Source organism: Neopsephotus bourkii, unplaced genomic scaffold (genome assembly GCF_033783945.1).
Source record: "Neopsephotus bourkii isolate Nb327-2 ecotype Australia unplaced genomic scaffold, CSIRO-AGI_Nbou_v1 NB_1036, whole genome shotgun sequence".
NCBI classification, from domain to species: domain Eukaryota; kingdom Metazoa; phylum Chordata; class Aves; order Psittaciformes; family Psittacidae; genus Neopsephotus; species Neopsephotus bourkii.
In genome coordinates, this window is record NW_026901525.1 from 506,881 (window position 1) to 786,964 (window position 280,084).

Genomic DNA, 280,084 nt, shown 5'->3' on the forward strand with positions numbered 1-280,084 from the left:
GAGGTCACGGAGCTGGTGCAAAGGCTGGAGCAGCTCAGCTCTGCAGCCAGGCTGAGAGAGCTGGGCTGGGGCAGTCTGGAGAAGGCTCCTGAAGGGGAGACCTGAGAGCAGCTCCAGTGCCTGAAGGGGCTGCAGGAAACCTGGAGAGGGGCTTGGGACAGGTGGTGCAGGATGCAGGACACAGCGTGTTGGGTGCAAGTTGAATGATGCAGAGCACAGGGTGCAGGGTGTCAGACTCAGGTTGCACTACACAGGGAGCAGGATGCAGGGTGCAGAATACCGCTTAGAGATGCAATATGCATGGTCCAGGGTGCAGTGTGCAGAATGCATGGTGCAGTGTGCAGAATGCATGGTGCACTATGCAGGGTGCATTGTGTAGGATGCATGGTACATGATGCAGGGTGGAGGGTGCATGATGCAGGGTGCAGAATGCAGGACACAGGGTGCATGATACTGGGTGCAGAATGCAGGGTTCTGGGAGCAGGGTGCATGATGCAGAGTGCACAGTACAGCTTAGAGATACAATATGCATGGTCCAGGGAGCAGGGTGCATGATGCAAAGTGCAAAGTTCAGCTTAGAGATACGATATGCACGGTCCAGGGTGCAGGGTGCATGGTGCAGGGTGCATGATGCAGGGTGCAGGGTCCATGATGCAGGGTGCATGATGCAGAGTGCAGAGTACAGCTTAGAAATACAATATGCATAGCTCAGGGTCCATGATGCAGGGTCCATGGAAGAGGGTGCATGATGCAGGGAGCAGGGTGCATGATGCAGGGTGCAGAGTACAGCTTAGAGATACAATATGCATGGTGCAGAATGCAGGGTGCATGGAGCAGGGTGCATGATGCAGGTGCAGGGCCCATGATGCAGGGTGCAGAGTACAGCTTAGATACGATATGCATGGTCCAGGGTGCAGGGTGCATGATGCAGGGTGCATGGAGCAGGGTCCATAATGCGGGACGCAGAGTACGGCTTAAGAGATGCAATATGCATGGTCCAGGGTGCAGGGTGCAGGATGCATGGAGCAGGGTCCATGATGCAGGATGCAGAGTACAGCTTAAGAGATGCAATATGCATGGTCCAGGGTGCAGGGTGCAGGGTGCTGGGTGCACCGCAGCGTGTGCCGCCAGCGCCCCCTCGTGGCTCAGTGCTGTCCTTGTCTGCCCCCGCCTGCTCCTGGGGTGCGCAATGAACCCCTTCCACCCCACGGCTGCTGCAGGCACAGGGTGCACCCACCCAGGGACCCCCCGGCACAGGGTGCACCCTGCATGGGACACAGCCCAGCATGGGAGATGCGCACCCCAGCACAGCGTGTGCCCACCGCGGTGCTATCCGCAGCCCCATGCACCCAGTGTGCAACCACTCTACTGTGCGCACCCCTATCTGTGTGCAGCCCCTCCATGGTGTGCACCCCATGCTGCGCTCTCCAGCATCACCACCACCACCCGCCCTTCAGTGCTTGGGGTGCCCCAGGCTGGCAGCAGGGTCCAGGGCTCCAGGCTGCTGTGACACAGTGATGCCCCCTCCCCAGCCTGCACCCCCAGGGCAGCAGTGGTGCCCTCACCCCAGTGTCAGGGCTGTTTAATCCATCCCCTTTCTTCCACCTCCCAGCACCCATCAGGAAAGACCCCACAAGGCCCCATCTGATGGGTTTGTTCCAAACAAGACTTTATTACTATGGTAACCCAACCTGTGCTCCAGTGAGGAGCAGGGATGGTCCTCCCATGGGACGGGTGGGCAGGAGAGCCCTGGAGGAGCTGGGGCCATCACCGTGGCTGTTGGGGCCACAAACCCCTGAGGCTCTCTGGGGAGGGAACACCAGGTCCTGGAGCCTGGCACATGGCAGCTCCCCAGACCCCCTCCAAAAGGCACCATGGTCCTGAAGCTCCAAGTGAGCTGGTGACACCAAACCCTCCCAAGGCAAGGCAGGGTGTCCGCTAGAAGAGGAGGGGATGGAGCACCCCTAAAGGCACTAAACAAGCATGGAAAGAGATGAGAAGAGCTTCAAAACCATCCTCAAGTCTTCCTCAGCCCTTGCTGATTTTCAGTGCTTGGCACCTCATCCCTTTCCAATGAAACCAAAAGACCTCCAAGAAGGCACAACCCAGCATGGCTGGGGCTGTCCCCAGCCTCGAGGGACAAGGACACGATGGCTCCAACCCAGCAGCAGGATGCCCTCAGCTGAAGTCCCGGTCCGGCAGTACCAGCGGAGCCACCAAGGTCCAGAGGTAGAGCAGGAGCCCGGCCCAGCTGGAGCTGATCTTCACCCACACGGCGGTCCAGGGGCTCGACAGCACCCGCAAGCTCTCATCCGGCCTGAAAGCCCAAAGAGCAGCAGCCCCCATCACCATGCTGCAGCGGGCGGCATCTCCCTGCGCATCCCGAGCACAGCGGAGGGAAGGATGCTGCGAGCACCAAGCCATGGGTGCAGCACAAAGAACACAGAGGGGGGAGCGGAGAAGCCGCATCTTGATGCTCCCCACAGCCTGTCCAAGGGATGTGACCCCACCAGTGCAGCCACAGCACCCCCAGGGCTGGGTCCTGGCTCCCCCCCCATCATCCCAAGGGATCCCAGGCTGCAGCTGGGAGCCGGTGAGCACAGGCACAACCTGCCATAGGCAGCACTAAGCGTAAGCACTGATAACAGTGCACACAAAGGGGGTTCTCACGCAGATGGACCTCAACAACCAGCTCTGCCCAGTGCAGGAGCAGGGAGGACACTGAGAGAAGAGGTTGCTCTGCCCACCTGTACCAGTTGGTGAGGGTCATCATGATGTAGAGGGCAGCGAGGACGAGGCAGAGGTGGAAGAAGGTGTAGTTGTAGGACACCCCATCCTGCTCATTGTCATAGGCACGATGCTCCCCATGCTCCGCAGCCTCACCGCCCGTCCCGGCCGTGCTCTCCTCTGTCAGCATCAGCTTGTTCACCTCGGGGTGGTCAGAGGAGCGGATGCTGCAGGGACAGGAGGTTCATGGATGCTGAGCTGTGACCCCTGCTCCAGCATCACCTATTGCCTAAGAGCCTCCCTGTGTCCCCCTGTTCCGGGCAGGCAGAGGGGCGATGCAGTCCTCAGGGCCACGCAGCCAAGTCCTCACCTGATGAAGAGGGTGCAGAGGATGAAGATTATGAGCCCCACGATGCTCGGGGCATCCCACCAGGTTGTCAGTGGCTGGGTGGCTGTCGCTGAGCTGGTGCTGTTCCTTACCAGCAGTGTGGGGTTACAGGCCTGGCCTAGGGGAGGACATACAGGGGGTTCAGCACCTTTCCCCAGCATACAGAGACCCAGGAGGGCAAAGCAGCCACCACAGTGGGTGCCCCATGTATCCCCCTCCCAAACCATCCTGCTTACTTGGTACATTGGCCAAGGCAGCCCAGGTGATGTACATGGTGTAAAGGGTGATGAGGGATGCCTGGAGCAGCCCCGAGTGCGGCTGAGCCTCCTGCAAACACAACCATGGATGCTCAGAGCTGGTCCTGTACCCCACAGTGACATGGCCACCAGCCTCCAAGGTGCCCTCCCCATCAGCTAACCTGGATCTTGGGCAGTATGGACACAGCAGAGACGATGAGGCAGAGGATGAGGTTGATGCTGATGAGGACCTTGCCCTCCGTGCAGCCCTCGGGCTTGGTGTAGTAGATGTAGAGCAGCACTACGGCTGCGATGGAGGCGGCGTAGAAGATGCAAGTGACGGTGCAGAGGGCTGGGGGAGGAACCAGACAGGAAAGGGGCTGGAGCAGAGCCCCCCATCCCCACCAGCTCCAGGAGGAGCTTCCCCATCCCTAAGCCCTGCATGGTGCCCCCCATACCGACCTGCATACCAGCCCTTGGCGTTGCTCTCGCCTGCATTGCGCAGCCACAGCTGGCTCCAGGAGTGGGCGAAGTCGATGAGGAGGAGGAGCTGGATGAGGATGAAGAGGAAGGAGCCGACCACACCGAAGTAAAACCACACTTGAGAGAGGAGAAACCCCAGTTAAGAGCAGGGAAAGGGGGCACACAGCAGTGGGGATGCTGAGCCCAGCGATGCCGGGAGAGCAGGGGCAGCTCCTCACCCGAGGTGAAGGCACCATCAGGGATGTAGAAGGCCCCCACTGTGATCCCCACCAGCAGCAGGAACTTGAAGAACCAGAAGCTGTGGAAGGAGAGAGGAGGCACAATGTGGAGCTGGAACCCAGCTCCCAGGGAAGGGGGGGTCTGATCTATTCCCCCCCCTAGGGACAAGGGCTCACCCGTTCTGCACAGCGGCCCGCGGGTCCTTGCTGCTGCGCACACACACCATGAGGATGGCAAAGAGGAAGAAGAAGGCGGCCATGGCGAAGCCCATGCGGTACACAGCCTTGAGGCCCAGGAAGCTGCTGCAGTCAACGTGGGTCTGGACCCCCAGCACTGACCCACTGCCTTCACAGAAGCCGGGGAGCTGCAATGGTAACGGGAGGGTGAGCATCACCCCAGCATCCTGCACCCACCACGATCCCCGGTGCCATCAGTGATGCCCATGACTGCTCCGATGCCACTCATAAAGCATGCAGTTGGCCTGCTTGGGGACAGCAGTGGAGTGACACAGCTAAAGCCATCAGTCATCCCAGGAAAGCTGGGATGAAACCAGCATTTCCCATAACCATTCCATGATTCTATGCCTTGCAAGTCACTTGGCCAGTTGAACCCCAAAAATGGGAGGTAGGAAACTTGCATGGGAAAACGTGGAAATGCATGAAATTATCCCACTGCATCTTCCCCTGCGTGGAAAATCAGGGCCAGTAACACCTCTCCCAGGGAGATGCTCATAAAAAAGGGAACAGAAGCAACATCACGCCCCAAAACTTCACTTTCTGATTCAGCCTCATGTACCCACCACGAGCTCGGCTTCTTCCCCATGGTGGCCAAGCCCAGCAGCATCCAGGGGTTATTCACCTTGTGCAGCTCCTTCTCCACACCAGGGATTATCATAATGATGGATACGAGGGTGCCGAGGAAGAGGAAGAAGGTGAAGATGAGGCGGGAGATGGTGGAGTTCTTGGCCGAGGGGCAGCAGCCGCAGAGCAGACATGGTGCAGAGCCACAGAGACAGGACACCTGCAACAAGAGCATCCTGCGTCAGAAGGGTTGAGACCACCCCCAAAGCATGTGCCCAGGTTGGACCATATGGAGATCTGCCCAGGGATCCACACCATTGCTTAGAGCTCCTCACCAGCACTGCAGCCTGCAGGGCCCCATGGAAACGGTCCCAAATCCCACCAAAAGGTTGCTGACAAGCAGCAATGCTGCAGGAACAGGTTCACTCCAATGCCCACCCAGCTTGGGAAATGACACCAGGAGTCCTGGAGACATCTTTGGTCTTCTTTTCTGCTCCCCAGCTTGGATATTCACCCACCTATTTCATAGAGTCATAGAACCATGGGATGGTTTGGGTTGAAGGGACCTTAAAGCTCCTCCAGCTCCAACCCCTGCCACGGGCAGGGACCCCTTCCACTGGAGCAGCTTGCTCCAAGCCCCTGTGTCCAACCTGGCCTTGAGCACTGCCAGGGATGGGGCAGCCACAGCTTCTCTGGGCACCCTGTGCCAGCGCCTCAGCACCCTCACAGGGAAGAGCTTCTGCCTAAGAGCTCAGCTCAGTCTCCCCTCGGGCAGGTTCAAGCCATTCCCCTTGGCCTGTCCCTACAGGCCCTTGTCCCAAGCCCCTCTCCAGGTTTCCTGCAGCCCCTTTAGGCACTGGAGCTGCTCCAAGGTCCCACCTCCGAGCCTGATGCAGGTCCCTCTGGTCACTGAGCCACCACGCTGTGTGGTCAAGCTTTTTCCTAGCTCCTGGTTACATCCTTGGATATCCATCCCTGCTCTCAGCTGCTCTGCAAAGGAAGCCTTTGCCACACGCTGCCTGGGCACATCTTGATTTCAGCTTTTCTCTTTCAAAAGCAATGGGTTAAGAGCAAGGGAAATCCTGCCCTGTTAAGGCAGCACTGGCCATGCTTTCATCCACCTCCTTTGAAGACTTCCAAAGGCATCCTAGCACCAAAAGTGGTAATGAGGAACCTTCAGGTTCCAGGCACTGCAGACGAAAGGCTGATCACTCCAGTTCCACCATCAGCTTCCTCATGGAAACCAGCTCACCTTCAGCACAACTCGCACCTAAGAGCTGCTGTGCTCCCTCCTCTGCCTGCAGGCTGGGGGAGCATGGATGGAGATGGACAAGCACTGTCCACCCAGCCAGGGAAACACAACAGCATGAACCCAACACCAACACCCCAACACCAACACCCCAACACCACCTCTCCTGCAAGCTGCCTTCACCCTGGCAAACCCAGGGCTGCAGAGCCTGAATCAAGCCAAAGCAATGCAGAGTAACCAGTTCTTATCTCCAGTTCAATTAATGACCAGCAGGTTAATCAGTGCTGAGCCCACGGGGTCAGGCACAGGCTGGTGGCTTTGTGCTGGTACAATGAGGCTGATGGTCCCCATGAGGTGCCCAAACCATGCTGGAGGGCTGCATGAGCCCCCAGGACTGCCGTTGCCATGGGCAGCCTTCTACTGGCATCACCAACCTCATCCCATAAGGAGGTGTTATGGGACCAACACCGTAACACCCATCCCATCCCATAAGGAAGGCACCTAAGGCGACTATTCCACTCATGGAAGTGGTGGGCAGGGTCTGGCAAATCATTGGAGGCAGAGAAAGGGAAATAGTTGGTGTTTGCTGCCAAGTTTCACTGAGGAAGAGCTTGTAGGGAAAGGTCTGAAGAGGTGGCTGAGCAATCCCATGCTGTTTAACCCAAATGATGCAGGCTCGACCAGGACTTAGCTCAGATTCTCTCTGTTAAAAACCACACAGATTTGGGGGGGTTTGGTTTTGGTTTGGTTACTTTGGTTATTTGTGGTTTTTCAGTTCAGAATTGAGCTGAAGCATCCCATGAATGAACCAGCTCCCCTTGAAGGAACAGGAGAATTAAACCTACATAGCAAGGCCCTGCCCTACATAGCAAGCCCTGCCCTATATTGCAAGGCCCTGCCCTATATTGCAAGGCCCTGCCCATGGCAGAGGGTTGGAACTGGATGAGCTCTAAGGTCCCCTCCATCCCAAACCACTCCGTGATGCTATGGCCTGAACCAGAATAGCTTTTTTGGGGGACAAATGTCCAGAATTAGGCCAGAAACCTCCCCAGTCCTGCTCCAGAGAAACTCCCAGCTTTTCCAGTACCTTCCCATAAGGAAAACTATCGGTCATGTGTCACAGACAGGTCCTGCAGAGCATCCCCCCCCGTGTCCCATCGGGTGTTTCAAAGGCCCCTGTTGGTGAAACGTCCGCAGCTTTGAGGTCAAGTTTCACAACCGGCCCCGTTCCCAGGTTTCCAGGCTCCGGGGTTGGTTCCGCAGCCCTGGCCCTGTGCCCGCAGGTGAGGCAACAACAGGAAAGGCAACACCGGCCACGGAGCTGCCTGCGTCACTGGGCGCAGCACCCTGAGACGTGCACCCTGCCCTGGGCCATGGCACCCACGCAGAGCCCCCCATCTCCGAGCTCCTGCTCTTACTGCATCCCCCGGCAGGACCCAGCCCCTCAGCATCGCATGGGTGCAGCCTCCTCAGTGTATTAGGGAAGGGGGGCCAGGACCCCCTGAGTGCCCCCAGTGCAGCAGGGCATCACTCCTCAAGCTCCCCATACCCCCAAGTGCACCGGGTTCCACCACTCCAGGCACTTTCAGACTCCACACTCCCCTCAACCACGACACTCAGGAGCCCCAGAGTTATCTGGGGGGAACCCTCTGGGTCTCCCTTGGGCTCTCCTGGGTGCAGCAGGATGCCTTCTCCGGGGCTCATTTGTATACTCCCCTGTACACAGGTGTCCCTGCATGCCCCGTGTTCACAGGGCTCCATCCCTCCCGGGGATGTACAGGGGGTGCATCTCCCCGCATGTCCCCTGTATCCTCCGTGTCCACAGATCTGCATCCCTTGGGTGTTCCCGTGTTCACAGGGCTGCAACCCGTCACGGCTCCCCTGTATCCCCCGTATACACAGGGGCGCATCCCCATAGGGGTCCCTGCATCCCCGGGTACCCCCTGCATCCCGCAGCTGCAGCGGGGGCATCATCCGGGCTCCCCTTGTCATCCCTTGCGTCTCCTCCATCCCTTTGGCTGTACCGGGGCCCATCCCCGGGGGCACCCCCAGACCCGGGCCTCCCCCTCAACCCGCAGCCACAGCCATTACCCAGCCCGGGGCCGCCCCCGCCGCTGCGGCGCTCGGAGCCGGCGCAGCCCCGCTCCCTCTGCGCCTCCTCCCGGTTCCCTCCCGGTCCCCCCCCGGTTCCCTCTCGGTCCCGCGGCACTCACGCAGCTGAGCAGGGAGCAGACCCCCAGGCAGGCCCCCATGGTGCGGCCCCGGACCCCGCTCCGGTCCCTCGCTCCGCCGCTGGCTCCGCCCGGGGCCCGTCGCTCCCGCTGCGCCTCCCCCGGGGCGGGTCCTGGCACCCATGGACACCCCCCCCCACACTCAACAAGCGGCAGCCCCGGAGCCTCCTTCCCCGTGCACTGCCGAGGGGAGCGTGAGTGCGGGTCGGGGATGGGGGGGTCAAAGAATCCTGCAATGGTTTGGGTTGAAGGGACCTTAAAGCTCCTCCAGCTCCAACCCCTGCCATGGCAGGGACCCCTTCCACTGGAGCAGCTTGCTCCAAGCCCCTGTGTCCAACCTGGCCTTGAGCACTGCCAGGGATGGGGCAGCCACAGCTTCTCTGGGCACCCTGTGCCAGCGCCTCAGCACCCTCACAGGGAAGAGCTCCTGCCTTAGACCCAACACAGCGCAGCAGAGGGGCAGGATCCCCTCCCTGAGCTGCTGCTCACGCTCTGGGTACAGCCCAGCTCACAGGGGGGTTCTGGGCTCAAGCACACATTGCCCGCTCATGTCCAATCTTCCATCCACCACGAGCCCCCAGGTCCTTTTCTGCAGAGCTGCTTTCCATGTGCTGGTGCTGGGATTGCTCTTCCAGGGGCCGGACTTTGCCTTTCTCCTTGTTGAACCTTGTGATCCTGCTATCCCATTCCTCCAGCCTGACCATCCAGGTCCCTCTGGATGGCAGCACAAGCCTCTGCTCCACCAGCCACCCTTCCCAGTTCAGTCTCATTGCGGAGCTGATGCTGCCCCATCATCCAGATCATTAATGAAGGGGTTAAACAGGACCAGACCCAGTACAGACCCCTGAGGTACCAGCCTCCACCTAGACTTGGTGCCTCTGCTCACCCACCACCCATGCCTGGCCATGCAGTGTTCAACCCACCTCACCTTGATCCATCTGCATCAACACCTTTGTGAGGATCCTAGGGCAGTCGGTGCCAAAGGCCTTCCTGAAGACCAGGCAGGCAATACCCCCTGTTCTGCAGCCCTTTCATTGCACAAGTCTATCCAGTGTGGCCCCCATGCTGACTTCTCATCCTTAATGGTTTCCAGGATCAGCTGCTCCGCCACCTTCCCAGGGTCAGGGTGAAAGTCCTTCCCAAAAGGGAAAAAGGTTCCCAAAGTCCTGCCTTGCTCTTCTTGAAGATGAAAGTGATGTTTGCTTTCCTCCAGCCTTGGGGCTCTTCTCCCAGTCCCCATGATGATCCCCTGTGATGATCATTCAGAGGCTGGCCTCACAGCAGCATGTGCCACCTCCCTCAGCACTCATGGGTGCATCCCCTGTATTTTCCCTCTCCTTCCTGTCATCACCTATAGCAGCCCTTCTTGCTGGCTCTGGCAACACCCCCTCCATCTCCAGCAGACCCACAACTCCCTCTGTGGGGACAGAACCCAAGCGAGGGGGTCCAAGGGGCATCCTTCCACGCACGGCCAAGGGTGGGAGCTGGGGCTGGGCCAGCAGTGTGTTTCCCAGCTCTTTCTGGCACATCCATGTGGAGCGGTGAGAGCTGGCATGCATCATGCAGGGCTGGGATGGGATGTGCTAGCCTGCTTCCAGACCCTACATTTAGACAGCAGGGAGAGGACATGAGTGCACAGCAGGACTGGGGGGTATGGGCATGGGGGAAGCCAACCTGCCCCCTGTGTCCTTGAGGAAGAGCAGGGTGCCACACTGCTCACTGCAGCACTGAAGCCCCGTGGCTTGGCCCCTCATCAGCTGGCACGCATTGAGCTCCCAGTAGAGGAGAGGTCAGAGCCTGGCGCTGCTCTGTGATCCCAGCCCAGCTCCGGTTGCTGCTCCCAGCAGGGGTGTGCGCTGGGGACCTGCCCGGACTGGCTGCGTGCGGGCACGGGTCTGGCAGCGCCCATGGGGACACGATGGGGCACGGGATCTGGCAGCTCCTGCCCCTTCCCGGCTGGATATGGGAGCCCTGGGACACCCGCGGCAGGAGGGTCCCTAAGCCCCTGTCCTCACTGGAAGGCAGAGTGGCCACAAGGGTGTTTGTCCCTTCGGTCCTGCTGTGCTTGTGGGGACGTGAAGAGATGGCTCCAGGGAGCTTAGAGCAGCTCCAGTGCCTAAAGGGGCTGCAGGAAACCTGGAGAGGGGCTTGGGACAAGGGATGTAGGGATGGAACAAGAGGGAATGGCTTGAACCTGCCCGAGGGGAGACTGAGCTGAGCTCTTAGGCAGAAGCTCTTCCCTGTGAGGGTGCTGAGGCGCTGGCACAGGGTGCCCAGAGAAGCTGTGGCTGCCCCATCCCTGGCAGTGCTCAAGGCCAGGTTGGACACAGGGGCTTGGAGCAAGCTGCTCCAGTGGAAGGGGTCCCTGCCATGGCAGGGGTTGGAGCTGGAGGAGCTTTGAGGTCCCTTCCACCCAACCCAGGCTGGGGTTCTGTGGTTCCAGGAGCCCCCTGTCATGCCAGGAGCAGACACCCACAGTCCCTGGAGGGATCGATCTTCCCCCCAGTGTCCCCTTTGCTGATGTCGCCAGATGGCAGTGCTGGAATGAGACTGGGGATGGTGCCTGGGCTCCATCCCTGCTGCAGGAGGGAAAGGCCTCCATCACCCTCAGCATCAGCCCCTCGCTATCCCCTTCTCAGCAGGGGGCTTGTGGGCAGCCCAGGACCCCCAGTGCAAGCACCAGGTTCACAGTGACAGAGCTGTGACAGTCCCGCAGGACACTGGTTTTACATCACCCTGCACGATGAGGTATGGGAGATGGGGGATGATGCCAGAGCCCAGGGGCACATGCCTGTCTCCAGCTCTTCCTTGCAACAGAAGCCCCCAACCCGTGTCCCATTGCTCAGCAGGGCTGGGAGCATCCTTGCCCACGTACCCCTAAAAAAATCACCTTTTTTCTGCTCTGCATCCCCCTCCGCTCCTTCTTCGCATCACTCAGCACCCTCTAGGCACAAAGGGTCATCTTCTCCCCCCCTGCACCCAGTGCCTGGTACATTAGAGGTGAGGGTACCATTGTCTGCCTGCTGGCAGGTGATATGAGGGCTGGGGGTGGCACCAGACTGTGGTGACAGGGCCCAGCACAGCTTGCCAGGGCTGTCCTCCCACCCAGGGCCTTGGGGGGGACAACAAATGGTCTCGTGACTGTATCTGGGACAACAGCAGCTTAGCCGTGGGTGCAGGCAGAAGGGTTCCTGCTGAGCCCCAGCGATGCTGCTCATGGCTAAACCCACATTACAGTAATTAATAACAATAATCGAGCCTGTGTTTGGAAAAGCAGCTAAACCCACCAAGCATCCTCCGGAGCATCACCTAGCGCAAACACAGGTATGGTGTAAGGTGCCTTTGTGGGGCTGGGCAAACCCCTGGTCCATGGGCTTGTCCTATCTCCAGTGCCCTGGGGGCTGGACCCTGCTCCTGGGTACCCAAACCCCTTCCCTTGGTCACCAGCTGCCATCAAGCACATCCCAGTGCTGTGCTATGGGCGCTTTGGGGAGCTGCTCCGAGATGTCAGGGTGCTGCTCATCATGGGAGGTGTGAGGAGGCCGGGAATGAAGGCTCCCCCTGTTTACAGCCAGCAGTGCTTGTTCTCACTGTGCTGCCTCTCTTGGGGTTTCCAGCCCACAGATGAGAAGGGGAATGGGGACAAAGCCAACTGGGACAGGAAGGACAAATGCAGAAAGTCCTGAGATCGAAGCATCTGCCTCCCCCCTTGTCCAAGGATGCCTCTGAGTGAGGGAATTAGTTTTCCAGTAAGCTCTTCTGTAATGAACACACACAGAGCACCGGCAGTGGGGGATTGCTTGGCCTTTGATTACAGGCAGAGGGGATGTTAAAGGTCAGGATTCAAATCCAATGGAAATGAAGGAGAAGTCTTCAAGGCCAGGTTGGACACAGGGGCTTGGAGCAAGCTGCTGCAGTGGAAGGGGTCCCTGCTCATGCAGGGGTTGGAGCTGGAGGAGCTTTAAGGTCCCTCCCAACCCAAACCATTCTGTGATCCTGATTTCCAGGAGGAGCATTCAGGCACCTGCAGGGCCTTCTGTGCTTGAGCACTTGGGATCCTCTTCAAGGACCTTTTGCCAGATTGAGATATCTTAAAGGCCAGTGGGGTGATGTGGAGCTGACGCAGTGGTGGGGTTTGTAGTGAGCCATCACCAGAATCATCACTTGTCATCCGGCAGGTTGGGGTCTTCTCCCAGCCAGAAGAGTGAAGGGCTGAGAGGCCAGCCTCCTCCTCTATCCTTGAAGCTGGATTTACCTTGGGCTGGAAAACCTTCAGCATCTCCCTGCTGAGCTTGGGCAGATGCTGTTTGTCTATCTCACGGCAGTGGCCAGATGCCTGGCTGGTGATGGATGGCTGTGTCCTGCTGAGCTTTCTGCACTGTCACAACCACTGCGTCCCTCATGGGCTGGAAAACATCAGGGGTTGACTCCACTGTGAGCTGAATTCCTTCCCAAAGTACCAGGATCCAAGTGAAGGGAGGCTGGAGGAGGCAGCCGCAGGGTGAGACCTTGCTCTGAAGGTGCCCTTGGTCCATGGCGCAGGAGGACATGGTCCTTCCACTCCCAGCCTGCATCCCCACACTGCTGGGTGCTTCTGCCTCCATCCTCATCCCAGCTCTGGATTTGAGCCCCTCGATTTGCCCTCTGAAAGGCTCCATCCTTCCTCCAAACTCCAGCACGAGCCTCTCTGAACCCACCCCATGCATCTCCCATGTCCTCTGGTTGACAGGGCACTCCTAGTGCCACGGCCTGGCTGGGGGATTGTACATTAGGGATGCCCATGGAAAGCTGGGTGTAGCACAGGCGGTTTTCCAGCCTTCCTTCAGCCTTAACAATCCTTCCTCCCAGAGAAATGGCTAATGAGCCATAGGGATCCAATTAGATCCCTCCAGGATTCGTTGCTCTTGAAACCCAAAGGAAAAAACCCACAAGCGCAGTGTGCAGACAATTAAATCAGTGTCTCCCTAATGAGTTCATGGCTCCGGAGGAAATGTCTGCCTTTGACAGGCGAGGCAGAGACCAAGCTGCACCCATGGGAGCCGTGTCCCCCCCTTGCCAGACCCTATTGGGGTGTGGGTGACCCCACACGCTGCCTCATCTGGTTTGGGGTTTGCTCCCTGCGCTGAGTGCTTCACACAACACCCATGGGGACGCCCGGAGCCAAGCGGCTGTTCTTTGTTAAGCACAGCAGCACCCTGGGGCTTTACATGGTGGTTCTATAGGATCAGGGATGCTGATGAACTCCAGATGTTCCCCCAGCATTAAATACCCAAGCTCGGGTGGAAGAACCACAGGAAACCCCAGGCTGAGAGGCGGAGGGAAGCGCTGGGATGCCTTGGCAGCATCCAAGCAGCGGTGATGCTCACCTGGATGCAGATGAGACACTGCAGGGGGAGAAGATGCAACCAGCAAGGACCTTATTGTCCATCCCCACCCTGATGCTGGCAGACCCCCCAGCCTGGCCATACTGCAGCAGTGCTGCCGAGCCCCACGTGGCCCTGCCGAGCAGCAGATTTTGCTTAGCTGCCTGGGCTATATTTAGCTGCCTGTAAAAGGGGTTAGCGAGCAGCGCCGGAGCCAGTGGCACAGCGAAGAATGTCAGCCTAAGAGCAGCCAGGGATAAAAAAAGCCCATTCCAGGCGCCGGGAGCTTTGTACAAATCCCTACTGGAGCTGGAGCTGGAGGCAGGGCTGCATCCGCCCCCTGCAAGGGGGCACTGGGGGATGGCTACTCCATAGCCACCCCATTGATGCTCTGCCCGCAGTGATTTGGGGCTGGTTTGGCTGCTTCGCAGCAGCCTGGTGTTGAGCTGCACAGGGAGGGTCTGCGGAGGGAGGATGGGGCCTGCAATCTGGAGGGGTTGGTTAAATCATAGGGCTTTTGGGGCAGGCATCCCCCTTCATGGGCAGGGAGCTATGGCAGGGTGGAGGAGGTGTTTGTGAGGCTCCCTGTATCCCTATCCAGGCATCTGGGAGTTACTGGAGCATGAACAATAGATTTGAGCTGCTTTTCTCCCCCCTATGAAGACATCTTTTAGGGGATGCTTTCTTTATGCTCAGTTACTCCCAAGACACCTTTCTTCCAAAGCTCACCTCACCATCCCGACCAGGCCTCCTACAGCAAACCCTGGGCAAATCCCACCACATCTCAGCTCTTTCCAAACCCTTCTGGTTTACTCTGAGCTCTTCTGCACATCCCTGACCTTGCCTGGGCTCCCCTCCTGTCTATGTAAAGCAAGCTGCTTCCCACAAACATCAGATTGAAGCCAGTATAGGAGTCAGTACAGAGTAAAGTGGCTTCTAAAACTGTGGCTATTTTGTCCCAGAAACAATTTGCTTGTCCACTGGGGCAGGTGATGTGAATCGTTCCATGTCTGGGCCCCAGGAGAGGCACATTGGATGGGGATGCTGTTGGTGGAACCGCAGCTCCGGTGATGAACTGGATGAGGCCAGACTGTGACTATGAGACCCATCATGGTCTGGGTCAGAAAAGAGCTTCTGCTGCAATGAAATAATGGGAAGATGTTGTTATTTTGGGTGGATTTTCCCATTCTGCTGGGAATGGCCAAGTTGGAGACGAGTTGCAAAGACCTGTGCAACTCTTTGCATGTATTCAAGCTGCTTTGACCTACAGGAATAGGAGAAGCAGCTCGTGTGCTGTGCCCTGTCATGGAAAGGATGCATGGGCACAGCGTGGGGAAGGTCTCCACCACCTCCATCATGTCATGCCCACGGGGGAGATGGTGCTGCATAATCCATGTCCCTGTGAAGGACGGTGCAGCCAGCTCACATCCAGATGGCTGAGTACCGGGATACATGAGGATGCTCGGGAAGGGCACTGCTATGTGCTGTAACCTTACATCTCCTGCCGAGGCAGCATAGTGATGGCCAGACTTCCATCTCCACCCTGCCTGTGACAAATGGCATCCCTGGGAGGTGTTTGCTGGCATATTCCTTCTAGTTTAAAATCCTCCAGATGCTCTCCCTGCCTTTGGCCTCCAGGATCTCACAGGGAGGATGGTTATTCTCAGGAGCTGAGCATCTTTTCTGCGGCATCCTATAGGAGCCACCTGCATCACTATGGGGCTGGTTCACAGCCCCAGAGCCTGTGTCCTGCCCATCCTCATGGAAAGTTCCTGTCCCAAGCCAGCAAACAACCTGCAGGTCCCCAAACCCTGTGACCCATGTCCCGAAATAGCACCTTAATGGAGGGACTGACACAGCCCAGGGCCAAGCTCAGCTCAGGAATAGCCTTTCCTCCACGTCACCTCCGTACCCAGCCAGAAACCAGGGTCTTAAAGGGGCTGGGAATTAGGAAGATACATCTAAAAGAGGAACAGCAAAGCGCTGCTCTCCTCAGAGGTGACTTTGAGCTGAGATCAGAGCCCACAGCAGTGAGCAGGAGAGCTTGATCCTCCCCTGCTGCAGCCTGGGGCAGGGGGATGCTGCATCCATCCCCATCAGCAGCTTGAGGGTCAGTGGGGTTTGATGACCAGTGGGATAACGCAGCAGTGGGAGCAGAACAGGCTCTCCCAGCCCATTTCCTCCCTGCTCTGGACCGCTTTATAGGACAAAATAGGATTTAAAGCAGATGGAGGGCAGAGAGTGGTCTGAGCCCATCCTCACTGACTTCACCTCCATGATGGACAAAGCAGGGGCTCTCCTGATGCTGGGGACAGGGGTATTTGAGGTCCCTGCCAGGAGCATTCTGGCAAGAGGCTCCCAACATCTGCAAAGCCTGAGGGAGCAGAGGAGCAGATGGAATAATCCTTCCCTTCCCACTTCTTTTGCATTGCTGGGGCTTGTAGCCAAGCTGGAGTTTGGGCCCCGATGCTCCCCATGTCCTGGGTGCAGGCAGGTTTGGGGAGGTTATTGAGTACCAGGGATGCACATGGAGATGCACGCACCTCTTGTGTGCTTTGGTTTATCCAGCCCCTCTAGCCCAGCCGTTCCCAGAGGGAAGCATTCCAAGGTGGATGCAGGGGCTGCACCAGAGATGTCCCAGGGCAGAGCATCCCTTGGCTCATCCGGAGGGTGGAGAAAGGGGGACCCAGTGCAGGCTGCTCCATCATGACCATCCCTCCCCAACCACCCTGTGCTTCCCTCCTCTCCCTCCAACATCCCCCTCCTTGCTCCCACACACACGTCCCGGATCAGAGGGCTGCAGCCCCCCCGCCATGACCGGCACTGTCTACATCCCATCGGGTACCAGGCAGGACAAACATCCCTGATGCTCGGCCCGAGACTGCTCCGGAGAGGGGAGACAGTCAAGGAGAAAACGGAGCGTGAGGAGCTAAAAATAGCATCTGGTGAAGGCTTGGTCCCTGCGGGAGCTGCCAGCGCCCGTCACCAGCAGCAGGATGAATGCGTTCCCCCCCCCCCCCACTGGCTGCTGGCTCCAGCCCCACCGAGCTCTTGGGGTACAGGGGGGACCCGATCCTGGCTGGTGCCGTGAGCCTCATCCCTCCACAGGGATGGAGGTCAGGAGAGCGTTGCCCTTCATGGGTCATCAAGCACTGCCCCTCCCCAGGGACCAGGAGTGGTGCTGAGCCCCCCAGGGAAGGGACAGGATGGGCACCTTGCTGTGAGTGCTCAGCATCCCCCCTGGCCATCGGCAGGGAGAGGAGGTTGACCGCAGATCATGGAATCACGGAGTGGGTTGGGTTGGAAGGGACCTTAAAGCTCATCCAGTCCCAACCCCAGCCACGGGCAGGGACCCCTTCCACTGGAGCACCTTGCTCCAAGCCCCTGTGTCCAACCTGGCCCTGCACATCCACCCTGAGAGCCAAGAGGGGACGTTTGAAGGCTCTCCCCAGCCCCAGTTCCACACACAGGCAATGGCAGGCGAGGGGATGGGTGCACATTTGGGCTCATCTCAGTTCATGCTCAGGCTGCTCTCCCTTCCTCATTGCTCCCATCCAGCTCAGGGGTGCAGGGCGGGGGGGGCACCCCTCATTACACACACTGGGTGCTGCCCATATCCTTGTGTTGGGCAAAACATGGGCTGGGGCACACTCAGGTGGATTTTCCAGAGGGATCCAGGCTTTCCTAGGCTTTCTCAGCATCACCCCCCCCACACACACCCCTCCGGGCTCCATCTCCTTATTATCTTTAATTATTATTCCTAAAATTCCCACCCTGGGTCTGGAATAAATGCACCGGGGGGGGGGAGGGGGTTGTGGACCAAGCTGCCCCAAGTAGAACCCCCATCACCCCCCCCATGGGGCTCCATCAGGAGCAGGGGGTTCAGCGCTTCACCCCCCAGCGGAGCTGCTGCCATCGCCGCGCTCCCAGCCCCCAGCCCGGGATGGATGCTCTTGGGGGGGGGGGGTGATGGCACCGTGATGGGGGGGGGCACAGCGCGGGAGGGACACGGGAGGACACGGCGGGGCGGCACCGGCGGGCGGGGCACGGCGGCGGCGGCGGCTGTGGGGGGGGGCGGCGGGTGGGTCCCCCCCGCACTGAGCGTGGGCCGGGAGCGGCGGCGGCGGCGGCGGCTCGGCCCCGGTGCCCCCAGCGCCGCCTGCGAGCCGGAGCGCAGAGCATCCCTCCTGCGGTCACCGAGCGGCACCGGCAGCGGCAGCGGCACCGGCGGCGGCATCGGCGTCAACATCAGCATCATCGGGAGCAGCAGCAGCACCGCCAGCAGCACCGGTACTGGCGACGTAGGCACCGGCTCCAGCAGAGCCCAGGTGAGCTCTGATGGGTGGGGGGTGCTGGTGATGTGGTTACACCAAGGACCTGGGCCACGGTGGTGGATGCCCTGTGATGACGGGTGCTGAGGATCGGGTGCTCACCATGGGGACTGGGTGCCCACCCTGGGCACCTCCATGGCAGCACATCAAGAGCAAAGGCAGGAGGAGGCTCAGGAGGTGGTGGTGGCTTTAGGGCACAGATGGGGCTTAGAGGAAGGAAACTTTACATCAGGCTTGGTGCTGAGGGGGTACTCAAGGGCTTGGGGGGGTCTGTGACCATCCCACTGGGGGTAGGTGGCTCTGGGGAGGACCAGGGTGAGCAGCGATGGGGCACTGAGCAAGGCTCATCCATCTGCGCTGGGTATTTCAGATCAGCCCCCATGGTGGCATCTCTGTCCCATCCTGGGCCCTCAGCCCCTTCTCCCTCCTCCCTGGCAGGTCCTAGGGTCACCATTGCCCCCACCACCTTCCAGCCTGTCCCATCCTCATCTCCATCACCCTGAACCCCCAGCTCCTTCTCAGATTTGAGCTTCCCAGCTCATTTCAGGCCTGGGGCGCTGGGGGGGTCCCAGCAGTGAGACCCAGCACGGGCTGAGCTCTGCTCTGTGCAGGGGACAGGCTCCTCCCGCAGCATCCTCTCGGGATGAAAGGGCTTCCCCAGGGACACCCCCTCCCCGCTGCCTTCAGGGCATCCTTTTGGCAGGTTGCCCCTGCAGATGCTTGGATCGGGTCCCTCTGGTCCCCGGCGCTGGCTCCTGTCCCCTGGCTGGGTGGCAGGGACACCAAGGAGGTGGCAGAGGCAGGATGCCCTGTGCTCACCTCGAGCACCCACAGCCTGTGACCTTGGGGCTGTCCACCAAGGGACACCAGAGCTCCTGGGTCCTCCCAGCTTATCCCCACTCATCATGGCCAGGCAGAAGAGGCTGGAGGTGCAATGGGGGTGAGAGCCTGACCACCACCTCCACCCTTTATGGTCTCAGCAGCATCTACCCCCCTGAAGCAGGAGGTTTGGAAGGGGAAGGTGGTGGCAGAATCCAGGATCTCCTCACTCCTTTAAGCTGGGGGACTCCCAGTGCTGGTTCCAGGACTGGGATGCTCGGAGGAGGTGGAGAAGGTGGCCGGGAGCAGGGGGATGCTCGGTGGGAGGCTCTGGTTGCTGCCTTGGGGTTCAGCTGCTGTTCCAGCCAGTGGAGCTTGGGTACCAGATCCCGACCTGGCCCTGTGCTCCCTCAGGGTGCTCCAGATCCTTATGGGTACATGGCACCATGAAGGATGGGGAGGGTGCCCACAGCCCTGCTCTGATCTTGGCTCCTTGGGCAGGAGGTTCTAGTGCCTGGCTCAGCCAAGGGGTGATGGATCCAGCTCTGCTCCATCCAGGCTGGGGATTCCAACCCCTGCCTCTGATCCCAGGATGCCTGCATGGATTTGCTCCCTCCTTGGCTTTCAGTCCCTTCCCCAGCAGCTCCCCAGAGGCCAGGTGGGTGTCACTGGGTGATGAGGTGACAGCCACCTCATCAGGGAATCCCAGTGATGCTCCTGGCATCCATGCAGGGATGGGGGGAAGCATCTGGATCACCTCCATGTGATGCCTCACCACGAGGGAGACCCATCCTCAGGAGAGGATGCTGCTTGGGGAGCAGGACACTGGGGAGGTTTCCACATCCCTGCTTGGATGAGCTGCAGTGGGAAGGAGAGAGGCCCTGGGGGGGAGCACAAGCTGCACCGTGGCCTGGGAAGCCTCAGATGGCTTTGCCCCCAAAATTCAGGATCTGGGGGAGCATGCATGTGGGAGCATCCTCTGCATTCCATGCTGCTTCCTTAGGGAAGCTGCCTTCCCCACCATACCAGTGGGACCATGCAGCTCTCCTGGTGCTGACCAGGAGTAAAGTGATGGAGTAAAGGAGTAAAGTGATGGAGTAGAGGGACCTTGTGATGGGACAAGAGGCTCCTGCAATGCATGGTGAGCCTGGGGCCATCCAACTGCACATCAGAGATGTCTGGTGGCTTGTGTCACCTAGCACAACTCAGAATGAACACATTGGTACCCATCAGGCCCCCAATGTCCCAGCCCCTGCATCCCGGAGCCTGTGTCACCGCATCCTCACATCTCCTTGGGTTTCCCCTGGCACAAATCCCGCTGCCACCCACATGCTCCACACCCAGGAGCATCCGGGCTGTCCCCGTCCCCAGTGCCTCGGATCGGGTCCATTGGCTCCCAAGCAGGATGCTGAGGCTGGAGCAGCTGATGAAAAGCCATGTGGGGAGGAGGGAGAATGGATGTGATGGAGAATGGAAGCGGCTGAGATGGGGGTGCCACGTTCATTGTGCCAAACCACAGTTTGTGCTGCTGGGGGGCAGCTAACTCAGGGTTATGGTGTTAGGGTTAGGGTTTAGTGGGTTAGGGTTAGGGTTTAGTTTAGTGATTGAGCCAGGGCTCAATCACTGCAATCACCTCCCATTAGATCACCTGCTCTGCAATGGAGCTGTGTGGCAGGGGAAGCTCCTGCTTATCTCCCTTGGTTATGAGAGCCAGCACTGCTTTACCTGTGGTGCCAGGTCCTCTCCATTGGGCTGCACGTGGATTTCCATCACCGTCCTGTGAATGGGGCTGTTCCATCTTCCCCTTGGACTCCATAAGGACCCAAAAGCAAAGGATGGGCCTGAGAGCATGAGGAAGATGGAGGAGATGGGCTCAGGCCTCACACCCAGCACCCTTGTGTGGTCCCCAATGGGCACCTGAACCTCCCCCCCACCAGGGGAGACTCTTGTCCCACCACACCAATTGAAGGTGATGAACAGCGATGGGCAGGAGCACAGGCTGGCCTGGGAATGGCTGGAGCAGCCTCCATCACTTCCTGGGATGTGGCGCAATCCCTTTCTCCATCCTTCCCTGGGACTTGCTGGGATCACTCCCTGCATCCCTCCCTGGGATGTCTCCATCCCTCCCTGGGATGCGGTGGGTTCCTTCCCTGGGATCAGGTAGGATCTCTCCTTCCATCCCTCCACTGGATGTGATGGGATCCCTTCCTTCATCTCCACCCACACCTCTGCACAGGGATCTTGCAGCTCCCATCTTTAGGTCGGTAAAAGCCAGAGGTGCTTCTTGTTAGCACAAAGAGAAGGAACATTTTCCTCTCCCAGTTTCCCAGAGGAGAATTGGGATCTGAGGGTAGATGGGGCAGGATGGGAAGCAGGGATGTGCACTGGGCTGAGAGCTCCAGGTTCCAGAGGGATGGAGATGAGGAGCCTTTGGGTGCAGGATAAATGCCCAGCAAGGCCCAGCAGTGATGCTGCACTACCAGCTCTGCTGAGCTTTTACTGCTTTCCTCTTTAATGAGAGCAACTCAGGCTTGTCCAAGGATGAAGCCAGGGTGGTCCAGAGGGCACCACACATTCAGGTTTCCCCAGTGCTTTCGGCATGTTCCCAGGATGCTGCTCCCACAGGAAAAGATGCCTCTATCTTATCCATGCAGGGACTTGCAGGAGATGCTGTGCTCAGCAGGGCTGAGTTGGGATTAAACTGCTGAGTCCTATGGAGCGCTGTTTCCTGGCCCAATCCAAGTCTGCAGGATCAAAAAGGGCTCTTCCCTGTGGTCACTGCCCTTTGGGGGAGCCAAGCCATGATATGGGACATGGTGGTGAGCATCACATTCGTGTTGGCAGAGCTGGGTTTGACTGCAGATGCTGGGGGAAGCTTTGGGTTGGGATGGCAGCGAGCGCCTGAGCTGCTTTCACTCTTAGCCTCGAGCAGGCCTTGCTCTGATTTGTGTTTGCAGTGTTATAAAGCAGAGTGACAGCTCCTGCAAGCAGCCTGGAATCCTGTCTGGAGAGGCTCAGGTTGGATTTTATTTGCTTTGGGGAGGGTATTAAGCAGAGCTGAACTCTGCCGTCATCCCTGTGCACGACGAGACAGGGATTGATGGAGCAAGAACCATCCTCCCAGCGACTCCATCCTATGGATGTCAGCAGCAAAAGCCACCTCTGGGGCTCATCTCCCTGTTGGCATCCAGGGATTATGGGGAATGAAGGCTATCAGCATTGCGTTTTGGACTCCTTCATTCTCACTCTTTGCCTCGATTGGGAATTTAGGTACCAATACCCAAGAGGTGTGGATGAGCCCCACTGCAGAGACAGGGAAGTGTTTCTGCTTGGTCCAAAATCATGGAATGCTTTGGGTTGGAAGGGAACTGAAAGCTCATCCAGGTCCAACCCCTGCCATGGGCAGGGACACCTTCCACTAGAGCAGCTTGCTCCAAGCTCCATCCAACCAGCCCCATCTAGGCTGGCTTTAGCTCGGACACACCCCAGGTTTTAGGGTGAAAAAGAGACTTTAAGTCCTACAGCTGGAGAAAAGATCCTTACAAAACCAGTCATTTCTAAGGCATCCAAAAGGAAATGGAGGACCCAAGGGAAAGAAGATCTTTAAAAGCATCCTTGTAACACCAGGAGAGGTTTGGCTGGAATAATTCAGGATTGGGGTATGAGCAGGAATGGGACAGCTTAGACCTGGTCATTGAGCTTAGACCTGGTCATTGAGCTTAGACCTGGTCTCGCCCACTTGCAAAGCAGTGATGGGGACCAGGAATGGAGCAGGGGAAGGGGTGAAGAGGGATGTGAGGATGATGAGGGGGATGTCGGGATGATGGAGGGCAGGAAGAGACCCTTCAGTGCACCCCAGGATGGATGAGGCAACCCAAGTATCAGCAGGAGCTGCGGAGGGGAAGCAGGTGAGGCTGGTGGGGGACCTCAATGATGCTCCGAGCACTCAGGCACAGGTTTGCTCCACACTGTGCCACCATCCCTGGAAAGGGATCAGGCAGGATCCGAGCTCTTCCCCTTGGAAAGCTGGAGGTTTAGGGACAAAAGTGCAGTCCGTGGTGAGAGAGGTTTTGCTGCCAAGGGCAGGCAATGGGGTGTGAGCATCCTCCATGGGCTGCATCCATCGACAGCAGGGATCATCTCCAGGCACTTGGATTGAGACCACCTCACTGGTGGGCTTGAAGCAAAACCTGGCCTCTGTGTCCTTCTGCATCAATATTCCAGCACCAGCCAACATTCCCGAGGCCTTTTCCATCCATGCCCTGGAGACGATGAGTTTGGGACAATATTTATTCCCATCCTTCCCTCTCACCTAGATCCTGGGTGCTGTTTATGGGCTGCTGACAGCTGACAAAGCCCATTGCCACATGGCAGTGAATGCTGCTCAGCATCTCCTATGCCTGCAGCCACATCCCTGGGGATGAACCCACCAGGTCCCAACCTGCTCCCTCCATGGGGGATCCCTCAGCTCTCCAGACTTTATCCTGTGTTTAATCATTGCCATCTGCTCTTCCCAGCCCCAGGGGCTGTTTGCTCTGCCTGGTGCCTGTCGCTCTCTGCTTAAATCAGCCCCGTTGGATTTGCCTCCCATGTGGACTCATCACTGGATGATGCTCTCATCCCCTTCTGATCCAGGGCAGCTCTTTCCTTCCCGGCTTGCAGCCTCATTTAATTCAGCTACGCCTCGGTAAATCCTTCCCATGTTTCATCCCGTTCATCATCCCTTAATAACACGGATGTCTCGGGCTGGGCTGCAGCATTTCCCAGCCTGGGGCTGGAGAGGCTCAGCACAGACCCCATGGAACCACATTGAACTAAAGGAGCGTGAAGAACCCTCCCTTATAAGCAAGCTGAGGACATGAAACGGCCCAAACCCACGCTTCAGATGAGCCAAGGACACATCAACCACTTAGAAGCTGAAGGAGCAAATCCTATGGGGAAATGAATCCTTAGGAAAACCTCCTGGCCATTGCTGTCCCATCTCCCTGGCCCTAAACACCCCGGAGCAGGCCTGGTTCATGTGCCTGGTGTCCATCACCTTCCCCTCTTGTGCTTGATCATTGCTGGAGCCAAACGGTGCTGCTGAGCAGCCCCAGCCCAAGCCAAGCTGCTGAGAGCTTGTCCATGGCTCTCACCTCTGCGGCACGAGAGCATCAGGGCTCAGCAGCACCTGATGGATGCTCTGGTGCTGGGAGGATGTTGTGGTGCTCAAAGATGCCCAAGGTTTGGGGCAGTGGGGCTGGCTCAGTTCCCAAGGGAATTGACCGAAGGGGTACGATGCATCCCTGTGCCATGTCCCCCCTCCACCTCTTCCCAAGATCTTCCACCACAGCCCATCTCCAGGAAGGATTAAGGTTTATTTCTGCCCCAACCTCCTATATCCCATTAGGGGCATTAAAGCAGGAGCCAGTGGCCCCGAGGACCTTCCATGTGACTCCAGGGGCTATTTTAAGATGAGACCATATTAAACCCCACAGAAACAGTCCCTGCTTAGAGGGGAAATCCCTGCCCAGGCTGGGCTGGGTTTGGGACCACTTGGCACAGGACAGGCTCCCATGGGAACACAGGGATGGGGACAGCGCGATGGGCTCCTTGTGACAGTGATGCTGCACCCAGCAGTGCTCACCATCCCCACCCATGACAACCACTGCAGGGTCCCAGCACCTTTCCTGATCTCTCTGCATGGCGGTTTGGGGAATGGACAGGATGGAACCCCCGACCCCGTGTCCCTGGAGCTGCAGGATGGACACAGCCTGGCCTGGAAGACTCCTTATTGCTGGTTCTGCAGCTCCTGAGCCGGAGGGAGCTGTTGGGAAGCGGCTTTGATCCGGCTCCTGCCCTGCTGGATGTGTGTGTGCATGCAAACATCCATGTGTGTATACATGCATGGGTGTGCATAGGTGTAGTTGAATGTGTGCATACATGACTATAGAATCATAGAATAGTTCAGGTTGGAAAGGACCTTAATATCATCCAGTTCCAACCCCCTGCCATGGGCAGGGACACCTCGCTCTAAACCATCTCACCCAAGGCCTCGTCCAACCTGGCCTTGAACACTGCCAGGGATGGAGCATTCACAACCTCCCTGGGCAACCCATTCCAGTGCCTCACCACCCTAACAGGAAAGAATTTCCTCCTTAGATCCAATCTAAACTTCCCCTGTTTCAGTTTTAACCCATCACCCCTTGTCCTATCACTACAGTCCCTAATGAAGAGTCCATCCCCAGCATCCCTATAGGCCCCCTTCAGATACTGGAAGCTGCTATGAGGTTTCCACACAGCTTCTCTTCTCCAGGCTGAACAGCCCCAACTTTCTCAGCCTCTCTAAATACAGGAGCTGCTCCAGCCCCTGAGCATCCTCGTGGCCTCCTCTGGACTTGTTCCAACAGATCCGTGTCCTTTTTATGTTGAGGTCATGTTGAGTGTACACATATGTGTGTGTGTGTGTGTGTGTGTGTGTGTGTGTGTGTGTGCACCGTCACACACACTGGATGTCAGCCCAGCCCCTGTTCCCAATGGATGACAGTGGGACTCAGCGGCTGCTCCAGCACCCACATGGGTGCTACGTGTGTCCCGCCCGTGTCCTGGTGCCCAGGGCCAGGGCGGCCACAACTGGTGCCACATGGAGGACATGAACCTGGATGTGTGATGGGAACCTCTGTGACCAGGGGCTGACACAGCCCTGGCACTGAATGGGAGCCCTGGCACTGACACGGGGTGCACACACATGCACATGTGTGCCAGGGGATGCCATGCATGCAGAAGCACACGCTACAGTGCCCTCTCAGCCTGCCTTGCTGCCATAGAATCATGGAATCCCAGCCTGGTTTGGGTTGAAGGGACCTTAAAGCTCCCCCAGCTCCAACCCCTGCCACGGGCAGGGACCCTTTCCACTGGAGCAGCTTGCTCCAAGCCCCTGTGTCCAACCTGGCCTTGAGCACTGCCAGGGATGGGGCAGCCACAGCTTCTCTGGGCACCCTGTGCCACCCTCACATCCCACCTCCCTGTGCCCATCCCTGTTCTCCATCCATCTCTCCAACAAGGGGTCCCTGCCCATCACAGCCCGGTTTGCTGCAGCCCTGCAGGGAGGAGGGTGCTGGGAGCTCTGGGTACCACTCACAGGGATGCGGCTCCCTCCTGCACTGCCCCATCACCAACCCCTCCTCTCTCTCCCCCCAGGTTGGAGCCTGAAGGACCCAGCCGGGTGGTCCCCATCTACTGGGGGTCCCCTCACTGCCTGTGAGACCCTGGGAGGAGGAAGCATCAAGCCAGGGAGCAGAGCAGGACCCTGGGCACGGGGGAGGCACAGCACCAGGCCAGGCTGGAGGGTGCCCGGTAAGGATGCTGGGGATGGGGATGGGGATGGGGGGGGTAGGACCCTGTTTCTCCATGATCATGGAATGGTTTGGGTTGGGAGGGACCTTAAAGCTCATCCTCGGTGCTCCCAGGGGCTGATGGGCAGGGACGTGTCTCCACAGGGTTAACATGACCGAGGTGGAACCCGTGCTGGACTTCGCATCCTCCGGGAGGACGGGCAGGCGCAATGCCCTACCCGACATCCTGGGCTCTCCGGCCGGTGTCAGCCCCGCTGACCTGCCCCTCAAGCTGGCAGAGATGTCCCTGAGTGCAGGTGGGTGATGGGGACCATGGAGGATGGTGCGGGGAGGGCAGGAACTGGGGCTGATCATCACAGAACCCCAGCCTGGGTTGGGTGGAAGGGACCTTAAAGCTCCTCCAGCTCCAACCCCTGCCATGGGCAAGGACCCCTTCCACTGGAGCAGCTTGCTCCAAGCCCCTTTGTCCAACCTGGCCTTGAGCACTGCCAGGGATGGGGCAGCCACAGCTTCTCTGGGCACCCTGTGCCAGCGCCTCAGCACCCTCACAGGGAAGAGCTTCTGCCTAAGAGCTCAGCTCAGTCTCCCCTGTTTCAGTCTGAACCCATCACCCCTTGTCCCTAATGAAGAGCCCCTCCCCAGCATCCCTATAGGCCCCCTTCAGCACTGGAAGCTGCTCTGAGCTCTCCACGCAGCTTCTCTTCTCCAGGCTGAACAGCCCCAGTGTTCTCAGCCTGGCTCCATACGGGATCATCCTCGTGGCCTCCCCTGACCTTGCTCCATCAGCTCCATGTCCTCCTTATGCTGGAGACCCCAGAACTGGATGCAGGACTCAGGTGGGGTCTCCCCAGAGCGCAGCAGAGGGGCAGGATCCCCTCCCTGTGCTGCTGCTCACGCTCTGGGGTGCCCCCAGCACACACCCACACACACACACACTGCATGGGCCATGCTCCGCTCTCATCCCTGCTCTCTCCCGCAGGCAGCGCTCAGGAGATGCAGTCACCCTCGGCGGAGGTGCCCCCTCCGCAGCCCCCCAGCCCCGAGCTGAAGGACACGTCCTAACCCCGCTCCAGGGGGGGCATTGCTGACCAGCGGAGGAGGGAGGAGGCTGTGGAGCATCAGCCCGGCTTCCCTGGCACGGCCGGAGTCCGCTGGGTTCTCCTCGGTGCTGCCATCGGGCATCATCCCCCCGCCATGGGGCGAGCATCGCACGGGGACCTGCCGGGATGATTCCCACCCGGGGCGAGGACTCGAGGGAGGAATGTGTTTGTCCTGGGATGCTGGGCAGAGCCGAGCACAGGGGGGCTCTCCGGGGGGGCTCCTGCTGGCCGCAGGAGCAGCCTGTGGTGTTCCTAGCTGAGTGTGGTGTTCACTGTGATGTTTTGGGTACCACCTCCGTCTCCTCGCCTTTCTTCCTGCGTGATGGGGGGGCTTTGCCAAGGGGGGGGGGGGCATAACCTCAACATCCCCCTCCCTTCCCCAGCCCTTAAGCAAAGGCAGCCAGCACCTTGCTGAGGGTTCCCACCAAGGAGCAGAGCATCCCTGCCCTATGCATGGGGGTCTCAGCCCCATGGACAAGAGGATGCTGGTGATTTTGGGAGTGCCGGTGATCAGGGTGATGCAGTTTTGAGCATCCCCCCCTGTGCCATGGCCACCCATGAGCCGTGGGATCCCCTCGTATTCCTTGGGGAAAACCCAGCAGGGGGAATAGCAGCAAACGGGTCCTGCGGTGCTTTGGAATGGGGTGGGGGGGTGAGATGGAGCCGGCCTTTCCCAAGTGCTGCTCCCCAAAAGCTGCTGGCCGGTGGGATGGGGACCCCCCTGCCCGGGCACCGAGTGGATGGGAAGGACTTGGGAGGCTGGATCCTGCCCGGGCTGGGGTCTCCTGGTGGGATGCTGGAGCCAAGCAGAGCTTGCACGTTGGGCTGGACCCATCTCCATCACCACGGTCACCTATAGCTGTCGCTGTGGGACCAGCAAAGGAAGCCCAAAGCCCAGATCCACTCCGGCCACCACCCTGGGGGTGACCGGGTCAGGGACACTGGTGTGGGGTCACCGTGTCCAGCCAACGTGGACATAGCAACATGTGTGTGGATGCATGTATGTGTGCATGGGGACCCTTGTTCATGGGTACCTGCATGCATGGGCGCTGCTGTGCATGGAGCACCCACGTGTGAGCACCTTTGTGCATCCATGTGCATGGGTGTTGTGCAGTGTGCATGTGTGTGCATGGGTGGCCATGTGTAGGGGTGCTCCCGTGGGTAGGTGTTCATGTGTGAGGCCAGCAATGTGCATGTATGTTCATGTTCATGAATGCCCATGTGCATGCATGTTCATGTGCATGTATGTTCATGTGCATGGATGCCCATGTGCATGGATGCCCATGTGCATGCATGTTATGGATGCCCATGTGCACGGATGCCCATGTGCATGCATGTTCATGTGCATGGATGCCCATGTGCATGTATGTTCATGTGCATGGATGCCCATGTGCATGCATGTTCATGTGCATGGATGTCCATATTCATGTACATTCATGTGAATGGATGTCCATGTGCATGGATATCCACGTACATGTGTGCTGCCATGGGTGGGTGTCCATGTGCATGGGCATGCGTGTTAATGCACATGGGTGCTCATGTATGTGGTGGGTCTCTGTGAGTATGGGTGCCCATGTGCACGGGTGCTCCTGTGGGTGAGTGTCCATGTGCATGGGTGCTCCTATGGGTAGGTATCCATGTGCATGGGCAGTTGTGCACACACATGTATCATGTGCAGGGGTACTCACGTGTATTGGTACCCACATACGTGGTGTCCCTGTCATGCGTGTCCCTTTGGATGGGTGTTCTGTGCCCTACACGTGGCTCATCCACATCCCATGGTCCCACTGCTGCGGGGGGCGGCTGGGGGCTGTGTGTGGGCACACATTGGACACCCCATGTCACCCACCCCATGGGGTCTGTCCCCATCTCCCCACCGCGATGGGTCCCATCCCAGGCAGCGCAGTGGGAGGAGGCTGAACACGAGCTCCGGCTATTTTTGGGTGCCTGCAATGACACCTTGGGGCCAGAGAGAGGGAGGAGGTGCCCCTGGGTCCCTCCATCACCTCCTTCTGACCCCTCTGTCCCTAAGACCCCATGGGGAACACAATGCAGCCATGGGGGTGAGGCCACCCCACCCCAAAAGCTGGACCCCCCCCCAAAACTGGGGATAGCATCCTGATGGATGGACCCCACTGCCAGCAGAGCCCGAAGCAAAAGGGGACACGTGTGTGGGTCCCATGGCCGCCCTTGTCCCCAGTGTCCCCTGCACACACAGAGCATCACTGGGGTCACACACGCCCCACACACACACACACACACACGGAGCAGGGGTCCCCATAGCGCTCACCTCAGCACACACACCCCCCCCCGGAGGACCCCACTGCTGTCCCCACATCCCCACCCCTCTTTCCCCATCGCCCTTTGGGGGGGGGGAGCCGGGAGCGGACCCAGCTCAGGGCCCCAGGGCTGCTCCCCGGTGTCGGGGCTCGGGGTGGGCGCTGGCAGCGCTGCCGAGGAGGAGCGTTCCTGGAGCGGGTCTGCTCTTTCCAATCATGTGATGGGGACGTTATTTAAGGCGGCGGCGGCGGGGCCGGACGGGAGCTGCGGGTTGGGCGCTGCCGAAAGCCGCTGCCTGGCTCCCTCCCCGGCACCCGCACCCGCACCCGCACCCGCACCATGGTGGATGCGTTCGTGGGCACCTGGAAGCTGGTGGAAACGACCAATTTCGATGAGTACATGAAGGCATTGGGTGAGCACCGCAGGGGGGGGGGCTGGAGCCGGGCATCGCCCCTCTGCGTGGTTTATATCCCCCCCGTTGTGGTTGGGGGGGCGCTGCTATAGGGGGTGGGTTCATCATTCTCTGCCCTTGGTGGTGGGGGGGGGGGTGCTGGGAGATGCTCAGGACCCCCCCAACTTTCCCCCCCCCAAACCTGCATCACCTCGGTGCATCCCACACCAGAGTGGTCCATAAGGGGGTGACACTGGTGAGCACCCCCCCCACCACCACCACCACACCCAAGCGCAACGCTGGAGCTGGGTGCTGCAATGGCAGCATTCCCAAGCCCCTTTTCCCATTGTTCCTATCCCAGAGCGCTCCCCAAGCACAGCAGGAAAACACTGGGGTGGGGGGGGGGGTCGGCAGGAGCACGGGTGGGGGGTTTTGGGGTTCACCCCCATAACCATGAGGTGATGCTGGAGGGTGATGCTGCATCCTCAGCCTATCCCTGCACCCTCAGGCGTGGGCTTTGCCACGCGGCAGGTGGCCGGGTTCACCAAGCCCACCACCATCATCGAGCTGGATGGGGACAAGGTGACGGTGAAGACCCAGAGCACCTTCAAGAACACGGAGATCAGCTTCAAGCTGGGCGAGGAGTTCGATGAGACCACGGCGGACGACAGGCACGTCAAGGTGAGCTCCAGCCCCAAGGGGGGTCAGTGGGACCCCCCGGGGGCTCCAGCCTTGTTGCCAATGGAAGGATGAAGCCTCTTTGCTCCAGGGTTGGGCTTCAAACCCGGTCTCATTCACCCCGTTTTCAGCTGGGGTGTCCCAGAGGGCAGGGAGGTTGTGCAAGGGCTGGGCTTGCTCAAGAGCAGGCAAAGGGGATGTGTGGGGTGGCAGCGAGTGGTGTCCCTGCTCCAGGGCACAGAGCTCGGTGTTGGGCTGCAGCAGGGATGGAGCAGTTGGAGGATGCTGAACCCAATGGGGCCGTTTGTCCCCATAAGAGCAAGGAAAAACCACCTCAAGAAGGGTCCGAGCTCCTTCCCTGGCCTCTCCCCCTTGCACGCTGCCCCTGCTGTCTCCTAGCTCCAGCAGCTGATCCATGCATCATCACATACAGTGTGCATGGGGCAGCACTGTGCCCCCCCAGCCCAGGAGGCATCTTGAGGGGGGGGGATTGAGGCTCATTGGGCACAAATCCCCTTCCCCAGCCCCAAAGCAGCAAGTGCAAGAGCTGGGCACGGAGTGAGGATGGGATGAAACGGGATGGGTGCCAGGGGGATACAGGGCAGCAGGTCCCTGTCTAGAGCAGGTCCATGAGCACAGCAGGTCCATGTCCACAGCAGATCCATGCCCAAAGCAGGTCCATGTCCACAGCAGATCCATGCCTAAAGCAGGTCCATGTCCACAGCAGGTCCATGTCCACAGCAGATCCATGCCTGAAGCAGGTCCATGTCCACAGCAGATCCATGCCTAAAGCAGGTCCATGTCCACAGCAGGTCCATGTCCACAGCAGATCCATGCCCGAAGCAGGTCCATGCCCACAGCAGATCCATGCCCAGAGCAGGTCCATGCCCAAAGCAGGTCCAGGTCTACAGCAGATCCATGCCCAAAGCAGGTCCATGCCCAAAGCAGGTCCATGCCCACAGCAGATCCATGCCCAGAGCAGGTCCATGCCCAAAGCAGGTCCATGCCCAGAGCAGGTCCATGCCCAAAGCAGGTCCATGTCCACAGCAGATCCATGCCCAAAGCAGGTCCATGTCCACAGCAGATCCCTGCTCACACTGGCTGGAGCTGATGGAAACTATGCTTAGAGCAGCAGAGCATGTGACAGGCACCAGACCCTTGCTATGACCCAGGACGTGCCCTTCGGGTGCTCCTCGGCTGGTGGCCAAAGGGCACAGGAGGCTGCCTGAGCCATGGGGCTGCATTGATGGGGCCGTGGGGCTGCCACACTATGGGGCTGTGGGGCTCTGTGTAAGAAGATGAGTTGTGGGGATCCCGAGGTGCACAGAGAGCCTGGGTGGGGACAACCCCATTGGGAGACCTGAGCCCTGGGGAGGAGGAACCAGAGCCATGGGGGGACTGGGTGTGGATGTGGCCCTGGCACAGCCCCAGGCTCACAGTAACCTTGGCACTGGCAGGGTTTGGGTGCTGAGTCAGCAGCTGTGCAAACAGCAGCCCCGGAGCGCAGGCGTTTGCTGGGTCAGCCCCTCCAAAACCCTTCCCAGGCCCTTTTGGTTCGGATCAGAGCCCTGGTACCATCCCTGGTACCTGCCCTGGTACATCCCTTAGTACCTTCCCTGGTACCTGCCCTTGGTAATGGTGGCTCTTGTCCTCTCCCCCCAGTCTGTGGTCACGCTGGATGGAGGCAAAATGGTCCACGTGCAGAAGTGGGATGGGAAGGAGACATCGCTGGTGCGGGAGCTGAAGGATGGGAAGTTAATCCTGGTAAGGAAATAGAAATGGTTTGAAAGGAGAACAAGTGGTAAGAGTGTTGAGAACGGGTGGACTAGTGGGAAAACCAGGGAGAAAAAATGCTTTGGGGATACAGGGAGTAAAATCAATGATATATAATCTATTTAATAGCCATTATGGGAATGGTGTGAGTTAAGGGGTGCAGTCATGCTTTAGAAAAGGAGGGGGGGGCTTCAAGAAACCTGGAGAGGAGCTTGGGACAAGGGCCTGTAGGGACAGGCCAAGGGGAATGGCTTGAACCTGCCCGAGGGGAGACTGAGCTGAGCTCTTAGGCAGAAGCTCTTCCCTGTGAGGGTGCTGAGGCGCTGGCACAGGGTGCCCAGAGAAGCTGTGGCTGCCCCATCCCTGGCAGTGCTCAAGGCCAGGTTGGACACAGGGGCTTGGAGCAAGCTGCTCCAGTGGAAGGGGTCCCTGCCCGTGGCAGGGGTTGGGGCTGGAGGAGCTTTAAGGTCCCTTCAACCCAACCCAGGCTGGGGTTCTATGCAGAAGGGTTCAGTGCGGGCCAGGGCAGGCAGGAGCTGCCCCAGCATCACAACTAACACCCCCATTTCTACCACCAGACTCTCACCATGGGCAACGTCGTGTCCACCCGCACCTACGAGAAGGCCACATAGATGCCATCCCCAGCTCCCTGCCTGTCACCTGGTGCCAACATTCGCCCCCCACACACACCCCTCAGCCCTCGCCCCACATCGGGGTCCTGGAGCCCGTCACGCCATGGGGCCACCCGCTGCCCCTGTCCCCATCGCTCGGGGGCTGCTGGGGCTGGTCTTGTGGGTCAGGGCTCTTGTTTTTTATTGATAATGGGAAAAAGCCACGTGAAGGATGAATAAAGGTCTCGTTGTTACAGCTCCGGGAGCAGCGCCTTGGGAATAGGGGGGTGGCTCGGGCTCACCTGCAGGCTCCAGCCGTGGGGAATGGGGGGGTTAAACCAACCCCAGCACTGATGGGGTTAAGGAGGCTCAATCCTGGTAGTGGCCTCAGCCTGTTCTCTTGAGCAGTGGGAAGCAGAGGTGGTCACGGGTAGAAACGTGCTTCTCCAGGGGGAATACTGGGTTTATTCCCACTGCAGCTCCGGCATCGCTCCTCCGGGCTCCTGGTGTGATCCATGCCAGTGACAGCCATCATTCCACAACCCAAAGCTGCACCGAGGCAGGGACTGAGGCCACCAGCACCTCCGGTGTGGGTTTGGGAAGGACCCAGCCCCAAAGGGGGCTTGGATGTGGGGAAGTGGGGGGAGAAGCAACAGGAGAAGGAGCAGCTGCCCTGTGTCCTGCCATGCCAATGGCTGAGCTCCATCCAGCCCCATTCCCACCTCCATGGCAGCGATGCTCCCATGTGGCACATCTGCCTGGCTGGGACACACAGAGGACCTACTGTGGTCACCGGTACAGGAGAGCCCAGCTCTGCCACCCCTTCCCCTGGCCTTCAGCCCCAGTTACAAGGCTCATCCTCTCCACCAAAAGGGTTCTCGCCTCATTACACCCTCCCTTCCCACTGCAGGGAGCCTCACAAAGCAGCCAGGACTCCAAACAACCCCTTTAATACAGGCCTCACCGCCTCCCACACCCTTACCCCGACTCTTTCACTGCCCAAGACCAAGAGCAGAACACACGAAGGACGAGAGCAGGTACAAAGTGCAGCTGGAGGTTGGAGAGGTTTATTTTCCATCCCTTAGCATGGTGCCAACACACCACAGTTAATGTTTACTTAAAATACCTCCATTCACCTCTTTGCTCCTTACTTTTCCACTCCCAATGTTCACAGCCAACATGAGTGAGGCCAGGGGAGGGTTTAAGCCTAAAGCCAAGAGGCACTGCACTGGGAGGACACAGGACATACACTGAACTGCTCCACCTTTCACAACGAACGGGCAGCACCAGAGGGACACGAGGCTGCAGCCAGGCCTGGTGCTGAGGAAGGGGTGTATGGAGATTACTCCAAGGTGAGCACTGTGGTACACAACTCCCATTGGAAAGGCATGGGGCAGAGCATCCCAAAGCAGATGGAGGCTATTTAATGGTGGCTGTGCTGTTCAGTTCTGCTCACGCCTCGTGGTGCACATCAGGGGCTCACACCGCTGGTACCCCACCAGCCTGCTCAGACTCAGGCCTTCTTCTTATGCTTCTTCTGCTTCTTCTTCTTCTTCTGGGCCTTGCTGCCCTTTCTCGAGTGCTTTCTCCTCTTGCTGGCTGGCTGAGCCCCATCACTGTCTGAGTCTGAGCTGTCTGAGGCCGAGGAGGAGGAGGATGATGATGATGAGGAGGAGGAGGGCTGATGCTTGCGCTTCTTTCTCTTCTTCTCCTAGAAAACAAAGGAGAACAAGTTAAGGTGGGAAACCTGTCACCTCTGCTCAGCAGGGCAGTGAGACACACTGCAATGAGCCCTGTGACAAGCTGTGACAGGGTCAAGCCCATTCCTACCTGGGATGTGCTCTCAGCTCTGACCCATGAGGCTGCATTCAGCTACTGTTCTGCCCAAGCTGCAGTGAGCAGAGGGTGTCAGGGTGTAAATCCCAGCCTGAAAACTGCCAGTTAGGTCACAAGAACAGAGCCCCTGCTCCATAGGCAGTGCCTACCCTGTTATTTGAGGCTGTTACTAACAGACGTTGGCAGGATGCAGCCTTCTGGCCAACCAAACGGGTCTGTACAGCAGCCACATGGGCGTGAGCACCATCCCCACATCCCCACATCCCCAGACCAGGCAGTGCAATGTGCAGACGTGCTGGAGCACTCCCAACACACCCTTCCCCTTTCGGGAAAGCCCAAGCCCAAGCAGTGCCAGTCAGAGGCTCCCTGGGGTGAGGGTTTGGTGCAAGCCCTTGCACAACCTCCAGGCAGATTGCACAGCCTCTCCCTTCCCCAGCACAGCAGCACTCACTCAGCCTCTGGGCCATGCTTCTGCAAAGCCCTGAAGCAGATCAGCAGAGCTCAGGAGATGAGGTTTAGATGCAGGATGAGAATGGCTGGTGCTGGAATAGAGCTCCTGAAGAAGCTGGAAATGGATCTAAACCCTCCATGTGGAGGCACCTGACTCCCAAGTGGAGATTAGTCCAAGACGAGCACCATGGTACACACCTCCCACTGGAACGGCATCAGGCAGAGCATCCCAAAGCAGATGAAGGCTATTTAATGGTGCAGCACTACAAGTTGTGGGTATTTGATTAGCAAACAGGACTGGGGAGAGGATCTGATCCCCTGGATCAGATGCCAGTGATACACAAAGCACTGTGAGCTGCTCTAGATGCAACTTTAGCCCAGTCACAGCAAAGCTCCTTTCCCCCTACATGTCCTTTTTCCTTCCTGGACACATCTCCTCTAGCCTGGTGTCATCCTGGGGTTGCAAGAACACAGCCTGCAGTCGAGATGGCACAGCAGCACAAGGTCAAAGCAGAGCATGAGCAAGGAGCTATGGCAATGCCCTCCACACTGGCCACCACCTCTGGAGGGCTGAGCTCCGTTACAGCAGTCATGAGTTGGCTGAGCCTGTGCCAAGAGGTGGGGGAAGTGCAGGATATTCACTTCAATGCATCTATTAATAAGGCATCGCTACAGGTTGGGCAGAGACTGGATGGGGCAGCCTGAGGAGGACTTGGGGTGTTGGTCAATGGGAAGCTCCCCATGACCCAGCTTCAGTGAGCGCTTGAGCCCAGACCCCCCCTCCCCCTGTGCTGGGTGCACCCCCATAGCGTGAGCAGCAGCTCAGGGAGGGGATCCTGCCCCTCTGCTGTGCTCTGGGGAGACCCCCCCTGCAGCCCTGATCCAGCTCTGGGGCAGCAGCACAAGAAGGACCTGGAGCTGCTGGAGCAAGGCCAGAGGAGGCCATGGAGATGCTGCGAGGGCTGGAGCAGCTCTGCTCTGGAGCCAGGCTGAGAGAGCTGGGCTGGGGCAGCCTGGAGAAGAGAAGGCTCCTGAAGGGGAGACCTTAGAGCAGCTCCAGTAAACCTGGAGAGGGGCTTGGGACAAGGGCCTGTAGGGACAGGCCAAGGGGAATGGCTTGAACCTGCCCGAGGGGAGACTGAGCTGAGCTCTCAGGCAGAAGCTCTTCCCTGTGAGGGTGCTGAGGCGCTGGCACAGGGTGCCCAGAGAAGCTGTGGCTGCCCCATCCCTGGCAGTGCTCAAGGCCAGGTTGGACACAGGGGCTTGGAGCAAGCTGCTCCAGTGGAAGGGGTCCCTGTCTGTGGCAGGGGTTGGAGCTGGATGAGCTTTAAAGTCCCTTCCAACACAAACCATTTTATGATTCAGTGTAAACTGATGTCAGACCTTTACCCCCCATGGCCAGCCCTGTGTTTATCTGGTGGTGCTGGAGCAGGTGGAAATAGTTGCCCACCCCAATCATTCTGGGCTGCTCAGGTCTCCCGTGTATCTGGCTCTTTGCCACTGTTCCCTCAATGTAATCACGGGTTCATTTGCTCTCCCTTGGCTTAGCTCCTTGGGGCTCTGGTGTCCTCAGCCAAGGAGGTGGCCTCCCTGAGGACTCCTTGTTCTGTGACTGGCATAACTGTGCCCTTGGACTTGCTTCTTTCTGCTTCCTTGTGAAACAAGGGCAGGGCCCCAGCATCCCTGCCAAGGCAGGGGTGACACAGCAAACCTCTCCCAGTAACACACTGCAAGCCCAAGGGTACCCTTGAGGTTGTTGGGGACACTCCTGGCAAGGAAAGGAAGGAGAGTGCTTGGCTTGGGGCTCCAGGCTTCTCCCATTACACTCTGCTCTGCAGGGGAATGTAGAACATGGCTGTGTTTTATGTTTGGGACTGGCAGGTGACTTGGGTCTGTCTCCCATTGGGCTGCTCCCCAAAACCTGTGCAGGGCCCTGCTCTGAACACCCCATCATTCACCCTCTTGCACTTAGAGGTGGTGGGAAGCTTGGCTTTCATCTGCCTTACCAAGGCTTTTCCTGGTGCAGAGATCATAGGATCACAGTGGTTACCAGTGAGGGACCACAGAAAGGAACGGAGGGAGGTAGCTTATTTAACATGAAACAGCACAACTCTTTTAGGGAGGTGGAAGAGCAGAGACACACAGACAGAGCTGCACATGGAATAAAGAGGCCTCTGGGACTGCAGGGGGGAGAGCAGAGGTGAGTTCACACCTAACAAACCCCTGGCAGGGAACAGGTTTGGGCAGTTCCACAACAGCACCATGGTCATGGATGTCACCAAAACTGGAGTGTCTGCATTTTAGCATGGGACAAGACCACATTACAACATCCCCCACCCCAGCTGAAGGAAGCTGTAACAGTCTTTAGAAGAAGAGGCTGGTAAAGAGTTAAATCTCCAGAGAAAGGGATGCAGCAAGGAGAATTTTCTCAAGCTTTTCCAGGCTGTGCACATGGTGAGAAAGTTTGACAAGACCTTAGCAAGTGAGAGAGTTCCATTCCAGAGCTTGGGAAACTTCCTCACCACGGGAAGGCTGAAGACAGGACAGGATGTCACGTGTGCTCCTTCAGGACTGCAGGGGGAACGGAAGGACACACGTGGACATTGTGCTGGCTGTAAAAAACAACCCATTCCTTGTCCCTTTCTGGGGACTTCTTACAGCCAAAGTGCTCACAGCAGCACAGGGAGAGCCTTTTTTAGTGTAGCAATGGAAGGAGCACAGGACATGAGTGTGTGCTGAGCTATGGATACTGCAGGGAGCAAACCAGCAGGCTAGAGGGTAACAGGGTCCCCTACAAGAAAGCTGGAGAGTGGCTTTGGATAACTATTCCATGGACACCAGCAGGGTCAGGATCCAGCCCCGCTGGACAAGGACTGCAGGGCCCTTTGCAAGGCAAGGTGCCCCAAGCTGTGCTTAGAGAACAGTTCCAACAGTTCATTCCTTGTAAAGGTATTTGAGATAAGACAGGAGTGTCCAGAGCTCTCCAAAGCACTTACACATTCTTGTCAGACCCTTTCACAGAGCTATGGCCTCATTCAGAGACTTCATGGCTATGTCCTAGTGAAAAACTGGAATGGATTTGCAGGTATCTCTCTCTGTGCATCTCCAGAGGTGCCAGTGATCCTTCTGGGAGGGTTTATACTTAAAGAGAGCAAGCAAAAAGGCACAATTCCATCCCCCACCATTTAATTCCAAGCAAGCATCTGAAGGTGTTAGTGCGCCCTGTGCTGAAGGTCCAGCCAGAATTAATCTGATGAACAGAACCCACTCTATGGCACTGATAAATGCAGAGTTCAGGGAAGCACAGAGGACAGTAAGAAAACAGCACAGCGTGTGAAGAGTTGGGCCCTAGGCTAATGCCATGTAAGAACTGGTAAAACAAGCACCAGCTACAAGGGAGAATGGGCTGAGGTTTGATGAATCACAGGTCACTGAGCACACAACAAAGCGAGGTGTGGTTTTGACATGAAGAGACAACATCTGCAAGGAGAATACGTGGAAGCCTTTTCCAGGGGGGAGGAGGAGTAGCAAGCCTGCCCAGAAGGCACCACAGGTCCCATTCACTACACAGTTCCAACAACCATCTCCAAACTACCCCAGGGATGAGTCAATCAATGTATGTGAGCAGAAGATGGGAGGCTTTGTAGAAGTTAAACTAAAGGGGTTACTCCTATGGTTGACACTGCAGATCTGCTCTTGAAAGACAAGAGAAGGAAGAGGAATGGGCAGGGTTCATGTCTCTCAGCACCCCTGCCTCCCATGTGAGGCCAGCACAGGCATGCTGCTGGTTCCCATGGGAGCTCCTTTACCCTGGGACCCAAGGAGTAAAGTGAAAGAACAGAGCCACGTGCTGCTGGAGCCAGGCTGAGAGAGCTGGGCTGGGGCAGCCTGGAGAAGGCTCCTGAAGGGGAGACCTTAGAGCAGCTCCAGTGCCTGAAGGGGCTGCAGGAAACCTGGAGAGGGGCTTGGGACAAGGGCCTGTAGGGACAGGCCAAGGGGAATGGCTTGAACCTGCCCAAGGGGAGACTGAGCTGAGCTCTTAGGCAGAAGCTCTTAGTTCCACAAACAAGTGGAAGGTGTCCCTGTCTGTGGCAGGGGATTGGAACTGGATGAGCTTTAAGGTCCCTTCCAACACAAACCATTCCATGATTCTATGAGGCCAGAGTATCTTCGGGGAGGAGAAAGAGCATCCAGAAACTGCAAAGAAAGATCAGATCAAGGAAGGTGAAAGTGTTGATTGTGAGCAGCCAGAAGTGTTCATGCATTTGCCATGACATTGAAGGGATATTGGTAAAGAGCAGTTCCCTGTCTACTCATTTGAAAATAAAGCTCTACATTCATGTTACAGCACCGGATAGGATGAGGCAATTTGCACTAGGTAGAATGAGCTATTTCTACTGTGTGTAACTCCCCCGGGGCTCCAGGCAAACAGGGAAGCACATGGAGGCTCCCAGACAAGCTCACAGCAGGCACTCAAGACAACAAGGGAGCTATTCACACCGAGGATCCCACATCCTGCCTCTAGAAAGCTCAAAGCAGCACTGGAAAACATCAGAAAACTTTTGATCTCCTCCTTGAGAAGGGAAGAGGATCAAAGGAAGCAGCAGGATTGAAAGGAAAGCTGTTAATCCAAAAACACCCCCCAAAAACTAGTAACAAATTCAGGATAGTGACCCAGATCTCTTGTAGTCTCAGCAGGGAGAGACTCCACCAGGAAACCCCACCCCAGTGGGCAGGCACTGGTACAACAAGGAGCTGTTTGCACACCTCAGTGTCACTTCTCCCCCCATAGCATTTAAGTGAGTTACACAAGCAGTGTTCAAAGCCAAGTTGGACACTGGGGCTTGGAGCAAGCTGCTCTAGCGGAAGGTGTCCCTGCACATGGCAAGGGTTAGAGCTGGATGAGCTTTAAGGTCCCAGATGGAACAGCCTGGGATGGAACCAGGCAACAGGATCTACAATCAAGGGTGATCCTGTTGCTGCCACTGGATCCAGAGCAGTACTGGGCAAACAAGTGCAAAACAGGCATCAAATGAACACAAGCTTCATTTTGTACCCACTGTAGAGCAGGAACAGGATTGGCACAGGGCTGGGGCTACACAAGGGAAGTCAACACCCACGTGGCTCTTCCCCAGCACAGCCACCATCTACAGCCCCAGACAGCCCCAGCTACCCTTCCTCTCTCCAGTAAAGAGTGTGCCAAAGTGCCAGAAACCACATTACCAGTGAATAACATCACTGCATGTGACTTCAGCCACCAGTGTCAGTCACTCTGAACTGGTCTGAGTCCTGCCATCAAAACAGACTCTTTTATTCCCCCATCTGCAGTCTCTCCTGCTGGGACCAGTACTGGTTTAACTCCACAGTGAGCCTGGGAGAACTAAGCCCTCAGAAGTTAGTCCTTACTATGCAATTGCTAACACTGTCCTTGTCCCTCTCCTGTAAAACCCAAATCCACCACCTCTTCTGCCTGTTGCCTCTCTCCAGGGATACAGACAGGTCACAGAGCTGGAAAAAAAGAGAGGAAAGAGGGCGGGTTTTGGAAGTGTAATTGCAAGTTGGACTCCAGCTGTGAAGGGGCTGATGAAACTGTTTGTTTACTGAAGTCTAAAGTTAGAATACTCGATGCTATACAAACACACTGACCAGCTCCTGGTTTGGATTCAGGTTTCCCCTATGCTTTACACCAGCTCTGAAGGCAGAGCTCAAACACTGGATGTAAATGGTCTCTTATCTCTTGACATTTTCCCATGGACAAGAATTGCTGCAGAGCCTGGAAGTGGAGCGTGCTACCTGTGCAAACACAACTGGTGCTTTTCCCCCACCGTGGGGGCAGATAAACCCAGAGCACATAGCGCAGTCTGGGTCAGGCCACCCGCTGCAGGGGACAGGCAGTGCAGGTTAAAGACAGGGCAGGGCAAGAGGGGAGAGCAGAGAGGATAAACTGGGAAATAGGTTCAGGGAACTGGAGCAATTTCTATAGAGCTTCTAAAAGCAGGGTAAAAATAACCCTTTTCTCACTAAAATACCTTTTGAGGACTGCGTGTTACAGAACAAAAGCACCTTAAACATGGTTTAACAACAATAAAGGGAGAAAGTATGAGAATTACCCAAAGGAGTGCAGAGTTTGCTGCTTTGCTCCAAAGCTGAGCCAATTCCTCAGCCCAGAACTGGCTGCTCACAGCCCGGTGCTGTAGCGACTCAGCTGTAGTCACACAGGACAAATATGGCTCGTTTTTCCAGGCCAGCAGTAGGGCACCTCGTACCTTTTTCCTTTTCTTTGAAGGCTCATCAGCTAGGCTGGTCTTTTTCTGTCTTTCATGTCCTGCTGCTGCCACCTCCTCTTCCTCCTCTTCTGGAATGAGGCTGTATTTGGTACCTCCAGGCTGCACATAGCACTCCCTGGCAAAATGACCTGGAAAAGAGTATTTGAAGGAGAAAGCCACCTCTTTTTTACTATTATTCTTTTGTTAAAATTCTATTTTAGACACCTGAAGTGCTGTCAATGATCACCTTGTTAAATCACAATCAGAGAACCCATGTTTTGACTCAGCCTCAGCTAGTTTAACATGCCCTGATTAAACAAGCCAGGAGCAAACACAACCCAGGTCATTCTGGAAAGATTAGTCAGGCAAAACACTAAGATGCTCTTGTCTGAACAGGGCAACTGGTAGAAACGTGCCTGTGCAAGGGCTTAAACAGGAAAGGTGGATGGGAAAGAGTAAATTGGTGTGACAGGCACCTGGTAATAAGACCGAAGCCACAGGCAATGAGGAGAGCAGCTCATTCTGCTTCAAGCCTTTCTACTCTGGAGACAAAGTTGCCCTACACACAGTTGTAATGGAAGCTGCATCTGCTCACCCCTTAGAGAGACATCACCATTAAAAACCAGACTGAAAACACACAGGATCCAGTTTAAAGTACAGGGGATTCTTTAAAATGGTATTTTAGATAGTTACCCACCACTGCAGAGAACCAGGCTGCTACTAACCTTCTCCAGAACAGCATTAACTGGTTACCCTGTGGCTCTGTGGTGAAGGCACGTGTATTTCTTCAAAGACCAAACTAGTACAAGGCCTCATTAACAAGAGGCATTAACAGAAATCTTGTGAGAAGGAACCCTGTATGGACCTGCACACAGCAGGAAGTTCCCTATAAAAAGCTCAAATGTGACTTCTACAGAATTTCAGCCAAGTTTCCTAAGAGACAGAAAACAGAGCTCTCTAAGGCCCATGGAAGCAGAACTCAGCCCTTACACACACCATGAGTGGGATGTGGATACAATCCAGCCTACAGGTTGCTACCTGGCTGGAACAAGGCAGCCCATAAACATACCTTTGCAGCCACACTTCTTGCACACGGTGTTCAGGACAGCTTCCAGTGTGATCTTCTGACTCGTGTAGTCCCTGAACATGCGTCTTCTCCTCTCATCCTGACTGTAAAGGGAAGAACAGCTCCGTTTTCCATCCACTCTCATCTCTAAACAGAGTTACATGGATCCAACCTAAACGCAGTTGTTTTCAAATGTTGCTCTAGAAGTCCCACTTGTTAAATCAAAGAATGGAGCAGAGCAACTGCTCATGACAACACAGCACGTTCTTAACCGTGTACTGCCCATCATCATCTGCTTCTGAGGCAAACTGAGTGCTCTCTGCACAGAGCAGACAAGCACAGGGAGCTGCAGATATGTCCTTTATGCTAACATCTTATTTGGTATGGGAACACACATCTGTAAATTGCCCAGTGTGAAAATAAAGTGATTTTGTTTTTTACAAGGGGCTTTGGACAAAGGCCTGTCCAAGGGACAAGGGGAATGGCTTGAACCTGCCAGAGGGGAGACTGAGCTGAGCTCTTAGGCAGAAGCTCTTCCCTGTGAGGGTGCTGAGGCGCTGGCACAGGGTGCCCAGAGAAGCTGTGGCTGCCCCATCCCTGGCAGTGCTCAAGGCCAGGTCGGACACAGGGGCTTGGAGCAAGCTGCTCCAGTGGAAGGGGTCCCTGCCCATGGCAGGCGGTGGAACTTGAAGAGCTTTAAGGTCCCTTCCAACCCAAACCAGGTTGGGATTCTGATCTGCAAGAGATGTCATCAAAAGACAAGCAAATAGCAATAAGTAGATAAAGAAGCTGTAAAACACTCAGTTACAATTTGGTTTCTCAGTATGTGAAGCGAGACAAATGCCCAGCTGGAGCAACAGTCCTTCCTGCACAAGTTAATGCCCATCGTGACACAGGAATGAAAATCCTGCTGCAGTGTGAAGGGCTGGAACTTGCTGCAGTCTTTTCCAGCTCCTGCCTCTAGGCAGTGTAACCGAGGGATTGCCTTCAGCCAACCCTCCAGCCACACATCACCAGGCTGAGGTAGAGCCTCCCACCCTCCACAGGAGGGGAACTCTAGAAGGGGTATGGCAGGAGAGGCAGGAGAACAAGGCAGAAGCAACCTGGCTGGTCTGTCAGATCCTGCTCAATAGATTTACCTACTCAAGGGAAACATTGTTTGGATCGAGGTCTTTTCCTGTGCCTTGGTTAACAACCTTCATGGAGAGGGAAAGCTTCAGCTTGTCATCCTTCATCTGAAAGAGAAGATTCACGACAACGTTGTTAATGAATGCCCTGTGTCTGGAGGCCTGTTGAGAAGCCTGGTTAGCAAAGAGCAGCACCACAAAGGATACTACACCAAAGTGCCTTAGATCTGTTAGTCTGTAGCTGCATTTAGTATTGTAGCCAATAAACCTGCTTCTGCTCTGCAGGTACTTTAGTCACGAGACAAACTCAAATATAGAATTATAGAATCACAGAATCAACTGGGTTGGAAAATACCTTCAAGATCACCAAGTCCAACCATTCCCCAGCACTGCCAAGGCCATCACTAACCCATGGCACTGAGTGCCTCAGCTACACAGTGTGTGAACACCCAGGGAATTTTAAGCCAAAAGCTTTGATGAAGTCCCTGTTCTGCTAAAATTCACCAAAGCCTTGTGCCCAAAGTCATGTCTGGAGGTCAAGAGAATCCATCTGTGTGCAAAACAGAGGCCCTTGAATGCCAACACAGCACCAGAAACACAGCCCCTCAGTACAGCTCAGTGGGTTTGCAGGCTACTGTATCTACAGAGCACTGAGGAAACAAGAATGAACATTACCTCCTTCCCAATCAGCTTCACCCATACTTTGTCTCCAACATCTACTATCTCCGATGGCTTATCCACACGGCAGGAGGACATGTGGGTCCTGTGGACAAGGCCTGGGCATGGGTTTGGAAGAGAAGAAGGGGAAAAAATCAAGCCAAGTCTCCACTGAAGCTCAGTTTTGCCCTCTAGACCTGCAGTCTGCCAAGTGGGCTGGATGCTCATTTCATCTTCAGCTCACCCTCTATTTCCGAGTGTGTTTTATAACGTTCATGACATTAGTACAGCAGAACAGGTATAGAATTTACCAACAGACAAACATCGAGGGGGTGCTCAATAACTCTTTGATTAACTGATTTCAACTGACCATGCCCCAGGGGTGCACAACCAAACCCCTTTGGAGACCACAGAGAAGCTGCTCAGTGGTTCCCCTAAGCAAAATGAACCATTTCCTTCCCCCAGTACATTAAGCAGGTGAGAAGCAAATACTTGCAGCAATGAGACATAGCACAGCTCATCAGGATCTGCTCCAAATAACTCAGAGAAGCAGATCCTCCAAAGCAATGCCTTTGTACTCAAAACACCAGATGCCCATAAGGAACAGCACAGCAGGCAGTCACCGCTCTCCCTTCCTGCCTGTCTCCACCCTGGGCACTGGGGCATAAAGAACCTATTTCACAGAATCAGACTGCTTTGGGTTGGAAAGGACCTTAAGATCATCCAGTTCCAACCCCCTGCCATGGGCAGAGAGGGGCTGTGTGTGCCAGCACCTGACACAACATCCACCAGGCACTGTTTCTTCTGTAAAAGGAGTTTGTTTCCTATGCAGGTTTCTCCACACACACTGAAGGAGCTGGAAATCAGCTTTTCCTGTTGAGTTTTATATTTGAGCTTCACTTCAGTTACTTTTGATTAACTCAGGTACACTGGACATCGAATAACTCAGTTGGGCAAAGCAGCAAACTGCAAGAAATTACTATAGTTTGCCCAAGTCCTTCAAATGATTCTCTAAAACATCCTGAAGTTACCAAAAAGCCTTCTGAGTCACCAGATTATTCACACAAACTCACCATCAGATTGCAAATACCTTCTGAGATGCCAATTTTTTCCTAATTCAGGAAAAATACCTTTTTTCCTGAGCTTTGGCTAAAACCCAGTGAGTCTTTCATGTCACAGACAACAGCTACACACCCCAATGGGAAACTACAGCTGAACAAAAGCACAGCAACAAACCTTGCTTCCTGCAGCCTGGGATTTTGATGAAGGCCCCATATTCTGTCACTGCAGCAACCTGGGGAGAAAAGTAACACAAAGCCCTTGACAAAACACCCACTCTCCAACCACAGCTTAGAGCAGGCAGTAAGAAGCCCACATGGTTCTCCTGCTTTTCACATTTAGCTATCAGAGCAGGTTAGACAGAGCAGTGCTGGTTAACTTGGGAGTGGGTACAGTCAGCCAAGCACTCCATGTAATGATTAGCATCTTGTACATATATATACATACATATATATCACAGAATCAGCCTGGTTTGGTAGAATGGACCTTATAACTCATTCAGTTCCAACCCCCTGTCACGGGCAAGGACACCTTGCACTAGACCAAGCAGTGAAGAACCCACAGCCTCCCCCTCCCTGGGTCCTGACCACAAGCAATGCCCTCAGTACCTCTCCCTGGAAGATGGAGTAGAGCTCAGGCAGCACCTCCATGGCTGCAGCCTTGTACTGTCCAGGTGAGAGTCACTCCAGCTGCCCCACAACAACTGAATTCACTCAGGGCATTGCACATCCATCACCTGGGTGCAGGGAGATAGCCTGGGAAGAAACAGTTGATTAACACATGGAAGCACCTGCACACAGGCTCATTCACAAGCAACAGGGCTTGTTTCATTGACTAGCTTGGGCTGGGAAGGACTTTCAGTTCCATTCAGTAGGCAGGGACCCCTTCCACTGGAGCAGCTTGCTCCAAGCCCCTGTGTCCAACCTGGCCTTGAGCACTGCCAGGGATGGGGCAGCCACAGCTTCTCTGGGCACCCTGTGCCAGCGCCTCAGCACCCTCACAGGGAAGAGCTTCTTCTTTATCTCCAACCTGAACCTCCCCTGTTTCAGTTTGAACCCATCACCCCCTGTCCTATCGCTACGTTTCGCCTTGACTTCAGCTACATCCAGCACCAACCCCCGAGCGCCCCGCGGTGCCTGTCTCAGCGCTCCGGCCGCCCCTGCCCTGCTGCCGGGTGTGCCCAGCGGCTCTCACCGGCGCGGGCAGCCGAAGCCGTAAGCGGGACCCTGGTCTGAGCCCCAAGCCGCGGTGCTACGGGGCCGAGCCGTGCTGAGTTGCCCGGAGACCGCAGTGAGAGCGGATCCCATCAGCGTCCACCGTGGCGCCTCCCGGCCGCCGCCATTTTACTCCTCCACACACACCCCCTTCACTTTGAAACACCTCCCATTCTTCCAATCACCAGGCTCAATGCTGCCGGGTGTCAGCTTTTATCCACTCAGCGTTACCCGTGTTAGGCGGTGCCATCCCCATCAGCCAGTCCGTGCGTGGAACACCTCCCGGCCCTCCGCGCCTCTCTGACGTCACCTGCGCGCCGGATGCAAGCCTGAGGTTGGGGCGGGACATCCTGCCGCTTTCCACCAATCAGCGCGGCAGGACGCGGCGCGGCTGACCAATAGCGGGGCGGGCGGGCGCGCACCGGACGGCAATGATCGAGCAGCAGAAGCGGAAGGTCCCGGCCGGCGGCCCCGGGCCCGGCCCCGCTCCGGGCCCCATCGCGCCCCCCGGCACCGCCCCCGGGGCCTCCCCCCCGCCCGGTGCCGACCTCCCGATCGTGCCCGTGCCGGCCAAGAGGCCCCGCCATGAGCTGCCGGGGCCGCCGGGCGCGGGGGGCGGCGGCGGACAGCCCCCGCCCGGGGCCCTGCTGCAGGCGGTACGGCGTGAGGGGGTGCGGGGGCCGTGAGGGGGTAACGGAGGGGAAAGGCCCCTGAGGGAGGGGAGGTGCGCGTGGGGCGATATTGGGGTTGGGTGCGAGGTGTGGGCCCGGCCGTGCCCCGGGGATGGTGCAGAGCTGCAGGGCTGGGAAGAGCGGCTGCAAACTGCGCATGGGGAAGGGGCTGGAGCTGTGGGGCTGGGCATGAGCAGCTTGTGCCCAGGAAGCCCCCAGCATCCTGGCCTGGATCAGCAGCAGTGCAGCAGCAGGGCCAGGGCAGGGACTGTGCTCCTGCACTGGGCAGTGGTGAGGCCACACCTCGGATCCTGTGTTCAGTTCTGGGCCCCTCACTGCAAGAGAGACACTGAGGGGCTGGAGCGGGGCTGGAGAAGGGCAACAGAGCTGGTGCAGGGTTTGGAGCACAAGTGTGATGGGGAAGGGCTGAGGGACCTGGGGGATTCAGTCTGGAGAAGAGAAGGCTCAGGGGGGACCTGATGGCTGCCTACAACTGCCTGACAGGAGGATGGAGCCAGGAGGGGCTGGGCTCTGCTCCCAAGGAACAAGGGATGGGACCAGAGGAACCGGCCTCAAGCTGCACCAGGGCAGGTTTAGATGGAGCTGAGGAACAATTCCTGCCCCAGAGGGTGCTCAGGCATTGGAACAGGCTGCCCAGGGCAGGGCTGCAGGCACCGGCCCTGCAAGTGTTCACGCAGCGTGGAGACGAGGCCTCAGTGCCATGGGTTAGGGGTGGCCTTGGCAGTGCTGGGGAATGGTTGGACTGGATGAGCTTAAAGGGCTTTTCCAGTGCAGTTGACTCGGTGGTTTCATGATTCTTACTCTTTTCACCCTTTCCCCATTGCCTCCACAGGGTCCCCCGCGCTGCTCCTCGCTGCAGGCACCCATCATGCTGCTCTCAGGGCACGAGGGGGAGGTTTACTGCTGCAAGTTCCACCCCAATGGCAACACACTCGCCTCTGCTGGCTTCGACAGGCTCATCTGTGAGTACCAGGCACCGGGGTCCCAGCCAGCGCTGGTTCTGTGGGATTGGGGCTTGTACATCAGGCTGCTGGAGTGGAGCCCTCGTCTTACTGGGTCCTGAGCTTCACCTTAGGGGTGTGAGAAAGGAACCATGCAGCAGCTCAGGGAGGGGATCCTGCCCCTCTGCTGTGCTCTGGGGAGACCCCCCTGCAGCCCTGATCCAGCTCTGGGGCAGCAGCACAAGAGGGACGTGGAGCTGCTGGAGCGAGGCCAGAGGAGGCCATGGAGATGCTGCGAGGGCTGGAGCAGCTCTGCTCTGGAGCCAGGCTGAGAGAGCTGGGCTGGGGCAGCCTGGAGAAGGCTCCAGGAAGGCCTTATTGTGGCCTTCTGGTTGTTAAAAGGCCTATAAGAAAGATGGGGAGAGACTTCTTAGCAGGGCCTGTTGTGATAGGATGAGGGATGATGGGTTTAAACTAACAGAGGGGGGATTCAGGCTGGATGCAAAGAAAGCTTTACAATGAGGGTGGTAAAACACTGGCACAAGTTGGAGCCTTTCAGGGCCAGGCTGGATGTGGTTCTGGGTAACCTGATCTCATTGAAGATGTTCCTTGCCATGGCAGTCAGTTGGAACTGGATGAGCTTCGAAATCCCCTTCCAACCCAAGCTATTCTAGGATCCTCTATCCCAGGACACTCAGATGGGGCTCATAGCCTGGTGTGCCCCAGTCTGTGCCTGCAGCACCCTGCAGAAACACAGCCTTTAATGCTGTGGGTTGCTGAGATGAAGATGATTTTCTTCATAAATTCAGCTTGATCTAAACCCCTGAATCAGCTCAAGCCAGTTCTGTCCTCCTGGGACTCACACAATGCCTCTTTGTTGCTGTTCATCCCTGGTGGTGCTGATTGTGGTGCTGATACAGAGCTCCTTTTGCTGAATTCCTGGAAACCAGCCCTTTGCAGCAGGAGGTGTTTCCATGTTCCCTGTTCTTCCCATTTCCCTCCCTTTCCCCCAGTGCTGTGGAATGTCTATGGAGACTGTGATAACTACGCCACCCTGAAGGGACACAGCGGGGCGGTCATGGAGCTGCACTACAACACTGATGGCAGGTAAGCTGGTGCTGGTGGCACTTGGCCTCAGTCACAGCCCTTTCTAAAGGTGCTTTCTGCTGGCTGGAGTCCCACCACCATCCCCTGCTTGTTCCTCATACGGCCAATGCTTGTGGTGTGGCTTTCCCAGAGAAAGAATGGTGCTGGCTTGGGCTTGAGCAAAGTCATCACTAGTACCCTTGATTTTGGTCTGGAGGAGCAAAGGAAAGTTAATGTTGGTCATTTGGGAGGCACTGGGGAGGGAAAGAACATGAGTGAGTTATTTGTGTGAGCCTGAAAATCCAGTCTTGGTATTCAGAGGATATTTGTTAGCTTAAAAGACCATTCTACTGTTGCATCTGAGCCATTACCACTCAGTTTTCCTTCCAGGTAGTGTTAGAGAAAGCAGAAAACCAATGTATGTATCTAGAAATGGGGGTGCCTTCAGTGTAGCTGCCCCACCACCAGTCAACCTCTTCTGAAACACCACCTTTGTCTTGGTGTATGGAGGAGATGCTTCTCCATGGCCTATTCCCACCTTTGATCGCACAACTTGAGAGTTAAAAAGGTGGGAGGGGAGAAGTGTTCCTGAAATTGGGATCCTCACCGTGACTCTCCTTTGCAGCATGCTCTTCTCAGCGTCCACAGACAAAACAGTGGCTGTGTGGGACAGTGAGACTGGAGAGAGGGTGAAGAGGCTGAAGGGCCACACATCCTTTGTGAACTCCTGCTACCCAGCGAGGCGAGGGCCCCAGCTCGTCTGCACAGGCAGTGATGATGGCACAGTGAAGGTCAGTGTGTGGTGGCAGCAGATAGTCTGGGCTGAAAGATGGCATCTCTGAAAGAATTTGGGGGGTTTTCCTATTTAAGTAGGTTAAATCGAGACTTTCATCACTGTTCTCATTCCATTAGGTAATAATTTAGTCTTGGGAAATTAAGACATTGAAATCAAGTTTGATTGCTCCTTTATTACTGTCATTCTCAGGGGGTTATAGAGACCTACTGAGACCTAAAGAGGGAATTTCAGGAGAGCACTCTGAGCCTCTGCCAGGTGTGGCAGGGGCTAGGAACTGGGTGATCTTAAGTTCCTTTCCAACCCAAACCATTCTGTGGTTCTCTGCATCCATGCAACTGCATGTTATTTTGTCATTAAATACCTCTGTGCACCTCCTATTACAAGTGCTGTGTCTTTTCAGCTGTGGGATATCAGGAAAAAAGCTGCTGTCCAGACATTCCAGAACACGTACCAGGTCCTGGCTGTGACGTTCAATGACACCAGTGATCAGATCATATCCGGAGGCATCGACAACGACATTAAGGTAGAACACCCTTATCCTTGCGTGCTTTTCCAGCCACGCACACCTTTTCCATCCCATCCCATCTTCCACTCCTCAAGGTCAAATGTGGAAGCCTGTTGGTTAATTTTACAGTCACAAGAGCCACGTGGACCTCCTGTGTCTGACCTCGCTGTTGTTTTAGGGCCAATAAGCTCTGAGGGAGTTGCTCCAGGGCTCTTTGCCATGTGACAGCCTGGGCAGCCCTGGCATTCCTGGCCAGGCGTCCCAGTGCTGCTGTCACCCGCTGGAGCAGACATGGAATGCTGCTCCTCTGGCAGCCTGTGCCTGTCCCAGAGCCTCTAGAGCCATATATGAGGTAAACTAAAGGAAATGTGGTGACGCATCCACACTCTATGACCTCTGCTCTAGTTTGCAGCTCGCTTTGTCACCTGCTAGTGTGGAAAGTTCTTATTTAAGAGCCAGGTCAGGGTTTCATTCAGCTGGTGACTGAGATTCTTCTGATACTGCATCATTTAATCCATCTTCCTGGCCCTTTATCCTCGGGCTCCAATCTCACCTAGGTGGGGAGAGCATGTGCTTGTTACAGAGCCATCACTGTGGCATCAGCAGGAGAACTGTTCCCACTGCTCTGCTTTGGGAGAGAACAGTGGAATTTGGGGGATTAAACAACTGCTTTGTGCCTTCAGTCAGTGGAATCTGGGAGATGGGGGAGCTCTAGCCAGATGGAGAGGGGTTCCTGCATGTGTGGGGCTGTTGACATTAAACTCCTTGGTGACTGAACATGTTCTAAGGGGCAAATTCCACTTTTCCTAATACACACATAAATTCTAGTCTCTTATTTTAGCCATTCAGACCTCCCCAACTGGAATCAAAAGCTGATGCTTGCTGTGATCAGTACCTGCGTGAAACACTTTGGAACCATCAGTTCCAACAGTCCTGGCTTGTCTTGTTGCTAAACTCTGGTTCTGTTGTGTGTGCAGGTGTGGGACCTGCGCCAGAACAAGCTCACTTACACGATGAGAGGACATGCAGACTCAGTGACAGGCCTCAGCCTGAGCTCCGAAGGCTCCTACCTGCTCTCCAACGCCATGGACAACACAGGTGCATCCTACCTGCTCTGAGGGCACAGCAGCCAAGGGCTGCTCTCTTGCACCACGTTTAGGAACAGCTCAACTTGTGTGATGCAGAAGCACAAGATCCAGCTGTGGGGATAAGCTGAAGGGAGTCTGGCTCCAGAGATAAAGCTGGATTTCTTGTTACAGCAGTGACAGTCGTGTCCTTTGCAGGGAGGGAGCAGCTGCGGTGTAGGGTTTGTCATGGCTCCAGAGGGCAGGGAGGACACACTGTGGCACACGTTGTTTGCACAGACAGTTGAACACAGCCTCAGCCTGGCTCTTGTCAGGGAGGTTTGGCTCTTTCCCTGCAGTGGGAATGACAGCAGATTCCAAACTTGTCTCCTGGGGGGTGTTCAGTGAAGCTGCTCAGCACTGTGGTCATGGAGTGTTAGAACAAAGAGAAGGTTCATGTAGAGATGGTGCCTCATTTATGTAAGGCCTGGCTTGGATTTTTCTCCTCCTTTTGGTGGGGTCTTGGTGTGATTGTAAATGTCTGTGTTTTACCTTTCACACCAGCGCTTTCTGCAGGGGGAAACCTGCTTTCCCTTTGCTTCTGGGGAGATACTTGTTAAAACTTCCCTGTGAGGGTGCTGAGGCGCTGGCACAGGGTGCCCAGAGAAGCTGTGGCTGCCCCATCCCTGGCAGTGCTCAAGGCCAGGTTGGACACAGGGGCTTGGAGCAAGCTGCTCCAGTGGAAGGGGTCCCTGCCCGTGGCAGGGGTTGGAGCTGGATGAGCTTTAAGCTCCTTTCCAACCCAAACTAGGCTGGGATTTTATGGAGAGACCAAGGAGCTTTGCTCATGAGCAGCATGTCTTAGGGAAAGAAGCATTCCTGAAGCTGCCCTCTGCCACCTGACTGTGAGCTCTGTGTTGCAGTTCGCATCTGGGACGTGCGGCCCTTCGCCCCTAAGGAGAGATGTGTGAAGATCTTCCAGGGCAACGTGCACAACTTTGAGAAGGTGAGTGTCCTGCAGAGCAGATCGGGGTGTTTGTGAAGTGCTGCTGCTGTTAACTGCTCTCCAAATTGTTTCTACAGTTCAAGTTTCAAACGGAAAGGCTTTAATAAGAACTCAAAGAAAGATGAATGCACAAAGTGGGATTCCAATTAAAGCTGCAGTTTCCAGATTTCTTTGCTCACTTCACTGTAATTAGCTGTAAATTAAGTATTTTCTACATTTACTACCTACTTGGTGTGAAATAACAAGGCTCTGGATGGTGCCAGCCATAAACCAAAATCTGTAATTACCATCTCCTCGGGATCATTAAAGTGGTGCTCGTGATGTTGAAAGTCTCGTGGTGATCTTAACTCGAGTAGAAGGGGAAGACTAAATCTGCCTTTGCCAACAGATCTGTGCTTGTTCTTTCATTTTAGAACCTTCTGAGGTGCTCTTGGTCCCCGGATGGGAGTAAAATCGCGGGGGGCTCAGCTGACAGGTGAGTTGCTGCTGCCTTCCCTGTTATTAACCATGAATCCACGCACTCCTGGAACGAGTTGGATCACGTTGGCTGCCCTGGTTACTACAGTGATGTGTTTCTGTTGCCTTTGTGGCAGTGGAGGAGCACCATATAGTTGTAAAAGCTTATTGTCAAAAGCTGACAAGAGATCTGCATTACTGCTTGTGTTCAACCACGGGATCCCACCTCAGGACCAGCAGATGACAGGAGCATGGTTGATGTTGGACTAGGACCCATGTGGTTGTCCTAGCAGGTGCTTGTGAGACTCTTCAGGACGCAGGGAGTCTGGGAAGTGTGTGTAGTGTGGGGGTTATACTGCTGAGGACCACATTAAGTGGGTAAGTTGCTGTGTGGCAGCTTGCAGGAGGCACCAGTGGTGTTCCAAGGATCACTCTTGATCCTTTAATTCATGAATAACAAGAACTAAAGACCTGTGTAAATTAGGACATAGTGGGCTTTACAATGAGAGATTCTGTAAACTGAAGCAGCTGAGGAGTGGAAGGGGCAGAGGGAGGAAGCCAGCAGAGGGTCCATGCCAGACACTGAAGGTCACTGTGAAGGATACCAACTGCCACTGGAGCAAATCCAGACGCACCCTCAGTGCCACGGAGACAGGAATTCCTGCAGGCTGGAGGCCAGGACTTGGAGCAGTAATCGCCAGATTAATGAGTTTCTGATAGAGGAGAGGGAGAACTTTAGCTCTCACTGGCCAGATATAGTGGGGCAGCTGTCACAGCAAGTGGCTGAGCTGTGACTCCTTTGCAGCACATGGTGGAGGGACGCCTGTGTCCCTCCGATCACTAGGCCATTGGGTTAGTCCTGCAGATGCTGGTGTAGCTCTGAGGTCTGACAGCAGCTCTGTGGTGCTGTTCCATGGGCAAGAGCAGGCAGCCAGGTCCCAGGCAGCTTAGACAAGCCTGTGCAAATCCTGCCATCTCTGAGCTTTTCAGTTTGGTTTTGAGGAGTTTCTGCTGGGAAAGCAAAGCAAGGTTAAATGAATGGGTCATTTGTCCATGTACAGAATAACTTCTCAGTGGTTAGAACCACAGAACCAACTGCGTTGGGAAAGCCCTTTAAGCTCATCCAGTCCAACCGTTCCCAGCACTGCCAAGGCCACCCCTAACCCATGGCACTGAGGCCTCGTCTCCACGCTGTGTGAACACTTGCAGGGACGGTGCCTGCAGCCCTGCCCTGGGCAGCCTGTTCCAATGCCTGAGCACCCTCTGGGGCAGGAATTGTTCCTCGGCTCCATCTAAACCTGCCCTGGAGGTTTCCACACCAGGAGCTGGATCTGTGTCAGGCTGGGTGCTGAGCCAGTGCAGGGGTGAGCCATTGGAGGGGGGCAGTTGCTTTCCCTCCTCAATGCACTCAATGCCTCTCTTGTAGGTTTGTGTACGTGTGGGACACCACATCCAGGAGGATTCTGTACAAGCTGCCAGGCCACGCTGGCTCAGTGAACGAGCTGGCCTTCCATCCAGAGGAACCCATCAGTAAGTGCTCTCCACCTGAAGTCAGAAGGGCCAATAGTTTGAGGGCTGCTTGAACTGCTTATCCTCTGGGAAGTGACCCCACAATTGCTTCTGGCCCAGAGCCCTGAGTATCCCACAGATTTCATGGAATCCCAGACTGGTTTGTGTTGGGAGGGACCTTAAAACTCATCCATTTCCAACCCCCTGCACGGGCAGGGACACCTTCCACTAGAGCACCTTGCTTTAAGCTCCCTTCCAACCCAACCCAGTCTGTGATTCTGTGCTCAGCGACACACAGCAGTGTTGTGAGTTCACATAGACACAACCAAACCTCTCCTGGGCTCACATGAAGCCGTTGTCAGTGTCAAGAGTGATGCTTCTGGCTTATTCTTGTGTATTGAATCCCCTAAAGAGCCTTTTCGAGGTGGAGGTGGTGCGTTGGAGCTGGGCTCCAGCTGCCTTCTTCACCCTGCTCTGGATCACTACCACCGCCATCGAGGCTTCCCTGGGCAGCCTGTGCCCTCTAGCGGCCTGCAGGGCCCCAGCAGCATCCAGGCTGTGAACACAACCCCTTGGGATGCTCCAGAGCACTGCCAGCGTATTCATACACCTCTCTCTACTGCTTTCCTGCTCAGACCTTGCAGGCAGTGTGTGGTTATGCCTGTCTGGGGCTAGGCGAATGGCCACCATGGTGTGCAGTGGTCAGGGGAGCAATTCCACAGGGTGGTTTTGGGGAGCAAATGCAATTTGGCTTTATAGCTCACAAGCAGCAAGTGAAATAAGGTCAATTCCAACTCTGTGTTTTGTGGAGATCCCAAACTGTTGTTTAACATCCCCCTTTTCTCATCTCTCTTTCAGTTCTCTCAGCATCCAGTGACAAAAGGCTGTACATGGGGGAGATCCAGTGAAGCCAACAAGGAGATGGGATCCATGATCCTTGGTTTACAGAGGTGGGATTGACTTTGCCTCTTGCTGATGCCAGACCCCCTCACACTGATGGCACTGGGAAAACGTTGAAGCAGCTCAATGTGACAAACTGCCCTCCTCAGGCTGTAATGTCACTGTACAGCTTCCTTCCAACCTCCCTCCTGTGGGGAGGAAGGAAAAGTAAGGATTGAAAGGAATTTGGTTTTGGCTGTACCACAGATGATAAAACCCTTCCCCAGATCACTTGAAATTGGTAAAAGTTGTTCAAGGTCCACATGTGGTTTGTATATTCCTTGTGCATTTCTCTTGGGTTTTTTATACAGTGAAAACTGAAATAGATGGCTTTTTACAAGAACTCTGTGTGTGGGACTTGTTCTGGTTTACTCTTCAATGTCCAACACTAAATCAAGCAGGGAAACCACGGATGTTAACTCCATAGAAGCACAGCGTGATTCGGATTGGAAGGGACCCTCACAGGGAAGAGCTTCTGCCTAAGAGCTCAGCTCAGTCTCCCCTCGGGCAGGTTCAAGCCATTCCCCTTGGCCTGTCCCTACAGGCCCTTGTCCCAAGCCCCTCTCCAGGTTTCCTGCAGCCCCTTTAGGCACTGGAGCTGCTCTAAGGTCTCCCCTTCAGGAGCCTTCTCTTCTCCAGGCTGCCCCAGCCCAGCTCTCTCAGCCTGGCTCCAGAGCAGAGCTGTTCCAGCCCTGCAGCATCTCCATGGCCTCCTCTGGCCTCACTCCAACAGCTCCAGGTCCCTCTTGTGCTGCTGCCCCAGAGCTGGATCAGGGCTGCAGGGGGGGTCTCCCCAGAGCACAGCAGAGGGGCAGGATCCCCTCCCTCACGCTCTGGGGGTGCAGCCCAGCACAAATACATGCATACACAAGCACACACATACATGCATGTATCCATGCACACTCCCGTGCATGTGCCCATGCATACATGTACCCATGTGTACCCCCATGTACTCACAGCCCCCCAGACTGTCAGGGCCAGCACCAGGCCTTGGGGTCAGGGTGATGCTCTGTACCAGGTAGCACAGCTCTGGGGGATTTGGGGCTGCTTTTCCCACCAGTTCCCAGTCCCAAGGTTCCCAGTCCCTGCCTTGGGCCCCTCTTGGCTCCCATCCCACACCGGAGCCATGCCAGCTCCAGGACATCACAGCAGCAAAGTATTCAAGGCATAATCCAAGCACAGAGCCAGTTGTTTTCTTAAACAGGTTCATTCCTCCAAGGGAGGTCTTTGCTTGAGAGATTTCCACTGTAAATTGAATCCTTCCTGGGATCCAGAGAAACGGCCTCAGTGCGATAGAGCTGCTCTGAGCTTTCCTGCCTGCTGCTTCCCATGGGGAATGGAGAGCTGGCAGGGACCCGCTGCATCCCCATCCCCATCCTTGACCCTTCAGCATCATGAGGAGACAGGGCTGGATGGGGATGTTGTACCCAGAGTGGGCTGATCCTGTGCTGGGTGTTGGGCACAACAGGGACATCACTGGGAGGTCCTGGCTCAGCCAAGGGCACCCCTGGCCCTGCCACCCCCTTTCATTACCTCCCTGTCCTTCCTCCAGTCCTTGCCCCCCCGCTGCTCAGAGACTCCTAATGAATTATGATACAATAAGCAAGCGATAACTTCTAAGAGGATAGAAAACAATTATTTGCTCTGCTGGGAAATAGAGGATACTTTAGTGTCTATTTAATAGGAAACTAATTAAATTACATGAACAAGTGAATAGAAGTTTTTGGTTAATTATGAATTTTGTGAGCTACAAAGGCTCAGTGCTGATGGGCTCTGCAATGTGCCAGGCTGCTCGCGAGACACCCAGATAAGACGACAACGGAGGGAGAATGGTGTGAATGCATTTTAATTTCTCCATCAATTCAACATGGGCCAGAGGAACAGGGATTCATTAACAGCAATCCAAGGAATTTGCAGCCTGGGGGCTCATGAGGTTAAAATCGGGGAGGAATCGGTTAAATAGAGGGGTCTTTGCTGCTTTGCTCCATTGTGATCCTTCTCCTGGGGCTGGGAGCTGGAGGATGCCCCCCATGGGGTGACACGAGGGGTCCCATGGGCTCGGTGTTGCTGTGTGTTGGGGCTGGTCCAGGTGAGGTGAGGAGGAGGAGGATGGAGTCAGGGTGAAGGCCAGCAGCAGAGGTGATGGGTGAGGGCAGATGATGGCTGCGCTGGCAGGAGCCTGATGCCCAGGTTTGGGGTCCCCATCACTAATCTCCATCTAAACCTGCCCTGGTGCAGCTTGAGGCCGTTTCCTCTTGTCCCATCCCTTGTCCCTTGGGAGCAGAGCCCAGCCCCTCTGGCTCCATCCTCCTGTCAGGCAGTTGTAGGGAGCAGTAAGGGTCATTGAGGTGCTTTCTTGCAATAGAAAAAGGAACAAAAGCCAAAGGTGGGTGCATTTCCCACCCACAACATAGATGAAGTCCTCTCCTCGCCTTCTAGGGAAGCACTTGACACGTTCTATTGACCTTTTCTCATCTCCAATTGATTCCTCAGGAAGCTCCACCTGCTCGGGAGCCATTGGATTGGGTTTTGTGGGTTTACATCAGGGCTTTTTGCCTTTTCCTGGCATTTTTAGGAGCCAGCCATGCAAGCTGAGCTGAGCAGATTTGGCCGTTGCCAAGGAGATGCTGTGGGGTGCTTGGGCCTTGTTTTGACCCATGGGGTGAAACCAGGCCCTTTGCTTTGGGTTTCTGCTGTGCTTAAATCCCAGAGGAACCCACAAGCTCAATGCTGGGCCCTTATGCATCCAGATAACCTGCAGGAGCACAGGACACCTCATGGGGTGAGGATGATGGGATCTCACTCAGGCTCTCGGTGAGGGTCTGGGGATAGGGTAGAAGGCCCCTGTGTGTCAAACAGTGATGGTTCAGCCTGGGTGCAACCACCTCTGCAGGCCCCTTGCTTCAGAGCATCACTTGGTGACCCCCCTGCATGTTTCTTGCATACATGGAGGCCACATACAGGGAGGGAGGGAAATTCCTACTATGGAGGATGAAGGAAAAGCTCCCAGTCCCAGCAGCCCATGGGGATGGGATGGGCCCTTGGAAGTTTAGATTGGATATAAGGAGGAAATTCTTTCCTGCGAGGGTGCTGAGGCACTGGAATGGGTTGCCCAGGGAGGTTGTGAATGCTCCATCCCTGGCAGTGTTCAAGGCCAGGTTGGACGAGGCCTTGGGTGACCTGGTTTAGTGTGAGGTGTCCCTGCCCATGGCAGGGGGTTGGAACTGGGTGATCTTAAGGTCCTTTCCAACCCAAACTATTCTATGATTCTGATGTACCTGTAAGGTTTGCAGCCCCTCGGATCCAGTGCAGAGCAGCTCTGACACCTAGCAGCGCATGGGGCTGGTTTAGGAGATGCTTCCTTATACAAACCAGAGCTGAGGATTAAGAAATCATGGAAGGGAAAAGCAGCAAAGTGTTCCGGAGTCCTTGTGCCGGTGGCATTTCAGCAGGAGGTTCCTAAAGCAGCATCCCAGCTGTTCCTTGGAGGATGTGCGCTCTCCCATCCCCTTGAAGCTGCGCTGTGAAAGCAGAACAAAGGCGAGCAGGGTGGGTGGTGTTTTGGGGCCGGACCCTGTCAGCTCTGCTGGGTTTAAGCCCTTCACGACCACAGCCCAGGGGGATGATGCCCCTTGGATGCTCCCAGCCCTGGAGCCGCGGGTGCCGGTGCTCTGCAGGGGGAAGATGCTCGGGGGCTTCCCCTCCCTTCGAGCCCCGCTGCTGCCCCGGCACCACCACCTTAAAGGAGGCGGCTGCGGGGTCCCCGTGCTGCGGGTCCAGGCACCGCCCAAGGGCCGCAGGGCCGAGGGAAAGGGGAGGGCAGCAGCTCAGCATCGCCTGGGTTTAACCCATCCCCACCTGGGAAGTAAGAGAATAGAAATCTGCCGTTAAAAAGGCCAGCAGCCCCTTTGCATTCGCATCGCCGGGGTTTAACCCATCCCCACCTGGGACATAATAGCATAGAAATCTGCCGTTAAAAAGGCCAATATCGGGCTAAGGGGAGGCGAGCGCTACCGCGAGCGAACGCTCCGCGCCTCCCGGCGCCCCCGGAAGCCGCTAAGGGCTCGTCGCGGACGCAGCGTGCCCGGCCTGGCCTCCGCCCCTCCCGGCCGCTCCTCCCGCCGGGCCCCGCTGGGGAGCGCGTCTGGCGTTGTTCCGGCGGCCGCGTCCCGCCCTGCCCGGCGCGCCCCCGACCCCACCCCGCCGCCACCTCCTCCCCGCCCGCCCCCGGGGCTGTGCGGGAGAGACAATAGAGCTGCGGGCTGCGGGGATGGGCGGCGAGGGCTGCGCGGCCCCGGGGGCTCTGCGCTAAGGGATGGGGCTGTAACGGGCTCCGGGGCGGGGGGGGGGGGGAAGGCGGAGAATGGGGGGCGATGCCCCTTTCTGAGCCCATCCCGGCTCCGCGCTGCCCTGGCAGGGTGCGGGAGATGGCGGGGCTGCTGTGAAGGAAGTGTCGGGGCTGGCCGGGGGCTGCGGAGCGGGACATGGTGCTGGTGCCCCGCTGATGCTCTGCCGGTGAGGAGCCGGAGGACGGCGACGCGAGGCCACGGTGGGGGAAAATCCGCGGCTCCGGCTGGGAAACCATGGGGAGATGCAATGGGAGATGCACGCTGGTCGGATTCTGCTGCCTGCAGCTGGTAAGGCGAGGGGCCGCCCGCGCTCATCAGCATGCCGGGTCGTGCTTTGTGCGAACGCTGCTGTCACCGCTACCCGCGCCGTGTCGGCGGTGACCTTGCTATGGGACCGGCTTGGGGATGCTTCACTGACACCCAAACCCCCCCCTATACCCCAAGGAGATTTACTCCTCAATGAGGAATGAGATGCCCCCCCCATCCCCTGCCTCAATCCAGCGCTGGCTCGGGAGATGGATGGGAGCCGGGTCCCTGCGCTGTCAGCGCCTGGGGGATGCGTCTCCATCAGGTGTGAGCTTTGTTTCCACCTGCATCCTCTTCCCTCCCGGTTCGCTCCCGCCGGCGCTTTCCCATCCTGGTCACTCCAAGGATGTTCCTTGGGGTGCTGCTCCCCCGAGCTGGGGCAAGAGGGAAACTTGGAGCCACTGCCAGCACTTTGGAAACTCTCCTGCTTCCAAGTGGGACCCGTCTGCCCATAGCAGGGGGGATGCTGGGATGGTGGGAGCAGAGGGAAAGGAAGGGTTTAATGGGATTGTTTCCCTTCAGAAGGATTGGGTGCTGCCTGGGGGTCAGTCCTCATCAGGCAATGGGAGCGCATGAGGTGTTTGGGGGGGTTTTCCACCAAACCCAGGTTGTGATGGATTATCCCAACTGGGTGGATCAGTAACAGAGCATCAGCTCCCTACAACTTGCCCCATGGCCATGCTGGGGCTCATTGTGGTGAGGAAGGGGACTGTGGAAACGCGTGGTGGTCAGCCCTGCTGTCGCCAGGGATCGGGGGTGACGGGGTGGATGGAGGCGGTGATGGAAAGCCTCCGGATGCGCTCCAGGGATGACGGTGTTATCCTGCTGACCCACGCTTTCTTCCCGGCATTGCTCTCCTTCATCCTCCATTCTTTGGAAGGCAGCGAGCGGGAGGGTCCCCACTGTTGGATGGGGGGCACTGGGCTTTCCTGGCGGGATGCAGGAATGCTCCAAGCCAGCCCTGAACCGCAGGCTGAAGTCCTGCCATTCCCAGTGGGAACGGCCTCTTGTGTCCCCAGTCCTCCCCTTGGTTCAATCTGTAAACCCTTTGCGCTTTGCTCGCCTTCCCCCTTAGGATAAACCTGATGCTGTTTTCCAGGCGTGCAGGAGTTTTCTGGCTCTCGATCACTTGTTGGTGTTTATTCCCTGACATAACCCAGATCCAGCGGATTTTAACCTATTTATTGTAGGGGAAGAACGGAACCAAGTTGGGAGAGCAGCTCCTGCTTGCACCCACAGGAACTTGGTGCTGCAGATGGCGGTCAGGCTTTGCTCTCCACCTCTTGCCCCATGTGTCCTGGTGCCGCCAGCATTCCCAAAGCTTGGCTCCATAAATGCCCCTCACCAGTGGCTCTTCCACCTCAGGCTCACCCCATCCTACAGCTCATCCCCTCTCAGCCTGTGGGATGCTCTCCCAGCTCTGGAGGCAGCAGCTTGCATCCCGCTGGCCATGGGGAGATGCTCTCTGCCCTCAGCACCCCATTCCATGGTGGTCCATGAGGAAAAGGTACCACTGGGTGCCCTGCCCGGGATGGGGGGGTCAGCCCTGGGCTGAGGCATCAGGGTCCCCTTGGGTACCAAGGCCAATATTCATCCCCGAGGTGGCATGGTCGGGGTGTGCAGCCCAGGCTGTGCTGAGGGCTGGGAGGGGATGATGGGGAGCAGGGATGATGCCTGACCCCAGCTCTCTGTGCTGTAGGGGGGATGGCTGCCATGCTCCCAGTGCTCCCAGTGCCTGGGGTTGGACTGGTGTGTGCTGGGGGTGCCCCATTGCTGCAGGGTCACCTTGTGCCAACAAGCCAGCATGCTGGTTGCCAGACCTCCTCAGCCTCAGCTTCCCTTAAGCAAAGCAGTGTGGGTGAGGAGCGGGCTGCCCTGGGTGACACCATCACCTCTGGCTGGTCCTCACTGCTGGGCCCCCTTCCTGCAGGCACCTTCCCACTGCTCCCCATGTGCCACCATGGAACCATTGGTTTCCCCAGTGTTTGCAACCTGGGGATGCGCCCCTGGTCCCTTGTGTCCCCATGAGGGATGCTCATGGTGACAGAGGATGCTGCTGGTACCCACTCCCAGCAGTGGGAGAAGGCAGGTCTGGAGGGGCAGGACACTGCAGGCAGAGCCCAGCACAGCCCCTGGGGCAGTGATTGTGCCTGAACCAGGTTTGGGAAACCGGTGTTTGGGCCATGGCAGCTCTGGAGCATCCAAATATCCCATGTGCTCCTTGAGCACTCAGTGAGGCGATGCTGCACGCCGGGATCACCATTCCCAAGGGACTGGATTTTGCCTCTGGTTTTCCTTTGGGAAACACCCAGGGATGCACTTGCCAGATGCCTCCGGCCCTGCCCCACATCAGGAGGAGCTGCTGGGAAGTATTTGTGCAGATGAGGTGGGATGAAATAAAAACTCTCAGGTTTCTGCTGGTCCTTCCCATCATTTGGGAAAGCCTGGGGGGTTCCGGGGGCTTTGGGATCCTTTCTCTGGGATGGATGCTGTTGGGAGGATTTATCTTTACATGAAGAGCTGCTGAGGTGGTTGTATGGGAAATGGACCTGGTGGTGATAGCACCCCACTACTGCAAGCATGGACATGGAGCCACAAGCCATGACTTGTTAACGCTGAAGCCTAATGGTGTTGGCTGCAGATCAGGACAGTTGTGCTGCTGCAGAGGGTTGTACCCAACCTTGTGGGCAGTGATACGGGATTCCAGGATGTGGGATGCTGGACACTGAGGTCTGGCTGGATCCAGACATCCCGCTCTGTACCCTGGGGCCATGCTCAGGAGCTGGTTCTTGCTCAAGTGGGCTCCTCCATCCCACGGTGGTGACCCCATCACAGCACAGGGCTCACTGCGGGGGGGATGCAGCTCAGCTTTGCTCCGAACCAGGGCTCCTTTTCCTTCTTTGTTTCTCTCCTTCTCCTTTAATTGGCTGGAAAAGCAAAGCTCCATTGGCACCTCCTGCCTGGCTGAGCCTGCCGGGGTGGCAGCGTGCGGTGCTGTGCCGTGCCATGCTGTAACACACTGGCACTGGCATCCTTCCCCCCACAGCCTCCCAGGGTTGAGGTGCAGGGTGAGGAGCCATCCCTCCTTGATCCATGGGCTTCACACAGGGCACTGAGAGCCTTTGGGATGTGAATTCCCCCCCATCACCAAGCCTGGAGAAGGAGCTAACAGGGTCGGCCTAAGGAAGGATGTGCAAAGTCCATCCCTGTATCCCCGAAGCACCCATCAGCCCAGTGTGACATCCCCATCCCCAGCAGGACCCCACTGCACTGCTTCCTGACCCTGCTGTCCCCATCACCCTGCTTTTGGCCATCAGCACTCCAGCTCTGGCACCTCCAGCATCCACCAGCATCCTTTGTCCTTGCGCGGTTCCCATCGTGCCCCATTCCCGGCACAGGGATGACCTGAGGATAGCGGGGCTGGAGCTGCCCCTGACCCCATTCCCACTGCCGGGAAAGGGGAACAGAGCCCGGGATGAACTGTGCATGGGGGTTTTCAATTACACAATTAAATGCACAATTAGGTGTAATTACCAGCACTCAGAAGGTGCGACTGTTCATAATAGGCATGTAATCTGCTGCAGTCACTGTTTATACTGCTCTGCTCCCTAATGATTATGGAAAGCTTTCACATTTGCATGGTTGCCATGGCAATGGGGGGCTGGCAGTGGCATAGGGATGGTGAGACCCTCGTATCCCTGCACCCCATCCCATGGGATGGGACACAATGAGTGTGGTGATGCCTCCGTGCCCAGAGATGCTGCGGGGTGGTGGGTGCTGGTGGAGGGATAGGGATGCGCCAGGGATGGGCAGTGCTGAGGACCTGGAGATGGCTCCAAGGTGGGAACTGTGTGCATTGGAGGCATGAAAACCCCCACCCCACCTCAGCCCCAGTGTGGGTGAACAACCCAAGAAGGGACCATGGGTTCGGGTGGCTGTGGAGCAGCACCAGTGCCTAAAGGGGCTGCAGGAAACCTGGAGAGGGGCTTGGGACAAGGGCCTGTAGGGACAGGCCAAGGGGAATGGCTTGAACCTGCCCGAGGGGAGACTGAGCTGAGCTCTTAGGCAGAAGCTCTTCCCTGTGAGGGTGCTGAGGCGCTGGCACAGGGTGCCCAGAGAAGCTGTGGCTGCCCCATCCCTGGCAGTGCTCAAGGCCAGGTTGGACACAGGGGCTTGGAGCAAGCTGCTCCAGTGGAAGGGGTCCCTGCCATGGCAGGGGTTGGGACTGGATGAGCTTTAAGGTCCCTTCCAACTCAACCCAGTCTGGGATCCTTTTATTCCATCCCAGTGGACGCGCATCCTCGTTGCAGCCGCATTATCCCCAGGCAGAGCTATAAAGGTTTATGGGCACGTTTGGGAAGCGGGAACGTTCCCGCTCGCAATTAAAACCGCGATTAAAGCGCAGTGTGTCTACATTTACAAGACCAGCAAACGTGCACCCGAGAGCATTAACACGAGTGGCTGAAGGACTCCTTAAATCATTCCTGATGGAGCTGGGAGCAATGGGCACTGCAAAATGAATGTCTCGGTGATGAGCATGGCCTGACGGTGAAGCCATGAGAGCACGGCAAGGGATGGGTGGTGCATGATGTGATCAGCAAAGCCTAAAAGTAGGTGGCCCTAATTGATGGCTGGGAAAAAGAGCCTCATCCAGCCAAACTTGATGCTGTTTCTTATTGAGCTTACTCGTTTGGCTGCTGAAAGGGCCTGAGCTGCCATAATAGTGTTTGGATGCTGGTAAGCAATTTGATGTGATCCCAGGTGGCTTTCTGTTAGGAGAAGAATTAGCACTATAAAAAATCAATGATGCTCGTTTCGGTAATGGGAAGAAAGAAGAGGAGGAATAAAACCAGCACTGGAGGAAACGTGTGGATTGAAGGGGGTGCAGTGAGCATCACTCCTGGGACCACATCCCTGCCAGCTGGGTGTCCCACCCCAAAACACATCCACAGGACATCAGGAGGGGATTGGGAAAGGAGAGCTGAGGTTGGAGGATGTGGCAAAGCAGCGTCTTGAGGAGCTTGGTCACTGCTGGTCCAAGGGATGACAGGGAGGGGGCTTGGGGATATCCTTATAGAGAGGGAAGGAAATGGCCCCAAGACCCTGATGTTGCCATCAGCACCAGCCATGTGTCCTCACAGCTCCTCAGCACCATGCAGGTTATTGGCTATTGATCGCTGCAGCACCCGGCCAAGCCGATCAGCAGATGGGCAGGCACCTTCAGACCCTCTCATCTCAGCATTTCAGGCTGTATCCCCATCCCTCATCCTCCCGGGGTGCCCTGGGATGTCCTTATCCCTATCACAGCATGGAGCTGGGGGCAGTATCTTGGCTGGAAGTGATGGAGCATGGGGGGTTGAGTGAGGAGAAGGTGTTCTTCCTGAATCCCAAGGGATGCTCGGAGGGGCTCAGGATGGGCCCCTGGGCATGGGGCTTTTTTCCTTCCCCCCATTTGAAAGCTGTTGTTTATTCCAATTGTCCAACTCTGGACATCACAGCAGGGAGAAATGGGAAGGCAAAGCCAGCAGGGAGCAGCCCTGGTCATGTTTAAATAGCAGAGGAGAATCCCCTCTACTCTGCTGTCACTGGAGTGGTGCATCTCTGCCCGGCACCTTGCCCCATCCCATAAAGACACCCAGGTACAAGCCCCAAGTGGGAAATGTCCCTGGTGGAAGCAGAGGCTGCTCCGGTTGGAGTGGAGGATGCTTGGCATCATCACAGAGGATGCTCAGGTGGGAGTCGAGGGTGCTCAGGGTGCTCACGCTCAGGGAGTGGATGGTGCTTGAAGTGAGCATGGAGGGTACTTGAGATGAGAGCGGAGGATGCTCCGGGTGAGCATGAAGGATGCTCCGAGCGGGATGGAGGATGCTGGCGCAGCACAGGGCGGGATGCTGACGCTAATGGGAGCCCCTGGGAAGCCCTGTCTGCTCCTGCTCCTGTGCAGTAATGGCTCAGATTGATGGTGGGGCCTTGGCTCCTGCCAGGAAATGTCACGCTCGGAGTCCTTGTCCCGTCCCCCTTGGGGCTCTCTCCCTGTGCTCTCAATCCCTTTCTTTTCCCCCCTCTTTTGGCTCAGGAACCAGCCCTGTCCCCCTTACCCAGGGGCACAGCATCCCCATCTGCACCTCCAGGACCCCCCCCTGCTCCTGGCCCCTGCTGTCCCCTCCCTTGCTGCCACTTCCAGCCCATCACCACCCGGTTGCCAATTCCCTTTGGCAGCTGCCAGGGCTCTCGGGTGAATCCATCCTCTCCTGGCCCCTTTCTGTGGCATCTGGCACTGCTTCCCCTTGGCTCAGGGAGGAGGGGACACAGGCACCGGGGGGGCTCAGGGCTGGGATCCAGTCCCTGTGTATGGGGTGGCTGATGGGGTGCTCGGAGTGCAGCGAGGTTTGGGGAGCATGGGGGTGCCTCTTTGCTCGCCAGGGCTGGAGATGGCTCTTGATGGGGCTTGTGGCAGGGTGGCACCGTGTATCGGTGATGGCATCCCCCTGGCATGGCAGTGGGGCCACTGGGATCTCTGTGGTGCTGGAGCCAGGCTTTGGTGGTGATGCTACTGTGGGGCTGGCCCCCAAGGGCCAGGGGTCCTCATGCCCAGCCTGGCAGTGGTCACGTTCCCATCACTGGGGTACACCCAGGGTATCCCCCCCACTTCCCCTTGGGAGGGACACGGAGCAGAGCCGGGAGGGATGGGGAAGCAGGATCAGTGCCAAGGTGAGTGTCCCCCACCCAGCAGAGATGGGGATGGAGCAAGGGGACATAGGGAGAGCCCCATTGCCCATGGAGAGACCCACAGGAGAACTCCAGGAGGTGGTGGGAGCATCAGTCCTGTAGGGGTGTCCCACATGGGGACCCCAGGAGTCCCCCCAGCTCCTGTGTCCAGGCCATGGGAGCTGCTGGGGTGGGTTTTCCCTAGAGATTTTGGGATGGAAATCCTCATCCCTGTGTGGGTGCACCCAAAAGGGGGGTGACTCGGAGCAGCACCCATCACCCAGCTGGCAAAGCCATCCCATGGGGCTATAAGGGGAGAAAAACCAAGGTTTTTGGGAAAATCCTGTTTTCCCTGATGTAGGCCTGGCCATGATGCCAGGGGGATGGGCTCACATCCCTGTTGGATGTAGGGTTTGGGATGCTTGTGGTGGCATCATCCCAGCTGTGGCGTTGTCACCCCAGTGTCATTGAAGGATGTGGCTGAGTAGAGCGGGAAGGCCCCAGTGTGGGCACTGGGATGGATCCAATGCTCTCCATCCACCACCAAGCAACAAAAGGGGTGGTAAAATCAACCCCAAACCTCCCCTCCTGGACGTGGTGGGGATGAAAAGAGGACAGAGCCATTAATACAAGTGGCTTTTATGGCTGTTGGAGGTGTCTCTGATGAACTCCCAGCCACGCTGCTGCTGATGGATGTGTTAACAACGCGCCCATGGCCACAGCACACAGTGAGAGGAGCCTGAGTGAATGCTCCTTAGGATGAATGAGAGGGTTTAACAGCTCCTTGGAATGGTTCAAAATATCCAGGTGTCTGGTTTTAGTGGGATGTCACATCCCTTTGGATGCTCCGGTTTGTGATGGTCCTGGGGTGTGGGTGGATGGGGTGATGCAGCGTCCGGATGCTCTGGTCCCCAGGCTGGACCATGATCCCGTTGCTGAAGCACAGGGACTCCACTCACATCCCTGTCATGGTGACAGTGGTGGTAATGGAAGGAATTTGAGGAAAATGTGGGATGGGATTGTTAAATCCCTCAATAGACACGGAGCAGCAGTAAGGATGCCCTGTGCAGGCCTTCGCTCCTTAAAGCACCCCAAAAAGCATCACAAGTGCATGGGGAAACGGCCAAGTCCCTTCTGTGCTGCTCACTGCCAGCCCCAGCTGCTTCCCATCACCCAAGGGGGGGTTATATTCATCCCATGGGAATATTTACCCTTGCCTCAGCAGCACCCATGGGTACCTCAAGCATCTTCTCGTTGTAGGGTGCTGAGGTGAGGGATGCGTCCAAGCAGGAGGAGACCCCCCCTCCACGAGGGCCATTATCCGATGGAGAGATAATAATAAATCCCCAATTCCCGAAGGAACTCTGGCCCATGGGGGCAGATGAGCCCAGACAGCAGGAAGTGATGCCCATGGGCTGGGGAATCACCCTGCGGAGAGGAAATCCCTTTGGGTTTAACATAGAAACCCCTTTTGTGCTGGCAGCTCCCTCCTGAATGTGTCAAACCTTCGCGTCAGGGTGGGTTCATCCTCTCTTTGAAGGCTAAATAATCGGATAAGAGACACCCGCATGCACAGGGCTCGCTGGGTGCACTCTTGGGTACCAAACGCGGATGCAGGAGCATCCCTTCCTCCTCCTCCAATCTGAATCAATATTTGGGGAGCGCCGCTCGGTTTCGCCTCCCCACCGGCTGCTCCCGGCTGCTCCTTTGGCGGCAGAGGCGCTTCCAGGGATTCTTTGGGCTCCCTGGCTCATTAACGGGGTTGTTACCAGGCAGATTTCCTCACCCTTCCCAGCCGGCGGGTCGTGGGAGGAGGGAACGCCGGTTTCCATAGCGATGCGCTTGGCTTTAATCAGCCTTTCTTTGCTGCGAGAATTGATTACACAAAGTGTCACTAAATAAGTCGGTAAATTGGATTTTTATATCTATCTATCTATATATGTATGTATTTCCCCCTCCTTTCCACCCCCATGGGATTATATTAACGCTGTCTTTGAGGCATCATTTGAGATGGGGAGGAAAACACCTCTTGCTCCTCGCAGATGGCAGCTAAAGAACTCAGCGGGGAGAATTAGCATCGAAATTGCCTGAGGCTTAAGCCTCGGTCAAACAGCTCGGCCAGCGCGGGTGGACGGGGATGTCTCGGTCGGGATCCATCCCCTCCCACCCTGCTTTTCCTGGAGCATCCGGCTCCTGCTCGGTGCTCACTCCCATCCCTTGTCCAGCCCCTGGGTCTCACCTCCATCACTTGTTATTTATGTGTCAGGCTCCCTGTATCTCTCCCGGTTCCCCATTTCATTTGTCATATCTGTGCACCCCCCAAATTTAAGCCAAAGATCCTCCACATTTAAGCACCAAATCCCCCAAATTTAAGCCCCAAACTCCCCAGATTTAAGCCCAAGGTCTCCTAAAATGAAGCCCAAGATCTCCCATTGTTAAGCCTCAATCCTTCAAATGTAAACACAAGATCTCTCCAATTTAAGGTCAAGATCCCCCAGATTTAATCCCCACAACCTGCAGACTTAAGCCCAAGATCCTCCATACTCATGTTCCAAACTCCTCAAATCTCACATGAAAAACCCTTAAATTTAAGCCCAAGATCCTCAGACTTTAGCCAAAAATCCCACAGATTTAAACCCAAGATCTCCAGATCTAAGCCCAAATTCTCACAGGTTTCAGCCCAGGATTCCCAGCTCCAAGCCCCTTTCCCCACACATAACAGGGCAGGATCCCATGGGTGTCCTGCTGGAGAGCTGGCTCCTTCAAGGCTCCTTCTCCCCCCTCAGCCCCAGGACAAGGCATTGGGTGAGTGCTGGGGTCTCCATGGGCAGTGGGGGATATCCCCTCCCTCACTGCATCCTGTGGGAAAACCGGCACCAGAGAGATGCGACCAGTCCGGGTACCAGAGATGCTGTGCCGGGGTCAAGGATGCGGCTCCATTTGGCATCTCCAGTGAGAACTGGGAGCTTCCTGTGGCCTAATTTAGCCTGATGGCTGTAACTCAGCCCGTATCCCATCTCTCTGAGCCAGCCCAGCAGTCCCAGCCCTGCTCCAGTGGCTTTGGAGCAGCTCCCAACCCATTGTCCTCAAGGCAGAGCTGTTCTCCAAGGCTCTGGTTTCCTCCATCATCCCTCTGTGCCTCAGTTTCCCCATTAGACCTACACTGATGGAGCTGACCAAGAGAGCAAATGCTCCCAGTGTGGTGCTGAGCGAGGCCAATGGGACTTGAGCCCAATTCCCAGGTAAACTGAGGCAAGGCACAGCACCCGGGCAGTGCAGGATCAGCCCTTCCCAGCCAGCACCAGAGACCTTGGGGCTTCAGCCTCTGACAGGCAATAGGGGAATTGAGCTGCTTGGCTTTCCCTGGCATGGAAAAGTGACTCCCTTGCTGGGAGATGAGGGAAAGCAGAAAGTCTCGTCTCAGCACTTATAGGACAGTGGAAATAAGAGATGGAATCCTGGATGGAAGTTAAACGGATGTGACATTGCATTAGAGCTGAAGCATCCTCCTCACGGGGTATGCTGTGATGTTTGCTGGGAAAGATAACCCCTGTTGACATTCCTCCAGGGATAACAACCCCCTGCGGTCCTTGCTGGGGAGATCGGAGCCAGACAGATCCAAATCCACCCAAACCTCCCAGCTTTGGGAGCAGTGGGCCCAGCTCTAGTCGAAAGTGTTGGGGTTGGAACTGGGTGAGCTTTCAGGTCTCTCCCAACCCAAACCAGCCTGGGATTCAATGATTCCATGATGATGATGGTTACTGCTATCCCTATTATCCACCCCCAAGCTGCATTTCCCAGCCCTCCTTGTAGGGAACCCCCAGGGATGGATGGAGCCAGGAGCTTGGAGGGGATGCAGCCATAGGGATGCAGGGGGTGACCTTGCACCCAGCCCATGGTGCGGGATGCCGGCGGCAGGCTCCTGGGGCGCAGCGTCTAGACAAGCGCATCCAGCCGCCACGTTCCCATGGCAACGCTGCCGGATGCAGGGAAATGAAATAAATAATGGGGAATGGGGGTGGGAAAACACAGGCGAGGGGAAGGAAAGCCCAATGGGATGGGTGCTGGGTGCTGGGTGGGTGATGGGGAGCTGTGGCAAGGAATCGCACCCCCTACTACATCTCTGCCTGTGCCCCCAGCACTTGCAGCTGCTTCCTGGAGCTCCTAAATCCACGATGCCAGCATTGGGAGTGGGGAAAAAGGGGCATTGCAAAGGCCAGAACTCCCCCAAAACCCATTAAGGTTGCAACAGCTGAGGAAGGTCCCAATTTGTGGCTCTTTCACCCTGCTTTTTTTGCTTGTATTGCTCCATCTCAGAGCATCTTCTAGGCCAGGGGCCGCATCCTGCTCATCTCCACCCCATAGCACAGAGCAATCAAGGCTCTGGCCCCTTTAATTTCTTTCTCTCTGTGATTTCACGAAGGCTTTTGCAAGTTGGAAGTAGGTCAAGAACTTCTTTCCAAGTCATTAACTGAAGTCCCCGGGTTCACAGCGGTGTTTGCACCTCCTTAATAGTCAATTCGCTCATTCCAGTCGAAGCCATTCCCCAGAGTGGAGCCGGGCGGAGCTGGGAATGGAACCACATGATGGAAACACCTCCGATGGCAAAGGGAAAATGAGCAAAATGCCGTAAACTGCCTCAAAATGAACGGTGGCAGAGCCTGCAATAGGGTGCTGAGGGTGGTGGGGTGCCTGTAGCAGGATGGGAGCTGGACTTGGCTGTTCCTCCTGGGGATGGGGGCAGGATCTGGGAGCCCCACGAGCTTGGTTTGCCCAAGGATGCTCATAAAGTCCCTTCAACCCTACCCAGGCTGTGATGATTCTCTGGTTCTATGACCTGCTGCAAGGACATCCAGGCCTGGGCTGTAGGAAACATCCCTCATGAGGACCAACAGCATCTGGCATCCCCTTAGGGCCAGATCCTGCTTTCCAGCTCTGCTGGGGGGTGTTTTCTCCCTGAACCCCGGTACTTTTTTTGCCCCAAACTCCTAGAATGGGGCATTTCTGCCCCAGTCCCCCAGGCCAGGCTCAGCAGCAGGGGCAGTGATGCTCCCACAGCGTCTTCAGGCTGGATTCAAGGCAGAATAACCCCCAAATCTCTTCAAAACGCAGCGAAATGAAAGGTTAAATCCCCGGCGAGGCTCGGGCATATGGTGTTCGGGAGGGAATCATCCAGGGAAGGATAATATCCCATCGGGGGGCACCGCTCCGCTCCTGCCAGGGGAGGGCAGAGGCTTTAGTTCAGCTCGATGCACAGATGCTGCAGGCAGGGGCAGCCGGGAGCATCCTGCCTGCGCCGGCCCCGCTGACAGCGGGCAGAACTGCAGCCGCATGCTCAGGGCTCTTCAGGCTTTAGGGACAGCGTTTTCAGATGGAAACATCCCCTTTCTGTGGGGGAATGAAGCCTCTTCCTGTCTGTTTTTGACTCTTTCTAGGAGAAATGATGGGGGAACATCCCCTGCCCCTGCCCGGGTGGTTTGGTGAAGACATTCAGAAGGGCAAAGGCAGGTTTGCTCCTGCCACATCCTAGGGTACCAGGAGTTTCCATGCCCCCCCAAAGGGATGTTTTGCCCACATAGTAAAACTGTGCAAACCCCTAATTCTGCCCCCAAATGTCCCAACTGAAGCCTGAGATGAGCCCTTGCTCATCATCATGGTGTTTGCTCCTCATTTTGCCTCTCCTTGGGATGAAGGATGTGGTTTGACCAAGCTCTTCCCAGCTTGTCCTGGCTCAGTGGGCTGGAATTAAGGAGCCATCCAGGTGCCATCCATCACTCCAGCTCCATGGGATGCTCTCAGAGTCCCTTCCCTCGCTTCGGAGACTCACCGGTACCCAAAACCCATCCGTCGCATCCAGCTCCTGCTGAGCAGCTCTGTCAACAGCCACCAGCTCGATGGATGGCTCTAACCCCCCCGGGCACCACGCTCCCTGTTATCATCTATTATTTACATCCCTCAATTTAAAGGATTTACAGCCCCCTTGTTATTTCCAGAGGCTGTTTCCTCAGAGAGTTTAAATAGTGTGGAAGTGAATTAAGCTCAATGCAAACAGCCTCAGACAGGGCACCACGGACCCGGCGGCTGCTCTGTGGCTTTGCATCGCCTTCAATTGAAACTGGGGTCCTGCCAGCATGGATCCCAGTGGTGGAGTAGGGAATGGGATCCAGCACTCCTTGCCTTTGCTGTGAAGGCTCCTTAAGGGGAGACCTTAGAGCAGCTCCAGTGCCTAAAGGGGCTGCAGGAAACCTGGAGAGGGGCTTGGGACAAGGGCCTGTAGGGACAGGCCAAGGGGAATGGCTTGAACCTGCCAGAGGGGAGACTGAGATGGGCTCTTAGGCAGAAGCTCTTCCCTGTGAGGGTGCTGAGGCGCTGGCACAGGGTGCCCAGAGAAGCTGTGGCTGGGCAGGGATGCTGTAGGGCCCCCATTTTCCTATGGGAGCTTCAGGAAGGGCCAGGATGGAGCTCCCCTAAGCCCAGCTCGCTGTGTGCTGGTGAGTGCAGCAGGGGATGTGAAGCCCATTTTCTCTTGTGATTTTCAGGATAAGCTCCCACTTCCCTGCCAGGATGAAGGGCCTTGTCCTGGGAGGGGAAACTGAGGCACGGTGCTGCAGGGAGGGGGCCTTGGAGGGTTTATTGGGTGAATCTGGGGCATCTCAAAGAGCGATGCGATGGGGCCGGGCTGCCACAAAGGTAAATGTAAGAGGGGGCTTGGTTTGCAAAGCTGCTGGAGGCACGGATGCTGCAGCTCAGCCCTCAGGAGCCCTAAAAGCTCCCTAAAACCCCCATGGCCTCATCCAATGTCCATTTTTTACCTTAAAACCATTCACAAATGCCCCAGTGCTCCCACATCACCTTTGCTACCACATCGCTTTGAGCTAATCCTGTAAGTAAGAGTAATAGACCCTGAGCTGGTATAAATAGAGCCGTAAATAAGTGCTGAGGTAAAGGCAGTTCCATTCGAAGCCACCGGCCCTGATTTTGTGTGTTGTGTGATTTATTAAGCTGCATCAAGTCCTTATTTATGGATTACCAATGACAGCAATCAAACCCCAGTGGTGTTAAATGGGAGGGTTGGTACCCAGGGCATTGTGAATGAGCCAAGCAGGTTCCCCCCTGGACAGACTGATCCCAGGGATAAACCCACCCCAAAGGGTGATCAAAGCAGTGCCCAAGACCTGAGCAATGGGGACACTGAGGCATGGAGGGTGCTGGTGGGTACAAGCTGGCATCTCCTGCTTTCCCCTTCTAGCTCCAGGTATTCCAAGTAACCCCTCACTCCCCACCATGCTTTCACCCCCCACCAGCCAAGGCATCACACATGTTTCAGCCCATTGCAACCAATTATCCATAGGAATTCCCATTCATTACCAGCTGCTCTTTGCCTCCAGCATCCCAGGATGATGTGGTGACCGATGCTTTCATACCTGCCCCTTCCCATGCTCTCTTGCAGGTGGCAGCGCTGGAGAGGCAGATCTTTGATTTCCTGGGCTACCAATGGGCCCCCATCCTGGCTAATTTCCTACACATCATGGCCGTCATCCTGGGCATTTTTGGGACCATCCAGTACAGATCCAAATACCTCATGGTGGTAGGTACCACCGCGGATGCTGCTCCTGTGTACAGCATCATCTCCCCTGGGGATGGCTCAGCCTCAGGTCCTGCCCTGTACCCAAAGCTGTGGATCCGGTGGGATCCATTGAGCAGGTTGGAGGTGGGATGGAGCAGGGGGTGTCCATTGGGCATTCCCTGAGCAGCTCTCTTCCTGGCAGTACGCGGTGTGGCTGGTGCTGTGGGTCGGCTGGAACGCCTTCATCATCTGCTTCTACCTGGAGGTCGGACGCCTGTCGCAGGTAAGGCTCCTCCTCTTCATCCCCTTCTTTTCCTTATCTCTCCTTCCCTCCCATGGCTATTAAATTAGAGCTCGTGCATGGAAAAGAGCAAAACATGTAGTGATAACTCCATGTAATGATGTATCATTAGGTGATTTGAGCGTCCCCAGCCCGCAGTTGGGGTACCCATGCTGAGGATGCACCCTGCTCTGAGGATGCCATCCCAGAGGGCTCAGGACATAGGTCCCAGCTCACTCTGTGGGGTTCTGGGGGGACTTGATGGATGAAACCATCTTCCCATGTGGCTCCAGGACACTTGAGGCTGTTTTAGCAAGCAGAAACATGGGATCCCTGCACCGTGCTGGTGGGGTGGTCCCATGGCTCTGCCTCTCAAGCAGCAGGTCGAGGAGGGGGATTCTTCCCCTCTAATGTATGGACACCAGCATAGGAGGAAGCCACAAACCCTGGGTGCTGACTGCAGGTTAGGGAGATGCCCTGCCCTGTGTTAGTGCGCTCTGGGTCTCACGGAGCATCCTTGGCTTGGAAAACCCCATTTTCTGTCCAACCCCTCTGCAAAGACCCCGAGCTCCACTCTCTGTGCCTCCTCCCACAGGACCGAGACTTCATCATGACCTTCAATACCTCACTGCACCGCTCGTGGTGGATGGAGAACGGGCCGGGCTGCCTGGTGACGCCGGTGCTCAACTCCAACCTGGCACCCGAGGACCATCACGTCATCACGGTCAGCGGCTGCCTACTCGACTACCAGTACATCGAGGTGGTGAGCAGCGCCACGCAGATCTTCCTGGCGGTGAGCACTGCTCCTTTCCTCCTCATCCTCAACCCCAAACCAGGGAGTGGGAGAAGGGGGTGATGGCAGGGATCGGGGTGGGCAGAGCTGGAGATGTCCCACTGTGCCATCGCGCATCGGTGCATGTTTATAGCATCAAGGGCAATGAGCCCATGACAGCACCCTGGGGTGCTGCTCACCCTAAAGCCTGTCAGGCTGTGGGCCGGGTGCTGCAGGGATTGGGGAGCTCTCAGTGTCATCCACACAGAGGTGTTGCTGGAGGATGAGCCGCTGGGATGCGCGGCTTGGCACAAGGGATGGTCCCCGCATCTCAGGGGCTGCCTCATCCCATGGGGAGGTGGGAAGGGGACATACTTGGATCCAAAACTCCTCTGGAGCCTTGGGGGCTGCAGGGAAATAAAGCTTGAAAGGGAATTGGCATCCAGAGCAGCTGCCTTGCACCCACTAAGTGCTACGTGGGGCTCAGCACCCATCCTGGGCCATCACCCTTGTCCCCATAGCGCAGCTGAACCCATCCAGCCTTATTGCTTCCCAAACCAGCACCCACTGGAGATGGGCTCCAGCATCACCAACCCAGGGAAGGCACTGATCCTGCCCAGGATGCTCCCAGTGCCCTTGGGATGCTCCAGGCATCCCCTTGCAGCACCCAGCTCCATGCTGGTCCATTGCCCATCACCCCAATGACCGACTGCTTCTGTTTTGCAGCTCTTTGGCTTCGTCTATGCCTGCTACGTCAGCAAAGTGTTCCTGGAGGAAGAAGACAGCTGTGAGTGCTCCTGATGCCTGTCATGGGGTGGGAGAGCTGCAAAACAGCCTCTGCTGACACCAACCAGTGTCTTGCTGGATGGGGCCAGGGACGGGGAATGATGCCTGGGTCACAGGTGAAGGAATACCTTTAGTTGGGGTTTTTGCCCCATTTTCCCATCCCCATTGAGGCAGATGGGCTGGGGTGTGATGTGCCACCCTGTGCCACCAGTGCAGTCCCCCTCCTCAGCCGTGGGGAGGGTGCTGCACCATGGCCAGGGCTGGCAGAGGACAGGGATGGGGATGCTGAGCCCTGAGCTGCTCCATCTCCCATGGGACTGTAGCACTCACAGTCTTTGGGTGCAGGAGTGAGACCAGTTTCATCCAATGAATGGGGCTGGGTTTTGGCCCCATAGCCGCCCATGAAGAGGCTGAGATGGTGCCCAGTCTCCTGGGTCCAGGTCCCATTGAAGCCAGGAAGCTCACCCCTATGTGTGGCCGGGTTTGGGTTCAGCATCCCTCTCGTTGCTCCCCACTCACCCAGATTCAGAGCATCTCCTCCAGCTCCCTGCTCCAGCATGGCAGTGGCAGGGAATTGCCCTCACTGCAAAGATCCACCTCAATGCTCTGATATATTCATGGTGGATGCTCCTCCTGGTGTGGATCCGGCGCCAGGGCGCTGTGGGAGAGTCCTGCTCCCATCTCCATCCCTTGCCTGCCAACCCCTTTGACAGCCACCTGGGGCTCAGTGACAAGGGAATGGGAAATACTGGGTGTCCCCAGCCAGCATCCCCATGGACAGCATCACCCAAACAGGTTTCACCCAAAACAGGGGGGGGGAATCAGCAATTTATGATAGTTACAGGCTGATTTTCATAGGAATTACATTGTGCTTTCCAATCTGATCCCAGCAAACCCCCCTCCGGAAGCACTGAGCACCCCAATTAACCAGGCTGTGAAGGCTGGAGCCATCCAACCACATTAAATGCTCATCTGCTGTTAATGAATTCCTGCCAGCTGGCAGCTCCCAGCAGCCACCACAGGCAGAGATGCTCTGCAATGGCCCCTATGGCAAAAGCTACCCCAGCATCCGGCTCCTTCCTTAGAATCAGGATGGCACCACGGAGCCAGGGATGCTCCCAGCGCATCCCAGGTGATGCTGGGGTGCAGCATCCCCATGTTTTCCGCCTGCTGGGAACCAGTGTAGTGGAAAAGGAACATCTCCATGTGGAAGTGGCCACTGCCAGCGGGAATAACTTGTTTCTGTGTCCAAGAAGCTGGCAAAAAGGTTTATCCAGCACCGCTGGCTTTGGAATGTGTTTGCATTCAAACAACTCCTGCGTTCGATACACTTTTAATATTAATGCTGCTGGAGCCCAGGATTCAAATGCACATTTTCAATGGAATATCACATTAGGTTTGGAAATGGATGGATGGATGGATGGATGGAAGGATGGATGGATGGATGGAAGGATGGATGGATGGATGGATGGATGGATGGATGGATGGATGGATGGAAGGATGGATGGATGGATGGATGGATGGATGGAAGGATGGATGGATGGATGGATGGATGGATGGATGGATGGATGGATGGATGGATGGATGGATGGATGGAAGGATGGATGGATGGATGGATGGATGGATGGAAGGATGGATGGATGGATGGATGGATGGATGGAAGGATGGATGGATGGATGGATGGAAGGATGGATGGATGGATGGATGGATGGATGGAAGGATGGATGGATGGATGGATGGATGGAAGGATGGATGGATGGATGGATGGATGGATGGATGGATGGATGGATGGATGGATGGATGGATGGATGGATGGATGGAAGGATGGATGGATGGATGGATGGATGGATGGATGGATGGATGGATGGATGGATGGATGGATGGAAGGATGGATGGATGGATGGATGGATGGATGGATGGATGGATGGATGGATGGAAGGATGGATGGATGGATGGATGGATGGATGGATGGATGGATGGAAGGATGGATGGATGGATGGATGGATGGATGGATGGATGGATGGAAGGAAGGAAGGATGGATGGATGGATGGATGGATGGATGGATGGATGGATGGAAGGATGGATGGATGGATGGATGGATGGATGGATGGATGGAAGGATGGATGGATGGATGGATGGATGGCGTCGAAACTGAGAGCAGGCTGAATACTAAGTCAGGAAGATAAATTTGCTTCCCCTTTTGAGCATGCTGCTGCTTAATGGACACCCCTCTGCAAACCCATCCAGCTCATTGCTCCATGGGGATGAATGGGTTGGGTTTGGAGAGATGGGTCGTGCTGTGGCTCCTGCAGCAGCTCGGACACCACAGCCTGGTGGAGGGTTCAGGTCTGGGGCCACATGGGGTGATTGGGGGAGATCTTGAGGTCCCCCCATAGTTCCCACTGCATCCAGCTATGGTGAAGGGATGGGATTTGCCATCAAGACTCCTCCAGTGAGCATCCAAGGGCTCGATAGGTGGTTGATGCAGGGTGAGGAGCCACCAGGCTGGAAATCGCCCCAGTGATCACTGATCCATGGGTGTCTGCAATTCCCTAAATTACAGGCCTTAAAGGAGAGGTAATTCCCCCATAATTCTCCTTAAATGCCCACTCTGGAGGCAATGACAGGGTAATTTTACCCACTTTGTCCAGCCTGCAATGCAAGAGCTGTTGTGATGAGAAAAGCCACAGGGATCTCTGCGTGTCAGTCCAGCTCCTTTCCGCTGTCTCTCAATGGCACTTCCCTGGGATGCTGCTGAGACCTGGGATACTGCGTGTCCCTGTGATGCTGCTCAGAGCACAGCTGCTGCCAAGACCTGGGATGCAGCACTTCCCCAGGATGCTGTGGTGACCTGGGATGGTGCCATGAGCTTGGATGGAAAAGAGAAGATCCAGGGAGACCTTAGAGCAGCTCCAGTGCCTAAAGGGGCTGCAGGAAACCTGGAGAGGGGCTTGGGACAAGGGCCTGTAGGGACAGGCCAAGGGGAATGGCTTGAACCTGCCCAAGGGGAGACTGAGCTGAGCTCTTAGGCAGAAGCTCTTCCCTGTGAGGGTGCTGAGGCGCTGGCACAGGGTGCCCAGAGAAGCTGTGGCTGCCCCATCCCTGGCAGTGTTCAAGGCCAGGTTGGACACAGGGGCTTGGAGCAAGCTGCTCCAGTGGAAGGGGTCCCTGCCCGTGGCAGGGGTTGGAGCTGGATGAGCTTTAAAGTCCCTTCCAACCCAAATCAAGCTGGGATTCAGTGACCCTGGGGTGCTGCAGGGACCCAGGACACCACTGCAGTCTGAGATGTAGCATTCCCTGCGCTGCTGCATCTCCCCAGGGTGCTGCTGCAAGCCAGGATGCTGCATTACCCATGGGTGCTGTCAGTAGAGGGGGGAGGCAGGGAAGTGTCCCCACCACCCTCCCCAGCTCACTTGGCTCCTCTGCCCCTCTCTCCAGTTGACTTCATTGGCGGGTTCGACTCCTATGGCTACCAGGCACCACAGAAGACATCACACCTACAGCTACAGCCACTCTACACGTGAGTCTGGGCCAGGCTGGGAAGCCTTGGGGATGCTCAGGGATGCTCTGGGATGCTCTGGGATGCAGGAGCGCCTCCAAGGTCCCTCATTGCACTATCATAACCCAAAAGATGTGATCTGCATCCTCCTGGCCTCACCATAAAGACCAGGGTCTCCATCAGGGCTGGGGTTGGGCAGTTTTAGGGGAGTTCATGCCCTTGTTTGCTGCTTTGTGTTTGCTGAGCCCCACAGGCAGCCCTGCAGGTAAGTGAGCTCCCTGTTCTCTGCTCCCTTCCCCATTAAGCTTAACCAGATAAAGGCTGAAACGAGATAAGGCTGCGAAATCCAAAGGGATTCACCTCCTGTTGGGTGCCAGGAATTAATTATATCCAAAGCCTTCTATCCAAACTCAAGGGCAGGACCTGCAATGAGAGAGCTGTGGTGGAGCAAATGCAGCTGTGATGCTGTTCAGGCCTCCCCATGCCTTTGGGTATGCACAGGCTCTCGCGTGCCCACCCCAGTGCATGGGTGAGCACCCATGGGTGCTGCACCCCACCGCATGGAGCTGGACGGCCCTGCAGTGTGAGCAGGGCACGGTGGGTGGGAGCTTCCTGGGATGGGGACATGGATGGTGTCACCCCGAGGGTGGCAGCACACACATGATGGGGATGGATGTGGGTGTCCTGCCCTCCCCGAGCCAGGTGCCCCAGTGATGCTCTTTATTGGATGGGCTTTAAGGGCCCTTCCAACCCACCCCAGGTTGGGACTGTGATTCAATGCCTTGGGTCTCACCCCTAACACTCTTTCCCCCCCAGGTCCGGGTAACCTGCCCTGGATCCAGCCCCAGCCCAGCGTGGGAGCCAGAGGCCACAGGACCCCCTGAGAGTGAACTGCCCCACACCCAACGACACAACCCCTGGCAATGGGGGGGGAACACGATGCCAAGACATCCATCCCCTCCCTGCACCTTGCAAGACCCCGAAGGATGGAGCCGGGAGCTGCACATCCATCAGCCAGGAAGCCTCTGAGCCCAAACCACGCACCCACAGCAGGATGGGGATGGGGGGGGCTGGATACAGGTGGACCCCCCTGCACTGTGTCCTCCCCCTCTTTGCCAGGATGGGACATGGGGACACGCAGGGATGTGGCATCACTCACTGGACACCGTTGTCTTCCTGGTGTTTCGGGCAGGAGGCAGCTGGAATGGGATTGAGGCAAAACCCAGCTGGTTTGGAGCAAACTGGGACCAGGGGTGAGGATGAACAGTGCTTTGGGGACAGGGACCAGCTTCATTCCCCAGGGCTGGGACACTTGCCCAAAATTCCAGGTCTGGGAGTCGGGCTGGCCCCAAAAACGGGGGTTTTGCTCCCAGAAGGAATTTCCCAGCCCCCTGACTGGATGGAACAGTGTCAGGGGGGTTCGTCTGGGATGATCCCCTTCACCATCGGGAGCTGGATCCGGCTGTCAGCATCTTGCCTCAATTCCCCCCCTCCCTGGGGACACCCCAAACCTCCCTGCGAGACCCCCCCATCCCTCCCACCTTTTTGGGGGGGGTCTTGCTCAAAGTTGGCAATACTGACGCTGCTTTGACACAGCCCCTTTCCGGCTGTTTTAACGCATCTCATGAATGTTTTGGGTTCGTTTTCTCCTTTTTAATTACTGGGTTTGGTTAATTTGTATTAATTTGAAGTGCCTGAGCAGTGGCTGAACACGACCCCCCCCCGGCCGACACCGTGCCTTCAGCAGCGCTCTGCCCACCCCAGGGCACCCTGGGGCCTTGCAACCCCTCCCTGGTCCCTCCATCCCTGTGGGATCTTGGGGGCTAATCCACCCCATCAGGTCTGGCAGCAGAAGGAGGGCGACATCGGGATGTGGGGAATGGTGATTTGGGAGGGGGGAATGGTCGAGATCCATTGGGAAGCGATTGCTCTGTGAATGGAGATGAGCTGGGAAGGCTCAGAGGAAACTGGGAGGAAAACGAAGTTCCATGAAGCATCCCAGCTCCTCCCAACCTCCTTGTGCTCCTTTGCTTCCCAGAGGTGGGATGTGGTGTCTCCTGGCTCTGGCCCCAAGCCCCCCATTGGCATTTGTAAGCAGTGTGTGTGGGGGGGGGGGTGAATTCTGCCTCCCAGGGGTTTGTCCTCCCATCCAGGGGGTTATTTGGGGATATTTTTTCTTTCCCAACAAGCAGCTGGGAAGCACCAACAGCTGATGCTGCCCAGGCCCAAATCCCCCTGGATTTGGCTGCACCCCCCCATCAGCCCTTCCATCGCCTCCAGCCAAGCTGCGAACTCTACAGGCAATAATTTTTCCACCCTTTCCCTTATTTTTTTCCAAGGAAAACAATGTTTTTCAGGCAACAGATTCCCCCCTATCCCTAAAACACATTCCCAGCCCCAAGCGCTGCCCAGCCCCACTGACACCACCATCTCCAGGGTTGATTTTCCTCTCCAGGACCAAGGATGCTCTCGCTGACCTGCCGCGGGGTGGGATGCGGGATGCGATGGGGTGGGATGGGAGCAGTCACCCTCCTGCTCAAAACCCTTCTCCAAACCAGCAGGAAGCAGAAGGAAAAGCCTGGAATCATCCTAACTCATTCAGAGGAGCTGCCCTCCCTCCTGAGCTCGGTGGGAGCCAGGCACTGGTGCCGTGACCTTTTGGGTTTCCTTATTCCCCCTTTTCCGTTGGCTTGTTTTTATACAGGACTGTATTTGTAACGTGAACGAGGATTTCTTTTCTATTCTGTAACTGTAAAAGGTGAAGGAAGGTTTCAGCTGATGCTGTCCTGCTCTGGGGCATTTCCCTTCCTGCTGCACTTGAAGCGATTAAAATCTGGTGGGTTTTTTACTTTCGCCCCCTTTTTTTCCCCTCCCTCTTAATGCTCCCACTCGCTCCTCTGGGATCTGCAGCACCCAGCTTGTACTGGTAACCATGAGCTTCCTTTTCTGGTGTCCCAGTGAGATTCCACCTTCTCCCTCGCTGCCCTCTTAGGGGATTTCCTCCCTGGTAGATAAATAACAGAAAAAAAGCTGGAATTTGGAACAGCAGAAAAGCAGAAAACACACACGGGAGGGAAGGGGTGGATCCAGAGGGACCTGGACAGGCTGGAGAGGGGGGACAACGGGAACATCATGGAGTTAAACCAGGCCAAATGCAAGGTCCTTTCCCTGGGTCAGGGCAATCCTCAGTACAACCACAGGCTGGGGAATGGATGGGGCAGCCTGAGGAGGAGGACTTGGGGTGTTGGTGAATGGGAAGCTCTCCATGACCCAGCTTCAGTGAGCGCTTGAGCCCAGAACCCCCCCCGTGTGCTGGGTGCACCCCCAGAGCATGAGCAGCAGCTCAGGGAGGGGATCCTGCCCCTCTGCTGTGCTCTGGGGAGACCCCCCCTGCAGCCCTGATCCAGCTCTGGGGCAGCAGCACAAGAGGGACGTGGAGCTGTTGGAGCGAGGCCAGAGGAGGCCATGGAGATGCTGTGAGGGCTGGAGCAGCTCTGCTCTGGAGCCAGGCTGAGAGAGCTGGGCTGGGGCAGCCTGGAGAAGAGAAGGCTCCTGAAGGGGAGACCTTAGAGCAGCTCCAGTGCCTAAAGGGGCTGCAGGAAACCTGGAGAGGGGCTTGGGACAAGGGCCTGTAGGGACAGGCCAAGGGGAATGGCTTGAACCTGCCCGAGGGGAGACTGAGCTGAGCTCTTAGGCAGAAGCTCTTCCCTGTGAGGGTGCTGAGGCGCTGGCACAGGGTGCCCAGAGAAGCTGTGGCTGCCCCATCCCTGGCAGTGCTCAAGGCCAGGTTGGACACAGGGGCTTGGAGCAAGCTGCTCCAGTGGAAGGGGTCCCTGCCCATGGGAGGGGTTGGAACTGGATGAGCTTTAAAGTCCCTTCCAACACAAACCATTCTGTGGTTCTATAATGATCCTCCACACCACATCTCATCCCAACTTCTAATCATTAGAGCTCTGAAGCAAGAGGCAGATTAAGCTTTCCAGCTTGTTTGTTATCACTAAGTATATCAACTCTCAACAGGCAATTACATGAGTAAGCCCTTTGGAAGCTTGCTACCTTCTCAGTCCACATGACATCTTCTTGCAGTCCTCTAGCCTGACTGCATTTTGTGAGGAGCTACCTCTTTCCACCAGCTCTGTGTACCTCATTTGCACTGCACCAACAGCCCTGTGAGATTGACAGGAAGGAAGATCCGAGTTTCTCTTTACATCTCCAGAGCAAACAGGGCTGGATAACATTGAGATCATCAGATCCTTTCCCTGCAGACAGAGCTATTCATTGGAATATGTATATGTAATGGAAAATGCATATTGTTACTGGGAACATACAGACTGCAGAGTCACAGGGCTGCAATGCTCATCAGGGGACGAGCAGTGGATTTGGAAGGGGTCAGTTATCCAGAAGGTCTTCCTAGTCCCCAACCCCACTCCTTTGCTTCCAGCTTCTCCAGATCTGATCTCTCAGCTTTGAGCTGCCCACTTTGTTCTTGTCATTGGTGACAATGTGTTGCTGTTGCTGGGCTGTCGCAGTGGCCTCCTGGGGCCCTCCCCAGGGCACAGCTATCTGCACGCTGCACCTTCAAGATGTGCTTCCTGTTTTGCTCCCAGTTAACTAAAAACAACACCCCAACACGTTATCACGTAGAGATGAGCATCGTCCCCACTGCACACTCCTAGGCCTACATTTAGGGTACACTAGTGCTATATCTGCCTGTGCAACCTCAGTTCAGCCCCCTGAGGCACACACATTGGGATCCAGCCTTTAATTACTGCTTTGTAGATGAGGTTCTTCCCATGGTACCCATGGCCCAGTTAGGGCTGGATCTGCCCTGGGGCAGAGGGATGAGGGAGCTGTGGATATGAGACCCCCATGTCCCCTCATGCACAAGCTGGAAGGAGCCCACAGCAGATCTGGTGCTTGAAATGCTTTTACCTTTCTTCTCTCTCATATCTTGAATGATTTTGCTTGAATCCAGAGCACTAAAGGAGGGTTTGCTGAGTAAGAGAGGGCAAAGGGTGAGAGTGGAGCCTCTCTGCTCCCAGCTCGCCCCGGCAATACAACCAAACCACCCAGAGCAAGAGGCACCAGTGCCAGGAACAACACAGGAGTCTCACGGCAACAGGGCAGGGACAGGAGCTCAGGAATGGTGTAACACATCTGGCACATGTCCCACTTACAGGAACAAAATGGAGCTTCTCCTGCCCGGGCAGCTGCCAGCAGTGGCTCCATCCCGTCCTCGAGCCCTTTCTGAGGCTCTGGAGCTAAAAGGCTCCAATGAGAGCAGCATGATGCTGCTTTGCTCCAGCAAAGGCATTTCAGGGTTCCTCCAGCCATGCCATCAGTCTGCTGCTGGGCAATGCAATTTCAGGACAGCATCCTTTGGGGTTGCCACCACATATCCTGCCTGGCAGGGCCACTGGAGAACCATCCATCCTTGCTAAGGAAATACAACAGGGGATGGAAAGAAGGCCTGGGATGTGTTCTTTAATCAATTTATAACCAAAGGCTTCCTTCCAAGCACGAAAACAGCATTGTCCCCATTCACCCACCGCATCCTACCGGCCTTGCTCCCATTCCTGCTCCCATTCCCTTGGAACCAGCCGTATTTATGTCAGCACACCTAGGACCAGGCAGCCGGATCTATGGATCAACTCGAGTCCCTGAAAAGCGTCTCTATGCCTTTGTCTGAGGTTGTGAAAGCGGCTTTTTTACTCCTTAACATCTGTGACTCGCCAGGGTCCCTCGGCTGCGGGAGGGAGCCGGCGCTTCTGCACAGGGTAAATTAATCCTTTGTTGCTCCTCAGCCATTTCTTCGCTCGGGTTGGGATGGAAGAAAATCAACTCGTTTTTCTTCCTGCCCTTCCTGTTTACAGTGACACAGGGATTCTTCACAGGATAGCAGGGAGAGGTGCTCGGACTCTATAATGACATCGCAGCCTTGGCCAGGCAGCGGACAGTGGCTGTAAGGAGGGATCGGATAAGGGGTTCAAAGTGAAGCCCCCAGACCTCACCATGGCTGTGGGTTGGGGTGCAATGCCCACATTCACCATGGCTGGGGCTGTTTTGGGTGACTGTTCATGCCATTCTTGTTTTGAAGCATTTCCCCTGCTGCTCTGAAAAGAAGATGATGGGTGCAAAACCAAAGTGATGGGAGTGATGCACCCTCCATTTGCTGGGACCTGGGGAAAAGGCATGGGCTTATGTGCCCAGCATCCTCCCCAAAGGATGCACCAGCTGCAAACCAAGAGGAGAAAAGAATCAGGCTTATCCTGAGGTGAGACCCAAACTCCAGCTACAGGGCTGCAGGTCCCCATGTGCCATTGCCCTGCTTCTTTCTTCCTAACCCGAGTAAACTGACTGGCATCCATGGGTTTTAACTACTCATACTTCAACCACAGGATGACTCCTTCCCTCCCCCTCTCATTATACCAGTATAAATGTAATTATCCCTGGTGTAATTAACAGGAACCCTGTTTCTGGTGTCAGCAGCAGCCTGGGTCCGTGCTGCAACCCGCTGTGGTGTAGCTGTTATCTCTGGCTCACAGCGGAGGGTCAGCACTGGCTGGGGACTCCTGTGCTACCACCAGCATGATAGCTGGGCACCAGGAAGCCCCACCAGCAAGGTGGGGTGCTGAGGTTGCCAGTTTGCAAGCACAGCACTCTAAAACATGGCCAGGAGAGGCAAGCAGGGACCTGCCCATCTTCCCCTGGGCTCCACAAGTGAAGACACAGCGTGAGAAACAGCTCCCGAGACCTCTCATGCTTCACAGCTGGAATGTTTGTCACCTGGGAGTCCACACTGGTGCCTTGTGGAGCCTGGGATGTTCAGGGAGGAGGAGGGTGTGGGACAGATTTATCTGCTCCAGTGCCAGGGTGACACAGTTCCACTATTCACATCTCTGCTATGCCAAGAGGTTGGCTTTGCTCACCACCGGTGGTGATTTGGGGTTGCTGCATGGTCCACAATGGCACGGCAGAGCCAGGTTTAGGTCTCTACCAGCTGGAAGGTGGAGAACTGCTCCGGCCTCACATGGCTGATGGGCTGACTGCATCCCTGAGGCTATTTGCTCTGAGCAGGGCAGTGCAGCTCAGCAGAATAAGCTTTGCCTTCTTTAGGGATGCTCACTAGGAGAACCTGCTGACGTTCCTATCCTGGTGAAGAGCCTGGAGGCAGCTAACAGGAGCTACTTGTTGCACAGGATCCACGCTGCAGCCATTGTGGGGTGCTCAGGGCATGGGGGGGCCGTGCCAAGGGCCACACACCCATTTGGACAACATGGTCCCAGCAGAGCAGTTTATCACAGGGAAGTTCTGCCAGGTCAAACAAGCCACGCCAGCACTGGCTGAAGCAAGCTTTGGGTGCTGTACAAGCTATAAGCTAACTCCTTATCCTTAAGGACCCCATCACACCTGGCCTGGGGTGCTCAGCATCCCATGAGCTGTGTGTCCTTAGGGGTTCAGAGTCGGCTGCTTCCACACAGCTCCGGTGCTGTGGGTGCCTGGAAGAGACACAGAAACACCCACCACCCTTTGGGGAGAAGATGGATGCATGCCATAGAGCCAGCTCTCAGCTGGATCCGGCCCTGCTTGTGCTTAACGACTGTGATAAACCGAGGTAACTTCTTGCACCTGAAACCACAACCTGATTGCGTTGCCCGCAACAGCTCAGGATAAAGGGAAACCTCTCGCCGTGTCCTGTGTGGTTTGTGGGACCCTGTTGGCAGCTGAAGCCCTTTGAAACGCTGCAGCCGCCGCGCTGGGGTTGTTTTCTCTGTGTGCATGCAAGGGCATGTCCCGAGCGCTTCCCTGCACCAGCACCTTCCTCCTGTTTCCATGTATGGGTCACTCGCCTGGCCAAGAGGGAGAGGAAGCATCGCATGCGAGCATCGAGCGCACATGTTAAATGTCCCGTTCCCCCCCAAAACACGGGAGCCCAGCACCTCCATGGAGGAGGCTGCACAAAACCGAGCGCGGCCGCTCCCGACCGAGCTGCCCCTTTAACATGGAGGTGTTACGGCAGAAACTACCGCTCCCAGGGTGCAGCGCTGTGTTTTAGTGCCCAGGCTGGACCCGGAGCAGCGCACGCTGGGGTCTGTAGTTTCCTTACAGCCCTGGCTTTGTGGGGAAAGGGGAGTGGAAGGGTTTTGGGGGGGGGAAACACCCCAAAATCGTGCTTGGTTGCTGGTGCTGGGCTGGGAAAGGCGTGGGGAGAGCGCGACCTGCGCTTTGCGCCTCTGTGGCGGCTCTGTATGGGGGGCACCCGGGTGGGTGCTGCTGTGCGGGGCAGGGCGCTGGACGCTGCCTGACCTCCAACCAGCACCGGCCTAGGAGTGCGGGGTGCCCGGGATAGGGGCAGGGGCTCCACGACAGCCCCGTGGGCCCAGCAGCGCGGAACTAGGGGCGGCCTGAGCCCTACGACCACACCGGGGCCACGGTGGGAGCCGGGGCGGCTGAGCCGCGGCCTGGTCCCAACCCGCGCGGGTGAAGGGCCGCGGAGGACGGCGCCTGTCCCAGCGCTGCGGACCCAGGCCGGGCGCCTGTGAAGGGGCCGGGGCCGGCGGGCAGGGCCGGGCCGGCATCGCTTGGAGCGGCCTCGCCTTCCCGGCGTGCAGCGCGGCGCCCGTCCCCGCCGGGCCGCCATGTTGTCGGAGTGAAAGGCAGGGGGAGAGGCAGGCGGCGAGCGGCCTGGGGGGGGCCGAGATCCGTCTTCATCCTACCGCTCCGCCCGTGAGTATCGGCACCGGACCGGGCCCCCGCCGCGCCGCGCACCCCAACGGAGCCGCCGATGGGGCCATATTGGTGTGGGGGGGAGGCGGAGCGGCGCTAGGCCGCCCCGAAGGCGAGCGGCGGCGGGGCGCTGTGTCTGGCGCTCCCGCCCGGCTCCTTGTCGGCGCTCGGGGGCCGGGGCCTGGCCCCTATTGTTACCGGGAAAGGGGGGCGCGGCGGGCCCCTGCCTCCCGAGCGCTTCTCCCGGCCGCTCTCCGCCGCTCCCCGCTAGGCAGGGACCGGGGTGTTGTTGTGGGGGGGAGCTACGGGCCCATCCCGGAGCCCCCCGCCTCTGTCGTTCCCCCCCCGGGCCCGGCCCTCCGCTTGTCTCCGGTGGGGCTCCCCCTTCTCCTGGGGGGGGGGCCGGGCCCGGCTCTCCGGGAAAGGCCGGGGCTTTGTTACCCGGAGGCCCGGCCCGCTGGGGTGGGGGGGTGCGGTGGGTTCTCCCCTCCCCGGCCTTAATGGGGGGGGTCTCCGGGGGTCGGTGTTCCCAGGGCGGGGGGGCGAAGGACGGTGCCTCGGGAAGAGGGGGAGAGGAAGATGCAGACAATACTTCGGGTGTGCTGGTGACCGGGGGGTGGGGGTTGTGTTTGTGTGGGGTTTTTTTATCCCTTCCCCTTGTTTTTATCTCGTTTTCACGTAATAACAGCGTTTGGCTCTTTTTAATTGCAGGCTTGTAATTTTAAGAGTCTGTCTCTTGCCCCAGCCTGAGAAACAATCTGGGCTTTATATACATATCTATATATATTTGTAGTCAGTGTTTAATAACTTTGTTCTCAGCGGAGATTTTATTAGGCAGATCATGAGTAAGGAATTTCCTTTATTAAGACTGAGGGAGGTGGGGTACGGGGGAGGGGGGGGAGCATTTATCACCCAAGGGTTTCATGGTGCTTTCAAGCACCTCCGTCCGTGACTGTGATCAGTGTCCAGCAGCGTGTCCCCAGGCTGGGAAGGAAAACACAAGGTTTAACGCTCAAAGTTCTCTCCTAGGCCCACACAGCGCTGGAACAATGGCTCTGCTTTCCCATTCAGCCCAACTTTCCCAAGTAACCCACCCAGCCCCAGCTCCCTTCTCGGTCGTGATTGAACTTTTGGAAACACGCCTCTTGTGCTGGCTTGATTTGGGGATATTGCCTTATTTTTAGAGAGCTATTGAACAGGAGCAGGGAAGAGTCGAGTGTGGAGCTGTGCTCTGTGTGGATTAAATCTGCTTTAGTCAAGGCCATGCTTCAGACTTGCTTGGAGATGGCTCCGGAGTTTTTGTTGCTTGTGGAACGTCCCATAAGCTAAAGTATTTTGCCTGTAATGATAACACAGAGCGCTTTATTTACATGCTGTGTTTTTTATCGAGGGAAAAGGAAAATCGCAGGCTTGGACACTTGGTAGAGGGGTGGAAAGCTTTGTTTGGAAATACAAAACCTCCCAGCAGCTGGTTTAGGTTGGAAAAGTTTATTCCGTGTTTTGAGGAAGAGTTTGGGCCTGGAAAGGCTCCTCGGAGCCATTAGGAGCTGCGGGTTAGCGAATGACTGCGCGTTGTGTAGGTGACTGTACATGCTTGTGATGCTCTGTGTGCTTTGAATGACAGGATTCAGCTGTCCGCTGCATTTACCACGGCATTTCTATAAAAACCCGGCTTGGAACCAAACTTGAACTGCCCCCAGAGCTCCTTTCCCCTTCGCTCCCTTTCAAAATGTCGCCTGTGCCAAGTTTTCCTCTCGCCTTTGGAGCTGCCTTGTCTGGATCAGACGAAAGAGGAAGTGTCTGGGAGCAGGAGGCACTGGTGCGGAGCTGCACGGTGCCTCCACTGAGCCATTCGACGGTCTCACCCCCCCCACACCCCCCAAGTCTTTATAGCAACGCAGTTATTACTGATCTGCCTGTAAATGAAAGCAGAAACCACTCTGTGTTGGTGAGCAGGAGGTTCTTTGGGAGGCAAACAAGGTTGTGGTTGTGCTGCCTCCCTCTTGCAACTTTGTTTGCTGTGGTATTCCCCGTGGAAAACGGGCCTTGGTACAGTGTGCAGATATGTGAAACTCCTTACAGATTTGTAGTATCTTCTTATGGTTTTTAAGGCTGCCCAGAGAGAGCTTGCAACCTCTTTACACAGAGGCTGCTCAGGTTTCATTGTCAGCAGTTCATACACGCCCCAGCTGGGTGATACGTGAATTTCTTCCCACTAATTACTTACTTGGAGTTTTTCTTATGACATGACGGTGCTTTATTCCTTCATTTCGTGGTTCCAAAGGGTTTTGATAATGATTATTAAAGGGAAACTAAGGGAAAAACGCCATTAAATTTGAGTATTGTGTTCTTAAAAACAGGGTTTAGTAATATCAGGTGTTGTCACAGTGGTTTATGAAGTGGTTGGGAAAGACAGGAGGAGTTAGTTCTGTTGAATGCTGCTGGTATTTAAGTTGTGAAGGTCTTTGTATAAGAAACCTCCTGGAGTTGTGTGTGTGGCCGTGGAAGCTGTGTGTAGGGGCAGTTAAATCTCGTCTCTGCAGTTCTTCGAGTTGTTTTCTTGTGACAACACCCTTCTCAATGTGTGGGACAAACCTGACAAAGTTTGAGTCAAGATAGGACTTGGATTGTTGTTTCTTTTTGGTATCGACTTTCTTTCTCCACTGTTAGAAGATTGTTCTTGGAAGTTGCCTGTAGTAGCTGAGTGTTGTTCAAAATGACTCCGATGAGCAGAGAGCAAACAGAGGCTCCTTTCAGGCCATCAGGATCAGGGCCAGGGTTTGCAGCCACCAAGGTACAACGGTAATGTGTTGGGTTGTACGGAACACCCCCTACCCCCTGCCCCAGTGTCATCCTTATAACTCCTGTGTGGGATCTTTGGGGTTGTCTTTTGGTAACTGAAGCCGTAAACTAGTGATGATCTTAAACCAGTTCTGACTACAGCACAGCTTTAGACCCAGGTTTGGTTTGTGTGTGTGCTCTGCACTGGCTGAGTGTTGCATAACAGATGAAAACACTTCTCTGTTCACACGTGCAATGTCTTCGCTGCTCTCAGGATCAGCTGATAACATCTTCAATAACAAAATTCCACAGTTTTGTGCTGCTGGGATGTCATCAGAATACTGGGGGGGATAGTGAATTAGGGAGGTGCTGGGAGCCCACCTATCTTCTTGCACACAGATGATGTGGGCTGTATGCAAGGCGTTTGGGGTGGTTTCAGTGTTGGAGGGTTTTTGTGTCTTGTCCAGCTTTCCCCTGGTGCCAGTGGGACTGGCGCTGCTGGCTGCTCTGGAAGGTTCTGCGGGATCCTGGGCACTGGGAGATTACCTACTCTGTCTCCAGGGAATCTTGTACCAAGCAGGCCGGTGTGTTTTACTGTCTCATGACCCGAGCCAGCGGCTGAGTGCACAGGAAGGGTGCGTGTTGTGCTTGGGGCTAACTGTAGAAGTAGAAATCCAGGGGTTTAAGCTTGCATTTAAAAGGCATGCCTTGATATTTTGCATGACTGAGCAAGCACATGGTGATATTGGGGCTCGTGTATTGACTGAGGATCTGGCCTGTAAGGTGTCACATGAAAACAAGCACAGCAGGCTCTGAGGGTGGGATTCGTGTTCCACCAGGGAGCCATGGCACTCCAGTGGGTGTTGTGTCCATAGCACACACTGACATTCTGATTTCAGTGTAATGGGCCCCTTACACAAACCTTATGTGTGCTGATAAAGCTTTGGAGCACAAAATGTGGTGGTTTCTTTTTGACTGGCTTGCATTGTTAGGTGATATTTTAGTTGCTAGGTTAATGGAGCAAAGAATATGTTACAAGGAGTCGGGTTTGGCGTCGTGATGTTTCCCTGCCAGTCACGAGCTGGGTGTGTGATTGAAGCTGTAAAGCTGAAGCTGTAAGGATTTCATGTTATCTTTTCCTTCCCTCTTTCCCTCCATCTCCCCCCATCCATCCCCTTCCATAGGTGCTGGTGGAATGAGCGTTGCGTGTGTTTTGAAGAGAAAAGCAGTACTGTGGCAGGACTCATTCAGCCCCCACCTGAAGCAGCACACTCAAGATACAGCTAATCCCAACATGCCTGTTGTACTGACATCTGGAACAGGGTCCCAGGCTCAGCCACAGCCAGCTGCAAATCAGGCCCTTGCAGCAGGGACACACTCCAGTCCTGTTCCTGGATCAATTGGAGTTGCTGGTCGCTCCCAGGACGACGCCATGGTGGATTACTTCTTCCAGAGGCAGCATGGTGAGCAGCTTGGGGGAGGAGGAAGTGGTGGAGGCGGCTATAATAACAGCAAACATCGCTGGCCTACTGGGGATAACATTCATGCAGAACATCAGGTAAAAACCAAGTTCCCTGTTTCCGAATTCAACCTGTGAATGCATCGGGCTTGTGATAGATGCTTTTAATGATGCTTAAGCTGGTTGTTGGGTGGTTGAAATGGGCAACAGTTGTGCTTTTTTGTTTTCTCTTTCCAGGATTGTGGTGCCTCGGTTAGCTATAAGCTGAAACATTTTGGCTTTGGAGGGTGTTGAAAGCCCAGACCGCTCTGTAACAGTCAAATGCATGTTTGAAAAGTTTCTCATTCCCTTTATTGATTTGATTTTGTTTTCCAATGTGTGAACCAGTGTAGCAGTGCTGCTGCTGCTGTTCAAATCTGTTGCTGTAGTTAAATAATTCTTATGTAATGGCATTACAAAACTGCCAATGCATGGAGGTTGGGCTTTTACCATTCCCAATATTGAAAAACACCGCTCTGGAAGTCACTGGTAATGTGTTTTCCTGGGTTTCTTTGCTTGTTTGTTTTGGGTTTGGGTTTTTCTTATTATAATTGAAAGGGGAAGGTGCTATTCATGTGCTTAGCTGAACTGAGAACTGCCTTAGGTGTGTCAGGAAACATCTTTTAGGCACACAGCTACCTTCTTACAGCAACTTAATGTTTTTAAAGGGGTAGTGGGCTGGCCTGGGCCTCTGTAGTAGTGTTTACTAGAAGTCTGCTTAGTAGTTGCATTGTCAGATGTGCAGTGAGTTAAATGAGTGCATGACTCACTCTGGCTTTCTGTCTGTGACCTGTGAGTAACTCCTCAAAGGAGATGTGCTCCCTCTTCTAAGGGAGCACAAACTTAAGTGGAAGCACATTTTCACACGGAATCATTCCCACAGGCAGGAGAGCAGCAGACACAAAGCTTCTGCAACCTGCACATGAGTATCTCCTGCCTCTTGTATTTCAAGTAGAAGGGAACAAGGCTCTCACTCCTGTTGCACTGCCCAGGGGGAAGTGTGGCCATCCAGACCTTTGAAAAGCAAACGTTGCAGTGAGTTTTGCAACCTTGCGAGTGTTGGTGTGTGCATCAACAAAGAAGGAAATCCAGGTTCATTTTTGTCTGGAAGAAAAAGCATATGAAATCCTGCAATATGAACTAAGCAGCCAGAAGAATATTGTTCTTATTCCCTCATGTGGAAACAAAGGATTTAATGAAGTTATTTCAATGCAGTTATTTCCTTTAGAGTGAGGAGGTGTGATTTTCCTGTTAACTGGCCAAGTTTTCAGTCACTAAATGTAAAAGTTATTGCAAGAGAGAATGATGGAGATCTAAATGTGATACTTTCTGGTTTTCCCCCATGTGTTTTGTGATCTGAAGCTCAAAATAAATACAGTTAACAGTAGGACCTTGTTTGTTTTGCTTCCTGGTGGTTTGCACGTTGGCTGTAATGTCTTTGTCGCTCAGTCCTGGTGTTTAGTTTAAAGCCAAGAGGTGGGAAATCATTATGGATATCTGTTTGGTCTTGATTTCTGATTGATACACTTCCATTGCTGTACTCTTGGTTTTAGACTTGCAAAGATAATGCAGTGAGGGCCCTTGTTGCCTTGAAGACTGGTTCAGAAACTCAGGAGCTAAAAGCTAATGGGAAGTCAGAAAAAACTAATTATAGAGTAATACAGGTTAATGTCTGCCTGGAGCTTGGGAGTTGTAATTAAAGATAGAGGGATGCTTTAGTTGTTGAATCCCAGTTTCTTCTTCGTTATAGATGTAGACAGGCACCTCTCTCTATGTTGGTGATAATGCTCCAGTGAGTTTAACCAAATGATAGTATTTCATCATGTGTTACTATATAGCTACAAGTGCTGTGAGTCAGAACTTATTTACTGTGTCCTTGATTTCATTTCTCATTGTGCTGGCCTCATTCGTTGGTACTTGGAGGATGGAGTTATGCATGGCTGTAATAGGGATGACTTAAACTGAAGCTTCTCTGCTCCCAAGGAAGTAGATTGTATCCTCTTGTTATGAACAGCAGAAAAATGCTCATTCTTTTTGTATTTTCCCTTTACCAGAAGGTGAGGGGAGGCAAATTTCAATATAAAACTCAGCAATTAAAGATGCTGCTGTCACGTTGCATCTTTAGGTATCAAGGTTAGCCCATCCACACAAATAGCATACATTACAAATTCCTCTTTGTTCTTGCAGGCACTGAAGTAATGGTGGAATCAGAGGGTTTTTTTTTCCCCAACTGAAATCACTGAGCTCCTAAACAAAATTCCTATAGACAGGCTTGAGAGATCTGGGCTGGTTCAGCCTGGAGGAGAGAAGGCTCCTTAAGGGGAGACCTTAGAGCAGCTCCAGTGCCTAAAGGGGTTGCAGGAAACCTGGAGAGGGGCTTTGGACGAGGGCCTGTAGGGACAGGCCAAGGGGAATGGCTTGAACCTGCCCGAGGGGAGACTGAGCTGAGCTCTTAGGCAGAAGCTCTTCCCTGTGAGGGTGCTGAGGCGCTGGCACAGGGTGCCCAGAGAAGCTGTGGCTGCCCCATCCCTGGCAGTGCTCAAGGCCAGGTTGGACACAGGGGCTTGGAGCAAGCTGCTCCCGTGGAAGGGGTCCCTGCCCGTGGCAGGGGTTGGAACCGGATGAGCTTTAAGGTCCCTTCGAGTACAAACCATTCCATGGTTCCATGATTCCATGAAAGCTTGCATTTCTCTTTCCAAATCCAAACAGCCATCTACAGCTCCTGAGGGGAAGAAAAAACTGGTCAAGATGTTGAGCTGGCAGAAGTTACCAACACTGAGCAGGGGTTTAGGGAAGTTGGCTGGGATTTCTGGGATAGGGCTGGTGGAGGCATGTGTGTGCTTGAATTGGAGCAAAGGGAACGTCCTGTGGTGTGGTCCCTTCTGAATTGCAGCAAGTGGCTGTGCTCAGACTGTCTGGATTGCACTGAGGGTAGTATGGGAGCTGTTTAGTAGAAGCAAATGATTTTAGGCATTTGCTTGCTCTGAGAACATGTTTAGTAATTGGAGACAATAGAACTCCACAGGGATCATCTTGTTGAATGTGGGGAATTTTTCACATGTAGTTGGTGAAGAATAGTGGGAGCAGCAGGGCTGGGACTGGGGTTTATGCTCAGTTTTGCCTTACGGCAGTGTGACCATGGAACTTCTTAACTGGGAACTTGAATTCAAGTGGAGACAGGAGGTAAATCTCCTGGCCTGTCTAGAGCACAGCTACCCAAACAATGCTGCTGTGGAAGCTTCTGGATTTGATGTTTGACTGTGTTAGTGCCTGTTGGCAGGCACTGTGCCTTAAAGTCATGGCAAGGGCCTCTAAAAAGAGCCTGGAGGCTAAGAGAGGAGGAGCCCTGGTGTTTGTGCTTGAAAGTGAAACACAGAATCATAGAATAGAGTTGGAAAGCACCTTAAGATTATCCAGTTCCAACCCCCTGCCATGGGCAGGGATACTTTATCCTAGACCATGTGTAATGAATGGGAACCTAGGTGAGAGTTGATTCCCTCTCATGGCTGAAAGGCAGAACAAAGGATGTTATTTGCCACAGTGTAGGCAGAGTATATATGTTTGTGTTCATAGTGAGTGTCGGAAAGAGGCAGGAAAACATAGGTGTGCAGCTGTTCTATGACCTTTATACTTGGCTGCATTGGAGTGCCTGGCCAGTGCTCTCAGAAGTGGACAACAGTGAGATGATGAGAAACTGCACGGGCCCATGAGCAAATGGAGATCTGGCACAAAGCCAGTTGTTTTGATAAGGGTATAAAAGCAGAACCCTCTTGTGGCCATGACAGAAGCCTCACCTATGGGTGGAGGCAGCGCATAGGAGCTTTCCCAGCTACCTGGGACTCCTGGTTTTGGCTGCAGTGGGGCTTCCCAGCTGGAAGTGTGGACCTGGAGGATGACTCAGTGGTAGCTGGTGATGTATTTCTTCTTAAACTCTGTTCTCTCTATACAGTAATGATTTAATGCATTGCTAACTTTCTTCGGTACTTTGCTTATATACCTGTATCTCTGATTTGCTTCATTATACTTATTCACTGTAAGAGAAATGTTTACCTAATTCACGTTAGTGTGATTGCTTTAGTGTGCTTACTGGCTTTAGTGTGCTTGTTTGATAAACTCTGCATATCTTACAGCTAGTGTGTGGTGACTTTGTGGTGCAGTGTCTGTCAGCAGAACACCATGTCACCAAGGATCTGTCCAGCCTGGCCTTGAACACTGCCAGGGGTAGGGCAGCCACAGCTTCTCTGGGGCACCCTGTCCCAGTGCCTCAGCATCCCCACAGGGAAGAACTTCCTGGGATCTAACCTGAACTTCCCTTGTTTAAGTTTAAACCCATCACCTGTTGTCCTGTCCTGTTTGAGTGACAGTTGACTCTTCAGGACAGAGATTTCCTGATCTGCCCCTGGAAAGCATTTGGTGTGTGAGGGCTGCTGGGGTCCAAATAACCTGGCTTGGTGTCTCCTGGAGTTGAAGGCAGAGTCCTTCATGTACACTGTGTGTTAGCACATGGGGCTCTGGAAGGCAGCTTTCTGAGGTGTGTTTCATTAAAAGTCTTCAGTTCTCATGCATACTTCCTCCTCTCACGGTGTTAGGGCTTTTCTTAATGCTGACAGTGAAAAGGCTGTGCTATTCAATACACAAATGATTTACAACTTAACTCTCCTGAATGAAATGTCTCATTTGGCTGATCTGTTTCACAGATTTCCCCATACTAAAGGGTGGTTTTGGTGAAGGGGAATTGGAATATTTCATTTGGTCTTTTGCTTTATATTGCCCTTTGAAAATCCTTCCTGAGCTAGAAGGAGCATGAGTGAAGTTGGATATTTAAGGTTGGGTGTTGGAAAATCCTAATAGTACATACAGGGAAGAAAAAACAATCTGAAATCTTCAGAAGGGTAGTGCAAGAACTTGCTTCCTCAGAATCCATGGGTTTCCCTGTCCCTGATAGGCAGTGGGAAGTTACCTGGCTCTAGTTGGGATTGCACAAGTGCCCTGGTGTGCTGGGTCTGGGATGTGTCTGTGGTGTGTCATAGGATGAGAATCGTGGAATCACAGCATAGTTTGGGTTGGAAGGAGCCTTAAAGCTCATCCAGTTCCAACCCCCTTCCACGGACAGGGACACCTCCCACTAGAGCACCTTGCTCCAAGCCCCATCCAACCTGGCTTTGAGCTCTGGCTCCCCTTTGGGTGCTTGCTCAGGAAGAGCAAAGCTATTTCCACACTATTGAATTTACAGATTTCAGTGCTTCAGGATTTCAAGTGTTTCAGTTTATACCTTGTGCCCAAGTGTGTTTTGAATAGAGTTTCATTAGAACACACCTCCTGCCCATTATCTTCCTCTCCTCTCTCCAACTTTGCTTTTCCCTTTTCAGCTCTTCCATGTTTTGCTGCATTGGTGTTGACCTCTCTGTGCTTCGGCAGCACAGGTTGTGATAAAAGGAGTGTCTTTGTAAATAGGTGAAGGCACGCTCCATCCAGGGTAACCTTGTCCTCAAATCTGGCCCAGTTGATCTCAGCTGCTGATGGAAATCTCCTTAAGGAGCTGTTCCAGAGCACTGAATGTGGTAGTGCCTGTATCTGAGAACTTGCTTTGATGTGTTTGCTGAGACACTTTTGAATTGTCTTCTCTGACTGATGATCTCTGCTCTGTGATGAACTGCTTTTGTGTGCCAATGTCATGAGATGCTGCTCTCCCTCTGCCAAGTGATCTCCTCTCAGCTATCACATTTCTCCTCTTCCTTTAAGGATAACTTCTGTTCTAGGGCAGTTGATTCTCTTGGGAGCATCTGCCCATGTTACTTGCCCTGTCCAGAAGTTGGGCTTCAGACCTTGATTCTGCCCTGGGTGAGGCTTGACTATTATCAAACCCTCAAATGAGCCTTTTTCACCATTGCCAGCATGGGCTGGGGCCACTTCCATTCTCCTGTGACAGAGGTAGGGAATGAGATGTAGCCTTTCCCTTCCTTACACCTTTGTCCCTCTGAATTTAAACCTTGGTAGATCAGAATAGGGGTGGGAGTGAAAGGAAAAGCCTTCCCAGTGGTCAGATGAGTCAGATCTTAGTGTAGCCCAGAGTGCTTGCACAAAAACTTGACCCAGACATGTACCTGGGAAGCAGAAAGTGGCTTTCCCAAGGTATTACCAGCTCCAGCAGGACAAAACTAAGGTTGCTGCTTCGATAATGATATTCTGGAATTTTGCACCCCAGTATGTGCCTGAGACATCTCTGGGTACCTAAATTCCACATTCATGTATCATAGATACACCAAGTGGTTTGGGTTGGATGGGACCTTAAAGCTCATCCAGTTCAAACCCCTGCCACGGACAGGGACACCTTCCACTAGAGCAGCTTGTTCAAGCCCCTGTGTCCAACCTGGACTTGAACACTACCAGGGATGGGGCAGCCGCAGCTTCTCTGAAGCCCTTCCCTCTGTGAATAGAACCTGAAGAAACCCATAATCAATGTGAGAGGCTTCCTTGGGTTGATTCCTATATCCTGCATCACTCATCACCTTGGCCAAATGCCACAGCCCTCATGAGCCACGGGTAAGTTCAATAGCTTTTTGCTTCCAATGCTAATGGGAGTAGCAATTCTAATGGTGAATCTTCTACTACAAAAATAGTAGTTAAACCACCTCATCCCATCTACTACTTGTGCTTTCACATTCTTTTTATCCACAATTGTTATGGGAGAAGACTAGAAATAGTGCTGTAATCAGTCAGTGGAACAAAGGATCTGAACCCTGGTCTAGTTGTTGGTGGTGAGCCTGTTATGTGTAGTGCTTGTTTTCACTCGGTAAATACTATTTTTCTCTCCTAGATACTATATCTGTGTGTGTGTATGTGTTCTCAGATGTCTTTTAACCAAGGAGCTGTGAGCCCTTCAGAGCAGACAGGCGCCGGCAGCTCTCGCAGCTGAGTAGGAGGCATTTGTTTCCTTCTGCAGTTTGGAAACCTTTAGTTAATTGAGAAAGCTTCAAACTTGGGAGTACATTAGTCACGTGCCACTAAATATTTAAGGTGTTCAACCAATTTTATATATATATATGTCTATATAATGTATATAATTTTTTTCTAGCCTCCGTTCTAAGGAGCCTCAGCAGCCTGAATGTTCTTGATGTTTCTTGTTCTTCCTGGATCAGTACATGACTACACCTGGATTCCTGGTGCAGTAATGGTGACTTCTGTTGAGGAATGTTTTACTCATTCAGTCTGGAGAAGAGAAGGCTCCTGAAGGAGAGACCTTAGAGCAGCTCCAGTGCCTAAAACCGCAACAGGAAAGCTGGAGAGTGGCTTTGGACAAGGGCCTGCAGGGACAGGACAAAGGGAATGGCTTGAACCTGCCCGAGGGGAGACTGAGCTGAGCTCTTAGGCAGAAGCTCTTCCCTGTGAGGGTGCTGAGGCGCTGGCACAGGGTGCCCAGAGAAGCTGTGGCTGCCCCATCCCTGGCAGTGTTCAAGGCCAGGTTGGACACAGGGGCTTGGAGCAGGCTGCTCCAGTGGAAGGGGTCCCTGCCCGTGGCAGGGGGATGGAATTTCTTATCTGTTGTCTTCTCACGGAAATAAGCAAATGCTATTCTGAGATATTGCAACATTTTGATCTGTCCCAGCAAGTGTCACAGTAACAGCATTTCCCTCATTACTCTGTAGGAGTAGGACAATGAGGTGGTCCCATCGCTCTTGTGCCGAGCTCAGATAGTGGGGGGGCTCCAGGAGCATATCCAGCTCCAGTGAAGCCCAAGAAAGGGGCCTTTCCATGGATTTGTGCTCCCAGCACCTGACCATTTTGTTTGCTGGGATGACAGATAAGTTCAGGGTGCTCAGAATTCCTTCTGGTAGGATCTGTGGGATACCTGGAGTTGGTTTGCTTGGCTGGCAGGGTGGCAGCCTGCAGTCTGCCCTGTAATCCACTGTAGATCAAAGAAGCCTTGAAAGCAGCCATCTACATGTTCCAACTTCCCCAAATCCTGTCTTTGCAGTGCCTGGCCCACCTTGGGTTTAGCAGATGCTGTCCTGGAGGTTTTGCCTCCTGGTCAGAAGTGGAATTGGGAGAGAGGGAGGGTTAAGCGCTCCAATGGAAGGGAGAGTGGGGCTGGATAGATCCTGGCATAAGGAAGTGCTGGGGGAGGAAAGGGTTAGCCTTTGTGAAGCAGCAGGGAGAGGGGAAGCAGGGACACTGGACAGCCAGGGCTTCCAGAAGCATCCTCTGGTTTGCTTTGCTTGCCCTCTTTAATGTAATAGACTTCATAGCAATAGGTTAAACCCTCTTAGTCACTGTTACCACTAATACATGCAGATGTTGGATCTGTTTAATGTTGTTCAACATCAAGAAAATAGAAATCAGAAAGCCTCAGGCTTCCTGCTGCACTTGTCGAGACATTCCCTTCCCATCATCAGCTGGAGGATTTCTCAGCTGGTTCTTCCTCAGCTGCTTGTGCTCCAGAGCACTTTCTGGTCTGTCTGTTTGGGTTTATTCCTGTGTATTTGGCTGGGGTTTTGCTCTGTTTGCTTCCACCTGTCCTTTCTCTTACTGGGAAACATCACTTGGCATAAAGAGGAGGAGAAGATCCCTTGTGATGAAGAGTGAAGGCTGCTCTGTGATAGCTGTGCTGTGTGTCGATGTAGGTTTATATCAATCCTACATCAGGGAGGAGTCCTCAGTGTACAAGGCTGGTGTGTGATCCCCAAAAGACCTCAAAATGTGCTATGGTATTGCACTGTGAAGTTACAGATAAAGGTCATATTAGCAACCATATTTGCTTAATATAAGGTGCAGTATTAACCTGATTGTTGACATTAATATTTACTTAAAATTACAATTCAGCTCCATTGCTGGGAGCTCCCAAGTGGGAAGTGCCCCTTGGATTATTACAGAAGAAAGGTAAATGTACTGTTGCTCTCATGTTAGGTCCTTCACATCCCTGTTTAGTAATTGTAAGGACAGTTTGGGGTCCCTGCTGCTGTTAATGTACCTGACTACAGGATTCCTTTTGACAAGTGCCATTCACCCCCGTGGGCCCTGTTGGTGCCTGGGTTAAGATGAACGGGGCTTTGCAGTGCCACGTGTCCCATTGGGTGCTCAGATTTGTTGCTGCTTCCTAGGGGCACATGGGGGCTGTCACAGGCTTCCCTGCTCCTCCTTTGCTCTGTCACAGCTTTTGGGCACTGGGGACATCAGCCCCCAAAGGGTGGTTTGTTAAAGGGGTGTAATTGGTGTGTGTGAGTTGTTGCCTCAACTCTCACCATCTCTCATGGGTAATTCAGATCTCAGGCAGAAGCTCTTCCCTGTGAGGGTGCTGAGGCGCTGGCACAGGGTGCCCAGAGAAGCTGTGGCTGCCCCATCCCTGGCAGTGCTCAAGGCCAGGTTGGACACAGGGGCTTGGAGCAAGCTGCTCCAGTGGAAGGGGTCCCTGCCCATGGCAGGGGTTGGAACTGGATGAGCTTTAAGTACGTTTCCAACACAAACCATCCCATGGTTCTATGATTCTGTGTTATTTTTTGTCTGCTTTTGATAGTGAGTGGGTCAAGTATATTTGGGAAGATGGATGCAGCTCATTTCTACTGTATATTGTGTAGCAGGGAGGTCAAGATGGCAATTTGCCATCAAGGGCATGCTTAAGGACAGTTTCCTTCAGATTCTGAGGAGAGGAGTGGAAATACCAGTGCTGTGTTAGGTGTGCAGTTATACAGCTGGAGTGTACTTTGCTTTCATCTTTATCCTCCTTTTTGCCCTTTACCACTCTTATCTTGGTCTCTGTAACCCCTGTAGTAATCAGTTATCTAAACCGGTTTGGGGGGGTTTTGTCCTATAGACCCACCACTGGTTGTTCCTGGCCTCCTTCATGCCTTGAGTCCAGTGTTGGCACAACTAAACCCTATGCACAGATCATCATCCCCCGTGAAGAGCCTGTGAGGGGCTGCAATGAGCAGAGGCTGTGGATGCTTCATACCTAATGTTCTATAAACTGTCACCCCTGCTCTAGCAGAGAGGTGCATCAGATCTGCTGGGTTGCAGGGATTGTGTAAGCAGTGAGTAGGAGGTGTGTAGTATTGCTTCGTCTGTGTGGATGGTGTAGTAAGCACTGCCTCAATACAGGGGTGTTATCCGAGGAAGGCAATAGCTTGGGCTGGGTCCTGGCATGTGGTTGAATGTCTGTGCTTTGTCCTCTGGTCCAGAGTTGGGTTTTTTCCCTTGCATATCAGTGTAACCTGACTAGAAATCTACCTGGTTTATACAAGAACCTTCGTGATTTCTCACCTGAGATGATGCTGACTTCCTTGCTTAAGCTTTGACTCCCTCCCCTGAAATCTTCACTGTTCAACGTTAATCTTTGCATTAAACTTTATCACAGGCTTTAGATTTTGTATGTCTTTTAAGTAATTGCTGTTTTTTCCTTTTATTGTGTGTGTATAAATCTAACACTATATACCTTATAGCTGGGAGTCCTAAAGGTAAGTCATCTTTTGGAGCTCAGTAACCTTGTCCTGTGCTGTAATATGGAATGTAACTCTTCATCTCTATCAGAAGAATTGCTGTGAACTCTGATTATCACTGAGCCAAACCCTAAATCCAGCATTTCCTCATGGGCTTTTCTTCCCCTTCTCTAAATAGGTACGTTCCATGGATGAACTGAATCATGATTTTCAAGCGCTTGCTCTGGAAGGACGGGCTATGGGAGAGGTAAGTGAAAGGCCTATAGGAAAAAACAGTGGATTTTGAGGGGGGGAAGAGGGAAATAAATCACACTTGGAGAGGCTGCTGGAATGCTGCTGAATGTGAGAGGTCTCCATTGTGGCTGTGAAGCTCTGTGTGTGTGTGTGCTTTAACAAACAAGACTCTGCCAGGCTGGGCTGCATCTTGGTAGGAGGAACAGCTAAGCCCTCCACCTGCTGTATCATCAAACAGCAAGCCAGTGGTTGTAAGAGAACAGTTAGAAACATGGCTTCTGACAAGTGGTACAATACTTGCAGCGTGGTTATTTTGGGATGCAGTGAGCTCACACCCTATCACGCTGTGGGGTTTGGTGGCTGCTGTTGTCTGCTGCCCTGTTTCCACTCCCAGCCACCTTTTGACTCTTGGCACCAAGCACAGGGCTGTGTTTAACAGTGGGAGTCACTGAGCAACGGAATCAAGGGCTGCAGAAGTGCCAAGTGCTTTGGACAGGTCAGAGGCCTGAGCAGGAGTTGTCAGATGTCCTTTCAGTTCTGACTGCACAAACCCAGGCAGGGCTGCTGTAACCTCACTGTGCAATAAGGAGGTGGCAGGTCTGGGGGAGATGGCCACTGGTTTTCTTTGAAAAGAGGGAACTTATCTGTTTTTAGGGTGACTTGCACAGCCCATTACTGCATTGGCTGTGCTGTAAACTCGTTATTCCCTTTCCCTTTATAGGCAGTCCCTTCGTACGCTTGTGGATGAGAAAGTGCTGTCTTGGAGGAGGATGTTAATGTACAGCAGGTCAGCTTGAGGGAGGCTGTGGTTTTGGACAGCCTTCCACTTGGCATTCCAGTCTGTGGAGTTCAGACCAGTTTCTCTCCTCCATATTCAGTCCATCCTATCTCTTAATTACTTTATGAGCCAAGTTCATAAAAACTAATCCCTGAACTCCAAAATTATTGGAGAAAACAGCAAACCAGGACTGTTGTGGGATTCATAAGAAGGTGCCCTCTCTCAGGTGAAAGACCTCAGGGTGCTTGCAGCTTAGCTTCGATCCTTTCTTCCTTCTCTGGAAGATCTTTACACTGAGCTGCATGTTAACTTGACAGTTCTTGATAGGAAAATGTGTTTCTCCAGGTTATCTTAACCTATATTGAGACACTTGACTTCAGAGTAGATGAAAGTGATTTACAGAGGAGAAAACATGCCATTAAAAACCTGTCTAAAGCTGTGGAGCGCCAGCTGAGGTGCCTCCATGTGAAGCATGCCAATGGAATGGTGGGGGTGGGAATGTTCACTCCATGCTATTTTTTAACACCTCGCTTGGGCAAGAAGTTCATGTTCTGATATAGAGCATCCAGGCTCTTTGAAGCCTGGTGAGGGTAAGCACAGCACTTGTTCTGTGGTGTTAGGTCACGTTGGCTTCACTGCCTGAAGGCACTCCAGAACATCACATCATGGAATCAACATGGTAGGAAAAAGACCTTTAAGATCATCAAGTCCAGCCGTTGGAGGATGTGAGGTTTGCCTTTCAGTGCTGATTCATCTTCGCCACCTTCTCCTTGTACCTGTGATGCAGAAGGTTTGGAGATGGCATCCTTCTGGCACTGGGAATGTGTGTGGTTTTCCAGGAAAGGTGACATCTCACCTTCTCTTCTTCACAACTTCTGTTTCTCTTGTATTTCTTCGTCAGTCTCACAGTTTCCTTTCTTTATCCATTGAATTTTCTCTGTATTTCCCAAGGTATTTCACCATTGATTCAGCTGGCTGATCTAAGGAGCTGTGTAAACAGAGATTCCTGGAGGATATAGGCCATGTTCTTAAACTACAGGCTTTGATTTTGTGCAGCATGCCCTGGCTGTTGTTCAGATGCTTTAGCAAGGCACTAAGGAGGTGATTTCCACCCCTTCTCCTCCTCCTTCTGGAATGTGAAGGAAACTCGTGGAGAAAGCTGCTAAGAAAACATTTGAGCCTGAAATAACTGAGGAAAAGAGGGAATTTGATTTCTGTTTCTTTATTTAGTGTCTTCTGAACCTGTAGGAAGTGTCAGTAATTCCATACTTTGAGGTGATAGTGGAAAACCTGGAGGGGAAAGATGAGGAAGAGTGCTTCATCACTTAGCGTGTCCTTTAATCTTCTCCTGTTCTTGATCTTAGTCATTGTAGTGATAAAAGGAGTCTGTGCCTCTGAATATGTAAGGGCTTTGTTTTAAAGGGGGCTGTCAACCAAATCTCTTACCTGCATTTTGACTGCAGGGTGGGTAATATTTGGTGATGAACAGATAGTTTAATCTGGGAAAAGAAAGAATAGCTTAAACCCAAACTTTTATCTGTGCCCTGTTTCCAGTTTCACAATCCCATCAGCTAGCATCAGACCCCCCTAAATTCCTTTGTGCCTGGAAGTGTGATACTTTCAAGTGTGAGATTAAAAGAGGAGCCACAGAATCCCTTTTGCTCAGCTCTAAAATGGAAGAGATTTGGGCCACTGATAGTGGACATGGTCAGTGATGTTGAGAATAGCTTTGTGAAAGGGGTGTCTGTCCTTGTTTGTTCTCCACTCCTTTGAGTGCTCTGTGCAGGTTGAAGCTCTAATGGAGGAAGTCATTGTGGGGCCTCAGTATGAGCCACACCAGGATAATGCAGTCTGGTTTTGTTCCTTCTCAGCAGATGTTGAACTGGGAAGCAGTAAAAAGGAATGGTGTAGAGCAGTTAGTGAAGGAGGAGCATGGTGCCTCAGGAGTTGGATGTAGGGGCCGGTTGGTTTTGATGCTTTAGCTGATGGACCAGAGTGAGTGTGCATGCTGCTTGTGGGGTCTTGGTGCTACAGTAATGATTTATCTGAGGCTTATCATGGTCTGTGCAAGTTCTCTCTCTGGCCTTCAAGACAGGGGAACTGGGTACCATAGAATCGCAGACTGGTTTGGAAGGGAACTTAAAGCTCATTCACTTCCAACCCCCTGCCAGTCAGGGACCCCTTCCACTGGAGCAGCTTGCTTCAAGCCCCTGTGTCCAACCTGGCCTTGAGCACTGCCAGGGATGGGGCAGCCACAGCTTCTCTGGGCACCCTGTGCCAGCGCCTCAGCACCCTCACAGGGAAGAGCTTCTGCCTAAGAGCTCATCTCAGTCTCCCCTCCGGCAGGTTAAAGCCATTCCCTTTGTCCTGTTCGTACAGGCCCTTGTCCCAAGCCCCTCTCCAGGTTTCCTGCAGCCCCTTTAGGCACTGGAGCTGCTCTAAGGTCTTCCCTTCAGGAGCCTTCTCTTCTCCAGGCTGCCCCAGCCCAGCTCTCTCAGCCTGACTCCAGAGCAGAGCTGCTTCAGCCTTTTCAGCATCTCCATGGCCTATTCTGGTCTCTGGGCATCTGCTCTTCTTCACATAAATCCCTTTTATCTGCAGCTTTGCAGCACTGAACATTGGTGCAGTATCTCTGGGGGCCCATGGCCAGTGCAGAGGCTGGGAGAGGTGTTTGTCATCAGTGAGTTACAGCATTTTGAACTGCAGCAGCATTCTTGGTTTGGTGGTGGGTGATTCTGTGTGATAAGCCTGGGTCTGCAATACAGAAGCAGCTGTAACTTAACCCAGGAGGGTGGGAGGAGGAGGAGAACAGAGAGACAGGAGGCAGCTGGTAGGTACTTCCCTTCGAACATGGAAGGGATTAGACCCAACATTTTGCAGTATGAATATCAGGGGTAATGGTGAACATCACCCTGCACTTGAAATGCTGTAAGGAATATTTCCCATTTCATCTGTTGAGCATTTCTTACTCTCTAGTGCTGTCCCCTATGGGTTTTAGTGCACATGGTGGGGGTTCTGGGCTCAAGCACACACTGAAGCCAGGTCATGGTGAGCCTGTCATTGACCAACAGCCCGAAGTCCTTCTCCTCAGGCTGCTCCATCAGTCTCCCCCAGCCTGTGTCTGTGCTGGGGTTGCCTGACCCAGAGGCAGGATGCTGCCCCTTGGTTTCTATCAGAGCCTCCACCAGCCAGTTGAACTCTCTGGGCTGGCAGAAGCTGCCCTTGGGGTTGCTTCTGTATTGCTCATGGTGTGCTCAGCTTCCCTGTCTTGTTTTTTACATGCATGGCAACATATTTTGGGGGGAAGATAACACCTCAGTGTTTGTAAATCTGCAGCACTGCCCAAATCTGATCTGTAAACGCATGCTCCTCCTCCTCCTACCTGTTGCTGCAGATGAATGGAGCTCTGCAGTGGCACAGATGGCTCCTCTTATGTTCATGGTTGCCTTGTCTGGAGGGGATCAGTTCACTTCATTTGTCTAATTCCTAATCCCATTGCAGTGGGATCTGCAAGCACAGGCTCTGTACTTGTGGGTTGTAGAATTGCCTTTGTTGGATGTGCAAGTCAGCCCCTCCTCCCCACTCTGGTATATTGAATATTGGCCTAACTCTCTTAAGTCCTTTCTAAGAGGGCTCAGAAGGATTATTTTCTACTATCTACTAGATAGGGTCAATTTTAATAACAACTGGGAACAATGAAACTGGTCCAGTTCCAAACTGCTGCATTTTCCTTCTTTGATTTCCCACCTGAAGAACTGGGTAAGATTCACTTCAAATACCTTTTTTTCCCCCTCTCTCTATCAGAGCTGACAAATTTCCCTGAGGAAAACTTCATCTCCTGGGCAGGAGTCAGTAATAATTTGGATGGTTGTTGCTTGCTAACCCTCTGGTTTGGGTTGGAGCAGAAGTTGACAGCACAAGGACTCCATTGCCATCTGTTAATACTGGCATTTGGTTTTCCCCTTCCCCAGTATCTAAATACAGCTGGAGCCTGTGTGGGAAAGAAACACTTCTCTTTCTGCTGATGTTACAGAGCTTCCAGTTGGGAGCTTTATGCTTCTGGGATGGAAAAGATTAAACTGGAGGCAACAGAGTTATTGTTTGTGCAGTTAAGGGTGTGTGTGCATAGGACAGGGAGTAGTTGAGATTCTTCTAGTCCTGATCTGTGATTCACTGCAGAACCATAGGAGGGTGTTTGGGGGCAGTTCCTCAGCATCCTGCTGGTAAGTGGATGTGTTTTCCCCCTTAAGAAAAGGGCTGGGTGAATCACAACCAGGCTGCATCTCCAGCTTGAGGAGATGGTCATTTGTGGTAGTGACCCTGTTTGGATGGTCAGGAAAACAGAAGAATTTATTGAAATGAGCCACCAGAATACAAAGAACAGCTCACTCTCTGTATTCCAGTTCCTAACACAACTTGTTGCTGTGTTTTGGACAAACATATTCATGTGAAGTGTTGGTTCTTCTTCTCTCCTAGGTACTCCTGGTTTGTGCAGCTTTACATTTGGGTCCTCATGTCTCTGATGTCCCTTTCCACATTTTGAGTATCTAATGTAGCTATAACTGAGATTTGCAAGCGCTATGGGAGATGCGGCACCCCTGTGTTGGCCGTCCTGGTTTAGCTGTCCCTGTTCTTACAGTGGCCCGGGGTGCTTGCCGGTGTGTTGTGTCAGGTCTTGCAACTGGGAAAGCACAGTCCCAGAGTGCAGCATAGGCTGGGGTCTGCCTGGCTAGAGTGAGCAGTGTGCATCTGTGCTAAGGAAAGCCAGCAGGATGCTGGGGAATGTCGATAAAGGCATCACCAGCAGAGAGAAAGTTGTCATTGTCCCGCTTTACTCAGTGCTTGTCAGGCCACACCTGCAGTACTGGGTTCAGTTTTGGTCCTGCTCTACAAAGAAGATGTGGACAGGCCAGAGAAGGTCCAGAAAAGAGCCCCAGATACGATCCAAGGTCAGGTGTTTGCTTCCTCCCACCTTCCCATGCCCCTCCTCACTGCAGAGCATGAAACTGAGAAGGTCCTTGATAGGAGTAAATATTCCTTACCAGCATTGGTGTGTTATCAGCATTGTTCTCAGGCTAAAGTTGAAACCACAGCACTGCACCAGGTACTAAGAAGGAGAAAAATGACTGCTACAGCTGAACCCAGGACAGTGGTTTTGGGGTTTTTCTGGTGTTTTTAGGTTTTGAGAGGAATTCTGCTCTTCAGGTGAGGCCTAGAATTGATGTTGCTTTCTTTGTACTACCTGTGTTCTGTGTAACCTGGCCTTAAACCCAGACTTGAACCTCGGGTTTAATCCTGTACATACAGACCTGCTTTGTGATATGTTTCTGAGTAAATAGATCTTCCTTACATGAACAAGTACAGAGTGAGCACAGCTCTCCTGATGTCTGCCTTCAACCAGAGCTCTTGGATCACACCTGCTTGCTTTGTCTTCATCCAGCAGCCTGTTTGCTCTGGTTGCCATAGCCTCAACTGTGCAGGTGAGCTGCTGGAGGCCATGAGTCTCATTCTGTGGTCATTTCAGAGAGATACAAGGAGCTGTTAATCTTCCAGTTCCTTTAGTTTTAGTCCAAAGTCAGGCAAGGCTTATGCATTTGGTTCATGTGCTGTGGTTGTGCTGCTCTTTCCTGTTGGGACTGCACACATCTCATTCAGCACAAGATTTCATCTGAAGATCGTGTGCTTGACATCTGAGGTGGTTTGGGGGTCTCAGAAATCCCTTTGCCGTATGTAGGTACCACACAGAACATGCTGCCTCAGGGAAGCTGGTGTTTTAGAAACACATCTCAATAGGTCATGTTGTTCTTTGTGCCATCTTCTGGAGTTAACCATTTTCCTTGGATTCATCCAAGCCAGAGTGACTTTGTCTCGTTCTCAGTAAGAGCATCTCCCTGTTTGCCTTACATCCCTTAGGAACAGCACAGGCTGTGGTCCAGAATTGTTCATTCTTTGTGCTTACAACCAAGCTTCCCAGCATGGGGAGCCCTCAGCAGACATTGAACAGGAGAGAACTGAGAGCTCTTGGCACCTGTTGAGCTATTCTGTGTTCTCAGTATTTGACAGAAAGAATCAGTGCTGGAAACGTTGGCAATTGAGGGACATCCCAGCTCAGGTGGAAGGCAAACTGTCCTGGTCTTGGCCAAGATAGAATGAAGGGGGGTTAAACCACAACACATGAGAATTCTCTGATCAGAACAGGGTCTTTTTCCTGCTGATATTTGCAAGCAGCTCTCAAGTATGGAAAGTATGGACAGTGTCAGTGGTATGTGTGTGCTTCCACGTGTGGGCTTCATAAAGCACTTGAGAATGCAAGAGGGATGTGGGGATGCAAGTGGTACCTCAGTGATGGGGGGCTCTGAAGGAGGGTATCCGTGTTTTGATGATGAAGCATGTCTCAGTTGGTGTTGAATGATTGATCCATGTTCCCAAGGGAGACGCTTATGGTTTCTGTTTGCATTTCCTACTTCTTTTAATCATGCTTTGTTTTGTTTTGTGTTCTTTTTTTGTTGTGTTTCTTTAATTGCAGCAGCTGTTGCCGGGTAAAAAGTTTTGGGAATCTGATGATTCCAGCAAAGATGGACCAAAAGGGATATTTCTGGGAGATCAGTGGAGAGACAGTGCTTGGGGAACATCAGGTAGCTCCATTATTTACTTGATTTAGTTGGGGTTGAATACAAGATGTGCAACTCAGCTTTCAAAGACACCTGCTTTATGTTCTAGAAACCCCCACGTTGGTTTGTGATTAAAACATATCCATAGGTATTAAAGGATTGGTTAATGTGAATATGTGCACTCTTGTTACCTGCTTCAAAGCTTTAGATTACCCTTAACATTTCCATTTCAACTTTCTGATGTATTTTCTGCCTTGGGATGAACTTCAAACAGAGGTGTTAGATAACAAGATGAGTAAAAAAACCTCAAGAACAAGAAGATAGAGCCCCCAAACCCCCTAATTTTCTAAATACTAAACCAACCAGACCCTCAAACGGCTCAGGTTAAACAAGTGATGCTTTGAATTAGGAGGAAGGTTTTGGGATGTGATCAGGGTAGGGTTTATCACTTACACTTCAAATGGGCTGTGACCAGGAGATAAAGCCTCTCACCATGTGCTCAGCTGAGGCTGGTCCCAGCCTCCACAGGCAGGTGGAGATCTGGGGGAGGTGACTCCTACACTGGCTGATCCCAAATCTCCATGAGTCAAAACCTTTGGTCTCATCTCTTCCTTTGTTTATTCACGATTAATCCTGTGCACCTCAGCCTCCATTGCTGAGCCATGGCCCACACTGGTGAGTCAGGGAAGTCAGAGTTTCCCTTTTGGCTCATCTCAGCTGGAGAGAAAAGCCAGAGCCTGAGCAGTTTCTCAGGGTGCCTGCCCCAAAGAGAGGAGCACAGCATGGAGGTGGCTGTGGAAGTGGCCCTGGCAAGAGGATGAGTTTGTTCCAGGAACAGTGGAGCTAATCTTAGAACCATGGAATGGTTTGGGTTGGAAGGGACCTTAAAGCTCATCCAGTTCCAATCCCTCCCTTCCACTGGAGCAGCTTGCTCCAAGCCCCTGTGTCCAACCTGGCCTTGAACACTGCCAGGGATGGGGCAGCCACAGCTTCTCTGGGCACCCTGTGCCAGCGCCTCAGCACCCTCACAGGGAAGAGCTTCTGCCTAAGAGCTCAGCTCAGTCTCCCCTCGGACAGGTTCAAGCCATTCCCTTTGGCCTGTCTCTACAGGCCCTTGTCCCAAACCCCTCTCCAGGTTTCCTGTTGCCCTTCTAGGCACTGGAGCTGCTCTAAGGTCTCCCTTTAAGGAGCCTTCTCTTCTCCAGACTACTGAAACCTGGGTTTTTGTAAGAAAAAAACACTGTTCCTGGTGCTCTTAAGTGGTTATCCAGCAGCACAATGAAAACTGCTGGAGAACTGGCCTGTTAAAACAAGCTTTTTTCTTGGTTGCCTTTATCCCCCAAAAGTCTCCCTTAGTCCACTTTAGATGCTTCTGCTGGCTTGAGGGACGGGGCAGGGAAGCGTAGCCAGGACCAATAACAGAATAGAATTACTTCTCCACAGCTTAAGCCTGCTTTATAAGGCAGCTCAGTATCAGTGTCATTGCATGTCCCTTCCACCATCCTCTGGCAACTGCTGTATCTGCTGCCTGTTATTTTTGCTTCTGAGCATTGCCAGCCCCAGTAGGCAGGAGCAGAGCTGCTCCCCTTCCTTGCTGGATGCAGGGTCCCTTCCCCTGCCCAGCCAGTTCTTGCAGAGGACTTGGAGCCATCAGTCCTTGGCAGGGGTAATAAATGGGGCTGATGCAGGGGGACAGGGGATGAAGAAGAAATGAAGGAGATCTAGGAGAGGGTATGGTCATGACATGAATAGGATACTTCATCTGGGCAAGAGAGCTGGGGTAACGGCAGGATGATGTTTGAAATGACAAGCCAAAACTGATTGGTTTTTTGTTGTACCAATACAAGAGTTGTACTAAAACTAAAGCTTACAACTTCCTGGTTTTAACTACAACATCTCCATAGAGATTTAAGTCTCTGAAATGCTCTGATTTTAGACTCTGAATGTAGGTTTCCAGGGTCCAGTAGTTAAAAAACAAGCAGCCATCCTGCTTTGTCTAATGGACATCATCAGAGTCAAAACATTGGCACTTCATAGTGCAGTTCAGACCCTAGAGAGTAATTACTTGATGACTTGCCTCCTGTGAATAGTTGGATCTATTTATAAGCATTATCCATGTTTTTGTTCCAGATCACTCTGTTTCCCAGCCAATTATGGTGCAGAGAAGACCTGGTCAGGGGTTTCATGTGAATAGTGAAGTCAACTCAGTGCTTTCACCACGGTCAGAGAGTGGAGGACTTGGAGTTAGCATGGTGGAGTATGTGTTGAGCTCATCTCCTGGAGATTCCTGCCTAAGGAAAGGAGGATTTGTAAGTGTGCTGACATCTGAGTTCCCGTTATGTTCCTTTCTCCATTTGCTGCTTGGTTTGATTGGTTGTTAATCCATCCCTAAAGGCAGATATTCCTTCTTTAATTTGCTCTTGTTTAGCTCCCTCTCTTAAAACCAGGTTTTACCCATTGCTATTGACTTGGGATGCAGGGTTGGAATGGGTGTGAGCAATGTGAAGGTTCCTGATGCTCCCTGGTTCTTTGTATCACCCCACCAGCAGTGACCCCCAACTGAGCTCATGGTGGGAGGAGTGTGCACATTTGCCTGTGGTTCTGAATGAACGTGTGGCTGCCTTGTTGCTGGTGAAGAACAAGAATCTCCATGTAATGATGCTAGAAGCATAATGTAGCTACAGAAGCCACGCCAAGTGGGAATGCTTTAAAGGGCATATCATTTCCCATGGAGAAGTGATGGTAGTCACTGTGCTTAATGGGGTGGGGAAAGGAGGCACAGTCAGGCCCCATCCCTGTGGTGGGGAAGTAGGGGCTGCATTGCCACCTTCTTGGCCACTGCTCAAGCAGGGGTTGTCACACAGCACAAAAGCAGAGTAGGTTTGTCACTGCTGGACTGCTCATCTCTTCAGGGAGCTGATTTGTGGGTTCCTTCATCCATTCTCTTTTATCTTGTCCCTCATTACTGGGCGCCCGATAACCTTGTTGAACCCTGAGCCTAAGAGAGATGGGGTTTGAGAAATGGACAAGCAGTGGAAGGAGCCAATTTGTCATCAGGATTGGGGCTTAGAGAAGTGTCTGCTCCATCACACTGATGATCAGGTCACCAGTTCTGCAACCAGGGGTCTCCCCAGGGAATATCTCATAGTGAGGGGGAGAACTGGGCTCTGCATCTGTAGTTACAATTGGCATTGCCGAGTCTGCCTTTAAACAAGGATGGGTTGATTTTCTTTAAGAAGCATCAGAAGATAATAACTTTTAAACCAATCCTTTTTTTCCAAAATACTGGAGGAAAAAAATCCCCCCTCCAATTTTAAGAGGATGGAAAAAGGATTCAGTCAATACGGGGTTCTGCTGCCCTGTTACATACAGAGCAGTTTGCCCTCAGATGGAGGGTTTAATGTCTGTCTGTGTGACAGCACCAAAGCCATTCTGATACATATGCTTATATGCCCCTTGCTGGTTTTTATCATAAATTCTGTTAGTTTTCCTGTCCCTTATGATGTTCACAACTGTGCCCCTGGCATAATCCCCTTTGATCTCTTCTCCCAAGGAAAAGAACATCCAGACGTTAAGGGCAGAAAAGCTGCAGATGTAAAATCACCCATCAAATGCCCAAACAGCACAGAAATCCCTTCTTATTTTCTCCTTAATTTTCCTTTCCATTCCTATCCCCCCTCCAAAATGTGATTTAGGGTTCTGTGAACCGATGACCAACCTAATGATTGATTTGAATGCTCTTAAATCAGCCCTACCTTGGAATTCACTGCGCAAATCAGTGTTGAGGTGATCCCATTCTGCTCCTACACATGGGCTTCTCCAGCCACTGAGACAGTAACTTTGAGAGGCTCTAATTCCTTTTGTACCCTTTCACTATCTGCTGTAGTGTTGAGAAGTCCCTGGGTTAAACTGGAAGTGCCCAAATCACATCTAGAAAGAGGGTTTGTTGAAGCATTCTATAGCATTCTTTTAGGGTGGGATTTTTGAGCATTTAGAAGCAGACACTGACTTGCTAAATGTAAGAAACTAAATGGATAAAACCTGAAAGAGTGAGAGCTCATTCCCTTCTTTCTTCCATTATGTTGGACTATTTTGCCTTTTTTCCATTTTTATTTGTAGGAACTAGTGTTTGCAAGTGACCTGTTGGATGGTGACACGTTCCTTTGACTGTTACAAGCTCAGAATGAAAGTAGAATTGATGTGAAAATGAAGCTTATTCAAATACTGTCTTTTTTGCCCAGGGGCCAAGGGATGCAGAGAGTGATGAGAATGACAAAGGAGATAAGAAGAGCAAGGGCACATTTGATGGCGATAAATTAGGAGATCTGAAGGAGGAGGGGGATGTGATGGATAAAACCAATGGTTTGCCTGTGCAGAATGGGATCGACGCAGATGTCAAAGACTTCAGGTACGTGCACCATTAGGTAGTAGTTAATTACCTGCGGGTCAACGTCAACTGATTAACTAAGCACCATGTAACTGCTCACTCGCTCCTCCCTGGTGGGATGGGGAGAGGATCAGAAGGGTAAAAGAGGAAACTCCTGGGTTGAGATCAAGGCAGTTTAACAGGTAAAGCAAAAGCACACATGCAAAGCAAGGAATTCCTTTACCACTTACCATCGCAGGCAGGACTTCAGCCATCTCCTGGACAGCAGGGCTCCAGCTTTAAGGTCCCTCCTCAACCCAAACTATTCCCTGATTTTATGATTCTCACTCTGCTTCAAGCACAAATCCCAAGCAAAGCTCCATACCAGCCACTGGGAAGAAAATGAGCTCTTCCCCAGCCAAACCCAGCACACACACAGTTTTAATATTCCTTGAAACATTTTCCATGCTGTGGTGAAAAAGCCTTTGAGTCATTGACACAGGGTCCTGAAGACGTCCTAATGCACCCAGGGAGGCACTGGGGAGGTGGAAGATAACATCTATGAGCTCTGGTTCTGTCTGTTATGATCTTGTTTTAGTTTCACACCTTTCCTTTACCACTGTGTGCAGGATTCCTATGGAGCTATCAGCTGAAGAGGCTGACTATGCTTATATACTAGTCCAAGTAATAGCTGGGATTTTGGCTTTTTCCTTGTAGCTCTCAAGGGGTTAACGCCTTCTGAAATGGTGGCTCTTACTGTAATGAGTGCACTTGTATTTCTTGCTCACTTACCCACTCATATTGACATGTAGGAAAACTGTAAAAGCAGAGCAAATGTTGGGGGGTGCAACCTGCTGGTCCCTGCCTTGGGATGAACCGGTTCCCACCAGAGCCCAAGGCTTGTGTTAGATGATTTAGAGAGGTTTCAAGTGGGATACAGCACAGAATTCCCAAAGAGATTTGACATGAAAACCTGTCTTGTAATGGCAGGTTCTTGAGTGAGGAGTAAAAAGAGCCTGTCTGGTTTTACATTTGTACTGCACCAGCTCTTTGAGGTGGGGGACTGGGGGTTTGGTTTGTTTAAAGGCATAAATACTGCTGTAGAACTCATTTGGGGAACTCTTTCAGTGTCCTTTTACTTCCCCTCACCTTCACCATGCCATCTGCAGGTGGATGTGGTGAGTGCTTGTGTCTCGCTGTGAATCAGTGCTGTGTGATTAAATGGATGGATCTCTCCTTGCAGCCGCACACCCGGGAATTGCCAGAACTCTGCCAGTGAAGTCGATCTGCTGGGCCCAAACCAGAACGGATCAGAGGGCTTAGCCCAGCTGGCAAGTACTAACGGTGCCAAGCCGGTGGAGGACTTCTCCAATATCGAGTCCCAGAGTGTCCCCCTGGATCCCATGGAGCACGTTGGCATGGAGCCTCTTCAGTTTGATTATTCGGGCACTCAAGTTCCTGTGGACTCGGCCGCAGCCACTGTGGGGCTCTTTGACTACAATTCCCAGCAGCAGGTAACGTGTTGGCCATTGGTCCAGTCCTGCTGCAGTCCTCAGGAGAGTCAGGGAGCCATGGAATGGGTTGGGTTAGGAGGGGCCTTAAAGATCACGTAGTTCTAACCTCCCTGCCCTGGGCAGGGACACCTCCATCGTCATGGGGTCAGCACCAGCTCAGGCTCTTCTCTTGGGGAGAGGGGTGGAGGAAGATTTGGGATGGCTTCATTGTCTCTCTGCTGTCTGTGGAGTGCAGCCTGTGTCCTCATAGGGAGCACGAGACGGGAGATTTCGGCATGGCCACTGAGCTGCAGACTTGAGGACCCGTAGGAAGCTGCAGTTGCCAGCAGTGCTTGTCTGTGTATTAATCATTTTTACCTTGAGTAAGTTTGCCTTGGAGAAGAGCTTTAAATGAGTCAAAACTGCTTAACAAAACCCAAACCCAGCCTTGAGCCCTTAAAGTGACTTAAAGGTCAAACAGCAGCTCAGGCCTGGTGTCACAGCCCTGCTGTGGGATCTCTGCAGTACCAATCCAGAGCCAACCAAGGAGTAATGGATTTCAACTGCTCGTACTTGAGCAGGGTTTAAAACCTGAGGCCAGAGTCCAATACTACAGAGCTTTATCTCAGCCCAGTGTGTTTGACCTTTCTCCCACGCAGGCAGCCGCAGCTTCTCATCCCAAAGCAGTAACCCAAGTCCTGGCTTTGCTCTTGGCTTGGCTTGAATGCTGGGCCTAGATCCAATGATCCTCTCAATCCGCTCCTGTTCCTGCTAGTATGGGCAGCAATCATCAACTTTTATTGCTTTCCTATTGTAACTATGATATCTCTCAAAGAAGAGCAAGACCCTTTGTCACAGATGAGGGCAAAGGGACATAACTAGCCCTGCCTTCCCTAAAATACCAAGTCCTTTTTAGCAGAACAGCCTGTTGGCATTCCCTAGTGAAGAAAGTCTGTTGCCAAGTGTGTGCTAATCAGAGCCTTTAAAGCAATGGGAATACCTATGTTAGAGCCTGGTGGGTTGGTTTATTATCCAGCACATTTAGGAGGGGAATGGTGGACATTATTTGAATGATTAAACTAAATAGCTGCTGAAGAGTTCATAAAGAAGAGCTGGTTCCAAGGCTTTGTCTTCCTTTGGGGTGGGACCTTGTGAGAATTAACCACCCAACAAGGATACTTGGGTAGTTATTTCTGTGTTAGAGCTCAACAAGAACTGCTTTGGAAAGACCTGTTAGATATGGGAAAGGAGCTGTAGGACTGGGAAGCCTGAAATGTGCATTTTGCCTGTGGTTTTTAGTTCAGTGAAGGCTCATTGACAACTTCAGGTGGGTTTTATTTGCTTCTTCCAGCTTTATAAAGTTAGGACTTAAAATCTGAACATCTTACACATAGATGGTGGGAATAGAAGCTGTCAGAGGAAGGCTGGCCTGGGAAGTGGGCCCATGTCCGGAGGGATTGCAGGATGGAGCTCTGGGTCTGGTGGGATTTGGTTTACTTTGTATAAAGAAGATGGCAATAGCCACATAGAGCTGATGTCACCTCCATGTAATCATGGAGTCACAAAGTGGTTTGGGTTAGAAGGGACCTGCCACGGGCAGGGACCCCTTCCACTGGAGCAGCTTGCTCCAAGCCCCTGTGTCCAACCTGGCCTTGAGCACTGCCAGGGATGGGGCAGCCACAGCTTCTCTGGGCACCCTGTGCCAGCGCCTCAGCACCCTCACAGGGAAGAGCTTCTGCCTAAGAGCTCAGCTCAGTCTCCCCTCAGGCAGGTTCAAGCCATTCCCCTTGGCCTGTCCCTACAGGCCCTTGTCCCAAGCCCCTCTCCAGGTTTCCTGCAGCCCCTTTAGGCACTGGAGCTGCTCTAAGGTCTCCCCTTCAGGAGCCTTCTCTTCTCCAGGCTGCCCCAGCCCAGCTCTCTCAGCCTGTCCTCCTAAGAAGTAAAATCCAACTTTGTGCTGGATGGAGCTGAAGTTCTCTCTGGTCTCTTTGGTGAAGTTTGGTGGCAGTGGAGGTCCATGCTGTGGGCACAGCACCCGGCTCACCCCATCCCTGTGTTGCGCTAAGCTCCTCCCCAGGTCACATTGACAATAAGCAGGCTGGGCTTTCAGAGCTGTTCTTTTGAAGTCAGCCTCGTTGCAATAGCTCCTTACACCTACAGGAACTGCACTCAACAGGCTTTTGTAAGTGTATGGCTGTAGTAAAGGCTTCACCCTTCTGCCTAATGTGACCTCCCAGTGCACATCTGCGTAAACCTGCTGTATCTTGGCTCATAGATGTGCCCATTTTCTTACTACATGACATCCAATCTGCTGCCAGTTACAGCCTGGATGAAAGCAGTCTCTCTGTTTCTGCAATCCATGTTTTTTGCATGCAGATGTCAGAAGGAAAATGTCCTGAACAAAAGGATCTCTGCTGTAGAAGTGCCTTTCCCGGGCTGTTGGGAAGCGTCACACACTTTGAAGGGATTACAAGCAAGTGCAGCTAAAAGCAATAGTAAGAAGGGAAGGTCTTAACCACGTGTAATCTGATTAGAGATGTCAGATATCCCTATTTCAGGAGAAACTGGCTTACAGAAGTGTCATCCACAAATGTTCCCATAACTATAACGCAGCCTCCCGTGTTCTGGTTTCTTGGAATTCCCTGGATTAGCTCCCCCATGTGCTGTAAGGGATGCTTCATTTGCAGAATCCCAGCCTGGTTTGTGTTGGAAGGGACCTTAAAGCTCATCCAGGTTCAACCCCTGCCACCGACAGGGACCCCTTCCACTGGAGCAGCTTGCTCCAAGCCCCTGTGTCCAACCTGGCCTTGAGCACTGCCAGGGATGGGGCAGCCACAGCTGAGTGGGGAGGAACGTTGCTTCTGGATAGCTCCATAGTGGTTATTCCACTTGTGGGTCCTTAATGTTTGAATTGAGAGTTGAGCCATCCTCTGCTGATGGATTAAATGTGAGAGTGTTTCCTTTGGTAGAAGGAAAGCTGGGAAGTGAGTTTGTAGTAAGGACCTGTATGAATGAAGAACACAGAAAATCCAAACCTAAGCAAAAATACTTGGAAGACTGATGTAATCCTTTCCTTTTTTGTTCTTGGGAATGACTGTTCTCAGGAACACTGCCCATTGCTCCTGGAGACTGCAGGGAGCTGTGAGCTGGCAAACTCGGGTATCCTTTGGATGACTTACCCACAAACTCCCCAGGTCTGGTTTCTGTCTGTGCTCAGAGAAGAATTTACACTCCTTGCATGGAAGGCTGGCAGGAAAAGGAGCATTTTGGCCAAGGGGTTGTGAGCTCCCGAGGCTGTTGTCCCATCCAATGGCTCTTTAGGTGGCTGTGGAGTCATCACAAGTGTGTCATCTCCCACACTTTGCTCTGCTGGCTTCTTCATGTTCAGGGCCAGGTTGGACACAGGGGCTTGGAGCAAGCTGCTGTAGTGGAAGGTGTCCCTGCCTGTGGCAGGGGGCTGGAAATGGATGAGCTTTAAGGTCCTTTCCAGCCCAAACCAGTCTGGGATTCTATGAGTCCCATCGTCCGGAGGGGTCACCCAGGTTGTCTGCTGCTGTGACTGATTTCACTGTGCTTGGTGTTGATCAAGATCTAGTTATCTAGTAGTGGCAGCTATGAGTGATCCATAGGCTGCAGTTAGGGGTTGCGTGTTTGATTTGGGGAATAAAAGGGTTTTCAGGCAGTGTTCAGAGAACAGCAGAGAAAACCCTGGCTGGGGTTTAGCTGTACTTCAGAAGTACATTGTTTTCCAGGGGGATTATCATGGCAAATTGATTTCAAGAGTTTGGTGTTTTTCAATTCCTATTGAAATGTTTTCCCTTCAAGAGGAGTGTCTGTAGTTATGCAAACACATTGAGTGTAAAGGAATTGCTTTAAAAGGAAGAGTAAAGGACCATATTTGTGCTTCTCTCCCTTCAGTTGTTCCAAAGACCGAATGCACTTGCTGTTCAGCAGCTGACAGCAGCACAGCAGCAGCAGTATGCCTTGGCAGCTGCCCATCAGCCTCACATAGGTAAGTCTTGCATGTAATACACCACATCTTACTGGGTTTTAATCAACAGAACACACTGGGAAAAGACCAGGGAGAAATGATGGGTGGGTTTTGGACAATCCTTGCTGTGTTTTGTGACTAGCAATCGACACACAAGCAGAAGTGCATAGTTTGAAGCTCCACTTGAAGAGTTCTGGAGGTATCTCTTACTTGCTTTAAAAGCTCCAGAGCATTTGTGTTTGGCAGGAGTGACACTTACCCTTGTTGAGGGGGCTGCTCAGGAAGGTGGGTACTCTGAAGTCCATGCTGTAAGTAAGACATGAGTTGGGGTGAGCACAGCAATGCACAATTCCGTATGCATCTGTACACATGTCCTGTGGCTCAGCTGCCTGGGCCTTCTTTAACTTAAAGATGTAATTCATGCAAAACACATGGTTGATATTACTAAGGGAGTATGGATTAGGAATAAAGCACATAACCTTATAGCAGGGTTATTCCTGGATGATTAAACTATCGTAGGGTTAAATGTTTTTAGCACAATCAGCAGTTCAAGTTGTTGTTCTTCCCACCCAGAAGCCCAGTACAAATGGGTTGGGGCTCTCCCACTCTGCACAGTGTACTTGTTTGCTTGCAGGGGCTCAGGGATAGACCTGAATCAAACTGGTTTTCACCTTCACCTCCCCTCCACTCCCCTCTCCCGCCCCGCTGGGATTTCTCTAATGATTAAACTGTTGCCTTTCAGGGGAAGGTAATGCCTACACTGCAGGGATCGTTCCCTGCCATGCCTGTATGATGCTGAGTTCCTTCCTGGCTAATTCATTGAAGTATTGGGATTCTGAAGTCCATTCCCCCTTGTCCTGTCCCTACAGGCCCTTGTCCCAAGCCCCTCTCCAGGTTTCCTGGAGCCCCTTTAGGCACTGGAGCTGCTCTAAGGTCTCCCCTTCAGGAGCCTTCTCCAGTCTAAACCAGCCCAGCTCTCGCAGCCTGGTTCCAGAGCAAAGCTGCTCCAGCCCTCGCAGCATCTCCATGGCCTGCTTTGGACTCACTTGAATTTTACCAATTCAGCTTTCCTGAATGGACATTGCATCACTGGAATTGGGTTTCTTTCATGTAAACGGTATCCTCAGATTGCTCTATTCAGACTCTGGTGTCGCTCATTCGCTATAGAAATCAACCTGTAACAAACACTAACATCCTAAAACAACCCAGGCTTCTGTGTTCAGCGGGCAGAGGTGTTTTGGCAGGGCTGCACTTCTAGTGAAGTTTGTTTCCACTGACAGGTATGTTTTCAGCAGGTTTAGCTCCTGCTGCCTTTGTCCCCAACCCGTACATCATCAGCGCCGCGCCGCCGGGAACCGACCCCTACGCCGCCGGACTCGCAGCCGCTGCCACGTTAGGTGAGATGCTCCCAATTGTCCATTCATTCCTTGTCTGTGCTAGAACTGCTCTGGAGTGTGTGGTTGTGAAATGAGCTATTAGTACATTGTCATTTCCATGGAGAGATAATGGTTTCTCAGTGAGTTGAAACAGGATTTGTCGTGGAAACGCTGGTTTCTGTCATTTACATGTGGTAATTGTTGTATAACACTTGCTTTGGACTCCATCTCCGTCGAGGATAAACAACCAGAGCAAAGCCAGAATGAAACACTTGTGGACATCAGTGTTGCTGCGTGTTTGAGGTTTTTTGGTGACTGACAGGAGTGAGAGATACCTTTGCAAACAGATTTATTAAATGCTAGGAAGATGATGTGCTTTCCTGCCAGGGAGGTCGTATCTCATTGCTGTTTAACTGGATTTACTGCAGTGCATCCTGCAAATGGGATCTTTCCCTTTTGCAAGAGGTTGTCAAGAATTCATGGGGTTTAAATCCTCAAGATAAAAACATCCTGTATCTGCTGCAAGGCTGACACCATGAATATGCAGTTTGCCGGATGCAAGCAGCGATGGTGGCTCTTGTCTTCATGCAAGATCTTTCTCCCAAACGTTCATTTATCGGTTTCCAAACTCTTTCCAACTGCCAGAGCCAAAATCCTTGTATCTTGAGATGACAGCTCAGGAAAACAGCTTATCAGGCAGTGTGAAGTACACGCTGTACATTGAACTTGTGCGGCGGATCCCATAACGTTCTTGCCTAAGCCTTGAGGACAAAGGAAGAGCGTACTTTCAGGTCAGCTTTATCACCACACTTTGCTGTCCTGGAGCCACCGGGGAGGAAACCTGCACCTGAAGTAGAACGTGCTTAGTTCAGAACAGAGGTGGTTTTCAGCAGAGCCTGCACGCTGTTGCCACGCTCCATTTAGAACTCACTGTGGGGTGGCTTGTACCAAATCAAAGCCATAAAACATTGGCTGTTGCTCTGCCAGAGAGCACTGGGGCTTGGTATGTGACTTTTTGGGGTGTTGAAGAGCTCTTACACAACAGTGCTGAGCTCTTAAGCTTTGAGTCAGCATCAGGTCAAGCTCCAAAATGGGATTTCAGCAACTGTTACCCACTTGGATGGCTTTTTTAATGCATCATATGGATGGATGTAAAGAATGAAGGTTATAATTGAAAGCTGTGGGCTTTGGACTTTTTGGCTGCTGTGATCGTTGTGTGCTGATTGCATAATAACAATGCAGGCTTAACGTTAGGTAACAACATGTTGTTGGCAAACAAATGACACTGTGATTAAATGGAGGAAAGCCAAGAGCTAGAGTACAAGGATATATTCCTAACAGTCCAGGAGTTGATAAACTAGCATGTGATGATGAATGTGTGGTAGTGAATGAATGACCTGAACTCTCAATGGCAAATACGAGTAGGAGCTTCAGCCAGGATTTAGCAGGGGAGAGGTCCTGGAGCATGAGCAGTTCCAGTCCCTGTCAGAAGGGGGGCTGTGTAAGTGATTACTATAGAAGGAGGGTTCTGGTTGGCCTCTGCATCAGCTCAGTGCTTCTAAAGGCAGTGCTCATTCGGAAGCAGTGCTGGAGTTCAGCAGAGCAGGAGGTCAGTGTCTTAATTTCATAGAAAGACGTGGAACTGCTGCCAGATTTCCAGGAAACAGGAAGTCTGCTTGCCACAGCCTGTTTCTTCTCCTTTTTCTCAGCAGTGTTGAAGCTGCACCTGCCTGAGTATCTGCAACTAGGAAGTAACACACCCCAGGATACCTAAAGCATCCCCAAACTTGGCATCAGGGTCTCTACTTGAATCATTTCTAGACTTTATGACTCCAGAAAGCCAAACAAAAGGATGTGTAACACACTGCAGTGTACTTACAGTGTTACACCATGGAGAAATAGGAGTTACTTCATCCATCTCACTGGGCTTTGGACCCTGACAACTCGAAACGGCAACATAACAGTCGGGGTTGATGTTTGCTTTAGGATAAGAATCTTTTCTGTCTGAACTTGAGCAGTTCTGAAAGTCTTCATCTGTGATGTGCAGCAGTGAAGGGACAGGGGACAGTTGAGATGGTGAGTGTTATGTATGGAGTCAGATGCCTCCCTGATGTGTATGGGAGGGTAAAATTGGGAAGACCTGGAGAAGTTTATGAGATGGAAGAAATCAGTTGAGAGTTGTTGGTAGTTTATTGCTCCACTCTTAGAACAGAGGGGAAACTCGTGTGTGTTTTATGGCAGAGATAATTCTGTCGTTAAGATTCTGCCGTTATAGCAGCTTTTTCATGAGTGTCAGCCCTGTGACAGTGTGACAGTGCTCTTTTCCTTCCAACAATAGTAGCATTTTAAAGAAGGGATCTTAATGCAGAGGGAAAGGGTCCCTAGGCTCAAGAAGAAATCACTTGTGAGTTTAAAGCATGAGGAAGATAACTGCTGCCTTCAGAAAGTGGTGTGGAATTGCCTTCTATCAGTTGAGAGAGATGTCAATCAGATAAAGAAATCCTGGCTTTCGTAAGACAAGCTGGAGATGCTGGTTCCCTCTGAGATGTGGGACTGGGAGCAGTGTTTCTGTGCTTTGTGGAGAAGTGGATGCTGCATTAAGCTGCATGCAGGAAAAAGCAGCACTCATGGACTGAGGGGAGTGGGTTTGGATGCGCCTGTGCTGTGGTTCTCAGCTTGGGGTTCTGAGGAGCCTCTTTCACTCTGCTGACCCGACTCAGAGCTGGGGACTGGTATGGATGCCTGCACACATCACTGAGGGCTGGGATTTGGGGCAGCAGATCCAGCTGCCTTTTCCCCATTGCCTTGGATACAGCGTCATGCAAAGGTACCTCTACCTACCATCAGTGCTGGACACAGGGCTTGCTTGCATGAGGCTGCATTGGAGCCACTGGAGATGGGCTGGTCCTCATCCCCATCCTTAGAAATCCATGACTCCATTAGTACCCTCAATTGCTGTACTGGTAATTCCGAAGCAGTCACAAGTCACTAATAGTAGATAACAGTTTGAAGCTGTGTGTTTTCAGACATGATGTTCTCAAGGCTCTTTGACATGGGGGTCCCCAAGCCCTTGTTCTTGGCTGGAGGGGCAGGTGTGGCTTGAGCTTAAAGAGACTCGAGTGCCAAAGCTGAGATGAAAAGCAGAGGATTTGTTACAAACACACTTACCCATGGATTTGTTAATGTTTCTTACAAGGGCTATTTGTGTGTGTCTGTGGCTGATGTGTGAGACGTAGTAGTGGGAATCTTTGATTTCAAAGGCACCAAAAAGGTTTTTATTTGCTTGTGTGTGCCTGGCTTTACTATGTGTAAAAGCAGGTACAAGATCTCCTGAAGTCAGGCAACACTCTGGGTGTTTGGGTAAGTCTGGCAATGATGACACACTTGCCCTCACTGAGAACACTGTTCAATAATGAGCCTCTCCATGTGCGCAAATGAGCTGAGCCAGACTTACAGCTCTTTTAAGCCCAGCTGCCTGCAGACTTCAAAGCCTCCGTGTCTTCTTTCAAACACCTAAGGCTCTTGCAGATCCGATCAGCAACCTCTTACTAGGGGAAAAAAAAAAGCCCATCCAGACTGTTCTTGTTTGATAATTAGAACTGAGATTAAAATAAGCCAGAGAGATGCCCGAATTCTGCCCAGATAAAGGGTGTTGCAGCAACATCCTGGTAGCCTGAGGGCAAACACAGGGTTATTACTTGCATAAAATGGAGCAGTTGCAACGAGTGCAGAAGCACCTGAGCAGTTGGTGTCTGATCTGCATTGACTGACTCTAAACAGGTTCTACTCCACCCATGAGCCATGTGGCTGTAGGTGCTCAGGTCAGGACAGGCACTGTCATGGTGGGGATGGTTCATTTCCTGCAGCTTTTATCCATTTTAGCTATGTAATTCCCAGGTTGGAAGGTAAGAAACAAGTGGCTGTTGCTGCAGGACAAATCTGAGTGGGACAGGCAAGTTGCTGTCTGTGTCTGATGGTGGTGCCCAGTAAACCCAGCCAGGGTGAGTGCTATGGCAGAGATTTAGTGTGAGATACAAATCCAGCTGCTCAGGAGGTATTGCTGAAGTGCCTGCAGTTAGGCAAGGGGTTGCTTGTGACGTCTCCCACATCACTGTGTGTACACAGAGCTGGGCAGTCAGCGATGATGCTTACAAAATCCTAAATATGAGGGAAGTGAAATGGATAAAAACAAAATAATAAAAGGAGAGTCATTATTGCACTTTTGAAATAGGAATTTAACAGAATCCCAGCCTGGTTTGGGTTGAAGGGACCATAAAGCTGATCCAGTCCCAACCCCTGCCACGGGCAGGGACCCCTTCCACTGGAGCAGCTTGCTCCAAGCCCCTGTGTCCAACCTGGCCTTGAGCAGTGCCAGGGATGGGGCAGCCACAGCTTCTCTGGGCACCCTGTGCCAGCGCCTCAGCACCCTCACAGGGAAGAGCTTCTGCCTAAGAGCTCAGCTCAGTCTCCCCTCTGGTAGTTTTAAGCCCCTTGTCTTACTGCTGTGGGCCTTTGCAGTGTCTCTGAGACACAGCAGTACTGAAATGGCTCGGTTAGAACTCAAATACCAACTGTCTCTCTTAAAATAAAAGCTATTTTTACTCCATATATGACCAAGTCTGTGGTTTGAATCTACTGAAGTCCTGTTTATTCTTCAGTGTGAAATATAACTATGGCACTCTGCCTTAAACACGGTGTGGTGTCAGTTACTGCTGCTGTGGGGAAGGAGCCCATGGGATGGTTTGAAAAGCAAAGGAAAAGCTTCTCCATTTCTGCTGCCCATTCCCAGTGATACAGAACAGACATATTAAAGAATGCTCTTGGATTCACATACGTGTTATCTGTGGGAGGGACTCCACCACTGAGCACAGAGTGCTCACTGCTTCCTCCAGCTAGAATTACTCCAGGCTGCCATGAGGGTGTGTGCTGTGCTGAGACGTGATGAAACACACTGAATCTTCAATGGTTCAGGCTTGTCCTGGTGCTCTCTGGGGGTGATTTCCTTTTTTCTAAGCCTCTGAAGTTTGAGGAGGGATGTGAAAAGACACAGCATCACACAGCCTCCTTGATGGTGGTTTGCAGATGCAAAGTAGGACTGAGTGGCTGGAGAAACAGCGTTTTAAACACTTGGAACTGATGCTCTCCTAGGGGGGTTCTTAATTTATCGGGGAGTTAAATGATGGGTGTTACTGAGCTGTGTATGGCAGCTGAGATGGAAGAGACTTGTATATCTCTGTACTTTCCTCCTTTTAGAGAGGGTTGTTCTTCCACTATGAAACTAGGGCTCAACAACAAACCCAGGGTTCTACAAGATCACTAGTACCAGAATCTGACCTCATCCAAAAAGGTAAAAGCAAGTAAAGATGGAATTTCAGGTCTGACTTCTGAGCTCTTCAAAAATGAACACAGTTGCCAGAATCCCTCTGTGTGTGCAAAGGGTTTAAGGCAGATCACCTGGAAACGGGCTTTGTTAAACCAGACACGAGGAGCAGGTATCTTGATGACTGTTTGCTGTGTAAGTCCTGTCACGCTGCAGAAGCTCACCCGTGTCCTTGGTGTTTCAGGCCCAGCAGTTGTTCCTCACCAGTACTATGGAGTTACTCCCTGGGGAGTGTATCCTGCCAGCCTCTTCCAGCAGCAAGCAGCCGCTGCCGCCGCTGCCACCAACTCAGCCAGCCAGCAGACAACCCAGCAAACCCAGCAGGGCCAGCAGCAGGTAAGGGCCAGGGTGCTTGGAACATCACATCATGAAGACAGCAGTTGGGAAGAACCCTTATCTTTCAGTGACAGCTCCTGACCCTCAGTTCATGAAGTCACAGAGTGAGTGGGGTTGAAGGGACCTTAAAGCTCATCCAGCTCCAACCCCTGCCACGGGCAGGGACCCCTTCCACTGGAGCAGCTTGCTCCAAGCCCCTGTGTCCAACCTGGCCTTGAGCACTGCCAGGGATGGGGCAGCCACAGCTTCTCTGGGCACCCTGTGCCAGCGCCTCAGCACCCTCACAGGGAAGAGCTTCTGCCTAAGAGCTCAGCTCAGTCTCCCCTCGGGCAGGTTCGAGCCATTCCCCTTGGCCTGTCCCTACAGGCCCTTGTCCCAAGCCCCTCTCCAGGTTTCCAGAGTTAAGGAAAACAAATCCAAGCTTTCAGACTAAACTGAAGTTTGCTAAACCAAGTGATTAAGTTAAGTGCTAGAAGGATGAGAGGCGTTCCACCGCCCTTGCTTTGGTGATGATCCCCTTGGCCACACAGTGGGATATGCTCTGCTTTTCTCCTTTCAGAGAAAGCAGGATCTGTAGTATGGGTGTCAGGAACCAGACTCAGGCTTCTCTTTCCCAGCCAGCTCTGACATGGCCCCAGCTTGTCTGTCTGGTATTTTTAAGCTCTGGTCCTTGCCTTACATTGGTTTTCTCCAGTTTTGTTGGCCTCTGTCCCACGGTACTTCCTGCTTAGAGACCAAATGGGTTCGTTAACCCTTCTGAAGAGCGAGGTGGCTCCTTTCCCATAGTAACACAGACCTTCCTTCCTGGTCCTTGTGGTACAGTTATGGAAGAGAGCACTTGGCAGCAGAGTTTATTAGCTTCTCCTTCAAAAATTAAAGCCAAACCCAGGGTTGGGTTGTATTATGAGGCCTTTTGGGATCGTACAAGCAGTGATGTTTCACACGGACAATTGTGGACCATGGATCAGGACGAGAACACTTTGATCCTGACAATTTAGTCATCATATCTCCCCATGTGGCAGGTCACAGACAGGAGTGTGTGGCACAGAGCTCCTGCACGCAGGTGAACCAGCATTGAGAGTGTGCGACAGGCACTTAGGCTTTGACATTCAGATGGGAACCTCTCCCCATGAGGAGGGTGTGTGCTAAGAGAGCTTCTGCAAAGCAGCAGCAGACTCTTGCATCACCACTTTGAGCAAAAGGCTTTTGCAAGCCCAGCCTGTCGCAGGTAGTTACAGGAAAGGTCACTTTTTTGCCATCTTCCCCTCAGAGCAGCCTGTGCTTCCACCACAAGAGCTGCATATAAAAGGCAGTGTGTGATTTTTTGGTCGTTATTTCCAGTGATGAGCAAGTGTCATCTCACTGGGGCGCTGTTTTCTGTTTCTTGGAACAACTCCTGTCATCTCCTGTCACCAGCCCCAGCTCCCACACTGGGATTCTTGAGGGTTCTGCTCGAGTAGGGGTTTCAGTGGCAGAGACCAGCCGTTACTGGGGATGGGGCTGATGGCTTGGTTTCTAACAATGATGAGTATTGAAGGTGGATCAAGAAATGATGCAGCAGATGATGAAGCACTTCCAGGTTACACTCAGTAAGCCTGAGGGGGGGTCTGTTACTTCAACTGGGTCTTACCACTTACCATGGTGGTGGTGTCAAGGCTGGTGGTGGCAAAGGCAGCTCTGTCCTGAGTAAAGGGAGGGTTTGTCAGGCACTCATTATGCAAGGACTTCAGCTGCATCCCTGCCCACACTCCTGCAAGGTTGCAGCTTGCTCCTGGGTCCCAAAGCAACCACACTGATGTGATGTTCCTCTGTCTCCTGCAGGTTCTCCGTGGAGGAGCCAGTCAGCGCCCACTGACCCCCAACCAGAACCAGCAGGGACAGCAGACTGACCCACTGGTGGCTGCTGCAGCCGTCAACTCTGCCCTTGCCTTTGGGCAGGGCCTGGCAGCAGGGATGCCAGGTAGGGCTTTGGGGACCTGCATGTCACCAGTGCCAGGGCAGGGCTGAGGAAGCTGTGTCTGTGTCTCTGGGGGTGTCCCATTCACCTGGCATTCAGCAGCATCCTGGGTTTGTTAGGGTTTGGGATTAATTTCTGGCTTTACAGAGCATTTTCGAGAGTCTGTTAAATGTAAACCCCACAGTCTGAAAGTAGTTAAGGTAAATCAGGGTTTAGGTGTCTGGGTCACAGATGTTATCAGCTGCACTGCTGGAGGTGCATTAGTAGTTTGTGTACTCAGTTGCCTATGGAAAGCTGCCTTCAGGTTTTCTTGTGGATCATGTTAGCTTATGGGATCTTTAGTTTCAAACCTCAGAGGTATCTTAGTCCTGTTCATTAGCCTCCTTTCTCCATCCCTGCCAAGTGCTTGACTTTAGCAGGATAGGGCCTCCCCCTGCCTGATTTCTTCGAGGCAGATACTGATGGCTTAAACACAAAGAAAGAAAACAAAGAAAAGGAAGGAGGGTTTATTCTCATTTATAATTCTGCAACAGAGAAGCTGCTGTGTGACTTCTGCCTCTGCTCTATAGGGCATGCTTTTGACATTCCATTATATGGAATATTACTGTAATGGCAAAGGGCACATGCAAGTATGTCCAGCTGGTCAGATGGGAAGAACAGGATTATTTTGACCTCAAGAAGGGTTGTTACATGCAAGGTTGTTACATGAGGGTTTTTATGGTTTAAGAAGGGTGTTGCTGTATTAAGTTATGAAGTGAAATGACATGTTTCCAAGCAATCTCTAGACCTCCTTAAAGCTTCATTATTGGGGTTTATGGGGGTTTATTTGCAAAGCAAATATTCACAGAGAGCATTTTCTTTGTGGCCTCACCTTAGAGAAGCACTTCACTTCATTCTGAAGGATTTATTTAGCTGTAGAATCATCATAGAATCCCAGACTGCTTTGAGTTGGAAGGGACCTTATAGATCATTCCAGTTCTGACCCCCTGCCGTGGGCAGGGAGAATTGGATGGCAAGGTACCTAAATACCTGTATGCTGCTGAAAGTCTGTTGCTTTGTGTACAACCAGCATATTTGATTTAGGAGGTTATATTTATCTATATTAATGTGATACACACCTTCAGGAATCCCTAACTTGTGTGCACGCTGAACAGCTTCACTGGGAGAGTTGGAAGTGCAGCATGTTGATGTGGGTGTAGAGTTTCAGCACACCTTGATACTTGCAATGGAAAAGAAAGAGTGCTTTGGTATTATAAGACCTTTTTTTATGTGTATAACTGAATTGACACTGGGGGTAATGCTAGTGTAGTAGGTTTAGGGAGAAAAAACCCTCTTTTCTACCTGAAAATCTTACTAGTATGAAGTTGTAGACTGTTAATACAGGTCATTCCTCTGCAGGAGAAGTGAATCTGCCTTTTTCCAGGCAGATTTTCCTTTCACAGTCCTACTGCACCACGCTCATCTGAAGGAGATGGAACTGCCCTGAGCTGTGTTGCTTGTCCCCTTACCTCTGCCCCTGTAATCTGCTCCTTCAGGTTACCCAGTGCTGGCTCCTGCTGCTTACTATGACCAAACGGGTGCTCTGGTGGTGAATGCAGGGGCCAGGAACGGCCTGGGGGCCCCCGTCCGCCTGGTGGCCCCTGCTCCTGTCATCATCAGCTCCTCTGCAGCTCAAGCAGGTGAGTCCCAGTCCCAGCAGCTGGAATTCTGCTCCATCCCTGGTGGAGGGGGACCTGAACCCTTTGGACTCTGCTGGCGATGATGACACACTTGCCCTCACTGAGATCCCTTGTGGGGATTGTTGGTGAGAACATTTCTGTGCTCACTGTGGGCTGAGCCTCCAGAGCAGCCTCACGCAGGCAGCACCACATAAACCTTTGTTTTGCAGTTTCATGACTGCTCTTTAAATTTCACCAAATCACAGCCACTTTGGGGTTGGAGGGACCTTAAAGCTCCTCCAGCTCCAACCCCTGCCACGGGCAGGGACCCCTTCCACTGGAGCAGCTTGCTCCAAGCCCCTGTGTCCAACCTGGCCTTGAGCACTGCCAGGGATGGGGCAGCCACAGCTTCTCTGGGCACCCTGTGCCAGCGCCTCAGCACCCTCACAGGGAAGAGCTTCTGCCTAAGAGCTCAGCTCAGTCTCCCCTCGGACAGGTTCAAGCCATTCCCCTTGTCCTGTCCCTACAGGCCCTTGTCCCAAGCCCCTCTCCAGGTTTCCTGCAGCCCCTTTAGGCACTGGAGCTGCTCTGAGGTCTCCCCTTCAGGAGCCTTCTCTTCTTCAGGCTGACCCAGCCCAGCTCTCTCAGCCTGGCTCCATGGGACTTTGTCTGCTGGCATCTAGTTTCCCACGTAATAAAAGCTTTTAGCCTCTGCAGAGCTCCCAAGTGATCACCTTGCGTAAGATGTTACAAGCCTGGCCTTTGCAGGGAGCTGGGTCGGGTTTTATTAGAGTTCTTTGGGAGTTCAAGGCTTTAAAAGGCTTTTTTTCAGGCAGAATCTGTACGTGTAAGCAGTCTTTGCCAGTGTTAGTAACAGATTATGAAATGGGCCTTTTAATTGTTTCCTTGTAGCTCTTGTTTATTTTGCTTTTTCTTTTACTTTAGAACTGGCTGAAACCCAAAAGTCCTGGAGTTTGATGTTCCTGGCCCTGCAGGGTTGTGTTTCAGGCACTAAAGAGCAATTTTGCTTCTTTCAAAACTTGAGTTTCTTAACTGGATATTGCCCAGTGTGTGCCTGCGTTCATTTACACCTTAGATCTTGGGAGAGAGGGGTTGGTTTTGTGTGTTTCATCACGCAGCTCTAATAATACAGGCAGTTATAAGGAGATGCTGTTGGTATTCAGCAGCTCTGTGCAAGACCTGTGGAGCTCAGGTATGAAGTGAAGACACTTTGTGCAAAGTTTGATGTAAAAGGGACATTTTCATCCTGAAAGAAAAAGATTCCTAGTAAATACAAGGAAACTGCTGTGTTTTAACTGCTAAAACTGGTGTGGAAATGGACTTCTTCAGTCTCTGCTTCTTCCTTTGCAGCGGTTGCAGCAGCTGCAGCTTCAGCCAACGGGGCAGCGGGCGGCCTGGCAGGAACCACGAATGGACCATTCCGCCCTCTGGGAACTCAGCAGCCCCAACCCCAGCCCCAGCAGCAGCCCACCAACAACCTGGCATCCAGCTCCTTCTATGGCAACAACTCACTGAGCAGCAATTCCCAGAGCAGCTCGCTCTTTTCTCAGGGCTCTGCCCAACCTGCCAACACTTCCCTGGGCTTCGGCAGCAGCAGCTCTCTTGGTGCCACGTTGGGCTCTGCGCTGGGAGGGTTTGGGACAGCAGGTAAGAGCAGAGGGGTCTTCCTGGGGAAGAAAGAGGAAGACAGCTTTACATGCGGTGAGGGGCTGTGCAAGCTGCTGAGCCATTCATAGAACTCCAGCCTAGTCTGTGTTGAAGGGACCTTAAAGCTCCTCCAGCTCCAACCCCTGCCACGGGCAGGGACCCCTTCCACTGGAGCAGCTTGCTCCAAGCCCCTGTGTCCAACCTGGCCTTGAGCACTGCCAGGGATGGGGCAGCCACAGCTTCTCTGGGCACCCTGTGCCAGCGCCTCAGCACCCCCACAGGGAAGAGCTTCTGCCTAAGAGCTCAGCTCAGTCTCCCCTCGGGCAGGTTCAAGCCATTCCCCTTGGCCTGTCCCTACAGGCCCTTGTCCCAAGCCCCTCTCCAGGTTTCCTGGAGCTGCTCTAAGATCTCCCCTTCAGGAGCCTTCTCTTGTCCAGGCTCTCTCAGCCTGGAGATTAAATGGAAATGGAAGTTAAATCCGTGTAGATTAAATGGTGATTTTCCCTTAGCAATACTTTGGCTTTCAAAACGTGCAGCACTTGCTGGTGAAACTGCTTTTAGTAGATGATACAATTCGAAGTAGCAAAGTAATGAACTTGGTTGGTTATACATGTGATCAGTCATCTCCTTGTTGCTACAGATTAAGTTTTAAAACAGGTTTGGATGTCCTTGCCTTTACCTGCTGTGCTTGGTGGAGGCACTGGGCTAACAGGGATTGGCTCGGGAGCAGTATCCACCCATGTGCAAACTCTTCTTACCTCAGGATAATGTCTGAGTAACTTCTCATGACTTCAAAAAAGCTGACCTGAGGTGTTTTCCGTGCTTTATTCTAGGAGTTTTTTATCATACACCAAGAAAAGGTCATTTACTGTGGTTGCAAGAAATGCTCCACACGTTTTCTTTTGATTACTTTGTTATAGGCAGTTGGAGACAAAGTTTTTTCTCAGAATAAAGCCAAAGCAGAAAGATGTCTGTGGGTTGGGTATTTTTTATTCCTTAGGTTTGTGTTTTCTGAAGTACAACAATTGTTTTAATTACTGCTTAGGCTCAGAGGTAGTAATTATCCTGAATTTCCCTGCTTTCATCAGTGTAAGGGCAAGTTAACGCATGCCTTTTGAGCCTGCTCCATCCAAAAAGGCTGAGGCACATCCTGTCACTGCATCAAATCCCAGTGTTAAACACAAGTTGGTCTGGATATTTGTCTTAAGCCTGAGATTTGGAGCTATCTTGGTTTCAGGGAAACAGGATTCACCTTTTCTGTTTCAGTTTAACTCATTGAATTCAGTTAGGAGTTTGCTGAGTACCAAGATTCAGAAAACGTGTTTTCCCTCAACCAGTCAATAGAAATGTGAGGTTCTGGCTTCTGGAGCTTGTGTGCAGCTGTGAGAGATGCTTGGTTCATTACAGGTAACAGTTTCACCATTTATTAAGCAAGACTTTAATGCAAAATTGATCTTTTTCTCCTCAATTTGACAACACATTTAAAGAGTTTGTATTTGAGTATTGAGGCAATTCTTCAAAACCCATTGGGTTTGTGTGTTCAATCAACTTCCAATTCCCATCTCAGTGAAGTTGGTGCAAGCAGGAGCTGGTTTCTGATGTAGTGAATAGTGAACATGAGGATTCCAAGCAAACATACATGAAGCTGTACATGGTCTTGAGTAAATAGGAATGGATCAAATCTCATTTTGGATTTGGTTTAGCTCTGATGGCGAAAGAGTAAAGCCGGGATTCAGACTCATTTTTAACTAGGGGATTTATGCTTGATCATCAGATGTGGATTTAATGAATGCATTTCACTGGGGCCCATGCAACACCTGTAGGAAAAGAGCCTGGTGCTATATGGTTGCTAGTGGGTGCCCTTATTGGGGCTCTCTGGCTGTCTCAGCAGCTTGTTGACATCACCCAACTTGACTCTCTTCCTCTTTCCAGTTGCTAACTCCAACACGGGCAGTGGCTCCCGCCGAGACTCCCTTACAGGGAGCAGTGACCTGTACAAGAGGACATCCAGCAGTTTGACACCTATAGGACACAGTTTTTATAATGGCCTTGGGTTTTCCTCCTCTCCTGGACCTGTGGGAATGCCGCTGCCCAGCCAAGGACCTGGCCACTCGCAGACTCCACCACCTTCCTTATCCTCACATGGATCATCTTCAAGTTTAAACCTGGGTAAGAGCCACAGTGCAGCACTGCAGGTTGCTGCTGTGTTCTAGGTGTGACCACCCCTGCACCGTTGTGTAGGTGAGATACCTGCTGCAGAGGGGCTGCTCCTACTCCTGCAGCAGGGTCTCTGCTTGTGTAGAAGGAGATGAAACACTGAAGCAGGAGTTGTAGCATCCATGGTACAGAATCATAAGTCATTTAGGCTGGAAAAGACACTTAATATAATCAAGTCATGTGTTTGACTCTTGCAGCAGTTCAGCTGTAGATAGGAAGGTTTCATAGAATCAGAGAATCACAGAGTGGTTTGGGTTGGAAGGGACCCTAAAGCTTATCCAGTTCCAACCCTCTTGTGCTGTCCCTACAGGCCCTTGTCCAAAGCCCCTTTCCAGGTTGCTTGTAGCTCCTTTAAGCAGTGCAGCTGCTCTAAGGTCTCCTGTTAAGGAGCCTTCTCTTCTCCAGGCTGAACAAGCCCAGCTCTCTCAGCCTATCTTCAGCCTTCATGAGGTTTTCATGGTCCCACCTCTGTATTAGTTTTCCATTTGCTCATCCCTAAATTACAGGTAACATTCCCAAGTGTTTGAATAACAAACTTTTTCTTGCACAGATCTTGATAACAGCACTTACTGTGTGTTGCCCTGGATTAAAATAGAGAATTGATACAGAATAATAAACTTGTCAGATGGTTTAAAATAACCATTAAGTTTTCAATAAGGAATGAACTTAGAAGGCAGCTGCTTTTTCTAACCACAAGGTGCAATCTTATTTGGAACAGCACAGAGCTCTTGGCTCAGGATTTTGTGTGGTTGTGTTTGAAAATCTGCCATCAGTGTGGCCTTATCAAAAAGTACATTAATGCATGGGAGAGACTTCCTTAATTCTGGTAAGATGCATTACTGTATGCAGGCTGCATCTTCTGGAAGAGCTTCTAGTTGACCCAGAGCTCTTACCTGTAATAAAACAGATAAAGCAAATGTTAAAGAACAAAGCAGTGCTCACCTGAACTTCCTCAAGTGTTCATTTCCAGGCATTGTAAGCAAATAAGGTAGGTTATTCCTTTGTCTGCACCAATACTTGCTCAAAAATCTCTGGTTTTATCATTTATCTGCCTGGATTTAACAAAACTTGGTTATTAGAACAGTTTTCCATGCACTCGCAAAATGCTGTTTATCATGTTTATTACATGCCTGTGTGATAAATTGAATGCTGGCTAAAGGTTAGCATGGAGCAGTAATAAATATGATTTTAAGATCAAGTTTAGATTTACCATCTTCCCTTGTTCAGAGCTTTAATGGAATTGGAAGGGGTTTAGCTTTATTTATGCAGCCGTACAGGCCTGAAGCTGACAGTTAAATAGCTACAATAAATTAATGCTAAAGGCTAACCAGACTGCAAATCAGGCCCTAGAAAGAGTTTGTTACCCCTGCAGGCAGATAGAAGAATGAATCTTCAAAAGTGGCTCAGGGATGGGTCAGATCTATTGGAGAACAGACTGGAAGGAGAGAGGAGTTACCATTGACCTGGATGGGTTGTGCTCCAGAAGTCACTGTGGGCCTTCCAATCATGAGCTGCTCTGAGGTTTCTGGCCTTTGGTGCTTGACTGGTGGGTTTCAGAAGAGCTTGATTTGGGAAACCTGTCCCTGTTGTGGTCTCTTCATTCCCAGGATGATGTTCAGCATTTCCACTGGGAGACGTGGGAAGAAAACTGGAGTCATTTGTGGTTTGCTTTGAATCTCCAAAAAGATCAGAAGGTTTTTCTTGGAAAACCTCTGATGGAGACGTTTTCTGTACAAACTGTGCTTTCCCTCTCAGCTCTAGATAATTCATGGGTGACAGCAGTGTGAGGGCTGAACTCCTTCCTCTTGACAGCTCTTTGCTGGTGATCAGAAACTCATTTTCCATTGCTGTGACTCTGACTTGCTCCAGGCTTTCAAAAACAAGTAGTAATTCTGAGCTCTTGGAATGCCATGGATAACATAGGTACACCATTGCTGGGCTTCTCTCTGATGGTTTTCCTTTTACCTGTGCAGTGATTTACTGTTCCTTCACATAGCCTTGTGAGGAACATCACTTGGTCACTTTCTGGAGTTCTTGCTCAGTCAGGTCTATAGAGAAGATGATGGCCACACCATAGGTAAGGCAGAGATGTGAACAAGGAGCTCTCAAGTCTCCTTCTCCTTGAGAAAAGGCAGGTTTGGCACCAGCTCCATAGAAGTCAGAACATGTTTGCCCGGCTCAGAGGCAGGAGAACATAATTAGGCTGTTATCAGATACCCAATTCTCATGTAGTGTTTCCTGCATGGGAGCTTCCTCCAGGCGCTGCTGGAGCTGCAGAATGCAGCTCACTCAGCTCTTCCTTTAGGTCGTATTGATTTCAGGCACAGTTGTGTGTGCACCTGCAGGAGAAGGTCTGTTCCCTTTCACACATCCCCACCACTGTTTGCCCTGAAGGTCTCCCTTCTTTTGCCAGGGCTTCCCATCCTTGCCCTTTCTGTTCCCGTTGGCCTCTCAGCTGGCAGATTCCCATAGGATAACAGCAGTTTCCTTGGGAGGACTTTGTCCCACCTAGAACGTTCCTACTCGCTGGAGGCACCTTGTGGTCTGTGACCAGCAGAGGGATCCCGAGCCCTGCAGGAAAGGGAAGAGTCCTCCACTACAGCTTGGAATTCTGAAAGCTGATATGCAAGGAAGTGGTGTTTCAGGGTTTAAGCTGGTTCCTATCAGTGCACACAATGCACTGACTACATAGTGAATCATTGCATGTTCCCCCATCCCTGCTGTTGGGTAACAGGGTGGATTTTTAACGGGGTGGATATCTTCAGGGCATTTGTGAAAGCACAGATTTAAAAAGTATTTATTTATTGCTTTTAATTTCTTGTTATTTGCCTGTATTTATAATGATTTGGGGTTTTATTGCCTTATTGCTGCCTTTTTCTTGCCTAATTTCATCTTGATCCTGACTTCCATCCCCAGTGTGCTTCTTGCAATAGAATCACAGACTGGTTTGGATTGGAAAGGACCTTAAGATGATCCAGTTCCAGCTCCCTGCGTGAGCAGGGACACCTCACACTAGACCATCTCACCCAAAGCACTGTCCAACCTGGCCTTGAGCACTGCCAGGGATGGGGCAGCCACAGCTTCTCTGGGCAACCTGTGCCAGCACCTCAGCACCCTCACAGGGAAGAACTTCCTTATATCCAACCTGAACTTCCCCTGTTTCAGTTTAACCCCATTCCCCCTTGTCCTATCACTACAGTCCCTGATGAAGAGAAATCAGTCCTTGACACAGCAGCAGGGTAGGTGTGGAAAAACCTGAGGATGGAGGAAAGGGGAACTGGAAACAAGAAGTGAGCAAAAAGCTGCCAGTGCTGGGCTTGACATTTGTCTGGTTTAGACAGTTTTGACACACCAGAGGCTCTTCCAGCCTGTTCCTCACTGAAACCTGTTGCTGTTCCTAACTGAACACTGTGGATTGGTGCTGGACCACGTCCTCATCCAGCTGATGCGTTTTCCTTGCAGGAGGGCTCACAAACGGCAGCGGCCGCTACATCTCAGCTGCCCCTGGAGCTGAAGCCAAGTACCGCAGCGCCAGCAGTGCCTCCAGCCTCTTCAGCCCCAGCAGCACGCTCTTCCCTTCCTCCCGCCTGCGCTATGGGATGTCGGATGTGATGCCCTCCGGCCGGAGCAGGCTCCTTGAGGACTTCCGCAATAACCGCTACCCCAACTTACAGCTGAGGGAGATCGCTGGGCACATCATGGAGTTCTCCCAAGATCAGCACGGATCCAGGTGGGCTTAAAAACCTCGTGCTGAGGGGGAGGCTTTTGGGAAAGCTGCTCTTTGAGTCAGCATCGTTTGCAGTTTGCATCCCATCCTGAAGGAATGAGGCAGAACAGGGAAAAGGAGGTGTGAAGAGCCAAGTGGTGGAACACTCTGAGCCTTCTTTTTAAAGGCTGCCTGGGTACCAGTGGGGATAGTAGGAGTTCCTCCTCTAATGAGGAGCTTGCTTGCTTTGCAGCTTGCTAGCTAGGCCCACTGGTGTAGCTTAACTCATTGGAAAGAGCTTTCTGGACACAAGACTTTGATGCACTACTCTGTTGAGATCCGCTTTGCTTGGAATGAGGAGGTTTTTGGGGTACCAATGATGTGTGGCCATGGACCTCATGGCTGCCACCACGCTCAGATCTCAGATTACTGGATAAGGTGACTGCGTCTAAGATTTGCTTTGCAGGAGCTTAGTGCATGAGGCTCTTGGAAGGGTTTGGATTAACAGCTGTGTAGAGGGTGTATGTGCCAGCAGCATCACGCCAGCCCTGTTTTCCAGGTTTATTCAGCTGAAACTGGAGCGTGCAACCCCAGCAGAACGTCAGCTCGTGTTCAATGAGATCCTCCAGGCAGCCTATCAGTTGATGGTCGATGTGTTTGGGAATTACGTCATCCAGAAGTTCTTTGAAGTAAGTCCATGTTCCCCTGCAAGTGTTACTCTGCCCCATGTTGTCCCGACGTATTGGATGAGCTCATAGAAACCCTGATTTTTGGCTAAACCAGTGGGTATCTGTCAGCACTGCTGTCATCTCCTCCCCCTGGGCTGTTGCATCGTTCCTGTTGAGGGAAGATTGGGAGATGTGGGAGATTCATGTGAAAAGGAACACTTTGCTCGGAGATGCAGGAGGTGTAGGAATAAATAGCCACATACCCAGGAGGTGTAGGTCCAACAAAGCATTCATGGGTGCTGTGCTGAGCTGTCAGTACTCGTGTTTAGGAGCAAAAGAGAAACTTTCCCAGTGAACAGAATCCAGTGGAGCGAATCATGATGGTGTCACACCAGGAGGCTGGGCAGACACACATCTCTCCTTCAAACGGGGCTGTTCCTTCCCCACCATGCCATTGTGGTTCTTCTGTCCAGTAGTTTTATACTGACCTTGTCAAGGGTTAGAGAGCTGGCACATCTCACCCCAGTGGCTCCAGCACCTGTGACTTGAGTTAGTTTCACATGTTGGGCATGTCTGACAGACAAAGAACAGACCCTTGGCTTGTGCCTCTTTACATCCGTTGAGGTGTCATGGGTGCTTTCCTTCTCTTCCATAGGCACAGTGTTTCTAGTTTATCACTGCAGTGTGACAGCAGGGGAGGGCTGCTGTGACACTTGGCCACTTGAGGGTTTTCATACACTCAGGTTTGGGTTGAAGGGACCTTAAAGCTCATCCAGTTCCAGCCCCTGCCACAGGCAGGGACCCCTTCCACTGGAGCAGCTTGCTCCAAGCCCCTGTGTCCAACCTGGCCTTGAGCACTGCCAGGGATGGGGCAGCCACAGCTTCTCTGGGCACCCTGTGCCAGCGCCTCAGCACCCTCACAGGGAAGAGCTTCTGCCTAAGAGCTCAGCTCAGTCTCCCCTTGGGCAGGTTCAAGCCATTCCCCTTGGCCTGTCCCTACAGGCCCTTGTCCCAAGCCCCTCTCCAGGTTTCCTGCAACCCCTTTAGGTACTGGAGCTCCTCTAAGGTCTACCCTTCAGGAGCCTTCTCTTCTCCAAGTTCTGTGCTTATAGTGATTGGTTTTCATCTCCCCAGTTTGGAAGCCTGGAACAGAAGTTGGCTTTGGCAGAACGTATCCGTGGGCATGTTCTGTCCCTGGCTCTGCAGATGTACGGCTGTAGGGTGATCCAGAAGGCCCTGGAGTTTATTCCCCCAGACCAGCAGGTAATTGTAAGTCTCAATTTTAACTTTCTTCTTGATGTTTAACGTTCCTTGCCCTTTGGTACCTGACCTGTGACCTCCTGTTTCCTCTTGTGGCTGGTGTTCTTTTGGTTTGGTTTATGGCATGGTTGTCCTGTTCCCCGTGCATGAGAAGTACGTGACACCATTCTTGGGTCTCGTTGTCATCTCCTTGTTCCACTTAACTGACAGTGGCGTTGGTTGTCTGTTAATTCCCTGAAATCAGATTATGCATGTAGGGGAAACTGAGAATGATGGTGAATTAAAGGATATTTTTAAATCCCTTGATGGAAGCAGTGCCAGGGTTTTGCCTTTAATATACGCTGAGATATCACTGCTTTGATATGTGGGTCAATACTCTGCTTTCCTGCAGTGAGTAATTCCTGCTCATACAGGAGTTCCTTTCGAGCCTGGCCTGGTGTTACAGAGATGTGGTGATAGCCAGAGTCCCACTCAGAGCTCATTAATAAAGCAGTTCCTCAAGGGTTTTATGAGCAAATGAATTATGAGAAACACACAGGGCAAGCCAGCTAATAAAGGTGTTGGGAATCATGATGCAGGAATCTCAATGTAGGTTATTACATTGAAAACTGAACGAGGCTTCAGGAACGCTCATTCCCTGTAGGCTGAGCTGGAGCAAAGCTGCTGCTGCTGCTGCAGCAGGGTGGTGGCCAGGGTTTGCCATTGGCTTCCTCCAGAATGGTGGTTTTGAGGCCTCTCTGCTCCTGGGTTTGTGCCAGCTGCAAACCTGAACTCAGCTGCTTTTGGAGTACCCAAAGCTGTCATTCTCTGTTTTCTGATGGTGAAGGTTTTGGCCTGCACGTGTGGTCCATTGGTCACAGCTAAACTTCACCTGCTCATTCCTTCATCAACTCGCAGCACTAACTCGCTGTGTAAAATACTAGCAAGTTCTTACCCTATTGTAATCACACATGAAGCTGAAGCACAAATTAGTTCATGAAGTTTGGGCATTTGAGAGTTCTTTCTCCTGGAGGGAGCAGAGGAGGGAATGGGGGATGAGCAGTATCATTGTGGATCACGAGATCTGGATGCTCGTAAGAGGACACCCATGTTTAATGAAAGAAGGGCTTTATCTTCCATTCATCGTAGTCTTGGTGTTTCTGGAGCACATCGAGCTTCACCTCAACACCTGGAGAGCTTCCAGTTGGAAATCCATGGTGCATCCTTCATCCCGTTCATATTCATGGCCCCATTCAGCAGTGCAAACTTTGCATTTCTCAGCCGTGAGCCCTGCTGGTGCTTTCTGTTTGTCTTTCTCTCCCCAATAGAACGAGATGGTTCGGGAGTTGGATGGCCACGTCCTCAAGTGTGTGAAGGACCAGAACGGTAATCACGTGGTGCAGAAGTGTATTGAGTGTGTGCAGCCTCAGTCCCTGCAGTTCATCATCGACGCCTTTAAGGGACAGGTAAGGCCTTGACCTCTCATCTTTGTATCCTTATGTGTTGCTTTGAATAGTGTGAGAGTGGCTGTAGCTTGTTCAACCATTATGCATTTCAGGAGGTATCACTCGCAAGGTTAATGCAGCAGCATTAGGGAACCTGAAATCTCTTGGTCGTGTCTCTGTTACCATTTTTGTGCAGGTATATCACAGGAAAGCATCCTTGCAAAACCCTGTTTGCCTGGAAAATCAGGTATTTCTGACTGATGGAGGGGAAAGCAAATCTCTTGCTAATCTGTCTTCATAGTGAAGGTGGTGAGCAGGGTTTAGTGATGGGTATAGCAGTCTCCCAGTATGATCCCTGGCTGTGAGGATGCCTTATGGGGCTGCTGCTTCCCAAGGGTCTGTGCTGAGAGGAGAAACAGGAATTGCATCTAGAAAGGGCAGTTTCTTGCGCTTCATTTTCCTGTTTTTTCTTGTATCCTCTCCTGAATTGATGTCCTGGCTCTTAGCTGTGCAGCTGGATTTATTCTGCCCATAGTCAGCTTCTCTTCCATTACAAAAGCACTGGTTTGGGTGTTTCCAACTTCAGTTTAATTGGCTTTGGAGGGGCATTTTGAAGTATTGAGGGTTTTGCCACTGGGATGTGAGGGTAGCCTGGGGTTATTATAGCAGGAACCAGCTTTATTCATTTGGCTGCTGCTGAAACAGCAGGGAAAGTGGGGACTTGCTTGGCTGTGTCAGAACAAGCAGGGCTCGAGCTGGAAACTTGCTCAGCAGATTTGCTGGTTAAGAGTTTAGCTTTGCACCTTCCACTAGGGAACTGGGTAAAGCCAAAATACCTCTGTGAGCTTGGCTGATGGCATTGGTGCTTCCTTGACCTGTTGTTCCAGTTTCATCTGAACTTGCATATGGGAGGTTAAAGCCATCACCTCAAGACTCTTCCTGCAGTTTAATTGCACTTCAAATCCTGTTTTCTTGCACAGTTTACTCAATAGTTATTAAAAATGTGTAGAATGTCAATTTAACTTCAGTGCTTGGATTTGCTGCTTTCGGTCATTTTAAGCAGCCAAATGGGACTTTGTGCAGCAGTAATAAAATGTGTCATGTTCTTAGCAACAGCTTTGGTAATCCGTTAGAAATGAGAACGAAGGTTCTTTGTTGTCTCTTCTCTAAGCACAGCTTTTAAACAAATCCACAGAGTTGAGAGAAATCCTTTGCTGAGCATCTTTAACTTGTCTGGTTCAGACCATTTCTTACATGGCTTCAGATATGTCTTTGGCAAAGTGTGCTGGGTTTATTCTTCTGAAGCAGTGTTTAATAAGGCCTGGTTATCCTGGTGTTCTTTGTATTAATAAAGAGGCTTTAGCACTTGTTTCCCTCTTCGATGAAAGGGCAAGCTGCAGCACAGGTAGGGATGTGATCACCGGGTACCCCTGTGGCAGTGGGGCTTAGATGCTTCCAGTTCATGCAATCCAGAGCTGTAAACTGGCATTACCTCCCATTCCCGGGAAAACCTGCCATGTGTTCACTTAATTCCAAAAGGTTTCTAGGATTCCCAAAGACTAACAGCAGTCTTGCTGCCTGTGCTTGCCTGTCCTTGTTGAACGCAGGTTTTTGCCTTGTCGACACATCCATATGGCTGCCGTGTGATCCAGAGGATCCTTGAGCACTGTCTTCCTGAGCAGACCCTTCCCATCCTGGAGGAACTTCACCAACACACCGAGCAGCTCGTTCAGGTCAGTGTGGGAAAGGGGAATGCAGGTGCTGTGAGGTGTTTCTCAGGTACTGCTTTGTATTAGGAAAGCTTTCTGGCATCCTGTTTTGGGACTGGTGCTGGACACACTGGTGGGAACACAGGGATGCGGTCCCTGAGGAGGAATGGGAAGGAAGAGCATCATTGTTGTTTTGGCTATGTGCAAATATCCATCAGGTATCAAAGTTGTAGTTACTTCCTTTATTGAAAAGGAGCTTAAGTATTGAGTGGGTGCATGTCCTAATGCTTCACTCCAGGCATTACCATGCAGGTAAGATCGAAGAGGAGTAAGAGTAGAAAGTGCCAAGTATGCACTTAAAGTATGTTGGTTTTATGCAGACCCCCTTCCTGGTTGTCTTTGCTCTTCCTGAGGACTTGTTTTGCACAGATCTGGGTATTGGGGCACAGTGGATATAACAGCAAATGAGCCCATCCCATATGCAACCTGGGTATTTAGCAGATGCAAAATGGGAAGAGGTTGGGCATGGAGGGGAAGCATCAGGTCATGCCTCTGGTACTGTCAACTGGGAGAAAACACTTTGTGACCTGAACACACACACACACAATGTGAACGTGCATGGGAACAGTCCCCCCTAGCTGGAACCATGGCACAGCCCTCCAAGGACACATGATTTGGTGTGTCTGAGCCTGGAGAAAGCAAAGAAACTTGCAATAAGCAGAGTATTGACATTTCATGCTGTAATTTGTACACAGATGTAGCATTTTACCCCCTGCTGAAGCTCTAGCATGCACATTGCTGTAGAAGTAGAAAGTATTGACATGATCTGTACAGTAGATACTTTAAGTAGTGTTTAGTTCAAACTTGTAAGTCTTAATGCACAGTGGGAACTAGTTTGATATTAATGGTTCCTGTCCACGTTTTGTCACACACTTCTGCTGTCTCTCAAACAGGATCAGTATGGGAACTATGTTATCCAGCATGTACTAGAACATGGTCGGCCCGAGGATAAGAGCAAGATTGTAGCAGAAATTAGAGGCAACGTGCTGGTGTTGAGTCAACATAAATTTGCTAGGTATGAATTTGTTCCTTAAAGTCTCCACGCCCTGTGGGAGCATGGACACATGCTGGAGGTGCCCAAGAGTTAGGGGTGGGGTGCAGGGAGGTGAGAGGAGGTGAAAAGAGCTTTTTGCTTAACAACAGAATGCTATTTATAACTGCTTATAAAGTGGAATGAGTGACTGGTGAGGTAAGTGTTTCTGGTCATGAAGGAGGATGGAGACGTGGAGGAGCAGCTCTAATCCAGTCCCGGAATGTGACCATGACTTTTGCTGTGTGTTGGCTTAATTTTGGTTTGGTGGTTTTGAAGTGGTCACTATCCCTTGGTTAGTAACATGCCATCAGAGCATTTCACTGCTCCTGGGATGCTGGGTCAAGCCACATGGGAATTCGGGAAGTCCATGTAGCCACAATCCTCTTTTCATCTCACTTTTCATGGGAGAAGCTGGGCTTTTTACTTGTCAAGTCTTGCAGTCCCTTTGGAGACACATGCAGCGTGATGGATGCCCTCTTAGGGAAGCTGCAGCAGTCTGGGATTGTTGGTCCAGATACTCCAGAGCTACACATGGGGAGAAGCAAAATCCACCTTAGTGGATGTCAAGGCAAAGTTGTACTTCCCATGTTTGTAAATTCCTTTTGTGTGTGTTTCTGGCCTTTGGAACGTGAAGACTGAGCTCCTCAAAGGCTCAGCATTCCCCCCTTTTTATGATTAGTGAAACAGAGCTTTAATACTTGCAGACACAAGGGAAGTGTAACATTAAGAATTAGAAGAGAGCGCTCTTAATGTTGTTATTCAGATTCCTCTCTTCCTGACTTGCCTTGCTCTTTTAATTCCTAAACTTCTTTCCACGTGGAGCATTAACCTAGTGTAAGGTGTCCCCTGAGCTGAGCACTAGCTGAGGCAAACCACTTGGTGATTTTGTGATTCCAGGGATGTGGAAGATAGGACTAGAAAACTCCTCATCCCCTTTCATGTATCCTGTTTAACCTGGCTTCCTGGAGAGCAGAGGCCAGTCTTCTAATATATTAAGGAATTTTGGGAGTGCTCTGCTTTTGCTAAGATCTTAAGTTCCTGAATAAGCATTTCCCTGTTGTTCTGACCTTGGGACTCTGTTCCTGTCGAGGTCCAGCACTGAGAAAACCAAACAAAGAACAACTCACCCGCTTCTCTAATGGGTGTGTTGAGACCAGATGCTGATCTCAAACACAGCATCACTCAGAGTTGTACAAATTAGGGTGAAATAAAACCTGAACCAGTCCTTTATCTGAATTCCCACTTGGATCCCAAGCTTTTCTATTCCGTGTTGCTGAGCTACTGTGCCAGCACATAGAATCATAGAATCAGCCAGGTTGGAAAAGCCCTTTAAGCTCATCCAGTCCAACCATTCCCCAGCACTGCCAAGGCCACCCCTAACCCATGGCACTGAGGCGCCATCTCCACGCTGTGTGAACACTTGCAGGGATGGTGTCTCCAGCCCTGCCCTGGGCAGCCTGTTCCAATGCCTGAGCACCCTCTGGGGCAGGAATTGTTCCTCAGCTCCATCTAAACCTGCCCTGGTGCAGCTTGAGGCCGTTTCCTCTTGTCCCATCCCTTGTTCCTTGGGAGCAGAGCCCAGCCCCTCCTGGCTCCATCCTCCTGTCAGGCAGTTGTAGGGAGCCATCAGGTCCCCCTGAGCCTTCTCCAGACTGAACCCCCCAGGTCCCTTAGCCATTCCCTGTCACACTTGTGCTCCAGGCCCTGCACCAGCTCTGTTGCCCATCTCTGGACCCTCTCTAGCATCACTCTCTTGTAGCGAGGAGCACCAAATGGTCTGCCCTTGCTATTAGGAAGAGATCTCCTTGGGGTTGGAGGGGAAGCCCAGTGGAGACATTGCACGCCCACAGATTGTCCTTCTCCTGTTGTTACAGCAACGTGGTGGAGAAGTGCGTCACTCACGCCTCCCGCACGGAGCGTGCCATGTTGATCGATGAGGTGTGCACTATGAACGACGGCCCTCACAGTGCCTTATACACCATGATGAAAGATCAGTACGCCAACTACGTGGTGCAGAAGATGATTGATGTGGCAGAGCCAGCTCAGCGGAAGATTGTCATGCACAAGGTAAGCCCCTGCCATCGATGGAGAAGGATGTAGAGGGCTCCTCAGGATTGCTTTTGCCATTAGCATTTCCTAACGACAGTGGTTTCAAAGCTGGGTATGTATGATCTATATACTTCGGGTAGGAGCTGGAAGATGAAAATGTGAAATAATGAGATGCCATTTGGACTTAAAACAAGCTGGTTGCTTCTAGCAATCTCTGCTGACCTAGTAACCTACTTCTACACTAGCAAATGCTGCTAAAAACCATCAGTATTCTCTGCAGCAGCACTGTTGGAGCCTGGCGAGGGGCCTCCAAAGGTCTGGTGATGGCAACACGCTCGTCCTCACTGAGGACAGTGTTCATGGATGAGAGCAGCTCGGTGCAGCTGAGCCAGACCTGTGCACACCCATGGCACAAACCTTCTCCCTTTGTGTCCTTGCCCTCCAGCCCTGTTAGGGTGGTTGGGTAGCTGTGACACTGCACTGATGTGCTGCTGCTGTGCTTGCAGCTCCTGATCAAATCCTTATTGCTCAGGTTTGAATATGGTTCTGATGACAGACTTCATAGAATCCCAGACTGGTCCAGTTCCAACCCCCGCCACGGGCAGGGACACCTTCCACTAGAGCAGCTTGCTCCAAGCCCCCGTGTCCAGCCTGACCTTAAGCACATCCACAGTTTAGCTTCGTGCTACAGGGTTTGAAACATAACAGTTTCAGGGCTTCATATTTGTCAAAAAAGAAGACATTTTGGACTGAAACAGGCATTGCTGCTGGTCCTGCCTCCCAGGGCTGTTCTCCTGCTGCCCCAGGGGCAAGAAGTGCTAGAAATCAGGTGATAGCTTCATTTTCCTGCTTTTAAGGGTCACATTTGTGGGTCTTTGTGCTTGCAATGAATGGGAGAACCCAGGCTTTTGGATGTGTGGTGGAGCTGAGCTGGTTTTCTGCAGTCACATGTGTTTGGGTGTGTTACTCTGTACAGAATAGCAGCTACAGCCAGACCTCTTGTTAGAAATGAAATACTAACACTGGCTGGGGAAACCCACATTTATGTATTTATCAAAGGAACAACTGTGAGAGGTGTCAGGTATTTGCATCCCGATGAAATCAAGTGTGTTTAAGAATCCTTGAGGAAAACAGACCAAGTGATTTCCGTATAGAGAAGTGGGTATTATCGGCATGAGGGAGCTGATTTTTCCCTACACAAGGCAGTTAATCAGTGGATAAACACCACACTTGCAGCGAAAACAATCTTCAGGGGGGTTAATTCTTCACTTTAGGAGTCATTCAGAGTCGTTCTTTGAAACCCAAATCTGCATTAGTCCAAAAGAAATTATAAAGGTAATGAAAATACATGGCGAGAATGACCTGTGGCTTTGCTGATCTATATATAGAGGTGTGTATATTAGAGTAACATAGAGATGATCTTTACTGACATGTTCTTCCCTGTCAAGCAAAGTCTTTTGAATAAAATGCCAATCAGATTATCAGTGTGGCTGTCAGAAATAGAAGTGGGATGACAGCTAAACAGGACTGAGTGCAAATGAAGGAGCTCAGCCACGAGCTGAATGGAAGCCTGGGAAAAGTGAGTGTACCATGGAATCCCAGCCTGGGTTGGGTTGGAAAGGGCCTTAAAGCTCGTCCGGTTCCAACCCGCATCGGCTGTTGCTTTTGGGTTGTGAAAACGGCTGTTGGCACAAAGCAGGAGTTTGTGGTGGTGTTAAAGACATCTCTTAAAGCTTAAAAGTCATTTTAACAGTTCTGTCAGTTAAAAAAAGTCTTAGAAATGAAGAGGAACAAAGAAGGAAGGATTTTACCTGGGGACCTTTCCGCTCCCTAACCTCAGAGCAGCAGTCAGACCTTGGAAATGGGATGTGGCAGTGGCTGGAGCATCCATTTCTGACTGTTACAAGGTGGATCCTTAGAGTGAAATAGGAATTTAAACAGCTAGAAGCTGAGTCAGTGAAGTAGGCTGAAGTTGGGGGGGATTACCCATGGGAGTGTTCTGTTTGGTCCTGGCTTAGGCAGGTAATGGCGCTGTGCTGCTTGAGGAGCGCATCCTGTTCCGGCTGTTTCCTCATCATCCCATCTGCAGCTGTGAAGCAGAGCAGGCACAGGGCAGAGTGAAAACTCCACTGTACATGGATTCCTGAGGGAGCAAGCTGGTGGTGTGTGGTATTTCTCATCTAGTGAGGAAAATGAATTGCTCTGATGTCTCGTTCCTCTGGAACTGTCCAGGAGATCGTCAGCAGCGTGATAAAGGGAGAGCTTACAGCAGCACCAGTGCCTAAAGGGGCTGCAGGAAACCTGGAGAGGGGCTTGGGACAAGGAATGTAGGGACAGGCCAAGGGGAATGGTTTTAACCTGCCCGAGGGGAGACTGAGCTGAGCTCTTAGGCAGAAGCTCTTCCCTGTGAGGGTGCTGAGGCGCTGGCACAGGGTGCCCAGAGAAGCTGTGGCTGCCCCATCCCTGGCAGTGCTCAAGGCCAGGTTGGACACAGGGGCTTGGAGCAAGCTGCTCCAGTGGAAGGGGTCCCTGCCCGTGGCAGGGGTTGGAGCTGGAGGAGCTTTAAGGTCCCTTCCAACACAAACCAGGCTGGGATTCCATGGCTCTAATTAACGTGATTGCAGCAAACAGCACGTTAGTATTGCAGGCACTGTGGTCTGTTGGTCTCCTGACCAGGCAGCACCCGGAGCTCACCCAGGATTGCCATGCCCATAATTCAGGTCCTTTAAGCTTCACTCTCTCTTCTTTTACCTCCCAGATCCGGCCTCACATCGCCACCCTGCGCAAGTACACCTATGGCAAACACATCCTGGCCAAGCTGGAGAAATACTACATGAAGAACGGGGTGGACCTGGGGCCTATTTGTGGTCCCCCAAATGGCATCATCTGAGGTGGTGCGTCGGGGAGCAGCACCCTGGGCCCCGCCAACCAGCAACCGCTGCGATTCCAGTCCACAGGCAGAAAAGGTTTAAAATGGTTGCTACAAACAAAAAAAAAAACGAGAAGAAAAAAAAAAAACACACAAAAAAAAACATGAAAAGCCTTTGTAAATTTCTTTAATTTTATTATGCATAACATGTACTAATTATTTTTTTTAATTAACTAATTGCCCTGCTGTTTTACCAGTGTATAGAATACTTGTACATAGGGATCCAATGTACATGGAAAGGCCACGTTTTTGTTCACTGTTGTATCTATATTCCAATTGTGGAAACTTTCAGGGTGGTTGGTTTGAAGAAAAACAAAGAGAAAAAACAAAACACCCAGGTTTTAATTGACCCTCCCTAGAGGGAGCTTTGTGCACATCCCTCTTGGGTTGGTTTCCTTCTCTTTTTAGTCCCAACTTGAGCCGACACAGAAAAGGCTGAATCTTAGTCCAAGAGCGCCTTGGACGCTGTTAATAAAAGTGTGGAAAGAAATCAACTCGCTGCAGTTTTAAACAAAGAATGAAGTTTTTGAAACTTTTTAATTGCTTTTTTTTTTTTTTTTCCTTTGGTTGTTGTTATTTTTGGTTGGTTTTTCCTCTTCTTTTGTGGAGTAGAACACGCTGAAGGAGGGGAGTTTAGCTGGTGGCTGGGGGGACAAGGCGATGCGCGCCCCACCAGGTTTTAATGCAAGGGCGGGTGTACCTCGTCCTGTTAACGGTGAGAGACACCATTTGATTACATAGCATGAGGAAAACAAAATCCAACTCAGCTTTGGTCTTGCTTCTATAAATATATAGTGTATACTTGGTGTAGACTTTACATATATAAAAATTTGTAGTATTTTCTTGTTTTGATGTCTGATCTGTATCTATAATGTACCCTAGTAGTGGAACATACTTCTGACTGTACAATTGTACATTTGTAAACCTCTGTAATGTAAATGTGGAGAAGTTTGACTCGACATCGAACCCGTTTTTTGGTAAGAAAACAAGAAAACAAAAAGAGAATTAGCCAAACCTGTGCATTTCAGTGTATATTCACACCTTTTATGGTCGTAGCATATAGTGTTGTATATTGTAAATTGTAATTTCAACCAGAAGTAAATTTTCTTTTTCTTTGGAAGGAAATGTTCTCTTTATACAGCCTAGTTCATGTGGACAAGCAAAAAGAGTAACAAGAGATGCTTGGTTTTCTTTGTCACCTCGTTGGACGGTAGCGACCCTTTCTAAATGTTCTACACCCCCCCCCATTCAGTTCCAAATAGTGGTTTTTTTGACTCTTACAAAGTAATGGTTTTTGCTTCTTTTTGTGACAGTAAGAAACAAGAAGTGCAGAAGTTCCGGCTCCCCCTGTTTTTTTCCTTACAATCAGAGCCCCTTTTCACCTTGTAAAGTGTGAATCACCTCCCCTTTTTGTACAGAAGATGAACTGTATTTTGCATTTTGTCTACTTGTAAGTGAATGTAACATACTGTCAATTTTCCTTGTTTGAATATAGACTTGTAACACTACACGGTGTACATTTACAGAGCCTTGTGTATATTTCCAATGAAACTTTTTTGCAAGCACACTTGTAACCATATGTGTATAATTAACAAACCTGTGTATGCTTATGCCTGGGCGCCTATTTTTTGTAACTCTTGTGTAGATTGTCTCTAAACAACGTGTGATCTTTATTTTGAAAAATACAGAACTTTGGAATCTGGCTCCGTGGTTGCTTCCGACGCCTCCAGCATCCGCATCCCTGTGTCTGAGCCCCGTTTGAGGAGCAATGGGTGCGTGATGGGAATGAAGAGCACAGTGACCCCGTGGCCATTCCTCCTCCCTGAGCCTCTGGGATTCTGCACTCTGCTCTTCCCTGTGAGGGTGCTGAGGCACAGGGTGCCCAGAGAAGCTGTGGCTGCCCCATCCCTGGCAGTGCTCAAGGCCAGGTTGGACACAGGGGCTTGGAGCAAGCTGCTCCAGTGGAAGGGGTCCCTGCCCCATGGTTGGAACCGGATGAGCTCCAAGCTCCCTTCAACCCATTCCATGACCCTGTTTTGGCAGTTTGCATCCCCCTTGCTTTGAGCAAGTCTCTCCTCAGGGCCTGTATGGACTTGTAGCACCCGCAGCCTCCATCCTCTAAGCTGGAGATGAGCAACGGGCTCTTGGCTGCGTTGAGTGCAGCGCAGAGCAGGGTAGGGAAAGGATCCTCTGCTGCCTCTCATCTGAGGTGTGCTCTGAGTTGCTGCTCTGGCTGCAGGTGGGTCAGGGCCCTGTGGAGTTGTTCCTTCCTCATCCTCTTCTTCACCTTCAGGGTGTGGGGAGCAGGGAGCTGCTCCCAGCAGGCATGGAGGGGATGCCCCAGCAGCACCCAGTGATGGTTCCTTGGTCATGGGAGGTGTGAGGAAAGCAAAGCAAGCACCGAGCTCGTGTTCCTGAGGACTTTGCTCTGTGCCCAGGAGCGATGTTGGGCCTGGGGCTGCCTGCACTGTGTCTTTGTGCCCTCATTCCCTGTCTCAGCATAGCCCCAGCTCTGTTTCATCCCTGTGCCATTGCCCAGGACTCGGGATGTGGGGAGAAAGCAGCCTCCAGCAGTGGGTCCTCGCCTTCCTCACCCATTATTCGCTGTAGAGAGGAGCTGAGCTGGGCTTTGAGCCCTTTCCCCTGGCTTGGAAGGTCCTTCCCATCAGCCGGGGTCCCTCCTGCCACCCCGGATCCATCACCTCCTCCGAGACCCATCGCACTCACCCTGCCCTCGCAGAACCGGATCCCCCTTTCCCAGCATGGGGTGGAACCGACCCGGTGCCAGCAGCACCCCCCCTGAACCCCGATTCTCGTGTCCAGGCCCCCCCCCGCCCCCTCGGTGGGGACCCGCAGGGCTCCGGCCTCCATCCTGCGGGCTCCATCCGGACCCTGCAGCGGTGGCCGCGGCCACGGCGGGGCGGTGCAGCCCCGGCAACGGCAGCAGCAGCAGCAACGGGGACCCTCAGGACCCGCTCCCCCCCCCGCCCCGCTGCCTTTCTGCACCCCCAAAGCCTCTCCCCCGCTTCCCGCTGATGCTATTGATGCGCTTTGGCATTCAATGATTGTTAATTTGGCTCCTGCTAATTACAGCGTAATTAAAATGGAGAGAAACGGCTCAGGTGGGACCCCCGAGGCAGAGCCCCCCAAAGGGGAGGCTGCTCCCAGTTTCCCAGCAAGCAGGGAGCAGGAGGATGCTCGTGTGGGAAGTGTCCGGGTGCTCCCCATCCCAAAGCTCCGGTTTTAGCTGAATCTCATCCAACCCCAGCCTGGGTTGGGTTGGAAGGGACCTTAAAGCTCCTCCAGCTCCAACCCCTGCCATGGCAGGGACCCCTTCCACTGGAGCAGCTTGCTCCAAGCCCCTGTGTCCAACCTGGCCTTGAGCACTGCCAGGGATGGGGCAGCCACAGCTTCTCTGGAGCTCCTCAGCACCCTCACAGGGCATTCGGCTGGTGCCCCCCTAACCGGGCCCTGTATGTTTCCCATTCATATGAGGGGTTTTATGACAACCCCAGGGCAGTTTTAGGCTTTCACAACGAGTGCATGAACGCCATCAGGAGCAGTTCCATGGTGACAAGTGGCTCCATCCCATCCCATCCCATCCCGCCTGCTCCCAGCTCACCCACAGCTACGGCCTCCTGGACCCATCGGGGTGGCTGAAGGCCACGATCACCCCAGGGTCACCCCGTGGAAGTCACTGCCCCGCGCTCTGACCCCATTGCTTTCCCTCTGGTTCTGGAAGGGGAAACCGAGGCAGGGGCTGTGGCGCTGCCTGGCAGCGGGTCCCAGGGGATCCCTGGTACCCCAGGGGTGACCGAGGGGCCATGGAGCAGGGCAGGGGGGGTCTCATCACAGAGATGCATCCCAGGGGGTTCCTCTCCCCCATCTGCCCTGGGGTGATGCCCCCGACACCCCCATCTGCCTGTGGAGCCCCCCAGATCCTCCTGCATCCCCCCATTGCCTCAGCATCACCCCGTCTACCTCTGGACCCCCCATCCTGCCCTAATCCCCTCTTTTCTTTCCCCCAGTGCATCCCATCTATCCCTGGTTCCCCCAATACACCCTAGTTCCCCCCCTTTTATGTACCCCAGGCTCTCCCATGCTTACTCCTGAGCCCCACAACTGCCCCTGAGTTCCCCCATTGCCTCAGCACCACCCCATCTACCCCTGGAACCCCCCATCTACCCCAGCCCGCTCCAGTCTGCCCCAGTCCCCTTCCCTCCACCCAGTGCATCCCATCCACCCCATGTTCCCCCCATCCACTCCTTCTCCTATCTCCCCCAATCCGCCCCTTTATGCCCCCAGGGTGTCCCCCATCCACTCCTATCCCTGAGCCCCCCCATTAGCCTCAGCATCACCCCATCTACCCCAGTCCCCTCCAGTCTGCCCCAGTCCCCTTCCCTCCACCCAGTGCATCCCATAGGTTACCCCATGGCTCCCCCCATCCACTCCTTCTCCTATCTCCCCCAATCCGCCCCTCTATGCCCCCAGGGTGTCCCCCATCCACTCCTACCCCTGAGCCCCCCCCATCTGCCCCACATCCCCCCCATCCTATCCCCTCCTTTCCCCCCCCACGTTGGGTCCAGTCCCGGCGCTTCCTGCATCGCGGGGGGGGGGGGGGGGGGGGGGAGTCCCTCCCCTCCCAACCCCCCCCTTCCCTCCCAACCCCCCCCCACCCCCCCCTTTTTCCACCCCCCCGCCTCCCGCGGGCGGCGGCAACAAAGCCTCGTCCCCGCCCCCCGCCGCTCCCGCCGCTGCAGCCGCCGGCAGCGTCCTTGCGGCACCAAGATGCCCGCGGAGGAGCCGCCGCCGGCGCCCCGGGGGCTGCGGAGCCCCGCGGTGCTGCTGCTGCTGCTGCTGGGGCTGAGCGCCCGCGGAGCCAGGGTGAGTGCGGGGGGCACCGGCACCGGCACCGGGCACCGCAACGCGATCGCGCTGCGACCGGCACCGAGGAGGGGAGGAAGGGGGGGGGGGCTCGGCAGCGGTACCGTGCGTGGCTCGCCCCGGCCGCGGGTATGGAGGTACCGGTAGCGGGCGCGGGGATGCGGCTCGCTTCCCTCGGGGGGGGGGCTGTGAAGGGATCGGCACCGCGTTAGGGGCGGTGGGACCGGTATCGGTATCGGCACCGGGGCTGGGGCTGGGGCCGGCCCGTGCTGCCGCCACCGGTATCGGCGTTGTGCGTGGACCCGGCGGGGTCCGGCAGCGGCAGCGTGCGGGAAGGGGGGGCCCTGCGCTGGGACCCGCACCCGGCACTGGAGGGAGGCGGCGGGGAGGGGGGGGGAAGATCCCGGAGCCGCCACCGCGTTTTGTGCCCGAGGGGGGCTCAGGACCCCGCTGCCCGCAGAGCACCCCCAAAACCGCCCCCCCCCTCGTGTCCCCTTCCATGAGACCCCCCCCAGCGCTGGGGCAGGCGGGGTCCATGTGAAGGTCGCAGGGATGCGCCTTAAGGATAACCCTGGGAGAAGGGACAGAGGGAACATCCCGCTCCCGAACAAGAAACTTGGGATGGGAGCTTCCCCCCGCCCCATTCCTGCCTTCGGGAATCTCTCTCCCAGCTCCAGCCCCTGTCGGGGTGGGCAGGGGTAGGCGCCAGCCCTGCTGCTGCTCCCTTTGCCCACGCAGCGTTTGCTCCTCTCTGCCCGGGTTCTTCCCGGTGCTCATGGATGAGGGTTCCCGTTGTCTCCAGCAGGAAAACGTCTGCGGCTTCTCGTGGCACTTCCAAAACTGTTGCTCTCCATCGCGGGCACAATGGGGAAACCCTCCATGGGAACACCCTGCCTGCACCCTGCCTGCCCTCGCTCTTCATGGAAGCCTTTGTGGTACCCAGGGTGCTGAGTGATGCTCTATAGGAAGGATCCCATAGGAGGAGGAAAAGATGATGCCTTCACCATGCAACCAGAAGGGAATGGGAGAGCTCGGGGTGGGGAGAGGCTCCTCTGCTCTTCAAGAGGAGGAGAAGACCCCAGGGCCTGGCTGCTCACCAGTGACCTGCTGCACCCAGTGCCCCAAAGCTCTTCCTTACCCTCCTGGAGGTCTGGTTTGGGGGTGCTATGGGCTGGTACCTGAGGGGTGATCCCGGCGTTCCCGGCGGCCAAAGTCCCTTCCCAAAGAGGCAGATGCAGGTGTGGTGCTTCCGAGGATGCTGCTGAGGTGCTGTGGAGCATGAGGGGTGTGAATCACTCGCCTGGGCAGTGATGGATACCGGGGCTCCCGGTGATGCTGCTCACGCAGGGTGGTTTATGCAGCCCAATATTCCAATGTTCCTCCCTGCTATCGATCCAGGGAACCCAAGCTCCATTGGCAGCTCTCCCGCATCCCTGGGTGAGAGATGAGTGGGGCCGTGCTGGTGTCCCCAGCAGCCATGGTGCGCATGGGGTGGGCTGTGTAGATGCTCACTCCCCCCATATTCTCCTTTCCCTATTTGAGGAATTCCAGTTGCTGGTTGGTGGATGGTGCCACAGTTGTTCAGGATCATTCGGCAGAAAAGGTTATGGGCTTGTCAAATGCCAGGGTAGGAGGTGGTGGGATGCTGGGATGCTCCTGGGGACCACAGGGACCTGAGGGAGAGGAGAGGCTGCTTTCCCCCAGGAGGGATGCTCCATGGGACTTTGGGCATCCCCATCCGGAGGGGACCGAGGCCTCTCCCCTCCTTCACTGGAGCTTTCAGATCACTCGGTCTCATTGGACACAGGTTTGGTTTCTCCCTGTGGTCACCTGGGTGTGAAGCAGCCACTTGGCACCGGTCTGGTGCATCCCAGCTGGCTGCTGTGTTATGGGAATGCCCAAACGGGATAGGGGATGGATTTGGGGACCCCCTGGAGCACTGGTACCTGGGTAGCGCACACCCTGGTCCTGCCAGGGAGCCCTTCTCTGGAGGATCGCCCCTTGCACTGCGGGGACTGGACTCTGTGTTCCCAGCCTCGGTGCAGGGACTGGGATTGCTGGAGTGTTTGGGAACAAGTCTGCGGGAACTCAGCGCTTCCCTTTCATCTCTGATGGCTGCGATCCCTCTTGGCCTTGGTTTGGGGAAGCTGGGATTGGTCCCATGGGAACGGTTCCCTTTAACCCTTGGGTGTTCCGTGGGACAGGAGCTGCCTCTCCCTCTCTTAGCAATGGATTTTCCCAACCCTGTCCTGGACACGTAGGCTTGGTTTTGTCTGGCAACAACAAGGAGCTCACCCTGTCCATCCCTGCTGGCCCCATCTCCTGCCTCATCGCTTTGGAGCCGGCTGTGGACCACTCTGAGGGGATGCAGGCAGTTTGGTGGAGAGGAGCCCCTGCCTGCATCAGTTGTTCTCATGGCTGGGGGTGAGCTCAACCCCTTATTAGGCACCTGAGAATCCAAGAGCGAGCAGTGCTCTGTGCAGCTGGGAGAGCCAGCGGGGTCACTCCTTCCTCCTCCTCTTCCTCCTCCTTCATACAGGGCCTTGGTGGGGATGCTGGTGGCCAAGTGGTGTCCGGGATCCATTTGGGGCCAGCACAGGCAGAGCAGGCAGCGCTGCCCATGTTAATTAGGTGCTTATTCATTAAGTGCAGGGGGCTGATGAGCTTTAACCCTGGAGAGAGGCCCATGCACTGGGCCGTGGTGAGGTGCTGGGGGAGTGGCTGCATCCCTTGGGATGCTGGGGATGGACACGTCGCCTTAGATCTGGCTGCTGGCCGAGCCGTGACCTTAATTAGGGATCAACTCATCACCTTAATTACTGAGAGCATCGATTAGCTGTAACCTTTCCATGGTTCCTGGCTGCTCATGTCCCTGTCCCTGCCCCTGCCCCTGCTGGGGCTTTGCCCAACCTCATCCTGCTCCTCTTGGTAGGGAGTTGGGAGATGATTCTGATGCAGTCCTGGGTGTCTTCCCATGGGGTGAGGGTGGATGTGGCCTGGCATCCCCTGCTCCTTGCAGTCCCTCAAAGCCCACCCTTGGCTCAATCCATTGGGATGAAGGGGAATGCGGGGGGCCCCATGGTGCTGCAGAGGTTTGGGGTGGAGCATCCCCCTACGGAGGAGTTGGGGTTTCAGCATCCCGGTGCTTTGGGGGCTGCTGTTGCATCGTGTGCTGTGTAATGAGCTTGCCAGGACTCAGCCTGGCTCCCGAGGTGGTTGGATGTAGTGACACATCCCGGCTCTCCCCATCCAGCCGTGCTCAGCACCAGCTCCTTCCCATTACAAGCAAGCAGTGAGCGGTCCCAGAGCATCTCAAGGGGCACAGACAGGGTCCTCTGGCCACTGGTGTGGGCAAAGGGGAGGTTAAATCCCCAAGTGTCCCTAAAGCTCCTTTTCCCCTTGGAAGAGCATCCGGGAGACGCGCGGCAGCCCTGGGATACAGCAGCCAGGCCGGGGGAATGCCCGTCCCGGCACAACGTGAGCCGGGTACAAAACAGAGCCTCCCAATGCAGGGCTGTGCTCTGGGAGACAGGAGCCTGCAAAAGGCTTTAGAAGAGTTTTAGGTCAGTTAGATCTGGGGTCCTCATCCCGCTGAGCCTTCCCGGTGCTTGGAGCAGGGCAGGGATGCCAGGTCCGAGCGCATCCTTGCACCCTGTGTGGCTCTGGGTGTGCTCTTTGCTTTCCTCCTGCTCCCTGATGTGTGAACCCATCACCTCTGCAAACCCAGCCTCAGCGCTCAGGAGATGGGGAGCAAAACCCCCTTCAGCATCCCCTGTGTGCAGGGGGTACCTTCGCTGGAGCTGTGGCCCTCAGCATCCTCCCTGCTCTGGTTAACACCTGCACAAGGCTCCCTCGGCTCAGGAGCTGCTGCAGAAGGATTGATCCTGCGGAACGGGCGATGCCATTGAGCCTCTCATGGGCAGAAAGGGGCCGTGCTGCTGGTTTCCACCCCAGCCCCAGTGGAAGATGCTCATCCCTCCCCATCCATGTCCCTGGAGACACAGCACGTGTGCATGGAGGGAGGAGCAGCGGCTGCTGGGGAGGATTTCCCAGCTTTTCCATCCTCACTTTGTGCTTTTCCACACTCCCTTGATGCAACACGTTAAGATGGGGGCAATAATTCCCTAGGGAAGCACCCAGTGGTCCCTCCCCTCCCTGGGCCTTTCACAAGCAAGAGGTGGCAAGGAGGGAGCAGGGAGCTTTTGTGGCATCCTTCCCGGTTAATTCACTTATTTATGCCTTGTGCAAAGCTCCTGAGCATTCCGTGACCTTCATAAGCAAAGCACAGGGCAAAGGCCCCTCTTTGTGCCCATCCCGTCGGGGCAGGATGGGAACTGCTGGAAGTCATGGCAGGGGGATGGATGTGGTGAGATCCAGGCAGAGGAGCTGAGCCTGGCTGCAGCATCTCCCCTCTCCAAGATGTGCGTGTTTGGGCCTTGTTGCAGTTGGGAAGGAATGGGATGGAGCCTGGTGTTGTGCGGGTGACACAGGGATGCTCCTGGTTCCGCTGGGAAGGTGAAAGTGTCTTTAGAGCTGTTTCTTTCAAGGCTTCTTGCTAAAAATGACTCCAAAAGTTCATTCTGGTCCTGGCTACACCAGCACTGAGCCCTTTTGGGGCAGTGCATGTGATGCATTGAGCAGATGGGAAGGGATGGCATCGATGTGGGGGTGAACCGCGATGGGTACCACTGCGCTCCCCACCCTGGGAATGATGCTTCTTGAACCTCACACCCCCCTTTTCCACCTTTCCAGCCCAGAACAGGCGATTTCAGCTCCCTTGGGCCTGCCTCTGTTTGCTCTGCTCCTGCCCAGGCGTGTGTTTACATCTCTGTGGCCACGATGCAAAGCATCTCCCTCCCTCGGAGCAGCTTGGCCGCTGCTCAAACTATTCATTTGGAGATAAAAATAACAGCAACAACCTCAGGGCTGCTGCTTGGGCTCGGCCAGAGGCGAAACAGGGGCTGTTGGAGCGAGAAAGGGGCAAAACAACTCTATATAGGGACAGGCACATGTGCTGCAGCCCCGATGTGGGGCCCACTGGGGCAGAGGATGCTGGGGCCGGGGGGAAGCGTCCCCTCGCAGGAGCACAATTGTTGGCAAAACAGTTAATTTGCCAAAAAACGCTGTTTTCCAGAGGAGGAGGAGGGGAATGAAGCTGCTCCGTGAGCAGCATTGGTCATGCTCCATAGCTGCTGAGCAAGGGTGTGTGGTCCCAAGCACGGGCTTGGCGCGGTGTGGAAGTGATGCTCGTGTTAGCGATGTCAAAAATCCATCCCAGGGCTGCGTTTTGGGGGAAGGGAGTGGGAGTTTGGGTCCAAAATGAGCTCTTTTTTTTGATAAAAATCTGATTTATTTCATATTTTCTGCAAGGGAAGCTGGAACTGAACAGAAGCTCCTGTGTTCCTCTCCCACCCCAGAGTGGTTTTCCCTGCAGAGGCAGCGAGTGATGCTGGCATAGAGCATGCAAAGGGCTTTACTACCCCAACCTAGGTGTCAAGTCCACCATTTCCAGTTCAATTAAGGCAATTTTGGGTCCAGTGAGCTCCTAATAACTTTTCTAGGTGTTTTCTGTGCTGGGGATGTCTGTGGTGTCCAGTGCTGCCACTGGGAAAGCTCTCCATGGAGATGAATCAGAGGAAGCTGGGATAATGCATTTGTCAAGTAGCATCATGCAGCCTTTACTGTTCCTTCTCCATGCATGATTCCATGTGGGTTTGCTCCATGTGAGGTGAGGGTGTCGTGGGAATCTCTGGCCATTGGTGACAGTGTTTAAGAGCCAGAGCTGAGCATCACGGGAGGAGGTGCTTATGGAGAGCATGGGGAGGAGGAAGGGACGGGCACTTCAACCTCCCCAAGCCCTGGCTCTGGCCCAGTGGAAAAACCCAGAGCTGCCAGGTATTTGTTGATGAATCGGGATGGTTTTCATGCAGCTCTGGTGGGAGCTGCTCCAATTGGGAGCTTCCCTTTTTTGGAGGTGCTGGGACACATCTGCGTGTCCCCATCCATGGCTTTGGGGTGCTTTGGTCCTCAGCTGGCATCCCCGCTCCCTTTGGCCTCATCTCCTCCAGGGATAAATCACAGAATCCCAGCCTGGTTTGGGTTGGAAAGAGCCTTAAAGCTCATCCAGTCCTAACCCCCTGCCATGGGCAGGGACCCCTTCCACTAGAGCAAGTGGGAGAACCTGGTGTTGATTATCCTGGTGTTAATTAGGGAGTGTGCTGATATGTATTTGCTAATCAGGGTGTTCAATGAGGACCTGGGCATCAGAGGCATCAAGTGGAATGAGCTGGGATGAAATAGGGTCCTGTGCTGGGTTTAGTGGCTGTGGGGCATCATCATCCCACCGGGATCCCTGGGTACCCACTGGGGATGCTGGAGCTGCCCTGGGCTGGGATGCTCTGGTGAGTGGAGCCGCCTGGATGCAGCTCCCAGCATCTGTGATGGGTTATTTCTGTTCACCCAAGTTTGGGCTCGCTTTGCAGACAACCAACCTTAGGCTGTGTCTGTAGCACCCGAAACAAGACCCGCAAACAGGCTGCAATGTGGGGATTTCCACTGGGATGAGGAGGAGAGGAACAAGCAGCCTGGCCAGGCTCTGCATGCAGCAATCCAGCTTCAAATGAGCCCCAGCCCGAGAGGAAATTGGAATTACACCAGCTGTAAAGAGAAGGCAACAGGCAGGGTCTGAAGGAAGCAATAGCTTCGTGTCCTGCCCCCCTCCCACCAGAGCTGAGAGAGGGTTTGGGTCTAAACAGTGCCTTTTTGGGGCTGTCTCCTCAGGGTGCTCCCTTCCAGCCTTTGTGCACTTGGGTTTTGTGCGGAGCTGAAAGCAGCAGGATAGGGACTGGGGGGGATGAACCCCATGGGCTCCTCGTGTGACTGACAAGTGTGGTACAAAGAGTGTTTGTGCCTTGGTTTTGTGTTGATTTCTTTCTTTCCAAGGAGCTTTTTCCTGCTGGTGCCACCAGCCTGGTGCGATGCTGAGGATGCGGCTGGAGCCATCCTGGCTGTAAAGCACCCACTGGTACAGGAGAGGGTCCCAGCGACCCAAATGTGGGCTTCTCCTTGTGACCCAGCTCTGAATTCCCTGTTTCTCTTGCCAGCTCCAGTGGGAGCAAAGAATGCATCTGCAGCAGTTCCCGAGGGCTGTGCATCCCAGTGCTGTAACCCCTGCAGGAAAAGCAGGACCGAATCCATGCTGGGCAGCTTCATGATGCTGGGACAAGGAAGGGATCAGTTGCTTTCCATGGGGCAGGATTAGGGGGCAAAGCCCCCATGCTCCCAACCTGCTGCTCATCCCATCCTCATGCCGGTGGGGTTTTGCATCCCTGGTTCAGGAAATGGTGGCTGCATCCCCCTCCCCATCCCTCTCCCTTATTTTCCCTCCTCCAGCCTTTGGGTTCAGCCCGATGGGCTGTATTGAAGTCAGGATGTGAGCAGGACAAGCTGGCAGCAATTAGGCTGGGCCCTCCCTCAGCAGTGTGAGAGGAGCAGGGCTGGGGCCAGGCTTTGGGGCGAAGGGGCCATTTCCTCCCTCCTGCTCCACTTTGGATGCTCAGAGCAGGTGAGGGGCAGCGTGGGGTGAGTGTTCCCTTCCCATGGGAAATGCTGTTGGTGAAATGGGTTGGGTTCAGCGCCTGGGTGTTTGGATGGGAGCCTCTCAGCTCTGTGTCCTCTTTGCTCCAGGTTGGGTGGTACAGAGGGATTCTGCATCAGGAGCTGTAGGGACAGGCCAAGGGGAATGGCTTGAACCTGCCCGAGGGGACACTGAGCTGAGCTCTTAGGCAGAAGCTCTTCCCTGTGAGGGTGCTGAGGCGCTGGCACAGGGTGCCCAGAGAAGCTGTGGCTGCCCCATCCCTGGCAGTGCTCAAGGCCAGGTTGGACACAGGGGCTTGGAGCAAGCTGCTCCAGTGGAAGGGGTCCCTGCCCATGGCAGGGGTTGGAGCTGGAGGAGCTTTAAGGTCCCTCCAACCCAAACCAGGCTGGGATTCAATGATTCTAAATCTCTCTCCAGCAGTTGAGCATCCTGCACCATCTCTCCCACAGCAGTGCAAGGAACCAGTGGTTTTGGGGCCGACCGGACGCTCACTCAGCACCCACTCCCCTGCATCAGGCATGGGCTGGATCCCACCTCTCCCGATGCAATTCCAGCTGCTACCAGTGAGCACAATCAGTTTGCCTCCAGCTATAAATATCTCAGAGAGCAACAAAGCTCCCAAAGGGTTTAGGCACTATCTATAGTTGTCTGCAGCAGAAAGACATCTTATCTTGCATGGGTGGTGGGATCCCCTTCTAGGAGTGGGGGGGAAGGAGATGACACAATGGGGGAGGATGATGACTTTCCATGTGGATACGGGGCTGGACCCTCTCCCTGAGGCCAGTGTCCTGGTCCTTTTGCTCCCTGGCAGCACCGAGTTGGTCCTCTCCAGGTCTTACTTACGACAAGCATCATTTGATGTTGCTGTCTGAGCGCAGAGGAAAGGAGCATAAAACATTTATAGCTCTTGAAAATTGCCAAGGAAATGTCTGTCTGTTAAAACAGCGGAGCAATTAGAGGGGAAAACGAGATCACCAACCCAACAACACGCTTTGTGTTGTTCCAGCTCTTTCCCATGTGCTCCCCATCCTCAGCTGGGGCTGTGGGCTCCGTGCCTCCTCCTCTCCCACCACCATGGTTCCAGAGGATGGGACAAGCTCTAACCCCCCTCCCATAACCCAATCTCATCCAGTCCCAACCCTTGCCATGGCAGGGACCCCTTCCACTGGAGCAGCTTGCTCCAAGCCCCTGTGTCCAACCTGGCCTTGAGCACTGCCAGGGATGGGGCAGCCACAGCTTCTCTGGGCACCCTGTGCCAGCGCCTCAGCACCCTCACAGGGAAGAGCTTCTGCCTAAGAGCTCAGCTCAGTCTCCCCTCGGGCAGGTTCAAGCCATTCCCCTTGCCCTGTCCCTACAGGCCCTTGTCAAAGCCTTGACTTCAAGGGCACCAAGAAGTTGGTTGGGTTCCTTCTTTGTGGTCTTTGCAGTGGTGCTGGAGCAGGGTTGGTGCCGCCTCAATGTCTCTGGATGTTGTTCATTAGGGAAGCTCTGAGTGCAGAGGGATTTATGGTGTGTGAATGACCCCTTCCCCTGGTGAGGATGGGGCAGGAGGTGAGGGAAACCAGCCCTCACACAGGAACAGGCCAAACCCTGCCCTAAGGGGAATTTCAATGGTATTTTGCTTGACCCAGTGCCTTCCAGGGGAATATGATCCCCATTTCCCCAGCGGGCACCAGGGTCAAGCTCATTTGCTCAAGCCTTGCACTTCCCTACCTACAGATCAGTGCTTCGGTGGCTTTTCATGGCTCCTCCTTTCCTTCTGCCAAGGCTTAAACCTGGCTGAGGACCAGAGCTGCTGCTCTGAGGCAGGAAGACGGAGGTTGAGGGCCCACTGTGGTTGTGGTGCTCCCAGGGTTTGCCCACCCCGCATGGGTGGCTCTGGGCACTGCATGGCTTGAAGCTTGCTTGGGTGAGAAAGAGGAAGGAAAAGCCCAGGAGGGGGGATTTGAGGAGGAAGAGCAGGTCTGGGTGACCTGGGCAGGGTGGGCTCTGCTGCGGAAAACCTCCTTTTCCTGGAGCTCATGGTTCCACTGAGTGCAGGAAAGTGGGATAACACAACTGTGAGGAGAAGCTGGCCTGGTTTGACCTGAAACCCAAGGGTCAGTTGGTGTTTCAGGCTGATAAACGGCTTGATTCTCTGGTTCCTTTAGCAGGGATGTGCCTTTCCGATGCCATCACCCCAACAGTGAAACCTAGGACAAAACATCTTCCTCTTTAGTGAAACTGAAACTTTGGGTCTGTTTGCTTCCCACTCTGGGCTGTGAGAGCTTCTCAGGGTCTCGTTTTCCAGCTTTCCTGCTTATTTAAGGCTGGAAATGCTTCTCCAAAGCCTTCCAATCCCTTGATTTGTGGAGCTGAGGCTTGGAGGAAAACATGGCGTGTGGTGGGAGATGGTCACTGTGTGGAGAGGTTCTTCCTTGCTCTGTACAGAGGCCACAAATATCTCAATAGGGGAGAAGCTGGGCATGGGGTGAAACAATTCTCATGGCTTCTCCTGCTGAAATCCTCTGGGATGGAGCTCTCTATGCTTTGTTTTGCCTCCTGATCTGATGGCTTTTGGGTTGTGGGTGAGAAGTTGCAGGGTTTGAAAGGGTGAGGCTGGGTCCTGGGTGTCATTGGGTGGTTAGCTGTGGGATGCTGATATGTTTGACAGTACCCATCCCCGCACAGGGATGCTGGTACCCTTCCCCATGCAGGGATGCCTCCACAGGGATGCTGGTACCCATCCCCGCGCAGGGATGCTGGTACCCGTCCCCGCGCAGGGATGCTGGTACCCGTCCCCGCGCAGGGATGCTGGTACTCGTCCCCGTGCAGGGATGCTGGTGCATTTGACCATCCTGCTCTGGGGATCCCTGTATCTTTGATAGTGCATTGACTAATCACTGAGTGAGGTTGTTCCTCACCTGCTTCCAGGACTATATCCAAGAGCTGGTTGAGGTGGGTTTTATTTTCACTCTACAATACTAAGTCATTCTCCAGTGGCAGAGACTGGAAGCCCTGAATAGCTCTGAACAAATAGAACGTGTCAGGAAGGGCTATTTCCCCCAGAAAGCTAAAGCTGATTTTAATCTTTACTACTATAGGAAACACGGAGCAGAACCCTCCTTCCTGCCTGGATATTTGCTGAGTGCTGCCCAGGCTGAGGGCAACACCAGGCTGTGAAATAAGTATCGGCATTCCTCCCCTTGGGAGCTCCCGGTTGCCATCCTCAATTCCAAGCTGCAGGCAAATCCTGTGAGCGGGAAGATGCTCAGCAGCAATGGATTATGTTTGGGTTTTCTTGTGTTAACTTGATGGAAAAAGCCGTGTTTGTACAGAAACCTATTAGTTTGTGCAGTCCTTAAGGGAAGGGGCATCCCAGAGGCAATGGTGAAAGCTGCTTGTGTTATGTTCAGTGGTGCAAAAGGGCTTATAAACTCAAAAATAGCATGTGCAGGGTGCGTGGGGGTCTCTGTACCATGTGCTCGGTGCTGGAAGATCCTTGTGCTGGTGGGTCTGGAATGGCAGTGATGAGCAGGAGATGGAGATGTGAGGAGCTGCGCCCCAGCATGTGACACGTGTGGGAAGCAGGGCCTGAGCCTGCTCAGGGTCCAAAGCAAGTTGCAATGAGTTTGTGATCAAACCTACCAACAGCTCCGAGCCCATCAGCCCCTTCCCATATAGATCCCGGTGCCAGCAGCGCTCCGGAGGTGCTGGCAGCCATCGCATCCCCCGGGAGCTGCTGGTTTGGGTGTGAAACTGGGAGTTTGCGTCAAAAGCGGGACTCCCAGCCTATTTCTGCTCTTCCCGAGGGGGTGGGCTGCTCTGGGTAGGGGGGTGCTGCTGCAGCCATGGAATGCACCCACATCCCACCGGGATGCAGGAAAGTAGGTCGTGGCCACGCTGGCGTTGCGGGCTCCGTCCTACATACGGAAGTAGGGTCTATTTCTGCCTGCTTGCATGACTGTGGGCTCAGGCGGCTCCGAGCCACCTCTCACCCTCCATCGGGCACATCCCAGTGATGCTGGGGCCCTGTGCCTGTGTCCGGTCCTGTTTCCACCTCTGGAGTGAACAGCGGATGCTCGTGGGTCTGCAGTTCTGGGATGCCTCCCGCTCCAATCGGCACATCCCCCAGCTACTGGGATGGATGCTGAGCTCCATCCTTGCCTGCAGTGGGCACTTGAACAGCAGTGCCTGGAGGATCCCAACCCAGCTCCCTGCTTCCCGATGTTTTGGGGTTTTTTAGTTCCTTTTAGTGCTAAGGCAGGAAAATCCCACTGAAGCTGCATTTGTGAAGCATGAAGCTTGTCTGGGATGATGGGCATCTCTCTTCTCTCTCCATCCCCATCAAGGAGCTGGGTGTCCCTCCAGTGCTTCCCCTTTAACCCCGCTCTGGATTACTCCTCCAGGCTGGAGTCCCTCTGGAGATTGCGGCACGTTTGCATTTGGCAAGCACAGCATCTTAATCAGCATCCATTCCAATTTCCATGACAACTCCAGGGAAGGTGGGCAGCGACTCCTTCCACCCAGCACACACCAGCTTGCAGCCCCCCCAGCCTAGCGGTCAGCGATGCATCCCCTCTCATTCATTATTCCCAGTTAAATGCCATAAGAAAAAAGGGCTGTGTGGGAAAAGGGGTCCTTCCTTCTCTCATCAGTGCTTTGGGGGGCGTGCTGGTGGAGAACAGGAGTCGATATTAATCTCCAGCTGCCTGCAAGAGGCTTTAATCTATTCCCAATTAGTCATTATTAGGAGGTTCATTAGCTGTGGCTCGGCATGAGAAGGGATTGGGAGGGGCAACAGGGCTCCAGGAACTGAACTGCAGCGGTTGTAGGGGCAGGTAGGTGATGGGTTTCATGGCATCAGGGTAGTGATAGCTTTTCTCCTTCCCGTGCCACCTAAGCATGGCAGGAATGAAGCATCCCCACAACCTCCCTGTGTTTTCATGCGTTTACTGCCATTTCCATGGATGCTTCCAGCATCCCTAAAATGATGCTGAGAAGAGGGAAACTGAGGCAGCAAATGGGAGGGAGAGGAGGTGGGAGAAGCAGGATGGAGAATCCCCCCTTTAAGAGCAAAGGGGCTGAGATCTGCCCCTATAGCCATCCTCTTCTCACCCCAGCCCATCCTCAGAGGCTCGGTGTTCCCCTCACCACCTTAATGACCACAAAAAACCAATCCTGGGAAACGAAGTGGCATTTAAAACACAAAATAAGGTTAAAAAAACCCTCCCACAATTGCTTTTTGTGGTCATTAAAAGGCTTTTTCCTCCTGCAGCTGCCTCTCCTGTGGTTTCAGTGGAGCATCCCCTGGCACGGAGACAGCACCCTGGCTCACCAAAGCCATCCCATGCTCCCCAAGGGGCTGTTTGGAGGAGGCCAGAGTTCTCCTTTATCTCTTTAGCAGTGGGAGAACATGGCTGTGGTGCATCTGACCTGTGCCAGTGTCACCTACAAGTGGCACAAGCCACTCCATGGTGCTCTCCATGGAGGGAGTAACACGATGGTGGCCTCGGATAAGGGGGATTTCTGCCTCCCGAGTCACTCTGGCTGGGACAGAGCATCACCTGCCTGAAGGCAGAAGAGGTTTTGAGCCTGGACCATGGTCCTGGGCTATGTCCCCAAATAACCGTGCTGAGCTCATCCCATCTCTGCCCCTCCTGGGTTGGGCTGAGCCCAACTGCTCCCCATGGGAAACCTCATGGAAAAGAGATTTGAGGTGCGCTGTGGCCGGTTCCCGTGTCCCGCCTCTGTCGATGGGTGATTTCTCTTGGCACAGAGGCGTTTCTAGACCAAACCTTTCCTTCCACAAGCAGCTCTGAGATCATTTTCTTCCTCCTGTAGCACAATTGAGCATTGTCCTCCCTACTCCACTGAACGTTAAGGAGGGGACATGAGCTAAAACACTGTGGCCCCCTTCTCGCCATCAGTGCGGCTCCACAAGCATCCCAAATCCTTTCCCCGTCTGCAGGGAAGGGTTTTTCCCTGGTAAAGGAGGGGATCTGCAGGTCATAGGGACCAAACCTACGCTGCTGGTCCCTGCCTGCATCTCAGTGCTAGGACCAGCCCAGCCCAGTGGATGGGCGGGAGGGCTGGGGCTGCGCTTGGCTGGCTTTTGAAAAGGGTAATTGCTCTTTTCCTTGCCTTTTCATTGTTAGCAAAGGGCTGTTATCTGAGCAGGCAGGGAGCAAGCTGCCGCTTGGCTGGAGGGAGCCTTTCAACCCGACTGAAATGAGGCTCCAGGGCTGAGAATTGGGGCACAACGAAATAATAGCCCCGTTTCTTTATCTGAGCTCTTTATTTCTTTGAGCCGTTTCTTCACTTGAGTTATGACCCAGCCCAAAGTGGGAGCCAGAGCTGGCCTTGTGTTGCTTGGGAAGGGTGAGGAAGGGTGTAAAGAGGCTCCTGTGAAGCCAAATGCTGCTCCTGGGAGCCCATCTGGGTGCACAAAGAGGGTTCTGAAGGGTCCTGGTGTTGCACTATGAAGCCTATGATTAATCCCTCTGTGATGCTGGTGGGAGCAGAGGCTCCCTGTGCTCCAGCCGATGGGTATTTATGTGCTGTTGGGGAGAGCATCTCACTCACTCACCCACTTCAGCACAGCACCCACTGCTCACCACGTGCTCCTCCTCCTCTATACACAAAGACACCCCAAATACCCCGTTATTCCCATCTGGGAGTCCTGTGGCATCACCCATGGAGCCAGCACAGATGGGGACATGCCATTAACGCATCTTTGGAGCCCATCTGCTCGGTGTCCTGGTGCTGGCTGCGCTTTGCCAAGTGCCCATGAGTCACCCGTGTGGGGTATTTTTACCTCCATCACTCCAGGCTCCCGTGTTGCACATCTCCCTCCACAGATTCCCATTTTCCCCTCCTTAATTAATGGAAACCATCCAGGTGTGTAATAATAGCGCGGGGTGACCTGTATTTTGCACACTCTGCATTGTAATTAGGAGCTAGAACACAGAGACTGTGTGGAAACCTTTCCTGGCTATAATTAGGGAGAGAAAACCAGGGATTTTTTAAATCCATGGTGGGATATGTAGCAAGAGAGGGTCTGGATCTGGCTCTGCTGCCTCCCACCCCTTCCAGTAGCTTCCATTTACCCTGCACCATCCCAAGGCATGGATATACCTTGGTTGGTAGGTTTTGTGTATATATAATGGATATACTTTGGGATATACCTTGGTTGGTAGGTTTTATATATATATATAATGGATATACCTTGGGATATACCTTGGTTGGTAGGTTTTATATATATATATAATGGATATACCTTGGGATATACCTTGGTTGGTAGGTTTTGCATATAGATAATGGAAATACTTTGGTTGGTAGGTTTTGTATATATATAATGGATATATCTTGGTTGGTAGGTTTTATATATATATATAATGGATATACCTTGGGATATACCTTGATTGGTAGGTTTCGCATATATATAATGGATATACCTTAGTTGGTAGGTTTTGCATATATATAATGGATATACCTTGATTGGTAGGTTTTGCATATATATAATGGATATACCTTAGTTGGTAGGTTTTAAGCCTAGAAAGGACCGTGTAATCGAGTCAGAAGGGTTTATACAGCTCCTTCAGGCTTGTTCCAACAGCTCCACATCCTTGTTATGAGGGAAAACACCCCATGGGCATCTCCTACCTGCGTTTAGGGAAGGTTTGGACCAGACTTGTCAAGGTTAGGAGCAAGATGGAGAATGACAGGACCCATCTCCCAGCAGGGAGCCCTGGGGAGGATGCTCTTGGTTGAGGACCAGTCTCAGGTTGCACCTTGACTCCTGCCTTGCTCTGGCTGGTTAAGCAGTGGCTGTAATTCCCTTTAATCCTCACAGACAGGCTCCTGCCGCCGCTTCACCTGCACCATGGACCTTCACCACGGGCGGCCCCGCACCGGCAGCAGCGCCGGCAATCGGCTTATGGAGATAAAGCCACAGGGACAGGAGGGACAAAGGGAGGTGGTGGGGTTTTGGGGGGTTCAGTGTCCAGCCCAATAGGCTCAGCTTGGTCCTGGTGGGGTTTGGGGGCCAGGGAGAGCAGAGCTGTTGCCACTTCCCACACCCAGGGTGGGATGTGACCCCAGACCCACATGGTGAGTGCAGCTGGAGGGTGCAAAGCACTTCATTTCCTATGGGGAGAGGAGGGGACACCCTCTTCACACCAGCCACGTTCAGATGTATCCCCTGGTTTTTGTTCTGGCTGATGTCAATGCGCCTTCCCCATCCCTGGGTTCGATGCTTCAGACTGAAACCTTGTCCTTGGGGATGCCAACGCGTAGTAGCGAGTCCCAGAGGTTCATGATACCAAGTGCTAAAAATAAGGCTTTTTATCTACAGCCGCATGTCCTTGTGCCTTTTGGGAAGCAGGCACGAGGAAAGGCAGAAGCGGAACCGGGATGAGTGGGAGCTCTGGGCTGCTGGGGGCAATGTGGGCATTGGGGTGCTCTTTGGGGTGCTGATGTTTGTGGCTGTGAGGAAGAGCAGGGTTGATTCCTGCTCATTTCAGAGGTTATGGTGTGAGGTTGATGGAGGTGGCTGGGGTTGTGCTCTGTGACTCAGTTTCCTTATGGGTGAAAAGAGGGTGCAGGTGCCTGGGTAAGACTGGCAGAGGGATAGAAATCCCTGACCCCTTTGGCTTACCCAAATGGATGCCACTCGCTTCTGCCACCTCCCCGCTGTCATTTTAGCATTGAAGCCTCCCCAGGTAAATCCTTCGTTTTATTACACCATAAAACCCCATCAGATGCAAAGGTTTTATGCTGCCCTCCCCCCACGGCACCAGCAATCCGTCGGGATCCGAGTGCCCAGCGAGGGCTCCGGGTAATCCCTTCCCTATCGCATCCTTAATCCTCACCCTGTCCCTCGCTGAACCGGCCCTGGGGCAGAGGAAGGGAGCACGGAGCAAACCTGGGTTTGCTTCCGAGTGCTGGGTGAGGGTGACGCCACGACCAAACCTGCTGCTGGGGTTGTGTTGCAGCAAGGTGAGTGGGAACACATTCCTCTGTCCATCCCCTGTGCTGCACCCCAGTGTTCCATAGAACCATGGGATGGGGTGGGTTGGAAGGGACCTTAAAGCTCTTCCAGCTCCAATCTCTGCCATGGGCAGGGACCCCTTCCACTGGAGCAGCTTGCTCCAAGCCCCATCCAGCCTGTCCTATCGCTACAGTGCCCATCCCCAGTCTGAGCATCCAGATGTGCTCTCAGCACTGAGCTGGGGCTCCTGCTCTCCCCATCCACAGCTAAATATCCAAGGGGACCTGGACACAGCCAGGCAGCTGCCTTCATCCATCACTTTCCCACCTTGCTTGCACCCAAGCCTGGCTGCTTCCATTGTGTGCAAACCATGTCTCATGGCTAGAGCATCATTTTGGTGCTGGGTGGGCACTCAAGCTTTGAGCCCTGTGCAGAGCTGGGAATGTGGGAAGATCACCAGCAGCCATGAAAACAAACAGGGAGAGGGCAGCAGGGTTTTTAACCGAAATCCTTGCCTTTTGAAGGGTTTTGTGGTGGACTTAGCAGCAGCCGGGCAAGTTGTAACCTTGTCACTGCTCTGCTGAGTAATAGCAGTGGGGGACCTGGCCGCTTGCTCCAGTGAGAGGAGGCATCAATGGAAGTGGTAGTTGGAAGGGTGGAAGCGTGACAGTGGAAGGGATGTGAGTGCGAGGAGGCTGGCGGGGAGAGGCCGAAGCTTTTATTAGAGCAACTGATATGGTTGGGGGGAAAAAAAGCTCCAAAGCAGATAAGCTTTTGCGCTCGCGAGTCTTTATTCAGGTCCTAAATAGAAACAGCTCAGTCAGATCACTGGGTTTATTTTAATCAATTTTAGATCTGGATAAAAAAAAAGAAGGGAAAAGAAAAAGGCTGGAGAGCTGGAAATAGCTTTCTCCTGGTTGGTTTTTCCTCCCTTTTTTTTGCTTCCCGGGGAGCCCCATCACTGCAGCAGGGCTGGACAGTGCTGTGAGTGCATCGGGAACGCTGCTGGACCAGGTCATGGCCACAGCACCTCCAGACACAGCAGGGTTTGGCTTTCTACATCCCCTGAGGATGAAGTTGTGCGAGATGGAGGCCAGGGCTCCTTGGTCCTCTCCCAGGCTTGCGAGGAGATGCTGCCCAGTTGCTTTGTGACTCAGTTTCCCCACCTGAATGGCTGAGAGGATGCTGGCCCTACAACTTACAGTCGGGGAGGTCTGTGTCACACCAGGATGCTGCTGTACCCATGGGATGAAGAGTGGTCCCTTCTCATGGCTCCTGCTCTGCTAAACCTCTTGAGGGGTGATGCAGAAGCCTCCAGCGGGGCTGTGGGGTCTGTCCCCACTCCAGCATGAGCCTGTTGTAAGTGCACAACAGTGATTGTCCCCTGGGTCATTTCAGCCCTGCTCTGGCCCCGCAGGTGGGATGTTTCAAGATGCCCAGGCTGGGGATGCTTTGCTCTGTAGGCACCAGGGATTTACCTTCAGCCATTCCCAGGATTCCTCCATCCATGGTGGACATCAGCTTTGAGCTGTTGGACATCTCCTTGGCAAACACATTTCCTCTCTAAAGAGAAGGGAATTGATGCTGGGTGTCTGTCCTTGCTGGTGCACCCTTGGCACAGCACCCAGCACCTATAGGGCACGGTACCCAGGACCCAGCCTGTCTTCTCTGCTGGTGGCATGGTGTTGCCCAAGTGCTGGGGTGCCTTAAGGCCACTGGTTTTCACCCCCATGGGGATGCTGAAACACTGCCGTCCCGCTCACTGTATCAGCCACCATTATCCTTGTAAAGGCCGCATGGAAAAGGCTTGTTTAGTTACATTGCATGAGGAGGACTTCATCTGGGGGCAGGAAACAAGGAGGCTCGGGCTGTATAAATATTTGAACAACCCCTTCCAGTCCCATAACCCCCTTTCACACATCCACCCATCACGTGCAGGCAGGATACCTTGAAACGCTTCCCACCGCATCCAGAAAGCCTTCACATCCCCCATTCCCAGTGTAAGGACAGCGAGAACACGGAGTGGTTTTGTCCATTGGCAGGAGCTTTGCTCATTTATAAGGCTTGAAACCTCCAGCTCTTTATTTGCTTGGTAAGCTGAGCCCTGCAGTGTTTCCTGCGCAAGGACCAGTAACCAGAGATGGGCAACGCTGAGGTCAAGGTTCTGGTCTCCAGCAGATCTGAAGCATTTGCTTTCATTTGGAAACCTTACCTTCAGTGGCACGGTGCAGAGCCTAAGCTATTCCAGATGGGACACATCGGGAACCAGGTCCTGGTGCCCTGGAGGTGGCTGCTTTTGGGGTGACCGCATTGCTGCATCCTGTCCCATTGCTCCTGCAGCCAGTGGGTCCTTTGGGACCACGTCTCCTCCCATTGCACAAAGCAGAGTCTGAACAGATGCAGGTGCTCTCCTGTGCAGGAAAAGTCGTGCTTTCAAAGCTGTGTATTTATTGTCTTTGTCACACACCAGGTTTCATTGCTGGATGCCTCTGGATGCGGAGGGGAGCGCAGCCACTGAACTGAAGGGGCTGGTGCTGTTGGAAGGGAGATTGATTACATTTCCAGCCGAATAACTGCAGCAGATAAAGTTCAGGGTGGATAAATATAGGTTGAGGGCTCTTTGTGTGTGGATTAGAAAGAGGAAATACCTTTTTTCTCCCTCAATTGAGTTGCTGCGCGTGGGAAACGTCAGCCTGCTCCTGAGCACTTCTGGAGGGAGAGAGGTTCATTCTGCAGCTGGAAAATGAAGTGAATTGGATGGTTGCTGCCTTGTCCAGAGGGGCTGGATAGAGCCAGGATGCAGCCCCAGGCTGGCTATTGGCCTTTCCCTGCTTTATCACATCAGCTCTCCTCCCTGGGCATGGGCAGCGAGGGCAGGGAGTCCCGTGTGAGCTCCCCACCCTGCTCTAATTCCCATAGGAGAGCTGAGTGATGAGACAAGACAGCAGGAATTGGGTTACTCTTGGTGGTGAGAAGCTCTTCCACGTGCACTGGGAACCACTCACTGTTTGCAAGGAGCCTGAGCTGGGGTTTTCACACGCCTTTTGAGTGCTAATACCTGGTCGCTCTGAATGTAATCATGCATTGATCTATTTTTAAGGTGCAAAAAAAAGTGAGTATTTAAGTGTTAAGCAAGAAACACTTGGTATTTGCACATCTTTCAAGTGCTGGTTGATTAACTCTCTCAACACCCCCAAAATCAGGTGCATTCCCCCAGTGATAGCAGCACATCAGTCCGAGGAAATCACTGCACCTCACTAGGAACCTGATGTCCCCAGTGTTATCCCTGTACCTCAGTTAATCCATGTGCTCTTGCCCCATCCCTCTTCGTTTTGCTTGGGAGTCCTGTCCTCGTGGATGGTCTTGATAAGGATTAACCCCCCCATTGCCAAGGGTCTATTCTGGTTTAGGGGCTTGGAGTAAATGGAGGAGTCGGGAGCGCAACGCATGCAAACCTTGCTTCATCCCAGCCTTGCTTGTAATGCACTGGGCATTAAATCCTTGTGTCTCAAGGGCTGGCGCCACCATCGTGTTTTGTTAGTGCTGCTGCTGCCTCCCCAGTGCTTTAACATGAGAAACCCGAGCAGGGATTAGGTTTCCCCGGCTCCAGCCATGCAGCATGGCTGGGGGAGAACAAGGAGGCCAGTGTCCGAGGCGCTGTGCATCCAGCCATCCCACACCTATTGGATTCCACCCTTTCTGCTTGCTGTGGGTTAAAACTGAACCTGGTGATGCCCAGAGGCTCATGGCATCGGGTGCATGGTGGTGGCTTTCCTCTGCCTGCTGTGTCCATCCTTCCCTGGGCATGAGGAAGGGAAGTGAATGGGCTCCCACTGGTAGCAAATAGGGTGGAAAGGGGGGGGAAAGCTCTTTTCCTATCTGAGGCTCCTCTCTCGGGGCTGGTGGGCCTGTGGAGATGCTGGCGTTGCCCTCGGGTGACCTGGGAAGCGTGTAATCAACCCAACCATCTGGCTGAGGAGATTTGGGGGTGTGGAGGAGCTCAAGCTGTTGCCAACCCCCCCGAGCTCTCAGCAGGGCTGGTGCTCAGCTGTGGCCAGGGCTGATGGGGGCTTTGACTCTCTAGTGACCCCCCAAAAGGAACAGGACAGTCCTTGGGAATGGAGAACCCCCCTTATGAGGCTGAAATAAAACCTCATTTTCATCATTTATTTTCAGAGACATTCATTTTCATTTACCCCTGATGAGCAATAGCCGGGAAGGTGATGAAGGGGTTAAGTGGGAATAATGAGTTCAGGTCCCCACCAAAAGCCTCTCAGGTGTAATTAGGAGAGTAATTCAGAGAGGAGCTGCTCTCCATCAAGGCCCAGCACCCAGTACATCCCCACCCATGTGTCCCTATAGCTCCTCATCGTAGAGTCTAAGAGGAGGGAGCTCTGAAAGGAGCCTTTGTGGAAGGTGAGAAAAGCTCCAGACAGTTTTGCATGTTAAGCTGCAATAGGATTATGGAGCAGAGCAAATTAAATCAATTCTGTAATGACTGGGAGGAATTCCTGCTGATGGCTGCAGCTCCCCAGCCCCGGGGAAGGAAATGGTGGATGGAGCCCACCATGGATGGTGGTCTGGGGGCTGTGGACATCGTGCTGGGTATTCACAGGGCTGCCTGCGTCACCATCCAATGTGCAATCCCATGGGAATTACTGAGTCTGGAGCACACTGTGGATCCTTTGGTGTGGAAAAGGGATCAGCCTGGCCAGGCACAGTGGGAGGTGAAGGAGGCAGAGCTGGGGGTGCAGGCACCCCGGCTGCCCAAGACTATCCCTCCCCTCCAGCCTGGCCTGGTTCCGCTCCATCCCATGCAGGTGGTCTCTGTTTGCCCCCCACGTCAGCAGGATGCTCCAAGTATAGGATGGATGGCACTGTCGGTTTGGGATGTGAGTTGGGTATCACGGTGCTCCAGGCTGTGGCATGGGACTGTCCCCTCTCCAGGGGTCTGCAGGGCCTGGCTTTGGCTTTTCCCTGTGCTGGCTCATCCAGGCTTGGGGAACCTCCTGCTCCATTCCTGCATCTGCCGACAGCATCGTTCCCAGCCAAGTGCTCCATCAGCTCTGGCCAAACCCACAGCTATGGGGCGAAGGGCCATGCTTCAACCCACTGAGGATGCAGCAGCAACCAAACACAGTGATCCGGGAGGTGTTTGTGGGGACCCCAAAAAGCCGGCTCCTTGCCTGATGCAATCCCAGCTGATGCGTGGCTCCTTTGTGCCTCTTCCCCAGGGATTTACATGCAGCAGGAGGTGGGGACTTGCGCTTTGTGCTTGGCTTTGTTTTCTCCTCCATGGCCCCCGAGGTAAGAGTGCAGCGTGCTGGGAGATGAGGTGTTAGCAGCAACCCACCTTGTCCTCCTTGGGAGGTTTGCTGTTTTCCATGCCAGCCCTGGCTCGGGGGTATTTACTCTGTAATGGGTAGGGTCTGGCACTAATCCATTGAATTGGGATAAAGAATGACAGTGGAGACACGATCCCAAGGAGGAGGGGGAAGAGCTGAGCCTGGTTTAGGGTACCTAGGCCTGGCAGTTCATTATGTGATGGTGAAACACTCCTAGTGTATGCATCCGAAGGCAGGTTTCAGGATGTGGCTGCTCCCAGCCTGGCTCCTCGCAGCGCTGCCTGCGTTGGCAGTGGAGGATCGATACAAAGCCAGAATAATTGCTGCTCCTTGCTAAATGTTAATGATTGTTTTACTTGCATAAAATAACGGGCTTATTAAATCAGAATGCGCTGGGGTTTAGGCAGCTGTTGTGCAGGGGCTCCATTAATCAGGGAAAGAATGAAGTCACACAAACGACCTGGCTGCTGCTTGTGTGAGCTCACACCACAGCTCGCAAGTTGGCTGTGAGCATCACCCCCTCCCTGCTTTCCATCAGCATCCTGCACCCCAAACTGCCTCCTAGCTTTACCATGGGCATCTCCATCTCACGCAGCTTTGGTGGTCTCCAGCATCAATCCATGAGCAAAAGGCTGGCTGGGGCTCACCATGCTGGGACATGGAGGTCTTTTCCCAAAGCAGCAGGTCCCTGTGCCACTGAGATGCTGTCTGGAGCAGCTTTCCAACAGGTTTATTTTTAACTCACAGCCTTGGATCCAAGAGTGGAAATTCAGTGATTTTTTTTTTGTTGTTCTGTAATGGGAAAAGAATTGTGGAGTTTTTAAGGCTCAGAAACAATGTTTTCATTCCAGCTTTATGTGCAAGTGAATATTATTTCAACTGTTTATAGTATCACTAAATCACATGTTGTGACGAGCTATTGAGCCTGGCTATATAAAACACCAGAAAAGCGCTTTCAAAGGGTGATTAATTGAAAATATCCTGCGGAAAATAGCAAAGAAATAATCGCTTTTCCCACAATATGGTCTCAGGTTTTCCTGGACAAAATGGTTTTCAGCCCTCGATGGATTACTGACCCTGGCTGCGTCCTTCCGAGCTCTCCAACACGGCCAGAGTCAGCATCTCCCATGGATGACACAGCCCAGCATTCCCATTGCTGTTTGCATCTCTCCATCCTGGCCAAAGCCAGTCCCTGCCCACCTTGTCCTCTCCTCTTGCCCTTGCAGCATGCAGGGCAGTGGGTCTGCTGCTGGGACCAGGGGGTTTGGGATTCCCAAAGCTGTCTCAATGGGCTGAAATGCAAACAGAATGTTGAGACTTTGCCTTTCTGGTTTTGCTCTTTGTTTTGCAAGCAGGGTAGGCAGGGGATTGGGTGCAGAGGCAAGAACCTGTGCTTGCACCAGGGGATAGGGAGGGATCGGTTGCAAGCCAGTCCTTGCGCTTCCATTTACAGCCCTGTCCTGTTCTCTAGGCTGCCTTCACACTGGTTCGATCTTCCTTCTCCTCTTTGCCCACTTGTTGGGATGTGGAGCAGGCTGGTCCCTGCATCCCTGCTGATGCTCTCCACATGCATCCTTTCCCCTGCCTTGGCTCCATCTCATGCCCTAGAGTTGTGCTGGTGGCTGTGGACACCCATACCATTGGATAACATCACTTTCATCCCCAGCTTGCCATGCCAGCTCTCCCCACAGCAGGAGCCTTCCCATTTCAAACCCCACATGTGGTGCTGGGGACTGCAGTTGGACCGATGGGAGGATGCAGGTGGGCTGCTCAGGCTCCGATGCTTTCCTGGGGTTCGCTTTGCCTCTAGAGTTGCTGAGCTCTGCTCTCCATGCACATTGCCCATGAGCCAAGGGAAGGGGCTTTGCCACCTCGCTTTGTCCCCCATCACCACCTGCTTAACCTCTGGACGTGAACCGAGCCTGCATCACAGCTGCCTTAAAAACCACCAAATTCCAGCTCTTTTTATGTCCTTTCTGATTCCCTCAGGGAAAACTCTTGCTCCTCACAGCCAGGAGAGTTAGAAACATCCCCAGCCTTCAATCACACGCAGGCTGGGTCAGAGAACATCCCAGCCAGGGCTGCTGTGGTGTGGGGTGATGCTCTGACCCCCTGCAAGTCTCACAGGCAGTGGATGCTGGGAATTGAATCAGGATTTCTCCCCCCCCCCAGGACCACTCCCCAGGAGCTGGAGGCAACTTTTCTCCCCACCCCGCTGCCCACCCCATCAGGTCATTCAATTCCTCCTTCCCCATGACCCCCAGTAGGGAACAGACCCCAGACCCGGATCCTGTGGATGCGCTGGAGGACACCACCCATCGCCCCGCACCAGCCATGGATGCGTCGCCATGGAGGAGGCGGTTTCCATGGCTACCGTTGCTATGCTGATGGGTACTGGTGAAGGGCCTGAGAGCATCCCAGGGAGGTTCACCAACCAGCCTCTCTCTGTGGTTAAAGATTAATTGATTTATAAGGTTCCCTTCCTCCTGGTGAGAAACCCAGACACTCAGCAGTGAATATTGCTTTTGCAATGGCTGTGCATTTTGGGTTTGATGTTTAGGGCAGGTTTAGGGTTTTAGCCCTGCCATGGAGTGGGAACACCCTAAAAAATGTAACACCCTAATGATGCTGTGAGGGCTGGAGCAGCTCTGCTCTGGAGCCAGGCTGAGAGAGCTGGGCTGGGTCAGCCTAGGGAGAGAAGGCCCCTTAAGGGGAGACCTTAGAGCAGCTCCAGTGCCTAAAGGGGCTGCAGGAAACCTGGAGAAGGGCTTGGGACAAGGGATGTAGGGACAGGCCAAGGGGAATGGCTTGAACCTGCCCGAGGGGAGACTGAGCTGAGCTCTTAGGCAGAAGCTCTTCCCTGTGAGGGTGCTGAGGCGCTGGCACAGGGTGCCCAGAGAAGCTGTGGCTGCCCCATCCCTGGCAGTGCTCAAGGCCAGGTTGGACACAGGGGCTTGGAGCAAGCTGCTCCAGTGGAAGGGGTCCCTGCCCGTGGCAGGGGTTGGAGCTGGAGGAGCTTTAAGGGGCTGTGCTGCGTGGGTGAGATGGGCATAGAGGATGGAGAGGGACTGAAGCTTTTTTAATCTCCCTGCTCAGCTCCAGCAGTCCCAGGCCAAAGGGTCAGAGCTCTCACTTGCTTTCCAAGGCTCTTAGCATGGATATGGGTGTGATTGTGCTGCTCCAGCCCCTTGGCTGCTGTTCCTGGCCGATCCAGCCAAGCTGCAGAGCAGAGGCATCGAAGAGGCTGTGTGGGCATCATCTCCTGCCCATCTTGCTCAGCCTCATGGGGGCTATGGGACCAGAAGGGTCCTTTGGGATCAAGTGGAGGATGTTTTTGTTTCCAGGCTTGATGTAGTGGCCATGTCATCTCCAGAGCATCTGTTGGGTCTGACACATATTTTGGGTCATTTAGAGAACTGGAGGGATGTTTATTGACATCTGGCTGCCTGGTCTGTGGTCTATGGAGACTGCTTTGCACCAGGACTTCCTCTTATAGCAGATCTGTGACCTTTCTGGATGTTGGAGGCCTTGAAAAAGGGCAAGTGATTGGGGTGTGGAGGATGCCAGAGCTGGATCCTGGCCCTGGCTGTCTCCATGGCTGGCATGGGCTGAGCCACAGGGAGGAACAGAGCCACACGGAGCAGTTCCCTTTTTTGCAGGACAGTCCTGAGCATGGCCTGGTGGAGAGCCAGCACCTCCCAGGGCAGTTTAAACCTTCCCACTCCTTTTTGCCTCCCATGATTTAGACATTGCCAAAGGTGATGCAACCCCCAGGCCCAGCTGGCGTGTTGGGATCCAGTGCCTCCAGCAGCTTTGCCTTTCCCTAATGAATCCTGTCCAGGGCAAGCAGCACTGATCTGTTGGGTGTCCCCCTGTCAACAGCCATTGATAGGGAAGCTGTAATTGCAGGGATGGAGCTGCTGTCCCTTGGCTTGAGCTGGGGGTGGCGTGGGGCAAGGAGCACTGGGGCCAGGATCAGCATCGCACTGGGGTCTCCTCATGCTTTGGTCTCCCCATGCTGGGGTTTCCTCCCTTCCCCGAGGAGCCTCTCTCTGCCTGGCCCAGCTTTGCATTGTGCACCCAGAAAGGGCTGCACAGAGGATGTGGGGGTCCTGTGAGTATGTCCCCCCTGTCCCAACCATGGGCAAGGGGTGGATGTGGCTGTGTCATCCCCCAGTCCTAGACAGGCAGGAAAACCATGGAAAACCCTCTTTTGGTGCTTGCAATGCTTGCTGAAGCAGCAGCACCAGCACGCAGCGGGGTCAGGACAGTCCTTGACACAGTCCCCCAAGGAACAAGGGATGGGACAAGAGGAACCGGCCTCAAGCTGCACCAGGGCAGGTTTAGATGGAGCTGAGGAACAATTCCTGCCCCAGAGGGTGCTCAGGCATTGGAACAGGCTGCCCAGGGCAGGGCTGCAGGCACCGTCCCTGCAAGTGTTCACACAGCGTGGAGGTGATGCCCTCAGTGTCATGGGTTAGGGGTGGCCTTGGCAGTGCTGGGCAATGGTTGGACTGGATGAGCTTAAAGAGCTTTCCCAACCTGATTCTGTGACCCTATCCCAGGGAGCAGGGGCAGCGAGGGATGGATCCAGCACACCCAGGGAGCCTGCAGGATCTGGGATGAGGTCTGGATGGGGTTTCTCTTTTGGGACGCATCCAGCCAGCTGCGCCTTTGATGCGATGGGGCTGGGAGGCAGCCGCAGGCTGGGAGCTGCCGTCCTGTGTGATTTGTGATTTCCTGGGCTGGCAAAAGCAGCGCTCCTCTCCCCTTCATCCCATGGTGCAAGGGGGGAGCAGCCCCCTCCTCGCAGGGGGGCTGTGTGGGGCTGGGGGCATGCGGAGTGTTAGGGATCCAAGCAGCAGTAAATCCAAATAAACACCGACTGTTCCCAAGATTTACTGCATGAGCCTGACCTAATACCATCGGGGCTGCAGCTGGGGCAGCCTGCCTGGGAGGAGGGTTATGTCAGTACCGCATGGGAGCTTGTTTGGGGGGCAGCCGTGTCCCAGACATCCCCCTTCTGCACTGGGAATGCCTGTTGAAGCCTCAAGGCTTTACCAGTAAATCATTGTGAAGCTGGATGAGCTGGGGCTGTGCTTGCTGCAGTCACGGGGTGCCCCATGGCTGGTCCTGGCTGTGTGGTTCTTTAGTAGGATGGAGGATGCTGGAGTAAGGGGTTGCCCAGCATCCGTTGCTCCTTGCCATTGTTTTGTATCACCACCTCCCCCTGCACGCAGGAGCAGCATCCAGAGACTTGCAGACAAGGAAGAGAAGGGAAACTCTCTTCCATCCCACGTTAGGTCCCATTTCACCTCTCCTAAGCAGCAGGAACGCCGCAGCTTCATGAACACGTGCTGAGGCGCTGGCACAGGGTGCCCAGAGAAGCAGCGGCTGCCCCATCCCTGGCAGTGCTCTATGTATAACCAGCACTGATTGATGCCGATCCTCTGGAATCCACTTAGGACAAAACCTGGCTGGGAATCTCTCTGCTCTGCGGCAGGCTGGCGTGTGAGGGGCAGGCGTGGGAGAGACGTCTCTCACATCAGGGGAGTCGTCTCCACAGAGCCAGGTTTGGCCCTGCGAGGTGTTGTATTGCTGTGAAGTTGTTCCCTGCTGCAGTCAGCGCCGCCAGGGGATGGAGCCCTGCGGGGCTGGGGCATGGATCCTGCTCCCGCAGCCTGGACCGGGTGATGGGGTCACACAGGGCAGGTTTGGGGTTGATGCAGAGGAAAGGCTCCCAGCTCTAAACATCTGCGTCCTGTTTGGGAGCCGCATGATGCAGGTTGGAGCCTGGAGACTTCCCCGCCTGGAGAAGAGAAGGCTCCTGAAGGGGAGACCTTAGAGCAGCTCCAGTGCCTAAAGGGGTGCAGGAAACCTGGAGAGGGGCTTGGATGACACAGGGAAGTGTCTTGCAGCCCAAATGCATCTTGCTTCAGCCAAGGGTTTTCTCTCCCTTTCGAGCTGGCTCTAGGAGGAGAGATGTGGGGACACAACCCGAATTAAGAGCCAATTTTCTATGTCATGGGCCCTTCTGACTCCTCAAGATTGCTTTTTGTTCCAATCTGGAATGAAAACAAAGAAACCCCAACCTTTTGTCAAGAGGTAAAACGCTCCAAGAGGTGATGGGGACCCTTCAACCCCTTCATTTCCAATTTAAGCACTAACCTGCCTCCTTACATCTTGGAACATCTGATGCTATCTTGCAGATCAAAGACTCCTTGTTTGGCTTGTAATGAAGTGTCAAACTGTTTCCTTGCAACACAACCAGGAGACACTTTGATCTGCAAAACAAGATGTTTAAGAGCCCTACTAGCAAGGGCTCTTCAAGTTTTAGCACTGTAAAGCAGTGGAATATGTGAAGTCTGATATTGTTTCATATGGAGACTTCCTGAGCCGCAGCAGCTGGGAGGCGTGTGTTACTGTCACATCTGCGCCAGGAATCACACAAAAATCACCTAAACCCAACAATAATGAGCTGGAGAAACCGATTATTTCCCCATTAGTTTCCAACAGCAGTTGTTGGACTTTCTCCTCCCCTTTTCCAGAGGGCTTGTTTCCATGGGAAATGTCATTGGCATCAATGGGAGCTCCCCACAGGTCATCTTGCCTGCAGGATTTGCAGCAGTGAATTGTTTTGGGGGCAAACCCACCCTATTTGGGTGTTTCAGCTGCTGTGGTCTGGCTCTTCCCTGGCGTTATCCCTCGAGGGCTGTCCGGGGGTGTCTGTGCAAGCAGTGGTGGGGCTGGATCTGCTCATAGAAACATAGAATGGTTTGGGTTGGAAAGGACCTTAAGATCATCCAGTTCCAACCCCCTGCCATGGGCAGGGACACCTCGCTCTAAACCATATTACCCAAGGCCTCGTCCAACCTGGCCTTGAACACTGCCAGGGATGGAGCATTCACAACCTCCCTGGGCAACCCATTCCAGTGCCTCACCACCCTTACAGGAAAGAATTTCTTCCTTATATCCAATCTAAACTTCCCCTGTTTAAGTTTTAACCCATTACCCCTTGCCCTATCACTACAGTCCCTAATGAAGAGTCCCTCCCCAGCATCCCTATAGGCCCCCTTCAGATACTGGAAGCTGCTCTGAGGTCTCCACGCAGCTTCTCTTCTCCAGGCTGAACAGCCCCAACTTTCTCAGCCGGTCTTCATACAGGAGGTGCTCCAGCCCCTGAGCATCCTCATGGCCCTTCTCTGGACTTGTTCCAACAGTTCCGTGTCCTTTTTATGTTGAGGACACCAGAACTGCACGCAATGCTCCAAGTGAGGTCTCACGAGAGCAGAATAAAGGGTCAGGATCACCTCCTTCGACCTGCTGGTCACGCTCCTTTTGATGCAGCCCAGGATACGGTTGGCTTTATGGCTTTCATATGTGTCCCCATTCGGCTGCAGGCTCAGCGCTGGCGCAATGAGAACTACGAGAGGCCCGTGGACCTGGAGGGCTCCGGGGACGATGACCCCTTTGGGGATGATGAACTGGATGACATCTACTCGGGCTCAGGCTCAGGGTGTAAGTAGCTGTGGGGAAGGGTCCTTGGTGGGACTGGAGAGGGGTTTGCCATGGGATGTGAGGGAGGGATTGCCCTTATCCACCTCCTGCCCTTTCCTAGGCAAAAGCGAAGGGAACCATCCCAAAGCTGGGCTCAGGTGATTCCATTTCCCATTTTAGTCTCTGGTGCTATGGGGCAGGATTAGTCCTTCTCTGGCACAACGGCACATGTTATAGAGGTTATAGAGGTTTCATTGACCCCAGCGAGGGGCTTTGGCCAGCACATGGGAATGTCATAGAATCACAGAACCACAGAACCACAGCCTGCATTGGGTTGGAAGGGACCTTAAAGGTCACCCAGCTCCATCCCACTGCCATGGGCAGGAGCACCTCACACTAGATCATGTTCCCAAGCCCCTGTGTCCAACCTGGCCTTGAACACTGCCAGGAATGGGGCAGCCACAGCTTCTCTGGACACCCTGTGCCAGCGCCTCAACACCCTCACAGGGAAGAACTTCCACCTTAGTTCTAAGCTAAATCTCCCCTGTTTAAGCTTAAACCCATCACTCCTTGTCCTATTGCTAGAGTCCCTGATGAAGTGTCCCTCTTCAGCACCATTGTAAGCCCCTTTCAGATAGTGGAATGCTGCAGATTTGCTTGGTTTCAGCTGAGCCTGGAACCAGTCCCTGCTCTCATTGCTGGGCGGTGAGGCCAGGTACATTCCAGGTACATTCCAGGTACATTCCAGGTACATTCCAGCCCTTGGAAATGTTTCACCCTCCTTTCTTCTCCCCCTGTTTCAGATTTCGAGAGGGAGTCGGGGCTCGAGACGGCCGTGAGCCTCCCCACGGACACATCCATCGCTCTGCCCACCACAGTGGCCGTGCTGCCCATCACCATGGTGCAGCCCGTGGCTACCCCCTTTGAGCCCTTCCCTGCTGAGGACACCACCCCCGGGCAGACCACCAGCATCCTGTACATCCCCAGGGTGACAGAGACACCAGTGATCCCCAGCTGGAAAGCGAGCACCACCAGTACCACTGCCAGCATCTCCCCTACCACCATGACCACCACCACCACGACCACAACCAGCACGACCACCACCACCGCGGCCACCACCACCACCACCAGCACCACCACCGTGGCCGCTGCCAAGCCCACCACCATCAGGAGGTTCCTGCTCCCCTTTGTCACCAAGGCAGCCACCACCCGGGCCACCACCCTGGAGACCCCCACCACATCCAGCCTCGCAACCAGCACCCCAACAGAGGTGGCCACGACGCGGCTTGTCCCCACCAGCACGGCCAAACCCAGGGCACTGCCAAAACCAACCAGCTCCAGGACTGCAGAGCCCACAGACAAAAGCACTGCCTTGCCTTCCAGTCCTGCCACGCTGCCACCCACAGAAGCCCCCCAGGTAGGAGGCAGGAGCCCTTCTCACCTGCTAAAGGGCTCGTGGGCCATGTTGGAAGCCAAGCAATGGTGATGGGAAGCCTCTGGTGTTGATCCATCCTTAGCCTGTTGCTCAGAGCGAGGTCAAAGCCAGGTTGGGGTCTTCCAATCCCTGCAGATTGGAAGATTTGGAGAGCTGGAGATGGGAGACTAAAGAGCAGGGGGGGTTAGTACAGGCAGAGCATGATGATGAGGCTGGAATAAGAGATGATGGGCGGCACACAGTGTATGCCGTGCATTCCTGGTGCCACCAGCTCTGCCTTGCCAGGGTTTGGTGCTTTGGGTTTGGTGTTTGGGTTCATTGCACCATTTCCCACCTTACAGCCTGTCACTGGGAGGCCCAAATGCTTCACAATTCCAGCTTGAGGGAGCGTTTCCAGCCTGTTGGGTGTCCTGAGCAGGGGGTTTAATGTGCTGCTCCATCTCTCGTTCAGAACCCCCCAGGGGCCCTTTGAAAACTGCTTTGACTGAAAGGCGGAGTGATCTGTCTAAACCAGTCCCTCTTTTCTGTATGTAGATGTACGTACAGCGCTGGGGGCTCTCGCTGACCTTCAATTAATCCCTGTCACAAAACTGCCTGCTTGCGGGAAGCACTGAGCCGTGTGTTCATGCCAGGGGCAGTGTGATATGGAGAGGGCTCCTCGCCTGCCCCAGCTTCGGCCCATTGAGCTTTGTAACATCCCGAGGCAGACGTGGAGGGAGCTGTTTGCTCCAGGAAGGAGGGATCCCAGGGAGGTTTTGCTCAGGGATGCTCAGCGTGGTCCAGCGCAGCATCTGGACGTGCAGCGGATCAGGCTGCTGGGACAAGGGGGAATGGGAAGGGGGATTTGGCCCTGAGTGAGCTGCAGATATGGGGATGAGCAGGAGGCAATGAATAGGTCACGGTTGGGCTGGAGCAGCTCTGCTCTGGAGCCAGGCTGAGAGAGCTGGGCTGAGGCAGCCTGGAGAAGAGAAGGCTCCTGAAGGGGAGACCTTAGAGCAGCTCCAGTGCCTAAAGGGGCTGCAGGAAAGCTGGAGAGGGGCTTGGGACAAGGGCCTGTAGGGACAGGCCAAGGGGAATGGCTTGAACCTGCCCGAGGGGAGACTGAGATGAGCTCTTAGGCTAAAGTTGGACCCATCTTCCCAGTTGTGTCCTGTGCCACAGGGCTGCAACCACAGAAGCAGGTTGAAGGGAGAAAAAGGAGAAGGAAGGGACCTCCCTGGGGCTCGTCTGATGGCATCAATCTTTACACTTGCTATGTTGCTGTAGCACAAAGAGTTGCATCACTTCATGCCCAGCAAGGAGGCATCTGTGAGATGTTTCAGAGAGCCCAAATGAGGGTCTGGGGTGTGGGGCTCTCTTCAGGGGGAGCTACAGGGAGCAGGTGAGAGTTTGTGAATCTCGGGGTACCTGGGATAGAAACATATAAGAACGGTCCAGCTCAGCCACAGGGGCCTCAGCCTTTTGGTGACCATCATGATGTGGGGTTGTGTTACTTGATGCAATGTAATCATTGGCAGTGACACAGGGAAGGGACACCCCAGCATTATCCCCCATGTTCCCTCCTGTCATCAGCACTGTGATGTCCTTCCTCTGGACACATGAGAGCTGCTGAAGGCAGGAACCACTCCTTGGTCCTTGTCCCCTTGCTCCATCTTGTCCTTTCTCCCAGATGGAGCCAGGGGAGGTGACGACAGCCCTTGACAACGAGCTGGAGGTCCCGGTCAGCAGCGGCCCCAGTGGGGACTTTGAGATCCGGGAGGAGGAAGAGACGACTCGTCCTGAGCTTGGCAACGAGGTGATGGCTGTGGTGACCCCCCCATCGGGACCAGGGCTGGGCAAGAACGTGGAACCAGGGCTGATGGACAACACGATAGACTCTGGCAACTCGGCCGCTCAGCTCCCCCAGAAGAACATCCTGGAGAGGAAAGAAGTGTTGATAGGTGAGAGCTTGTGGGGAAGAGCTGGGGGCTTTAGGGATGGGGCAGAGAGCTGGGATGGCCGTGCCCCAGGATTGGGGCTGAGCTTTGGAAGGACATTGAGGTAGTGTCAAATGTGGGATAGCCCACAACAGGCACTCTTCTGGGAAATTCCCAAGGGTCTTCATGTCTTTGCAAGGAGAGTACAGAGCTGGGCACAGTTTGCTTTTGCTAAGATGGTTTTCCAGGGAAAACATAGGATATTAGTGGAAACACTGCTCCCTACAACTGCTTGACAGGAGGATGGAGTCAGGAGGTGGCAAGTGTTCACACACCGTGTAGACGAGGCCCTCAGTGGTGGCCTTGGCCGTGCTGGGGAATGGTTGGTCTTGGTGAGCTTAAAGTCTTTTCCAATCTAAATAATGTTATGATTCTGTGATTTTACATGCTAATGTACTGGCTGAAAGCCAACTGGCCACCTCTGACTACAAGGGACGTTAGTGATGGGGCAGCAGGGTCAATGTCCCATCACCAGCTAAAGAGAGCTGGAGGTAACGGCACAGCAAAGCAGCTATTGTTCGGGTGGTCTTCAGCTGAGTGTGGCAGATGCTGGGAGGCTCCCAAATGAGCAGCTCTTTGGGGGTGTTTTCTGCACCCTCGCACAAGGGACCTCTCTCTGTGCCTGGGCTGCTTTGGGCCAGTCATCCACTTTCGGGTCTTACCCACCCTTCAGCATCACTGCACTTGGGGAGCTTGTTGAAGCTCCTTGAGCCACATCATTGCACCAGCCCCTCACTTTAATGTTCAGTTTTCTTAACCATAGATTTGAGGAGGAAAGTTGCAAAGCACAAAACCAAACTGGAATCCAAAATGATCCCCCCCCTCCCTATTATTTGCTCTGAAAGCCATTCCGGGGCAGCACTGATGGATGTGCTACTTGTCTGTGTTGCAGCGGTGATCGTGGGAGGCGTGGTGGGAGCTCTCTTCGCTGCCTTCCTTGTCATGCTGCTCATCTACCGGATGAAGAAGAAGGATGAGGGCAGTTACACACTGGAGGAGCCCAAGCAAGCCAATGTGACGTACCAGAAGCCTGACAAGCAGGAGGAGTTTTACGCGTAGATGGAGAGCCTGGCGTGCCTCACGCTCCCTCCCTCCCCGCTCCAAACTCTCCCTCCTCCTCTACTTCATCCAGTCTCTCTCTTTCTCTCTTTCTTTCTCTCTTCTTTGGATCAGACTGTGAATTTAAAAAGCAAAACCTGCAACAGCTAAAGGAGAAAACACATCTTCAGCAGGATGGAAAACCAAGTGCCCAGAGCATCGCTGAGTTCAGACCGAGTACCGCTGGCCTTTCACAGTGGGAGGCATGGGGCATGGAGCCAACACCAAGGAACCCGTGTCCAGGGAGCACCCTGATGAGCATGGGACAGTGTGTTCAGGCTGCCAACAACAGCTGGAGGTCACTGGGCTTTTCCCACCAACACAACGGACTCTGGGATCCAGACACCTTCTACCAGCCCTGGGGCACAGGGGGGTTGGTTTGGATTTATCTTCCTTTATTTTTCCCTTTGGAAAGGAGGGAGGTTTCTTTCTCTCTCTCTTGTTTTTAATTCTTCTTTTCTTTTTGAATGGGGTCGGTTGGTTTGCAGGAATTTCCTTGCTCCCTGCTTCTGTTTGAAGAGAGGACACGACTCTCAAATACGCTTCGAACCTTGAAAACAAGCACAAGGGGCTGGAATACCTGATGCCCCAGGGTTTGCTCTTGGAGTGAGGAAAGGCAAAACCACACACACACACGTGGCCAGTACGCTGGAAATGATCTTTTTAGATCAACTCTTTGGAGAGTTTGTGGAGCAGCAAGAAGCTGCATTGGGGTATCTCCTGCTGCTCTCCTCCTGCCACCACCTCGCTTCACTGCATCGCTGTGCACAGCCAGAGACCTTAAATCTATAGAAGTCGCGTGTCGCCGGCTGCTGAGGGGTTTGGTGGAGAAGGGACCTTGCTTTCGCTGGGTTTTCACTGTGACCAATAAAACTCAGCTTGCGCAGTACGACCGACAGCACTGGTTTTACAACAGAGCGGGACGTTGCTTGGTGGGGAGCTGGCAGGGAGAGGAGTTGGAAATGGAGAAGCTGAATCCTCTCCCCTGTTACCCCAGAGGGGATAAGAAAGCCCTACAAGATGTAAGACACAGCATAACAAATGCAAAGCCAAGGCAATACCGTGTCCCCTTTGGGGTTTGTGAAGGGTCCCCATCACACCACTTGCACCCAGAAGATGAGGAAGGTGAGGCCAAGCAATGGCTTCCCACCAGTCCACCCCAGAGCAGGTTGGCTGCTACATATCATTTACAAGACCCAGGACTGATGGTTTGTGTTTCTTTTGTTGTTGCTTAAATTCCAGTACAACCCACAGGGCACCCAGGAGCCTGAGAGCAATAGATCCTGGAAACCATCACCACCCAAGTGCAGTGGTTTCCCCCCCTGAGGCTACCTAAGGTGCAGAGCAGCAGGGCCTGATCCAAAGCCCAACCGTGCCTTCTAGAAAGGCTAGATTTTCTTGGAGCAAGCTCTCTGCACAGAAAAGTCAATTAGCTATTTCAATGAGTTGGCTTTTTAATTAGCTGAAGCACTGTTTGTGATGCAGTCAAGGAGCTTTGTTTTCATGATGGTTGTGATCTCAGTGGTGTCCCATGGAGACATTGGCTTTGCTCTTAGAGCAATTTAAACAGGAGAATGGAGAAGAATCAGTTGTTTTGACTCCTTTGCATCATGAATTAACCTGCACAGACACAGTGACACTTTGTCCCCTCAGGGTGTTAGTGGAGATAGGGATTTATGACCCTGATGGAGTCTACAAGACAGCAGTGCTTCTTTATGTTAGGAATTTGAGAGGCCAAACACATATTTTAGATATATATATATATATACTCACATACATACACAGTTATATATATATATGAAATGAAATCCCTGTAAATTTTCATTGCACTGCTTATAATGGCTGGATGGGACTTTGTGGTTGTGAAGATGTGAGGTTTGGGCTACACTCCCTTGGGGTGCCCAACAGAGACTGCAACCCAAAACGCTGACCTGGTTTTACATCAGGGTAAGGAGCAGAGCCCCTGTGTGTACAGGCCAGCTCTGAAATCCCCATTTTAGAGATGTCAGCCTCAAAATGGTCAACGTTTTGGTTCTTTTAGTTTGGGAAAGATGGTCCTGTTGGATGCCTTGGATGGTGATGCTGAAAGGTAAATGGTGTGCCTGTGTGTTTGAGTGTGTGTGTACCCATTTCTTGAGTCCATCCTGGATGTGGAGGATGAGGATGTCGTGAAGAGGGGACCCCACATCTGAAGAAGGCTGGTGCCAACCTGGCTCTAAGAGCCACTTTCTCCAACCTGCTTGAAGGGGAGAGTTTGAACTCATGGATTTGATGGCTTTGGGGTTTTTGGGGACTACACAAAGGGCCCTCGCTGTTGGGGAATGCCAGGACTGACCCTCTTCATGGTATAATGAGTTGGAAACGGCAAGTATCGAGGCCACCCAAAATCACCATCTTTTTGGAAAAACGTGGACTTAATCTTTGAGCTTGCATTAAAGAAAACCCTCTCAGCTTAATCTTTTAAATACTGCTTTTCTTAGCTGCTTCCCTAATCTTCTTCATGCCTTTTTTTTCCCCCATTTAATAGTCTGACGTTCCATAATACAATTTTTTATTCACTCAAGCTTAACCTCTGCTCACTCAGCTGGTGTTAAGATGTAATCCCAGCACTTAAATCCATCAGTTTCAGAAGTGAGGAGGGCTGGAACTGGGATGGCTAGAGGAGGATGGGCAGCGCTTTGTCTTGCAGTAATTAGAAGTACAAGACAACCACATGCAAAATAAGGCGAAAGCAATTGAACTGGTGATCAGAATTGTCCAAAGTCTCAGTTCATCCTTTATCTGCTGCTTCCATACATTTGCTGTATTGCTCTCTGCTTGGAGAGGGGATGGGAGCTCAAGTTGGATCTCACGTTCTTGGAGCCCACTTTCTTCTGCTGATAAAATTGATGGAGCCTTTCCTGTTGGCTCAGCTCACCAGGAGCACTGGGTTAGTGGTTGGAGTTGATGCTTGGAAGAACAAAAGCCTTGTCTTGCTGGAGGATGGCTGATCTTGAGCCTTCCCTGTAGTGGTGATGGTGAGATGAAACTGAACATGGGTTGATCTTTTTGGGGGAAGCCCATCTCCAACCCAAATTGCAAATACCATCAGCTCTTTATTACCAGTGCAATGGGGATGGGTAAAAACCCAATGAACTCCAGCTAAGAGATGCTGCCAGGGTTTGTAACGGGGATGTGGTGGCGGTGGGCTGCAGTGTGGCCATCCCTGAGGCTGTGTATAGTACCCACATGAACAGGATGTGTTGCGGCTCATGGTACTGAGCCAGTGGCAGTGGGGCATGACTGCTCCCTCTAGCAGGCACTTCTGCATGGACACACATCTCTGGGGCTTTTGAGGGATTCCTGGTGTGAAGATGGATGGGGAAGAAGTGAGAAAGCACGGGGAGGAGGAGCAAAAGCTTTTTTTCTTAGCTGTCGATTTGCACACAGAGCAAGTTATTAAGAAAATCAACTCCAATGGTAGCATTTCCCACATCATCCCCCCCAAAGCCTGATGGATTTGTCAGCATCCCCCTCTGCACAAACTCAGCCTGTGCATATCCCTTGTAGTGACATCCCCATGAACAGCTGTGGTCTCCCAGCTGGGGTAATGCCCAGATGTGTTCATCTTCCAGCTGTGCATCCAAGGATATGAGCAGCCACATGGGCATAGAGCAGGGCTTTCCCACTTCCTTTTCCATTCCTTTCCTGCATGCCTGTGTGTGTGTGAGATGCACCAGAGCTGAAGGAAGCCTCTTTGCCATGCCAGTTCTGTAGTCTTAGGGAAGCTGCAGTTGAAAGGGGTGGAAAGTGGCAGCGGGTCCTCTCCCAGCTCTGCTTGGTTTCAGTTTCTCTCTGCTGTGATTTGCAGCAGCTGATGCCTTGGAGGAGAATGATGAAGTGATCAATGACTCCTGGGCTGCATAAATAAGGAGAGGGGCAAAGAGAAGGGAGGACCAGAAACCACGTGTAAGAGCCCAGATGAGGACCTGGAAGAGGGAGGATGCGATGGGCAGGGATGGAGGTGGCCCGAGCCAGCAGCAGGACCCATCCCCACACATGTTTTGCAGGGCTGGGAGGGAGCTGCACCTTTTTCTCCAAAAACCTCTGATTTTGGACCTTTCAAAACTAAAGCAGCAGATCCCTTTACTGGGGGGGGGGGGGGTGTTCTGCTGCAGGGCAGATGATGGCACTGAGCTGGATGTGTGCTGCGGTGTGCTGCTTTACCTCTACAGTTCCCATTCCCTCCCCATTTTGCCTGGTGGGTGCCAAAGATCCCTGGGTAGGAGCTGCTTTGCTCCCTGTGAACCTTGGCTCCTGCTCCCCAGACTCATAACTCAGAGCTACCCGACCCCTGCCATGAGTCACCAGCACGGAGGCTTTAACGGGAACAAAACCATCAGCTAAAAGAATGGATTTCTTTTATCATCATTATTATTCCCCCCTTAGCTCCCCCCAAACACCCTTTTTATGAGTGTTTCTGGGCTCGGAGGGTTTCTGCAAGGCTCTGGCAGCTCCTAAAGTGACATTGAGCTTTCAGCACTGAAAGGTTTATTAGAGTAACTGGCGTCTCACCAGGCACCTCGCCAGCTTGCTCGGCTGGGCTGGAGCCTGCGGCAACAGGGATGGGTGTGTTGTGTATGTATGTATATATATGTGTATGTAATTAATATGTATGTATATATGTAGATACGTGTGTGTGCAAAGCATGCACGCGTGCACAGGTTCAATGTAAACTCTGCACCTATCAAGGAGGAGGAGGGTTTATCAACCAGCATCACGTGCTGGATGCTGCAGCCCTTGTGCTCTGCTATGGGGTGCAGGATTTGCCCCCATGATGCCAGCTCCATCCTTTGCCCCGTCATAGCAGTGGCCTGACCCTGGCCACCTCGGCACTGGGTTGGGGTGTGCCAGGACTGGCATAAGGAGCCTTTTTCCCATGGCTGCATCCCCATCCAGAGCCGAAGCGGAGCTGGGATGCTGGTGAAGCAGCCAAAGCCCCTCCGTGCTCGCTCTGGTCTGTCCCACATACCTTGTGCCTGCAGCTCCGCGGACATATCCACACCCAGTCTCTATAGAGAAGTCTCAGTCTGGAGTGTACAAACCTTTTTTGGGTTCCCTTTTGAGGTTTTCTTTTTTTTAACTCTTATTTTTATTTCTGGGAAAAAGACACCCCTGGAGATGCTCCTGTGATGCCCAGATGGGTTTTCTTTCACCCCACGTTCCAGACAGCTCATCCACCGCATCTCCAAAGACCTCAAGGGTACCAGTGACTTTAAGTGCATAAGCTACCCCTGTTCTGGGTCCCCCTGGTCTAAGTCATAAGAGTTACAGCTGACAATCAAACCAGACAGAACTGCTGACTTTAGGGAAATGTATATCCATTGCAGTTTGATAGAACTCCTTTTTAAAATCACATGCTTCTCTCTCAACGCTCACCACCAGGATCCATCACCACCCACTGGTTCTCCTGTAAATAAACATGAAACCTTCTTGTAGAAATCAGAAAAAAGAAAAAAAAACCCACAAAAAAAGAAAAATCCATTGATATAAATAAAAAAAAATATCCCTTTCCAGAAGATTCCAAGAAATCAAAGGAACAGCCCAACAAGCGAGCCCCACTTCACTGTTTCTTTGGAGCTAATTTAAATTCCCAATAAAAGAACAACAAATCTCACCCATGAGAAGAAACCACGAACGTTTTACCTTTCAAGGAATAGGGGAGGGGGTGACAAAACAACGCATGTAAATATTTTTAATAGGAAACATATCTTAAACGGAACATTTTTGGTATGTACATAACTCTCCTAGAGTTTAGTACTGAAACTGCTTCATAGTGTCTGTTAAAAACAAAACAAAGCAAAAAGGAAAGGAAATGTTTGTCAATTGTTTTTGTTCTTACTCAATGGCCAAAACTTTAAAAATAATAATAATAATAATAATAAAAAAGACTCTAAAAAATAATCTTTTGCCAATGGATCGAGCACTGTTAATGGTACTGTCTATTTTTTTTAATTCTTTCTGTGCTGTGCCCATTTATAAAAGGAGAAAAGGAATAAAAATAAAGTCATTTAAACATTGTCTGCCCAGGGCTTTGCCTGCTTTCTTGCTGCAGCCTTCCTGGCCCTGGCTTTTCTTGTGTTCGCCTGCCATGAAGGTGAAGGGAAAAGGTTTTGCTTGTTCTCAGGGCTTGATACGGAGGGATGATGGTTAATTAATGGTCTCCATGGCAACTCTGCAGAGATGCTTAGGAGCCAGTGCAGCGGGGACCACCCCAGCACACCCCATTGTGCCTGTGCTGGACCACAGGGGAGGTTGGGATGCAGAGGGATGCTGCAAGTGATACAGATGTGTCTAACAGCACGGAGCATTCCAGCCCAGCCAGTGTCCCCATGTCCTACAAGTGTCACCAGCAAGCGGGAGGAGATATCTGAGCTGTGAGAACCATCCCCTCCCCAGGCAGGAGGTGGAAGCAGCCTGGGCTGTTGGCCTGGGGTCCTGTTCTCACAGTTCTCCTTTCCAAAGCGATTCCTGGAAGCGAACGTGGTGAGAGACTTGGCAGCGATGCTCTTGGCCTCCGCAAGGAGATACTTGGATGTGTTTAACCGGCTCCTGTGTTGCAGAGGCCAGACCTCCATGGATGCATCCCAGCTTGCAGCAGAAGGCATGTTTTGTATGGCTTCGTGCTGTCTTGAGAGTCAGCCTCAGCCAAGGGTAAATGCCAAGCCCCACGAGGTTAGCAGCCCCATGAGCTGGATGAGCTCCATGCTCCAAACGTGCCCCCAGCCCCGGTGCTGTTGTACTGCTGGCATGAGTTTCAGGGTACATCGCTTTCTTTGGCTTTGGGGTTATGTTTTTTGAAGTGTTGCTGGTTTTTACTACCAGCCTGGACCCTGCTTCCCTTATAAGCCTCTGGTTGAAGGTTCTCATGCCCCATTACCAAGTGCTTCATCCAGCACAAAGATGGTTAAACTGCTGTTCTATATAACCCAACACTCAACCTTTAGCAAGGGTCCCAGACTGCTGCGTTGGACAAACCCCATTTTTTCTCTGAGGCCAAGCAACTCAGAAGTCCCCCATTGGACTGTGGTAGCAGATGGAGCTCCACATCTGGAGCCCAAGTGTGATGGGGAAGGGCTGAGGGACTGGGGGGTTCAGTCTGGAGAAGAGAAGGCTCAGGGGGGACCTGATGGCTCCCTACAACTGCCTGACAGGAGGATGGAGCCAGGAGGGGCTGGGCTCTGCTCCCAAGGAACAAGGGATGGGACAAGAGGAACCGGCCTCAAGCTGCACCAGGGCAGGGTTAGATGGAGCTGAGGAACAATTCCTGCCCCAGAGGGTGCTCAGGCATTGGAACAGGCTGCCCAGGGCAGGGCTGCAGGCACCGTGCCTGCAAGTGTTCACACAGCGTGGAGATGATGCCCTCAGTGCCATGGGTTAGGGGTGGCCTTGGCAGCGCTGGGCAATGGTTGGACTGGATGAGCTTAAAGGGCTTTTCCAGCCAGGTTGATTGTGTGATTCTATAAAATCACCTCCCTTTCACTCCAACCATTGGCTTTCAGAGCCAGGTAAAACACATCCAAGTATCTGGTATCTCCAGTGTCCCCCACCCCCTGTGCATCCCCTGCCTGCTCTCCACAGCAGCTCCCCCTGCCTCCAGAAGTGGCTCAGATTTACCAGGGTCACCCATTCCGGTTTCCAAGGCTTTCCCCAGCCCCAGCAATAATGATTTCACTGTGCTGGTGGTCAGCCCCTGCACCCTTGGCAGCAGCCGCAGCCAGCTGCTGGTACAAGTGAAGTGAATAACTGCTTGCACTGAGGTGTTGGTATTCAGGCTGAAGGCTTGGAACAGCCTGTAATTATATCCCCATCCCAATGTCTTGTATATTCCCCCCCAGCAATGGTTGTTATGGGAATGTTCCCTTCCCACAGCACCGCTGCAGACCCCTAGGATTTGGTAAGATAACCCCAAATAGTCCAAAGCAGGGTTTATTTTGCAGCAAAAGGGGCTCGCTGTGACTCAGGCATCATAAATCTCTGTGACATGAACAGAATGTCCAAAACCAACACTGTAATTGAGATTTTTCCTTGCAAACGAATGGGCCAAAGGCACTAACCCCTTCCTTGCTTCACAAACGGCTTTTTGCAATTGCATGAGGACCTCCATGATGCACATTTGAGTGTCCAGTGGGAAAGATCTTCAGATACCAACCCTGAGCTGAAAAGAGCATGGAAGGAAAGAGAATTGTTACTGCTACCCTGGTTAAACTGTCCCCAAGGCCTTCAAGAGCCAACAGATGGAGAAATCGGTGTGCCTGTGCTCTAAAAAGGTGCATTGAAAAAGATGCCCACTTTAGAGGTAAAAGTAGGACTACAGCTTAACCCAAGCTTAGGGAGAGGAGGTCCAGGCTTGTTTATAAACTAGAAAACACTGGAAGAAACAGTCACACTGCTTGTAAGCACCCTGAAGATGACAAGGACATCCGACTTGATGGACTTGTCAAGAACTGATGTGTCAAATCAATCTAATGTCCTTTTGTGACCCAGAACTTTGCTCTGTGCACAGACAAGGACCTGTCTGTGTCAGACATGGCCAGGGCAGTGAGGTTTTGTCACTGTCTCACAGGGAACCCTCATCTACATGCAGTTGTTGTAGGACGGGTGAGAAACCTGTTTGTGAGGTACCAGGGGAGTGGTTGTCAGCTGCTCACTGTCAAAACAGACAGATGGATTGAGCAGGCATCCACACAGGGTCTCTCCCGGGGCAGCTTTATTCAATGTTTTCATTAACAGTTGAATGATGGCGTAACACAGATGATTATTAGATTTGCAGGCAATGCCTTGCTGGAAGGGACAGCGAGTGCATCCAAGGACAGGGCTGGAATTCCGAGTGATCCCAGCAAACTGGGAAGGTACTGTAAAAAAACCCAAATATCTCCATTATCAGTGGACTCTTCATGGTCTATCCAAGCCTCCAATACAAGAGCCTTGAGAAGGCATCTTGTCCCAGGAATCCAGGACGTGCCTGCTGCAAGCACATGGCTGCTATGGCAGCTCAAGGAGAGCCCATTTGACAACCACAACCCAAAGGCACCTACCGGTAGCTCTTGCTTTCTGTGTGAAGCCTAGAATTAAGTTCAAGGCTCTTGAGTGCCTCTCACCATGGCATCAAGCCATTGGGTCAAGCCCCATCCCTGGCAGTGTTCAAGGCCAAGTTGGACAGGGTTTGAAGCAAGCTGCTCTAGTGGAAGGTGTCTCTGCCCATGGCAGGTGTTGGAACTGGATGAGCTTTAAGGTCCCTTCCAACCCAAACCAGTCTGTAATGATGGATGGAATCAGCTTCTGCGTTCCAGAGATGTTGGCACCACACCATGCCATATAATGAATGTCCCAGCAGTCTCCAGAGCCTGAGCAGTCTCCCCACGGTGCCCAAATGCTATAGGATATTTGGGTGCAATGGAAGGATGTTACTAGGGGCTTGCATGTTGGATGGAGCCTTGGGGTGTGCTGGAAAGGAGTCAAGGCAGGGAGGAATGCGGTTTGCCAGGACCAAACATCCACCTAAACATTCAGGTATTGAAGAATGAGGTGAGGCTCAAATGTCTTTATGGCTGTACCCCATGGCCAGACCTCACATGGCACCACCATTCAAGCAGTGACCAGGACAAATCCTTCATGAGCTTTTCTGCTTACACCATATAAAGAACATTTACCAACTCTGTGGCTAATGCTGACTTACTGCTCCCAAGGCAGCTTTGCTGAAGGCAGTGATGGCTTGCCCTGCCTCATCCCAGAGTGCAGGCAACTGCTGCTCTGCTCCCGCCTCAGTACATGGACATGGTGGGTCATCTCCTGCTTCCCGTTCCTCCAGCTCCCTAGCAGGCCTCACTCTGTATGCACAAAGCCCTGTTTTGGAGCCCTCTGCCCTGCTGTAAGTAATCTCCACATCTTCATTCCCACCTTTTCCCATCTCTTCTGAGGTCCTGAAGACACAGCCCATCTCACCTAAGTATCCTCCCTGGGTTTCTCCCTGTCTTTTGGAGCTCCTGGACCCTTTTCCCTGCTTTCCAACGACAGGAAGCTCTTAAAAAAAGTAATGTGTATACAAACAGATAAAATCCTAACAGAGAATAGCCGGATAAAACTCCTTGTGCTGGTCTGCAAGACAGGGCTGCCTCATGCGAGTGATGGCTATCTGGGCATGGCTGACGCCACTGGCTCCAGGATGCCGCCTCCGAGTATTTTTGGTCTATTGTACAGGATTTGAGGCAAAGAGCAGCCTATTCCTGCTCTGTGTGACAGCATTTCCTGAGCATCAGCAGCTATTATTAGCAGCTACTACAGCAGTCAAACATTTCCCATTATTTACCTGCTACAAGACAATTGGCATTTGTGCTGCTAAGCACACCTTTGGGATTTGCACGTGTCCCTCACCTATTCCCAGCCCTGCTCATGAGTATTTCCTCCCCTCTTCAAACCAGGGGCTGTTTTTCCTGAGGCTGTGTCCATCCCCATGGTGGGAGGACAGGACAACTCGCCCTGTATCCGATGTCTGAGAGCCCAGAGAATTCCCTGGTGGGATATTTCCCCCTCTATAGAAAGGCCCAGAATATCAGCATTTGTTCAGGACTGCTGGAGCCTGGACATTTGGTGCCTGGATTTGTATTCAATGAGGAATTCTGCTGGTTGACAATCTGTGTTCAATCTAATGAGGAACAAAGCCAATTAAAAATAATAGGGACCCTGTGCTACTGCCTGTAACAAAACAATAATAATAAAGGCTAAATCCATTTAAGCGTTCCATTTAGATAAAATCCAAGCATTCCAATCTGATTCTGCCTTTCTCATTATTCCCTGTAATCCACTCCCATCAGCACCAAGTCATTGGAAATGGAGAATTGGAACAGCTGGTTCTGATAAAGCTCAGACTGAACTGCATCCCTGTCAATGACTTCCAGAGGAAACACCAGCAGCCCCACGCTCCCACCATGGACAATGCTTCCTGATGTTGGATTCCTCTCTGTGTTTGGCCCATTGAGTTGCAGGAGGCCTCTTCATCTTCCACAGCTTCAATTTTGGGGAAGGGATTGTGTCAACGGTAGACATCATCATCATTATCCTCCTCTTACAGCATAGGTTGGGGAGCTCTTCTGTAGGTCTGGTCTAAGTAAACTTACCTGGCAAGAGGAACTGCTGGGTAATTCTGCTTGCATCCTCCCACATCAATTATTAGCATTCCATTGAAAAACCAAAGCTGCACAAGCTGGAAATACTTGGGAAGAGTTGGCTGAGCCTCATAACCACCATACCCCATCCAGCTGGATGTCAGCTCTTTATTCAGCTCTTTTCCTTTAAATATCAGGACAGAAGCCCATTCAATGGCTGTGAGAGGTGGTCTCTATAAGCACATGATCCATACAGCTGCAAATCGTTGCCTTAAATTGGAGGCTATTTGCTATATAAGGTAGGGCATTGCTGGCAAGCAGCATCCTTGTGGCTCTGAATTACCTGCATGTGGTGAGGAGGGTAAGTTGGAGATCTGCCTCCATCTCTGCAAAGCTGGGGTGGAGGTGGCAGATTGAAGACCCTTTGGGTGGTATCCCCTGGGTGACAGACATGTTCCCACCATCTCCCTGCCAAGAAAGGGGGTGTTCTGAGGGCAGAAAATCCTCCCCACCACCTCTTCTGGAAAGGTCTCCAGCAGAGGCTGGGTTACAGAGAGAGGCTGCTCTGAGTTGAACTTGTTGAGGCTATGTGAAATGTGCTTTTTCTCTTTGTTCCCTCACCTCTGTCTCTTACAAACATCCCTAGCTCTGTTGTTTGGTTGTGGATGCTGGGAATGAACACCTTCATTTACATTTTACTTTAACTTGGCTGGAGTTAAAAGCAATTGCAATGTAGTTGGGTAATGACAAGGCTCTCATCAGCCAGGGCTGTGGCAGGTCTCCATAGCTGGGCCACAGGAGAGGGTATAATAAGTGTCCTGGCACCCAGGGGTGCTCTCTAGATAGCAGCAGTGTCCCTTGAGGAGCTGCTGTGGGTTTGGGAGAGGAGGGACTGGGGGACAACAGGGAATTTTCTGGTAAGATCTCAAAATCAGTGTGTGTGAACTTGGAGGGTTTCTGAGACCTTGGCTTTTTTTGGCTAAACTGTTTTGTTAGTCTCCTCTTGGCTACATACTGAGGAAACCGAGGCACAGGCAGTGATTTATCCTATGCCTCTAATCCAATAGTTTCTCTTATAGCATCAGGCTGGGGATGGAAATGGCTCCTTCTGCTGCTCTCTGAACTGCAGCTGAAAGTTTCTTCCTAGCTGTGAACAGTAAGGGGTTAATTCCTGCTCAGAAACATCAGGTCTTGTGCCCAGTCTGGGGCTCAAGTTTCAGTCTGAATCCATGTTATTATGCCCCAGGGCATTTCCCTCTATAATAGCGCAACATTCTGAATCCAAAACCACTCAAGGCAATGAGTTCAACAGCTCAAACCTGAAAAAGCTTTAAAAGAAGGCTGGGTTTTATGCACTTCTTGCCTGTTTTGTGTGAAGAGTGGTGCCCTGGGAAGGGACATCTGAAACTTGATGTTATAAGGTCTCTGTGGGTTAACGTGAGAAGCTGGAGGTTGGTTTGGGTAGATGGAGCAGTGCACATCAATGAGGCCATGCACACAAAGCCCTGATCCTGGCTGATGTGGGGTAATGATACATGGAGCATGTGCTCTGTGTCTACTCCACCAAAGAGATTTTGAACCACAACCTTCCCATCTCCCCTGGTTTTCTGTTTCTGCTCTGAAACACCACTACTCACATCCTTAAGCTGTTCTCTGTGGTGCTGCCACCTCTCCTGTAAGACACCATAGACTGTGTTATGCTGCTTGGGCAGGAAACTTAATACATACGGCAGTCCTAGGCTGTTATTTCTAATGGAGGCATCTGAAGAGCTTCTCTACCTCCTTCCCTTTCCCCATTCGTTGTCACCTCAGTGCATGGCTTGGAGCAGGGCTATAACAAGATCATCTCTCCTCATGGCAGGCTCCTGCCATCTGCAACTGCAGCCCCACCAGCTGGAGCTGAGCAGGATGTCAGCAGTTAATAATTATAATAAATTAATAATAGGCTGATTAATAACTTTTCATTATTGCAGCCTCAAGAGCTCCCGGAGGCCCGGAAGCATCCGCTGGAACGTTTTGTACTGTGAGTTCCAATCAGCACAAACTGTTTGGGAGGCTGAACAAACAGTGGCTCCTCTCCGAGCCTGGGTGTTGGATGGGGGAAAGAGGAGGAATCTTCTCTTGCCAGGCTGTGATGGTTTGTGTGTGTTTTCATTTGTAACCCATGGTGCATGGTCAAGGGTTGTCCCTTCTAAAAGCCACCTGAGAGGCTATAGCAGTATAAGCACAGTGTCTGATCAGGGAAGTGACCAGCTCCTCCTCAGGGCAATTCAACCATCCTTCAGTGGCTGGTTGCATCTCTCCCAGCCCTGAGTCTAGAGCACCTTGGGCCAGACCACTGGATCATGGGATGTGATCCAGCGTCTGCCTTTTGTGTGCGATTTGCATCCCTGTAAACAGTGTGTGGCTAGAGGAGGAGCCAAGAAATGCTCTTGCAATACTTGAAGAGCCCCTGGAACGAAGAGGAAAATGGATGTTGCAAACACAACCTCTACTCCCCAACCACCTCTGGAACACCTCAAATGTCACCTTGTTTTCCCCATTTTGGGCAAGGTGAAGGGCAGGGAGCTGAGGTGTCAGGGTGAATCCTCTCCTTTGCAGCTGAAGGATGTTGCTCCCAATAAATCAACTCCTGTAGCAGATGGTGAGGGCAGACAGGCATTTGATATTTACTATTTATCACACTAAAAATAAAGCCAGAGGGTTCATTTACGCCCCTTTAATGCAGTGGATGCTTCCTTGCTTCCATCAGCCTGTGAGAAGACAAAAGCAGATGGTGCTGCAAAAAGGGGAAAGGAAAGCTTTTGGCCTCCTTCATAGTGTCTCACCAGGCACTCAGCAGCCACAATTACCGAGCAGGTAATGAAGACAGAGCAGAAACACTGATTTGCTGCTTGTGAGGAACAAAAGAGATTGCGTTTTTGGGTTCTTTCCTCCATAGATCAGGGCAAACAAACAGTTTCTTTAATAATGAAATCTGCCTTGATGTGCCCAAGATAGGATGTCTCCTGCTGGGATGAGCTGGTCAGCTGATAACAGGCAGTTTTCTTCATCACTAGCCTCAAATGGGAAAGATTATCTCCCATGGTAAATGTATTAGGGGCTGTCAGAGTAAATACTTTACAAAGATATAAGGAGGTTGAAGGGAAGCAGAATGTTTAAAGCTGCCTCTTCCTTATAATTTGCACATCTTGGAGCCCGTTGACTGTGCTAGGATGTGACTCTGCCCTTCCTGGGGGAGCTGAGGAGAGGACAGAGCAGAAATAAACTGAAAGAGCAGAGATTTAGATTAGATATAAGGAAGAAATTCTTTGTGAGGGTGGTGAGGCGCTGGCGCAGGGTGCTCAGAGATGCTGTGAAAGGAAGAAAGGAGAAAAATCTAGATTCTTGATGCATTTGAGGGGGCTTTTAAGGAGCAGCATAAGCAAAGCCTGGGGGCTCATGCCTGGTTTTGGTAGGAGCCTGCTGCTCAAGGCCCCTCAGGCCATCTCTAGAAGCCTTCAGGTTTGTTTTCCTTCATGGAGTCCCACAGATCTTTCACTTGGAGAAGAACCTCAGGATGGAAATTCAGCTGAAAGGAGGAGCTGTGGCTGGCGGAGGGGAAGTGAGCTGCTGAGGTTTCAGGCTGGCCAGAAAGGAGAGTAATTTAGTGGGAGGTGATGCATACAAGTTCTTGGCTGGCAGAGAGAAGGGTAATTTAGTGGGAGTTGATCCCTTGAGGTTTTTGCTGGATAGAGGAAAACTTGCAGGAGGAGGCTCATGGGCTGGATCTCCTTAGTTTCAGGCTCCGTAATAAGTTCCTTTTTTAACTTTAGGGCAGCCTTCCCCAAATGACTCTTCTATCTGATATTTCAGATGCCTGATTAAAGAGCAGCTCTTGGATGCTGAATGGCTCAGGGCCATGGGAAGGGGGAACATGGGTTTTCTCCAGCCCATGGTGCTGGTGACCCCTTGTGTGGTGTGTATAAGGAGGAGCTCATGGTCCTCCTCCCTTGGGCTCCGCTGCCATAGAACCCCACCAGTGTAACTGCCCCAGCAAAGATGTGAAGCTGGAGCAGCTGATCACCGCATCCTGATGTCCTTATGGAAAAGGTTGTCTCTGGGTACCTCTCCATGTCTGATGCTTTGCTCTGCTCCACTGGAGCAAGAATTTCAGCCTTGCCAGGCAGCTCTGAGCATTTCAGCTGTGCTAAAGAGGAGCAGGAGCACAGAGAAAGACATCCATTTCCTAGAGATCTCATGGATCAGTCCTCTGGTCTAACCAGAGCAAGGAGGATTTCCTTGTGGCTGGGACTTTAACAGCCTTTTCCATGTGTGTGAATAGTCAGGGGTCTAAGAAAGGCTAGATCTATAGGGCAGCTTTTCCCTCAGCATTTTCTTATGACCTATTTCCTCTAAACTGGTAAAGAAATTATTTCCCTGAGGCATCTTACCCCATCTCAAATGGTGTTGAAGTCAGTCAGAGGGTTTGCAAGCTACTCAGGACACCTGGCTGCAATAGTAGGTGGTAGTGCAATCATCCTTGTTTCCAGCAGGGAGAAGACTCTGTGGGTGCTTTGATCTTCAGGCTCTCACCTCCCAGCCTCAGTTCAACACATGCATGGACAGAGACCAAATCCTGTAGTCTCGGGTCCAACTCGTGTTTAATTTAATAGCTTGAGAGGTTTCAGGATGCTCCTGTCACATGTCTAATAATTAGGTTAAGCCCCTCTTTTGCTAAGTGATAATATGGCTCAAACTTCATTTCAGAACACCCCATCAGAGCCTGCTTTTGCAACAGCCTCTCTTGCTTTAGCAAAGAGCTCCTGTCTATTTATATACATCTCCTCCACACCTACCAACCATGAGAATAACTAATAGGAAGTGCTTGAAGCATGTCTTAATTAGTCTGACATTAGCAAGCTCCAATGTCTTCAGTTAATTGATAGGTCTTAGCAGGATTGAATCTCAGAAATTGAGTGAGGGTTTCATCTACCTTCATCAGAGGCTGAGCCAACTGTCTTCCTCTATCTCCTGGGGCAGGGATATTTGACACAGCAGCAGTTGATTGAATGGAGAGGAGCCACCTCTAAGAGCAGCTGAAGGAGCACCCAGAAGTGCCTCCCATTTAGTCTGCATTAGGAGTGACTAAATGCAAAAGACATTATTCGTGCTTAGCTAATAGCTAGATGATCTCTAGAGTGGAGCCAGTGTTTGCCTTACAGCAGTTGTAATCTCCAGAGTATGAGGGACAGAGAAAGGGACAGATTCATCAGCATCATCCAGCTCTGGGTCCTTCCCTGCACCCCAGGCTAAGGTGGGTGTCACACAGAGAGAGCCCATGGGAGCATTGTTGAAAAGGACCTTAAAGCTCATCCAGTTCCAACCTCCTGCCATGAGCAGGGACACTTCCCACTACAGCAGCTTGCTCCAAACCCCATCCAACCTGGCCCTGAACCCTGCTAGGGAGGGAAAGGGAATTGTGTGCTTCTGAACAGCTTCTGTGCTTGCACCTCTCTGGGCTCCTTGGCATCCCTGTTTGTCAGAAACCGGTCTGACAGCTCTATGAGCCCTCATGGGTTGCTTGGATCTGCCCACTGTTGGTCATTGCACCTAATGGTTGGGCTTCTCTGTCTTTCTTGCTCCCTGGAAGCACTGAAATGCTCAGTGGGGATGAACTCCAGAGCTCCCAAGTCATTGCTGGGGGTGATGTGTGTGGTAACAGAACCTGTTGACTCTACCAAGGGCAGGAAGGTGCAGAGCTGCTTTCACAGGCATGTTCTGGCAGAGCAGCTCATACTTGGGTCAATCACCTGTGCCTGGTTTCTGCAGGCAGCTGGCAACACCAGAGATTGTGGGATTTCCATCTGTTTTCATGGACATAATAGGGTCACATCAAGTGAGTGGTGCCAGATGTCCCTCCAAGAGCTGACCCTACACATATAGAAGGGGTCTTAGTTCTGCAGACCCTTATTTTAGCCTTTAAAGGGGGCTCATCCAACACTTGGGAGAAAGCATTTTCCTGGCAGGCACAATCCAGTGACCTTCCCATCCCTTCTCCAGCTCCAAGGAGCAGGGAGCAAAGAGACAACCGATGATTCAAGGCAAACCTCAAAGCTTTGCAGTGCATTTGCAAAGTAACTGCCATGTTGCCAGCCTCATTTCACTGAGTAAAAGGCCCACAAGGAACATCTCTGGCCTATTTGCTTTGGATTTATAACAACATCTCAGCAAGTTAACCTGGGCTTGGCGAAAATTCCCCCATGTTGGAAGTCTGCAGAGTAGGGGAAGGGGAGATGATGGAAACAGTTAAAGGAAGCCCTGTGGGGATGATTCCAGATTTAAGCTCTCATGAAATGCAAGTGGTTTTCTAAATGATGCTCAGCCAGATTATTGTGGCAGCAAATCTGAGGTCAGGGGGGATTGGCCAAGTGGAATTGTCTTAATGGCCACTAGAAAAGCAACTGCTGGGTAAATGATATTACTGAGCTGGATGCTGCTGTTTTGACAAGGCACATGTGTAAAAGGGAGAAGAGATCCTTGCAGCACCTTGTTCACAGCATCCGAGTCCTCAGGGGGTGTTTTGTGACTTAATCCCCATCACATAAGTGCTGAACCTACCCCATAAGTTGGGGGTCCTCATTAGGGATTTCTACCTCCATTCCTTATTCCATTCTCCATCAAAGCTCGTTTGTGAAGTCTAACATCAAAGATATCATTTTCATGATGTTGTAATGCTTCCTTGATTTAATGATGAATAGAAAACATGTTTCTTGCCTTCATTTGAGGTCTTGGGTTATCAAAGCAACTTCAGAGTGAAGGAGAGAAATGTTTTCACTGGTTAAAATTTGCTGCCCCACCAGTAGCTGGGGTTGGGATACCTGAGTTCTGGTTTACTTCCCTTGTTCTGAAATGCATTTTTGGACCAAAACTTCACTTGAGGGTGGGTACAATCCTCATAGCACTTCCCAGTGTGGCTCAGTGCTGCTTAACACCCCAGATAAATTCATCCTGCAGCCATCCAGTGAGACACGAGCAGGATCTCCTCTCCCAGACATCTCTTTTCACATTATTTGTGGGTCTGAAACTTTTCTCCCTTGATCAAATTGGCTGGAAATTAATTGACAGGTTCAAAGGCTACTGGGAGGAACGGAAAGGAAATGAGATTTTCCTAACTGAATAGGCCAAAAAATAGGAAAATTTGCTGAATCCTCCACATCAACATCGAATTATTTCCAGCCAAGCCCCCATTCAACGAAGGAGGGAAATCTAATAGAAACATCACTCTAGCATGCATCAGGGATCACAGTGTTTGCTCTTGCTTGTGGCAGCTGAGGAGTGGTGCTAATAGGAGAGGCTGACGGGTGGGAAGTCCTGCAGTTGGACCCCACACCGAGTCTTTTGGGGTCTGGATGTTCTCCATGACAGCCCTCCTGTGCAATCAGCTCCCATACAGGGATTTAGAGCATCCCATCCCCTCTCCATTGCTGCCAAGCCTGGGCTTTTAGCTGTGATTTTAATCCAGCTGATGGGATGGTTTAGATAATGCTGGGCTTTCTCAGAGCGGTGAACTCAACCCCTTCAGTCCTCTCACCTGCCCCAGTCTTGTTGGTTGAATTATTTAGGTCTCCTTGCTCAGATTTAAAACATCTCCTTGTTAGCCTGGTGACAAATGTACCTAGTTAGTGACATCTCTCCTCCTGGATCCATTTCAGGTATGTCTAGTAGTGATGGATGCAGAGACCAGGAAAGCTTTTCTCCTCCCTCTCTCCAGCCCCAGCTTTGCATATTCCTTGCTAGTGGATGCTGTTCCAGAGACTATTTATTTCCCTTTGAGAGGCTATGCATCTTCTCCTGCTGAGATCCTGGGAGGTTTACGAGCCATCCAGCCCCCTCTGAGCTTGGCTGCCTGGATCAGCATCCTGAGATGCCAATGCCATCGAATCACGGAATAATTTAGGTTGGAAAAGACCTTTAAGCTCATCCAGTCCAACCGTTCCCTAGCACTGCCAAGGCCACCATTAACTCATGGCACTTGGTGCCATATTTACATGTCTTTTAAATACCTCCAGAGATGGTGACTCCACCACTGCCCTGGGCAGCCTGTTCCAGTGCCTGAGCACCCTTTCTGGGAAGAAATTTCTCTTTGGAATGGAATGGGATGAGATGGATGGACATGAATGGGATGGGCAAATTGGGAGGGTAGCAGCAAAGTTCCTGTGGTCAGAGCTGACACTGCTGAGCCAAGAGAGCTCCATTCACCAACCCACTTGGTAGCTAAGCTCCCTCAGCACCAGCTCCTGCAGTCTGTGTAACCTGGGGTTAATGAACTGTGTGACTGCACAGTGTCTGCTTGTGCTCAGCTCTGATCTGCCATTTGACAGGTCCTGGCTTGGTGGAAAACGTTGCAATCAAAAGCTCTTTCAGGTCAAAGTGTATTTCAGGGTGGAAAGCAGCGACTAGCTCCAACTGGAGAGCTAAAGGCTGCTGGGTGGCCGTGCATGCCCTCGCATCACTGTGCTGGGAAGTAGTGGTTGGCACTCGAGCAGTGACCAAGTCCTTCTGGCAATCCTATGAGGAGGCAGCAAACCCAGGTTTCTGTGTTGGTTCAGTCTGTCAGGTGGATGATGCTTTTTTGGATGTGCAAGACCAGAGTTCTGTGAGTTTTGGAAGGGGAATTCAAGTACTTTGTAAGCCTGCATCTTCCCAGGCTCCTACCCCTGCCATTGCATCATGACTGTTCTTAGGTGCACTGTAGTTCATCGTGATGCCTAGTGGGCTTTTTGGACTTCTCCCTGTTATCCTAAGCCTTAATCTTCTCCACTTTACAGGAAGTATAACTCTATAGTAAGTGTTCACATGAGAGAGGTGACACCTGGGGCAGCTACACCGTGCTCTGATGGGAGGCAGGAGGCTGTTGATGTTTGTGGGACACATGGAGAAGGTCTTTACTCTTCCATGCTGAGGCATGGGCTGTGTTTTCTATTTGCATCCAGAAACCTGTTCAAGGCTTTGGGAACATTGTAATGGAGAAACGCCCCAGTGTGCCTGTAGGACTTCTTGCTGTAAAGCTCCATGTCACTGCGTTTTGTTTCTGTAGACAAAGCTGCTGCAGCAGCCACCCTTACAGCTCCTACCCACCATTCCCTCCCTCCTCCTTCCCTTGCAGGGAAGCAGAGCAAAGCTGTGTATAAACTGCTGCTCTCCAGATCCCTTTGAACGTTGTCAGAGCCCCCTTGTTCTGTGGGAGCAGGGCAGGTTTCAATAGACATGAGACTAAGCAGGCTCTCAAGAAAAGAAATGATCCCAAACCACAAACATCTGGGCGAGTTCTTCAGAAACCAGGAGTCCCTTCCTTTCTTCAAACAAAATTACCACCAGCAGCACGACAGCATAAAGCTTTCAAGTCCTTTTGAGACACGTGTCTGAGATTTCCGCCTTTGACAGAGGATGCTTTGCATAGGGTGGGTGCCTTGTGTTGAATTGTGCTCGTTTCAGATGTTTCCAAAACAACAGATGCTTGTAAAACAAGAGGAATAAAGCGAGACGTGGCTGATCCTGCTTTGTCTTAAACACTAACTTGCAAGATGCTCCTGTCTGCTTCGCTTCTCTAGAGATGTAGTAGTAAAGGCGCTGCTCACTTGGATGGCAGTGATGGGTTTCTGGCTATGTTGGGTGAAGCCTGGATTTAACCCACACTAACAAGTGCTCTCTGGCACAGGCATGGAATAAAGATGCTCAGAATGAGATGCATCTTCCCAGACAGTTGGCTTCAGATCCTGATGCTCAGCCCTGCCACCCATGTGCAGCTCCTCTCCCTGCTGGCCAGGATCCTGGGGAATAAATATCTTTGAGCATCAGGCCCCTAAACTGCATTTTCGCATGTCAAGCCTTGGAAAGGGCTTTGCTTTGGAGTCTGTTCCTGTAATCCCAAAGGAACTGCCTGTCAGCTCCTCGCAGTCACTCGGTGCTTTCATACATTTTGGAGTCAGTGACAGATGAACCACACTCCAGGTGCATTTTCCTTCCTCAGAAACACCATACTGGTCTAACTAATGGTGTGCACTCTGCAGGCACTGTGTGAGGGAGGATGCTGACTTCAGGAGAGGGTGCATGTGGTGAGATCCTACCTTGCCTTGTCCCCCTTCTAGAAATGCCCCCTTGTGCCACCTTCTCTGGTCAACAATTGAAAATCATAGTCCCTTCCAGCTGGTATTCTATGATTCTAAACCATAGAATCGTAGCTCCTTCAGTTCCAACCCCCAGCTATGAGCAGGGACCCCTTCCATTGGAGCAGCTTGCTCCAAGCCCCTGTGTCCAACCTGGCCTTGAGCACTGCCAGGGATGGGGCAGCCACAGCTTCTCTGGGCACCCTGTGCCAGCGCCTCAGCACCCTCACAGGGAAGAGCTTCTGCCTTATCTCCAACCTGAACTTCCCCTGTTTCAGTCTGAACCCATCACCCCTTGTCCTGTCCCTACAGTCCCTGATGAAGAGCCCCTCTCCAGCATCCTTGTAGCCCCCTTCAGACACTGGAAGCTGCTCTGAGGTCTCCACGCAGCTTCTCTTCTCCAGGCTGAACAGCCCCAGTGTTCTCAGCCTGGCTCCATACAGGAGGTGTTCCAGCCCCTGAGCATCCTTGTGGCCTCCTCTGGACTTGCTCCAGCAGTTCCATCATCTTGAACAGCTCCTCCCCCAGCACCACATTCCTTCTCTATGGAGCTAACAAGGTCTCATTTACATCTTGGGATGTTTTGTGTGTAGTTGGAGAGGTCCAGTGGAGGTCTATGTCCTATGGATGGTATAAAAAGGATCGGTGCTGGAGCAGGTGGGCAGTGGGCTTTGGATATTGAGTAGGTGCAGGGTGCAATGGCTGGAGCTCAAGAGCTGCCTGCTACTGGGCAGTAAAGATAAATAAGGGGAGCTCAACAAATGGGGTTTTCTCAAGTATAATATTTGAAACATTCAGGAGAGGGATAGGGAATCAGCAGAGAAATGCTGCAGCTTGTAAAATACCTGATGGGGAGGATGGGTATGCTTGAATGGGACCCCAAGCATCCTGACACCTGGTTCCCAGCTCCCCCACATGAGTTGAAGACCCCTTTTGCAGGGGGACCAAGGGAAGAAGCTAACGCTGGGCAGAGCCCCAAGGGTTAACGGACCCCACAGGCAGCTCCTGCTCAGCACATCAAAGCCGCTGCTCTCCCCAAGCCCTCGCCTTGCCCATGTGCTCTGTGGTGACTCCATTGTATTCCCTCCACAATGAGAGCTCTGTGGCAGGCGGGAAAGCCCCAGCACGTCCTCACCCAGGCACTGTCCCGCTGGCGAGAGGTTTCGCCTGCATCCGGGCGCATGAAAGGGGGAGTCACGCAAGGGGGATGATGCCTCCATTTGAAGTCTCTGGCAGGGCGAGTGCTGCTGCTGCATGGGGGCTCGGATGTGCTTCATGCTTTGGAGGAGGGCTGTTTTCCCAAGGACTTTGTCTTTCAAGTGCAGCTGGGCTCTGTTCTGCTGTCTCTGGCTTTTGATGCTGGGGCTTAGCAGTGTGTTGCCCAGCTGGAGCAGCCAATGGCTCAGGGCTTGTGGATGCAGACAGGAAGGGATTTGCCCCAGCCTGGTGGCCGGGACAGCACCAAGAGCTTGGATTCTCCCTCCTGGATTTATGCTGCTGTAAGATGGTGTCTTTGCATGTGGGTGGGAGCATAAGGGGAAAAGAACGCTGTCTGACGAGCTCTCTTTGTCAAATCTGTGCCCTCCAGAGCACGGGCGATGACTCCTGATGGTTTCACCAATGCCAAGCTGATGGAAAGTGTTCTACACAGTCCCTGTGCTCTGATTGACAGCTTTTTCAGTTCTGTGTATGCAAATCCTTGCAATGTGATTCCTACAAGCTCGGAGCATTTGCTAACTCCCTTCGCAGAGGGTTTTGTACTGTGTTGCTGTGAATTTACACTCATGTAATTGAGAACAGGATTTGGCTTGCTGTCAGTTCATCATGGGGTTGTTAAGAATAGGATGTGGCATTCCTGTAGCCACGGCGTTTGGAACAAATTGTGTTTTTAATACTAAAATGTGGTTACTTAGCGCCAGCGGCTGATCACAAAGTAATCTATAGAAGAGGAGATTGCATTTGGTGGGTACTTGCAGCATCCCCCTTTGCAGCTCTGTAGTAGTCCCCGTGGCGAGCCTCTGATTTCAGTTGTTAATCATTTTGCCAAGTGTTCCATCTTTGGAAGGAAATGTCCCAGGCTCAGTTTTTACCAAGGTTGGAAGCTGGTGGAAATGTCCAGGAAAAGCAGCTCCATTTGCAGAGCTAAAGCTTAAAATGAGTCAGGCCACCGTGATGTCAGGATGCTCTTATTTGTAAAACCAATCTGTGTCTCGTGAGAAGCTGTTTTGGAGGTCAAGAAGGTGCCTTTTGCTGTGCCTTGGCAAACAACTCAAATTTGGTCAAAGTAGGCTCTGAGGACGTTCAGCTGAGTGTTTGGGAGCTCTGCATGTTCTTGTGCTGTGAACACAGAGTCATAGAATCATGGAATGGTGTGGGTTGGAAGGGACCTTAAAGCTCATCCGGTTCCAACCCCTGCCATGAACAGGGACACCTTCCAGTAGAGCAGCTTGCTCCAAGCCCCTGTGTCCAACCTGGCCTTGAGCACTGCCAGGGATGGGGCAGCCACAGCTTCTCTGGGCACCCTGTGCCAGCGCCTCAGCACCCTCACAGGGAAGAGCTTCTGCCTAAGAGCTCAGCTCAGTCTCCCCTCGGGCAGGTTCAAGCCATTCCCCTTGGCCTGTCCCTACAGGCCCTTGTCCCAGGCCCCTCTCCAGCTTTCTCATGGCCCACCTTTAGGTATCGGAACACTGTTATAGGCCATCACTGGCTTGTGATTTGGCTTTTGGATGGGAAGACTCGAGGTTGATTTTATAAGACTATGACTGTGGCTTTGGCTTCCCAGCTGCCCGTATTGGTGCCACAGCTGCTGTATCTCCTGCTTTCCTCCTCAGAGAAGGTGCAAAGTTCATCCAGACACAGCTCTGAGCAAATCCAGACATAGTTTTGGATATACAGCTGGACCTGGACCTGGAATGGCTTCTGCTCACACTAGTTCAGTTGATTTAATCTAGTTTTTAATAGCATAGGTTTGTCACCACCTTTGCAATCGTGTGTCCCTGTAACAGGGAGAGCATCACAAAGCCCTTTGCTCAGCCCATCAGCAGAAGTCTCACACTGCAGGGGGAAAGCCTCAGAAGTTTTGTTCCCAAATAGTTTCTGTCTCCATTTGGGGCCCATTATGCTCCTCTCCCATGGCAAATCATGGTTTTCAGACCCTGGTTCATTTAAAGCACGCTTAATTTCAGGCTGGGTGCGTAATCCCCTTGGAATCAATAGGAGTTAAGCATTCGCTTAACTGCTTCACTGGGTTGGACCTGGAGCAGACAAACCAGACAAAGAAGGGATGAAGGAGAGATTGTGATTTTCTCCTGGGAGAGGCAGCCATGAGAATCCATCTCCTTGAATCATTACCTTGCTTCTGTCTTGCTAGATGGGATCCTTCCTCTTTTGTAGCTGCTGCTCCTAGCCTGGGGTACCTCTTAATCAGTCAGTGATGTCTGGGGAGGAGGAGGAAACCTTGGAGGCTCAGAACTCTCACAGCTGGAAGCATGAGCATCTCCACACATGCATGCAGATGTGCTTTAAAGGGAAGCAGCGAGTTACGATGGATGGGAATACAAGCAGGAAATCCTCTTCCACTGCGCAAACCTGGCCTCTTTCCAGATACTATGTCATCGCTTTTCGCCTCTATTAAAGAACCTGACCTTCTGCTGCCTTTGCTTGCAGCGAGTTTAAATTACTTAAGACTTCTTTCCAGATGCTGTTTTCTTAAATTACTCACTGAGAAAGCCTAAGTCAATCTACATATTAAACATCCCAGGGTTTGGAGTCCAAGTCAATGTGGTTCATGACAGTCCTAGCAAACCAAATCTCTCTCCCGACGAGCCTCAGCCCCCCCTTCTCTTTCTCCTTTAGCTTAAGGCGATAAAACTTTGAGGATGTAATCTAGGCATTATCTGCCTTTTTGGATAATGTTCATCAGTAATTTTAGCAACCTCTTGATCTCCAAAATGGTCACTTTAAATTCAGCTGCTTCCTTCCCATGGGCTGGTTTGAGTTTTAGGCAGCGAAGCATCTTCCCTTGTGTGTTTCCTTCTGTTGGGTCATACTCTTTTTGCCCTGGTCTATTCTCCTGTTTGTTTTCCCCTCTCCTCATTAGTGGTGTTTGGCTTTTATTATATTGGGATTTATTCACCCTATGGAAGGATTCAGCCATACAGAAGAGCTCAGATCATATTCCAGAGGTGGGACCTGGGAGCTGTTCCCGTTTCCCCACCAGCGCCCTTCCAGCTTGTGCTGCTGGAAAGGATCAGGGCAAGAAGGCATCCTCTTGCAAGGATTGACAGCTCCTCTCAAGATAGATAGAACAGGATATTACCCCTCATCCCAGCCTGTTTCCCTCCTGGTTTAAGTTCAGCATCATTTTGGTGAGCCTTCCAAAACTCATCCATTAGGTCAGAAACATCACTTACAATGTTTACTCCTCTCTGCTTAAAAAAGACCTCTGAAAACTGGGTCAGTCCATATTTCCCCAATGTAGATGATGTTCTGGGGGAAGCTGAGCTGTTTCCTCCTTCCTTTGTAATGGCTTTTTCCTCCTCCTGACAAATGCTTGAGCATTAGTATGCAGTCTCAAATATATATTACCTTCCTTCTCACAGAGACAGAACCTGCTTCCAATAAAACTTCCCCCGAGACACTGGATCCGGCTTTGACTTTCCTGATTAAATGGCCTCTGGATTTAATTTGACAAGCAAGGGAACTGATTTAGCAGATAAAGTATCTTGTTCAAAAGGTGATGTTTCTATTGCAGCCTGATATCTATCAGGTCCCCCCCGTCATGTATGGTTCGAGCCTGCTATGAAACATCACCTTTTGCTCAGGTTTATTTATTGTGGTCCCTCTCTTTTCCTCATATTCTTTATTAGATCTCTCTGAAGCTGTGTGATTTCATAGGCAATGTGGTGTGTGTTTCTGGGGGCTATGAACAGGCTGAAGTCTCCCCTTTCCCAAAGGGGGTTCCCAAAGTAACAGGGAACCTACACTTTGCCAAGCTTGTCTAACGGAGCTGAGGGACATGGATCTACCCCTGGCCCAGTGTAGCAGATATTTAGGTGCATCTCTTACTTTCCAGCGTGGCTTTGGACATAACACTGCTTTTCTCTTTCTGCTGTGATTGCATCTTCATGGCTTGGGCTGGGGGGAAGGCAGGCAGGGTTCCTGCCTTACGAGGGCACAGTGGGGTTTCAGGACAGGCTGCAGAGCCCCCAGGATGGGATCATGCTGTTAGCAGCATTTCCAAGGATCAGATACCTTCCAAAGTGACGTCTGGGGGCTTTTGTCCTTGCCGGGGATGGATGGGTTTGGCAGAGATTGCCTGCAGGACTTGAGCACATCCCACCCCATTCCCTTGCCAGGACCTCAGAGAGCAGCTCAGCAGCAGTAAAGAGCAGCCATTCATGGGGTGTTAAAGCAGGGAGCGTTGGTGGGGAGGGTTTATATGGAGCTCCCAATAATATCCACTCATCTGCTAATGGCACCATTTGCTTAACTGTGGTGTCAGCAAGCTGTGTGTGACTGCATCCTCCCTAAGACAGGCTGTTCTCCAGCCTTGGTGGTGGAAGGTGTGGGACAGACCCCATCCCACCCATAGCATCTCGCCAGCTCTCACCCTCATCGCTGCCTGGCGCTGATGCTCTCCTCTGTGTCATGGAACCGAGGCATCAGCAAGCTCTGCCAATGGTGGTTGACGACCCAGGCAGAAATCCTTCATGTGTGAGCATCCCAACAGCCGAGCCGAGTCTCTCCCGCTCGCTCTGACTGGCAGCCACTGCTTGTATATAGGTCACTGGTTCTGAAATAGCATGGAAGTCAGGCACTCGTGTCCCTGGTGTCTGCCTGCCCACAGGAGGTCTGGGGAGGAATATACGGAATGCTGAAGGAAGAGCTGTATAAACCAAACCCATCCTGATGGCTGGTGCCTATTTTTTGGAGGGGAAATCTGTGATGTGCTGGCACAGGGTGCCCAGAGAAGCTGTGGCTGCCCCATCCCTGGCAGTGCTCAAGGCCAGGTTGGACACGGGCTTGGAGCAAGCTGCTCCAGTGGAAGGGGTCCCTGCCTGTGGCAGGGGTTGGAACTGGATGAGCTTTAAGGTCCCTTCCAACCCAAACCAGGCTGGATCCTATGAAATCAACATCGTTAAATACATGTTTTGGATCCACCATAGCTTATTACCATCAGTGTCTCTCCATTCTTCTTGCAACTGCTGTTGTAGCAGCCCTAGAGAAGATGTCCCTTATGTGTTCAGATGTATGTGACACATACACTGCCGCTGCACAACTCCCACCTCAAACCATTTATTACTGTGTTACCTGATCGATGCACTGCATCCACCAGGCTCTTTCTCCGTATGGGCTTTCTGCAGGGATGGGAGGAGAATGGGAATCTGTCACCAGTTCATCCCACAGACGACCCATGAGCACTCAAAGAGCTACCCAGCTCTTTTCAACACTAAATTATAACCTCATTAAGGCGAAGAGTTCTCTAAAGGATCATCCCTGCTAAGAGTGATCTGCCTGAGGGCTGGCTGAAAAGGAATTGCTGGAAGATGATCTACGTGAATATCTCCTCTTCTGATCACCTTTCCTCAGGCACTTCTTCAGAGGGAGATGTCTTCTCTTCCAGCGCTACTCTCATAGGCCTTTGATCTTTGGGTTTGCAGTCTTTTTATAGGCACTCTGGTAAAGCGTGATGAGGGAAACCATCAAATCCCTGGTCGTGTCACAGATAACAGCTACTTCTGTGATTAAGGCCCACCTCAGCAAGCAGAATTTCACTGGAGGAGACATTGCTCAAGAAGATGCATTAGTGCACCTGGGTGATTTTTTGCAAGGCTAGCAAAGACTCATTGCCCTTTAGTCTGACTCGCTGTAATTCAGCTACTGGTTATCCCGTGCCATGTTCGAGACACAAAGGGGCAACTTTAACCCTTCATTCTTAATAGCTGCTTTAAAGGAAACAGCTTGGGAAGCTGTATTAGTATTAAAAATGAAGAAAAAAGCTATTTGCCATAGGTGAAGGCAAGCTGAAGATAAACATAGATGGTTCCTCATCACCAGCCACAGGGGTAGTGTTGTGGGTATAGGAAGTTATGTTTTCCCTGATGCTATTCTGCTTTAGTTTAGGGTCATTTGTTCAGCCATGGCCTATTCTGATGGTAAAAGGTTTGGATGGTTTGCCGTTGTGTGTCTTTGTGATATTTAGACTGAAACCCCTGCATCAAATTGGCCATTCCATTGGTATTAGGAAATATCAGCTCAGCTTAAAGGACTCTGTCTTGATAAGCAAAGGGACTGGAAGATGGACAATAAGGCAACACAAAGTTATTGCAGGTTAATGAATGTGTTCTTACAATGGTAGTTTGCACAGACTGAGGAATTAAGACTTCACCTTGATAAACCAGGGTTGGGATCCATCTCACCTTAACTAGGTGTCTCTGTCTAATGCAGACCTCTAAGTGGTTAAATGGTCAGTAGAGGCAAAAAGTGGACTCCAGAATGCTTCATCTTAACTTAAATCAGACTCCTGGAATAACATGGCTGAATAAAGCCATAAAGTTTCCTGAAAGTATGAAGTGAGCCCAAAATAACTACCACCAAGGTGGATAAATATGCCTTAGAGACTTGAGTCTGCTGTTTTGGTTTAGTTACTCCTTCTTTATGGACTTCCTTTTCCTTTCCTGATGTCTGCTCTTGTCTCTTTAGGATGTTAAGCTCTTTGCAGGCACTGCCTAGAGTGTAAGCAGCCACCAGCTCAGTAGGGTCAGGATTCAGCTAGGATGAATCACACAGCTCCCTTACTAACAGTGATGTGTTAATGGGGTGCTGTGAGGTGACAAAACAGTGGAAGAACTGGTCAAAAGAGGAACAAGAGCCCCTCATGTCCATGTCCTGGACCAGTGTCTCTGAAAGTGCCTTGACAAACAAGGGGCCCCAGTGATGGGAAAGGTGAGGAAAAGACTGCATGGTGTGAAAGTTACTATACAGAGTGCTGAGGGTGGCAACAATAGCAACCACAGAGAAGCCTGGAGCAAGAGGTGCTGCAGAAAAAGAGAACACGTGGGATCCTTGCAGCTGCACCCAGGTCCATGCCTGCTTGAGCAGCTTTTTACCACCCAGTAGAGAGCTGATAAAATGCCCATTATCACCAGCCTTTCTTAATTGCATCCTTATTGGAGTGTTTTCAGTGGCATCATTAACAGTACCTGCTTCAAAGAAGGGGTTTGTATGAAGTTACTATGGCCACCATGAAATAACAGCTCCAAAGTTCATCAAACCTGATTGAAAATCTCCCAGCGTTGCACAGAGCTTTGCAAGAGGTTTGGTTTATGGAAAGCCGCTGATCCTGGACTGTGGCAAGCAGCAGCATTGCTTTTGGAAGGGAGTTTGTATGTACATGTGTGTGCACATCCCCACATGTGACTGTGCAGTGAGCCTGGTGCTCCTTCCTGCCCCAAGCCTCTTGCTTCTGCCCCATCTCATTGCAAAGTCCAGCTTCAGAGTGAATCCTGCTTGTCTTTGGGAGAAAGAACACGTGTTGCTGCAAAGCATGAATTAAGGAAGGCAGAAGCATACAACCCATCCCCACTGCAGCCACGGAGGGCCATAGCCTGCATTAACAGCAGCAGTGCTTGGTGAGAGCAAAGCAGAGAAGCCAACATGATAGATAGGAGCAATTTTCTCCTCTGTCATCTCTGACTACCTCTTTACAAATGCAGTTCTTCCTGCTTGTTTCAAATGCTGTTGAGGCATTGAGAACCTTCAGTAAATAATGACCAGTCCCTGTAAACAGAGGAATAAATGGGAGTTGTGCCTCAGTGATGGCTCCCAGAAGGCTTCCCATAGAGGAAGGAGAGGACAGTAGGCAGCCAGGCCTGCAAGGGCTGTTCTGGTTTCGCTGGGAATACAGCCTAGACCAAGGGAAGTTTTTGCCTCCATTTGTCTTTTCCCAGATCCATAACCCCCAGGCTGTTGGTCCATCTTGTCTGACTTTCTGGTGACTCAAAATCCATCTCATCTGGCTTTCCAGCGTGGTGAAGTTGTTCCCCCCTCCTGTTCTTTGCACAGAGCTAGTGATCCTCCACAGCCCTCTTTGATCTGAGCCTCTCCTAAAAGCATATGGAAGGCCCTATCAAGAGAGAAATCCTCTGGGATGTGTGCTTGGAAGGCATGATGGCAATGCAAAATCAGGCTGTCAGGAGTGGTTTTGTCACTCATCCGAAGCACAGACACTGCATCCTGCTTTGTCATGTCACGTTTGGTGTGAATTTCCTTTGCTGGGAGATGCCAGGCTGTTAACTATGGAGACCACAGTCCTCAATTTGTCCAGGGGGCAGGCATAGCACAGATGCTGTCAGCTTTCAGATGTACCTCTATGGGGATGCTTGGGAGATGAGATGGAGGTGAGGCTGTTCATGAGTTGGAATTACTACTTGCATATAGTAGGCACTATGGTCATTACAGTGTTGTTACCTGGGTGCTTTGCTGGCTGCCTTTTGCATTCATTGCCTGCCTTTCATCTTTTATTTAGACCATGTTGACTTTCTGTTCTATTTTTATGCAGCACCTATTGCCAGGGGACAGGCCAGAACGGTGCTTCAAGCTTTCTTCCAGTGGGAAGAGAGAGCTGGGCTGGGTCAGTCTGGAGGAGAGAAGGCTCCTGAAGGGGAGACCTTAGAGCAGCTCCAGTGCCTAAAGGGGCTGCAGGAAACCTGGAGAGGGGCTTGGGACAAGGGCCTGTAGGGACAGGCCAAGGGGAACGGCTTGAACCTGCCCGAGGGGAGACTGAGCTGAGCTCTTAGGCAGAAGCTCTTCCCTGTGAGGGTGCTGAGGCGCTGGCACAGGGTGCCCAGAGAAGCTGTGGCTGCCCCATCCCTGGCAGTGCTCAAGGCCAGGTTGGACACAGGGGCTTGGGGCAAGCTGCTCCAGTGGAAGGGGTCCCAATTGGAGCTGGAGGAGCTTTGAGGACCCTTCCAATGCACGGTTCTGTGAAGCTATAATTGAATTGTCTTGACTGGGGCTTTACAAGCCAGGTCATATCCAGGGAGATAACAGCATTAAACTCCCTTTCTTCAAAAGCAAGTTCAAAGAGATCTGTCTGACTATTGTGATCCAGCATCCTGCCAGAAGTGTCTGCTCAGACCGTGGCCAGCAGAGCTCTGTCCCCACAGCAGTGATCCCCCCAGGGGTGGCTGATGATGGACATATGTCTGAAGTAGCCAGCCAAGTTTGCCATCTCGTCATTACCCAGCTGGAGCTGCAGGAAGCCCAAGGATGCCTGCAAAACATGCAGTAACGAGGCCAAAATCAGTGCTGAAGAGTTCTGTTTCCAACCGGGTCTCTTTGTAGCCGTACTTGATGCTGTGTGCATAGTCCTGTGCCCTGGGGCAGTGGGTAGGTGGAGAGCCCATTCCTTCTCTCTGCCTGCTCCTGCCTGGTCCTGGGAGATATGAAGACAGCATGACAGGTCTAAGGGAGGGAAAGGCTGCTGGCATTTGCTAGGAAGCAGCATGGTCTAATCCTGCACCTCCCTTTCTCTTTCTTCAGTTCCCTTCAATTCATTCATCTCCAAGCAAGCTTTCCCTGTTTACAACCTCTCGAAAGCACTTACAAATGATATATCAAGAGGAATATTAATTGTACATGCAGCTTGGTCCATTTATAACGTTCATCTCACAGCGAGCATCACCTAGAGTCCACTCATGACATATTAATAACATAAATGACAGACTTGACATTTAGAGCACTCTTTCTAAATGACTTCTCCCACTTCCAACCTTGCTTGTATTGGTTCAGGAGAGAACATTCTGTCACAGACAGCTTTCTGATGGAGAGGGTAATACACTTAATAGATATCGTAGAGCTATAGTGGGTATCAGTATCAATATTTGAATCTGTTGTGACTGCAGATATGTAGATTGGATGTCTATGTAAAATGATCTATCAACACACCAGTCCTCATTTGCATCTGTTGCATTATTTAAGGGTAAAGGGGTGTCTTAAAGTTATGTTGGTGATGTCTGGATTTACAGAGCAGGTTCTGGTGTGCCTGGTGTAGACTGAAGAGTCCCAGCAGCTTTGTTTCAGCCCCAGAATATATATGGATGAAGTGGAGATTTTCTGTTATGAAGTGTTCAGAAACATCACCCAACTCAGAATCTGCTGTGGAATTCAGTCCTTTTCTTCACCAGCTCTATGGAGCTGGGGATGGCACAGGACTTTCATCTGTGGGCACTTGGCATCACAGAGAGTTTGATGGATTGGAGCATGTTAAGAGAAAAGCAACAGAAAGGGACATAAGAGTTGAGGAGGCTGATTTATGGGGAAGGATTAAAGGAAATCAATGTAGAGGGAGAACTCTCTCAGTCTCTGGTGATTAGACAAGTTCCAGGATTTTCCTTGTCTGATGTTCCTAAGGTCCTTTCCAACCCTAACTATTCCGTGGTTCCATGGGTTCTCAGCTCTCATCCTAACTGCCTGATGTCCTTCTGAGAGGGAAGCCTGTTGGTCCCACCCTGCAGATTCCAGACTTGGGGAAATCAGGCTGTTTTCTGGAGTGACACAGAAGACAAGAAGCATCCTGTCTCTTCTCAGATGGAGCCAGCCTGCCCTGTGCCTTTACCTCTAACTGGCCATCATAAGGACCTGCTGAGGGCCACATTATGTTGGGAGAAAATCCCCTTATACTGAGATTTTGAGTGTCCCCAGGAAAGCCCTGAGGGTGACAGAGCAGGAGCCAATGCTCCCCACAGCGTGCATCCATGGGTGAACAGGGCAGTGATGATGTAGTGGGGGTCCTGGCTCAGGTTGGAGCTGCAGACATGGCTTTCACAACAGCACCCATGGGACAATGAAGGGTTTGCTGGGAGGAAGGAGCCAGATTCCATCCTTAATGCTGGGGCAGTTCATGGTGAGGGAGGCTGGGGCTGTGTCTGCTCCTCTGACCTTGCAAATACTTGCTCTCTGTCGTGTTTTCATTCAAAGCCCTTCATAGAGCCAGCACCGTATCCATGGCAATCAGGGGTTTCCTACTTGAGGCTTTCATGGCCAGTGAGGACCTTCTGAAGATGCAGAGTTCCAAGGGAAGCTTAGGTTTTCCTGCCTTGAAAGCCACAAGTTCTATTAGAGGAATGCAGGAGAAATCAGGAATGCAGCTCTTTCACCATTCCTGATTGTGCCTGGGAGAGCATCGGCCTCGGAGCTACACATAAAACCCTTGCAGGCACACAAGAGGCTAAAGGATTGCCCTGCACATACAGAGGCAAATATTGTGACACCTAAAATACTGGCTGGGAGCTGCAAAAATGGCAGCAGTGATTTTCTTCAGCAAACAGTGATGCAACCACTCATTAGCAGGCTAAATTTGTCACCCAAAGTGGCATCAACATGCATTTTCTGGAGCACTTAGCAGGCACCAAAGGAGAGAAATACTTGGAGCACTTGTGAAAGTTATTCTCGTTTTGAACACCAGTGGCTATTAGGATGGAGGGCAGGGATAGAGTGCACTGGGCTCTGGATGATATAGTCTGTTTTTCAGTCATTCCTTGGTTTTGCTGCTGTTTCCCACCTTCTAACCAGAGGTGAATTCAGCAGCAGAGCTTGGGTGGCAGAAGCCATCAGTTCTGTTTTGCTCAGGGATGTATGTGATGCCTTGGGAAAACCATTTTAGCTCATTCAGAGTTGTAGTCTCTTCATCCTTCTCTTTCTTCTCCCTCTTTTTATGACTGCCTTGGAAATGAAGATAGAAGGAAAAACAATATTAAATTAATTAACCCTAATTAAAATACATTTAAATAAATAATAATAGAATAATTTTTTAATAGAGGGAATGGGTTTAAACTGAAACAGGGGATGTTCAGGTTAGATATAAGGAAGAACTATATTGTGAGGGTGCTGGGGTGCTGGCACAGGGTGCCCAGAGAAGCTGTGGCTGCCCCATCCCTGGCAGTGTTCAAGGCCAGGTTGGACACAGGGGCTTGGAGCAAGCTGCTCCAGTGGAAGGGGTCCCTGCCTGTGGCAGGGGTTGGAGCTGGATGATCTCCTGCATTGCCAGTATGACACGCTCTATCACATTATACCATGGCAGGAGTAGCAGCTAATGCATCGTGTTCTCCCTGTCACCACTAACATGGAGTGGCATTCCATATTATGTGCTGTCACTGAAGTCGTGCCATTAAACACTGGAAACATAAGAAACCCCACACACAATTAAAACAATCCTGAGTGAAAATAATCAATTAAAAATAAATTCAAATAGAGCATTTTCTTCTAGAAAACTCGGTTTTGTTTGCACACAAATTGCTCTTGGAGCTGTTAGAATCTCCTGAAGATCTTTGTCTCCGCTTCAGTTATTTCCTCTTCTTTGGAGATCCTGACAATGCTGTTCACACCATCACAGTGGAGACGTTGTATGCTGCCAGGAGCCTGTCGTGCTGTAAAACCCTGCAGGAGACAGGTAAAACATAGGTTTTGCTGTGATGCTACTAGAGGAGATGAATACTGTTCTCTCCAGCTGTACGCCTCTACCCAGTGTAGAGCCTGGTTAGAGACATATATCCAGGTGAAGCCTACAAGGTCTTGTCTCCTCTCTGTTTCCATGCATGACAGCTTACCTCTATTCATTATGTCAGGAGATCTTCTCTCCTTTGAGGGCAGGAAGATGTGCAGCATCACAGTACCACTCTGAGCACTGGTATAACCTGGAGCTTGCCTATTAGAGAAACGTTTTGCCTTCCTGATGTCAAGGCTAATTGAACACATGGAGGTGTTCACTGCCCCCTTTGGCAAGTTGTCTGAATGGGGGACTCCTCAGGCTGGGTTTGGGATAAGGGTTTCTGTCATAACTGAGGAAAGGGGCACTCAAAACCAGGGGGCACAGAGCTATTAAAAGGCTGCTTCAGCTTAGGCAGCCAAATTCCTGAAGTCTGTCAATGAAAAGGACTCCTTTAGTAGGGAATTTCAAGCAAGAGGATCTAAGTACTCTGGAATCACCCCATCAACTGCAGAGGGGCCATGGGGGGATCTTTTGCCCCAAGCACTCCCTAGACCCCATCCTGGTCTGCGCAGGGAAGTGCAGGAGCGGATGTGATGTCTCTCCCCAACCAGAGCAGCACAACATTGGGATGTACAGTGCAAGGAGGAGAGCCAAGAGACCAGGCTGGCCCATGACCAAGCAGTTACAAAACAGCCATCAATAAACTGAGCCTGGAAATGAGAGGGTCTTGGAGCTTGGAGGAACGAGGTCCTGGAACAGGCTCCAGCAGGAGCGGTGGCGGCGAGAAGCCCACGTCGTTTCAAATGGAGCTGTATGAATAGGTTTTATTATGTGGCTGCCAGCAATAGCAAGGGCTGAATTGATGGCCGGGAAGGTTTCTTTCAAGCTTTCTGCTCTTTGCTCCGTGCTTTGCGTTCTCCTGGGATATTTTAAGGTGCCCTTCAAAGGGCGGCGTTTAGAAAGCGAGCTCTGTCGCGCTGGGATTTCTTTGCTGGGTATAAAGAAACCCTGATGGAGTTTTAAATGTTTGTGTTAGTTTATGCTCGACGGTTGCTGTCAGATGGGCAGGAAAGTTGAGTCTAGTCTTGGTGAAGTCCTGCTGGTCTTCTGACGCGCCTGTTGGGAGAGAGGCTTTCATGTCTGCACTCCTCAAGCGAGTTCATTGTTCAAAGGCTTTGAGGTAGGCAGAATCTGGGAGAAGAATAAAAACTACGTCATGAACCCATCTACCCTTTGCCTATATTATAAAGGCAAATAATCCTCCTTTCCTTTGTAGCTGTCTCATTTAGGCGACTCATAGAAATGTCTTAATCTTTTTATTGATTTCCTTTGCACTTATCTTCATCCTTCATTTACTTTGTTAAAAGCTGAGTTCTTCCCAGTCTTATCTGGTCACCAGTTTATGAAACTGAAATCAGCGCCTGACTGATGATAAGGATAATAAAGAATATTGTCACTTGAGAACATATTTATGTCAGGATGCAAATACACTTATATATATGATACGTATATAGGAATGTGCATGTCCCCTTCACATGGTTAATCATACATATTCTTGCACCATGGTGGCTACTAATACATACTTACAGATGACTATAATTCATATTTTAATAGGAAGGAAGGTCATTTTCTGTGTTACATCAGGCTGTGAACCAAATTCCCATGGTGCTTCAGCACTGATGGCAAAGCTGTAACTAAACTCTGTGTAACCTCTGGATTGTAAAGGATGCCAAACCCAATGCAGTTAGGAATTTGTAAAGGTGATTTCCCAGGTGCAGGCGATGTACATCTTCTGTGCCAGCATTCATTTGGCACCAAAACTGCAGTGTCCTTGTGGATTAACTGTAAGAGTGTATTGCAAGACAGAACAAAATGGATTATGCCATCGATTCCTAGCAAGCACATCCCCCATGACGAGGCAGGGTAGAGGAAGCTGCCTTTGAGCTCTGCTGGAAATGCAATAAGAACCAATAAAAGCCTCACAGGCATTTAGCAAAGGCCTGGCATTTTCCAGCAATATTTTTGGTGGGAGGAAGGGATCTGAGTACAAGAACTTCCAAGGTTGGCTTGGCTGAGGATGCTTCAGGGGTGCTGCTGAGTCACAGCAACCCAGGGCTGGTGATACGGGTTTGATCTATGTGTATGTTTGTGTTTCTATAAGCAAGGGAGCAACATAAAGAGCTTTATTTACCAAAATCAATAAACTTGCTAACTTGGCTTTCTCTATTAGAATAGATTTGTAACTAATCCTTTCTCCTTCACCTTGGAGGCAGGCCAAGCACACTTATTACAGAATAGGAACCTTTCTGCATCATTAAAACGATCATATGGGCAGGACAGCACCTACAGATAGCAGGATCCAGCTACCAACACAGTTATATCAGTGCCCACCCCAGGGAGGACACGCTTAGCTGTGAATTCCCAAGGTAAACAAGGACCAAAGAAAATCCTTAGAGAGCTCAAGGAGTCAAGGACTAGGCTGCAAAAGCAGCCTTGCTGCCCAATGGCCCTTAGTAGGTTCTGTGTTTCATGTGCACATACACAGGGATGTGCATTTGCAGAAGGGTTCCTGTGCTGGCTAAGCCTGGATGTTGAGGATGCTCTCTAAGGTGCAGCAGTTAATAGGAGATTTAGGGTGCTGGGGCTTTGGACAGAGGTGAGCGAGAAGCTGCTGGAGGGAGGGCAGTTGGTTATAGAGGATGAACTGTTTGCTTAGAGCAGGTAGAGATGTCTGCAATACACTTGGCTTTTTAAGGCTGAGTTTTGTATCCAACTCAATCAGCCGTTACGGTGAGGAATTCATCTCCTTTTGTTCTGGACTGGTCTTTGTGTCTTCAAGAGAGACAATAGGGAGATTATTTGTTTGAAACAATAATTTAAGAGTTCAGTGAACACAGATTGAGCAACAATAACTGGTGGCAAACAAAAAGGGACTTGATGTATGAGACGGATAAAGGTTCCTGGCTAAGGGAAGGCATACATCTAGCACAATAAGCCAGGATGATCGTGTATTACCCAGCTTAAAAACCTTTGTGCTTATTCTTTATTTTAGAGGGCAATTTCAGATGAAATCCTGGCTTTGCTAAAAAAACAAATCAAAACCTGGTGGTTTAACTTTTGTTTTCAATGGGGCTAATTCCTACCTCCTGAAATGTAAATAGCAGTTCTTACAGTTGTTGGAAATGGAGGAACAGAATCACTAAGAGGGAGAAGATGGGATAGAAGAGGGATGGGAGCCCTGCCATGGGTTTTAAGAGGGAGCTTTCAAAGGGGAGCTGGGCTGAGTTTTACAAAGTGAGGGTCTGGGGACAGCTTCCTTGCACAAAGAGGGACTCTGGTCCTTATTGCACCACGTTACAGACAGCCACAATCTCTCCTGCTTTAGGTCAGGTTGGAACAAGTGCCTTTGAGCCTGTTTCTGCTCAGGGAGCAAGAAAGTTACTCACAGCCTTTTGTTGGAGTATTGTGCCTGGTTCTGGACAGAGAATGGTTAAAGGGCAGCCTAGAAATCATCAGCAACACATCAGAAGAGTCTTTTTTCCCCTTTCCATTCATCAATCAAAGAATCTTGGTGTAATTGGTCTTTAGCGGGATGATTTATTCACAATGTTTTAATGTGACCTAAATCCAATCTTACTCATCATCAGCAACCATTGTTCTTGGCGCTCGTTTTAATCAGATGTCTCACTAATCCAGACTGATTGTCTAGTGGCTTCCATACATGCTGGGGTTCTTCAGAGCTAAGGAAAAATCCAGGAAAAGTGCTTTTCTTTGCAGTCATCTTGAGCTGGACCTCATGTACTGACTATTCCTTAGCTCTAGGACACTCTTGTTGGATGATTCCAGCCCAGGCTCTCATTTTTATTCAGCTGGGATTCTTCACTCCTCTGTTAGCCATCAAAGTTGGGTTTCACCCCAGGTCCTCTCATTGAATGAAGCGGTGAATCATTCTAGTTATTTCAAAGATGTATTTTGGGATGGAGGAAGTGTCTCTGAAGGGCATTGGAGCCAACTCAACCTCCCCCAGTATCGTAGGGGTCTGAATTTAAGGGAATCTTTCCATTATCCTTGTGCAATTCAGATGAAGCCAGGAAAAAGCTCCAGACTGCTGGAACGTTGCTGGTTGTGTCATCCTGCAGCCAGCTTTAGGTGGAGAAGTGGCGAAATTTGGCACTTTCTCCTTTATTAGTGCTCAGTTTTGTGGCTTTACAGACATCCTTTGTTGGTGCTTTTGAAGCAACATGAAGGCTAAGAATTAAAACAAGCTTTGACTAAGGGGAACCTGGACTGTAGGAGATCCCACTTCGAAGAGGCAGAGAACTGGGGGAGCCTCACTGGCCCAGTTAGCACAGAACAAGAGCTGGTGGTGGGATCCAAGTGCTGGGAAACCTGCCGAGGAGGAGCTGACATCCTTCCCCTCCCTACTGCTAGCAGGGAGCATGGAGAGGGGGCAGCCGCAACACTGCAGCGTTGGCGGCGGTTTGGGGGAAAATGGGATGCTGATGAGTGTTTTGATTGGAAGTGACAGCAGAGACAGCAGATCCCGATCTAGGTTGTGTGTGTGTGGGGGGGGGGTTATCTGTGGGGGTTTTGTTGTTTTCTTTTTGTACCATGAATCTTTGCTCAGGAGGGGGCCACGGTCCTGTTCTAACACACTGCTGCCTGCATAGGTGCAGGGACAGGCGATGCAGATGGAATGTCTTCTTCAGAGAAGCACAGGCTGCATTTAGAATGGTTTTCTGCCCTCCTTCTTCACTTTTTAACCTCACACTGCAACAGAACTGACCTTGCAAGCCCCAGGCCACCCCATGACTGTGCAGAACAAGCTCAGGGTTTCACATTCAGCTCCTGGTGAACTGGATTTCATTTCTCCATAGCATCTTCCAGCACAAGTGTCTTCTAATTGCCCCATGTCCTTCACTCCTTGCTCTGCCTCTGATATTAGGTATGTGGCTATTGATCAAGATATATAAGAATAAAGAGGAATAACAGTGAGTCCTCAGGGTTTCATCCTGGCGTGCTGAGTTCCCTGTCTGGTTTGCTGCAGCTTTACCCATGTGAATACCCATCAGCTTTGGTGAGCGTTGGCATTTTGCAGAGCTCACAGCTCTGCACCATTCACAGCTGACTCCCCACATTTCAAACTGTCTCTCAAAGGTATCAAGAAGTCGTGTTGCCAGTTCAAGGCAGGGGAAACTGAGGCACAGGGCAGGAACCAGCTCTGAATGTATTCAAGTCATTGGTCATGAATTTAGTGTGAGAGATAGGGCTGAAATAGAGACCAGCCACATGAGATGACCTCCTAGCTGTCTCAGGGGTTAGTAGAACCTCTGTGCACAGTGAGATGAACCTTTCTGCTTCTGCAAAGGTGTTTTCCATTGAGAAATGCTCTTGTAGGCTCTGATGGAGACATCCCATCAGACAGTGTGTATGTGGGCTTGCGCTCTCCTTGCACCCAGACTCATTTGTATGCTCTTGCCTGGCTTTGGGGCGGTGGATGTGGGTTGCCCAAACCAAGGTGGGATGAGGTCTTTCAAGTCCTGCAGGTGAATGCAGGAACCTCTGTCCTTCATCAACCACAGAGGCTTGGCAGATGTTTGCCATTAAGGTGCGCAGGGGTATAACACTGATCTCAACACCCATTCCTGTCATGAACAAGGAGCTCAGGTGCTTCATTTGTTTATGCTTAAAAGCATTTCCATTCACCTTTGAAATAACGTCCCTTTCCCTTATGCCCACCCCCATGGCTTGAGACATGCTTTAAATTCCCTCTCCCTTCTCTCCCCCAGCCACTGCTCCACCGCCTCTGTGATCAGGTAGCTGTGTGCATGCATTATTGGCCATCTGATAGTCCTGCCTAATATGATAGCTTGGCTAAGTACTCTCTGCATGCTTAATGCTGCAATTATTATTCTGCTGGGCATCTCCAGAAACTTCTCGCAGTTGGATGAGCCTAGTCTTTTACCTCGGCTCCATTAACAAACATCTTCATCATCCTGAATGCTGTAACGGCCTACAGGGCATGTGCCTCCTGGTGATGCTTCTGTTCTCCCCCTGTGGAGAGGATGGAAAACCTCCTCTGAATACAGGGACTTCTCGTATTAGTAATGATCTGTGAGGAATCTCAGAGTAACATTGCTATTGTTAGCATGGCACTTCCCACCCTCCCTTGTGCCTGGATGGGGGCAAGGAGGCAGCTTCCTCACCCTTCTATCAGCAGCAAGTCTGTCCTGTGTGATGCATGTTACATGTAACATACATTCATCATAGATGCCCAGCTGAATATTTAATGGCAAAGCACCTCTTCCAGTGCCCACCTCTTTGACCTTGAGCACACCATGTTATCAATCACTGCTGCTCCTGCTTTTGTTGGACTATTGCACTGTCAAGCACAAGGAAGGTGAGAAATACTTTCAGCTTGTCATTTCTAGGCCAGCATCTTTTTATCTATCCCCTTATGCCTCATCATGGACAAGGCATTGCCATGGCCAAGCCGAGGTCCATACTGGAGGTTTGGAGACAGGATTCATGGACCAGCACATTTGCAGGTGCTTGGATCCATATTCAGGGTGTTTCCATGGCTGGGGATCATGTGAGGGCTGGGTGGCTCCATCCTGGAGACCTCTGAGCATTGCATCGCCTTCAGCATCCCTGTGGAAGGTCTTCAAAATGGTCTATACTGGTTGTTTCAGAAGGGGCTGCAGGAAGGAATGATGGCTCATCTCCTGACAGAGGAGCTTGGTTTGACAGGCTGTTTTCAGCTTGAAAGCACAGAGACAAATATCCTGCCAGTGTCTATGTGAGCTGCTGCCAAGCTGGAACATGCTGGTACCCAAAGCCTCCCTTTTGCTCACCATAATCAGCCCCTTTTGCTGGGTGTGCAGCAGCCTTGCAGCAAGCCACCAGCAGCATTGTGCCATGCAAGGCTGCTCCCAAAGTGGCTGCAGCTTCCACTCAACCCTCCATCACCTTAATGAAGCCTTGTTCCTGGTGACAGCAGCACCTCAGAACATGTCAGGCACTTTCAAGACACAGCAGAAGCCATTGCCTGCCTGAAGATACCGATTGAGACCATCTCACCCTGGGAATCAAACTTGGAGGAGGAGGGGAAAGTGCTACTGCTTCCCATGGCTGCAGTGGGATTCATGGACCAGCACGTTTGCAGGCTGATGCTGTGGGAAAGGTCCATGTCCTTGGAGCAAGTCACATTCCTCATGGCCAAAACTCTTCCAGGAAGCAATAGTGACCAGGAGCCACTGGTGTGTGGTCCTCCCTTCCCGCATCTGCCTCTGGCTCTGGGTGGATTAATAGCATGGACTGAATGTTTTCTGTTGGTTTATTCATTCCTCGGCTTGTTTTGTCAATTGAGCAGCTCTTGTTACCCCAGAAGGAGCTCGGGGAATGATACATGGCCCTGACAGCAAGATTAAACATCCCATTTGCTGCACCCTGTCTCCAGAATTCAGACAGCGAAGGCACAGAGAACAGTAATAACAGTCACACAGCAAACAGAAAACAGATACTTTTCATCTTCAGTTCATTTCTTTGGGGGAAAAGGGCAGGGGGAGAAAGAGAAGGAGAAAACAGAGGGAGAAGGAGAAATGGGCTGGAAAGGAGAGAAGAAGGGGAAAAAGTACCAGAGGGGCGAAATGAAGAGTTATTAACACTTGATTTTAAATGGCATCAAAGTCAGCTCAGGGTTAGCAGTTTCTCTCTCATAATAGTAGCAGAGGAGCTGAGGATGGTACAACTGGGAGCCTTTGCTGGTGCATGGCCCGATTGCTTGTGCTTAACACTGCTTTAAGTGGCATTTCCTGACAAATAGAGGTTCTTTTTTGGAATTGCAGCTGCTCCGGGCTGAGTGGGAGCTCAAGACGTGTGGGATGGATTTGAATGCAAAACGGGCCTGGGTGGCAGGTACCCAAGGCTTTGCCTTGCTGCTGCTTCTGTGCCAGAGAGCAGCAGATGGGAGAAGAGCTGAGAGCAGCTTTGGAAAGGCAGAGCTGTTTTGGTCTAGCTGTGATGGGCTGAGCTGCGCTGGGCTGGAGCTGGTTGTTAAAGCTAAGGCATCATGGAGTGCGCCTTCACCCTCCTGCGAGCTGGGGGACTACAGCACCAGTACAAGCTCCTGTTCCTGGGTTTCAACCCTTTCTTGGTCCCAGGAGGACGCTGTGATCCTCTTTCACTTTGAGCTGGGCTGGCAATGAAGGTCACTCAGCTGCAAAACAGCAGTGGACATGTCCCTCGGGTCCACCCCAGGACAGCAGATACACTGGGGCAAGCTCTTTCCAGAGCCCCTTCTCATGGCAATTTGCATTGGGGCACCTAGAAAGAGGGGCAGAAGAAGTGGAGATCAGAGCATCATCACTGTCTGGACACTTGAAGTCTGGCCCAGAAGTGAGGGATGTGACAGGTCTTTACTTGCAGTAGGTTACACCACTTTTTTATTGTGGAGGAAACCATTCCCATGAGATTGGGGAGCATTCAAGCCCTTATCTTCATCCCTCTGTTTCATTCTAGTTGAAGGGGGCATTCCTCCTGGTGAACCAGCCTATGTGTTCAGTATTGTGTTAAACTGCTGTGTTTTGACAGTGTTTTTAGGATGACAGTTCATAGCATTGAATAGGGACAAAGAAAATGCACTACCCAATGGGCCAATAGCCCGTTGTCTGAATCACTTGAGTTGCCTTTGTCTTTTCCTCCCTTGGTGTTCACAGCATGTCCTAATTCATCACAGTCACTGGTGTTTATTCTTATTAGTGTAACACTGAGACACCTCTGCCCAAGATCAAGCCAAGTGATGCTGGATGTTTGATGTCCTAATGAAACAGATGTATTCTCCTCCACAAAGAGCTGATCAGTTGAAGGGTGCAATGAGGAACCACCAATGGAGACAGGCACACGGGCTATGTGGGGCAGCGGTGGAATTGTTTCCTTCTATACAACAGGTAGTAGTTGTATTTAATAACATATTCCTGTCTCCTTGGCAAAATCTTAATCAAATATCAATAGATATCATCACATTAGCTTTTACTGGGTCAGTGCTTCAATAAATGATCCCCATGTTTCTAAGAGCCCTTGCAAGGTCTTCGATCACAGGCAGAACATTTCTGTCTTAATGCCTGCTTTTACTGAGGAATGAGAATGGGCTAATAATCAATAACCAATTGAACGATAATAGTCCTTGTTTCAAAGCAAGCCCTGATCTACCAAGGCCGTTCAGCTGGGAGGAAATAGTGGCTCTTCTTAATTATAAATGCAATAAAGACTTGTGGAAATTGCCTCTTTTTCTGCTGAGTGGAGTCTCTGTACAGCCCATACAGAGTATTGGAGGGGTGCAGGGAAAGCAGGGAAAAGGCATCTTGAGTCTTTAAAGCAAAAGGGAGAGCTTTTCTTTTCCTCATTGATCTCAGTGGTCTTATTTTGCCCTGGTAGAAGCTTCCTCCATGTCCTCAGAGGCTTGGTGCCACCCTCCTGCACCACGCTTTTCCTCCAGGAAGATGTAGTGACTCCAGATTTATTCCAGTGCTTCCAACAAACACCCACCCCACAGTTCTTCCTGTTGGGAAAGCTCTGTAGAGTGAAGCAGTTTAGCCAAGGACCAGCCCTGCATACAAATCGTGCTGTCTGCTGGCTGGTGCACCCAGGGTATATTGTGTTTCTTGGCTGGATGCTTGTCACACACAACCTGAATGGATTGCTTCAGCTTTCCAAAGACTTCCTTAAGGAATTACATACTCTGTAAATGCTAACTGTTAACAGGAACCCTTTTGCCCTGCTCCTCCCATCACCAGCCTGACCTTAGGAGCGTTCTGAAGGGCAAGATTGGATTTGTTGCTCTACCCAAACATCAGCTTCTCATCTCAGTGCAGGCGGGAGGAGGTTCAGACCCTGTGATAGAGGAAAAATGACTGAAGAAATGTCTGAGGATGAAAGATGTCAGTTGGCCAGAAGAGCTGCGAAAGAGTGCCAGAAACATCAATGGGTCAGGAAGTCTGGCAGAAATCAAGCACATTTCACATGGTGTCAGCTCCAGCTGCACTGGCTGAGGGTCTGTCTGCAGAAGCATCATTATTAGGTGTTGGGGCTGCAGTGGGCACTCTTGGGGAGATCAGAGCATCAGTGCTGGAGAGCAGAGCTCTGGGCTTCTCCCAGGGAGATGTCACCACTCGCCTGGCACACTTGGCCATCCCGGTGTCTCTGCTCTCCAGGAGCTCCAGACCAATTAGGCTCTGTTTGTAAGGTTGGTTTTCCCCCTTCCCTAGCTGTCAGCATCACTGGTACTCCTGACACTGGAGAGCTGACAGCCGAGCTGGGAGCACCACGCTCCCTGCATCCCTGCTCGTGCCGCATCCCCTGCAGACACGCGCACACCATCCCTGGGACCTGCAAAATGCCACTGCCTTCAGGAAACACATCCAGCTGAAACATGATGGGAAGCTGGTGCCAACCCACCACTGAGCTGGGAGCCTAATAGGTTTGGAGGATAGGGAGGCACCTAAACCCTGCTTTCTAGACAGGCCCATTCATTTTGCTGCTAACAGCATGGAGGAGGGCATCAGCTCCATCCACCAGCTCTCTGTGCAGGCATTAAAAGCAATACAGCCTCTGCTCATGGCTAGGATGTGTCAGAGTGAATAGAGCTGTTGAGCGAGGAGCTGTTTTTACAGTCAATTCTCTGAGCAGTTTAATGGTCATGAGCGGTCAAGACCTCCATTTGATGTCTCACCGTTAAGAAGGAGGTCCCGAGTGATGGGAGCTTCCCAGTGATTCCAGGTGAAGAGCACCACCTGCTGACATCCCCTCCCTGAAGCTCCCTGGGTTTTCAATGAAGGTCCATGGACAAGACTTGCTCATGCACAGATTCAGGTTCAGGACTTGCACAACATGGGGCTGGCTCAAAAAGCTCCTCTCCTGATGGATGGCTTTGTTGTTTTAACTGGAAACCCATGGAGAATGGCAGCCCCTGAGGATGAAGACTGCTCTGGTGTGAGTGTCCTGCAAGGCATGAGGTCCTCTTTTAGCTGTGATCTGCATAAACTCCTTTCCACACCTGCCTCAACACTGTTATGGTCCAAGACCCCATCAACTGGTCCATCAGTGATCATAGAGTCACAGAATGGTTTGGGTTGGAAGGGTTCCTCAGAGCTCATCCAGTTCCAACCCCTTGTAATGATCAGGGACATCTTGGACTACATCAGGTTGCTCAGAACCACATCCAGCCTGGCCTTGGGTGTCTCCAGGCAATGGTGCAGGATGCTGACTTTTGTGAGGAAAATATCCAACCCTATTCCTCAACCCTTTCATGGAAAACTGTGAAAAACATTGTAAGGAAGTGGAGATTCTTGGTTGTCATCAGCCAGGGCTGGATGTGGACCCGGGCCTGTATCCTCCAAGTCACCATCCCATTGTCCTTTGTCGTGGTGTTAAATGATGGGCTCTGTTGGTCTGAGACTTTCAGTGCTGCAAATGGAGGGTTTGAGGATGATTTAAACCTGTAGAAGCTGATGGAAAACAGGAGAGTGTGGCTGATGAGTCTGTGTGAGGTTTTTCTATCACTGGATTAACTGGTGTAGGAGATGAGGCAGTCACACACCGAATGGTCTGCTTTCAGAGCACTTGAATGGGAAATACACAGAGATGCCTTCTTTGATGCTCCCTCCCTTCCCTTGCCTGTTCTCTGGCTGTGCTGGCCCCATGTCTGCTTTGCCTCTTTCTAGCCACATGCTTTGCTATTTCTTCTGCTTTTGTTCATCCTGTATCATAAGTTTTCTTCTCTATTTCCCCCACCATCCCTTTAATGAGCCTGGTGGTCTGAGGCCAGGCCAGAATTCCCAGCCAAACCAGCTAAGAGTGCCTGGGATGAGCCTTGGTGAGCAGCATGGCCACAGCATCCTGCCGCTTTGGGATGAGAGCCTGTAGGCTCAGGAGAATGGAGGAAAGGATGGATTGATTGATCACATTGAGGGTCTTCCTCCTTCAGCAGCACTTACCATGGACAATCCACTCCTGCTCTTCTCCCCACATGAGATATACCCTGCCCATTCAAAGCAGTGGCACCTGAGGCTTAAAAGCATTGTCCCTGGTGCCAGAACCCAGTTCAGAGGTTCCATGAGCTGGAGACACCTGGAAAGGCTGGCTGAGGCTTGAGAAAATGGTGGTTCCCGGTTGCAACCAGGCATAACATTGCACTGGGCATCCGCCAAACTGGAACCAGGCATTGAAAAGATGCTGGCAAATACAGGCACACACAGAAGGGGTTGATCTGGCTTCCTGCAGCCACTTGGGATGTACTGGGATGCACTGGGTTGTATTGGGATGCAAGGCAGAGGCTCTTCTGCCATTGCTGGGTGCAGTGTTTCCCAGGCAGTGAAAAGCACTGATTGAGACACCAAAATGCTCCCAGCACACCTTCCTCCTCCCCCAGCTCAAACACAGCAGCAAAGACCCTGCTATTTCCTTCTGAGATTCAGCCTGACCTTTTCAGGTAGGGCTTTTCTTCAGTTCATTTTAAAAGGAGTTGAAAAGAACACTTAAAATGTGAACAAAATCCATTCCTTTTCCATTTGCCTGGTGGGTTTTTGTCTCCCATTGACCTAAATCCAAACCCCCTCATCACCTCTTGCCCCAGTTTGGTTTGTTGTTTTTTTTTTTTAACCTGGAAATACGCCAAAAAAGAGGGGAAAAAAGGAAAAAGAAATAAGAAAAAGAGAAAAAGAAATAAAGAACCAAGGGAAGATATTCACAAAGCCCCATTTGTTACATTTCCTCTGAGTAGATTGATCCGAGCTCTGCTGCTCAGCTTCCCTTTGTATGCGCACAATGAAGGTGCACTTTTCCCTGCTGGTATAATTGACTACAATTAAGCTGTGGACAAGATATTTGGTTATTATCCCCAGGAGACACAATTTGGGGATTAGGGGAGATATTGTGTCCTGAGCTCAGGCTGCCATCCTCTTGTGTGTCTGGTTATTGAATGTCATGGGCTCAGGCACGCTTTCACCCCTCTCCCTGAGCAACTCTCCCTTTGCATCTCAGCTGAGGATCTTGAAGGGCTTTGCAGGCCAGGGTTAAGTGGGGACAGCCCCACATTTTGGGTAGGTAAGCAACACAGCCATTAGCATCAAGGATAGGAGTGTTGCAGAGGAGACTTTTGGGGTGGAGAATGGTTTAATGTATGAATAGGGTTCCCCAAACTGGGGGAGTTTCCTACCAGGGTGCTGGACCCAGCTCTGACCCCCATTCCAGCCTCCATGTGTGACCATATTGCCCCCAGCGTGGATGAGTCAGGTAACCCTTGGTAACCCTATGGACCTCACTTCCTAAAGCTCCATGTTATGCAGAAATTGGTTATCTTGATTTGACCCACACAACCTCCTTAGACCATCTACAAACACTGAGCCAGGGGATGTTTCCAGCCTAGGGATCCTCTGAAGCCACTAAGGGAAGGATTCACTGTGTGTTTGCAAATCCCATGCTTTGGGATTAAAGGTTTGCTCCTGACTTGGGTGGAAACGGACCCACTGGGACAGGAGTTGTCATCCTGTGTCAAGAGGCTCCATGTTTATCCAGGATTTGAGGGGAGAGGGATCACAACAACTGAACGGGAACCTCCTTGTTTCACCCGATGGGGGTTTAATGCTTCATTTTCCTCTTTCATAACCTTGCTCCCTGATGGATACCGCAGAGCTTGACCTTTGGCTCAGCTGGAAGTGGCATTTGCATTGTTTTTCACCCACAGGCAGCTCTGACCTTGCAAAGAGCTGGCAAACCCGGACTGCTTTCAGCCTGAATTTTGCAGATCTGAAGCAAACAACACGTGTGCAAGCACTTGGAGGGGGAGCTGTGCCTTGGGATGCCACTAGGGACCCCGGGATGTGGAGCAGGCCCTGCAGGTTGGAGCCGAGGAGAGCCAGGGACCTTGATATAGGGCATCATCTCAAAGCATCACAGCAGATCACTGAGACCCCTCTTCGGGCATCATCCCTTCAAGTTGGTTTGCACTCACCCCATCTGGGGCAGCTGGTCCATGGCTGGAGGCAGGATTTCCTCCTCCTGGAGCCTGGAATCTCAGGCAAACTCTGCCTTCTCCCTCCTTCCTCCCCAGCTCTTGCTGATGGCAGCCAACATCCCCCTCTCAGCCTCCCAGCTCTGCTCAACAGATGCATCCCATTAGGAGGCGGAAAGGGGTGAGCGGGGTGATGGAGAGAGGGGAAATCAGCCGGGCCTGCCTGAGACATTCAATCTAACAGGCAGGTAATAACCAGGAGGTCACTGACGGAACAGGCTGTAAACCCAGCCACTGCCTCTGCCCTGCATGGGGCTGTTTGTGAACCTCAGCAGCTTTTCCTCACATAAACAGCCAGAGACAAACAATCTCCGCTGCCCAGAGCCCGCTCCTGGGAATCCTTCTGGTTTAGGGCATGTTTCCATTCCTATCCCTTGACCTTTCAATGGAGTGAGCTCTGGTGCTCACAGAAGTGCCTCGACCCAGCAGTGCTGCAGCTAAAACACCCAGCACTGGGAGAGGAAAACCCCTCTGTGAGGGGGAGGGAGGCCTGAGCTCTCTCCCTGGCTTCACATAAATCAGGGATGCTTGGAAAACATCTGATGAGTCCATTCAGCAGGGGCACGTTGGGGTTTGGCTAAATAAATGTTCCTGTCTCTATGGAGAATGTCACGATGCACCCATAAAACTCCTGGGTGAGGCTCGGGTTTGGTTGTAAATTCAAAGGGGATGCTCAGCTTGTTTTATTAGGATAAAGCAGGATTGTCCCTGTTTATCCCTCTGAATTGCTCTCCAGGAAGAGATGTTGGAGAGTCTGTATTTGTGACTCGCTGCATCAAATGATTTGGTCTGTGCCTCAGTTTCCCCATTTGTGAAGAAAGGAGCATAACAACCCCTCCCTACATGATGAGGATCAGCAGGGATTCATTACCACATTGCACAGAGATCCCTTTTCCACTTGGTCTGATGTTTGGAATAGTTCACAGATTGTCATGGATGGGTTTGGGATCAAGCCCTCTGCAGGCTCTAAGATAGAAACTGCAGAGCATGAATGTGCTGAGTCTGATGCCTTCACAGTGTGCAGCCTCTGCACCTCTGCATTGGGAAGCCTGGGGTGAGGTGATGCGAGAAACAAACTCCTCCTGCTGCTTTCTAAGATGCAGCCGTGTTTCTATCATCAGAAGTGTTGGCATCCAGATCTCTGCAGAACAATAGAAACACAGGGGTAGCGCCTGCACTGTGAGTGCTACAGACTGGGGGATGCAAAGGCCTGATGGTTGCAGGCAATATTTGTCATCTCCGTCCTTCACAGTCTGTTGTGCCTCATTCTGCTCTCAGTTGCACCCATGCAGATCAGGAGTGACTTCGGTGAGGATGACAGGGTTGTACTGATGGGGATATGGCATGAGCTCTCAGGTGCAGACGTGTTTATCTCCAGCACTGAGCATCATCTCTTCTCAGTCAGGGCCACAGAGAATGGTCCAAAGGCTCATGGTCTGTCTCTTCTGAGAGGAAATCACACCCTTATATCTCACCTGAAAATCCATCTTTGTCTTCCTCCTTTAATTGCTCCATCAGTATTCGAGCCTGGATGGCTCTGGCAACTCTGTGAGCAGATGGGCTGGTCCTGAGTTAAAATGATGTGACAAGTTTTGAATCTGTGGCACAGCAGGAGCAGCACACGAGCTAATGTGGGTGTAGATATTCACTCTAGACAATGTGCAGGCACATGATGGGGTTTTGCTTAAATTAATGAGAGTTTTCGGTCATATTAGTGGTTTTAATCCATCAGTAGAGCATGGACAATAGCTGATCTGGAATAGAGTTGTGTGAATATAATACAATATAATAGGATAGAAGAATAGAATGCAATAGAATAGAATATAATGTAATATGATATAATATATAATACCTGTGTGAGGAGGAAAACTGCTGGCACAAATCTAAAACTGATCAACATTTCTGAACACATTTGAAGCAGCCAAGTGAGTTTTATATAGCTCTTGGCACCGTGTAGTTGCAATGGTTTTGATCTGATATTAAGTGCCCTAAAGCTGCCTTTAATGAATTGGGAAACCATGACTTGTCTTTGGTCATGTTGCTTCTAAGACAAATTAAGTGTTGTGATTTGGGTCTGGAAACTATAGGATTCAGTTCCATGTCTTTGTTGGTACTGTAAGAGAAAGGCATCTTCAAAGGACTTGGGGGCTTGGAAACAGAGCTGGTTACCCTGTGCTTAGGAGCAAGCTTAGTAATTTGCTTTAAAATCCCGTGACACTGGTAACAGTGGGTGTAGTAAGAAGCCTGCAAAGCACAGAAGGGAAAAGGCATCAGCAATTCTGGTCCCAAGCTCAGAGCAGAGACCTCCCTCTGCGCTGAAAATCCCATCATCTACTGACAGGCTTCTTTTGGAACAGATTTCTGCTGGAAAAAGAAACCTCGCAGCATCTTTGGTAGCTTGAGCGTGAGACATGCTCCACTGATGCTACAAGTGGCAAATAAATCACACTTCTAAGCCCCGGTGTCACGGCAAAGAGGGAGCTAGCACAATAACGCTCCATCTCTCGTTATGCACAAATGTCTCAGAGATGCCAAACGAGAAGCACACATCAGGGTCCATTTGCATACCATTAAAGCTTATTTAAACCACTGCTGGCCATTATGGGAGTCCTGGATGAGATGTAACTGACGTGTATTCATGGTCTTCTGGAGAGCAAGTGATGGGTAGTAATGAAGTGTGGGCTTGCAGGGAGAGGAGGGTTTCCTCTGCAAGTGCCTCTGGCTGCTGAGGCAGAGCAGGATGCCAGTCTGGAGGGAATTCCAGCTGGAATTGACAGCTAGGCCAAGGCATAGAGAGGATGCATGTCCTGCTCCTGGTCATGGTGAAGAGCAGAGCCCTGGACATGGTCTTTCCCCATGGCAGGTTGGGTTGTCACAGGAGCCTGACCTGTCCCAGCCGGGCAACTGCTGCCATCTCCTCTCCCAGCACCTTTCTAGACCAGAGCATCCTTGGATGAGATGGCAGTGCTGAGGATGGATAATCTCTTCTCCAGATGCTGTGCACCCATACTAAGCCCTATGGCATCTCTGCAGCCCACACTGTCTATTAGGATGCTTCCTGCTGGATCAGGGACACCATGAGTGGCTCAAGGGATGCAGGACCTCTGTGAGCAGCAATGCCTTTGCCCAGATGCTGTCTCCCAGGGACTTGCACATCTTGGTGTTTTCTCCTGGCTGCATCCCTCACCTGGGACTGGAGCATCCCCTTTGCTTGAGAAAGGCACAGTTTTGAGTCAGGTAAGATATGAGATGCACATGCTGGTGGATGCATTGCATTACATCTGCAATGACTTCAGTGAGCTGCAGGACAAGTGAAGAGCCAGGATCTGAGCCTCACAGTGCCTAGGAAGAAGACAACATCACGGCTTAGCCTAGACAAGCTGTCCAGAATCTGTGCTTGTTCCTTTGCCAGAACCAGTGGCTTCCTCTCAGCTGCCTAGGGGTGACACAAGGGACAGATTGCATCCAGATGGAAGCAGTCTGGATGCAAGGCATGGACATAGCTGGCTTAGGCAAAAACAACAGCCAACGTCACCAAAAGAGCCTTCTGCAGAGCTGAGGGCTGAACCTGTGCTCCCCACCAGGCAAAGAGGGGCCGGTACACCAGACTTGTGCTACTGGTGACAAACCAGCCACGACTTGGAGTTAATGACTCCTCTGGGGAGAGGCAATGCTGGAACAACAGCAGGAGCTGAAAGGCAGCTCTGTGCAAGGAGAAGGAGAAACTATGAGTCTTCTGGCAAAGGACAGCACAAGGGGATGCGTGCGGAATGGGGCATGCCCCGGCATACTGATCAGAGGGGAGGTTTCAGAGGTATGGTAAGAGATGTTTTCAAAGCCTTCACCTTCTCCTGCATAAGGATGGGCGGCAAATCACAGTGGTGGAATGAAGATCAGGGCAGCATCAGCTGCTCCGTGCAGGGGCTGTCCCTGTGATGCAGGGGATATCACGCAGCCTTGTACTGGGCAGCCCAGCCCTAGGGTTTCACAGGGCTTCCTCTAAGGTGAGCTCTCCAGTCACCATTGCACACTAAGAAATGAGCATTAAGAATAACTGCTGTTGCTGCCACAATCATAACAGCACTGCAGAGAAAGGAATACCAGATTTCCATAGAGCTGGTGTAGAAGTTTTCATTCACTTATGTGGAATTTTATAAGAGAGAGGGATAACGTTGTGTATTATAACTCCGGTTTGCATCTGTACCCCAGACACTAACTTCTTCCTGAGCTCTAAACCAGATCTGGTAGGAGGAAGCTGCCTATTCCCAGACTCCTGATGAAGTCCCGGGTTTGAAAGCAGCAGCTGTGGGTCTGTCAGATTGCTGACTTCTTTATAGGTTAGAAAAGAGGGGGGAGATGGGTGGGAGGAAGGGAGGAGGCTGTGCTTTTAATAATGAGGCTTGTGCATTTCAAAAGTGAGCATCAGAGGAGGCAGAGGAGAAGAAAACTGTGGTGTTTGTAACAGATTTTACACAGTCACCATTTCCAGACAGCGATAAATGCGTTTTGCAATGTGCATTCAGCTAATGGTGGCAGAAGTCTCAACAGCACTAAGTGGAAAATGCCCACACCTCACTTTCCATTGATTTCTTTGTTTTCTGATCATCAAAATGTGTGTTTGTGGGTGTTCTACTTTGATGAAGTTGCTGTGAGCAGGCAGAGGGCCACAGTCCCTGTGGAAGAGGTGCTGCTCCTTCACAACTTGAAGGCAGGAGGGAAGGATGATGGATGGTAACACATAAATAGGCGAGGGGAGAGATCCAAGCCAGGTTTCCCTGCCTGAAGGACTGTTTGCAGTGGATACAAGCCAACGCTGACCCTAGGAAAGGAGAGCAGACTGTTCTGTCCCATCCTCTCCTGTTGATAGCGGTTAAGTCCTTTCTCATCTGCTTTCCTGCTCCAAGAACTCCAGGAGCCCACAGTTCCTGATGAGGCCATGGAGATGCTGCGAGGGCTGCTCTGGAGCCAGGTTGAGAGAGCTGGGCTGGATCAGCCTGGAGAAGAGAAGGCTCCTGAAGGGGAGACCTTAGAGCAGCTCCAGTGCCTGAAGCAGGGATGCTGATGGGACCATGCACCCAGCTCATGCCCTGTGGATGGCAAGTGGGGACCACCACCAGCACTTCAGGCATGAGGAGGAGCCACATCCAGCCGTGCCTGCAGTGATGCCCTAGAGCTGCATCCCCATGTCTCTGCTGCTTTCCATAACCAGCCTCCTGCTCCTGGTAAAGGGGAATTAAATTCCATCGGGTGGCCGTAGCTAATGGACTGTGTTGCCTCCCTTTAGCCTTTAGTTTTCAGATAATTAGCTGGTTTTGAATTATTGATGTTGTGAATTTTCAAATAAATAATGTAATAAATGCATCTCAATTATTTACCCTGTTACAAAGCTGATGTGATGCCCGGGCAAACAGTGCCATGAATCATTGATCTTATGAATTTTATAATATTAAAACAAAAAATAATGAATGATCCCATTTCTAAGGCTCTAAATTATTCTTTCATTTCTTGAGCCTTCCATGGGAGTTTGGGGAATCCTCCTTGGACTTCAGTCTTCTAAGAAACTCTGCAATGTGTATTTGGAAAACAGCCGTTATGTTTAGCATGAAAGTCACTCCGTGGAGCTTGATACCACGTTTAAGCTGAATAAATGTGAGTTTGGGTCACCCGTGTATAGGAAAATGGCTGCTTTATCTCACCAGGGTACTTCAGGAGATCAGATTCCTCTAGGTGGGTAACAGCAAAGTGTGAATATTGTTTGCTTAGATCATGTCAAGTGTGTGCTTCCCCCTGCAGACTTTCGGTTGGGAATATGAGATTGAAGGTAAAAGCTGAGTGTGCTGCTGATAGCATTGAATTACTGTGAATAAAATAGGCACAGATAAACCTGGATATCCGAATCTGAGGTAGAAGAACTTGTACAAACAAGCCTCAAGCAAGAAAGAATATTGACACTTTAATGTATTTGTAGGCTCAGCGAGCATCACTGCAGCCACAGAGAATGGAGAGGAGGAAAGAACAGAGCAGATGCTTATCCAAACCCTTGCATGATCCCAAAGCAAGGGCAGGAATGCTGTGAGGGAGACGGAAAGGGTGGCCCCATCACCCTCACTGCCTTTTCCTGGTGATATCAAGCAGGATGCTGGTGGATCTTCGGTCTGTGTGCTTGAGAGCAGAGATGGAGCTGCCTAGGGAAATGCTTCATTTTCTGTGCCCTTTTAGGCTGCTGGGATAATAGCACAGGAGGTCTATGCACAGAGGCAGGAGAAGGGAGATTGAACGGGTAATGAATATGATCAGCTATAGGGAAGCTGCTCAAGGTTGTAAGGGGCTTGGTGTTCTCTGTCTGAACTGAAACAAGTTACAGGGGCAAATCCTGGCTGCTGCCCTTCCCTGGCTCCCCATTACCCTTGGGGGTCTGGCTTTCCACACTGTGGGATGCTCAGATTTACTGACACTGCTCATGGCATTGCTGGTCCAACTCCAGCGACAGCAATCTCTGATAGCTGGGAGATGCTCGGAGGAGAGCGATGTGAATGGACTGAAAAACAAGGGGCAGCTAAGTGAGATGGATCCTAAAAGGAGCTTTTGATAGAGCTGGTGTATTCAAACCTTTCCTCCAGTGCACTGCCACAAAGGGGCTTTTCTTTGTGCTTCATTCTGCTTTTCCCTCACTCTCCCTGGTGTATGGGACTGTGTCTGCTTGGGGCTGGCCAAGGGGAACTCCTTGCAGTCCCTGACCTGCTCCTACACAAGCAGACCCTTATTCCTATTCCCATGTGCTTGTGCAATGAGAGGAGCAGAGCTGAGGGTATGTGAGGTGAGCAGCACAATCTGCGAGTACTGATCCTGCTTGGAAGGCAACAGGGGTTCAGCCACATCTCCCTGCTAACCTCATAGGAGCTGCTTGCACTGATGGAATGATGGAGAGTAATGACCCAGGGCTGCCCACCATCCTTCCCTCCCTTCCAAATAAACATACAATTAGTGCAGGAAGATTAGTGTAGTGATTTACACTTCAGCACTGATTTTTCTTCCCTCTTTCCTCCCCTCCAATTACGGAATTAGAGGTAGAGAAAAGCCAGGGTGGCCCTTTGCCTGATACGTGATGATTACTGATGGAGGTGCCTGCACAGGGGAGGTGGGATAATTAATGGTAATAACGTGTAACAACCTGCCTGGCGTTCAGAGCACAGTTCATCTCCCGAGCGGAGCTCATCTTCTGCTTGGAGCAGGAGGTGGGGCCCCTCTCCATTACCCATTGCAGGGAAAAGTCACTTGTTTTGAGCAGATTTCTTTATGTGTGGGATGGAGCCGCTGTTTCACCTCAAAATCAGACATGAGCAAGGGCTGGAGCACCACATGGGTGAGAGTGGCTGGAATTCCAGCATCCCTGACAGCTCCCGCGCTTACTGAAGTGCTTCAGGCTGCCTGAATATGGTGAATCACTTTGAACCCCTTAGTCTGAATCTCCTCTTTGTATGCCTGCTCTCATGGGCTACATCCCTCCTCTCCACCCTTCCCTTCTGCCCATCCAGCTTCTTGGAGCTGACTCAGGTCACTTGAAGGTGTTGTAGTCATTTTCCTTTAAATCCTGTTCCTATGAAGATTTAGGATCTTGCTTTCAGCACTGAGCCCTGTAAGAGGAGGGGATTATTTTAAGCATCTCAGGGGTTGCCCACCAGCAGTGCCTTGACTTTCCTGAGGCCCTTCTGATGTTCCCAGCTGCAGCCTTGTCCATGGGATGCTGCTATCACAGGTACTGCAGCTCCTTCCAGCTAAGAGATCCCCCTTTTTCTTTGTCCTTCAGGAGAAAGACCATATAGGAGCCAGTGTTGCTACCGTTTCCAGTTGGATGCTCTTCTTAATGCCCTCTGCCAGTCAATGACCCGCAGGCCGCTTTCCTTTCCCAAGGACATCCCTCGCATTCAGCTCGGTGTTGGATTCATTAGTCAGCAATAGCAGCAGCAGGTATTACACTTGGCAGCCCTAAACAAGACCTATCTGCCACTTTGCAGGGCAGAAAGGATCCGCAGACCCATGGATAAAGGTTCTTTATCAGGAGTCACAATCCACTGAGCCAGATGCAGATTTGGGGACAGAGAGAAGGTTTTGCATGCAGAGATTTCCATTTGCACACACAGACAAGGCTATTCTTTTCAGCACAGCCTTCTCCTTCCTGGACACAGTGTGGGGAACACACATGAGAGCTTCTTTGGGGATTTGGCATCTTTTGCACCAACATCTCCCACCTAAAACCTGTGTCACATTGCTGTGTATAAGCATCCATCCCAGTGTAAAACGGATGTAAGCTCCTAGGTGATGAGAACAGGCATTCGCACTCCCTGGGTCCAGATGGTGACAGAGGAGGGCAATGGTGCATCAGGTCGTGAATTGTTCATGAGGAGAACGTGGTTCAATAGCTCTGTCTTCTAGGACAAGATGAAGAAAACCTCCAGGGACCTTGAGGAATTGCCCCACCATACTGATGGAATTGAATGGCTCGCTGCAGCATTGGAAGGGGAACCCAGACCTCTTGCTCATGTAATGGCAAAGCTGATTTCTCTTTCATAGCTTTGTTAGCAGTGAGAATCCTTTGCTCTCCTGCTGGGTATTACAAGTTTATTTCTGCCATTAAGCAGATAAAACCCCTTTTCTGGATTCTCCAGTTCATTCCCCACTTCAAACTTCTCTCTTTACAGCAGTTTTCTTCAGCTAAGATGGATTCAGGGGGTTGTTGGGACCATTTTGTGTGAACTCCTTGAACAGCAAGGAGACAGGAGTCAGAATGAGATGGGTGGAGGTGGCATTGAGCTGCTCAAATTAATCCCATTAAGGAAGCAGTTTGGGAACTGTAATGTCTTTGACCTGGGCTATACAGGTATGACTGGGGGTGATGAATGGATCAGAGAAAGATGCACGATTTCCCTGGCTTGGCTGAGATGTCCTATGGGTTACGGAGGTACCTAAAACATGGGTGTGATGGTTTAGGTTGCCCCCACGCATACAGATGGGGGTGAGAGTGATGGGGAGAAAGGGATGTGCTGCAGGTCAAGTTTGGGCTGGTAACTTCTACAGCAGCAGAGACCAAGATAATCTGTTTGCACATGAGGACTGCATTGCTTGAGACCAGGTGGGAGACTCCCATTCATGGGGTATCTGAATGCACACCAGCACAGGCTGCTGCAGAGCCAGGCTAAGGGGAAGCCACAGCAAGAGTGCTCTGTCGCCCCCATTTAGTTCTGTACCCAGATGGTGTTTTGGGGGTGCAGCTCTGGTATTGCCCCCTTTTTCCTCTCTATTTGGTGCCCCACAAGTGTGTATTGCAGGTCTGAATTCATAGCCAATGCACAGAGTGTGGTCCTGCTTTGGGATGAAGTCCTTGCCCAGCCTTGCTGTGTTAATTTCAATTGCTGGACGATGTGTAAATGAAACAATTAATGTTGGGGGAAAGCAGGATCTCCTCTGCTCTGGGGATAATTCATGCAGAGAAGCCTGGATTTGTCAAATGTATTAATTCCCAATGAATAATTCAGAAGAGGCTGGGGAGGAGCCGTGTGCCTTTCAGAAGGAGCTCTGCTTCCTTCCCTGGTGTGATGCTGCTGGGAAGGGGATCCTGGGCACCAAATTCCCTCCAAGAGTGGGCATTACAGCAGACACCAAACCTCCTGGCCAGGCAGGACATGGGGCAGATCATCCCTGTGTGACAATAGTGAGGTTCGTGGCAGGGCCTCCTTCTTCTGATCCCTGTGTTAGTGCAGTTTAGCAGGTAAGAAAGTAAAAGGAACAACACATGCAAACAAAACCAAAGGCACCACAGAGCAGGGTCTGCTCTGCTCCTTTATTTTGACAAGTCTAGTTGAGGTTTAATTATTTATAGACTTCACAGGGTACCACAGGATGCTCTGTCATGCATTTTGTAAAAGTAATGGAGCCTTAATAACAGCACCTTAACACCAGCACTTAAATACAGGGCGGGGAAGGTTGGGGTTTTGTGTGTCAGTAACAAGGCGAGATTTGGGACCGTATTTTGTAGCCAAATAGAATTAAAAGCACAGAAAAAGCTTCCCCTAAGGCACACGTGCAGCTCACTCTGGGGTGCCCAGGAGCCCTCCCACCTCCTGGGGATCACTGAATCATGGGATGGTTTGGGTTGGAAAGGACCTTAAAGCTCATCCAGCTCTAACCCCCTTGCTCCAAGCCCCTGTGTCCAACCTGGCCTTGAGCACTGCCAGGGATGGGGCAGCCACAGCTTCTCTGGGCACCCTGTGCCAGCGCCTCAGCACCCTCACAGGGAAGAGCTTCTTCATTATCTCCAACCTGAACTTCACCTGTTTCAGTTTTCAAGAGCCTGATCTGGATCTGCTCCCCTGATTTGCTGCCTCACTGCTCAGCATCAGTGCAGAGCTGCTGATCTGACACCTACCACCTCGATGGGGACAAGAGGGGCAAGAATCAAAGGAGAGCAGCCTCTGTCACTCTTCAGGCTTGCCCCGTGCAAACTGGGTGTTGGTGATGGTTTAGGGTGATGTCCTCCTTAGACACTACCTCCTACCTACAGCTGGAAATGGTGCTACTTGGAAGGACCCCTGCTCTTGTCCAGTGGGCAATCCCTCTGTGGTATGCCTTTATTGCACAGGGAGGCTTCATTCCTTTAGTATCTTCAGCCAAAAAGGGTGAAGAAGGATGGGAAGGAGCTGACTTGCAGCAGATCCTCTGTTCACAGTGTGAGTTACAGGGTCCTGTGGGGCTCCAGCAGGACCCAGGGGGTCGGGAAGGCTCCAGGCTCTGAGATGACAACAACCTCCTCTAATTTAATCGCAATCCCCGGGGCCTTTGGGAAGATCTCTCTCTGCTGGCAGCTCAGGAAACAGTTTATGAAAGCAGAGGCGATCAAAAGCGTCTAATCTATAAAGACAAGGACATGACAATCTGACACCTCCTCAGCCAAAACAAGCCTGGGCGCAAAGCTGCAAGGAAATTCCCCTGATATTTCCAGACATCAGTTTAGTCTTCAAGGGAGCTGATGGAGCTGCTTCCCAGGGTGCTAAGGCATGTTAATGTTATGTGTGCGTACTTGAAAGGTTTCACAGTCTTTTAAGCAGATTTGGGGCACACTTTGTTACACAAAGCACTGCAAATATTGGGCAAGCAGGCCTGGTTTGCAGTGCCTTAGGCAATAAAATCTACAGAGGGATGAGGTATGTTATGGGGTTTATGCAATGTGTTAAGCTGTATGGAACACGTCTATGGACCAAGATGACTTTTCCATATGGAATGAATCATGAACGTCTACATTTCTTGGGTGGTGACACTGAATCTGTTCCTTTAGTGCCCACGTCTTTTCTGAAGCAAGCTGTAAGGTGTTAACAGTTTGGGGGACTTAACCCCTTTGTCAAGTTTGGCTTTGATTTGTGACATCAAAGATGAAAGGAGAGGGGCTGTGATAGCACACACCTTGGCTTTTTAATGCTGAATGTGTCATTGGACATCTCTTCAATATGGAGATGAATTAAGAGTACTATAGCTTTGATCTTGTGTCTGGACCTGGACTAATGGTGCAGCATCTCTACACCTTCTCATGTGCAATAACTAATAGCCTCTCTCCATGGGTGATATAGGTATGAAGAGGGTTGTTCCTCATGGGTTAATCCATAGACAGGTCTCTTGGCACTAATTCCTGTTGGTGGGAACACCCTGGAGTAAATGAATCCTTCTCATAATAAGTGGGAATTTCCATCACTTCCTAGACCTGGGAACCAGGTGGTAACTAGTGAGAAATTTGTGTGGATACAGTGTGATTTCATTGAAATTCCATATCTAAATAAGGAATTAAATACCTGCTTGGCACTGCTGCATTGGCAGTGGTGGCTTTGCTCCAGACTGAATCATTTTACATAATAAAACCATTTGGAAAAGCCTGGGTGATGGGAGCATTTTGATAGTATGTTTGTACATATGAAGCTGTCTGCTTTGGTTTATCCCTGCATTTCATGCAACATTAGCTTTAAAGAGCCTGTATAGACTTGTTAAACTCCCTAAGAGTGAATAACAAGCAGAAAATCTCCTGATACAAAGGCATGCAATGATAAAAGGTACAAGTCCTGGTCACTGCTGAAGGTGGAAAGGAGATGCAGATGCAAGTCTGGGCCTCCTCAGCACAACTGCAGTAAGTCACTGGGATGGAAAAGCATTATTGGGTTTCAATTAATGACTTTGCTATTAGAATTCCATTAATGACTAAGCACTGTTTCCACTTTTGACAGTATTATTAGGTTAAGCTTCATTTCAGAGGCAATAACCCAATGCATCTGGCTAGAACCATATACTGTTATTAAGGGGGGGGGGGGTATTATGAGGAACAAAGCCATTGCAAAGCCCGGATTTATAGTTAGAAATGATTCATTAGCCTTGATGTGGCCTTTTCTTTCTGCAGACATATTCTTGGTTTCTCCCTCTGGTGTGGTTTGGCATCACTGTTGGTGCTCCAGTACCCCTCTGTTGAGAGCTGATGCTTTTGCTGCCCTCCATCCCTCCATATCCATCCCATCCCCAGGATGGGCAGTTTATGGTGACCACTCAGAGACAGCAGGATCTGAGCTCTCCTTGTGGAATGTTACCTCTTGGCTGTGTTTGTTTTGGTTATAAACCTCACTGGGTGGCCAGTTTAAATACATTTCTTAGAACTACCTTTCTCAGTGGCTCTTAGAGTGCTTTGCAGCCATCGGTTAATTCTCCCTCTTGATGAATAAGGAGGAAAAACATTATACTGCTTTAAACTAAAGCAGAGAGATGCCTGGTTACAAGCCTCCTGTAAGTAAGTGTTGTGAATGGACTTGATGAAAGGACCCAGATCCCTCAGTCTAACCACTAGACAATACTCCCTGCCAGCCTTATATCCACAATCAGCGTGCCCAGTTTAGCATAACCTGCTTTTGCTGTGTGGCTGGATTTGCATGGAAGACTTGAACTGTCCTAATGAAAAGCTCTGCCTTTCGTTCCTCAGGCTGATAAACAAATAAACCTCATTGCAAGGCTGCCCAAAGGCAAATTCCCACTGCTGAGAGCTCCTCAAGAAGAAAAGTCACGATAGTTACCCTTTGGCTTAAGCAGGGTAAGCCTTAGCCAGCAAGAAAATCCAGGACACTGGGAAGTTTGCTTCTATTTAATGGACCCTTATTGGGATGTCTGGGATCTGCGAGCCCAAAAAGCACTGGCAGAGACACAGGTCACCCCAACAGGAACTTGATGGGAGTTGGGTGCTGGCTCTGGTGTGCTGAGCTGCATGGCACTGTCTGGGCACAGCTGGTGTATATGGGGAGCTTCTGCTCTATGCTGCCATGTGAGAAGAGAGCAAAATTAAACATCCTTTATGTGGAGGCAGCTCTGGAACAAATAAAGGCAGCATCCCTCCTGCCAGACAAAACACTCTCGCAGGTGCCAGTTGTGCTGATGGCATTTAGTGGCTGCTCTGATTCATCAGCTGCCTCCTGCCCAGAGATGCACATGGCTATCTCCCAGACCTTCTTCCTGTAGTGCAAGGGACACTTGCAGGTATTCCTGGGTGGGAAGGGGACGAGTGCTTTGGAAAAGCTTAACAGGAGAAGAAACAGTTTGTAATGTACAAAACCGCTGCAAAAGCAATGAAGGCTGGAGGGTGCAGGGGGGTGATTAATGCTGGGACTCGATGCACACTCACCAGGGGCCTAATTAGGGAGCTAAAAGCAGCCTTAATTCCGGGTCTTTCCATACTTCTGCATATTTGACTCTGCATTTCTCATAATGATCACTTAATATGAGTTGCTGCATGTGTGCAATAACTCATGCCCCGACAGCTCTCTGCGATGCTCTCTGCGCTATCCAAAGGGAGAATGAGGCATGAAATGGAGCTGAAGCCCATGCCAAGTGTCACACCAGCAAATTCCATTTTATCACTCTTTTCCTTTGGGATCTGATGGGGTTTGTCTCTGCAGGATGTAGGCTTTCTGCACAGAGTGCTGAGCCTGGAGAGCTAGGAGGTTTGGGTATTGAAAAGGAAGTCCCAAGTGGTTTTAGGTGGCTTTTACTTTAAGTGTCTTTAAAAGTCTGTTTTTGTGGTTACTTGCATATATGTGCATTTTGGATCTTTATGATTTCCTTAATAACAAGGTGAAAAGAGGTGAAGTAGTGAGCTCAAGGCAAAACAGTAAAGTGAACACAGGAAAAGACTGGAGTTCATTTCAGAGTCGTTATGCTGAGAGGGGTGAGCCACCATCAAAAGGCAGTTACCCATCCCTCAGCTCCACTCGTGGCATGCATTACACTGCTCTTGGAATAAAAGCCAAATGGTGGGAGCCGCATCCCAGCCTTTGCCAAGGCTTTCAGGGACGTGATTCGTGTTAACAAAGGGATGCGGTGTGCTATGTGTGGGCAGGCTCTTTCACATGCCTTCCCTGTCTACTGGGTGTGATGATAGCAGCAAAACCAGCTGGAGGAGAAACTCCTACAGCAAAGCACAGGCAAAGCCCAATGTGCTTAATGAGAAAAAAACAGATCCAGGAGAAAGGCTCGGGATTTCGATCTGGGAAACTCTCTGGGATTTTAATCCATGTGTGCTCAAGATGCAAGGGGGATCGACATTTTTCTCCTCTTCCAAATGTTGCTGCTGTTTCCCATTGATTTCTCCCTCCTCCATGTTTCAACATGGTCCGAAACTTCAAGGAAGTTGCCCCAAAGTTGCCCTGAAGTGAACGCTGAAATTAAAAGCAAATCAGAATCCCCAGCCCACAGCCCCTAAATCTTATTAAGGAATCCTCCAAATATTAAAGATCGCTTACCTGCATTTCCCTAAAGCAAAATGTCAAATAGCAGCGAGGCTGGTAATGAATTGGCAAACGTAACCCCGTGAACTGCACCGCAATATATTAGAGGAGAAAGCAGGAAGATTAAATTGCAATTAAATGACTTCAGAGCATCCAGCCCCGATGAGAAAATGAAGCTGACTTTGAAGCAGAAGCAACTTTAACAAAGCTGCAGCCTGGATCTTCACATTTAAGCTGCTTCAAAGGCTTTTTGCATCTCAAAGCAGCTCCAAAAGAACAGACAAACACCCAAAAACCATAAAGCAAAAGCAATAACGGCGCCGATAATTAATCTTGGTGTGATTAAGGAGCTGGAGGAGACAGGAACCCTAATTGCGCAACAATTACTTTATTTATCAGTTCTATAATGAAGCGCTGAGGGAGGAGTTTCTCTGGAGATCCATCCAGCCATGGGTTATTTTTCCAGACCTCATCCATACAGCACAGACATCTGCTGTGTGGAAAACCCAGCACCTTCTGCCTCCTCCTTGCCTTCCAGAGAGATAGTGCTGGGAGTCAGGGATGCAGCCAAAGGATGCTGGGTGAGATGGGTTGAGTGGATTAAGGGATTTGCACATAGGTTTTGTGGTAGGAGCTGTGTCCTGTGTGCCCAAACCTGTCCATGCATGATATTTCCCCTGTTCTTGTAAGGACTTGCCTTTGCAAGGTGCCAAATGAGCTGGTCAGTAAAAGCTTTTCAGGTTTGCAGGGAGGGTTTTAGAGGAAGCACAGCTTTCCCGAAACAGATCAGGCTTGCTGAAGATATTTCCTTTTGATAACATGGTAATATTCGTTTCAACCATCAATCACATTGTCTTGATTCTTTTAGAATCCCTTTTATTATGGACATATGCAAATACAGGCATCCATGACTCACATAACTTCCGTGCTACGTCTGTTGTGAAGCTTCAATAAATCACTCCAGCGTTGCTGAACTACCTCGATTTATCTGCCTATGAAAAGTTAAAGAGCACTGTTGAGGGTTATTTTCTTCCCAAAATGCTCCATGTCAAGGAGCATCATAGCCCAAGGGGAAGAAGTTCCTCTTATCCCCAGAGCTCGATAGCCTGGGGACACACAGGAGATGCACCAAGTGCAAAGTCCTGCACCTGGGTCAGGGCAATCCCCAGCACAGCCACAGGTTGGGGGAGCAGCCTGAGGAGAAGGATATGGGGCTGTTGGGTGATGAGAAGCTCCAGTGGAAGGTGTCCCTGCTCATTGCAAGGGGTTGGAACAGGATGAGCTTCAAGGTCCTTTCCAACACAAACCAGTCCTTGGGTCTATATGAGGTGCAAGTCAAGCTGGGAGCCTTGGGCATGTGGCAAGCATCCCCCTGCTCCTGTTCCCAGCATTCAGAGACAAAACTGGGAGGGAAATGAAGCCATTTGGGGTCTGCAGGTGGTTGGAGGAAGGCTCAGCAAGCTCAGGCTCTTGAACCCCACACCATCACCTTAGTGCCTCCGAGTAGTTGACTCTGGATGTGTTGCTGGGCTGCCACGTCCTGCAAGCTTGACTTACAGCAGAAGAATCAGCATGGAAACAATTTTCCCTTTGCATCCACAGCCTTAGTTTGTGTGTGCTGGGCCAGAGCATGAAACCTCAGCGGGTTTGCAGAGCCTTGTTCATCCCTGTGGTGAGAGGCATTGGGAGCAGCAGCTTCTGAGCCTTCCAGTGCTCTGCTCATTGGAACCAGTTTCTGGCAGGACAAAAGAGAGAGAATTCTTTCCTGAGTAACTGATGTGCATCCGTGTTTAGAAGACTCCGGTTTGGAAAACTCCTGTTTACCCACGGCCACCAACGCTGAAATAACCCTTTAACACTGCTGCATGCGGGACTCTTCATCAGGAGCTGGGCAGATTGGTTTCTGAGCTTTTCTAAAGCCTCGCTAAGCTTTCATGTCGCTGAATGAACAACCCAGAGCAAGCAGCCTCACACAGCACAGCCCCGCTCTTGACCTTCTGCTGCTTTTCCACCCTGCAGCCTCCACCACTGTACCTGCTGCTGGGCAAGCAACGGCCGGAGATGAAGCAGGAACCTTTGGGATATGGAAACCTTGGCAGCAGAGGGTGGGTTTGTGAGTGCTGCAGGGAGTGTGGTTTGAATATCACCTCCTCTCCCCTTTCCTAATCAATAATGCATTGTCCTGGATGGGATTTCGCTCCGAGAAGGGGGATGTTGGCACGGGGCTTCGTGACCCTCTTTTCTGGCGTTGCCATGCAAAGTGTGCATTGAAAAGGAGCTGGGGCAAGGGGCAGAGTATGGGGGAAGCTGAACAAGGGGCTGTTGTTCAGGGTCCGTTCCCAGGACAAGAAGTAAGCTCAGATGAACAACAGGAGGCTGTTCCTCATGCTAGAAGTGCTTATCCGGTGGAACTCCTCGCCGCAGGATGTTGCAGAGGCTGAAGAAACCGATCCCATAAAGTGCTGGGGGAAAAGCCCCAAGGTTCTCAAACACAGAAACACCACTTCCACCCTCACAAGTCTCTCCCATGGGCTGGGGTTTGAAACTCCTCTAGAAGGGGAGCATCGCTGCATGAGTGCCGTGTCCCTGGGTGGCTCTGAGAGCAGGATCAGGCCTGATGGATCACGGGTGTGACCTGATGCCATGGTACTTGCCCCCGGATCAAACTGCTCTCTCTCTGCCAGCTGTTTCCAGATGTTGCTTTGAGTCTCTTTCTCCCATCAGCGATTCCCTCACACTCACCTCCTTGCCTGGATATTTGCATTGTAATAGAGATGCCTTGACCAGGTCACTGGTTACTCTTGATGCATAAAATGGACCTGTGCAAAGAGTCCTGCCTGCTTCTCATCAGGGTGGAGAGAGGCTGGGCAGGAAAACCAAGTAGAATCGGAAAGCTGGGGGCTACAGCATCCCATAAACCTTGCATGAGTATGATGAAGGAGAAGATAAAAGAGATTCTGATTCTTTAGGCCAAGAGTATGCAAGAGAAACAAAGGCAGCACCGTGATGTGCCCAGGGGCAGCTTCCCAGGGGAATATGGGAATAGGGACCTGTAAGTAAAGGTTTTCTTGGCAGCCAGGCTGAACAAGGGCAGGTGTTTGAAGCCTTTCCTGGGTGCCCTGAGGCAGAGATTGCTCATGGAGGGAGGGCTTTCTGCTGGTGCCTCTTAAACAGGGGCACAGCACAGGGTTAATAAACCCTGGGCACCCCTCATCCCAAGGAGGCTTGCTGGGGATGTCTGATGGCGTTTGCACCCAGCCCGGTTATTAACAGGGAGCCTCAGCCTCTGGGCAGCGTTTCTTAATGGAGAAGCCTGGCACGCCTGCGTTTCCTGTTAGCGGTTAGAGCTGCATTTAATTACTGCGCGGAGAGGCTCTTTTAAACAAGGCATGAGCTCTCTTTCCTCATTTAATAAAGATGCTTTCTGTGGTCTCAACCCTCAGGGCTTTATCTCCATGGGTGAGCCATGGAGGACGCGCTGGCCGGGGCATCCAGAAAGCGTCCCCCAGGGTATTTCCTGGTGTCCTCACAGTGGCTTTGGCAGCAGCGATCTCCCATTGAGACACAGAGCAACAGTGCCTGCTTGCTGCCAGGCAGGCAGAGGGGGTGCAGCCATTCCCTTTGTCCTGTCCCTACATCCCTTGTCCCAAGCCCCTCTCCAGGTTTCCTGCAGCCCCTTTAGGCACTGGAGCTGCTCTAAGGTCTCCCCTTCAGGAGCCTTCTCTCCTCCAGGCTGCCCCAGCCCAGCTCTCTCAGCCTGGCTCCAGAGCAGAGCTGCTCCAGCCCTCGCAGCATCTCCATGGCCTCCTCTGGCCTCTCTCCAACAGCTCCAGGTCCCTCTTGTGCTGCTGCCCCAGAGCTGGACCAGGACTGCAGGGGGGGTCTCCCAGAGCGCAGCAGAGGGCAGGATCCCCTCCCTTGACCTGCTTTGATGCAGCCCCGCACACTGGGCTCACAGATTTATCTCGTTCATCTCACATTTATCAGCATATTTATCTCGCAGTAACCGGTGCCTCTTTCAGCTTCATTTGCAATGGCCTGCCTCTCCTCACAGCCCCTTGCAGGGCGATGGGGAGAGGATGCAGGCAGGCACTGCTGTAGCACCGTTGCCTTGGGACCCAGGAGGAGAAGGCAGTCAAAAGCGGATGAAATCCCACCCCGCCTGTGAGGAGCAAATCCAAACATCTGCTCCTTCCGCTCTTTTTCTGTCCCCTCCAGGCAAATTACAGGAGCCTCTGCCACAGCAAAAGGCTTTTAATCAAAGCTAATTACCCACTTCAAACGTTCCTTTGTCAGGGGTCCTGGGGTCAGGCCCGGTGACTGCGTTTCCATTGATGGTTCGCATCCTTGGCTGTGCTTCTCCTGAGCAGGGCAGGAAAACGGGTGGCGGGCTTTGAATGGCAGCCCTGTCCTACCCCATGGAGCAAGGCTCTGTGGAGAAACCACAGGAGAGAGCTGATGGGCTGCTCAGTGAGATGGTGACATCCATTAGTTCGGCTTGGAGGGTTTAGCGATGCTGACTGACTTAATTGGATTGCGATGTGACACAAATCTGCCCGGTGTGGAGCAAGGGAGGAAATTAAAGCAACTCAGGGGCTTTCTGCCTTACATCTCCTTGGCAGAGCACAGCTCCCTCCGTGGGTGTGAAGCAGAGGGGATTTTGTGCTGATGGTGATGATGATCAAGGTGGGGCCAAGTGGGATGGATGAAGCATCCCACAGTGATGTTTCTGCCTTGTAAACTAAACCAGGGGCACTTAGGGAATACACTCAATGCTGGCTGGGGTTACCAGTTCCCTGCATAGGGGTCAGGAGGGGTTTGGTTGGTTGAACTCCTTGAGGAAATGCAGGTATCCTTACAGGATATCAAGCTTCTGTGTCCCATGTGATGCAGATCCCAGCTCTATGGGAATTCAGCATGGAAATGAGTGAGACAAAATGGAATTCCTCAGTCTGATATGTGCTGGAAAAGCCACCCACTGATACCACTTTAGGTTATATCACTCTAGGTATCTTTATTTCAGGTACCACTTTAGGTTTAGGACATGACCTTGGTTTTGGAGCTCCTGGAAGAGCCAACCATGCTCTACAAGCACAAGGGAGCTGCCTGAACCAGGGCTGACCGTTAGTGGCCTTTCAGCTCCCTCTGCAGATATGATTAAAGCAATGTTCCCATTCCCAGATCGATTCCCTGCTTCTTGGACCTCCTTTCCCCCTCAGTAAAGACAGATGAGGTTTGTAACTGCCTCTGACAAATCAGCTCAGCGAAGGCTGAAGGAAGGGAGGTTCTCCTGATCCCCATGCTCCCAGCTGGACCAGAACCATAAGCTGTTGGCAGCTCTGCTCCGTGCACAGCTGCCCCTTGCCATGCTTTTGGCACCCTAAGGTGCCAGTCACAGAAGATGGGTGTTTCTCCTGCCTAAGCTGCTGGGCACAGGGAGGCAGGGAGCAGGCAGATGGTGCAGGCAGAGCCTGCCTGGTGCCGTCTGCCTGGTGCCTTGCATCAGCTGTGCTTTTGGAAGCCTTCTGCAGCCCGGCCCTTGATGCGCTGCTCGGGTGCTCATGCTGAGATCTGTTCCCTGCTCTTAGTGCCAGAATGGAGCAGCAGCCCCCAAAATCCCCCCTCCTTGCCTGGTCTGCAGTGGTGCCCTCCCTGGGATGCTGAAGTCCTGCATCCCTCGAGCAAGCAGGAGCGGGGCCTGCAAGCATTGCCTTCAGCAGCAGGGTCTTATCCCCTGCTCTAGACAGGGATACCTGTTGTCGACAGGGTCTTGGGTCAAGGCTGGGGTCCTTTCCAAGGAGGCCAGGTCATGGAGGTGCTCACAGTGGGTTTGAGGTGTGCCCCTCCTGCAGAGAGATGGGCTGAGAACCCCACAGTTCACGACATGGGGATGCCTGAGCCTCCTTCAAGCCTGTTACTGGTTCAACTGCTCCTGCAATAGCAGCATTTTGCATTTGTTTTCCAAGGACAGCAAATGGGTTTATACAAGCAGTGGGGTATTGAGCCCTTTGCCTTCCACAGGATTCTGTTGTGCCTGAGACATTGCTCCAAATGTGCTCAGTTTCACAGGTAAATCTCTTTATAAAGGCTCAGCACCATTCAGGGCAAGGTGAAAGGCTGCGGGCTTGTACCAGAAGGATGTTTCTCCTCTCAGTCCTCTTCTAGGTCCTGAATCCTCCCCAAGGACTAAATAAAGGCGCACGTTAGGGGCACAGATTTAGCTGCAGTCTAGCAGATGGCATGGAGATGGCCTTTGCTAAAATGGTTGGATGCAACAGCTTAGCTGAAGGATTATGGGGAGGGTTTCCTCCCCCCTTTTGAAAGCTGTCACTGTTTCAGCTGGTCTATAACTACTTCTGTCATGAAGGTGCACTGTAAAGGGTGGCCTGTCCGTGGTGATGGGGGACAAAATCCAGTGTAGCCCTAAGCCCAACCAGGTGGCTCTTTCTGCCCTGCCAGGACGCGGCTGCATCTCTACTCCATTTACCACTTCTAGCTTTGGAGAGGACACAAGTGCTGAGTGAATGACTCCATCCTTGAGGGAAACTGCTCCTTTCCCAGCTTCATTCCTTTGCAGGATTTATTTAGAGGGAAAAAGATGAGACAACTTCAGTGCCATCAGAAGCTCCCGCATCTTTCCCTGGGGAGGACCATGTAAAATCTCTCCAGAGCTGTTCCCCAGACGTTGCTTTTTGTGCTGCTGCTTTGAGCTGAAGCGGTTGCACTACCTTTGGGGTATAGAATGTGTGTCAGGTAAACATCTCTTGCCTTTGGATTGGGTTGAGGGAAGCCTGCATTGATCCTATGTTGGCAGAGGATCTGTTTTTCAGCCTGACTTCCCCTGGGAAAGCTTGTTTCCTTCCCAGATAAGCTCTGCTTTTACTGGTGGTGCCAAGGAGTTCATCTGTCAGTTGCAGTCATCATCCCAGGTGTCAGCTGGGCTTTTAGGCATTTGCAACCCAGATTGCCTGGGAGGTAAAGGCAGTGATCTTGAGCCTGTCTCTATGTGCTATGAGTGGGGAGCGTGGCTTTGCCATCTCTCAGTATCTCAGCAGTGTTAAGGATTTTCTTTTCTTTCATGGGTTATTGCTACCCCAGTTTGCTAATCCCAGCACAAGCCAGCACCAGGTTTCATCCTTGCTGCCATCATCCCTCTCAGAGGATGCTAAAGCTGATGATGCTACTGGTTTTTCTAGCTTCACACAATGGTCCGAAGGTACTGTACACCTACTGACTCCCAATGCTCTGCCTTGGCTCCCGGTTCACCACTCCAATGAGTTTCTCTTGTTCATGGGGTGCTTTGGAAAGGGCCAGCCTGTCTGTCAGCAAAGGCTCTGGGAATGAGCTGGTGTCTTACCTGGAGCATCTTTCTAGCAAGCCTGCACAGGAGGCAGAAATGCTTCATTTCAGGCACTTTCTCCTAATTCTCAGCCAGCTGAGACACAACTACAGCTGTTTTATTACCGTCACCTACAAGTGTGACCGTAACAGCAAGGAAAATACATCTGTCTGTTGTTCACTGGGAAAATTACTGCTCCTAAATGAGCTCTCAGCAAAGGCTGCAGCTGTGTTCAGAGGCAAGCTGGTTGCATAAAAACACAAATCTCTGCAATAGGTTACCATGGTTAAAAGCTCCTGTTCTTCCATGGGCTCTCCTGATAACCTCAGGTAAGTCCTTTGGCTTGGTTCAGTTCTTGGTTGGCACCTGAGGGTGATGGCTCTGGTCATAGGGCTTGTGAATCAAGTGAAGAGCTTTGGGACCCAGCTCCCCTCAGCTGGGTACCAGACACCTGATTACATCCATAAATCTGAGCTGCTGGAGCACTTCTCTAAATAGCTTACATTTTTGCTGAGTGTATCAAACATATGGACCCTGGTTTAACAGAGATGGGCTTGATGTCCAGTCATCATCCCAAGGAGGGAATGCACTGTGCCCAGCTAAGTATTCTCACTAATGCTGGTGAATTGCTGTGGATGAGTTCTCTGTCACTTCATCATGGTGACAACTTTGAAGGAAAAAAGCAGGTTTGCCATAGAAAAACCCAGCTGAGACCAGTGCTCTGCAGTGTGCTGTCACCCCTCTACCCCTGTTGCACTGGGATGAGAAAGCAGGGGTTTCAAAGTGGTGGCAAAGCCACTGCTCTTTATCTTTGGCAGCTCTTATCTTTGAAAGCAAGTAGGAAAGCCCCCAGAGATTGCAATTCCCTTCCCTTTGTCATTCAGCTGGAGGTGCTTTGCAGGCACGAGCATCCCTTGCAGACACGAGCATCCCTTGCAGGCAGGATCTCAGTGGTCACCTCAAAGCCATTTCAGCAGCTCCTGTATGCACAGGAAAGGGCAGACCAAGAGCACTCCTGTTCTCCAGGACCCCCCAAGAACATGGGGTTCGAATTGAAATATCACACAATTTCCCATGCGAGCATCACTAACAGGGTTTTCCCTTCCTTCCTAGGCCAGCCAGGCCTTTTCCTGCAGAGACAGGGGACAGATGCTCATGAATATAACGACACAAGGAAGACGATAGAGGTGACTGTGTTATTCTCTCCCCCCAAGAAGCAGTTGGTTTGAGAGATGCCTTTGGCAGCTGGATGTATTGCTGCTTCAAGAGGCTCTGCAGCTGAAATCCCTGCTTTGTATCTCAATAAAGGATCTCTCTGCCTCTTCTCCCTCCATAAAGCGCAACCTATATTTAGAGTGTTTAGAGTTGTGTTATTTCAGCAGCAGGCTTAATTAAATTCTCCTGGAGAAGGCATCAACCCCTAGTGCCTCTTCACGATCCTAACCATGGACCCAGAGCTGGTGGGAGACCAAACTCAAACAGGGACCTTCTGCTCTGTCCTTGGAGCAAAGGCATTTGGACTCAAATGGAGTCTCCTGCATCAGTGGGGCTGCTGGGCTTAATCCAGAGGAAAGTGAGGATAAAGCTCTCTTCTTGCCTTGAAGCCTGGACAAAAAAAAAGGAGTCTTTTTCTGGGTGTTTTTTTACCAGCACTGGAGTTTCGGAGCTCTTTTCTGCAGGATGGTTCCCAGAAGATATCATTATACATTTGTTTATTGAATTAAAAAAGAATGTAATCCTCTGCTAGGCCTTCTGCCATTCTGCTATGAGGGCATGCACAGATAATGGAAACACATCTTCTTCAGTTATTTATCTGAAGAGAAATACTTAATGCATTACGATGTATTCCACTTGAACTGGAGTCCAGTATCCTGCATTCAGTACATTAAGCCGTAACTCGATTATGCCAGAAGCTGGAGTCCTAATGAAGATCAGGGCCTGCTGGGGCTGCAGGGATTGACAGGAGAAAATGTCTTTGTTCCCAAGACCTCAGTCTGAGCTGGGCTCTGTCCCTCTTTTCTAGGTGCAAAGGGGCTGTGGTGGTATGGCAAGGGGTAATGGGTTTGAAATAAAATAGGGTTGATTCAGGCTAGATAGAGGAAAGGTATTTATTATGATGAGGATGCTGAGGCTCTGGCACAGGGTGCTCAGAGAAGCTGTGGCTGCCCCATCCCTGGCAGTGCTCAAGGCCAAGTTGGATGGGGCTTGGATCAAGCTCCTCTGGTGGAAGGTGTCCCTGACCATGTCACAGGGTTGGAGATGGATGAGCTTTAAGGACCCTCCAACCCAAACCACTCTGTTATTCTATATAGCAAAAAGGGCATCTCTCTACCATGCAATATCACATAAAATCGAATGATGGATGGTAGGGAAGAGTGAAGGAAAACCGGTAGCATTGCCCTCATGAGAGGGGGCAATGAGGCATCCAGAATGCTTCGCACCAGCCTGGGCAAAGGAACTCAGCTCCGTCCATACAGCATATCCAAAGGTGATTTGGATGAATGAATCACCCAGGTGGTCTGTAAGACAGCGAGGGACTTGGGGTCTCAGGAGCTCTTGACACACAGATCCTTTCTCAGCCATGTTGGGGAGCAACCTCCAAACCTACCTTAAGGGCAAGGAGCCCATCTGGTTCCCAGCTCTGCATGCCAGCACTGACTGATGTAGTGTAGGGAAACATTTAATGTATAGATGATGAGGAAGAGATTGCAGCAGATCCTGATCCATGTAGCAGCTGATCCTTGCCCTGACAGCGTGACCCAGCCTGTTCCTCTCCTCCCTGGAAATTTGGGGTTGAATGCACAGCAAGCATGTGCACATCAGCTATTTCTGTAGCAGGGAGCCAGCAGCCAGTGCTCTTTGCACCTGCCAGAGATCAGACCCAAGAGCAAGTATTGCACCACGTCAACATTGGAAGGACCTCAGTGCCCCTTCCTGGATAGGGAACAGCCTGAGCATCAGCTGTGTGGGTACTTGCAATTCTCCACCCAGCGAAGCAGGAGGGGAAGCTTGTTAATCCACTGCTGTCGCACAGCTCAGCTGGAGAGAGCAGGGGTTATCCTCTCCCGTGCTGTTTGCTCTTCTCTGCAGCTCCCCAGGCAGGACTTGCCAGGCTGATTGAAACACGCAGCTCAGACCTAGGGACTGGCTGGAACATCTGTGTCGTGCTTTGTGAGACTGATGGCACAAGGATGCCATCGGTTACGAGGATGCTACAGTTCCTGTTCTTCAGGCCGGTACTGCAGGCTGGATGCTCTGTCTCCCAGAGCTAATATCACAGAGGGCTAAATGCAGCACCTGTGCTCTGCCATAGCCCCAGAGAGATGGTCTTTTTTGGTGCCTGCTGCTGCTGCTCCTGTTATTGCTGTAGTAGAAATAATATGGTTTATTGATGACTTTCTATTTCCTGTTGGAACAGCATAAATATGCATACACACATTGTGAGTGTATTTATACAAGTGAAAATCATTGCTAAGCCCCAGCCCAAGGAGGACATTAAAATGAAGCTGGATTTGATTTTAAATAAAGACATACAGGGATGACATTCAGCTTCTCTAGGATCTGCCTCTATTTGCATTTTTAATGTGTCTCTAACATCCAAATGCATCAGCATGGGGTGAGCACAGGGACTAAATCTAAACCCTTCAGTGGTGACAAATCGCTGGGCTCTCAGGCTGGGAAACTCTCCTAAATGTGATGCAAAAGGCTCCTGTTTGGTCCCTGTAAGCATTGGGCTAGAGGAGGGACACAAGCTGTCCTTAGAGACAGCTCCCCACTGGGGTCACCTCTTTTCTTGGAAAACCATTGGAAAAGGGAGCTGCCAGAGGGGGTGTCCCTGGTGTTTATAAGGATGCTCCCCAAGGAGCCTGTCTGTGGATCATCCCTTCCTGCACCCTACACATGCCCCTGGGCTGTGTTTTGGTGTCAGCATGGTTTGACAGGCTAAATGACCCCTCCTGTTCTGCAGGAAGGAGGCCACGATTCTTTGACAGTGTAATCATGTAAACCCATCTGCTTACAGCAAAGAGGGCAGCAAGGATCATCTTGAAAAACTGCCCACTGCCTTATGAGCCAGCTCAAGCTGTATCCTCCCTTGATGCATCAGTGCAACACATTCACACAGCAGGACTGAAGTGTGAGCGAGGTTAAAATACCATTTAGTAGGGAAAGCAGGTTTGTTGGGGGCCTTGCAAGGTACTTGGTCTGGAACATGAGGAGGATACAGGAATGTATGGATGGAATCGGTTTCAGGATATCATTGACAGCCTGCTCTGCTGTTCCTGGTATCCACAAACTTCCCTCTCTTCTCACTTAGGCTCCTTCAGAGCAAACTACGTTTACTGTAGAAACATCCCCTAATGGTCATCCTACCTATTAGACCTCATAGCAGCCTTCCACTACCTGAAAGGGGCTTATAAGGATGCTGGGGAGGGACTCTTCATTACAGACTATAGTGATAGGGCAAGGGGTAATGGGTTAAAACTGAAACAGGGGAAGTTTAGATTGGATATAAGGAGGAAGTTCTTTCCTGTTAGGGTGCTGAGGCACTGGAATGGGTTGCCCAGGGAGGTTGTGAATGCTCCATCCCTGGCAGTGTTCAAGGCCAGGTTGGACAGGGCCTTGGGTGAGATGGTTTAGAGCGAGGTGTCCCTGCCCATGGCAGGGGGTTGGAACTGGATGATCTTAAGGTCCTTTCCAACCCTAACTATTCTGTGATTCTATGATTCTATACCTGGTGGTTGTTGGGGATGTTCCAGTCGTACCTTTCCCTACTCCCATGGGACAGTTGGAGTAAGCTGATCCCCTGCTCTTTCAATGGGGTTGATAGCTATGGCTATCTCTATGGCTAATAAATAATTAGAGAGAAGAGATAGAGTCCATGTGTGTCCCTTCTCTGCTGTGCTGCTTCCTGGTGTTTACCTCATCTTGTCTCTATGTGTTTGGTTACTTTCTACTTCATGCAATCCTCTCTTTTATAGTCTCAATCTCACCTTTACTTCCTTCAGCCAATTTTGGTAGCATCCTTTCCATTCTGAATTCTAAACCTGCACTTCCCAAGCTCTTTGGATCACACACAATAATTTTCAAGTGTATTTTCTTTGCCATCATTGTGGTTTTCGAGAGAAGTGTTTAGACTCGAACCAGTTTCCTATGGGAACCCTGTCGAGAAATCCTCCCTGTTTTGACAACCAAATGTGAATAAATACTCTTTGAGTACAATCTTCCCACCAATTTTGCATCTGCCTCCTGGGGGTTTCCCCTAAACTGTATTTATTTAGGATGTCATGTAAGACGATGTCAAAAGCTTTGCTAAACTCAAGACGCATCACATCTGAGCCCACGCCCCCTCCTTATTCACAAGGCCAGCTACTCTGCCAAAGAGAGAAATTCAGATTGGTTTGACAGGATTTATTCGGAACAAATTCACATTGGCTGCTTTTTATTGCTTTGTTATCCTCCAGGTGCTTAGAAACTGTTTCATGACTCGTTTGAAGGTCTTTCAGTGTGTGGGAATCATGAAATCCCAGTCTGTCTGTGCTCCCAGGCTCTGGGTCAATCACAGATGTTCTATTTGCCTCCTCCAGTCCTCCAATGCATCCCTGCTGGACTGGACCCTGTGAGTCCCTGTGATGGTAAGGGCTGGGTGGTGTTGGGTGAGGGGAAGCTCCCCATGACCCAGGTTTAGTGTGATCTTGAGCCCAGAAACCCCCTTTGTGGATTATGGAGTAAAAAACCCCAGTTCCTGTATAGAAGGCCTTACATGCATATTCCGGTATTGAAGGATTTGTCTGGTAGGTGGAGACACCAGATGGCTGTGTGGCAGGAGGGACAGCAGCAAGACAGTAGTAAGGATTTGCTCCAGCAGGTTCCTCCACCTCCTCCTTTTCAGTAGCAACAGTCATGGTGTTATTCAGTCCCTTAAGAGCTGATCTTTGGGGATAGCTTTGAGGATCTCAGGTCCTACATCACCAGTGCATCTCTCAGGCTTTAAATCCGAGTTCAAACTCACAGCTGTGGAATAGACCTCAGGGCACATTTTCTCTCTGCAGAGGAGTGGGATGTGCAAAGCCTCAACTGGCCCAGCACAGTGCATCCGTGGCCACAGCAGAGCAAGAGCATCCATGGTCCTTGCGCTGCCGGACCCAAGCTGACACACAGCCCCTCTGAGGGGTTAAGGAGCTCGAGATCTGCACTGCACTAATGCTTCAAACACTTGCTGCCATTTCATCCTGGTCTTGGCTGCATCCCTTTATCTCCTCAGTGCTTTAGCTGTATGTGTGTGTCAATTACGCTGTTACCTTGTCTGCTTCACAGGGACATTGAGGAGGTTGGATGCATTGGGTCCCATGGATGAAAGAGCCCTTAGAAAAGCCATGGGGGAAGATTCCCCATTAGCAAATGCAGTGTGGAAAAGACAGCACAGCAGGGGAAGTCTGGAGTGAAAAAGACAGCAGAGATGAGAGCTGTAGCAGAAACACCCACTCAGAGGGGATTAATGCAGGTGGATACAGCAAGCATAAAGCTGAAGAAGTCACTGCCTGCTACAATTCATTAATGCAGCAAAGCCACCAGCTCTGTACCAGAGAGAATATAACTGAATGCATTTCATACAAACAACATGAACCTGAGCTCCCACTGCCTCACCCAAGGGCCTGTGGTTTTCCTGGTGTGGTGATGGGTGATGTGTCCTATTCACTTCCTGATGGGCACCAGCTTCGCAGCAGTTGCTGACTCCTATAGCCAGGTGGTGGCTGGGTTCTCATCTGCAGGTATTGAGGTGTGACAGTCTGATGTTTGGGGTGATGGGATGCGAGAAGACTGTGGGATGGAGATTAGTTCACAGTTAAATCAGCCACTTCTTTGGCTCTGGGCAGGTCTGTCCTGTCCCTCTGTTTCTCCAGATGAGCTATCTAGTGATGTTCACCACCTCACAAGGGCATCAGGGGTGACTGTGAGATGGTCTGATAGCCACTGGCAGAGGTCCTCCCTGATGTGCACTGGAAAGCACTGTCCTTGCTGCAGATGTGCAATGGGGAGACAGAAGGGCTGAATCCTTCAGGGCAGTCAGGCCTCTGATCTCTCTTCAGGAAATCCTCTTGGCATGCTCTAGGTGTCAGGTGCTGCTGGATTTTACTGGATCAATAGAAAAGGGTCCAGCACTCCACAGGGTTAGACCCTTTGCATGCTCAGCAAAGTCATACAGATTGTCCATGACAAAACAAGGACACGAGTCCCAGTCTGCCAAGTACCAGTTCTACACCTCAAGATGCTCTTTGCTGCTATACAAAGATTTCTTATAATCCGTAGCTAAGCATCTCTTTGATGACAGCATTCGATTCTGCTTCTCTTTGCAACTCATCCAACAGTATAAAATGGCCTTTATCACACTTGGATATCTCTTGTTAATAAAGTGCCAGGAATTCATTAAGCGCAAGGACTGAATGGGGTCAGGATGACAAGGAGAAACTCCACCACAAGAGGAAGTCAGGAGGCTGAAGCTTGGCAACAGAGCTCTCAGCAGCACTGCTGACAGCCAGCATCACCGCAGAGAGACCCGGCACCGCTCGGAGCCACTGGGAAGGATGCGGGATGAGGGATCCTTCAGCCCCTTCAAGAGCTCTAGCTGTTGAAAGCAAGCTGAAGGCTGGATTTCAGTGCTCTGAAGCCTTGGGAAATGCTCCCACAGCTTTGGCCTTGTGTAAGTGTTTTCTAGGTGTGAGTGGTTTGAAGGAGCAGGCTGGGTTGTGAGCGGTGGGAATAGCATTGTGCTGCGCATCTGTATGTGCATGTGTGTGAATGTGTGTTGTGTTCCCTCAGGTGGATGGTTACACTCCTCCTCCTAAAATTAAACTGTGTCTTTTAAAGAGAAAAACTGGAGAAGTCTAATCCTGGAGCAACTGTGGTGCTGACACTTCCCAGCTCCAGGCACAATCTGTGTTGTGGAGCCATTTCCAAATGCATCCCCATAATGCCTCTGCAAACCCCACTCAATTCACCCACTGCCAGCTTGTGCATACCCCTCTGCAAAGCAGAGAGGGGGAAATCAGGCCAAGACACCTATTCTCACCACTGTCTTCATGCTTCTGGCAGCTGCATGATGCTCCTGTTGTCCAGTTGTCCGAAAGACCTTCACAATAAATACTATAGGAGCTATTTCAGCTACAGGCACCACGGTGTGCTGCTTGCACACAGTGACTGCTGCATGGTTTCAGAGATACAGCAGTGTTATATTAACCTGGGAATGGAGAGTGGTAATTTGTGACTTTAAAAAAGAATAGGTTTTGTTTAAATAGGATGAGACTCAGACTGCTCAAGAGCAGCTGAGGAACTGCAATCCCTGGAAGTCTTAAAGAACTGGTTAAGCAGCCCTTTGGGTCTGTGATTTCTTATCCTGTTTGAGCTGCTCTTTCAAGAGTAGAAGCAAAAAGTCTAAAGCAGGTTTGCCAACCAAAGTTCAGGCCAGAAACCCCCATAAAGAGCATCATGAAAATGGATGATTTCATGATGTAACTTGCTGGCAACAGGCAGCACCATTCTTAACGTTCACATTTGCAAAAGCAATGAAAAACTCTGGGTATCTCAGGTTTGGGCATTCAGCGTTTCCTAGGAATTGAGCTCCTTTCAGGTTGGGCTGCAATAATGTGGATTTTCCAATGCACTTGGGAGACTCCTGGGAGTTACCCCATCCCATCCCATCCCATCCCATCCCATCCCATCCCATCCCATCCCATCCCATCTCATCCCATCCCATCCATGCTGTTAATGGCTTTGGATTTGTTGAAAGAGCTTGAAAGAGAAATCAGAAAAGGCTGGGTGGAATGGAACAGAAAAAAACCCCAAATAAATCCACAGCCTTAAAGCTGAGCAAGTCTCTTCCTCTACCACAGGACCAGATTATCTCCTAATAGCTCCATAAACCTAGGAATGGAGTGAAATCAGAGCCAGGCACTCTGGTGTACGAGCACGCTGTGCTGCTTAATGAGTTCCCATTGTTATTTACCTGCTTTCTTCCTGGGCCACTGTGCTAGCATGTTCCTGCTGGTTGGAGACCAGCTGCTGTACTGGAAGGTGTGGATGCACCCACAGTGGCTGCAAATAGCTTGCAAATCCCTCCAGAGAGGGGTAGCTACAGGGGCCAGTTGTCTGTCTTCCATCTGCCTTTCCAAGCTTCATCTCCATTGGCAAATGGGACAGAGACAGGGATAGGGCATTTCTTGAGCATGAGCTGTCAATGTGCCCCATGGTGTGATACTGGTCTGGGCTAACAAATACTGCCTCAGGTAATGCCTGGGCATAGCCTGAGAATAGCTCAGGATGGGAACACCTTTCTCAGCCTTCATCCATGGCCTCTGCTTTCCTCTCAGTGCTGGCTTCATGATATGAGTGCATCTAGAGATGCTAAGCTAGAAAGCCCAGCAGCTTCTGTCCATTCTGAAAGAGGATCTGAGCTCTTGCCTGAAGCAGGACTTGTGTATTTGGTATTTTATTCCATGCCCAACACCTGGAAGCCATCAGCATCCCTGTGAGCCTTCCCTTGCTCCTGCTTTTCCAGCGCTGCTGCTGCACCAAGCACCACAGCGGTGATACAGGCGTAAGAGCCATCCCTGAAGGATCAGCTCTTCCTTCTCTGTGGTGTGAAGGTAAAACATAATCTCTGTTGCTGTGTTGTGAGGAGCATGAGAAGGATTCTGCCTGTCTGGATACCCTAATTAATCAGATTTGGTTCAGTTCCGTTGTCTTGGCTCTGAGCTGCGCATTAGTTCACGATCAAGCGCTGCACCAGAGAAGGCTGATATTTTCCCTTCCCTCCTGCCAGGCAGGGAAAAGCAGTGCAAGAGGATTTGGAAAACCACTGCTGAGCGATCTTGTTCTTAATTGCGCTCCACAGGCTGGGTTCATAAAAGCAGGATGACACGTTGGGCCGTTCCTGCTTGTGTTTTCTGCTGAATTCATCTAGAAGTAGGGGCTCCCATCTTTGTACTGAAGCAGCATCGTTTGTTGCGCTTGCTGCTGAGGCTGGTGAGTGCTTCAGGCACAGGAGCAAAGGGAATACTAGAAAACCAAACCCAGCTTGTATTCACACGGTGAACAAATAGCAAAGGCAGGAGCTGGGACTCCTATGCTGTGTATGTGTGTGAGATCCACAGCTGCAGAGATCCCAGTGTCTGGAGTCACTGCAAGGCTCAGCCTCTTGGTGTTTCAGGCTTTTGCTTCCCAAAGGCTCAGCAGCAGCAAGTGAAATGTGCCAGCCTGCAATGCACTGTGACAAGTCCCTGGGCACAGACATCCAGGTCTTGCTTATCCTTGTGAATTGATCTGCTGCTAGGACCCTCTGACCAGCACGTGTTTCTTGCCCACATATCCAGGGCAGGAAACCTCAGGGTGTATCCAGTTCTATCAGTGTTTGGGTTTATCTGTTTATTTTTAGCCTTTTTCTACCCACCACCAAAAATACATCTATAGGTGCTGTCTCTTTTAATGCATTGATGCTGCTTTGCCTGGGGCTTCTTTGTGCTTTGGGTCCATCCATACCAGTTTGATGCCTGTGTCCCAAACCCCAGCGCTCCACCGCTGGCAGTCAACTTCTGCAATAGTGCTGAGAGAAACAAGTTGAAGCAGAGAAGCAAAACCTGAATCCAGGCTGAAATGCATTTATCAATGTGAGGAAATTGGGTCCTATCTCCTCCACCCTTTAAGTCTTTAGCCTCAAGCTTCACCCAGGCCTGCATCAAAGAGCATCCCTGCCCTGTCTCACACCTTGGGAGAGGTGTCATGCTCATTTGGAGGGGAGCAGCATCCGTGTGTGTTGTAGCTTGGACAAGTGATGACAGCCTGAGATGTTCAGTGCCTCTGTTCTGCTTGCATGGACCTGCCCTGCAACCCCAGGCCTTTCTGTGGGGATCCCATGCAGATCCCCTCCAGTCTGTGCTCCCCAAGGTGTGACAGCAAGCACTGATGTGCCTTGTGATCATGGATCACTGATGCTTCCTCAGCCATTCATACAGAATGTGTTAGGTCAGCTCCACACTATGGAAACAAGCATTATCCCTACAAATGGCTTTCCCAGGGGGCTTCATATGAATATGCATTTTTCCTGTTATCCCTTACTTAAACCAAGGATATATCTATCCATCCTTTCCCAGCCCTCTTAATGCTTCTTCTGATCACTCCATTGCTAATATGCATTTATGTCCTCAGCAATATGTATGCACGAGTTAGGGGCAATTTGCATCCTGCCTAATTTATCCCTGCACTGATGGGGAAGCCATTCCCATAGGACTGTGCTCCTTATTCTGATGAGTGCAGTGGGGGACAACTGTTACGTGCCAAATGCAATCTTAAACATTCCCCTGGGGAACAGACTGCTTCATGATAAGTGCAAAACGCAGAAGGAACAGTAAAAATATTTGACAGTATCAAAGAAGCCTGAAACCCAGCTTGGGACTTGGGCTTTAACTCTCTATTTGCTGGTTGGGGGGCTATGGGCAAATCAGGAGGTGTCTCTGCCTTCTTTCTCCTGCCTGATGGAATTGGATCTACTGCAGCAGGCAAAGGTCTACAGACATTGAAGCCACTTCAGAGCAGACAGGGGGTTAGGATTTCCATTTAGTAACAGAAACACATATTAAGAAGGAGCACTGTGTGGTGTCTGGGTGGAAATATCTGTGTTATAAAAACTTGAAGCTTTCAATGTGTTTTGGTTTTATTTAAGCACCTTGAGCGCCTCTGAAAGCTGAAACAAGGAGCTGGAGCACCCACATGCCTGGACCCCATCCCCACAATGGGAAAGAAGCCCTCCACTGCCTGCACTCAGCAAGTGAGCAATCCTGCCCGGTGCTGAGCTGCAAATGGTGGTGCCAGGCAAAGGATGGGTGCGTGATGGTTTCAAAGGGCACTGAAGTGTTTGGCACCCCCTGAGAGTCAGGTGATGATCCATGGTGGGAGATAAAGAGAAATGATTAAGACCCATTTGTGTTCCTGGGGATCCAATGCCTCCCAAGAGGCTGAGCCAAGGCAGGAATACCAATACCTCCTCTCTGCTTAGAAAAGGCTTTTGGACTGCACTGAAGAGGCTCCATGTGCCCGTCCATAAAGGTTGAACATCTGCAGAGATTGATGCAACTCCCCGTGCTGCCAAAGACCTAGTTAGAAAGCATGTTCCTGGCTGCATTATCATTATTTATACATTTGCTGAAGAAACAGAGATGATCTCACTTGCAAACAGCTTAAAGAATGTGTTTTATTTTGGAGGAGACAAGGCCATAAATAGCCCTCATTCTGTTGAGTAGGACTGAGACAAGGCTTGCATGGAGCCGTTTTCTGGAGAGTTTGTGCAGAGATCAATTATGCTCCCGTTCTCTTATGAAAACACAATAAATTGTGGCCTGGGGTGTCATTTGGCTCTGTTCCTTCCACTGTTCAGAGCCAAGGACACAAGAGGCTCCTAAGTATGGAACAGTTTGGAATCTAAATACATAGGTCTGCTCTCATCAGCTGAGGAGGTCCTAAGAGTGTGTTCAAAGACAAGGAGCAGATGTGGGGTTAGGGGACTGTGATAATTCACACAGGGGACTTGGCACAGAGCAAACCCAGCATCTCTGCCTCAGGACTTGCTGTGTCCTCCTAAACCCAGTGTACTGATGAGTTTTCCTCTGGTTGGTGTCTCCTGGGAAGTGACAAAGGCTTGGAAATGGGATGGTTTGAATGGTCCTCCTGGGTCAGGCAGTGCATGTACCCCCCTCTCTGACAGGGTTTGTGTCTGTGTGGGATACCTGTGCCTTGCAGCCAGTCTGGGGAAGTTAGTGAGGCTGAAATGAGTAAAGACTGGTGAGGAATTTGGGGTGATAGTTTGTAAGAACATGAAAGGCTTTGCTGAGATGGACCAAAGAGGCACCAACCCCAGGAACCCAGCTTGGAGAGGTGAGGGGTAAGGAACAAGCTGGGGCCACAACAAATTCAGCCGGGAAGCATCAAGTGAAGGCATGGACTGAGAGGGGCTTCCAGATGCTGCAGGAGGATGAGTGATGTTTTCTTGTTCTCAGCCCTCAGCTGCAATGGGTGAAGGGGGATCATTGCTGTAAGGGACAAGGATCAGATAGGACTACCCCGTTATCAAATCCATCCTGCTCCCAATTAAAGTATCCAGATAGGAATAATGCCACACACCCCAGATAACTTCCCCCTACTCTTCACCCCTATACTTCAAGAAGCCTAGGAGATAGGGTGACTCTTTCACCTAAATCTCCTTAAGAGTTCCCATAACCTCAAGATCACTGTGATGTTAGTCCTGGGCTGAGGTGCCCCAGAGCACAGTGCCCAATCCAGGGTGTAAATACAAATGAACAGAGCTTGGGGAAAGTGAATAATTTCATTCAATTACCTTTAAAAGCTCTGCTATTTGCCAGGTGTCAGGAGCATGCTAGCATCACTGGGGATATGAATGGTAATGACGGCCTCATCCTGTGGTGGGAGCCGTGGTATTTTTAGCCTGATTAGTTCTACGTTAGATTTTAACCTAGTTACCAGCTGTAGATAAAAACCAAATGACTGTGATCTGGTCCCTGCAGCCTGATGTCCTCGGGCTCAGGCTCTGGCTGCTTTCAAGAGCAAACAAAATGTAATGAGCAGTGGTATGAGAGAGAACGTAAGAAGATTGGATTTGTTTTAATGGTTTTCTATAAATACCCTGTCTGGCTGCTAAATGCAAGCAATTATTCTTGTGCTGACCCCCAAAAACCTCAAATGGCCCTTACTACCCACAGCACGAAGCAGTATCGAGGGATTGGGCAACACTGACACATTCTATGGGAGCACTGCATGTGTTTCTGTGCTGTTTGGGGCTGCTCCTGCTGGGCTTTGGGTTGGGATGACTGATTGCATGATGACAGCTTGGAGCATGCATAACTTCAGGGGCTTTGGTGCTTCCCCAAGGATTTCTGGGGTTTTCATTTAGTTTCATGCTTGTGTCTCTTGACTAAAGGTTGTGTTGATGCCTCTTGCTAGAACAGGTCAGAGAATGCCCAGCGTGGTGATCGTCCCTCAGCAGCTTCCCGAAACATTATCTGGGAGTACTTGCCTTGCTCATCCCGAGGGGATCACTGCTGGCTGCTGTAACAGGGTCTAAAGACTGTAGCAGATGTGATCTGGCTGCCCTAACACCAACCGAAAAGCAAAACGCTCCTCAGAGCTAGAGGAAGAAAAGGCTGTATCCATCACTCTGGCACTCCTTATGCTAGCAGACAGAGGCTGTCATGCCTGATCAACATTTCCTCCCAGCACAGGGCCCTGATGGGGCTGCTCAGTGATTTCTGCTGCACCCATTAAAGAGGGATGAGCTGAGCAAAGCCTAATTCATGCCTGCACCCGAGCCCCTGCCCAGCCAGGAGCAGGGCTCTGCCGCTCACCCAAAGGTGATGGAGGTGATTCCTGTGGAAGGACAGAACAGGGACATGTCCCCGCGTCCCCATCCCTCTGGAGGGAAGGCTGCAAGGACCACAGTGGGGTGAGATGGTCCTCATTAGACCCAATTAAAACCAACAGGTAAATAATGAACATTTACGTGTCTGTAGAGCAGCAAATCTCTGCTTGGCTCCATTCCTGCCCAGGATTTACTGCGTGTTCTTGTATCTTGCCTTATGTCTCCCTGCCTCAGTTTCCTTATCTGTTAAAGGGACTTAACAGCCCTTGTGGAATATGGAATGAAGGAAAAAATAACTTCACGTCCTGTAGCAGGACCTGGCCAATGCCTATAACTGAATTTTATAGGAGAGTCCCAGTTATCCTTTTCACTTTTCTCATGAAAGCCTGAAACTGGTCACAAAAAGACCATCAGCTGCTGAAATGTGACCACATTTCCTTTAGGTTTTGGTCTTTTCCCTCTGCCCTGTCCCCATTTCCATCAGCAGAAAGGAGGTTGGAGAAGAGGGAGCACGGAGATGTGCGGGTGGGAATGTTTCGTTTTATTTTCACACATGCTCTTAGATATGGTAATTAAACGAACAGGAATTCCCAAAGCTCTTCTTTGAGGAAAAACAAAATGGTTTTTCATTGAAAAAAAGCCCCAGCTTTGATTGAAAACTTCCCTCTTGATCCCATCATCGCTCCTGCCTGTCCACAGCGCTCATGTTTGGGTAACAGCATCACCTCTGCTTCTTTTCACATAACTGCTTCTTTCCCCCTAGAAACAACCAGATGGCCCCAAAGATGCCACTGTCACCAGCCGGTGGCTGGGCTGTGATGGGGCTGGCACCAACTGCTTCCAAAAGGGATGTAAAACACAGAGCTGCATCCAGTACACCGGGCAGATGGGTAGCGTTGTCTCCCATCCTCCTCATTAAGCTCCATCCCTGTTGCTACAGGCTTGTTCTCCCCAGCAGGAAGGTGGTGACGTGACTTGAATCCTTTATTGCACTGTGGGATAAGCTCCTAATGACAGGAGGAGGAAGTCTTCACGTGAAGATGCAGGTCAGGCAAGCACTGCCTTGGCCTGGTGACTGGTGTGCAAAACTACTTGTTGCACTGAACTCATTAGTAATTAGTTAACTCTGATGAGGAAAACACCTTTGTTTCTTGTCATTGAAGCCTAGGAGCTGGGTTGCACAAGGTTCAATATCCATACTGTTGCTTCTGGACTGTGTTTTTCTTCTTCCTGACATTTTTCTTCTTACTCATTGAGTATTAAGTGACCTATTAAATTCACTTTGAAATTAATAATAGGATCACGATTCTGATGCTGTCCGCCTTGCCACATCATTGGCACTGACAAGGTCTGCGCTGATGTTCTCCCTCCTTTCTTTCTTATTAAATGCAAGATGCAAGGAAAAAAAGAAAAAAGAAAGAAAAAAAGAAAAAGGAAAAAAACCCAAAATACTTTTAGATTTAAACCACATGAAAGTAGTTGTGTTCAGGACTGAAATATCCCTGCATGCTACAGGACAGCGTGGAAATGCTCCTGACATCCAACTTCCAGCAGTAGTGGGAACATGCGTTGCAGATTTAGGCTGTGATTTTTTGCCCCCCTTGAATGTGAATGGCTCTTGGGCACATCATTCTTTTGGGATCTTTAAATCCTGGCTGGCATTAGGATGTGCTGGGGTTTGCCTGGCTGGCTTTCAGGTGTTCCTCACAGTGGCTCTGTGCTGCAGTGAAGCAGCCCAGGTAGGGCTGGGAAAGGGGTGCAAATGGCCAGAGGTGATCATAGAACATAGAACTATGGAATGATTTGTGTTGGAAAGGACCTTAAAGCTCCTCCAGCTCCAACCCCTGCCACGGGCAGGGACCCCTTCCACTGGAGCAGCTTGCTCCAAGCCCCTGTGTCCAACCTGGCCTTGAGCACTGCCAGGGATGGGGCAGCCACAGCTTCTCTGGGCACCCTGTGCCAGCGCCTCAGCACCCTCACAGGTTAGAGCTTCTGCCTAAGAGCTCAGCTCAGTCTCCCCTCGGGCAGGTTAAAGCCATTTATAGGTTGGGCATCATAGAATAGAATCATAGAATCACAGAACAGTCAGGGTTGGAAAGGACCTTAAGATCATCCAGTTCCAACCCCCTGCCACAGGCAGGAACACCTCACTCTAAACCGTATCACCCAAGGCCTCGTCCAACCTGGCCTTGAACACTGCCAGGGATGGAGCATTCACAACCTCCCTGGGCAACCCATTCCAGTGCCTCAGCACCATCACAGGAAAGAATTTCTTCCTTATATCCAATTGAAACTTCCCCTGTTTCAGTTTGAACCCATTACCCCTTGTCCTATCACGACAGTCCCTAATGAAGAGTCCCTCCCCAGCGTCCCTATAGCCCCCCTTCAGATACTGGAAGCTGCTCTGAGGTCTCCACGCAGCTTCTCTTCTCCAGGCTGAACAGTCCCAACTTTCTCAGCCTATCTTCATACAGGAGGTGCTCCAGCCCCTGAGCATCCTCGTGTCCTCCTCTGGACTTGGTCCAACAGTTCCATGTCCTTTTTATGTTGAGGACACCAGAACTGCACACAATGCTCCAAGTGAGGTCTCACAAGAGCAGAATAAAGGAGCAGGATCATCTCCTTTGACCTGCTGGTCACACTCCTTTTGATGCAGCCCAGGATACGGTTGCTTTCTGAGCTGCGAGCACACACTGAAGCCGGCTCATGTTCATTTCATCCTGCTCTGTGCATCCAAGGGAGTGCATCATCTCCCTGCTCCCTCCACAGGCTGAGCCTCAGAATGTCCTGCAAAGAGAAAACCCTGCACAAGGCTGTTAAGGAACAAGAGGTGATTTACACTTTTCAGGTGTTTCTTCAGAGGATCTGCACACCAGCAGATGCTGGGGCTGAGGTTCCCCATTCTGATCGATGCAGTCTGTGGTGCCTGGGAGACCTCACAAGGACACACAAACGTGCTCCAGTTCTGGTTACATGAATTACCCTGAATTACTTACTGGCTGAGGACCGCAGCCCTTCCTGATGCAGGGAGCACAGCCTCCTGGTGCCTGAGAGGCTTCCTGCTGAGCAAACTGCGCCTGGGCTTGCCTCCCTGTCTCACCATGTGCTCGGTGGTGCACATACACCTCTCCTTTTCGAGAAGGAAGCCCAAAGGGATGGAGAAATGATCATCCCTCAAAGACACTGAAGGTCCCTATGGCTTCCCAGGTGCTGGCTCAAGGGGTTTATGTGGCACTAAGCAGGGAGAAGCTGCATCTCAGGGTAGAAACTCAGAAGAGGCTGTGGAGCCTGTGGTGCTCTGCTTGCAGGTCTAAAGTCAGGGCTTAAGGCTCAGAACACCGCATTGCCTTGCCCTGATCATCCCTCTGTTGCTCAGAGAGGAACACGGATTTCAGTGGTGGGAGATGGGGAGCAAAGGGACTTGAGGCTCCTCTTAAGGAGAAACTGCTTGCCTCAGCTTCATTTGCCTTCCCTTTGGACCAGGCTGTCTCCCTTCCCCTACCCTCAACCACTTGCAATCTCTGCATTCCAAAAGCCTCTATGGGTGGGATCTTCCCAGTGGTGACTTTCTACTGGTTACAGGGTCTGAATCCTCAGAAATGGGCTATGCCACCTCTCTCTCTTCTTTTTCTTTTCATTTTCTTTCATTTTCTAGAGAGTTTGAATGCCTCTGGACAAGAGATCTGGGGAAAAGGGAAGGAAAACCCTGCTCTAGAAGAAGAAACACTGCAGATTCATCCGGTTCATCTTTTTCTCAGAGACTGACAGGTAATTTATGTCCAGGCAGAGTGTTCAGATGTTGCCAGGGCAACCCACCTTTCTCATGAAGGCTGCAACCTTAGAAACAGAGCTGGAAAAGGGAAGGCAGGGAGGCATTCTGCAAAGTTTCGGAGCACTGGAGCCGTGCTATTGATGCGCTTTCACTGCTGGAACAATCAGGGGCTGATCTTTGGATTATTTGTCAAAGCCAACGGAAAGACACAGTAAAGATGCTTATCTGGGCTGAGATACAGCAGACATCAGTAGGTCCAGATCTCAAGTACTGAGGTCAGCCTGGGTTTGGATGAATGAGGTTGCAAGCAGGGTGGGTGTTGGTCTGCGTTTTATCTTGGACTCCTCAGCAATACAGGCTCCAGTTTTCCTTGCAAGGGAACCCCAGTGTAAGAGATGAGATGCTTTAAGTGAGTAGAAGGCTTCTGGAAAGTGATAATAGTAATCTCAGTAAAAGCCATATTCATTAGAGCAAAGGAATCCCTCTCAGGCTGCACAAACCCAGAATAACTGAAGAGCTTAAAGTATTTGTGGCAGGCTACAGGTGGATTTAGATGGATGGGGCAGGAACAATGAAGAGGTGCTGGCCAGCTCTGCAGATACCATGCTGCTCTCAAGTCTTCAGTGCTGTTTTTATCACTGAAGTCTGACACAGGCAGGAATATGAGGAAGGGAGAAGGAGGTTGCATCTTCCACTTCTGTGGCTTTCCACCAGTTTTACCTTCTTCCAGCTTCTAAGGACTTTGAAAGGCAGTGATTTCCTGCACAGCTAGGGATCACAGGCTGGACACTTGGGATTTTCTAAGCATCAGGTATTTCCCTCTCTGCCTCAGTTTCCCACCATCTATATACTGATATTTGGCCAGTACTTGGTGAGTCATGGAATGGAAACATCCCATTCCTCATCAGTAACCAGATGTGCAGAGAGCCTCATGCAGGTGTGGAGCTAAACCAGGCTCCCACTGTCATTAAGAGGACAGCCAAGTTCAATCCCCTGTCCTCACAGCGTGACCACATCATTTCAGTGCATGCTGCTTGCTTTTCTTTCTTTCTTTCCCATCTATGATTATACCACGAAGGTGCCCAGTGCAAGGAATGAAAACCAGCTGGAAAACAAACCAGTTTTCCAAAGCTTTCTTACAACAGCATTGCTCATGCACATGTGATGTTTGCAATGTGGCAACAAAGGTGTTGTTGGCATTTGTTGGGCCACATCTTCATGGCTGTTTATCCATGATCTTCCTCATTCAGAGTGCAGGAGCAGTACCTCTGCCTATACAAGCTCAGTGCTGCTTCAGTGGAGCACAGCAAGATTGAAGCCCTCATTTTCTCTCTCTCTGTGTTATCCACCTCCTCGATCCACCTCCCTCCTCTGCTGGGCACCCGCAGCTATTTCTGTGTGTCCCTAGAAAGATGGAACCATCAAGCATGTATATCAGCAGAGGCAGCCCCAGCCAAACACTTGCTGCTGCTTTCTTGAGTGCAGGAGGAAAGAGAGGAGGAAATTGGGGCTGTAGAGGTAGGATGGGAGGAAAACGCATGGAAAAGGGCAGCAAAGAAGAGACCCTTCCTTTTTGTTTTTCCCCTGGACTGGAAGATCTGTGCTGTCTGGGTTGCTTCTATTGCAGGAGTGATGGAGAGGTAAAGCTGCCTCCGGGTCACTCTTGACATTTAAATATCGGGCTGATCCTCAAAGGAAGGAGGAGCCATTTCTGTCTCTTAGCTTGGGGAAAGGAGCAGTTAAGCAGGAGAGAAAAACGGAGATGTAATCAGTATTTACATCTGATGGTAAATACTGATTGTTCCTCCTCCT

At 51.8% G+C, this 280,084-nt stretch overlaps 8 protein-coding genes, 1 long non-coding RNA gene and 1 other non-coding gene across 20 annotated transcripts; 7 read left to right on the forward strand and 3 right to left on the reverse strand.

Moving 5' to 3' along the window:
• Positions 1-2,004: 2,004 nt before the first annotated feature.
• Positions 2,005-8,441, reverse strand: SERINC2 (serine incorporator 2). Its single transcript, XM_061360618.1, has 10 exons — positions 8,316-8,441; positions 4,912-5,073; positions 4,230-4,417; positions 4,053-4,132; positions 3,814-3,951; positions 3,534-3,703; positions 3,352-3,442; positions 3,098-3,233; positions 2,748-2,954; positions 2,005-2,317 (listed from the first exon to the last, which is right to left on the reverse strand). The coding sequence occupies exons 1-10, from the start codon at positions 8,352-8,354 to the stop codon at positions 2,179-2,181; spliced, it is 1,350 nt and encodes a 449-aa protein (XP_061216602.1). The 5' UTR covers positions 8,355-8,441; the 3' UTR covers positions 2,005-2,178.
• A 13,346-nt stretch (positions 8,442-21,787) lies between these two features.
• On the forward strand, positions 21,788-27,572 carry LOC133216270 (cAMP-dependent protein kinase inhibitor beta-like). The gene is made up of 4 exons (XM_061360869.1): positions 21,788-21,864; positions 26,026-26,181; positions 26,325-26,476; positions 27,160-27,572. The coding sequence occupies exons 3-4, from the start codon at positions 26,332-26,334 to the stop codon at positions 27,240-27,242; spliced, it is 228 nt and encodes a 75-aa protein (XP_061216853.1). The 5' UTR covers positions 21,788-21,864; positions 26,026-26,181; positions 26,325-26,331; the 3' UTR covers positions 27,243-27,572.
• Positions 27,573-29,864: 2,292 nt separating this feature from the next.
• On the forward strand, positions 29,865-33,269 carry FABP3 (fatty acid binding protein 3). The gene is made up of 4 exons (XM_061360623.1): positions 29,865-29,972; positions 30,460-30,632; positions 32,292-32,393; positions 32,981-33,269. Exons 1-4 carry the CDS (start codon positions 29,900-29,902, stop codon positions 33,032-33,034), a joined length of 402 nt encoding a protein of 133 aa, XP_061216607.1. The 5' UTR covers positions 29,865-29,899; the 3' UTR covers positions 33,035-33,269.
• Positions 33,270-34,058: 789 nt separating this feature from the next.
• On the reverse strand, positions 34,059-46,242 carry ZCCHC17 (zinc finger CCHC-type containing 17). Of its 3 annotated transcripts, none has more exons than XM_061360620.1 (7): positions 46,083-46,242; positions 45,652-45,709; positions 44,434-44,534; positions 43,775-43,866; positions 42,635-42,735; positions 41,566-41,714; positions 34,059-34,721 (listed from the first exon to the last, which is right to left on the reverse strand). In XM_061360620.1, the coding sequence occupies exons 1-7, from the start codon at positions 46,122-46,124 to the stop codon at positions 34,527-34,529; spliced, it is 738 nt and encodes a 245-aa protein (XP_061216604.1). In that variant the 5' UTR covers positions 46,125-46,242; the 3' UTR covers positions 34,059-34,526. The 3 variants fall into 3 exon arrangements, with proteins under 3 accessions (XP_061216604.1, XP_061216603.1, XP_061216606.1); XM_061360619.1 differs by having other exon boundaries at positions 34,059-34,724; XM_061360622.1 differs by lacking the exon at positions 34,059-34,721 and adding an exon at positions 40,473-40,807.
• An 870-nt stretch (positions 46,243-47,112) lies between these two features.
• Positions 47,113-56,025, forward strand: SNRNP40 (small nuclear ribonucleoprotein U5 subunit 40). Its single transcript, XM_061360599.1, has 10 exons — positions 47,113-47,344; positions 48,213-48,342; positions 49,335-49,428; positions 50,033-50,198; positions 50,604-50,726; positions 51,686-51,806; positions 52,696-52,778; positions 53,192-53,253; positions 54,661-54,764; positions 55,602-56,025. Exons 1-10 carry the CDS (start codon positions 47,120-47,122, stop codon positions 55,649-55,651), a joined length of 1,158 nt encoding a protein of 385 aa, XP_061216583.1. The 5' UTR covers positions 47,113-47,119; the 3' UTR covers positions 55,652-56,025.
• Positions 56,026-60,024: 3,999 nt separating this feature from the next.
• On the forward strand, positions 60,025-81,004 carry NKAIN1 (sodium/potassium transporting ATPase interacting 1). The gene is made up of 7 exons (XM_061360600.1): positions 60,025-60,319; positions 74,496-74,633; positions 74,815-74,895; positions 75,488-75,685; positions 76,391-76,451; positions 79,890-79,971; positions 80,767-81,004. The coding sequence occupies exons 1-7, from the start codon at positions 60,266-60,268 to the stop codon at positions 80,774-80,776; spliced, it is 624 nt and encodes a 207-aa protein (XP_061216584.1). The 5' UTR covers positions 60,025-60,265; the 3' UTR covers positions 80,777-81,004.
• Positions 81,005-88,533: 7,529 nt separating this feature from the next.
• Positions 88,534-151,992, forward strand: PUM1 (pumilio RNA binding family member 1). Of its 7 annotated transcripts, none has more exons than XM_061360610.1 (22): positions 88,534-88,677; positions 92,643-93,016; positions 103,565-103,633; positions 110,925-111,033; positions 113,140-113,318; positions 115,251-115,417; positions 116,619-116,889; positions 120,787-120,880; positions 122,140-122,256; positions 127,800-127,951; positions 129,773-129,911; positions 131,444-131,587; positions 132,938-133,234; positions 135,167-135,403; positions 138,914-139,181; positions 139,717-139,846; positions 140,960-141,094; positions 142,393-142,530; positions 144,117-144,242; positions 145,172-145,293; positions 147,186-147,378; positions 150,119-151,992. In XM_061360610.1, the coding sequence occupies exons 2-22, from the start codon at positions 92,654-92,656 to the stop codon at positions 150,248-150,250; spliced, it is 3,582 nt and encodes a 1,193-aa protein (XP_061216594.1). In that variant the 5' UTR covers positions 88,534-88,677; positions 92,643-92,653; the 3' UTR covers positions 150,251-151,992. The 7 variants fall into 7 exon arrangements, with proteins under 7 accessions (XP_061216594.1, XP_061216597.1, XP_061216598.1 ...); XM_061360613.1 differs by having other exon boundaries at positions 140,960-141,088; XM_061360614.1 differs by having other exon boundaries at positions 122,152-122,256.
• Positions 125,601-125,684, forward strand: LOC133216297 (small nucleolar RNA SNORD103/SNORD85). The gene has a single exon (XR_009726604.1). It is a non-coding gene; the product is annotated as a small nucleolar RNA SNORD103/SNORD85 (small nucleolar RNA).
• A 3,022-nt stretch (positions 151,993-155,014) lies between the features above and the next one.
• On the forward strand, positions 155,015-189,981 carry SDC3 (syndecan 3). 3 transcript variants are annotated; one of them, XM_061360626.1, is made up of 5 exons: positions 155,015-155,173; positions 184,493-184,604; positions 185,387-186,000; positions 187,688-187,958; positions 188,887-189,981. In XM_061360626.1, exons 1-5 carry the CDS (start codon positions 155,078-155,080, stop codon positions 189,051-189,053), a joined length of 1,260 nt encoding a protein of 419 aa, XP_061216610.1. In that variant the 5' UTR covers positions 155,015-155,077; the 3' UTR covers positions 189,054-189,981. The 3 variants fall into 3 exon arrangements, with proteins under 3 accessions (XP_061216610.1, XP_061216609.1, XP_061216608.1); XM_061360625.1 differs by having other exon boundaries at positions 155,016-155,173; positions 184,487-184,604; XM_061360624.1 differs by lacking the exon at positions 155,015-155,173 and adding an exon at positions 163,274-163,333 and having other exon boundaries at positions 184,487-184,604.
• A 7,061-nt stretch (positions 189,982-197,042) lies between these two features.
• LOC133216271 (uncharacterized) lies at positions 197,043-200,401 on the reverse strand. Its single transcript, XR_009726598.1, has 2 exons — positions 200,249-200,401; positions 197,043-197,289 (listed from the first exon to the last, which is right to left on the reverse strand). It is a non-coding gene; the product is annotated as an uncharacterized LOC133216271 (long non-coding RNA).
• Between the last annotated feature and the right edge of the window lie 79,683 nt (positions 200,402-280,084).

Coding starts and splice junctions, on each gene's coding strand:
- SERINC2 (XM_061360618.1), bottom strand. CDS start 8,354: ATGGGGGCCTGCCTGGGGGTCTGCTCCCTGCTCAGCTGC. Junction 5,074..8,315: donor TCTGCTCCCTGCTCAGCTGC/GTGAGTGCCGCG, acceptor CTCTTGTTGCAG/GTGTCCTGTCTCTGTGGCTC. Junction 2,955..3,097: donor CTCTGCACCCTCTTCATCAG/GTGAGGACTTGG, acceptor CTGTCCCTGCAG/CATCCGCTCCTCTGACCACC.
- LOC133216270 (XM_061360869.1), top strand. CDS start 26,332: ATGACCGAGGTGGAACCCGTGCTGGACTTCGCATCCTCCGGGAGGACG. Junction 26,477..27,159: donor AGAGATGTCCCTGAGTGCAG/GTGGGTGATGGG, acceptor TCTCTCCCGCAG/GCAGCGCTCAGGAGATGCAG.
- FABP3 (XM_061360623.1), top strand. CDS start 29,900: ATGGTGGATGCGTTCGTGGGCACCTGGAAGCTGGTGGAAACGACCAAT. Junction 29,973..30,459: donor TGAGTACATGAAGGCATTGG/GTGAGCACCGCA, acceptor CTGCACCCTCAG/GCGTGGGCTTTGCCACGCGG. Junction 30,633..32,291: donor CGGACGACAGGCACGTCAAG/GTGAGCTCCAGC, acceptor CTCTCCCCCCAG/TCTGTGGTCACGCTGGATGG.
- ZCCHC17 (XM_061360619.1), bottom strand. CDS start 46,124: ATGGAGGTGCTGCCTGAGCTCTACTCCATCTTCCAGGGAGAG. Junction 42,736..43,774: donor CCAAACAATGTTTCCCTTGA/GTAGGTAAATCT, acceptor TTCCCTTTACAG/TCAGGATGAGAGGAGAAGAC. Junction 34,725..41,565: donor CTTCAAAGAAAAGGAAAAAG/GTACGAGGTGCC, acceptor TTTGTTTTCTAG/GAGAAGAAGAGAAAGAAGCG.
- SNRNP40 (XM_061360599.1), top strand. CDS start 47,120: ATGATCGAGCAGCAGAAGCGGAAGGTCCCGGCCGGCGGCCCCGGGCCC. Junction 47,345..48,212: donor CCGGGGCCCTGCTGCAGGCG/GTACGGCGTGAG, acceptor TTGCCTCCACAG/GGTCCCCCGCGCTGCTCCTC. Junction 49,429..50,032: donor CACTACAACACTGATGGCAG/GTAAGCTGGTGC, acceptor TCTCCTTTGCAG/CATGCTCTTCTCAGCGTCCA.
- NKAIN1 (XM_061360600.1), top strand. CDS start 60,266: ATGGGGAGATGCAATGGGAGATGCACGCTGGTCGGATTCTGCTGCCTG. Junction 60,320..74,495: donor GATTCTGCTGCCTGCAGCTG/GTAAGGCGAGGG, acceptor GCTCTCTTGCAG/GTGGCAGCGCTGGAGAGGCA. Junction 75,686..76,390: donor CCACGCAGATCTTCCTGGCG/GTGAGCACTGCT, acceptor TCTGTTTTGCAG/CTCTTTGGCTTCGTCTATGC.
- PUM1 (XM_061360610.1), top strand. CDS start 92,654: ATGAGCGTTGCGTGTGTTTTGAAGAGAAAAGCAGTACTGTGGCAGGAC. Junction 111,034..113,139: donor CAGTGCTTGGGGAACATCAG/GTAGCTCCATTA, acceptor TTTTTGTTCCAG/ATCACTCTGTTTCCCAGCCA. Junction 139,182..139,716: donor CAAGATCAGCACGGATCCAG/GTGGGCTTAAAA, acceptor CCTGTTTTCCAG/GTTTATTCAGCTGAAACTGG.
- SDC3 (XM_061360625.1), top strand. CDS start 155,078: ATGCCCGCGGAGGAGCCGCCGCCGGCGCCCCGGGGGCTGCGGAGCCCC. Junction 186,001..187,687: donor CACCCACAGAAGCCCCCCAG/GTAGGAGGCAGG, acceptor CCTTTCTCCCAG/ATGGAGCCAGGGGAGGTGAC. Junction 187,959..188,886: donor GAGGAAAGAAGTGTTGATAG/GTGAGAGCTTGT, acceptor TCTGTGTTGCAG/CGGTGATCGTGGGAGGCGTG.